Genomic DNA, 228,823 nt, shown 5'->3' with positions numbered 1-228,823 from the left:
TGAAACTAATACATTCTCATTCATAGTCAGCTATGAATACAGATGAAAGGAGGTTGCAGAAGGAGATGGGCACATTGCAGACAAAATTAGGGCAGACATTGGTGTGGAGAGAAAAAAGTTACATTGCAGAATTATAGAATTCATTAAACTTAGAACAAAGCAGATTGATTTAATTTGGAATGTAATAGCAAACAACCTTAAATATTAAAGCATACAATTTCAGGTGTTTCTTTTTCCATAAGACTAGTAATCAATGCTGTCCAGTTTGGTTTTCATGATGTAGAGGAGCCGGTGTTGGAGTGGGATGGGCAGATGCATCTTTTCAATTGGCTGAATGTGGAATATTAAATTGCGTTTTTGTCTAATTTTTTTTTTGCCTGTTGCTTACAGTGCACAATGGGTGAAGTAGTGAAATATGTCGATGATGAACATAAAAATGCATTTCTGAAGACCTTGAATGAACAACGATTAGAGGGCGAGTTCTGTGACATAGCCATTGTGGTGGAAGATGTTAAGTTCCGAGCGCACAGATGTGTTTTGGCAGCTTGTAGCACTTATTTCAAGAAACTGTTTAAAAAACTAGAGGTTGATAGCTCTTCGGTGATTGAGATTGATTTTTTGCGTTCAGACATATTTGAAGAAGTACTGAATTATATGTACACTTCTAAAATTGCTGTGAAGAGAGAAGATGTAAACCTGATGATGTCTTCCGGACAAATACTTGGAATAAAGTTTTTAGATAAGCTATGTACTCAGAAGCGTGACGTGTCTCCTCAACAGAACACTCCTCGCCGCAAAAGCCGTTATCCTTATAGCATAAGTGCTAAAATCCATCGACCCTCAGTGAATAGTACTGACGAGGAGATAGAAGAAATCGGAGATCAAATTGAAGCCCAGTCTGAAGAGGCAATAGATGAAACCGTACCCAATCAGGATGACGGGAAGACGCAAGCAAATGGCCTGCGGGTTCAGGAAGCCATTTTAAAAGAACTTGGAAGTGAAGAAGTTCGTAAAGTCAGTTGCTTTGCTTCGGAAGTGGAAACCATTGAGACGAATGAGCCAAAGGATGTGACTCCCCAACCTCCTCCAACTCTCACATTCAATGACAGCATGAGTGGAGTCAAGGAAGAACAGCCACCAGGCTGGACAGCAAACACTGATGTGAAATTTGAATATTTGTTATATGGAGACAGGGAACAGTTCAGTTGTCAGACCTGTGGCAAGACGTTCACGGATGAAGCCCGTTTGCGGAAGCATGAGAAGTTGCATTCTGCTGATCGACCATTTGTGTGTGACATCTGCTCGAAGGCCTTCACCACGCAAGCTCACTTGAAAGAACATCTCAAAATTCACACGGGTTTCAAACCTTATGGGTGTGACGTTTGTGGGAAATCTTTCATTCGAGCACCTGACCTAAAGAAACATGAACGTGTCCATAGTAATGAAAGACCTTTTGCGTGCCACATGTGTGACAAAGCCTTCAAACACAAGTCTCACCTGAAGGATCATGAGCGGAGGCACCGAGGTGAAAAGCCATTTGTTTGTGGTTCCTGTACCAAAGCTTTTGCCAAAGCTTCAGATCTAAAGAGGCATGAAAACAATATGCACAGTGAACGCAAGCAAGTGCCTACGAGTGTGATTACAAGTGAAACGGAGCAATTGCAAGCTGCAGCAATGGCTGCTGAAACAGAGCAAAACCTAGAAAGTATAGCTTGTAGCTGAGGCTAAATTAATGTAAAACTGGTTTCCCCTTTCCACTTTTCTCTGTAAAGGGCTCCCATGAAGTATAGATGACTGCATTAATAAATGTGGCCCTCTTTAAATTGTTCCTTTTCACAATTAATTGAATTTTTTTTCTATGTACATAATCTAATATATAGGCTAAATTGTTGCACTGTATAAGGAGTTATTTGGGGGAACAGGAAAATTCAAAACATTTCAAATGTTATAAATGCTTTAATCCCTGTATAGTGCAATAATGTATTTATTGCATACTTTAAGTGTTGTGTTGCAGTTTTAATTTTTTTTTAATAAAGTTACTTTTAATGTTCTGGCTTGCGACCACATTTGTTTTGACTTTATTTGGTTGTAACAAATGAACCACTAGGGTCAAAACACTTTAGGAATAAGATCAAAGTATTTGTTAAACCCATTCTTTTGAATGGACATCTGCCCACAGAAGCATTGCGAATTTAGTTGGAACAATTTTATGCCTGATTTTTAACATTCTTAACAGAAAAGAGCTATTATTAGTGTCTGTTTTTTGTACCACTATTTCTTTTCAATAAGTTCCTTTAAGGGAAGCAAAGACAATTTTTACATAGTCTATATATCACATGTTGGTCTTATTTTATACCAGCTAATGGTACAAGTTGTATACTTCGTGATGTTTGTGCTGACTCCTTTGCTCTGTGTTATTCTATAATGGCAAAGTAAAATAAGTATCAAATAATGTTTAGTGTTTTTAACAGAATATATGATGTAATAAGAAATTTGTATGTTAAATTGAATATTGATTGTACTTGGGGAAAAATAACAAACGAAGTTGAAAACAGCAAATTTTCTGACTTTAAAAAAACTGCTTACCAGATCTTTTAAAAAGGCTTTGGAATAAAATTTTGTGCCCTAGCAATTTAACATTGGAATTATGCTGCTCTTAATACTTTTCCCTGCACTTGAGCAAACTCTCTTTAATGCAGCAATTTGAAAATTCCTATGGTGACTTTTTAGATTGATGCCTGTCTGTAAATATTTTTAATTAACTGAATAATTGTAAAATTTATTGTTAATTTAGACTTCAGATTTAGTTGTCTTGCCCAACTCAGAGTTTAGAAGATATGATTAAAATTTTCATACAGGTATTTTTGAATGAACTGTGTAACATGCTGGTTTTAGTTTAGACCAGCTAATGATACAGATCACATTTATCAAAGTGTTTTCACCCTAGTCTATGCCATGAATTTCTGTTCATTTGTTAAGCATACAGACAAGTTTTGATCGCAATATGCTTACTCTGAAATTAGTTGTCACTGTTTTGAAATGAATATTTTGCAACCAACTCAATAAACATAAAGTTGAGTTGAGTTATTTGAACATATTTTGTTTTCTGTCTTATAATCGGTTAGATCAGTGTTAGATTAAAATTACCTTGCCATTCTCAGAAAATTTACTATTGTCTGAAAGAAATGTCTTTTTCAAATTAAAATGTAAACATTTTAGAAAAATGTGTCAGTTTCTTTCCCAAACATGTTTTCACATTTGATGATTTTTTTACCATTGTCATAATACTCACCCTCACATCCTAGCTGAGTCTGTAATAATAATGATGGCACCAGTTACAGAAAAACTGTAGGTGCAAGATCAGGTCAGCAGTTGTATTTTCTGAGGTGAATGACTCTTAAATCCTGCACTTTCAAGTTGAGAATGTATTGGGAATGCCCTGTACTTGTATGGATGAGTACATTTTGAACAACACTCAAGCTAGCATCAGCCAGAATAAAGCAGCTTGATCAGCGACCTACCACGAGCCTAAAACATGTAATCCCTCTACCAGTGACTTACATTGATTGCAGTGTGTTCTGTTTACAAGAAGTACCTCCAAAACACTGTCCCCAATTTTCATTTATGAGATGCATAAACAGAACTGAGGAAAATCATGGCTCTCTTCATTTGACAATTTTAAAACACTGTCTGGCCCCCAAACTAAAAATTCTTTCTTGTGTCTTTCAGTCTAGTGGTTCGGACTAAATTGAGAATCAGGCCAGTTAACCTAAGTTCTTAAGACAGGCTGGGCAGAAAATCTGCCTTAGAACTTGATCACTGTAGTCAGAGTTTAAAATTAAAGGCTAAAATATGAACACATACCACACCTTCCCACTTACCCTCACAAACTCCTCAGACTATATGTCCCTTTACCCATTGTCATGTCTCCTCAAAGATGTGCCACCCAATATCATGTATCCATTCTCATATTTCCTGTTATTTTCTGTGCATCTGTCCAAACTTCGCACCTGCAGCAACTTATGGCTCTTTATAATCATTCGTCGAACTCTACCTGCTGCACAATGCCCATTGTACCTCTATCTCTATGTCAGTTTACCTAGTATCTAGCAAAGGAAAATCTCAGGAGGCATGCTAACTACTGTTTTCGCTACTGAGGAAAAAAACATAAAAAATAAACAATTTGAAAATCCTTTATGAAAACAAGCTCCTCAATTGACTGCTAAATTCTTAATCCTTAAATAAGCAAACAACTTCAATCATTAAGTAGTTGGAGTTTCCCTTCAAAATGCTAACTTGATATGCATTCCAGTTGTGTAAGGTATAGTTTGAGAAATAAATCTTATAATTGTTTGCTGTGAACACTAAGCTGTAGTATCTTGAACTTGAAGCTCCATTTTTTTTCTATTTGGTCTGTGCTTTAACAACAGTTTAGCCCCAAGGAATTTGCACTTTTTAAACAAAATGCCAGAGTACCTTACCTCCATCAATGGTGACCCAGGACCAGTTTCAAAGAGGTACCCCAAAAGACAGAAATGTAACACGTTCTTCCAACCATCATTCACTCTGACCTGCTCCCCATGCCCGCTGCCCAACTCAATGAACCTCATATCTTGATGCAACCTATATTTCTACCCACCTCTCATTCATCTGTCGTATCACACATTGAATCCTTGTACATTAAAAGAAAATGTTATTACTGAAAGTTCACTATTTCAGCCTACACTGGAGAAAGCCATTAAATCATAAAATAAGAATTGACAAATCTTAACACTTTTGCATACTTGATGCTTGAAACATTGACAAGTCAGCCCTTGTTAACATTTTGTGACAGTTGAACACTTCTTGACAAGTTCTGAGTTTTTTGACATTCAACAGTTTGAGACTTCTCAATGTTCCCAATGGGTGCCACCCAGCCAGCCTCTACCCCACGTACACGCAGACACAAAAGGATCCCTGACTTCCACCCCAAAGATATTGTGCGATCATATCGACAGACGTGCTTTTCAAAGAGGCACCTGGAAATCGAAAATGAATGCACTGACCACTGGTCTGTTCTTATTTGGTCTCCACATTCCAGATACGAGGCACTAAAGTCCAAATTTAGTGAAGGCAGTTGTCCAGAAATTATGGGTGCATGTGTGAACTACAGACAAGCTACTGTGTCATGATGGAAATTACAGCCTCAAAAGTCTACCACCTAGAGGAATGAGACCAGCAAGTGCATGTGAAAGCCACCAGTTCAACTTGAAATATATCTTGGAACAAAGTTGTGGAACTAGTTGCATCACATTGTGAGAGAACATTCACTAAACACTGAGAGAGGCTATGAAGATTATGAAGGACACAGGGAAGAAAATAAGAAATTTGGATGCACAGAACAGCAGAGTTTTCCATCCACTAATAAGTGAAAATTTGATCAAATGTAGCATCAAGGAGTCCCAACAAAACTTAGGTCAATGGGAACCAGGGAAAAGTCTCGACTGGTTGGAATCATACATAACATGAAGGAAAGCAGTTAAGGGTATTTGAGGTCAATCATCGTGGTTGCAGCACATCAACATAGGAATTCATCAAGGCCCAATCATCTTCAACTGCTTTATCAATAATCTATTGATCATAAGGTCAGCCAGGAGCAGTTCACTGACAACTGCATGGTATTCTGTATCATTCACCACTTGTCATATACCGAGACAATCCATATACAGCACCCACCTGAACAACATTAAAGCTTGGGTGACAAATGGAAAAAAAGCATTGCCACGACATGTACCAGACAAAGACGATCTCCAACAAGGGAGAATCTAGCCATCTCCCTTTGACATTCAATGGTATTACCATCACTTCACCACCATTAATATCCTTTGGACTAAAATTAACTAGAAACAGTCCCTGTTCTGTTCTCTTTGGGAGAGGAAATTTATTACAGGATTCTCATGAATAAATCAGTGTTGTGCTATTGTTTTGGAAACTGATTGACAAACTACAGAACACTCTCTACACTACATATATGCATCACTTTAACTGTTTGAATGTATTTTTTTTCCCAAGCAGCCTACAAGTGACTTACTTGTACTCTTCAACTTAGTATCAGATATAATATTTATGTCGTAAATCCCAATCAATTTTATCTTAAAATCTAATGAGAGAAAGCATAATACTCTCGAAAATGCTGCATTAGGGAAGGGCTGCTTTAGTCCGAGCTAACTCAGGTCCAGAGAAATGGATTGGTGCTGCTTTTCATAGGTTTACTTGGGGAAAATATTGATAGTCCATCTGGAAGTGAAAATCATGGAAAGTAATGGCATCATGTCATAGTTGACAGAGATAACAGGTGACCCACTGCATATAATGGAACATTATTGAGGGGTCAGGGCAGATGAACAGAGTTGGGTGGTTTGTAATGCTGGGTGATGCCAACAGCATGGGTTCATTTCCCATACTGGCTGAGGTTAACATGAAGGATTCTCTTTCTGAACCTCTTCCCTTACCTGAGACATAGTGTCTCTCATGTTCATCCATCAACAATGGAGAGCAGCCATGTGGTTTGGTAAGACTATGGTGGCTTTACCTTCCCTTAAGACAAAAAGTAAATCAATACTGAACCCCTACCTCAGACAGCTTTGGGGAGATTAAGAAAGAGGTCCTCAAGTGTAGTAATATCTGGATTACTCCCAGTGCTACAAGCTAGTGAGGGCAGGAATAGGAGGATAGAGCAGATGAATGCATGGCTGAGCAGCTGGTGTTCGGGGGAAGGATTCACATTTTGGATCATTGGAATCCCTTTTGGGGTAGAGTAACCTGTACAAGAAGGACGGATTACACCTGAATTAGAAAGGGACTAATATACTGGCAGGGAAATTTGCTAGAACTGCTTGGGAGGATTTAAACTAGTAAGGTGGGTGGGGGAGTGGGGGGGACCAGGGAGATAGTGAGGAAAGAGATCAATCTGAGACTGGTACAGCTGAGAACAGAAGTGAGTCAAACAGTCAGGGCAAGTTGGGACAAAGTAGGACTAATAAATTAAACTGCATTTATTTCAATGCAAGGGGCCGAACAGGGAAGGCAGATGAACTCAGGGCATGGTTAGGAACATGGGACTGGGATATCATAGCAATTACAGAAACATGGCTCAGGGATGGGCAGAACTAGCAGCTTAGTGTTCCAGGATACAAATGCTGCAGGAAGGATAAAAAGGGAGGCAAGAGAGGAGGGGGAGTGGCATTTTTGATAAGGGATAGCATTACAGCTGTGCTGAGGGAGGATATGCCCGGAAATACATCCAGGGAAGTTATTGGGTGGAACTGAGAAATAAGAAAGGGATGATCACCTTATTGGGATTGTATTATAGACCCCCTAATAATCAAAGGGAAATTGAGAAACAAACTTGTAAGGATATCTCAGCTATCTGTAAGATCAATAGGGTGGTTATGGTAGGGAATTTTAACTTTCCAAACATCGATTGGGACTGCCATAGTGTTAAAGGTTTAGATGGAGACGAATTTCTTAAGTGCATGCAAGACAATTTTCTGATTCAGTATGGGGATGTACCTACTAGAGTAGATGCAAAACTTGACCTACTCTTGGGAAATAAGGCAGGGCAGGTGACTGAGATGTCAGTGGGGGAGCACTTTGTGGTCAGCAACCATAATTCTAGTTGTTTTAAAATAGTGATTGAAAAGGATAGACCAGATCTAAAAGTTGAAGTTCTAAATTGGAGAAAGGCCAATTTTGACGGTATTAAGCAAGAACTTTTGAAAGCTGATTGGAGGCAGATGTTTGCAGGTTAAGGGATGGTTGGAAAATGGGAAGCCTTCAGAAATGAGATAACAAGAATCCAGAGAAAGTATATTCCTGTCAGGGTGAAAGGGTAGGCTGGTAGGTATAGGGAATGCTGGATGACTGAAGAAATTGAGGGTTTGGTTAAGAAAAAGAAGGAAGCATATGTCAGGTATAGACAGGATAGATCCTTAGATGAATATAAAAGAATTAGGAGTATACTTAAGAGGGAAATCAGGAGGTCAAAAAGGGGACTTGAGATAGCTTTGACAAATAGAATTAAGGAGAATCCAAAGGGTTTTTACAAATACGTTAAGGACAAAAGGGTAACTAGGGAGAAAATAGGGCCCCTCAAAGATCAGCAAGGTAGCCTTTGTGTGGAGCAACAGAAAATGGGGGAGATACTAAATGAATATTTTGCATCAGTATTTACTGTAGAAAAGGATATGGAAAATATAGACTGTAGGGAAATAGATGGTGACATCTTGCAAAATGTTCAGATTGCAGAGGAGGAAGTGCTGGATGTCTTGAAACAGGTAAAGGTGGATAAATCCCCAGAACCTGATCAGGTCTACCCGAGTACTCTGTGGAAATCAAGAGAAGTGATTGCCGGGCCTTTTGCTGAGATATTTGTATCATTGATAGTCACAGGTGAGGTGCCGGAAAACTGGAGGTTGGAAAACGTGGTGCCACTGTTTAAGAAGTGTGGTAAAGACAAGTCAGGGAACTATAGACCAGTGAGCCTGACCTCTGTGGTGGGCGATTTGTTGGAGGGAATCCTGAGGGACAGGACGTACATGTATTTGGAAAGGCAAGGACTGATTATGGATAGTCAACATGGCTTTGTGTGTGGGAAATCATGTCTCACAAGCTTGATTGAGTTTTTTGAAGAAGAAACAAAGAAGACTGATGAGAGCAGAACAGTAGATGTGATCTATATGGACTTCAGTAAGGCATTTGACAAGTTTCCCCATGGGAGACTGATTAGCAAGGTTAGATCTCATGGAATAAAGGGAGAACCAGCTATTTGGATACAGAACTGGCTCAAGGTAGGAGACAGAGGGTGGTGGTAGAGGGTTGTTTTTCAGTCTGGAGGCCTGTGACCAGTGGAGTGCCACAAGGATCGGTGCTGAGTCCTCTACTTTTTGTCATTTACATAAATGATTTGGATGTGAGCATAAGAGGTACAGTTAGTAAGTTTGCAGATGACACCAAAATTGGAGGTGTAGTGGACAGCGAAGAGGGTTACGTCAGATTACAACAGGATCTGGACGAGATGGGCCACTGGGCTGAGAAGTGGCAGATGGAGTTTAATTCAGATAAATGTGAGGTGCTGCATTTTGGGAAAGCAAATCTTTGCAGGACTCATACACTTAATGGTAAGGTATTAGGGAGTGAATATTTTGCATCAGTATTTACTGTGGAAAAGGATGTGGAAGATATAGACTGTCAGGAAATAGATGGTGACATCTCACAAATGTCCAGATTACAGAGGAGGAAGTGCTGGATGTCTTGAAACGGTTAAAGGTGGATATATCCCCAGGACCTGATCAGGTGTACCTGAGAAGTCTGTGGAAAGCTAGAGAAATGATTGCTGGGTCTCTTGCTGAGATATTTGAATCATCGATAGTCTCAGGTGAGGTGCCAGAAGACTGGAGGTTGACAAATGTGTTGTCACTGTTTAAGAAGGGTGGTAAAGACAAGCCAGGGAACTATAGACCAGTGAGCCTGACCTCCATGGTGGGCAAGTTGTTGGAGGGAATCCTGAGGGACAGGATGTATATGTATTTGGAAAGGCAAGGACTGATTAGGGATAGTCAATATGGCTTTGAGTGTGGGAAATCATGTCTCACAAACTTGATTGAGTTTTTTAAAGAAGTAACAAAGAAGATTGATGAGGTTAGAGCAGTAGATGTGATCTATGTGGACTTCAGTAAGGCGTTTGACAAGTTTCCCCATGGGAGACTGATTAGCAAGGTTAGAACTCATGAAATAAAGGGAGAATCAGCCATTTGGATATAGAACTGGCTCAAAGGTAGAAAAGAGAGGGTGGTGGTGGAGGGTTGTTTTTCAGTCTGGAGGCCTGTGACCAGTGGAGTGCCACAAGGATCGGTGCTGGGTCCTCTACAACAGTTCACTTATCTGATTCTGTGCTGTGAACTTCACCCAACAGCTCCTCCAAGATTAGTTGTGAATTTCATTGTTTGTTAATTTTCCCAGATGCGCTCCGATGTCCAGCAATACACAAATTCAAACAGCAAAGGTGGTAACAGTGCAGGTTTTCTCTCTCTCTCTCTCTTTCTCTCTCTCCTGCACTGTCCTCACTATGTGCTTCCTTTGTCTGTTCTTCTCCCTTTTAAACTGCTGTTGTTTTGACTTTTTTTCCCTAAAGTTCCAAAACAATGCAACAGCATATAAAACAGTAATTGCTGCTCCTGGAATTCGAGAAAATCACCTCCAGCACCAAAAATACCTCAAAAAATGGTATTACAGCCAGAAATTGGGTTGGGATATTTGGTCGGCCAGGTTGGGCCGAAGGGTCTGTTTCCATGCTGTACATCTCTATGACTCTATGTGGTTCCTTTCACAATCAGTTGATAGCTCTAAGCAGGAGAAGATGAGGAATGGAGTATCAGATTTGAGAGTGTGGTGCTGGAAAAGCACAGCAGGGCAGGCAGCATCCGAGAGCAGGAGAATCAACATTTCGGGCATAAGCTCTTCATCAGAAAGCCCTTCTTCATTCCTAATAAAGGGCTTATGCCCAAAACATTGATTCCCCTGCTCCTTGGACGCTGCCTGACCTGCTGTGCTTTTCCAGCACCACGCTCTTGACTCAAATAACTCAAAACAGTCAACTATTGCAATGTTTAAATCACTTTTTCAGCAACACATTTTCAGCTCTGATCTCCAGCATCTGCAGACCTCACTTTCTCCTCGAATGTTTAAATCACACCTAGTTCAAAGAAACTTCAATGTAATGATGATCAAACAATCTGTGGAGTCAATTGAAGAATAATTCCCATTTTCTTCTGAAATTTGTGCTACGAGATCTTCTTACATCCACTTAAAAGAGTGCCTTCGCATCGTTGCACTTAGTGTTTCAACCAAAAGACAGCACCAAGCACACTGAGATGTCAATCTTGATTTTTGGGCTCAAGTCTTTCAGTTGCAGTTGAACCCGGAACTCTGTATCTCAAAAGCAAGAGTGCTGTCAGCTGAACTAAAGCTGAAATAAACAGAGGACGAAAAGTTGCAATTGAATGGTATTCTTTCAGCTTAAATTTCACATTATGTGACAATGGCATCATTAAAAAAATACTTTTCTCATGCAATCTTAAAATGTTAGAATTGAATGAACATTAAATTGCTGTTGTGCATTCTTAGATCATTTTAATCTCTTGAATATATCACTGAGTTAGAATACACTCATGTTTAACATAGCTTAGTAGTCAGATGTACAAATTATGTTCTATTATGTAATTATAGTGATCAGTTACCTGTTTTCATTCCACTTGAAGGGAAAATACTCAACTTAAAATAATTATATTTATTGTTCATTTTGAGATTTCACTTTTTCTCCTGACAATGCACTATCTCGATTCTGATTGGAACACTTTCAAATGTTGCATCTGCAGGTGTAATGTACCACGTTGTACTGGCATTCCTCAGTAATGCTGTTGTTTTTAAAAATGCATGTAACCATTGCAGTATATAACATGGAACACAGAACAGGTCTGCACAGGAACAGGCCCTTGAAACCACTGTGGTGATTTTGAACATAATGTCATTCTAAACGAATTCCATCTACATATACATGGTCCATATCCCTCTATTCCCTGCCTCAAGATAAGTTTCAAAGTGATCAAGGTTCAGACATCTCTAAGCTTAATTCCTGATCGATGCAGAATTTAATGAGCTGGGCAGACTCTATAAAACCCCTATCAAATTCCAACCCTGGTTTGCTATCTGATCAACTATTTCAAGAAGGAATGCATGTGGATTTTTTTCCATATTTTTGATAAGGAACCTCAAGGTTTGGGTTAGGTTAGGCGGCTGTCAGTTAGATTCATATTCTTTTTTTTTAAATGACCTCGAGAAGCATAAGAATTTTAGATGAAGTGCAAAACTTGAGCTATTCTTCAACCACTTGCTAACTGGCACATTTACACTGTCTCTTCATTCAGCACACCATGAGCTCTCACTGACACGTAAAAATTGGTTTAATCAATTTTTTTGTAAACTTGGGAAATTCTTCGAAATTTCTTCAGAGGAGCAATATTTAAAATTGAAGCTTTTGAAAAATTAAAAGCGTAAGAAAAAATGGCACAACTCAGGCAGAGCAGCAGCACTGTCTTGTTGAGGCCCTGGGAACATCAGTCTGACATATGGGCTCAAGATGCGAAAGTGAAGTTTAAAAACCCACGACCTTCTGAGTCAGAGGACAGAGCACTGCCAATACTGCAGATGCTGCCACAACAGTGAATCTGCTACTGCAGTAAATGTTGGTCTCTCATCCCCAGCTAGGTATGGAACAAGGTCAGCTATAGCTACCACAGCTAACCTAACACAACACGGTCACAACCGTTCTCTGCATGTAGTCATCCCAAAATGATAAACTTTGCTCATATGCAATGTAACAATAGTGTAGCTTAAAGAGTCATAGAGCCATAGAGCTGTACAGCATGGAAATAGACCCTTTGGTCCAACCTGTCCATGCCGACCAGATATCCCAACCCAATCTAGTCCCACCTGCTGGCACCTGGCCCAGAGGTGTATTTTGTCCCTTTTTTTATGAAGAGAGGTTGAGATAGAGGCACCAAGTCAACGGTTCCCGGTCAAAAATATAAACAGCTAGTGAGGCCTTAGGTTTTGTTTTAAGATAGAACAATAGAAGCAATATGAAGTGGTAGGGTCAAGCTCCCACAGAACCAGGATTTTAGTTTAATTTGCAGCAGCTATTGGGGTTTGGAAGCTGCTATACCTCTCTCCCAGTTACTGCAAAATACTTAAGTTCTCTTTCTCAAAAAGTTTTCTCTTGACATTCTTTCCTCTTGGACTGGAGAATTGGAATTGAGGTAATCTATTTTACTGAATTTACCTTTGCCCAGGATATGTTTATGGGATGTTACTATATTGGAACAGTTGGTATTTATTAGATAAGTAATCTATTATTCTGTTAAATTTCCCAATAGAGTTGTTATTTCAAAATAGAGGAGGAGATGCTGGACCTCTTAAAAAATCCCCAGGACCAGATCAGGTGTACCCTACGCCTTTGTAGGAGATCATGAGTGAGATGCCAGAAGACTAGATGGTGACTAATGTGGTGCCATTATTTAAGAAAGGCTATAAGGAAATGACAGGGAACTATAGACCAGTGAGCCTGATGTCAATGGTGGATAAATTGTTGGAGGGGATTCTGAGGGATAGGATTACATGTATTTGGAAAGGCAAGCACTGATTAGGGACAGTCAACATTGCTTTGTGTGTGTGAAAGCATGACTCCCTAGCTTGACTGAGTTTTTTGAAGAGGTGTCAAATAAGATTGATGAAGGCAGAGCAGTAGACATTGTCTATATGGACTTCAGCAAGGTGTCCACATGGTTGACTGGTCAGCAAGGTTAGATCACATGGAATCCAGGGAGAGCTAGCCATTTGAATACAAAATTGGCTTGAAGGTAGGAGACAGAGGGTGGTGGTGGAGGTTTGCTTTTCAGATTGGAGGCCTGGGACCAGTGGTGTGCCACAAGGATTGGCGATGGGTCCACTGCTTTTTGTCATTTATTTAAATAATTTGGATGTGAATATAGTAGGAATGGTTTGCAGATGACACCAAAATACCTGGTGGAGTTGACAGTGAAGAAGATTATCTCAGAGTACCATGTGATCTTGATCAGATAGGCCAATGGGCTATGGAGTGGCAGATGGAGTTTAATTTAGTTAAAGGTGAGGTGTTGCATTTTGGTAAGGCGAACCAGGGCAGGAATTATACAGTTAATAAAAGCAAATTACTGCAGATGCTGGAATCTGAAACCAAAAGAGAAAATGCTGGAAAATCTCAGCAGGTCTGCATCTGTAAGGAGAGAAAAGAGCTGATGTGCAGAATCTAACTGACCCTTTGTCAAAGCCCAGACCTGCTGAGATTTTCCAGCATTTTCTCTTTTTGTTTTATACAGTTAATGATAGGGCCCTGGGGAATGTTGCCAAACAGAGACCTAAGGGTGCTGGTTCATAGTTCCTTGAAAGAGAAGTTGCATGTAGACAGAATGGTGAAGAAGGCATTTGGCACGCTTACCCTCATTGGTCATAATATTGAGTATAGGAGTTGGGATGTTATTTTGCAGCTGTACAGGACATTGGTGAGGCCACTTTTGGAATATTGTGTGTGGTTCTTGTTGTCCTTCTATATGAAGGCACAGAAAGAGATTTACAAGGATGCTGCCAGGGTTGGAGGATTGAGCTGTAGGGTGAGGCTGAATAGGCTGGGACTTTTTTTTCCCTGAAGTGTTGGAGACTGAAGGGTGACCTTATAGAGGTTTATAAAATCATGAGGAGCATCAATAGGGTGAAATACAGCATCTCTGTTCTAGGTTTTGGATGTTCAAAAGTAGTGCGTATAGCTTTAAGGTGAGACAGTAACCTGAGGGGTAACAATTTCAAACAGAGGACAGTGCATGTATGGACTGAGCAGCCAGAGGAAGTGGTGGAATTGGGTACAATTACAATATTTCAAAGAAACCTGATGGGCGTATGAATAGGAAGTGTTCAGAGGGATATGGGCCAAATGCTGGCAAATGAGACTAGGTTAGATTGGGATGTCTGGTTGGTGCGGATGAATTGGAAATAGAAGGGTCTGTTTCCATGCTGTATGACTACACGACTATGTGACTGTAAGAGAAAAGGAAACAAAAATTAAGGCATGCAAGGAAGCAAGCTAGAAATGTGCAAATAGATTGCAAGGGTTTCTACAGCTATTTGAAAAGAAAAAGAGTAAGTAAAGAGAACTTGGTTCACTGGAGAGTGAGAATGGGGAGTTAATAGTTATCAACGTCATTATCAGCAGTCTCTCAGGGACAAGGATGACTCTGTTACACTCTCAAAGTGAGTCTGTTGGTGACTGTACAGACAGATACGGCTACCAGAGGCTCTGTTACACTTGGGGCAGATGGTGATTGTGGGAAAGAGTGGGTTGATCATTGGTATGACAGCCTTTTGCTGTTTTCGCCTTGCTACTGCTTTTTCCTTAACATAAGTCTGAAGGTGCCTGACGCCATCCCAAATGCTCCTCCTCCACTTTGGACAGTCTTGGGTCAGTGCTCCCCAGATGTCGGTAGGAATGCCGCAGTTTGCCAATGAAGCTTTGAGGGTATCCCTGAAGTGCTTCGTCTGTCCATTTTGAAACTGGGAGTAGAACACCTGCTTGGGAAGTGTCTTGTCGGTCAAGTGGACGATGTTCCTAGCCCATCATGGCCGATGAACAGTGGCCAGTGTCTCAATGCTAAGGATGTCAGCCTGGTTGAGGATGCTAGTGTTGGTGTGTCTTTCTTCCCAGTGTTTGTGGTATTTCTGTAGTGCCTTGAGGTGCCTGACAGTCCATGTCTCAGAGTCACATATAGGAGGGTGGGAACCAACCCAGCTCTGTAAACCATGATCTTGGTGTTGAATCTGATATCGTTGACCTCGAACACCCTTTTCCTCAGGCAGCCGAAGGCTGCACTAACACACTGGGGCTGATGCTGGATCTCTTCATCAATAGCTGCTTTGGCTGTCAGGACACTCCCAAGGTATTGGAAGTAGTCAACATTCTCTAAGGTCTCCCTATGAACTTTGGTGATTGGGAGGTCACCCCGCAATGCCAGGCCAAGTTGGCGGGTGACCTTTGTCTTGGGAATGTTTAGGATGAGACTCATATGCCTCCATGAAGGTGCTAATGATGGGCTGGAGTACATCCTCTGAGATTGCACATAACGCCAGCATAATCTGCGTACTGTAGCTCAATGATACAATTGGGGTACCTTGGTTTTGATTTGAAAGCAGCAGAGGTTGAATAACCTACCACAGGTTGTGTAAGTTAGCTCCAATCCAGCAGGGATCTTGTTGATGGTGAGGTATTCAAGCAAGGCAGATGGAGAACAGTGTTGGCACAATGATGCAGCCCTGCTTGACATTGGTCTGAATGGGGAATGGGTCAGTGGTGGAGCCATTTGTCATTACCACAACTTTCACGCTGCCGTGGAGCAGGCAAACAATGGTGACAAACTCCGTGGTGCAACCAACGTGGAAAAGGATGTTTCGTAATGCTTTCTGATTGTCAGTGTCAAAGGCCTTTGTCAGATCGAAGAAGGCCATGTACAGGGTTAGGTTCTTTTCTCTGCATTTCTCCTGCAGCAGTCACACAGTGAAAATCATGTCCATTGTGCCCTTAATGGCCAAAAGCCACACTGTGATTCTTGAGGAGTTCCTCAGCCTCAAGCAGGAGACGATTGAGGAGGACCTTGGCAATGACTTTTCCAATGGTAGACAGTAGGGAGATGCCCTTGTTTTGGAAATTTCTCACAACTATGGCATCAAAAAATTCTCCTGGGATGGTCTCCTTCCCGATCAGGCAGATGAGAGCATGTAGCTTCAGGAGGTGCTCTTTGCCTCTGCATGTCAATGCCTCAGCAGGATACTTTCTGCTCCAGCAGCATTATTGTTCTTAAGCTGGTGGATGGCTTTCTCTACTTCATGCAAGGTTGGGGTGTGCTGTGCTCATGGTGTGTAGTGTGCTGTGGGATGTGTTCAAAGATGCTTGGACCAATCACAGAGCCCTGGTTCAGGCGGTCTCTGAAGTGTTCCCCACAGCATTTTTCAATGGCTTCTTTATCTTTGATAAGAGTCACTCCATCCTTGGCTAGCAGTGGTGTGGGGGCTTGGTCCATATGTGATCTTGACAGCATAGAAGAAACCCTGCACATCATGGCTGTTGGCCATTCGTTGGGACTCCAGTGTTTTCTCCACCCACCACCTGTTCTTTATGTTGCAGGGTTGTAATTAGACCTCTGACATCAGCCAACAGTAAGCTTGTTTTTTCTCTTCCAATTGCGGTTGTTGGTTTACACTCAGAAATGCCATGCACTTCCAGCTTCATAGTTCCTGAATCTCCTGATCATTCTCATCAAACCCAGTTGGTGTTTCCTGGTTAAGTGACCAACTGGGTTTTTTGCAGGTATTAATGATGGTGGTCTTAAGGTCGAACCAGAGACATTTGGGATCCTGCGACATGGTGTTGCCATGGATTGTTAGGTTCATCAGGTGGAATGGGTTGTATGACGCTATTTTTCCTGAGTCTTTAAGTGCCTCAGTGTTGAACTTCTTGGGCACTGCTGCTGTTGTCTCCACTGAGGCAGGGCTATATGTATGTTGACCCTGGCTTGGAGCCAGAAATGGCCCATCCAGCCGTCATCGGCTCCTGTCATGGCACATGTGATTTTAATGTCTCTCCAATCCCTTGTTCCGATGATGACGTAGTCAAGGAGGTGCCCGTGTTTTGAGTATAGGTGCTGCCACATTGCCTTCCCTTTGGTGCAACAGTCTGGTGGTGATGAGGAGGTTGTGTTTGCAGCATTTAGTCAGGAGAAGGTTGCCGTTGGAGCTTTGCTTCCCAAGTCCCTCTTTCCCAATTCCATCACTCCAAAGGTCTGCACTTTTGCTGACTCTGGCATCGAAGTCAATGAGGACAATTAGTTTGTCCACTGCAGGGAGCTGTGAGGGAGATTGGCCAAGGCTAGAGTAAAATTTCTCCTTGTCCTCAGCTACTGCATCAAGCATTGGTGCATATGCATTGAATACATAATAGCAGATAGTAGGTAAATGGCGAGTATATTAAGCAAATATTTTGCTTCTTCATTCACTGTAGAGGATACTTAAAAATGCAGTAATAGTTGCATATTAATAAGTGATGGGAGAAGAGTAACTTACTGAAATCACTTGAGAAATGGTACAAAGCAAATTGGTGGAGCTAGGGGCTGACAAGCCATTGAGTCATTGGAATGTACAGCATAGAAGTAGACCCTTCAATCCAACTCATCCATGCTGATCAGATATCCTAAATTAATCTAGCCCCATTTGCAAGCTTTTGGCCCATATCCCTCTAAGCCCTATTCATATACCCATCTAGATGCCTTTTAAAAGCTGTAATTGTGCCAGCTTCCAACACTTCCATACATGCACCACGCTTTGCATGAAATAGTTGCTCCTTAGGTCTCTTTTATATCTTTTCCCCCTCACCTTAAACCTATGCCCTCTAGTTATGGACTCCCCCACCACCACAAAAATACCTTGTCTATTTATCCTATCCATGCCCCTCATGATTTTATAAACCTCTATACGGTCACCCCTCAGCCTCTGATGCTCCAGGGAAAACAACCTCAGCCTATTCAGCCTTTCCCTGCAGCTCAAATCCTCCAACCCTGGCAACATCCTTGTAAATCTTTTCTGAACCATTTCAAGTTTCACAACATCCTTCTGAAAGGAAGGAGACCAGAATTGCACTCAATATTCCAATAGTGGCCCCACCAATGTCCTGTACAGCCACAGCATGACCTCCCAACTCCTACATTCCATGCTCTGACCAATAAAGGAAAGCATACCAAACACCTGCTTCACTATCTTATCTACCTGCGAATCCACTTTCAAGGAACTATGAACCTGAACTCCAAGGTCTCTTTGTTAGCAGCAGTCCCTAGGACCTTACCATGAAATGTGTAAATCCTCCTCTGGTTTGCATCACCAAAAATGCACCCTCAGCTTCTGATGGATTTCATCATAATGTCTTAAAAGAGGTAGCTAACAAGTTAATAGTTGCATTGGTACTAATTTTCCAAAATTCCCTAGGTTCTGGAAAGATTCCATCCCAGAAAGTAGTAAAGATAACTCTTCTATTTAATAAGAGATTAATTCAGAAAATAGGAAGCTATAGGCTGGTTAGCTTGATGTCTGTTGTGGGGAAGGTTTCAAATTAAATATTAAGGAGGTTGTGGCTGTGCACTTCCTCAAGGTGACCAGGAAGAGTCAGCGTAGCTTTTGCAAATATGAAATCATATTTAACCAATTGACTGCAGTTCTTTGAAGGAGTAATATTCACTGTGGATAAAGAGGGACTGGAAACATGATGGACTTGGATTTCCAGAAGGCATTTTGACAAAGTGCCATATAAAAGTTTACTGTGCAAAAATATTAACTCGTGGTTTAACAATAACATTTTGGCATAGATAGAAGATTGGCTGGCTAGCAAATAACAGAGTATAAGTAAATCTGTCTTTTTCTGATTGGCAGGATTAATGAATGGAGTGTCACAGGGTTTGTGTTGGGGCCTCAGTTTTTTACAACTTAAGCCAATGATTCAATAGAGGGAGTGAAGGGACAGTAGTATGGTTTAATTGTCAGCTAACACAAAGATAGGTATGAGCATGAGTTGTGAAGAGAATATAAAGAGGTTGCACACAAATAAATAGATCCAGTGAGTTGGTAAATTGAGTAGAAAGTGAGGAAAATGTAAAGTTGCTTATTTTGGCAGGAAAGTTAAAAAAAAGAGTAAACGGAGAAAAACTGCAGACTTCCAATTTGCCAAGTAACCATTCTAGTCATTCACTAAATGCAAATATACAAATTCATTCTGTGTAATCCAAGATGGAGGATGGGAAAAATTTCTGGCTGTAAAAGCTGCTCCTTTTCTTTGAGGTATTTTAGGTGCTGGAGGTGATTTCCTCTAATTCCAGGAGCAACAATTACTGTTTTATATGCCGTTGCATTGTTTTTGAACTTTGGGAAAAAAATGTCATAACAACAGCAGTTTAAAAGGGAGAAGAGCAGACAAAGGAAGCACATGGTGAGGACAGTGCAGGGGAGAGAGAAAGAGAGAGAGAGAGAGAGAGAGAGAACCTGCACAATTACTGCCTTTGCTGTTTTTGAATTCGTGTATCGCTGGACATTGGAGTGTGTCTGGGAAAATTAACAAACAGTGAATTTCACAACTAATATTCGAGGAACCTGTTTGGGTGAAGTTCACAACACAGAATCAGATAAGTTAATTCTTGTTTTAAGTCTGTCCAATAGAAAGGCTGCAATAGTGAGTAGAGTGGGTTCTTTCTTGATTATATGCTTTTGGAGATAAATCTCTTGATTAAACTTAAAATATAAGCCATAACTATTAATTTAACCTGGTGCAGTGTTTTGTAGAGGAATAAGACGGTGTTATTTTCTGGGTCTGTAGATTGTGAAGGAGCAAACATGGCCTTTGCAGTGATATGTCAGATGTGGGAGTTTAAAGAGAGTTTAAGGGTTACTGCAGATTATATCTGCCATAAATGCTGTTCGATGTGAATCTTATCAGATCGAATGGATCGGTTGGAGAGACAGTTAGAAGCGATGAGGAATTTGCAACAGCAACGGTATGTGATGGATGGCAGTTATAGGAAGGAGTGGAAAGTCTCAGATACAGTCACATAGGTGGGTTAACTCCAGGAAGGGTAAGATAGCTAGGCACCTAGGGCAGGAGACTTTTGTGGATATATCCATTTCAAGCAAGTATGCTGTTTTGGAAAATGTAGGAGTTGATGGATTCTCAGGGGAATGTAGCACGAACAGCCGAATTTCTGGTCTTGAGACTGGCTCTGATGCAACGAGGGGTACGACAGCTTCCAAGAGATCAATTGTATTAGGGGATTCTGTAGTCCGAGGAACAGACAGACGTTTCTGTGGCCAGCAGAGAAAAAGCAGAATGGTGTGTTGTTTCCCTGGTGCCAGGATCAAGGATGTCTCAGAGAGGGTGTGAATGTTCTCACAGGGGAAAGGGGCCAGCAAGAAGTCATTGTCCACATTGGAACCAACGACATAGGAATGGAAAAGATTGAGATTCTGAAGGGAGATTACAGAGAGTTAGGCAGAAATTTAAAAAGGACGTCCTCAAGGGTAGTAATATCTGGATTAATCCTAGTGCTAAGAGCTAGTGAGGGTGGGAATAGGAGGATAGAGCAGATGAATGCATGGCTGAGGAGCTAGTGGTATGGGAGAAGGATTCACATTTTTGGATCATTGAAATCTCTTTTGAGGTAGAAGTGACCTGTACAAGAAGGCTGGATTACACCAAAATTGGAAGGGGACTAATATATTGGCATGGAAATTTGCTAGAGCTGATGGGAGGATTTAAACTAGTAAGGGGGGGGGGGGGGGGGGGGAACCCAGGGAGATAGTGAGGTTTAAGATCAATCTGAGACTGGTACAGTTAAGAACAGAAGTGAGTCAAACAGTCAGGAAAGGCAGGGACAAGGTAGGATTAATAAATTAAACTGCATTTATTTCAATGAAAGGAGCCTAACAGGGAAGACAGATGAACTCAGGGCATGGTTACGAACATGGGACTGGGATATCATAGCAATTACAGAAACATGGCAGGGCAGATGACTGAGGTGTCAGTGGGGGAGCATTTTGGGGCCAGCAACCATAATTCTATTTGTTTTAAAATAGTGATGAAAAAGGACAGACCAGATCTAAAAGTTGAAATTCTAAATTGGAGAGAGGCCAATTTTGATGATATTAAGCAAGAACTTTTGAAAGCTGATTGGAGACAGATGTTCGCAGGTAAAGGGGCAGCTGGAAAATAGGAAGTCTTCAGAAATGAGATAACAAGAGTCCAGAGAAAGTATATTTCTGTCAGGGTGAAAGGAAAGGCTGGTAGGGTACAGGGAATGCTGGATGACTGAAGAAATTGAGGGTTTGGATAAGAAGAAGAAGGAAGCATATATCAGGTATAGACAGGATAGATCCTTAGATGAATATAAAGGAAGTAGGAGTATACTTAAGAGGGAAATCAGGAGGGCAAAAAGGGGACTTGAGATAGCTTTGACAAATAGAATTAAGGAGAATCCAAAGGGTTTTTACAAATATATTAAGGACAAAAGGGTAACGAGGGAGAGAATAGGGCCCCTCAAAGATCAGCAAGGTAGCCTTTGTGTGGAGCCACAGAATATGGGGGAGATACTAAATGAATATTTTGCATCAGTATTTACTGTGGAAAAGGATATGGAAGATATAGACTGTAGGGAAATAGATGGTGACATTGACATTTTGCAAAATGTCCAGATTACAGAGGAGGAAGTGCTGGATGTCTTGAAATGGGGAAAGGTGGATAAATCACCAGGACCTGATCAGGTGTACTTGAGAACTCTGTGGAAAGCTAGAGAAGTGATTGCTGGGCCCCTTGCTGAGATATTTGTATCATTGATAGTCACAGGTGAGGTGCCGGAAAACTGAAGGTCGGCAAACATGGTGCCACTGTTTAAGAAGTGTGGTAAAGACAAGCCAGGGAACTATATATACCAGTGAGCCTGACCTTGGTGGTGGGCAAGTTGTTGGAGGGAATCCTGAGGGAGAGGATGTGCATGTTTTTGGAAAGGCAAGGACTGATTAGGGATAGTCAACATGGCTTTGTGTGTGGGAAAACATGTCTCACAAACTTGATTGAGTTTTTTGAAGAAGTAACAAAGAGGATTGATGAGGGCAGAGCAATAGATGTGATCTATATGGACTTCAGTAAGGCGTTTGACAAGGTTCCCCATGGGAGACTGATTAGCAAGGTTAGATCACATGGAATAAAGGGAGAACTAGCCATTTGGATACGGAACTGGCTCAAAGGTAGAAGACAGAGGGTGGTAGTGGAGGGTTGTTTTTCAGACTGGAGGTCTGTGACCAATGGAGTGCCACAAGGATCGGTGCTGAGTCCTCTACTTTTTGTCATTTACATAAGTGATTTGGATGTGAGCATAAGAGGTACAGTTAGTAAGTTTGCAGATGATACCAAAATTGGAGGTGTAGTGGACAGCGAAGAGGGTTACCTCAGATTACAACAGGATCTGGACCAGATGGACCAATGGTCTGAGAAGTGGCAGATGGAGTTTAATTCAGATAAATGCGAGGTGCTGCATTTTGGGAAAGCAAATCTTAGCAGGACTTATACACTTTATGGTAAGGTCCTAGGGAGTGTTGCTGAACAAAGAGACCTTGGAGTGCAGGTTCATAGCGCCTTGAAAGTGGAGTCACAGGTAGATAGGATAGTGAAGAAGGTGTTGGTATGCTTTCCTTTATTGGTCAGAGTATTGAGTACAGGAGTTGGGAGGTCATGTTGCGGCTGTACAGGACATTGGTTAGGCCACTGTTGGGATATTCCATGCAATTCTGGTCTCCTTCCTATTGGAAAGATGTTGTGAAACGTGAAAGGGTTCAGAAAAGATTTACAAGGATGTTGACAGGGTTGGAGGATTTGAGCTGAATAGGCTGGGGCTGTTTTCCCTGGAGCTTCAGAGGCTGAGGGGTGATTTTATAGAGATTTATAGAGGGGCATAGATAGGATAAGGGTTTTCTGTCAAAGGGTCGTGCAGCTTTTGAACTCTACAGAGATTAGATTAGTTACAGTGTGGAAACAGGCCCTTTGGCCCAACAAGTCCACACCGACGGGCAACCCACCCATACATTTACCCCTTACCTAACACTACAGGCAATTTAGCATGGCCAATTCACCTGACCTGCACATCCTTGGACTGTGGGAGGAAACCGGAGCACCCGGAGCAAACCCACACAGACACAGGGAGAACGTGCAAACTCCACACAGTCAGTCACCTGAGGCGGGAACTGAACCCGGGTCTCTGGTGCTGTGAGGCAGCAGTGCTAACCACTGTGCCACCGTGCCACCCTCTGTCTTAGAAGATGGTGGAGACAGCTTAATTGAATATTTTTAAGGTAGATGAACCTTGATTCTTGTTAGGAATAGTATCCAGGATTATTGGGATGGGGGGGGGATCATGGAATTATAAACACAAACAAATCAGCCACTTTTCTTGAAAGGCTGAGCAGGCCCGAGGGGCTGAATGGCCTACTTCAGCTCCTGGTTCAGATCTTTGTATTTGTTAATATTTTCACACATGTGAAGAATGTATCTTTAACTGTTTGTTGTTTACTCACACATCGAAACATTATTTCCTGGGGCCTAGGAAAATAAGAACTAAATATTTGTTTAGCCTACATGACTAGTTACAGAGTGACACTAAACGACCCTCAGTTTAAGTGAATGAAAAGAGTTAGTTTAAGTAATATCCTAATAAGGAGTAGGAAATCCTTGAATTTAGGAATAAGATTTGAAATTTGGAATCTTTTGTGACACATCTTTACCACGGCTTCTGTGGCATAGTTCTTCTGAGACACAGTTCAATGTGACGTCACTTCTGAAAGAGGTGAAGAACGGTACCACCTGTGTTGTTAAAGGAATCCCAGGCCTTGAATGAAAAAGGGACATATGTGATTGAAATGTTATCAGTATCAGTGCACCTTCTGGCTTACTGTAGTCATGTGACCTCTACTGATTGAGGCACTGACCTGTGCTATTTTGCTGCTGGTTTTAATCAAGTCACAATATGGAACAGAGCATAGATTTGAGAGCATGTTACTCAAGTGATCTCCTTAGCCACAAACTGCTGAGCTTGCCTTCTGCACCAAAGCCAACCTCTCAGCCTCACCTGAAACTGAAGTTGATGGGTTGTCATTCTCCAGTTGGGTAGAGAGATGGGCCAAAGTCACGTCTTGCCTTGCTCGTCAACTGAGGTTAGTCACCATAATCTTCCCAGATCATAGGGCTGCTTGCCTATTAGCTAGTGGTGATTTAACCTGAGGGCCACCACATCTCAGGCAAAGGGAGACAGGTTGACAAAGAGAGCCCTTCATGGTAACTTCAGCCACTTGGAAGGATTGAACCCACACTATTAGCATCACACAACTTTGCAAACCAGCCAGCTAACTGAGCCAAACTGACCCCTCACTGTGGCTGAAGAGCTGTCAACAATAGTGAAGACAAGCTCCACTAAGAAGGTTTCACTGGATGCAAACAAAACTATATAACACCAGGATCGGAGGCTGAACAGCAAGGTCAACAGGTGTATTCTTCATGCAGTAGAGTTTCTGAACCATCATGTATCTTGATTAGATGGGTTTGCAGTTATTCGAGAAAGGGAAGTTAATTCCTATGAGTTGTGTAATTAAGGAGACACTATTCTAGACACTTTGATGTCAAGAGATTTGGGAGCAGAGAGAGAGCGAGGGCGACAGAGTATGACATTGAGATAGCGAAGCATGATCATACAGGTAGATCTCGTATAAAGCATGTTTCGGCTGCAAAATTTGATTGTTATGTCACTGAAGACTTAGGTAATAGTAAGTTCGTGAATGCTTACCTCTGCTCACAATAGCGCAGTTCCAGAGCCACAGTTGTGCACACTTCATTCTGCACATGTTCTGACATCAGCACTGAAGTCCTCATGTCATTCTGCGCATATGCTGATGTCAGCTGCCATCAAAGCATGTGAGAAGTACAGTACGATACCTTGAGCAGCTTCATCTCAAAAATTAAACTAATGAATGCTCATTGCTCTCCCTCTGAGACAAGAATATTTCTGTATAATTCCTGTATAAGGAGAAAGTGAGGACTGCAGATGCTGGAGATCAGAGCTGAAAAGTGTGTTGCTGGAAAAGCACAGCAAGTCAGGCAGCATCCAAGGAGCAGGAGAATCGATGTTTCGGGCATAAACCCTTCTTCAGGAATGAGGAAGGTGTGCCAAGCAGGCTAAGATAAAAGGTAGGGAGGAGGGACTTGGGGGAGGGGAGTTGGGAATGCAATAGGTGGAAGGAGGTTAAGGTGAGGGTGATAGGCCGGAGAGGAGGTGGGGGCAGAGAGGTCGGGAAGAAGATTGCAGGTCAAGAAGGCGGTGCTGAGTCTGAGGGTTGGGACTGAGATAGGGTGGGGGGGAGGGAAAATGAGGAAGCTGGAGAAATCTGCATTCATCCCTTGTGGTTGGAGGGTTCCTAGGTGGAAGATGAGGCGCTCTTCCTCCAGGCGTCGTGTTGCTATGGTCTGGCGATGGAGGAGGCCAAGAACCTGCATGTCCTTGGTGGAGTGGGAGGGGGAGTTAAAGTGTTCAGCCACGGAGCGGTTGGGTTGGTTGGTGCGGGTGTCCCAGAGGTGTTCTCTGAAATGTTCCGCAAGTAGGCGGCCTGTCTCCCCAATGTAGAGGAGGCCACTTCAGATGCAGCGGATGAAGTAAATGATGTATGTGGAGGTGCAGGTGAATTTGTGGTGGATATGGAAGGATCCCTTGGGGCCTTGGAGGGAAGTAAGGGGGGAGGTGTGGGCGCAAGTTTTGCATTTCTTGCGGTTGCAGGGGAAGGTCCCGGGAGTGGAGGTTGGGTTGGTGGGGGGTGTGGACCTGACGAGGGAGTCATGGAGGGAGTGGTCTTTCCGGAAGGGGAGAGAGGAGACTGGCATCACCCCTACTTTTTCCTCCGCTACATCGATGGCTGTATCGGTGCTACCTTGTGCTCCCATGAGGAGGTTGAACAGTTCATTCACTTCACTAACACATTCCACCCCCACCTCAAATTTACCTGGACCGTCTCAGACTCCTCCCTCCCCTTCCTAGACCTCTCCATTTCTATCTCGGGCAACCGACTCAACATGGACATTTGCTATAAACTGACTGACTCCCACAGCTACCTATATTACACCTCCTCCCACCCTGCCCCCTGTAAAAATGCCATCCCATATTCCCAATTCCTTCACCTCCGCCGCATCAGCTCCCAGGAGGACCAATTCCAATACCGAACAACCCAGATGGCCTCCTTCTTCAAATTTCCCCTCAGACATGGTTGACGATGCTCTCCACCGCATCTCCTCCACTTCCCGCTCCTCCACCCTAGAATCGTGCCCTCCAATCGCCAACAGGAAAGAACACCACTGGTCCTCACCTACCACCCCACCAACCTCCAGATACATCGTATCATCCTTCGTCATTTCTGCCACCTCCAAGCAGGCCCCACCACCAAGGATATATTTCCCTCCCCTCCTCTATCTGCGTTCTGGAAAGACCACTCCCTCTGTGACACCCTCGTCTGGTCCACACCACCCCCCCCCCCCAACCCCCATCCCAACCTCCACTCCTAGCACCTTTCCCTGCAATTGCAAGAAATGCAAAACCTGCACCCGCACCTCCCCCTTCACCTCCCTCCAAGGCCCCAAGGGATCTTTCCATATCCGTCAGAAATTCACCTACACCTCCACACACATCATTTACTGCATCCGCTGCACCCGATGTGGCCTCCTCTACATTGAGGAGACAGGCCGCCTACTTGCGGAACATTTCAGAGAACACCTCTGGGACACCCGCACCAACTAACCCAACCGCCCTGTGGCTGAACACTTTAACTCCCCCTCCCACTCTGCCAAGGACATGCAGGTCATTGGCCTCCTCCATCGCCAGACCATGCCAACACGACGCCTGGAGGAAGAGCACCTCATCTTCCGCCTAGGAACCCTCTAACCACAAGAGATGAATGCAGATTTCTCCAGCTTTTTCATTTCCTCTCCCCCCACCTTATCTCAGTCCCAACCCTCGGACTCAGCATTGCCTTCTTGTCCTGCAATCTTCTTCCCGACCTCTCCGCCCAAACCCCTTCTCCGGTCTATCAGCCTCACCTTAACCTCCTTCCACCTATCGCATTTACAACGCCCTACCCCCAAGTCCCTCCTCCCTAACTTTTATCTTAGCCTGCTTGGCACACCTTCCTCATTCCTGAAGAAGGGTTTATGCCCGAAAAGTCAATTCTCCTGCTCCTTGGATGCTGTGCTTTTCCAGCAACACATTTTTCAGCTCTAATTCCTGTATAAGCCCTGTATGAATCCTGCAGAATTGCATTTCTCTTTTACATACCATTTGCCTTTCTAATTTGTTCTTGTACCCGCATATCACACAAGAAACAGTCAGAAGACCAAATATGCAAAACAATCACACTGGAACTGCGCTATTGTGAACAGAGGTAAGCGTTCTCAAAAATACTATTTCCTCATTTTTCAGTGACATAAACAACCAAACTGCACTGCTGAAACATGCTTTATATGAGAATTACCTGTATGATCACGATTCTTTGTTTCAATGTCATATTCTGTCTCTCTCCAGTCAACCACAGCCATCTACTTCTGCAACCATAACTGCACCTGAAGGTGGTAATGATGATGACCCTCTGTCCCTGCATTAACAATATTTTTTCAGTGTACTATATTAAATTTGCTTTTGTTTCATTAATAAATATGATTTAAATCTTCATTCAGACTATGCTATACTTTACATTAGACTTTTGGGTGATTTTGGAGCGATCATGAATGTTATTTTTTGCTGGTGTTCCCCTAATCCCACTTTTTCCATCAGCCCCATTTTTTTCTGTTAAGCCATTTTCTATTAACAAGGTTTCACTAGAATGCAACTACGGTATTATAGGAGAACTACCTGTATTGAATGACGGAGCTGGTTCAGTAGATAAAATGACCTACTGTTTCTGCTATTTTCTTAGTTTCTAAATGTGTGGGATACTGAATATCTTGTTTCATTACAGCATGGCCAGGGGTCATAAAAAGAGAAGCTCCTTGCATTGTGTAGAAAACTTTTATCCTGAAAACTGCCTGAAGTGTGACCTTTAAATGAAATTTCATCTTAAAGGTGTCCAAGAAAATCAAATTGAGAGTTAAAGAGAATTCTGGGAATGTAAAACTTGGATATATAGTATATTTACGTGATTAGTATATTTGTTACTATATTTGTTAGCATAAAGGGCATTGCTCTGCTAAGTTTTCATAAATAGGTCTCTTTATTAAAAAAATGAAATTTTAATGGACAGAAGGTACAATTTACCATGGCTGCGAATCCATGCCTTATTAGCCTGCAAGAATTTCAGATTAATTATCTGGTAATTCAAATTGATTGACACTGAAGGAGATTAAATTCTTCTGACACATGTTCCTCAAACAATCAACTGAATGGGAATACTTTTCAAATCTTTGAAGTGGATAAGAGGGTACTCACCATTCATTCAGATTCTCTTTCTAGAAAAAGAATATCTTTGTGGCATTATATGCAGATTCCTTATCTTTTTTTCTGTGGTAATCTCTACCAAGCAGATGCAGAAAAGTTCTTTGACAAGTGCAAATATATCTGGGACCTGAGCAGGATGGGCGGCACGATGGCACAGTGGTTAGTACTGCTACCTCACAGCCCCAGAGACCTGGGTTCAAGTCCTGCCTCAGGCGACTGACTGTGTGGAGTTTGCACATTCTCCCTGTGTCTGTGTGGGTTTCCTCCAGGTGCTCTGGTTTCCTCCCACAGTCCAAAAATGTGCAGGTCAGGTGAATTGGCCATTCTAAAAACTGCCCTTAGTGTTATGTGCAGGGGTAAATGTAGGGGAATGGGTCTGGGTGAGTGCGCTTCGGCGGGTCAGTGTGGACTTGTTGGGCTGAAGGGCCTGTTTCCACACTGTAGGTAATTTAATCTAATCTAGTCTGAACAAGCTAGCTACAGGGAAGCTGAGTGTAACATCAACAACACAATGCTTAATAACCGAAAATTGCCATCTTGGAAAAATGTTAATTTAACTACACTTTAGAAGATCTGAGGCTCCGGTCAACAAAAAGAAGAAAGAATACATCAGGTATAGATAGCTGAGGGCAAATGGAGCCATGACCCAGCTTTGGCAAAGAATTAAGGAGAATCCAAAGAGAATCTATAAATACATTAAGGGTACAAGAATAACTAAGGACAGAATAAGGCCCTTAAAGATCAGTGTGGCTGTGGAAACACAGGAGATGGACAAGATACTAGAAGAATATTTTGTGTCAGCATTAACTGAGGAGGAGGACGTGGAAGCTAAACTGGGGAAATAAATAGTAACATTTTAAAAAGAGTTCATATTACAGAAACGGAGGTGCTGGAATTCTTAAAATGCATAAAGGTAAATAAATCCCTGGGACCTGAGCAGTATTTCCCAGAACTTTATGGGAAGCTAGGGAAAAGATTGCTGGACCTCTTGCTGAGATATTTCTATCATTAACAGCCGTGGGGAAGGCGCCAGAACCATGTTAGGTTAGCTAACATGGTACCATTATTTAAGAAAGGCTGAAACGTAAAAGCATGGAACTAGAGACCAATGAACTTTATATCAGTGATGTGTAAGTTGTTGGAGATATTCTGAGCGACAGCATTTACATATATTTGGAAAGACTGTACTGATTGGGAAGAGTCAACATGGCTTTGTGCATGGCAAACCGTGTCTCACTAACTTAATTGAGTTTTTTGAAGAAGTAACAAAGAGGATGGATGAGAGCAGAGTGGTGGACATGATCAATATGGACTTCAGTACGGCATTCCACAAGGTTCTACATGGTAGATTGGTTAGCAAGATTAGATCACATAGAATACAGGGAGAACTAGCCACTTGGTACAGAACAAGCTCAAAGATAGAAGACAGAGGGTGGTGGTAGAGGGTTGCTTTTCAGACTGGAGGCCTGTGATCAGCGTAATGCCTCAAGGATCCATGCTGGGTACACTGCTTTTCTTCATTTATATAAATTATTTGAATGTGAATATAAGAGGAATAGTTAGTAAGCTTACAGATGGAGGTACAGTGGACAATGAAGAAGATTATCTCAGAGTGTAATGGGAACTTGATCAGATTGGCCAATGGGCTGAGGAGTGGCAGGTGGAGTTTAATTTAGATAAATGTGAGGTACTGTATTTTGGAAAAGCAAACCAGGGCAGTACTCTACAGTTAATGGTAGGACCCTGGGGAGCGTTGCCGAACAAAGACACCTAGGGGTGAAGGTGCATAATCCCTTGAAAGTGGAGTCATAGGTAGTCAGGGTGGTGAAAAAGGAATATAGTATACTTGCCTTTATCGGTCAGAACATTGAGTACAGGAATTGGGATGTCATGTTGCCGCTGTAGAGGACTTTGGTGAGGTTACTTTTTGTATACTGCATACAATAGTGGTCACTGTTCTATGTGAAAGTTGTTGTTAAACTTGAAAGGGATCAGAAGAGATTTACAAGGATGTTGTTGGGAATGTAGTGTTTGATATTATAAGGAGAGACTGAATAAGCTGGGGCTACTTTCACTGGAGTGTCGGAAATTGAGGGGTGATGTTATAGAGGTGTATAAAATCATGAAGGGTATGGATAGAGTGATAGCCAAGGTCTTTTCCCTGGGGTAGGGGAGTCCTAAACTAGACGGCATAGGTTTAAGCTGAGAGGGGAAAGATTTAAAAAAGGACCTGAAGGGAAAATGTTCATGCAGAGGTGGTGAGTGTATGGAATGAACTGTCATAGGAAGTGGTGGAGGCAAGTATAATTGGAACATTTAAAAGACACATTGATGGGTATATGAAGGACATTTAGAGGGATAAAGGCCAAATGCTGGCAAATGAAACGAGGTCAGATTGGGATGTCTGGTCAGCATGGGCAAGTTGGACCAAAGGATCTGGTTCCATGCTGTATGACTCTATGACTGTATCTGAAAACATACCCAACCACATTTCTATAGTCTCTGAGCTATTCAACAGATTGATTATCTAATGTTGTTAACCTGTAAACTATCTGGAGTTAATCCTGATTTAGTATCCCTAATTTAGAACAGTCTCAGATGCTGCGTCTAGTAGAACATTGCACAATACAGTGCAGTACATGGCCTTCGGCCCTCCATTTTGCACTGACTCTGTGAAACTGATCTGAAGACCATCGAACCTAATAGTCAATAATTCTGTTAATACATGATAATTTGAACTGCTTTTAGAATCTCTGTTCTAACTTTTGTTGAGTAATCATTCTTAATTATTCAAATTTTTACACCATTGTACAGAACAATGGGTAAGTAATATGCTGGATGAGGTGGGGTGGTCACATGGTGTGTGACATGAGTGGTACCCCCCAGTATAAGTGATTAGAACCATGATCAGATGGATATCATTGAGTATGAAATCCTTGATTCATGTTGTTAACCTGTGCCAATTAGGGAGCTCTGGCTAACAGATATAAACAGGGATTCAGAAGATCTCCTCCTTCTATTGATTGGCTTTGAGCTGGCTGGTCAGACTCTATATACTGTGAGCATGTAGATAAAAGGTGACTTGGCGACAAGATACAGGCCTCTATTTTAATAGGGCAACCATATTAAATGACATGGGACAAATGTAAGTGAATGGTACTATGTCACAGATATGACAGAATGAAGGGTTTGAGGGGCTCATTAGCCTATTCAGATTCCTATCTTCATATGGTACACACACTTAGCCTTGATCTATAAACAAAAACAGGAGTTTCAGAGGATCTCCCCATTCTAGGAACAGGCTCTGAGAGGCTGGTCAGAGCCCATGTACTATGTACATGTAAATAAAGGGTGAGTTGGTGACATGATTCAGCGTCTGTGCAGTTATTTCACTCAGCTTAGTCTGTATGCGAGAAACAAATGAAGATTCATCTAGTCCTTTGACATTTAATTGTCAGGGCACCTCGTATTAGATTCAATGAGACATGATTGCTCCATATCTCCTTCTAAAAAAAATTGGACAGAGGTTCACCTTCAGCCATTTAACAGCTAATTGGCCATTAATTGGCTTGATGTGGGACTTATGCATGTTATGATTGTGAGGCTTTTTGAGGCGGATAAATTTGAAAATATCACTTTTAATTTAACGCATTCTGCAGCATGTGGCCTTGTACCATTTGTGCCTGATAATAAGCCTGAGTAATTTGATTTTCATGAGGACAGGGAGTCCAGGTCAATCCTTATTGAAAGCTGTGTGCCAGGTTTAATTGTTTTTGTTTAACCTATTTTCCTAATTGACCTGCTCAGAGATGTTATTGTACACCATTGAAGCAGATAGTACTTGAATCCAGACCTTCTGGTCCAGGGGTATGGACTCTATCCCTGCACCACATGAGGGCCTGTGTGTTAGAGTTAATCTGAACCGAGAAGAGTTTGCCATGGTTGGACCTACAGACTCTCAGACTGAGAGTCCAGGTACTTACACTTCACAGTTGCCTGTGATTTTGAAAGATAAATATTAGTGAGACAAGTCTTATTTATCAGCTAATTTATTGTTATACTATGCGAAAGAACAGATTAATGATGCATTGTATTTCTACTTATTTTGTGTGTACTTCAGAAAATAACAAAATGCTCTCTTTGCCTTCCTGCACCTAATGGAGAATGAAGCAGACAATGCATATGCTTATATCTGTCTCCAAAAATAGTCTTTGATGGAGCAGGTCAGTATACTGCCATTAGAGATATAGCCTGAAGAGCACAACGTTTGTTGGGGAGGGATGTCAAAGGGGAGTCTTGAGTTCGGTGTTTAGCAGCACAATTGAACTTTATTCAGAGCTCTTTTACCATGTAGTATGGTAGAGGTTTCTGAAACAGTGTCCACTGAACATTGTGCCCTCCCACTCATGTACAGCATTTTTATACATTTTGCATTACAATGATTACATGCAACATTGATGTCATTGTTAGCTATGTCCTGCCAATTTATACTGCTAAATCTGTAAACATGTGATCAATGATGGACATCTCTATGGACAGCCCTAAGTTTCCCATGATCTTATGATGTTTATGAGACATCGTTATAATCAGTTCTTGGTATTTTACGAAGTACTCCATTAATTTACATTCCAATGTTAACGGTTATACTCTTTCCCAGACATTTGCCAGACTTGCTTATTTTTGAGGACTGATTAAATTCTGTTGTTCATTGTATTCATTGCTATCTTTGTCAAATTCAGTTTCTCATTTTATATTTCCTACTTTCTTAATCACAAGAGGGACAAAAAGATGCTAATTCCTACTAATTGCTATAAAATTCACAATATTAGTTCTAATATAAAGTTAGTTATATATAATGTTAAGGTTACAGCTAATGTTAGGATTCTTTAGCCAACGAGTTGTGAACAGTTTATGTCCCACCTGACCTTAAACACTGTCCCTCTATCTTACAGCTGACTCCTTCTATTCACATGCTATCTGTGTGTTTTAAAGAGGAGATTGCTTCTAAGATCAAAGTTACTGTCCTGACTCTAAATATTTCTAAGCTAACTCTTTTATTTAATAAGACAACATCTTTGCAAATTCCACAAATAAGACTGAAACTCATTCTAGAAACACTATCCACTGCACTACAGGACCTTCACAAAAGAGACTACACTATCTCTATTTGTCAGCTAAACATGCTTTTCAGAAAAACATTTTCCCTGAATCTAGTGTTCTCCCTCTTTGCTTGACCTCCTCACCAGTTCTCCAAGTCCATCTGTAGAGCATGTTTTTCTCTTTCGCTCACTGCAGAAGAAGCTAACAGATTAACCTCTGACCATTTCTAATTTCTTTGTGTTGGCATTAACCTATTGATCTATTTAAATCCTTTAAACATATTGCAGTCAACTCATGTTGGACTCACAGTAAGGTAATCATTGCAATATGTGTATCTTAATTGGAACTATTAGATTTATTAAAGGTTTCCCTTTGGCCTACATATATACAAGTAACAACCTGAATGACTGTTGCTTCTTTGGAAAGTTCATTTACATTCCTAACCCTGCATTGTTGCTTCAATTTTTCTAACCCTTTTGCTCTTTCAATTTCCAATGGAAATCAGTCCTTAGAATTCTGAATCAAAATTTACTTTAAAAACATAATATAGTTTACTTATGATAGTCTAAAATGAAAATCCCTTCCAGTTTGCAAGGTCATAAATCCTGAAATGTGAAATGAATAGATTAGGAATTTCACAATTAAGAAGTAGAACTGTTATAATTTGAACATACTTCAGTTGATACAATAGCGAGGAGTTAAGATTTAATTTTCATGCATCGGTAACTGTGCATTTGGCTTCCACAGCAGAAGGGCAGCTGCCAAATGTGATGTACAACCACGGGCAGCCACAGGAAGCCCTCCAGTTCACCAAAACAGTGCAAGCTCCCTATTGATTTTGTAACAGTACTTTATCTGCATGAGTTACCTTCACTCAACCATAAATAAATGAAAGTGTGTGCATGACTGAAAATAGTGATGTCCACAAATACCATGGTTGAGAAATTGTATGTTCAGGGGCTAGTAAATGTGTTACGCATGTGTTGCTTGTGACTCAGGTAGCACATAATATTCATGCTACCTGGACATTATTACCATAGAGCTTGAAACCAGCACTTTTCAATGGCTGCACTCTTAAGACAGGTATTCAGCTTTTCTGCTGTTTCTATCAAATAGTCAATCTCATACTTTCCCAAATTATACACCATCTGCAACCGTTAGCTCACTCACCTAACCTGTCTGTATCGTTTTTCTTGCTTTCTATCCTCCCCATAAGTTTGTTTCTTTATATAATCAGCAAATCTGATTGCAATACCCTCATTCTATTATCCAATCATTAATATAGATCGTAAGTAGCTGAAGTGCCAGCAGTGATTCCTTAACTTTCCATTTACACTTTGTCAACCAGAAAATGACCCATATATCCTGACTCTCTGTTTCCTGTTAATTAGCAAATTGTCATCCATGCTAATGCAACATGCCCAACAGCATAAAGATCTTATCTAATGCCTTTATGTGGCCACTCATTAAATACCTTTAGAAATCCAAATAGACCACTCCTACTAGTGTGATTATTCACTCTGTTTGTTACATCCTCAATAAATTTGTTGAATACAATTTCCCTTTTATAAAACCATGTTGATTCTGTCTGATGGTTTACTACTATTGCTTTAAAAATAGTCTCCAGCATTTTGCCAATGACAGGTATTGGACACGCTGGCCCATAGTTTTCTGCTTACCTTCCTCGAGTGTTTGGGTTTGTAATGAAATCCTCTTTTGTATCAGTTTAATGTTATGCAAACCAGAAATCTGTGAATATTGTAACGTCGGGGAATATGCAGTTCCAGATGGTTGCTACATTTGGCTGTTTGAAACATTAGTTACATTCATTCCTACCTGAGAAAATGATGGTACTTGTTGCAAGATTTTCAATATGTCACTCACAACAGTTCAAAGGTTAGTGAACAGTTTAGTCAATTGCATAAAGGCAGCCCAGACCAGAAATTTGTTACTATTGGTTGTTAGTCAAGTATTTAGGAATAAAGAGAAGAGGAACCATCCTGAGAAGATTTTGCTTATACCAGGCTCTGAGCAATTAGAACTCATGAAGTCCAGGAAGCCATAACGGCCAACAGTTATGCATAGAGCTCAAGAAAATACCAAGGGGTTCAGAAGAAGCCATGCTCCATTAATAGCTCAGCGCATGAGAATAATGGTAAAGGAAGCCCATAGCAGAATTTGCTTTGTACAACTGAGCAGGATTAGAGGTCAGAGAAAGTTTCCAGAATCCATGCATGTGCAATCCTGTTTGGATATTGAACCACCAGACTATGAGCCAATGTTGAGGCAGTCAGTGATGGAACAGTTTTTGAGGGATTTCTGAAGTTAAGTCTTCAAAAAAGAACAAATTGGATTATCATACCGAGTTTAATGAGTTTTAATAACTCAGTGTCATCAGTATCTGGGAGACTGCTGAAAAATCTAATCACTAAAATCACTATCTAATAAGCTCTGTGGCACAGTTTGTTATTCACATTTACTGCAGGTTAATTTTGGATGTTGGGAATATGTTGTGGAGATTGCAGTTGTATTCTTGTTCTCATTTTGTATAGTAAAGTTCAATGTTGTTTATTCAAAACTTTGGAATCTTGTGTCTTCATATTCTTAGTAAGTGCCTTAGAATGTCATACTTGGTCAACTAAAAAAAAAATGTTATACATCACTAGCCAGATTATAACATAATTTTGGCAGTTTGGTCTGGAATCATAGCAGGTGAGATATTTGTGATTTTCCAATCCACTGGCAACATTTCAGCATCGAGATAATTTTGCAAGTTTATAACCAGTGCATCCATGATGTGGTAGCCTTTAGTCCCATTAGTTTCCCACTGTGACTGGATGCTCTAAGTACCAACCCACTACAGCACAAGGTCTTCTTTAGCAGGTCTGAGCAATGACTCTGTTGCATCACTAAAGAAAGAACAAGCTTCAACTCTGGGTAATCTTCTAGAAGTTAACAAGAATGCTGCTAAGTGAAGCTAATTTAAAAAATCCAAGCAAATAATGCTCACTCTAGATATTAATACAACTTTGGTCCATTCAGGAACTCCTATCTTTAGGGGTACACCAGAGAAACCTCAAACCAAAGAGTTTATGTTTGAATATAAATAGACAGAATGGCATTTTGGGTACAGGTTGGGAGGTCTATCAGTGGCCATGAGAAAGCATTCTATCAGGACAGCCATTTCAAGAAAAGTGAATAGATAAAAGAACCATGAGATAAATATTTCTTTAAAATTCACAGAAATGTGTTTACTTTTATCTGTTGACAGTTAACGTACCTTCTTCACCACCAGGAAAGATCATCTCCAATGAGCAAAGACTTCAGGAAAAGCCAACATTCGATTGGTTAATTTTAACCATGATAGAGTTTGAGGGGCTAACATTAACCGAGCTGGAAGTTTTTGTTGCAAACGTTTCGTCCCCTGGCTAGGAGACATCATCAGTGCTCTGGAGCCTCCTGCGAAGCGCTTCTTTGATGTTTCTACTGGTATTTATAGTGGTCTGTCCTTGCCACTTCCGGGTGGACGTGTCGTGTCGTGGCTAGTTGCCACGTAGCTATCCCTAGTAGCCACACACTCAGACAACAAGCAACATGAATTCGACTGGGAAAACACTACTATCATAGGGCAAGCCAGAGAACAGCCAGGGAATTCCTAGAGGCATGGCATTCATCCACAAACTCCATCAACAAACACATCGACCTGGACCCAATATACCAACCACTATAGCGGACAGCTGAAACTGACACCCGGAAGCGGCAAGGACAGACCACTATAAATACCGGAAGAAACATCAAAGAAGCGCTTCGCAGGAGGCTCCAGAGCACTGATGATGTCTCCTAGCCAGGGGACGAAACGTTTGCAACAAAAACTTCCAGCTCGGCGAACAGAACCACTACAACAAGCACCCGAGCTACAAATCTTCACACAAACTTTGGGCTAACATTAATTTCAGTGACCCCTGAATTTTATAGAGTGAAGAAAGAAAGTCCTGAGTTCCAGTGCAGTTAGCCATCCAATGTGCCATGTTGTAAATAAACAGAAATGAATACTAAACTGGATCTAGATTGACTGTGACTCAACTTTCTGTTGATTCACAGAAGATACCAGTCTTTTTCTACTATTTCGTTTGGGGTGTGTGATCCTGATGAAAGTAAATTTATTGTCCATGTTTGAGAGTACTCAAGAGTCAAGTGGAATTCTAGAACTGGAATCTCATGTAGCCTAAATAATGCAGGTCAAGGCAAGTCTTCTCTTCCTCAAGAGAAATAAAATCACTAGACTTAATCAATTTAATTTTTCAACTTTTTATGGTGGGAATTGAACTCTCAACCCACAACACATCAGAAGAGAATGTTAGGAAGGTGGAAGCGCTTGGAAATGAAGGGAAATTGATGCTACAGGCAGGGAATTAACCCACTCATCAGAAGCAGACAATGGTGGTGAATGGATGTTTCTCACTCTAGTAGATTGTGGTGATGTTCCTAAGTATTAGTTTTGTGTCCATTACATTGACATTTTTATAAATATTTCCACTCAGGCATGGTAAACTGCATTGTAAAACTTGTAGATGATGCAAATCTTGGTAATGATGCAGATAGTGAGAGTGATGGTTGAAGGTTTCGTGTTGACAGCAGTTTAGAGTAATGGACTGAAAAATAGCAGGCGGTGTTCAATACAGTGAGGAGATTTTTTTTCTTAATTCTTTTATGGGATGTAGGCACCAGATCAGCACTTCTTGCTGATCCCCATTTTCATGCATGCTGGGTAGCTCACAAGGCCATTTTAGAGGATAGTTAAAAGTCAATCACACTGCAGTGGATCTGGAATCATATATAGGCCCGACTGGATAGATATGGCAGATTTCCATCCTTAAAGGATATTAGTGAGCTCAACAAGCATTTACAACATTAGAAATTGTTGTCACAATTACAGTTACCAAAACTAACTTTATATGCCAGAATTATTAATTGAATTTAGGTGCCAGCAGCTACTATGATGGAATTTGAACTTTGGCCTCAGAACATTAGCCTGGTCCTCTAGAATCTATGTGAAATGAAATAGTCAATAGGCCTCTACCTTCCTGTGATGTGGTGCACTTTGTACAAATAGCACAATTTTGAAAAATGCAGATGAGCAGAAAGACTTTGATGTCTATGTGTATACATGAGAAAAATATGGGGGGTGGGGGTGTGTGGTGGTGGGGTGGGGGAGATGGCTGACAAAGTGGCTTAAGTGGGTTACGTGCCTTAACCAAAACGTATATAATATAACAACATAGAAAACAGGCTAACATTGATAAGCCACTGATTAATCCACAACTGGAGTATTGTTGGCAATGCTGTTCACCACGTCAGGTGAGAGACCTCAGTAAGGAGACAACATGAGGATCTCTCCAGGCAGTGGTGAAACCCTGTCGTCGATTAAATTCAGTCTGTGAAGATCCTCTTGGTCAGATTGAAATTTACATAGAAAAAAGAAAAATCCACATCAAAGATATCAATAGATCATCGGTCTTCAAGGTCAACAGCAAGAGCTGCTCTTTTGCTGCCATTACATCTGTTGATCTAATTAACTTTTGCTGATACATCCAAGCCAACAGTTATACTGCACATGTTTAGACTGCAGAACCTACCTCTACCTTATCAGAGTTAACACTGGATAAAAATCTCAAGTTCCCGGTCAGGCTTTTAGGATAATCCATACCGGAGGAGAAAGTGAGGTCTGCAGATGCTGGAGTATCAGAGCTGAAAATGTGTTGCTGGAAAAGCGCAGCCGGTCAGGCAGCATCCAAGGAACAGGAAATTCGATGTTTTGGGCATAAGCCCTTCATCAGGAATGAGGAAAGTGTGTCCAGCAGGCTAAGATAAAAGGTAGGGAGGAGGGACTTGGGGGAGGGGCGATGGAGATGTGATAGGTGGAAGGAGGTCAAGGTGAGGGTGATAGGCCAGAGTGGGGGGGGGGGGGGGGGGGGGGGGGCGAAGAGGTCAGGAAGAAGATTGCAGGTTAGGAGGGCGGTGCTGAGTTCGAGGGATTCGACTGAGACAAGGTGGGGGGGGGGGAATGAGGAAACTGGAGAAATCTGAGTTCATCCCTTCTGGTTGGAGGGTTCCCAGGCGGAAGATGAGGCGCTCTTCCTCCAACCATTGTGTTGTTATGGTCTGGCGATGGAGGAGTCCAAGGACCTGCATGTCCTTGGTGGAGTGGGAGGGGGTGTTAAAGTGTTGAGCCACAGGTTGGTTGGGTTGGTTGGTCCGGGTGTCCCAGAGGTGTTCTCTGAAACGTTCCGCAAGTAAGCGGCCTGCCTCCCCAATATAGAGGAGGCCACATCGGGTGCAGCGGATGCAATAGATGATGTGTGTGGAGGTGACGGTGAATTTGTGGCGGATATGGAAGGATCCCTTGGGGCCTTGGAGAGAAGTAAGGGAGGAGGTGTGGGCGCAAGTTTTGCATTTCTTGCGGTTGCAGGGGAAGGTGCCGGGAGTGGAGGTTGGGAAATGCAAAAAGACAGTGGGGGTTCTAATGGTAGTACAGGGGGGATATGGATGAAGAAGAGGTGTTAATGGTAAGTGAGAATAGTGGAAAATAGATCAGAAATTTACCAGGCTGATTCCTGAGATGGCAGGATTGACGTACGAACAGAGATTGGATTGGTGAAGACTATTTTCACTGGAGTTTAGAAGAATGATTGGAGATCGCATAGAAGGCGATAAAATTCCAACAGGAACCAGTCAGAGTAAACACAGATAGGATGTTCCCGATGACTGGGGAACGCAGAACCAGTGGTCACAGTTTTAAGGATATGGAGTAGGTCATTTAGGACTGAGGCTGAGAAAAAATTTCTTCAGCCAGCGAGTGCTGAGCCTGTGGAAGCCTCTGCTAGCAAGGCCAAAACACGGAATGTTTTCCAGAAGGAGTTAGAGATAGATCTTGCAGCTAAAAGGGTATCGGGTATAAATATATATCGGGTATCAACTACTATGTTAGTTGATCAGCTGTGAACATATTGAATGGCTGAGCAAGCTTGAATGGCTGACTGGCCTAAACGCTACGGAAAGCATGACTCATCAGCATGTTCACAAGGGAATAACTGCAAACATCTGCCTGAAAATATGTTGAAAAATATTCTGTTGCATGTGTGAGCCCAGTGGAGAAACATGTGCACTACTACAAGCAAGAGTCAACCAGTGTAAAGGGAGAGTCAGCATCAGACTCCTGTGCAGACAAAAAGAGGAAGTCACAACCTTCAACTCTCAGAAGCAGTGGAAAGGCTTCAGTTATAACCTGGCAATAGGATGGAGTGTTTACAGACCTGGAATGTTTGCTTATGTTTTGGTGAGGGAAAGGCTAACCGCTAATGTTGGATATTTCATATTCTCTCAAAGTTGCAGAATGCTTTGAAAGTGAAACATTTGCAACTGGTATCTCCAGACAAATCCTTTGCTGAATTCTATTTTTGAAATATTATAGTTTCTATTTATTTATATTAAATGCTCAGGTACGCCATGATTTTGAGCATCTCATCAAAAAGGAGTTGGTGGGATAGGTCCCCCACTCACTGCACAAACGGTGCAGAATGGCCTATGGTCCCAATACTCTCTTCAGGGTGTCCACTGAGCGCCACTATCTAAAGGCAGGAAGAACCCAAAAAGAACATAAGTTTATCATTAACAAATCTGCCCAAATTCTCAGATATTTTGCTCATCCACTTCCTTATACTGGATTTGGGAACTACTGAACTGATTGCCAAACTTTTGCAGCTTAAACATTTTCAGTTGTTAAAAGTACTGAATGGAAAAGATTCTTACTATTTTGAGCCAGCAGGTGGTGCTAATGTTTTATTTTCAGAAAATCCTGAGGTTTCTATAATTACACACTACCGTTGCTACTCTACTGCGGTGTCTTCAACACTTCTGCTTTCCTTTATTTTTAGCACTCTCAATAACACATTCATGTCTATTCCTATCTGGGTTAATGTTCTTAACCCATGTATTTCAAATGAGTTAATGGACGAAGATAGCATGAATTATAGCACAAATTGCCTATTGGATGAATGTTAGTTGGATAGCCAATTTCAATCTGACAAAATAGGTGCAATTTCTCTAATATCCTTGGTTGCTGTTTGCTTAAGCTATTCTTGGTATTCTGTTGTTAAATAATATCTACAGAGCCTGAAATAGAATGAAAAGCACCGACTTCTATTTGCAAACATAACTAACGGTGCCAACATCTAACAGGGACTTTGATTTTCCGCAAGGCTGCAAGAGAGCAATATTATGTATTAAGTAACACTGCATCACTTCCTGTGATGACATTGACTGTGTTTCATTTATATGTTACACAGTAACCTCTTAGATTTCAATTTTCAAAGTATTTATTGGGAGACGTGTTCAGATAACAGGTGTTACTGCCATTAACTGGAGCAATTTCCCACTTTGACAATGTCATCAAGAAAGGCAAGATATTAGCTACATTCTGGCTAAGACTATGATTTTTAATTTTCATATTAGTGTTTCCTATATTAGCAAAACTGGCTGCTTTGAGAGCGAATGACAGTATATGGAAGTTTTGGGCAGTGCTCCAGACCCAATGGAACTAGACTGAGATTTCGCAGAGCCCTTGTGTAAAGAGCAACAACCTTTAACATAATGTAATGCCCCAAAGTGCTTCATAGGATCATTATAAGTCAAAGGGCAACAATGAGCCGTGTAAAAAGATATTAGGTCTGATGGCCAAAATCTTGGTCAAGATTTTAAGGAGTCTCCTAAAAGAGGCAAGTGAAATAGAGGGCAGAGGGATAGCGAGATGGAATTCCAGAGACCGGGGCTGAAGTCACAGAAAGCAAAGGAATTAAAATCAGAGCTGCACAAGAGGCTGGAGTTAGAGGAACACAGATATGTTAGAGGTTATGTAGATAGGGAAGAGTAGGGCCACAGAGAAATTTGAAACAGGAATGAGACATTTAGTCTTGGTAAAGGATGTTTACAACCAATAGAGACAGGGAACACTTTCTCACTGCGCTCAAGGCTGAATGAAGGTCTCACAGATGAGCAAACCTGTGTGGCCTCCAGTTTAGTTTATCATGTTACAAAGTTAGAAATAGTTATATGTGTCCGTTTAATATGATACTGATTTATCTCATTGATTTTGCTCTTGTTTCTGAGTTTGAACAATGATCCAAACCTCACATTATATAAATTATCATGTTAATGCATGGGCTGCCTTTTAAATGAGGAATTAAATGACTTCCTGTTCAGTTAGATGCAAAGTATTCTTGCCTCTTCAAAAAGTCATATAATCTGACCAGTGGATACCCTTCAGTCACCACTCCCGTTGATCAAATTAACCATCCTTTTGAGTCAGCTTGTTGGGGAGGCCTGCTGTGCAGAAATTAGCTACAACGCCTACTTACATAATTGTTTGAACAATACCATGAAGCCCTGGGGCATCCAAATGAAGTGAAGTCTAAGGACGGATATAACTGCGAATTGTTCATGGTTAGGTACAATGGTGGTGATTTTCAATTGTTGCAGGCCTTGTACTCCAGTGTCAAGGGGACAGCTTGCAATTGAAAACAGGGGGAGAGTGAAATATTCATCACCCATTGAGCATCGGAGGCTTGTCCAATGTGATTTTTATGTTTTGAATGAGAAGCTAATGCTCTTATTTGAAACAGGCAAGAGCCTATAAGCAATTGTCAGCAGCAAATGGCTCATCAACTTTTTGTGTATAAATACAACACTAGAAGATATCCTGACAAGATTATTGTAAACCGATAACTTTTCAAATTAATGCTCACAAATGTGCCTTAATATCAGATCATAATTGAGTGGAAGTTGCACATTTTCAGTACAGGATTACCAAGTGATCTACATAGTACCTCTACACAATAAAACTAAAAGTTTAGAAATTTATTTTGGAAAACACTTAACAAAAGGGGATGCAAACTTCTTTAATAATGCACGATTGGTCAACTTCCTGGGCCATTGCACACAGAAATAAAAAGCTGAAATGTCTGGAAAATGTTTCATCAACTTTCTGTGCGGGATATCACTACACAGTTAAGCACCAGAGTAGACTATCACAGAGGTTAAAAATACACGGAGGCATTAAAGTGGCACAAGTATTCCTGGTTTGTTTGAGGCAACTCACTTACAAAAAATTACAAGTACCAGATGAACATGTGCTCCCAGATAATGTGGCAATGAGACAATTTGGTAACTTAATACAGGAGCAGAACCCTCTCATTACTGAGCAACACTCAAATTATATTCAAACAAATTGTTAATTTCTGAGCAATCAACAGGTGGATTAATGCACCCTCTGTCTTTCAAAAATCAATCCCTGAATCCTTCACTTACTTGCACCAGCTCGTATCTATGCTGGAGCATTAGATTTGCAATCCTTCACAATCAGCTGTTCAAAATGTGCAATAATAAGTAATGAGATGTGGCTGGAAAAGTTGGCCATCTTGAGACAGTCTTTTATCAGGACAGGGCACCCAATAATGACCTATGGGGTAATACATGCTCTTCATCGTTTAAAGGCAGTAGATCTGAAAGTGGGTGCTACAGGGCCACAATTTGGAATCCATCTGGGAACGGTCTCCAGCAACCAGTGGCCCAAAGCGGACATGCCAGCAATCAGAGATCCTGTACGGCGTGTGACAGCAGCCAGTAGTCAGGGCATAAGGGAGGCCCCTTGTGCTGGTCTGTTGCGGAGAGCCCTCGGAAAGAGACTGTGATGTTTAACTTCTTGTTTTTTATTTCTCTGAATTATAGTTACATTTTTTTCTTCATTTCTCTATACTGCAACTAAGGATTGTACCTAGGTACTCTGTACTTAAGATAGCACCATGTTTTGGTGACATTGCTACACTCCAATCAATCTTGTTACTTAAGAAGCTGTAACTAGGTACCTTTATACCACACATGGTGCTGCAAGTGGCAACTAATAAACTTTTCACTGTACTAATTTCATATTGTGACAATAAAGCTAATTCAGTTCAATTCAAGCTGCATTGGCAGGGGGTGATATATTAGCATGGATCAAGAATTAGTTAACAGGCAGGAAATAGAGTGGGAATAAATACATCTTTTTCTGCATGGCAGGCAGTAACTAGTGGTATACCACAAGATTAATGTTTGAAACCTAGCTATTCACAATATAAGTGTAAATGATCTGGATGAGGGAACCAAATACAACGTTTCCAAGTTTGCTGATGACACAAAACTGGGCAGGAATGTGAGTTATGAGGAGGATGTAAGGAGGCTTCAAAGTGATTTAGACACGTTGAGTGAGGTCAAATACAAGGCAGAGCCAGTACGACATGGCTAAATGTGAAATTAGACATTTTGGTGTGAAAATAAAAAGGCAGAATATTATTTTAATAGTCATATATTATGAAGTGTGGATGTACAAAGGGATCTGGGTATTCTTACACAATCATCAATGAAAGGAGACAAGCAGATGCAACAATCAATTCAGAAGGCAAATTGAACATTGACCTTCCTTGCAAGTGGATTTGTTCAGTTGTAAGGGCTCTCATGAGACCATACCTGGAGTAATGTATGCAGCTGTGGTCCCCCTAAGAAAGGATCAACCTGTGTACAGGGACTTTATCAGAGGTTCACTTGACTGATACCTGGGATGGAATTACTCTGAATGGGCTGTCACCACACAGCCTCAACATTGAATTCATCGCATTTCCCCACCCCATCCCAGACCTGTTCCTCCAACTCAGCATCGCTCTCCTGACCTGACCTTCCTGTTCATCTTTTTCCATCTATCTGTTCGACCCTTCCACTGACCTATTACAATCACCTCCTACCTACATTCACCTATGGTTCTTTCCCCAAGTCCCACCTCCCCTCCCACTATTTATTTCTCAGCCCCCTTCCTCATCCCCAGTCCTGATGAAGGGTCCTGCCCAAAAGGTTGCCTGTCCTGCTCCTCAGATGCTGCCTTACCTGTTCTGCTTTTTTAAGCACCACTCTCTATCTTCTCTGGGGCTGTATTCAACAGAGCTTAGAAGGGTAAGAGGGGACCTAATTGAAACATGTAAAATTCTAACAGGACTGAATGCAGCAAAGATGTTTTTTTTTCCTGGTTGGAGAGTGTAGAACAATTGGGGTATAGTCTCAGGATATGGGCTAGACCATTTAGGACTGAGATGAGGAAAAATGTCTTCCCACAAAAAGTAGTGAACTTATGACAGTAAGCTATGGAGGTTAGCTCACTGAATACATTCAAAAAATAGAATTTTTTTACATTCCAAAGACATCAAGGGATAAAGGAAGAAAGCAGGGGTACAGCATTGAAATAGACGATCAACCATGGTCACATTGAATGGTGGAACAAGCTCGACAGGCCAAATGGCCTACTCCTGCTCCTAACCTCCATGACGGAAAAATAACTAGAAGTGTTTCACCTTATTTGGGCTTTCTGTGATTGTAGGCAAAAATAGAACTTTGACTCCAGTAATATCAGTACCAGGGAGTAAATCAACTCTATCCACCAATAGTCTGAACAACTATTGTCACTGTTCTGAAAAACGTCACACTCCAATTACACTTTGTACAATAGTTATAGTCTTCATTTATCCCATTCCCCTTTCTCATGTTCAGAGATGCTTTAGGAACATTGAAAATACATGCAGGAAGTTTGGAGATCTTGCTCCTGACTTTGTGCTTTACTTTCCATTTGATTATTTAGCCATTTCTGTGTGAGATGTTTTTCTGCAAGGCAGTGACAGGCCTAACAGCACTGCTGTCGACCTTTGCCCCTCATGTTCTGCTGACATCTCACCTCTTGGCTTTGTTCACTGACGCTAATTGAATACTAAGCTTGCCTCCAGCCTTCAGTTCAGCCAAGTCTATTTAAAGGCAAGGTTAGAGGAGCAAAGCACTTAAGGTTGAGACACAAAAAATATCCATGTTGCTGACACCAAGTTGAAAATGGTCCTTGAGGTGAATAAGTTGGGAAATAAGTTGGAGCTGGAGACAATTGCTAAGAAAAGAGATAAGGTTGTCAGAGTATTTTGGCAAACACCTCCAGATATCTACAAAAAAAATTGAGGTCAATGAGAAAATATTTACCACAGTATTTATGAATAATGTCCGAGACTTTCTTTCCAAATTTTCAGCCATATACCAGAGTCGTGAGTGAACTGGGACATTGGACTAGGGATGTGGCTAATTCTGGAGATATTTGTGGAGGCATCTCCTCTGGTGTCCAGTGCCATTATTGCTTGGATGTGCATTGAAATCAGTTTGCAATTCCACAGAACAAATATCTTCATGTCTATGAAGTTCCACATCATCTTCTAAGATTTACTGACCAATTGTCAGTATAGCCATGCCTTCAAAACTTACAACTTTAATAATTTCCTCAGGCATCTCCTAATTCTTCTTTTCATTAGCATCTGCTGTCAGCCTTGTGAAATGATTCACTTCAATAAAAATAGATTATGGTTACTTTCCACTGTAATTCCCCACTTTTTCTTTCATTTTTAGCATTAAATGTTCATAAGAAAAATGAAAGATGATAACCAGATAATTTTTTAAAAAGTCCAAGTGTCATTTATTTTTCAAAATGCCAACCAGATTGGCAGTTTCAAAAAGATTACCTAAAAAGACAAAATATGATTCCCAGCCCCTCAAGGTTCCAATTACAAATACAAAGCAACTTTTCTTCCCCAATAATATTATGAATAGAGTTAAAAATCACGCAACACCAGGTTATAGTCTAACAGATTTACTTAGAAGCACTAGCTTTTGGAGCACTACTCCTTCATGAGGTGGTTTAAGTAGCAGCACTTTGAAAGCTAGTGCTTCCAAATCAACCTGTTGGACTATAACCTGTTGTTGCGTGATTTTTAACTTTGTACACTCCAGTCCAACACCGGCTCCTCCACATCATTGTGAATAGAGGCAGGGAATCATCTCTTTTTATGTTGTTGATTAACATGCCAGTTTTCTAGCACTACACCAAAACAACAGAGATTCCATCCTCCAGTCCCATATCAGAGTGGAATTTTGACTAACACGCCACCTCTTCAGGCTAATTGTCACTAGATTCTATTTTTGGAAAGGAGGCAATATGGACTCGATACTGTCTCAAAATGGTTTCTGGAAAGTTAGGTGACTTCAGTTTGCAGTTTCTGGACAGGGACAACATTCCTGGCAAGTTACTTAAAAATGCAAATGCAAAAATGCAAATTTCTAGGTGTGGACTGACTGCCCCATATCGCTTCAATGGAAAAGATTTAAAGAAACAACAACTCTTAGAATAGAAAATAAATTGAAATCAGTTGAAGGCTGGAATAGAATAACTGGTATGTACTGAAGGAAACCCAAGAAATGTTGGAATATTGCATGCAATTCTGGTCTCCTTCCTATCAGAAAGATGTTGTGAAACTTGGAAGGGTTCAGAAAAGATTTACAAGGATGTTGCCAGGGTTGGAGGATTTGAGCTATAGCGAGAGACTGAACAGGCTGGGGCTGTTTTCCTTGGAGTGTCAGAGGGTGAGGGGTGATCTTATAGAGGTTTACAAAATTATGAGGGGCATGGACAGGATAAATAGACAAAGTTATTTATCTATAACTAACTTTAGATAGTTACTTAGTTAGAACTAGAGGGCATAGGTTTAGGATGAGAAGGGAAAGATATAAAAGAGACCTAAGGGGCAACTTTTGCACACAGAGGGTGGTACATGTACAGAATGAGCTGCCAGAGGATGTGGTGGAGGCTGGTATAATTACAACATTTAAGAGGGATTTGGATGGGTACACGAATAGGAAGGGTTTGGAGGGATATGGGCCGGGTGCTGGCAGGTGGGACTAGATTGGGTTGGGATTTCTGATCGGCATGGACAGGTTGGACCGAAGGGTCTGTTTCCATGCTGTACATCTCTATGATTCTATAAATGGCCAGAGGATCTAGGGGGTGAAGGGGCACACAGGGCAAGACTGAGGAGGCAGTGAGAGACGGGTATGTGTGGGGTTAAATAGTGGGGTTAAACATTTTTATTTTCTTTTATGATCTCACAGCATCAAATTAGGGGTATGGGTATGGGTGGGTTGCGCTTCGGTGGGTCGGTGTGGACTTGTTGGGCCGAAGGGCCTGTTTCCACACTGTAAGTCTAATCTAATCTAATCTAAAAAAAATCTAATCAAATCTTGTGCCAATTTTGTCCCACCTTGGTGAGAACCACATGAAAACTCTCACAGTCAGAAGAATCTCACTGGCCTATTGGGATTTTGGTACCTACTCCTCAGCTATCCATCCTCAATCTGAAATCTGTATTCCTCTGTAAGATTATTTTCTAAAAGCCTGAAAATTGCATCACAACAGACCTATGTACAATACTTAATATGAAATTGCAACAGCAAACTTGAGAGTTTGATCATCAATGCCACCAAAATGTAGTGCCCTGGCTATTTGGCTTCAGAATTTTTTGTTTACTATTTGATTATTTAATATCACCAAGCTGGAAATTTGTGTTGCGGACGTTTCGTCCCCTGTCTAGGTGACATCCTCAGTGCTTGGGAGCCTCCTGTGAAGCGCTTCTGTGATGTTTCCTCCGGCATTTATAGTGATTTGTATCTGCCACTTCCGGTTGTCAGTTCCAGCTGTCCGCTGCAGTGGCTGGTATATTGGGTCCAGGTCGATGTGCTTGTTGATTGAATCAGTGGATGAGTGCCATGCCTCTAGGAATTCCCTGGCTGTTCTCTGTTTGACATGTCCAATAATAGTAGTGTTGTCCCAGTCGAACTCATGTTGTTTGTCATCTGAGTGTGTGGCTACTAAGGATAGCCGGTCATGTCGTTTCGTGGTTAGTTGGTGTTCATGGATGCGGATTGTGTTTGTCCTATGTAGTGTTTTGTGCAGTCCTTGCATGGGATTTTGTACACTACATTGATTTTGCTCATGCTGGGTATCGGGTCCTTCATCCTGGTGAGTTGTTGTCTGAGAGTGGCTGTTGGTTTGTGTGCTGTTATGAGTCCTAGTGGTTGTAGTAGTCTGGCTGTCAGTTCAGAAATGTTATTGATGTATGGTAGTGTGGCTAGTCCTTTGGGTTGTGGCATGTCCTCATTCCGTTGTCTTTCCCTTAGGCATCTGTTGATGAAACTGCGGGGGTATCCGTTTTTGGCGAATACATTGTATAGGTGTTCTTCTTCCTCTTTTTGCAGTTCTGGAGTACTGCAGTGTGTTGTGGCCCTTTAGAACAGTGTCTCGATGCAACTTCTTTTGTGTGTGTTGGGGTGGTTGCTTTCGTACCTTAGGACTTGGTGTGTGTGTGTGTGTATACACACACATACATACATATGGAAAGGTATGCAGGAAAGCCACACACACAGACCAATGTAGTGTACAAAATCCCATGCAAGGACTGCACAAAACACTACATAGGACAAACAGGAAGACAGCTAACGATCCGCATCCAACACCAACTAGCCATGAAACAACATGACCAGCTATCCTTAGTAGCCACACACTCAGATGACAAGCAACATGAGTTCGACTGGAACAACACTATTATTATCGGACAAGCCAATCAGAGAACAGCCAGGGAATTCCTAGAGGCATGGCACTCATCCACAGATTCAATCAACAAGCACATCGACCTGGGCCCAATATACCAGCCACTGCAGCGGACAGCTGGAACTGACAACCGGAAGCGGCAGATACAAATCACTACAAATGCCGGAGGAAACATCACAGAAGCGCTTCACAGCAGGCTCCCAAGCACTGAGGATGTCACCTAGACAGGGGACGAAACGTCTGCAACACAAATTCCCAGCTCAGCGAACAGAACCACAACAACGAGCACCCGAACTACAAATCTTCTCACAAACTATTTAATATCAAATCTGATATGACTTCCACATCTCTCATAATTGATTAGATCAGTTCCTCCTCTGAGTCTTTAATTATTTTGTCTATACAAAGAATAAGTTTTCCTACTATGATTATTACTGTTAAGTAGGGTAATAATGTTCAGCACTTGTATGTCGACATTCATTGAGGGAAGGGGGTGATGGTAAACAATCAGCAGTAATGCTCCATAATGGTACCGTAGGTTCACGATGGAAAGGGATAAGGTCCTTCAAATATTTCTTTTCCTAGCTTCCTAAAATCTAAGAAATCTAAGAAACAATTGTGCAGGAGAGCTTTAGATTCCTGAGGCATTGGAACTGGTTTTGGGGAAGACAAAACCTGCACACATTTGATGGATTTAACCACTGCAAAATCAGGGAGTTTTGCTAATGCTGTTACTCAAAGTAACTTGACAATGAATGAGAATCTTGTTACAGGTTCACAACCCAGCCTTTTCAGCTCTCTGCAATAAAGAATCCCACAAATTCACTACTCTCTGAAAGCAATTCTTCCTCATCTCTGGCCTAACTGGGTGACCCCTGAGATCATGCTCACTGGTCTAAGACTCTTCCTCAAGGAGAAAACAATCTCTCAGAATCTACCCTGACAAACCCCCTAAGAATCTTACGCATTTCATTATGGCATCCTTTCATTCTACTAAACTCCAATGAGTATAGGCCCAACTTATTCAACCTCCATACCCAGTATCACCAGTCCCTGGTGAAATGTCTCTGGACTGCCTCCAATGGCCAATATATCCTTACTCAGCTAATGGGACCAAAACTGCATAGTATTGTAGGTGCAGCGTTGCCAGTACAAGTGAACAGTTTTAGCAATACTTCCCCATTTATAAATAAAGATCAATAGTCCACCTGCCTTCCTTATTACCCACAGAGGTTGATACGTTCAGAATTTTCTCCAACAGTTTCCCTATCAGTGGCGAGAGACTAGCTGGTTGCCACTGAACTACTAGCTCATTTCAGAGGGCAGTTGAGAGACATCACTCACTGTAGGCCCAGAATTATATGAAGGCTAGAACAGGAAAGGATAGTGGATTTCCTTTCCCAAAAAAAAATTGGTGAACAAGATGGGCTTTTACAATGGTAGTAGCTTCATGGATACCATCAATTGCTCAATTGGCCAAATTCAAAGATGAGACAGGCTTAGTTCACCTTCTGGTGTGCCTCAGATGCAATCCATTAGATAATTTTGCTTTGCTACTACCTGTCAGAACTTTAGCTAGGGAAACTTTCTCAAAAAACCTGACAACTACATTAGTCAATAATTTCAAATCTAATGCTGATCTTGCTTTTGTGTCCCTCTCTGCAGCCATAACCTTGTAAGCCTCACTCTGTCTAAACATCCTTTAATCTGTATGTCCTTGTATGTTATGATCGGCCTTAGGTACATGTGACAACAATAAATCAAATCATATGATCTGGTTACCAGGTACTAGCATTTGCATCAATGGAGCAATGGTATTAACATACATCAAAAGCAGTCTTAGTCTGGGTCAATCCAGTACTTACAGAAAATATTCACTTTTGGAAGCATAGCTACTCAACCTGAAGGAAGTCCTAGCAAAAGCTGCAAAATTGATAAACAATACAAAGCTGGTACAAAATGGTGCTCCTTTGAGTTCCATAATATTTGTTCCTGTACATTTCAGCCATGTTCAGTTTGTTGCAGATATGTCTCTAAATCACAGTGTTCTGGATCAAATTCCATTCAGGGCCTGAACACCAAGGGAGCATTGCATTGATAGAAGTGTCATATTTGATGTGAGATGTTAAACTGAGGCATCATCTGCCTGGTTTGTTTGAATATAAAAGATTCCACTCATTACTTACAAAAGGAGCAAGGAGTTATCTCCAGCATCCTGACCAATATTTATCTCTTAATCATAGTCACAAAAATGAATTGCTTGGTCGTTATCAGACTGTTGTTTGCGGGCATTTGGTGATCACAAATCAACTATTGCATTTCCTACACTGCACTTTCAATTGGTTACAAAACACTTTGCAACCATCTAGTGATTATGAAAAGCACTATACAAATGTAAGGTTTTTTTCCAGTAATATAATAGAAAATAAGTATGTCCAATTGTTCCAAGGAAGTTCAATGGTTGTCGCATAACAAGGTCTTTGGGAAATGATCATACCCATGTTACTTCAGAAAACTTTCAAATACCAGCATTGTAGTTCTCACATAGGTAAACATGTAAAACGAGTTCTGCCAATTCTATTCATGAGAAAAAAACACACCAAGTTTAAAAAAGCTAATAGTTTTTAGTATCTGAAGACAAATGGCTTAAATAGAAATAATTTTGTTGGCCTCAGTTATATTTCAAAATCACTGATACAGTCACAAAACATCAGTACAAGTCCTATGAGTGAAAAGTACCAATTAGTAAACTACAATATTATTAAATTGACAGGATTTCAAGTGGCTAATGCAAGTATAATGTGCTATAAGGCAATAAATTAGGATTCACAATCACTTATTTTGATGTTACTGGCAGACTGCAACTCCCCATGTTCCTGGGGAATATTTTTTGGTCTTACTTTTGAAAGAAATAATCTGTAAAATGCCAACCGGAAATCCAGCTGAATGATGAACTGAAAAGATGTTTTAAGATATTGATCAGTTCCATTTGCTACTTTTAAACAAAAATGGTCAAACATCAGTCAGCACTTGACCAGGCTTGATTTCCAAGCATGCTCATGAAGAAATGAATACATAACAGGAATATCCAATTTAATGTTAGTGGCTTTTTTTTGATGCCTTCTCATGTGCCTGAGGGTCCTTTGCAAAGCACTTCTCATCAAAAAATGTCAGCATCTCCCTGCTTGTCAAGTTTGCTGCTTTCATGATCAATCTTTCTCCATCATCTGTAGAGAGAGAGAAAAAAATTCTGTTTGTAAAAATCAAAAAGTTATCATTACTACTTCAAAATAAACAAGCTGAACAGTGTTCATTAAAAAAAAACTGTGCGTTCACATAATTTACTTAAATATGATCACAAGCATGCTTCAAACTTATGGAAAAAATGAAATAATTTCATACATTACCAAAATACAACTTGTACAATGATATATACTGCAAAACTGAACACTGTACATGAATAACGCATATTTACTGTTGACTGCACCCTTAGGGTAGAAAAATGTTTAAAAATATCAAATTGTCTGTTCTTCATAAATTTCATGATTTTGTGTCAAGATGACACTGCTCTCTCTAAATAATTTTTTCTCTGCCATAAATGGCATAACAGATAAGACAGCTACAATGAGAGGTCACTGAACCTTAATTTGGTCTCACTAGCCACAGGCACACAATGATTTACAGAATTTCTAATGAGCTACCAAGAAGGGGTTTCTGCGATTAATAAATAATTTTAACTTCTGCATTCCAGACAGTTATAGATGACAAAAATCTAGGTGAAATTTTGAAAGTCAAAAGAATTTATTGTATGAATTATTATATTACATTTTATAAGACTTTTTGAAATGCCATTAAACTATAAATGTGGATGCTGATTTCAGTATTACTGTCATGTTGTCCTGCTTAAGTCACAGACTTGCAGGTAACTAAGTGCTTATCACACTTATGTTAAACAGTTTTATTTTCTGATCTGACATTCTGCACTAGACTTTTACTTTGAATCAAACCACCAGGAAATGGGGAAACAAGTGAAAGTTGATTGGGAACCTTTCACTGGTACTTTTTTAAACCTAGTTAAGAACAGGACTGAATGAGTCAACAATTTAAGTTCCATGCCTTTTCTTCTCACCTTCAACTGAGAAAACTCCAGCAGAGGAGAAAATGGAACAAATCCTCAATAAAAATACAAAGTTGAGTATGATTATGCATTTCTAATATTTTACATTTGTGTCAATAATATTGTGTCAATTCATCACAGCCACTGCAAAAACATAAGTGCAAAAGCGCTATCAAAATGGCTGTGTCCAATAAGTGAAATAACACATAACCATGTATGACAATAGTGTACTTCCAAGCCAAATCACCTTCAAACAAGATAGCCCAGTTACCATGCTTCTTAGAGAATAGAAAAGTAATTGTGATTATCTTAATCAACCTGCGTGGGCATGCTATGCACACCACCAGGACAAATGGGACACTACCACTCTGCCTTAAGAAATTCATGTTCAACAATGTGTTATAGCTGAGCTGAAGCAAAGGTTGTAGACTAGGGGTAGGACCCTGAGAGAGTCAAGAAACACTGGTGAGTTCTGAAAGGAAGGAAAGTGGGATCCCCTTAGTGATTTGCTGTATAACCTACCACAATTGACCACTGTAATTTCAAATCTTCAAGTGTATTAAACATAACTTATTTCCTATTTTAAGAAACATACACAGAATCCTGTGTCTTTAGTTGTAAATTAAGCAAATAAAATTTGTATAATACTCGTGTTTGAAAATCTTAGAAACTTAAATCCCAATTTATTTTTAAAATACTCTTTGAAAAAAGGCATGTTGAATTTTCTAGAAATCAAAGGGTAGCTTTTCAGTAATTAGGGGTGGGTGATGGAGATGGGGAATGAGGTAGTGTGGTGTGTTTTGGAATTCCTGGAAATGTTACCAAAGGGACATATGCAACTATGCACACATCACAGACAACTCTGGCCCAAAAATGTCATTACGAACGTAACAATATTGCCTGCAATGTCGAAAAATATTAGTAAAAGTTTAATGATAATAAACATACAAATTTGGTGACCTCAGAAATCTCCTTACATATTAGAGTCAAAGAGCTTATTTGACAAAATATTTTCTGAACTTTGTTTTATGTGCTTTAACTCAAACAAATATGAATAGCATACTTTTCTTGCAAAAAAGACCAATTTGAGTTTGTAGTGATAGAATAAAACAGATTTGTATTACTTTCTGATTTACAGTTGCAACTAAAAAAAAGTGAACAGTAAAGTTTATTTTTAAACTATCACTCTCAGAGTTTGTGTTGCTAAATTCAATACTCAGTATAACTAACCAATATAGAACAGCATCAACAAAGACAAGAGGCTGAACTCTTAAAAGCAAAAAACTCTGGTGATCAAGTTTTATCATGCTCCGATAAGACTGCACCTTGAATACTATGCCAAGTTCTGGTCACTAAGAAACAAAATATATTGAAGTGTCATGGGCAGTGCAGAGCATTATTAGGCAATCCAAACTAATAGAGGATTTCCAGATTCTGACTTCAATCACACTGCAAATATTGTCATCACATGGGATCCTGTCACCAGCTCAGGGCAACAACACAAGACCTCAAAGAACACAATCTATTTAAAGTTTTGTTCCTAGCCATAGCCATTTCCAAATTAACTTTCGAGCTTACTTGTAGGAGCACTTTACTCTGTCGCTTTACGCGTGAAATATCCATTTAAGCACTCAGATATATTATTCTTCTTCACTCTCACTTGCTCTGCAAAATCATTCAAATATTTTATTTATTGAGCCACATATTGAGCAATGGCACTACTGAAATTAATTCTGTTTTTATGAAGTTACTTAAATACTATGGTTCTTGGTGCAGTTTTAATCTGCTGTTTGCATAAAGCAAAAATGCTTTTGCTGCGGCAAGCAGTTAAATGACAAAAGAAACGTTCAATTTACTTTTAAAATCAGAAAGAAGAGCTGAAGAGCTTTTTTGATTGATAGGATATGGGCAGTAGGGGCAAATTGTAGCATCTACTGATATTTCCTAATTACCCTCAAGAAGCTGGTGCCAAATGCCTACTTGAATAGTTGCATGCCAGGACAGTGTTGTGTCTCCAGTTGCCTGCATTCATGCAGCTCCAATAAACACTGAAGGAGCTCAATCGTCAGCATCCTACCACCACCTTAAATATTCACTCCCTCCATCATTAGGACACAATGGCAACTTGCATACATTGGACAGGATGCACTGCAACAACTTCCCAAGCCTCCATCAATAGCATCTTCCCAAACGCATGTCTTCTACGACCAAGAAGAACAACCGCAATAGGTGCAAGGGAGCTGTGCCATTTGCAAGTTCCTGTTTAATTCACACACCAAGTCGACTTGGAAATTTGATGATTTCATGGTGGATACATGTAAACCACACAGGCTACAACCAACCAAGAAGGCAACTTAGTCTGGTATGCTCATGATAGATGCAAACTACAAATGGCCTGTGAAAGCATAATTCACAACACTTTCTTTCTGCCCTTCAGTATTTGGAGACTGAGCACAAGCAATAATGCTTACCTACAAAGGGAAGGCTGCAAGCAACAACACATGCATAATGTTAATAACTCAGGAATCAAATGAAAATAATATGACTGTCTCATTTCAGACCACAAGAACTCCATTGTATAAATTGCTTGAGCAGATATTTATAACTTGTTAATATCACAAGATTACTGGGAGAGGTGGCTGAATTTAACTGGCGGGGCAAGAACTCCAAAGTGAAAAACAATTCCAAATATAATCTGCAAAACTAACCTACGTTCAATGTTTCTAGTCCTCTACATCCAAAGGATCAATAGCTACCATTTCCGCCACTTCTAGCAGGATATGGCCACCAGACATATTGCCATCCCCTCTCTCATCGGCCTTCCGCAGGGACCACTCTCTCTGGGATACCTGCTCTACTCCTCCTCTACTCCCAACACCCACACTGCATCTTCCCATGCAATCACAGAAGGTGTAACATTTGACCGTTTACTTTCTGCTTCATTATCCAAGGCCCTAGGGACACACATTCCAGGTGAAGCAATGATTTACCTCGACTTCACTCAATCTAGTCTACTGTACTCACAGCTCAAAATGTTGTCTGCTCTACACTAGCAGGATGAAGTGCGGACCTGGCTACATTCTGTCTGCAAAAGTGACCCTGAACCAACATCTCTGTCTCAGATTTGCTGCAGTACTCCAGTGAAACTGGAAGTATCTAAGTTTCCACTTGAGCACCCTGCAGCTTTACGATTCAATACGGAACTCAATAATTTTAGGGCATGAGCCTCTTTTCCTATGTCCTTACCCAACCCATACACTCCAGATCATGTCATCACATAGGGTGCTACCACAACCATCCTGTTGCCTACTACTACAGGCTAATTCTCCCAAGTTGACCTTTATCCATTCCTTTGTCTGCCCAACTGTTGTTCTCTCTCTGGGCTCCATATCTAGCTATTGTTTACTCCTCCCATCTACCCTCTCTCCACCTTCAGCTTATATACTGTGACAATGCTGTCACCTTAAGAGGTTATTTTGTCCTTTTTTTGGAGAGAGGTTGCAAGGCACAGGCAATGAACTGGCTACTGAAGACTACTTGAGTAAACAGGTAGGGAAGCCTGGGGCCTTGTTTATTAATGCAGGCTGAATGGGTGTAGCCAGCTCATACAGATCAGGATTTCTGAGTCGCATCAGAAGCTACTGGGGTCTCAAAAAAATTGGAAGCTTCAGTAAATGTCTCCTGGCTGCTCCTGTCTCTGAATTTTCTCGATCTTTTCCTCCTGGATGGGAGAACTGCATGTGAGAATCGGCAAGTGAAGTTTCCTTTTCAGCCATGGAGTCTGTTTATGGGATGTTACTACATTGGAATAGCTAATTAGTAACAGCTACTATATCAATTATTCTGTTAAGTTTTGCAATAGAATTAGGTTATTCTAAATTTCTCTTTCTTTGGTTGAGTTTTAACTACAGCGTTTAAATAAATTGTGTTTTGCTTACTGGCAAGTAGTGTTGACTAGCTGCATTGCATCTGGAACAGGCATTTTACATTTGCCTTTAAAATAAGAAAGGTTAGGGGCTAGGCTACCTTCTTAAAATATTTTGAGAGGGTCTGGTCTGGTCCAGTCCATAACAATACCAACCTGTTCCCATCTACAATCAGTTCTGAAGAAGAGTCACTGGACCCCGAAACATTATCCTTGCTTTCTCTCCAGCTGCTGCCAGACCTCCTGCATGGTTCTAGCAATTTCTGTTTGCGTTTCTGATTTCCAACATCTACAGTTCTGTTTTTGTCCTTAGACCTCTGTTGCCCACCAGAATGGCCTGAAGGTTTGCCACTTCTACACTAGTAGTAGACCAACCATTTCCCATCCAGTACCACCCTCTGCCTGTCTGCACATTTCCTTCCTGAGCAACTTCTCTTTTAACTCCATTCACTTCCTCCAAATTAAAGGTGTTGCCATGGGTACCCACATGGTTGCAGCATTGTCTATATTTTTGGATTATGTGCCTAATTTTTACTTATGTCAACAATCCTTTTTCTATTGCAGCAATGATTGTAACAATGCTACCTCCTACACTCGCCCTGAATCAGAAAATGTCATTTTTATTAACTTTGTTTTCAATTTCTCACCTTCACACGATCTACTTCAGATTTTCTTTCACACCCTCACCTTCTCAATCTTCATTTCTGGGGATAGGCTATCATAAAGTATCATCAGCCCACTGTCTCCCACTGCTAGCTCAAAACACTTTCTCACATCCTATATCATCTTAGGATTCTATTCATTCTCCCAATTTCTCTCTCTCTATTGCATCTGTTTTGATTACAGACCTTCCAAACCAGCACAATAAATTTGTCTACCTTGCACCTCAAGTAAACATCCCGGCCCTACCATGACTAACATGGCCATCAACTGTGTCGGACCCATTTTTTTGAAATTCTACTTTCACCCTTCTCCACCATCTCTGATGCACAACAGAATTCTCCTTGCTCTCGGTTTCTAACCACTGGCTTCAGTATTTAATAGACCATCCTATGTCACTTCCACCAACTCCAGAGTGATGCCACCACACACATCATGTCCTTCCCTCCCTTTTCAGTATTCCAAACAGACAATCCCTTCTGCAAAACCTCAGTCATCCTTAATACCCCAATGTTTTCCCATAGCACCTTCTCATGCTAGCGCAGGAAATGCTTCACCTTATATGTCTTTTAGATCCACTTGCCCCATTGTCCACACCCAAGTTGTGTTTCCAGATGAAGCAGCAATTTATGGGTCCGTTAAACTTTGTCTTCTGCATTTGCACATCACACTTTGACCTTCTTTACTTTGGGAAAATTAAAAGGGTAGGTGGAATACTTCTGACCAATCTGCAACCAGTGCTTCCCGTGGTCTACCATTTTAATTTTCCACCTGGTTCTCGGGCTGGCATCTCTGTCTTCGTCCTACTGCCCTATTTTGCTGAAGTGCAGCACAAGCTCGAGAAACACTAAACCTTGATTAGGCACTATGCAACCTTCTGCGCTCAATATTTGTTAATTTATCCACAGAATGTGGGCATCACAGTAGCGTGGGTTTGGAGTCACATGATTGGGTGAGACCAGGTAAGAATAGCAGATTTCTCTGTCAAAAGGACTTTAGTGAACCAGTTGAGATTTATAGTGGTTACATGGTTGACGTTAGGCCAGCTTTTTATTCCAAATTTTATTGAATTCAAATATCTTCTGCCAAGGTGGAATTCAGACTCGTGCTCCCAGAACATTAGTCTGGCATTCTAGATTATTAATCTAGCAATTTTACACGATCCTACACCTTGCCATTGAGTTCAACAATATCAGAGCATAATCTCTATTTCCCCATTTTGCTTCCTTTTCTTTGCATAGGTTAACCTTTAACATGTTTTCATGTTTTTGCTTTCATGTAGCAATTGTTCGTTATTTTGTCTTTCATTTCTTCCAGGCACTTTTTTTTTGTTTATTTGCTTCTCCTAATACCACTCCCTTTAGCTTTGCCCCATTAACTCTATTATCCAATGACAATTCTGAAATTACATCCTATCAGACCCTTTCTTTTGTTCTTTGTCCATTCTTTCTGATTTGACTGCATTGCTGAACACCAAGATGTGCACACAGTATATTCTTGGGAGACACTTGCAGATGTGCTACTAATTGAGATTTGTTGAAGGAGGCAGAAGAGAGGGATTGGAAACCTTGAAGGGGATGCGCATATCTGGACCAAGGTGGGGTGGGGTGGGGTGGGGGGAGTGGGGAGCAGCATGATGAGACTCCCGATGTGTCTTCTCTACATCAGTGAGACCAAATGTAAACTAAGGGAACGTTTCAACAAGCTTCTCAGCTGGGTCCATAAGGGCCAGCCTGACAGCCCGGTCACTGCCCACTTCAATTCCCATCCCACTCCCTCTCTGACATTTCCATCCTCCGCCTCCATTATCACGGTGAATTAGACTGCAAATTGGAGGATCAACACCTTACCTTCCACCTGGGTAGCCTACAGCCTGGAGGACTCAACATTGAGTTCTCCAATTTCAAATAACCTTCCAAACCATCCCCTGCCTCCTTTTCCAGCCCTGCCTCCACCTTTCCATTCCACCTACCAACCCTTCCTTCCAGCTACTAACTGGATTCATTCCTCCCATCGACCAACCAGGTTGTACTGACAACCTGTGTCCACCTATCATTACCTCACCACTCTGCCCCTGTCCCCACCCAAAACCATCCCGCCCACAACCCCTTTACCCGCAGCTTCCTATATCCCCACCTCTGTTCCTGAAGAAGGGTTATACCCGAAACATGGATTTCTCCACCTCATGATGCTGCCTCGCTTGCTGTGTTCTTCCAGCCTCCTGCTTGTCTACTCTCACAAAATAGGACATTTTAAGTTGGGTTGAGATTATTGGCACAAAAATACTTTCTATTTTGACACAGTAAGTTGACCATTTTGTGAGATATTTCTTTTTCCTGAATGTTCGCGTTGTATTAATTCCTCATGCATATGATACAAGTTATCTTGGCAGGAAAATTTCCTGTCAAACTATTATCAATGCTTTTGTTAACCGACAACCAAATGATGTTCTACTGAGGGAAAATGGATATTCCTTCTCTCATTATTCATCACATGCAAATAAATATTTGGCCTCGGCATTATACCTTACAAGGCATCACAAATGCGGTTGGGTACAGAGTTTGGTGCATCATAGTTATATAACCAGATAAAACTGATTCCAAACCAAAGAAGGAGACAAGTCTGAAAGACTGTCCTTAAAATTTTATTTTATGAGCAATTTAAAGGGACAAGACACAAGAACAGAGGAATAGAGGTTTAAATAAGGACTTTTAGTGCTTAAGACCTAGCCAGCTGCTTTAGTCAATAGCAGATGTTAATCAGTAGCTCAGACTGACAATCAGTTATGGAAAAATGATATGTAGGACATCAATGCCCAGATGGTAAAAGAGAGCTTGGATGAAAATTATGGAGTGCCTCTTTCAAAGCTGCATATTAAAGACCGAATTTGCAGACCCAAACAATTTACCATCTGGACTTCAAGGTAAGGAAATCTGTGTTTCCTTTTAATATTTTTGACCTTTAATAGACTCAAAGAGAGTTCAAAACTTACTGAATGTGATTGATATAACAGGTTCTGTCTCATCATGCTTTATATCGGCTACAATCCGGCAATTGGAGTTTGTTAGACGTGCCTTTTCTGTTCCTATTGCAGCAAGGAATTCCCTATGAAATGTTGGAAATAAAATTTAAGTGAACACAAATTGTTCCAAAAAAAAACAAAACAGCCTTATCACACAATTTTTCCTGTTCAAGTGAGATATACACTTTCATAAAGTGGAATCATACATATACAAGGTGTCACATTTGCAAAACATTTCATTTTTTTCAAAAAAAATTGTTTCCCTTTGGTAGTTCGCAAAATTTTACTTTAATTCATTTGACTGGCCTCTGAAACACACTTAAGTGTTCATATAAATATATGCAGCAATGACCAATTGAGGATTTTAAAACATTCTTTCACTGGATGTACAGATTGCTGGATAGGTCTTCATAAATTTCCCTTTTCCAATTGACCTAGAAAAACAGTGACCTGCCTTCAACTGCTGCAGTCTTTGGAGGGTAAGTGCAGACAGTGCTGTAAGGAAGGCAGTTCCAGGATGTTGACTCCATGACAGTGATAGAGCAGCAATACAACTCCAAATCAGGATGTTGTGTGCTTGGAGGGGAACATGTAATTGATAGTGTTCCCATGTATCTGCTACTCCTATCCTTCTAAATGAAAGAATTCAAGGGTTTGGAAAGTGCTGCCTGGCTGAGTTGCTGCAGTAATTTAGATGGCGCACAATGCTGCCACAGTGCCTCAGTAATGGAGGGATGAATGCCGAAAGTGGTCAGGAATGGGGAGGGGATGGGGTACCAATCAAATGGGTGCTTTGTTCTCGATGGTGAGGAGTTCCTCCGGTGCTGTTGTAACTGCACCCTTCGGGGCAGGTGGAGGGTATTCAATTAGACTCCTGACTTGTTTTGCATGCAAAAACAGAAATTGCTAGAGAAATTCAGCAAGTCTAGCAGCATGTGTGTTGCTCTCTACAGGATTTATCCTGCTGTTTGTGGACAAGATACACATTGACAGATAGATGCTGTACTGGAACACCTTGACTAGGGGTGCAAATGGTTAGTGTGCCATAACATCATACAGCATGGAAACAGACCCTTTGATCCAACTTGTCCATGCTAAACTATTTCCATTCATTTCTGTTTCACCCATATCCCTCTAACCCTTTCCTATTCTTCTATTTTTAAATGTTTTTTAAATGTTATAACTGTACTGCATCTACCACTTTTTCTAGCAGTTCATTCCATATATGAACCACCCTCTCTGTGAAAAAGTTGCCCCTCTGGTCCCTTTTAAAACTTTCTCCTCTCCCCTCAAAATTATGCCCTCTATTTTTGAACTCCCGTACCATAGGGATACCTTTGAGATTCACCTTATCTATGCCCCTTATGATTTTATAAACCTCAATACGTTCACCCCTCAATCTCCTCCGCTCCAGTGAAAACTGTCCCAGCTTATCCAGCATCTCCTTAGAACCCAAACCTTCCAGTCCTGGTGACATCTTTGTAAATCTTGTCTGCACCCTCTCCAATTTAATATCATCCTTCCTACAGCAGGGTGACCAGAGCAATATATAGTACTCCAAAAGTGGCCTCACCTATGTCCTGTACAACTTCAATACGACACCCCAACTCCTACACTCAATGGTCTAACCAATGAAGGTAAGCATGCTAAATGCTTTCTTTATTACTTAGTTCATTGAAAGTTGTGTAATAGATGGACAATGTACCTGAGCCCCTAGATATCTCTACAACACTCCCCAAGGCTCTATCATTAACTGTGTTAGTTGTGCCCTAGTTTACCTTACTGCCGATAAGTTGCAAGGACCATAGCCATTGCAGCATTCAGTCCCTTACCCGACTCATACTTGGTAAATTAGATTAGATTCGATTTGATTAGATTCCCTACAGTATGAAAACAGGCCCTTCCGCCCAACAAGTCCACACCGACACTCTGAAGAGTAACCCACCCAGACCCATTCCCCACATTTACCGCTGACTATTGCAATATGGGCAATTTAGCATGGCCAGTTCATCTGACCTGCACATCATTGGATTGTGGGAGGAAACCGGAGCACCCGGAGGAAACCCACGCAGACACAGGGAGAACGTGCAAACTCCACAGTCGTCCAAGGCTGGAATCGAACCCGGGTCCATGGCGCTGTGCGGCAGCAGTGCTAACCACAGAGCCACCACGTCGCCCCTTGAATTGGTTGAAGACTGCATCTGTGATGCTCCAGATATCAGAAGGACATCACCCACTCTTCTGAACAGGGTTGGTCTGAATTCACGGTCACGATAGCTTGTGGGATAAGCTGATCATGAAATTGCAGATTATGGTTGAATACAATTCTGCATCTGATGGCCCACAGCCCCTCAGATTCCAGTTTAGATATGTTTGAAAGCCATGCTATTTAGCCCAATGGAAGTGCCACACCACACAATAGAGGGTATCCTGAATGTAAAGATGAAGCTTTGTCTTCATAAGAACTGTGTGGTGGTCACTGATGATACTATGGCTATGAGAAGTGTATTTTGTACTTGTTTTTTGAAAAGAGATTTAAAACAGAGTTACTGATCTGTTAATTTGAATCCAATAAGGTAAACAGCTTGCGAGACCTTTAGATGTTTTTGAAGTTGGAACAATAGAAGGAGCATGAGTGGGTGGAGTCAGGCTCTCAAGGAACCAGGGTTTGAGGTTGTAAGTTTGCTTACTTAACCACAATATACTGCAGCACCCAGGAACTACGAGCAGCAGAAGGAAAATATCTATACAGCATATTCAAGAATAATGGGTACCTGATGAACACAGACTATGGATTCTTAAACAACAAACCCAAACAAGAAGACACAACATGCCCAGAAACTCTAACCACACTACCATACATCAAAGATATCTCGGAGATGACTACCAGACTACACTGACCCCTTGGCATCATGGTAGCCCACAAATCTACCAACACACTGAAACAGCTACTGATGAACATATAGGACCCTACACCAACAACCAGCAAAATGAATATCATTTCCAAATTCTCAGCAAGGATTGCAACAAACATTACATTGGATAGACAGGCAGGTAACTAACCATCAGGATACACGAACACCACCTAGATACCAAAAGACAAGACCAGTTAATACTAGTATCCTTACACACAGACGAAGGAGGACACCACTTCGACTCGGACAATACATCCATCCTAAGACATGCTAAATAGATAAAGGCACGGGAATTCCTAGAGGCCTAGCATTCAAATGGAACTCCATTAACAAATATGTTGATTTGACTCCCATTTACTAACCTCTGAGAAAAAGAACTGGAAATTTCATCACCCACCCTAACAGACCAAGACACATACATACAAAGTGGGACAGAACATTAGCGCTTCACCGGAGGCTCACTGATGATGTCACCTATTATGGTGATGAAATGTCCGAGAACAAGCCTACCAGCTCAGTGAGCAAACTTACAACTTGAACCTCAACCTGAGCTACAAATCTCAAAAATTGCAGAGTTTTAGTTTAGGTTTCAACAGTTGGGGTTTCGAAGTTGATTATGGAAGGTGCCACATCTCTCTCTCAGCCACAGTAAAAAGCTGTAGTTAGTTAGAGTCAGAGATGTACAGCATAGAAACAGACCCTTCAGTCCAACTCATCCATGCCAACCAGATAACCTAACGTAATCTAGTCCCATTTGTCAGCACTTGGCCCATATCCCTCTAAACCCCTCCTTTTAAATATATTCATCCAGATGCCTTTTATATGTTGTAATTGTACCAGCTTCACCATTTCCTCTGGCAGCTCATTCCCACCATTACACGCACCACCCTCTGCGTGAAAAAGCTGCACCTTTGGTCCCTTTTAAATTTTTCCCCACTCACCCTAAACCTATTCTAGTTCTCTAGTTTTGGACTCACCCCCTCCCCAGGGAAATGATCATGTCTACTTAATCTATCCATGCCCCTCATGATTTTATAAACCTCAAAAAGTCACCCTTCAGCCTCCGACACTTCAGGGAAACCCGCCTCAGCCTATTCAGATTCTCCCTATAGCTCAAATCCTCCAACCCTGGCAAAATTCCTTGTAAATCCTTTCTGAACCCTTTCAAGTTTCACAACATCCTTCCTACAGGAGAGAGACCAGAACTGCACACAATATTCCAAAAGTGGCCTAACCAATGTCCTGTACAGCTGCAACATGAATACTCTTCCTACCAGAATTTTTTTTTGGTGTTCTTTTCTCCTGGACTGGACAAACACCACATGTGAGACAATTTATTTAACTGAATTTGCCTTTACCAAGGCTGTGTTTATGGAGTGTTATTGTATTGGAACAGTTGCTGTTTAGTAGTTAAATTATTTATTATTCAGTTAAGTTTTCCAATAGAGTTAAAGTTGTTCTGATTCTTTTTTCTTTTGTTTGTATTTTAACTTTAAGGTAAAAATCATGTGTGTTTTGCTTAAAACATAGGAGTGCGACCAAATGAATTATGGTTGGAGGGTTCAAGGATGTTGCCAGGGTTGGAGGGTTTGAGCTATAGGGACAGACCGAACAGGCTGGAGCGTTTTCCCTGGAGCATCGGAGGCTAAGGGGTGACCTTACAGAGGTTTACAAAATCAAGAGGGGCATGGATAGGATAAATAGACAAAGTCTTTTCCCTAGGGTGGGGGAGTCCAGAACTAGAGGGCATAGGTTTAGGATGAGAGGGGAAAGATATAAAAGGGATCTAAGGAACAACTTTTTCACACAGAGGGTGGTACGTGTATGGAATGAACTACCAGAGGAAGTGGTGGAGGCTAGTACAATTGCAACATTTAAAAGGCATTTGGATGGGTATATGAATAGGAAGGGTTTGGAGGGATATGGGTCGGGTTCTGGCAGGTGGGATTGATTGGGTTGGGATATCTGGTTGGCATGAAGGATCTGTTTCCGTGCTGTACATCTCTATGACTCTAAATTAGATTAGATTACTTACAGATTAGATTAGATTACTTACAGTGTGGAAACAGGCCCTTCGGCCCAACAAGTCCACACCGACCCGCTGAAGCGCAACCCACCCATACCCCTACATTTACCCCTTACCTAACACTACAGGCAATTTAGCATGGCCAATTCACCTGATCCGCACATCTTTGGACTGTGGGAGGAAACCGGAGCACCCGGAAGAAACCCACACAGACACGGGGAGAACGTGCAAACTCCACACAGTCAGTCGCCTGAGTCAGGAATTGAACCCGGGTCTCAGACACTGTGAGGCAGCAGTGCTAACCACTGTGCCACCGTGCCGCCCATAATGAAATGCAGCAACTTACACTTGCCTTTAAATAAGAAAAGGAGGGGTTCTGTCTGGTACATCACATCACTCCTACTAATCATGTCATGGATATCTACTACAGATGGGAGAAAGTGAGGACTGCAGATGCTGGAGATCAGAGCTGAAAATGTGTTGCTGGAAAACACATTTTCCCAAAACGTCAACTCTCCTGCTCCTTGGATGCTGCCTGACATGCTGCGCTTTTCCAGAAGAAGGGCTTATGCCCGAAACGTCGACCCTCCTGCTCCTTGGATGCTGCCTGACCTGCTGTGCTTTTCCAGCAACACATTTTCAGATCTACTATAGATAGACTGGTAAAGGCAAGGTCATGTAAATCTTGCTGTATTGTTAGTTTTCTGACCTCCTGATTGAAGCAACTCTGTTCTTTCGGACTTGATCGGTTAGTCAGTAGTAACGCCACCGAACCACACCTGATGATGTATTGAAATCCCCCAACGCTTTTGGATTTTGCATTCATGCCACTTTCAGTCCTATTGAACTGTTGGTATGACAGATATACCAAGGATGCTGTGATGATAGTCTTACAGTATCATAAGGTCTGAAATAGCTTGGAGACAAATGGAGAAAGATATAGTTAAAAATATTTAATCGGAGAGCCCAACCCTAGGTAAAATGGAATTAAAGACTGGCTGACAAAACTGTCACTGAACAATGGGCTACATTTAAAAAGATAGCTCGTGTACACCTGACGTACATTCTCAAGTGACAAAGGAACAGCAGCTAAAGACAGAGTTCCATGATGGCAAGGCAAAGTGTAGAATGAGGCAGATAAAGGGTGTGTATGACAGATGTCAGATTGTTAATACAAGTGAGAACCAAGCTAAATATAGAAAATTCAGAGGGGATTTAAGAAAGGAAAAACAAGTTACAAAAACCAAGTCTGAAAGGAAAACTGCACTGACATAAAAAGGAATGCAAAGATTTTCTTTTGGCATTTCAATGATACGGGATAGTTAAATTTGGGACCCAATGTGGGTCTAGGATCAGATACTAATTAAGTACTTTGCATTCATCTTTACCAAAAAAGAAGATATTACTGTGAATATAGTGGTAGTTGAGATACCAGATGCATTAAAAGTTGATAAAGAGGAGCTAAAAAAGATGACCGTAAAGACAAGCCAACTAGGATCGGATGGAATGTTTCCAGGAGTATTAAGAGAAGTAAATACAAGAGCACATGAAATTGAAGCAGAGTAAGCCAGTCAGCTCATCGAGCCTGTTCCGCTATGCAATAAGATGATCATGACTGCCCAATTACTCCACATTCCCGTCAAACACCGACAACCTTTCATCCCCTTGCTCATTAAGAATTAATCGATCATTGGCTTAAAAATAGGTGAGGGCTCTCCTTCTGCTTCCTTTGAGGAGCAGAGCTGCAAAGACAAATGATCCTCTGCAAGAAAGCATTTCTCCTTATTGCCATCTTAATGGTGACCAATTATTTGAAACAGCGATCCTGAATTCTAGATGATCGCACAAGAAGGAAATACCCTTTCGCATGTACCCTATCAAGATTCTGCAGGATTTTATATGTTTCAGTTAAGATGCCTCTTAAGTAAGGGTGAAAATTGTGCAATTCTCCTTAGATATTTATGGAGGTAGCACCAGAGGATTGGAGAACTACAAAGGGCAGTTTAATTCTGTGGTGAGAAAATACTTAAAAACTTTGTATCCGTAATGAAATTAATAGCTGCTTTTGACAAGTGTAGTTTTATTAAGGAAAGACAATACAGACTTGTTAAATGTAAAGTGAGCAGGTCTGATTGTATCTGTAGAGAGAGAAACCGAGTTCAATGGGACTCTTCTTTGGAACTGAAGGGGTCGGGAAAAGTTATGGGTTTTACATTGCAAAACAAGGGGAAAGGGGAGCAAATGAGAGATGGGATAGCTGTCCATACCAAAAAGCAAAGGGAGTCCTAAACATCCTAAAGAAGCCATATTTGGATGAAAAGTAGGTGTTAATAACATAAAATGGGTTAACTTTCCTGACATTCCTGATGAAGGACTTCAACCCAAAATGTTGACTCTCCTGCTTCTTGGGTGCTACCTGACCTGCTGTGCTTTTCCAGCACCACAATTGTGAATTCTGCTCTCCAGCATCTGCAGACCTCACTTTCTCCTAACCTTCATGACAGTAAATCCATATAAACAAGAAACTAATGAGATCAAAATTGAGTACAGAGTTTATGATCTGAAATTGTTAAAGTGAAATGTTGAATCTTGAAGGCTGTAAAATATCTAAGTGGAAAATGAGCTGCTACACCTCCAGATTGTTTTGGGGTTCACTGGAATACTGTAATAGGGCTTGGGATAGAATTGGGAGCAAGATGGTGTATTGAAATAGCAAGTGACTGGAAGGTCAGGGTCATACTTGCAGACAGAGCAGAGGCGCTCGATAAAGCAGTCATCTATCTGGTGGTTGGCCTCAACAAAGTAGAACAGTCAAATTGTGAGCAGTAGATACAATTGACTGAAAGTACAGCAATCGCCTGTACATTACATGTGGAGCCTTGGACAATAAACAGTAAGGAGGTAATGAAGTTTTACACCTTCTACAATTACTGTGATTACATGACATGATATCATTGAGTGAAGAGGGCTTGAGCATGAGAGAGGAGTGGACGTTCAGAATGCTGACAGAAGAGGAGGGAAAGGAAGATAATTTTGGTGGTGACATCTCATGGCTGGAGGTGGTGGAGGATGATCCTTTGAATGCATGTCTGGTGGCATGAACGTGAAGACAAGGGCAACTATGTTATTGCTCTGTATATTGGGATGGAGTGTAGTGGGGCAGGCAAATAGTGACGACAGAAGTATGCAAAATGGGTCAGACGTGGCTGAGAGTCCCACAAAGCAGAATGGAGAAGAATCCTTAGTTTAGCATAAATTATACATTGGATTTAGTAGAACAGATATGATAGAGACAGATTCAAACATAAATCCATGTATTACAGTAGTGTTGCCTTCAATCAGATCCAAAGTGGAATGACCAAAACATGATTCTTAAGCTTTAGACCCTTTAGAACATGGCCTAAAGTTATTTGAAAAGCTATAAGATTTAGGAACAGAAGTAGTCCGTTCAGCTCTTCCTGTCTTCACCATTCAATGAAATCAGTATTTCACCATTTAAATACCATTCAGCTCCTCCATTCATCCTGCCAAAAGACACTACCTCACATTTCTCCACATTTGATTCCATCTTCCAAGTTTTTGCCCATTTGCTTAACCTGTCTATACCCCTTTGTAGAATCTTTGCATCATCCTCATCACTTACCCTCCTACAAATCTTTGTGTCATGTGTAAACATGGCTATAGTAAATTCATTTTCTTCATCCAGGTAAATAATAATGGTCCCAGCCTTAATCACTAGTTACAGATTGCCAGCCTGAAAAGGCCCCCTTTATTCCAACTCTGTCTTCTATTAGTTAGCCAATCCTCTATCCATGTTAATATACACCCTCCAATACTATGGTCTGTTATCTTATTAAACAGTGTAATGAGTGGCAATTTATCAAAAATCTTCTGAAAATCTAAATATTTTACAACCACTGCTTCACACTTATCGATCAAATTTGTTATCTCTTCAAAGAATGCTACCAAATTCCTTGACCCTGATGTCTCCTTCAGGAAGCCAACCTTCTAGATAAGTCAGGAACATCTTTGGGAGTAATCAAATACACTTTAGAGTTGTTAGAAGTAGATGTGATTGTGTGTTAAAAGTGGATAAACATAATGGAAATGTCAATCTGTCAAGAAACTGACAAAGTTAATGAATTATTTAAACAGCCTGCCATTCACACTTTTAAGAAACCTACAGTGTAAAAAGAATGTGACTGTTAGTTCCCTGCCTGTTGGCATAAACCAGAGGACTGTTGCTGAAAGATTTGCACTGAATGATTCATTTCTCAATCTATGATCAGTTTCATTCCCTAACATTTTAATTTGACTAACAAGGGCAAGTGTACATAAAATACTGAGGAAAGTAAAATATATTGAATTGGTTTTCAGCAATGAGACTTTTGAAACAGAAATTCATCAATAGGCACTTAGAACTTTACCTACTCCATCTCATATTGTGCACGGAGGTCTGGTCATGGTATATACTGGGCGAATCGGCATAGATGTGATGACAAAACGCGATGAACAGAGTGACATGGGTGACCAGGCCGCCACACATTGGTAAATTCACTATTCATCTTCATTTTGCGTATTTGTGTCTTTTTACATTTTGGTTCAGTCATCCACATTAGCTATACCAAACCTCACTTAATTTCAGATTACCCCTAAATTCCTCAACTGTAGTTCAATTTCTGATCTAAATGCTTTGTGTTACAAACAATGGCCCAAGCACATTTCCGTTCAGAACACCACTTCCATTGAGTGCAAAATTATTTCCTTAAATCCCACTGTCTTGCAGTTATCTTTCTTTTCATTTACCTACACAGCTCTAATTCATCCCTGCCCTGGTCATAAGGCTCTTAGATTTAACCCAACATTTTTCTGAAAGGCCCTATATCACATCCACTGCATACAGAATCACAAAAAGGCTACAGCACAGGACATCATTCTGCCACTCATATCCATGGTGGCTCCTATAACAGCAGTAGACTTAGTGTCCTTTTCTTAACCCTGCAGTTTTTCCTTTACAGATAATGCAAAAGGAGAGTTAAGGCTTCAGTTCAGTGTGACAATCTACTAACAGTGCTTGTCAAAGCAAATGTTTCCAGCAGTTTCGGTTTTACTTCAGATTTCCAGTATATTGCTTCATTTAAAGAAAAGTCCAACACGTGTACTGCTATTAACCTCACATTGACACAATGACAGCGACGTTAGAAACAGAAATTGCTGGAAAATCTCAGCAGGTCTGGCAGCATCTGCGAAGAGAAAGCAGAGTTAAAGTTGCAGATCCAGGGAGCCTTCTTCAGAAATGGTGATAAGGATCACCGGATCCAAAACGTTAACTCTGATTTCTCTCTACAGATGCTGCTACACCTGCTTAGTTTTTCCAGCAACTTCTGTTTTTGATTCAGATTCCCAGCATCGGGAATTGATTGGGTTTTTTTTAAAAATGAAAATGAAGGAGTTGTACTGATATTGATTTCCAATAGATCATTATGGCACCGCATTTTCAGTGCATTTCTTCCAAATACTTCATTCCCAGTTTATTGAGAAGTCAGCTTGTTTTTACCAAGGATGCAAACTATATCGAACTAAGCCTCAAAATCACCGCAAGAGCGAGTGCGAAATGGAGCTTTATTCTGAAGGCCTTTCCTACCTGGCGCCACGGACATTAGACTCGAAGGGACAGAACTGTACGATAATTTCTTTCACTGTTTTCAGGATGACTCTCCCCCTACCCGCCGCCATCTTAGCTCCCAACGTCCGGGGAGGAGGGAAGGACAACTGGAGCCCGCGATGCGCTCTGGGAATTGTAGTCCCTTTCCTGCTTCACGTCAAAGTTGCGGCGAACGTCTGAGCTGCGTTCGAACAGCCCTCGGGACGCCATGACGTCAGCGCGCCCCCCCGCCACGGGAGCTCGCCTCCGTGTCTGAAAACGGAACCCTCCATGCAGGGCCGCGCCTGCGCGCTTCACCCCCCACTGCCCAGCTGTTTGTAGCGACTTGTGTCTCGCGCTGAGTGTGGGAGGAGCAGAGGCAGAGCCAAGGATCGCAGCAGTGTAGCTGCCGTGGAGAGCCTGGTGGGAACTAAATTATTGTAGCTGTATGAATGCGTGATCTCTATTCTTCATACTGTATACATGTAACAGTACGTTGCAATTGACTGCTTTAGTTGCTTTTTGTGTTAGTACTTAAGCTCCAGCAACTCGAATGTGAAGCAGCTGTGTGAATTAGCGGCTTCTTTTATCATTTTTCATGGTAAGTTTTTTTTTGCAAAGTCTCTTTTGTAAACGTTTAGTTTCGCAGCCAGATTTGTGAAATATGGAAATTATTAATTGTGCACAACATCTATTAACTAGTAGCTAGAAAGTGTCGTGGTTTGATGGTTGTACCCTTCACGCCGGGGATGTCCAGGCTAATACTTTTGTCTCGTTGCCTTGAGCACAATGAGAAACTGACATTTGTAGAATAGCTCGAGGCTAAAAATGCTGGGCATTTGAAACATAAACCGTATAAAACCATACATATTAATTTTATAGTTTGATTTTCAGTAAGTACAAAAATACAGCATATTCGCTTTTAGTAATGTATGAACTACGCAGTTCACACGATTGTCTAAATAAATCTTGTCGCGTTTTCCTTAGAAACGGTCAGTTGTCTATGTGACTTGGGTCCAAATCTGCTATAGTTTGTATAGTGTTGAATGTTACATGCACTGTGGAAACATTTTATTTGCACTTGTTCTGAGGAGGTGTTTTCAAACATTAATTTAAACGTGTAATATTTAAAAAGTATACTTTCTTCACTTTTTTTTTACCAAAGGTAAAGATTTGGGATAAAGATTTATTTGACCTCATGTTAATTACCTGTCTTTATCTCACTCATAATGACTTCGGGATCATATGATTGTGGGATGTGGTAAAATAATCGTTTTACATAATTATGTGTTAGGTATGATGTTATATGTTAAGTAATTTTATTTTGTGTGATAAAAACAAACGTTTGGCTGGAAATTGCATGTTTAACTGATTCCAGGAAATAAATGGCAAGTGATTTTGTAAAATCTGTCATTAACTTAAGATGGATTCAATGTTCCCAAATTATGTGGTTTAGTTTGGAAATTGTTTCCACAGTCAAGATCTAAATGCATTTTTTCTCTTAAAATAGTTTTGAGTGAAATTGCTTGCAGATTCTGACTAAACATTTCCGATTGGCTGCATCATAGGACTAAAAAATATTGTATGCTCTTTCAAGTTATGGTGTGACAAAATGCTAACTACTGCATGCTGACAATTAAAGTTCATTTATTTTGAATTATGTTGCATAGTAATAGGAGTAGGTCATTTAATCTATCAAACCTAATCCGTTGTTCAACAAGATCATGCCTGATCTATCTGAACACTTTTCCTACACTATGCCCATGTAGCTTGATATCTTTAATTTCTAGAAATTTTTTCTTCATTTGAGGGATGTGGGCATCGCTGGCTAATCGATGCTAATTGTCAGCACTGACTCCTGATGAAGGGCTTTTGCCACACTCTTGACTCTAATCTGCAGTCCTCACCTTTTGACTAAATTTCCATCCCTAGGTGGTCGTGAGTTGCTTTCTCGAACTGCTGTAGTCCACCTGCTGTAGGTTGACCTACAATGTCGTTCAGAAGGGAATTCAGGGCTATTGACCTGGCGACAGTGAAAGAATGGTGATATTCACCATCCTGACTTGGAAATATGGCTTGAAGGGCAACTTGCAGATGGTCATGTTCCCACGTATTAGTGGTCCTTGCCCTTCTGGTGGAAGGGGTCATGGGTTTGGAAGGTGATATCTGAGGATCTTTGGTAAATCTCTGCCATGCATCTTGTATATAGTACACACTGCTACGGCTGAGCATTGGTGGTGGAACAAGTGAATATTTGTGGATATGGTGCCAATCAAGCAGCTGTTATATCCAGGTTGGTGCCAAGCTTTTTGAGTATTGTTGGAGCTGCACTTCCAGGAAAGTGGGGAATATTTCATCACAATCCTGGCTTGTGCCTTATAGCTGATGGACAAGCTCTGGGGAGTTGGGAGTCGAGTCGCTTAGAGTTGCAGTATTTTTAGCTTCTGACCTGCTCTTGTAGCCACTGTGTTTGTGGTAAGTCCAGTTGACTTTCTAGTTAATGTTAACATCAAAGATGTTGCTAGTGGGGGATTTAGTATGGTAACGTGAATGCCAGGGGTTGGGTTGTCTCTTCTTGGTGATGGTTAAAGCCTAACATTTGTGTGGTGTGAATGTTACTTGTCACTTGCCACCCCAGGCCTGGATATTGTCCAGATCTTGTTGTATTTGAACATGGACAGCTTTCAGTATCTGAAGAATTGCGAATGATGCTGAACATTGTGCAAGTATTCCCTCTTCTGTCTTATGATGGAGGGAAGCTGCTGAAGATGGTTGATCCTGGGGCAGTACTCTGAGGAGCTCCTACAGAGATGTCCTGGAGCTGAAATGATGATCTCCAAGAGTCACGACCATCTTCCTATTTGCCAGGTATGACTCTAACTATTGGAAAGTTTGCCCCCGGTACTCGATTCCAGTTTTACTTGATGCCACGCTTTGTTGAATATAGCTTTGATGTCAAGAGCTGTCACTCTCACCAAACTCTGGAATTTAGTTCTTTCATCCATGTTTGAACTAAGGTTATAATAAGGTCAGGAACTGAGTGTCATTGAGCAGGTGCTGCTTGATAGCACTGTTGACAACTTCCATCATTTTATTGATTATTGGGAGTAGACTGATGGGGTGGTAATTGGCTGGTATGGATTTGTCCTGATTTTTGTGTACAGGACACGCCTGGGCAATTTTCCATGTGCCGGGTAGATTCCAGTATTGTAACTGTACTGGAAGAGCTTGGTTAGGTAAGCAGCAAGTTCTGAAGCACAAGTCTTCAGTACTTTTTCCAAAATGTTGCCCATGTCCCTAACTTTTTCAGTATTCAGTACCTCCAACAATTTCTTGATGTCACATGGAGTGAATCGAATTGTTTGAAGCCTGGTCTCTGGAGCCAATAGAGGAGATCGCAATGGATCATCCACTTGGCACTTCTGGCTGAAGGTTGCTGTGAATGCTTCAGCCTTATATTTTGCACTGTTCTGTTGGGCTCTTTCATCACCTGAAAATGGGGATATTTGTGGATCCTCTTCCTCCAGTGAGTTGTTTAGTTGTCCACTACCATTCATGACTGGATTTGGCAGAGCTGCAGAGCAAGGATATGATCCATTAGTTGTGAGATTATGTAGCTTTATCACTTGCTGTTTGAGTTTGGCAGGCATGTAGTCCCATTTCGGTAGCTTCACCAGATTGACACCTCATTTTTAGGTATGCTTGGTACTGCTCCTGGCAAGCCTAACTACAATCACCTTTGAACCACAGTTGATCCCCTGGCTTGATAGTAATGCTTGAGTGGGCATGATCTGGCCATGACGTGGCAGACTGTGCTGAAGTATAATTCTGCTGCTGTTGATGGCCCACAGTCCCTCATGGATGCCAGTCTTTAGTTGCTAGATCTGTTTGAAGTCTGTCCCATTTAGTTCAGTGATAGTGCCATACAACCTGATTGACAAAGAGTACATCTTCAATGAGGAACTTTTGTCTCTACAAGAAATATGCGATGGTCCTTTATACCGATATTGTCATGAACAGATGCATCTGCAGCTGGCATATTGCTAAAGGTGAGATCAATATGCTCTCCCCTCTTGCTCATTCCCTCACCAGCTGCTAAAGACCTAATCTAGCAGCTATATCCTTTAGATCCCGACCAGCCCAATTAATAGTGCTGCTGCTGAGCCACTGTTGGTATTGGATATTGAAATCCCCACCCAGAGTACCTCGGTGCTCCCTCCAACGTTTTGATCAATTGGCTGAGGGAGGACGGTTCATGGTAATCTGGAGTCAATGTTCAGGACTCTGACCACAACTTCCTCCTGACTGCATACCACTGTTCCACCACCTCTACTGGGTCTGTCTTCCTGGAGAGACAAGATATGTCAGGGATGGTGATAGTGGTTTTACCTCCTTCCTAAGATCCACAAGCCTGACCACCCTGGCCGACCCATTGTCTCAGCATGCTCCTGACCCACTGAACTCATTTCTACCTACCTCAACACTGTCCTAGTCCAGGAACTCCCCACATATGTTCGAGATACCACCCACGCCCTCAACCTCCTCCAAGACTTTCGTTTCCCTGGCCCCCAATGCCTCATCTTCACCATGGATATCAATCCCTCTACACCTCCATCCGCCATGACCAGGGCCTCCAAGCCCTCCATTTCTTCCTCTCCCAACGTCCCCAACAGTACCCTTTCACCGACACACCCATTCGTTTGGCCGAACTGGTCCTCACCCTTAACAATTTCTCCTTTGAATCCTCTCACTTCCTCCATACCAAAGGGGTAGCCATGGGCACCTGTATGGGCCCCAGCTATGCCTGTCTCTTTGGCTACGTAGAATACTCGATCTTCCATAATTATACCGGCACCACTCCTCACCTCTTCCTCCGTTACATTGATGACTGCATTGGCGCCACCCTCTTCTCACTTATCTCTCCACCCTTCAGGCTCTCTGCCTGTATTCCTGATAAAGGGCTTTTGCCCGAAATGTCGATTTTACTGCTTCTCGGATGCTGCCTGACCTGCTGTGCTTTTCCAGCACCACTCTAATCTAGACTCTGGTTTCCAGCTTCTGCAGCCATTGTCTATATGAGATGATTCCACAAACATGACTATATCAGGCTGTTGCTTGTCGAGTTTGTGAGTCAGCTCCACCGATTTTTTGGCGCTAGGCCTCAGATGTTTGTAAAGAGGACTCTGCAGGGTCGATAAGGCTGCTTCTGCTGTTTGTCTTTTCTGGTGTCTCAGCCGATGCCACGTGGTCCGTCCTGGTTTCATTTCTTTGAGACTTCGTAGGGATTGATATAACTGAATGACTTGCTGGTCCATTTCAGAGGGCTGTTGAGAGTCACCCGTATTGCTGTGGGTCTGGAGTCATATTTTAGGCCAGACCAGCTGAGAATGGCAGATTTCCTTTTCTAGAAGGACGTTATTTATTAATTTCTGTCTTGAATATATACAGTGAGCAAACCTCCACATCCCTTTGGTGCTGAGAAGTCCAAAGATTTACCGTCCTGAGTGAAGAAATTCTTCATCTTCATCCTAAATGGTCTACCACCCATTCTGTGACTATGTTCCAGATCCTCCCTCACCTGTCATCCAGGAGCAACATCCTGCATGAGCCCTGTGAGAGTTTTGTACTGTAATGTGTGCATCAGATGATATTTTAATGATGGAGAACTAGAAGTCAGTGATGTTCTGAGGTCCAGTCAAATCTTCAATGAATCATTTAGCCCAACTAACTTCCAAGCGCATCGTAGGGGTTTGAGGTTGGACTGGACCAGTAGCATGCGAGAGTGTATTAGTGCCAGGTGCATCAAGAAAGCAAGTACTGTGAAAGCTAGAGATTTGAAATAAAACCAGAAAGTACTCTGTGAAGAATCATTGGACTTGAAATTATATCTCTGTTTCTCTTTCTGCAATTACTGCAGATCTGCTGAATTGTCCAGCTCTGTTTTCTTCCGGGGACATCAGTAGTGCATAAAAGCCCAGGTTTTAACAGACTGTTAGCTACAGAAATGTTTGTGTGAAGTGTCGTCTAAAGGCTAGGTTTTTGAGAATTAGATATTGTAGGGAAGAGCACAGGAAAAAGTAGGTTATGAAAGGAAAAGGAAATATTGAGGGGGGGGTATGTGATAAAAAAAATTAATCCGATGTTGCCTTATCAATGATTACCATTGGAATGACCAAGGCTGAAAGGTGGCAATATTGCGAGGATGACTGTGAATATGAATACAAGAGTTAACAAGTAGGGTGGGGTCTGAGAATGAGGAACATAGTTGAGACAGAAGAAGAAATCTTTCAGTGCAGAATCTGAGAGGAAACAATATATTCCATTTTTTTTTAAGAAACCCAGTGTGATATTTGGACAGGTGATAAAGAGCAAGGATTTTAAAGTGAAATCCAATACTCACTGGAAGAAATAGGAAGGCAGAATAAGTTAGTGACTAAAATTAACACCAACACAGAATTGTTTGTGAGGGTCATCTATCTGAAGTTATAGTCAGGAGAGGAAGCTTCCTTAAGGAAATGGCCTCCTCCACCTGTCTGCTGTACCTCTCTTGAGATTGTGACATCAATGATCCATAACACAAAGCAAGGGCTTTGCTCACAAGTGAGTGTAGAAACTGGAGGTAGATGCAAAAAGAGATATTGATCACCAATCCAGTAGCAGAATCCAAAGAGCCAAATCTGGAACCAGATTTATGGGAAGGAGATTGGCAAGATTAAACCTTTGATAGATATGCAGGGCAGGAAGAAATTGGGGTATAATCATTAAAGTTTTTGCTGGCAAACTGGCTGTCCTTGGTGAGACTTTTAGAAGATGCAAGAAAGGCACCAAAGGTAATTTTATGATTATGTTCAATGCAATCAATGCCTGGGGAAGAAACGGGAGATGGAAGGAAGCAAAGGATCAAGGACTTCATCGGAGGACAGAGAAAAAAATATAGACAAGATAGCAGGTGGAATTAAAAAAGGAAAATATGGAAATAATAGGCTCCGATTCAAAAGGGAAGCCAAATAGTGCAATGGGGAAAAACGTACAATGGTTATGGTTTCAAATACATGAGGAAAGAGACTAGTCACCACATAGAGAAGGTGCAGCCTTTGAATCAGAAGTCTGATAAACTTTAATATTAGTAGTTGGGTGAATAGCAGATGTCACAAATGGATACCAAGAAAGTTGAGTGATGCCAGAGGCTATCCAACATTCAGGGTTTTGAAATATTAATCTCAAACAGCTTAAATACTTCCTCAGACCAAATTAAAGCAGCTGTTCTAGATTTCTAGGCTCGTGCATGAAAACTAGACACCCATTGATGCCTAATTGATCTAATTAGTCTAAAATAAGGCAATTGCAAAGCACTATTTCTCCAAACTCAAATTGAGGATCAAGCAATGCTTAAGCAAAATCAGCTTAAGAGTTGTCTAATAATTTAAAGGCAAGCAATTTATTTTAAAAATCAACTCTTCAGACATGTTATGAAAGATCTCTAGACAGGTAGAATTGAACCTGAAGCTTCTGGCCCAGAGGAGGGACACTACCAACATGCCACAAGGCTCTAGAGAGAAGCAATTTGTAAGATTACTAATTAATTAAACAAAAACCTTTCCTTCTTAATCCAACTTAACCTTTTACATGGTTGCACTGTGCTCTATTAATGTCATTCTTTCATCATCCATATGGTGGAACTGCCCTTTCCTGGTTTCATATTTATCTTGTAAACTGTGAGAAAGAGTAGCTTTTAATAGATTATTTTCCTGTTCCTATACTGCTGCCTGCAAGTGCCCCATAAATTATTCATATTTCTCATCTAAGTTCTACCTCTTGGTTATGTCACCTGAAAATAGTTTCATCCTAAATGCTGATAAAACTCAATTCTATTTCACCACTTTTCTTGATTGTTCCGCTGTCTTTAAATTGTCAGACTGCTTATTTAATATCTTGTAGTAGATGAGCTGAAAATTTCTCCAATTAATTATTGGAAAGAATGAAGCAGTTGACTTCTCTCCTCATGACAGACTCTGTTCCCTATCCATTGGCTCCCTCTTTGTATTACTGCAACTATCTAAGGCTAAATCAAACTATTGTAACATTGGTCTTATATTTGATTCTGAGATGAGCTTTTGGCTAAATATCGTTGTCATTAATAAGTGTGCCTATCTTTACCATTGGTGACTTCACCTCATCTCAGCTCATCTCCTGCAGAAACCAGCATATTGCCTTTGATACTTCTATTTCAAAACCCTTCCCCACCAGCCTCCCAAGTTCTGCTCTCTGTATACTTATCCAAAACACTCCATCTGTCGTAACGCAGACCAAGTCCCGTTCATCTACCAAGTCCTCTTCATCTATTCTTAATGAAACTTCGATTCTCCTGCTCCTTGGATGCTGCCTGACCTGCTATGCTTTTCCAGCACCACACTCTCTCTCCTCTGATCTCCAGCATCTGTAGTCCTCACTTTCTCCCCAATAACATTTGTGTTTACTGACCCTATACTGAGGGAATGCCTCAATTTTAAAATTCTTATCTTTGTTGTCAACTTTGTCAGTGTCTCTCGTTTTCCTATCGCTGTGATCTGTAAGCTAACAATTCTGGCCCTTGAGCATCTTCATTTTTAACTTCTCCACAATTTGCACATGTACCTTCCATTGCCAGGGCCCTAGCCTCTGGAATTCCTTTCCTGTACCACTTTGTTTCTCTACTTTCCTCCTCTAAGATCCTCCTTTTAAAACTCTGGGCTGAATCTCATGTTTGTTTGGCCAAGAACGAGTTGTGTGGAATTTCTTGGACTTTTTCACCACCCAGGCCTAGCAAGTTTTTTTTTTACCATGTCTTACCAAACGGATTGCATTAATTACTTACCCTGCCCTAAAATGCCTCTTGCATCAGATTACCGCTCCATTTTAGCAAACGTCGTTCCTACCATTCAGCAGATATTCGCCATAAGACCTACACCCCTTGTGTCTATGCTATCTTTAAAAGGCTGCTGTACATCTGGATGAGCACTGGTATTCTGAAGCTCCTCTGCTTGGTCAAGGACAAAGTTGGGACACGGTAGACAAGGAGAAGATGGCATTGTTTCTCTGATTAGGTCTTGGTGTCCTGGTGGATGGACTGGTGCAGAGGAGAGGTGTCCTATTACCAGAGGACATTTACAGCACCAGATCTGTCCAGCCTGGTCCCAGGTTGTCGTCCTCATCAGGGTGCGGAGGAAATGGCCAGCAGTGCCACTGAAGGTCAGTGACCTTCTCCACGCCATCAGGGTAAATGGCAGCTTCTCTCTGCTACTTTACATTCACTCTATCACTGCAACAGCACAAAAAGCCCCTGTTACTTCACTCACTTCTTCCCTTCTCTGTTGTTCCAGGAGATGACAGCCTATAATAAGGTGGGGTGATCCTGTCTGGGGGCTGTTTGCCAACATTTGGATTCTCGCCCCTTACAATGAGAGAATTCTGTTCTCCTAGGAGAATACTGAGACTGCTGTTGCACGGATGCAGCAACATCTGTGTCCTGCCAAATGACTGAGTGTCACTACGCTTGTCACTGCATTGAATTAACCATGCTGTCCATCTGATTTACTGTAGACTACTACTGACCACTGACCGTGACACTACCTTTTCTCTTGTGACTTGGCGGTTTAGCCAATCTCCCCACTACCTCTGTGTAGGAATGCTGCCTCCCCAGAAATGCCCTCGAGAACCTCTGAGAGCGAAATAACCGAGACTTCGGAAAGCACTGGCAAAGTTGCCTCTACACTGCCCACCAATATCAGTGTGGCAGCTTGTGCTGGTGAGCAGTTAAGTGACTGCTCCTCATCTCAGTTGCAAGCAGGGGAACATGGCATTAAACATTGTCCCTCCTTCTCTAATGTTTAGCTCCCTCGGTGCACAAAGGTGTAGCTGCCAATAGGGTGGCTGTTCCAGGAACATTCAACACAATGCTGAAGGATGACTAGGGAGTAGGCAGTCAGTGTGCACTGGACTGTGGCCCTTTGTGCTTCCCCACTTAAAGCCCTTCTCCCTTTTTTTCTATGCCTGCATTCTTCCTACCAAAGTTCAAACCTTGCACTTTTCAACATTGTATTGCATCCGCAATTTATTTGCGCATTCCCCTAGATTCAACACCACCTCTCCCTCCGCCTATCTTTGTGTCATCTACAAACTTATCAACAGTGCCCTCGGTTCCCTTGTCCAGATTGTTAATGTATAACATATACTGACCCCTGTGGAACTCCACTAGCCACCAGCTGCCATCCTGAAAAAGACCTCTTTATTCCCACTCTCTGCCTTCTGTCATCGGCCAATCCTGTCAACATGGTAGTACCTTGCCCCTAACACCATAAGCTCTTATCTTATTTAAGAGTCTCCTGTGAGACGCCTAAAGTCCTTCTGGAAATCCAAATAGATCATATCGACAGCTTCTCCTTTTCTAACATGCTCATTAAACAACTCCTCAAAGATTTCTAGCAGATTTTTCAGGGATGACCGCCCCTTGACAAAGTTGTGCTGTCTCAGCTCTATTTTACCATGCAATTGCATGTGCTCCACAATCTCATTCTTAATCATAGATTCTAAAATCTTACCAACGACCGAGGTCAGGATAACCAGTCTGTAATATCCTGTCTTCTGCCTCCCTCCCTTCCTAAACAGGGGTGTATATTTTCCATTGCCCAGTCCTGTGGGATCCTCCATGACTCTAGTGATTCCTGAAAGATCAACACCAATGCCTCTACAATCTCCTCAGCTATCTCCTTCAGAACTCTGGGGTGCAGTCCATCTAGTCCTGGTCACTTATCCACCTTCGAGCCTTTCAGCTTCTCGGCACTTTCTCCTTAGTGATGGCTACTGCGCTCACCTCTGTCCCCTGACTCTATTCAAGTTCTTGTAATGCTGCGGTGTCTTTCACTGTGAAAACTGATGCAGAGTACCTAATCGGTTCCCCTGCTATTTCTTTGGCCTCATTACCACTTCAGTCTCCCTTCCAGTGATGCAATATCCATTTTTGCCTCTTACCTTTTTATACATCTTTTAAAAAAAAATTCTTGCAATCCTCTTTTACATTACTAGTTAGTTTACCCTCACATTTCATCGTCTTCCACCTATTTTCTTTTTCTATTGTTCTCTACTAGATTTTAAATATTGCCCAATCCTCTGACTTTCCACTAATGTCAGCATATCATATGCTTTTTCCCTCAGTTTCACAGGGGGATATGAAGATTATAGCATGAAAAAGATGGCTGGCTTTTAGACAATAATTTGTTAATCTAATAGTTATTACTAAAGTTACTCAAATCAGTGCAGATACATCTCTGGATCCAGGAGGAAATGAGAGAATTTGATCATTTTTGCAAAATTTCATTGGAAAAAGCCACTGGGACATGTCAAATATCAACTGTGATTTCATTTTCCAACAAAACGAGAGTCCTGGATAAGGCAGCAAATTACAGACGGATTAATCATCAATGTTTGAATGTATGCATGAGTTTTAATTATGGGATAAAGTTACTGACCAAATGTGAGAAATGAATTAGTTGAGGAGCATTTGACTTTTCAAAGCTCATCATGGCAAGTTGTCAAGATTAATTGTATAAAGCACTTTGTAATTTGACCCTAAAAAAAATGACCATTAAAGTTGTTGTTAAACATGCAGTGACATCGCTACCCATTCCTGATAGAAATTAATCAGACAAAATTATTTGGCTTGGCCAACATGTGAATGCAGTCACAATATTGCTGACTCTCTTGGTGAGCTGAATAAGTTTGTACTATCTCACCAATGAATTATCTACCAGTAGACCTTAAAACACTGTGTTTGGGGATTGCATAAAGGATTGGTATGGGGAACAGTAACATTTGAGGCACAATATGAATGTGGCTGCAATATCTAGAAATGGGACCTCATGTCTGACAATACAATGTGTTGGATATTAGCCTCCAATAGTATTTCAAGATAGTTTGGAGGTGCACTGAAGAAGGAAGTTCTGAGAACAATGAGGAAGACTTTGGAATAGGTTCACTAATAGGATTCATCTGAAGGTACTGATGAGAATAGACTTGGAACATTCATGAGACCTAAGGCTGCTGCCAAAGGAGAGCATGGAAACAATTGGATACAAAATTGGCTTGAAAGTAGAAGACAAAGGGTGGTGGTGGAGGGTTGATTTTCAGACTGGAAGCTTATGACCAGTTATGTGCTGCAAGGATTGATGCTGGGTCCATTGCTTTTCATCTTTTATATAAATGATTTGGATATGAGTATAGGAACCATGTTTAGTAAGTTTACAGGTGACACTAAAATAGGTGGTGTAATGGACAATGAAGAAGATTATGTCAAGGTACAACGGGACCTACATCAGATGGGCCAATGGGCCAAGGAGTGGCAGATGGAGTTTAATTTAGATAAATATGAGGTGTGCATTTTGGTAAGGCTGCCAGGGCAGAACTTATGCAGTTAATAGCAAGGTCCTGGCAAGTGTTGTTGAACAAAGATATCTAGAGGTGCAGGTGCATAGTTTATTGAAAGTGGAGTCACAAGTAGACAGGGTAGTGAAAAAGGCATTTGGCATGCTTGCTTTCATTGGTTAGAACATTGAGTATAAGTTTGGGTTAGGGTTGTGTTTGTACAGGATATTGGTGAGGCCACTTTTCGAATATTGCGTACAATTCTTCTGGTTGTCCTTCTATAGGAAAGATGTTGTTAAACCTAAGAGTTTGGAGAAAAACAAATTACAGGGATGTGGCCGGAACAGGTAAGTTTGAACTACAGGGCAAGACTGAATAGACTGGGGCTCTTTTCCCTGGATCATCGGAGGCTGAGGGGTGAAATTATGGAGGATTATAAAATCATGAGCGGCATGGATAGGGTGAATAGCCAAGGTCTTTTCCTAAGGCAGGGGAGTCTGAAACTCGAGGATATAGGTAAGGTGAGAGGAGAAAGTTTTAAAAATGAAATGAGGGGCAACTTTTTCTTACACATATTTGATACATGTGCAAAATGAACTTCCAGAGGATGTGGTAGATGCAGGTACAGTTACAACACTTAAAAAGAAAAAACAATTGGATAAATAAATGAATAGTAAAGGTTTGAAGTGATAAGGGCCAAACTGATGCAAGTGGAGCTAGGTCAGATTGGGATGTCTGGTTGGTGTGGGTGAATTGGACTGAAGGATCTGTTTCCATGCTGTATGGCTCTATATACAACCCGGAAGTAGCTGTCAAGCAGTCAAGTCCCTGATATTTAAAAAATAATTAATAGAGCAAGGCTGCCACTTGGATTTGTAAGTTCCTGTTAATAATTGTGGTTTGAGAATCATGCATATCATTAAGAGGACTCCAGTGTAGATAACCTAATCCAGAAAAGGAATCATTTGGGTTCTAGAGTTGAACAGCCTAAAAGAGCCCCTTCAAGCCATCAAATTTAATTCGTTTTAACTTCAAGTGCATTCACAGGCCGTTAATTAAATAATAGTCTGCGGAAGCAGGCTATTTAGCCCATTGAGTTCACATCGCCCCACTGAAGAGCATTCCACCATCTGTGTAGTTTTGCTATTTCATAGTTTGAAACTGAAGTACTCATTTTTAAAAATTTTCTTTTTATTGAGCAGTTTAAAATAATTGATAGAATTGCACTACGTAGCTGACATAAACTCATTGAACCTTTGACCAGAGTAATGTTTGAAATGGATTGTGAGTGGCCTTCTCTCTGGTTTAACTAAGACCTATATACTGTGCCAGATTCTGGGGATGGAGAAGAGCCAGACCAGCTGTGGAAATAAATATATCACTGGAACATTCCATTAATCCAACACCCCTTCAGTTATTGTTCCCAGTGCAAGGTGCACTGCCTGTCATTTAGGTAAGCTTAAGTGCAAGTCTGGATGATTAGGCAGAATAAAAGAACAAAAATAGAAAATTGGAAAGAATAGTCAGTATACATTTCAAAGTGAAAGTTCAAGCTTCACTAACTTTATTACTATTTTACAGAATTCAATAAAAAGGCCAGATGAGTGTAATGTACCAAGTGTAATATCTGTGAACTTTCAAAAGGCCTTCAATAAAGTGCTGCATGGTAGACTCATGGCTCCAGTCAAACTATATAGAGTCTAGAGAAATGTAGCAGAGTGGATAGCAATCTGGTTACAGAAAATGAAAACACATAAAATTTCAGAGTCGCTACTGTATCTAACAAGAAGTGAAAGTAGTGTTCTACAATTACTGGTATTGGGGTTACTGATCACCGTTTGTAGAAATGATTTGAGTTCTTATATCATCCTGATAATTTTATATTGAATTAGAATAATTGAATTGTACATACAATATAGTACAAATCAAATAATTGAGTCAATCAGCAACAGCGCTGTGCATAACTGAACATGCTAGCAGTTCATGAACAATGCATCAAACTACAGTATTAAATTTAGATCGATTGCTTAGCCATATAATGCAGCATGTCAGCAGTTCAGAAATTAACATTTTATTGCAAAATATCAAGTGTACATTGCAAAAGGCAATTTTACAGAATCTGTACCAAACTTTTCAATATGCATGTTAAATCCATGGATAATTTTCCACAAATTCAATGCCATACTTCTTTAATGAATTCATTTTCCTGTGGGATATTTACAAATAATTTGCATAGACCTATACAGTTTATCCCTATTGTTTTACACATTCTCTAATAACTGTACAACTGATTTGGAAATTATTTGTTCTAATCTGTATGACTGTCCTATTCCTGCAATCTATTGAATCATTATGCATGGGATTTGGAGGGTTTGGTGAGATATGTAAATTGCTTCTTATAAAATTACATAATTTAAGAGATGCATCAACTAAATAAAACAAAGTCATTTAATATGTTGCAAAGAAAAGCCCTAGGAAGAAACGCACTTTCAGCACATCTATGAACTAATGTAAAATTGAATAACGGTAACACACAAAACAAAATTAAAACTCTTATCAGACTGTCCGTTGGCAGTATTTTCAGCAGTAATGATTAGCTGGAAACTGTGACCATACTACTTACTCATTGCTATTGATTGGAAACATTACCTACATGTGTTGAATTATGTGACTGGAACCTTGCTCACTAAAGATTAATTTGTGCACCATGAAGAGACCACCAATATTTAGTCTCCTGCCTTTAGCATGAGAATGAAACTAGAATACCTGTAGTTTCAGTATACTATCCCTCATTCCTCTGTTTAAATTCATAGGGATTTATGACTATAAAAGTACTCAATACTTGAATGGTCTGTGATTTTAGATCCATCAGAACCAACTGTCCACCTGTCAGTCATATTTCAATCATCATTGGAAATTCTTGCAAAATGCACTGTTTAAAATTGGTTAAGAAGTGACAAAGATCTCAGAACTCAGGACTGATGGGGTGAGGGAATATAACCAAAACTGTTTTGATTTGATTTATTATTGTCACATTTATCAATATACAGTGAAAAGTATTGTTTTGCATGCTAACCAGACAGATCATACCTTACATAAGTATATCAGGGTTACAGAACAATATGCACAATATAGTGTTACAGCTACAGAGAAGATGCAGAGAAAGATTAACTCTAATATGAGGGGTCCATCCACAAGCCTGAACACAGTGGGGAAGAAGCTGTTCTCAAATCTGTTAGTATATGTCTTCAAACTTTTATATCTTCTGCTTGATGGAAGAGTATGGAAGCGAGTATAACCGGGGTGGAAGGGGTCTTTGATTGTGTTCCTGAGACAGCGTGAAGTACAGACAGAACTGCAGGAAGGAAGGCTAGTTTGTGTAAAGTACTGGGCTGCGTTCACAACTCTCTGTAGTTTTTATTTTGCAGATTTGGGCAGAGCAATTGCCATACCAAGCTGTAATACATCCGGATAGGATACTTTCTAGGGGCAGCTACAAAAACTGCTGAGAATCATTGTGGACATGCTGAAGTTCCTCAGGCTTCTGAGAAGGTAGAGGGATGTGTGTGCTTTCTTGATTAGTGTCAATGTGGATGGACTAGGTTAGATCATCGGTGATACTATGATTCCTTCTCAAACTGGACAAGTCAGCCCATAAAAACTGCTTTGATAGACAATTACTGTTCATTTTTACATTTTGTTTACTCTATGGTCAGTCTCTGAACACATTCGTGGTAGGCTGTCAATGTACTTTTAATGCAAGAATATGAAATTCATTCCACACAAAAGATGATCAACTATGTTACACTGTGTAAGAAGAAGTTGAAATGATCTTATTACAAAACACACAAACAAAGATTTAAACCTTTTTACTCTCTGTAAAAGCTTTACAGATACTCAAGCCTTGATGAAGGATCATCCTGTCTGCACTTCAAAGTTCCTTGTTTCATTAGCATGGCAGTGAATAGTTTTTGGAACTTCGTTCTCCTATCTTCATTTGCAGCCCAAACACTTTGGGTTTTACATACTCTCAGCTTCTAACAATTCTCTGTTGGAGTTTTCTTCCAAGCCACTCCGGCGTATTCCATTAGCCTTAACAATTGGATTATGTTGCACTAACTACATTTGCATACTTCCTGACTTTCTGATGGTTGTCTTTCTGTGATACTGAACCCTTATCATGAGACAACACAATGTTTTATTCTTCTTCTACCTTTTTTTTCTAATGCACGGAACTGTTCACTTCAAGCTATCACAGAACAAATCCAAAACAAAGGCAAATCTTTGTCTTCCCTTAATAGACACAATACAGAAAAAAATGGCAAATATCTACCACTTCCACTTCAAAACCCAAATAACAAGATAATGAGCCATCAGCACATTGAAGAAAAATGGAACAGATTATAGAAGAACATCTATAAAGTTGCAGAATGGACGCATTGGCGAATAACATTCAATACAGATAAATGTAAGTTAGTGTATTTTAGTAGGATATTCTGGGATATCACATTACCTGAAAGTTGGAAGTCTAGATAAAGGCATTAGTCACTAAAAGTTGATCCACAGGTTATTAAGGTTTTTTGAAAAGTAAACCAACAACTAGGTTTCCGTTTTAAATCTGCAATGTTCCCTATATAACATGAGAACCTGGAAAGAGAAATTAGATGGTCAGTGGAAATAAATTGCATTGTGATATCTGGCGTCGATACATATGTAACTATTTGGGCAACATGATGGCTCAGTGGTTAGCACTGCTGCCTCACAGCATCAGGGACCTTGGTTTGATTCCAACCTCTGGCGACTATCTGTGTGGAGATTGCACGTTCTCCCAGTGTCTGTGTAGGTTTGCTCCAGTTTCCTTTCTCAATCCATAAAATGTGCATGTTAGGTGAATTGGCCATGCTAAATTGCTCAGAATGTTCCGGGATGGGGGTGGGGTACATCAGGGGCAAATATAGGGTAGGGAAAATGGGTCTGGGTGGGTTACTCTTCAGAGGGTTAGCATGGACTTATTGGGCCGTAGGGCCTGTTTCCACATTGTAGGGATCCAATTATTAAACAGCAGGAGTAATTGGAATTTGATTTTTTTCAAAATTATCTCCATACTAGGTTTGAGAAATAATTTTGAATTGTGGAATAAATGGAAGCACAGAAGTGGATACCCTTTGACTCTAACGTTCGTATTATATACAGTGTATTCAAATAAGGTTCATGTAACTTGTGTATATGCATGTATTCAGTATGTAAGTACAGTAAGTACATTGTTTCTACTCCATGGAAATGGAACACTTAATGATATAATGGACAATTTTTGAAATACATGTAATGTTTATATGAAAATAGCAAATTAAGCAGCATCCGTGGAAAAAGTTTTAAGTTGCAGAATAATTGTCTTGCTTCACACCGTGGCTGTAGTGTGTATCAAGATGGTTATAAAACAAAGCATACAATGCTGAAGAGAATTCAAAAGCAGAGAAATCTTGGGCTACATGTGTCCAAATCACTGGGCTTTTGGGAGAAGCGGAGAAACTGGGTTATAAAATGCACAACATCTTGGGCCTTATTAATAAGTAGGAAGTAAGGAAATTATGATCAACCTGGATAAAATACTGATTTGGCCCCAACTGGAGTATTGTATCCAATTCTCAGCATCACACTTTAGGGAGGATGTAGAAAAATTCCAGGCATAAGGAATTTAGGTTATTTTGATAGTTTGGAGAAGTTGGGGCTTTTTGTGGAGGAGTTGAACAAAGTGATTTGTGTACTGGTCAGGCATATAGGGAAGAGCTGTTCCCATTGACAAAAGGATTGGTGACCAGAAGGCACAGATTTAAGCTAATTGTTGGTCTGAGTACACATCTATGACATAAAACTGAAAACATGCCTTCATTTGCATCACAGATTTGTCATAGTCAGAAAATAGAAAATGTAATCTCAACCTGTATCATAAAACTATCAGATAAATTTGTTGTTTGCAATTATGAGATGTGTGGGATTATTTTGTTTGAGGATTAGTGGTGCTGGACCTTATTTTGTTTGAGACCTAATATAGTTTGGTTTATTACAATGTTATCTTTTGGGAAAGTGTTATCTTTTGGTTCAGTGGGAGGGTCATGTAATATATGCTGGCTTCTATCTCACAAGAAACCTGCTTGGTTTAATTGTTAAAGATCAGAAAAGATTGTTTTATTGTGAGGGGGGTGCCAATGATTACATTTGTTTTGAAATGCGCAACGAGAAGATTGTCTCCTGAGATCCAGAAATATATTTTCAATATAATTTTGTATTTGGATGTGTCCCCTTTATTTCTGAGATGAAAAGTTGTTGTGGTCATAGCTTATTAATGTTTCTACTTGGAATGAAGATGAACATGTTTCTATTTGCCTCTGCAAAAGGAATTAAGAGGCCATTTTGAGATGAAATTACAGGCTTCCCTATAAACTCAGAAATATTACAGAGAAAGGAAAACTGCATTTTCTGATCATTTTTATGGTTTGTGGCCAAGTGAAAGAAGGTTAGTGGAAAAGAAAAATTCAGCCAGGTCACAACTTTTTAGCTAAGAAGATGATGGACGTCTCGTGAACCCGTGGAAGGCAAGTGGGAGCTCAAAATCAGTTTTGAAGTCCAAGTTTGAGAGTGGATGCTTTGCCTAGCTTGAGGTAGACAGCAAGCCATCAGGAAAACTTGCACGGTGAAAGATACTACCCCCGGAAAGAAGAACAGAATTAAATCATTTGATAACCATGAAGCACTTAGGTTGGTCGATGAGATGTTTACCCAACTGACTGAACACCATGACAAAATTGGAGTTTTCAGTTGTCAATTAAAGTAAAAGGTGGCCAATTCTGTTGTAGCCTATGGAAAGAAAATAATATTTAGCTGAACTGTCACTTTGCATTTATCAAGTAACATATTCAAAAATATGAAATATTGCCGCATGTTGTTCTTTTGGTTCAATAACTTATAAAAAGAAATTCACATTTTCAGGCATCAGTGTTGATGGAGATTGTAACATACTTTTGAAATCTACCAGACAGATCCTATTTCAATTATTAAATATTTGGTAGATTATGTATGCATGAATGAATGAATGATTTAAAAACAACTAAATTTAGTTATTAAATACTGAGGAGGAAACGTTGGCAGCAGAAAATGTAACAAACAAAATGTTTCAAAAAACACTGATTTGAACAACCATCTTTTTATTTACTTGCATGAAAATCTACTCGCAAAACAATGTTTAGTGCCTAAGAAGCCAAAATAAAAGTCAGTATTAAGTGTTATTCTCATTACAGACTATTAAAACCAGTTACTAGTGTTGACATTGCATTATCACCCTGCATCCAGACTGTCTGAATTCTGGCTCTAAATCCTGCAGAGAGCTGGATTCTGTGCAGGCACCTGTTTCAAGTTTATGCTGTCAGTTTTCCATATGGATGCATATTATTGTATGCAGAGGCACCCTGTGATTTTAACATCTGGCAAGATGGAAGAGCTTGGTCAGGCTGAGTCACATTAGCAGCTTTGTTTTGCTGCTTTGATTTATGAAACACTGAAATGTAATGACTCCTGATGTTTGCAGGGCATACACTTTGTGGAGTTATTAGAGCACAGGGGAAAGACATTATTCAAGGGCCATAAAGAATTTTAAATTGGTCACATTGTGGGATAAGGGCCTGTGAAGGACGTTGAATGGAGAGGTGATAGATGAAGTAGATATGGTTGTAGTTAATATATGGGCAGCAGTTTAGCTTTTTGTAGCTTTTTTTGTTGTTTTCATATTTTGGAATTTTTGAAACAATATTATTGAGTAAAGTGTCTTATGGCCAATTTTAACCTGGTTTATTCTTATTTCCTGAGGAATAATTAGGTTGGTGTATGGCACCTGATTGAGATTCCATAAAATAAATGTAGCATTCTCTGTAACAAAAACAGAAAAATTGCTGGAAAAGCTCAGCAGGTCTGTCGGCACCTGTGGAGAGAAATCAGTTAGCATTTCTGGTCTACTAACCCTTCCTCAGAACAGTTCTGGGGAAGGCTTATGTGACCTGAAACGTTAACTCTGATTTCTCTCCACAGATGCTGCCAGACCTGCTGAGCTTTTCCAGCAATTTGTTTTTTATTTCTGATTTTAGAGCATTTGAAGTTTTATTTCCAGTTTTTTTTATCATTTTTTTTGTTCTACTTTTCTCCCCTCAATAAATTTGTTCAGGATTTTATAGCCTAAGCTTTCAGACTAGTTGATTTTATTGCACCACCTTTCAAAGTGAGTGGATCATATGTGGACATTGGATATAGCTGGTAAGTTAGTGATTTAAAGAATGTTGTTTATCTCAATGGTTGATGAGGCAGTGAAGACCAATCCATGTTGAGGAGCTTGTACAAATTGTCTTTAGCACTGAATGCAAGGAAATTATTGGATCGTGTTCAGAATTGGATTTTACTTGTTTGTAGAATTTAACACCTGACTCTCTTAATCTGTGTAGCAATGTAAGGTATCGAAATAATAAGACCATATAACTGGAACATTTAATGGATCATCAACAGATCTTCCATAGGATGATTATGGACATAGATCATAGAACATTATAGTGCAATACAGGCCTTTGGCCCTCGATGGTTTCACAGATTGGTGCAACAATCTGAAGCTCATCTAACCTACGCTATTCCATTTTCTTCCATATGTCTATCCAATGACCATTTAAATGTCCTTAAAGTTGGTGAGTCTACTACTGTTGCAGACAGTGCGTTCCACACCCCTACTACTGAGTAAAGAAACTACCTCTGATATCTGTCCTTTAGCTATCACCCCTCCATTTAAAGCTATGCCCCCTCATGCTAGCCATCACCATCTGAGGAAAAAGGCTCCTACTGTCCACCCTATCTAACCCTCTGATTATCTTCTATGTCCTAGTAAAGTCACTTCTCAACCTTCTTCTCTCTAACGAAAATAGCCTCCAGTCCCTCAGCCTTTCCATGTAAGACCTTCCCTCCTTACCAGGCAACATCCTAGTAAATCTCCTCTGCACCCTTTCCAAAGCTTCCACATTCTTCCTACAGTGTGGTGACCAGCACCATATGCAATACTCCAAGTGCGGCTGCACCAGAGTTTTGTGCAGCTGCAGCATGACCTCATGGTTCTGAAGCATGGTTCCTATACATAGAGATGTACAGCACGGAAACAGACCCTTCGGTCTAACCCATACATGCCGACCAGATATCCCAACCCAATCTAGTCCCACATCTCAGCACCCGGCTCATTTTCCTCCAAACCCTTCGTATTCGTATACCCATCCAAACGTCTTTTAAATGTTGCAATTGTACTAGTCTCCACCACTTCCTCTGGCAGCTCATTCCATACACGTACCACTCTCTGAAAAAGTTGCCCCATAGGTCTCTTCTATATCTTTCCCCTCTCACCCTAAACCTATGCCCTCTAGTTATGGACTCCCCCACCCAGGGAAACGACTTTGTCTATTTATCCTATCCATGCCCCTTATGAATTTATAAACCTCTATAAGGCCACTCCTCAGCCTCTGACGTTCCAGGGAAAACAGCCCCAGCTGTTCAGCCTCTCCCTATAGCTCAAATCCTCCAACCCTGACAACATCCTTGTAAGTCTTTTCTGAACATGTAAAGGTGTACATAAGGATGGAGCTATTTCCACTGCACCAAGATAGCTTTTAGAAGTTTTATTAAAAATCATGTATGAGCTTGACTCCATGACTAAGGAATGATTCATTCCTCTGTTGGGAAATTGTTGACACAGATTCATCCTTTTAAATTTGTCGGAGAATACAGTTAAAATCTCTTCACAGGGAACAAGATGCTAGAATATGGAATGTCTTGCTACAATTAACTTATTGAGGCTAGAACTCTATTCTTTGTATTTCTTTAAAAGATAGACAAACTTTTTAAGGAGTGAAACAGAAATTAAGGAGAGCTTGGAGTAGTGAGACTAGTTCTGGAGTTGATGTGAACACAACTTATTGACCTTAAACTCAACCCAAGAGCTGTCTAACCAAATTGTAGCAATGTAGAAATGGGCAGAATTTGTGTTCAGAGTTAGGGTGGTGAGACCAAATCACAGCTGAGCTGAGTTTTGCATTAGAAGTGCACAAGAGAATGTCTACTGTCTACGTCAAAGATTTATTTATGGTATGTCATGTATGTTAGGTTGATCCTATTAATAGAACCAAAGCGAGGCACTTCAGCCCCATTGGTTGCACACCCTGTGCCATACAGTACTTCCAGAATGCTTCTCACGTTGAGGAATTGTTAACTGGAGGAGCTTGAGTATTAATTTTCAGAACTTTCACAGCTCTAGCATTACTTTGATGCATTCTCAATGCTTAAAGCTCAGTGGGTGACATGTTTCAGAAGGTGTTGACACTGGCCTAAACTATGCAGGTAAGGAGGGAAATGGTGATGATGAGTTATGGTTGTGGACCATGATAATGCAAAATTGAAAGAGGTATGACAGATATTGGGGAGCAATGAGAGAAATTTAGAAACCGTTCATCAAAGGTAGAAGTCTCCAGATTATGACTGATGCCAAGTGCTACTAAGTTCAGAAATAGGAAAATAGTTCTAATTAATGCCTGCCTGGACAGATTGAACAGGAAGTAGGGCTTTAGATTAGTGAGGGCTTTAGATTAGTGAGGGCTTGGAACTGTCAGGCAGGTGGGATCGATGCAAGTCGGATGGGATATACCTCCATGGGACCAGGAGCAATATCTTGGTATGAATGTTTGCAGGTGTTGTTGAAGATTTTTCATTAGGTTCCCACAAACCTGCCAAGCTAAAAGAGGGTGAGCAGCAAAGGAAGAGGAAACAAACCAACAAAGGAATTTGGAGTGCTTAATTGTATATACTTCATTGCAAGATGCCTAGTAAATAAAGCCAGAAATCACATGACACCAGGTTCTTATCTAACAAGTTTATTTGATATCACAAGTTTCTAAAGCACTGCTCCTTCGTCAGGTGAAGTGAAGACACACAGGCACAGAATTTATAGTCAGAGTTCAAAAGATCATACAAATGATTGTGAGTGGAATGTCAACAGGTTGAATAATAAGTCGAGAGTATAGTGCTAGAAAAGCGCAGCTGGTCAGGCAGCACCCGAGGAGCAGGAGAATCGACGTTTCAGGCAAGAGCCCTTCATCAGGAATGAGGCTGGCTCTTGCCTGAAGCATCAATTCTCCTGCTTCTTGGATGCTGCCTGACCTGCTTCACTTTTCCAGCACCACACTCTTGCCTCTGATCTCCAGCATCTGCAGTCCTCACTTCCACCTGGAATAATAAGTCGCTACAGGTGATCAAGAGCGTCTTCATTTCACCTGACAAAGGAGCAGCGTTCCAAAAGCTTATGATTTCAAATAAACTTGGTGTCATGTGACTTCTGACCTTGTCCACCCAAGTCTAACAGCAGCACTTCTGCATCTAGTGAATAAAGTAAATGCACTCAGGGCATGGATCGCCTTTGGATGTGTAATATCATAGCTAAAGGCAGATGTTATATGGGTCTTCACAATGGGAGTGTTTTTGTACAGGAGCCAGAAAGTCTTACTACAGCTATGCAGGGCTTTTGTGAAAGCATACCTGGAGTATTGTGTGCTGCTTTGTCTTATTACCTAAGAAAATATGTTCTTGCCAATGAGCGAGTGCAGTGAACATAGAGCATAGAAAAATACAGCACAGTACAGGCCCTCGATGTTGCGCCGATCCAAGCCCACCTAACCTACACTAGCCCACTATCCTCCATATGCCTATCCAATGCCCGTTTAAATGCTCATTAAGAGGGAGAGTCCACCACTGCTACTGGCAGGGCATTCCATGAACTCACGACTCACTGAGTAAAGAATCTACCCCTAACATCTGTCCTATACCTACCACCCCTTAATTTAAAGCTATGCCCCCTCATAATAGCTGACTCCATACATGGAAAAAGGTTCTCATGGTCAACCCTATCTAAACCCTAATCATCTTGTACACCTCTATCAAGTCACCCCTAAACTGTCTTTTCTCCAATGAAAACAGCCCCAAGTGCCTCAGCCTTTCCTCATACGATCTTCCTACCATACCAGGCAACATCCTGGTAAACCACCTCTGCGCCCGTTCCAGTGCCTCCACATCCTTCCTATTGTATGGCGACCAAAATTGCACACAATACTCCAGTTGCGGCTGCACCAGAATCTTATACAACTGCAACATGACCTCAGGACTCCGGAACTCAGTTCCTCTACCACAGGTTCACCAGACTGATTTCCGGGACGGCAGGTTTGCCAAATTCACTGGAGGTTAGTAGAGTGAGAGTGGAGCTCATTGATCACATTGAATGCAGGAATAATTTTTCCCATGGGCTCAGGGAACAGTAGTCTATTTCAGACTTAGATGAGAAATTTCCTCCCTCAGACTGGTGAACCTGTGGAATTGTGAAGCCAAGTCGCTAAATATATTTTGGGATGAAAGGTGTCAGTGAGCAAGAGTATGGCAATAAGATAGAGGATAAACTAGGATCATGTTGATTGGTGGAATGGGCTTGACAAGCCTAATGCCCTGCTTCTGCTCCTATTTTGTATATGACTATGCATGTGAAAGTGGTATGAATGGGGCTAATATTGCTGATAGTAATTATGATTCCATTAGATCTCTTCTAGTTATGGAAAAAGACAAAGATGGAAGGCTAATTTTTCAGAGCTGAGATGGGATTTTGTGAAAATACATCTGAACAATAATATAGAAGTCAATCATTGTTAAAGGAGCAGGAGGGATTCACAAAGAAGATTGGGTAAGAATAAATAGGTTTCACAAAGAATACGACTGAGGCTCCAAAATTTGATTTTCCCCTGGATGTCCAGGATAATTCTGATATGATAAGGCAAAAAGGGAAAGTTTATTCCTGAGATCTCAATATTGCAGAAAGCCTAGAAGCGTCTAGAGAGAGGAGAGGTGAAATGGAAAAGGAAAGTTATGGAAAGTGAGAAGTACTACTCCAATTTGGAGCATGTGATTAAATATTATAACTATCAGTTTTAATGTAATGACGCATGTGTAATGAGTCAGGAAACTGTTTTTGCTTACATGTTGAAAATCTAAAATAATAGTGTGATAGGCAAGTGAATAGTCAATAAGTTATCAAGTTCAAACTTTCTAACCTTTCAACGTATCAAATAAAGGCCATATAATAGATAATTCGTAATGCAATAAGTAATGGGTTGGGGAGATGTTGTCATTATAGTACCAAACATAACCCTATGTAACCCAACCCAGTGTATTTTATCCCTCAAAATTACTTTGACATATTCAGTAGTAAGAACCAATTTTTTTCAAAAATTACGTATTGCAGGATGTATTCATTTTCTCAGGATGTAAATAATGTACTATATTTTAAAACTGGTTACGATGAGATTTAATCTACTCCTTGCTGTGCAGTTAGAGGCAAACTATTTTGTTAAATAAACAAGTTGCTTAAATAAGTTTGCTTGGTTCCAGTGATAATTGTGCACATCTAAATTGTGGCAATGCCTAAAATTGGAATGTTGCATGATTTGACTACAAGAAGGATGTTATTATTGAATTATCATTTGCTAGATGCCAATGCAAATGAATATACAGAATAAAATTAATGTGAGAAAAAGAACAAAAAGTTACAGCATAGGAACAGGCCCTTCAGCCCTCCAAGCCAGCACCAACCTAGATCCTCTATCTAAACCTGCCACCTATTTTCTAAGGATCTGTTTCCCTTTGCTCCCTACCCATTCATATCAAATGATGCTATTGTTCCCGCCTTGACCACCTCCACTGGCAAAGTGTTTCAGGCTCCCACCACCCTCTGCGTAAAGAACTTTGCACACATATCTCCCCAAATCTTTCCCCTCTCACGTTGAATTCATGACCCTGAGTAACCACTCTGGGTGAAAAAGCTTCTTGCTATCCACCCTGTCTATACCTCTCATAATTTTGTAGGCCTCAATCAGGTCACCCCTGAACCTCTGTCTTTCTAATGAAAATAATCCTAATCTATTTAACCTCTCTTCATAGCTAGTGTCCTCCATACCAGGCAACATCCTGGTGAACCTCTGCACTGTCTCCAGGGAATAAAATGTGCATTTTTTTTTCATTTAATATTTGCAAGAACTTGTGTTTTAAAGAGAGTCATTCAATCAACCATGTGCTCTTCAATGGGAATCATCCATTTGTCTGGGTCTTATGTTCTTTTACAAATATCTTTCCAATTTCTTTTATGCTACATTGTCATTTCATACAAAGTGGTTATTCAAGATATACTCAATTCTATGATTACCATTTGCAAGAAAATACTTCCACAGTTGCCTTTTCTCTACAAAGTGGTAAAAGACCTCTATTTCTGCAGCCCCTCCATATTTCTCTGTAAGGATTGGAGCAGAAATCAGCCATTCAATCCATCACGTCTGCTCTGCCTTTCAATGAGACCATGGCTGATCTGATTATCCTCAATTCCACTTACCTCCCTTTCCCTATAATCTTTGATTTCCTTACTGATTTTAAAAAACTGTGTACCAGAACCTTGAATATACTTAATGACCTTACCTATCCAGCAGACTCTATGTAAAGAATTCACAGATTCATTACTCTCTGAGATTGTGCCTTCCATTCCTGGATTCTTCCACAGGGAAAAACAACTATTCTGCATTTGCCCTACCAAGTCTGCTAAGAACTTGTATGTTTCAAAAAGGTCACTTCTTCTCATTCTTTTACACTGCAATGAGTACAGGCCCAACCTCCTCAACCATTCCTGATGAAGGGCTTTTGCCTGAAACGTCGATTTTCCTGCTCCTCTGATGCTGCCTGACTTGCTGTGCTTTTCCAGCACCACTCTAATCTGGACTCCTCAACCACTCCTCATAAGACAGTCTTTTGATACATAGTGGAACTTCTTTAGATTGTCTTGAATTCCAGTCTCTCCTCTGATGAGGGGACGAAAACCCTTAACTAGGTTCAAGGTGTGAACTGACTGGTGGCTTGTGTAGTTGGGATTGCATTCCCAATGCCCCTCCCCCAACTCCCTCCTCCCTATCTTTTTATCTTAGCCTGCTTGGCACACCTTCCTCATTCCTGAAGAAGGCTTATGCCCGAAACTTCGATTCTCCTGTCCTTGGATGCTGCCTGACCTGCGCTTTTCCAGCAACACACATTTTTCAATAAAGAAAAGCATACCAAACGCTGCCTTCACTGTCCTATCTACCTGCAACTCCACTTTCAAGGAGCTATGAACCTGCACTCCAAGGTTTCTTTGTTCAGCAACACTCCCTAGGACCTTTCCATTAAGTGTATAAGTCCTGATAAAGATTTGCTTTCCTAAAATGCAGCACCACTCATTTATCCGAATTAAACTCCATCTGCCGCTTCTCAGCCCATTGGCCCATCTGGTCCAGATCCTGTTGTAAAGAATGGAAACAGACCCTTCGGTCCAACTCACCCATGCTGACCAGATATCCTAACCTAATCTAGTCCCATTGATAAGCATTGGCCCATATCCCTCCAACCCTTTCTTTTCATATATCCATCTAGATTCCTTTTAAAAGCTGCAATTGTACCACTGCGTCTGGCAGATCATTCCTCCACACACCACCCTCTGCGTGAAACAGTTACCCCTTAGTACCCTTTTATATTTCCCCCCCTCACCCTAAACCTATGCCCTCTGGTTCTGGACTCCCACACCCCCGGGAAAAGACTTTGTCTATTGATCCTATCCATGCCCCTCATGATTTTATAAACCCTTATAAGGTCATCCCTCAGCTTCCGATGCTCCAAGGAAAACCTCCCAGCCTAATCATCCTCTTCCTATAGCTCAAATCCTCCAACCCTGCAACATCCTTGTAAATCTTTTCTGAACCCTTTCAAGTATCACAACATCGTTCTGAAAGGAGGAAGACCTGAATTGCACACAGTGTTCCAAAAGTGGTCCAACCAATATCCTGTACAGCTGCAACATGACCTCCGTACTCCTATACTCGGTACTCTGGCCAATAAAGTCAATGTATTGGTCTTTAGCCCACTATTAGTATCTTTATACTTTTTTCTATAGTGATGGTTATTGTATTTATTTCCTCTCATCCTTTTGCCCCTCTATTTAAGTTTTGTGAAATGCTATTACTGTCTGTGATTGTGAAGACGAATGGAAAATTTTTAACTCCTCTGCCATTCCTGGTTTCCCATTAATAGCTCCCCAGTCTCCTGCTTGAAGGGACTGGTTCAGTTAGGCTTCTCCTTTCCTTACCTAAATTTACCCAAAAATGACATCATTAGCAGCATTTATTGTCTATCCTGAATTGCTTTTGATGAAGTGATAGTGAGCTGCCTTTGTGAACTGATATGAGCAATGTGGTAAGAAAAGGGGCTATTATCTTTTTTGTGACACAATTAGTTCATATTTATAGACTGGTCCAGTATTTTCAGCCTATCGAACACATATTTTATTAAATACCAGCTTATGGAAGCATCCATTTGTCAGTTCTTATAAACGGAAAGTCAAAAATGAGTAATTTACCACCTCGAGCTGTTTACTCGTGATAAATGGAATTTTGTGTATTAGAGAATCAATTGTCCATGGAATTTCGATAAAGACAATAATGTCATTGAGATTCTGATGATGCAAACTGCAAACACTTATTTAATCAAGAAAATTGGTGCTTTTTAGCTACTTTCCAAGTATGGGTGTTCTTTGGCATGCAACAGCTTCTGTAGAAGTTTCAACAGTGGCAGTACGTTCTCCTCTGCCATTCTTGAAGATAATTCATTGATTTAAAAGCATATATTCTGTTGCTGCTATGTCTTAAAGCCTGATCTCATTTATTCTTTGTATTGTTTCTTAACACGTCCATGTTTCAGTTAGTCCAGCAGTTACTGTTAAAACCTGCCCAGTATCAATTTGTCTGAAAGCCTTGGTGCTCTGTTTTGCATGTGTTGTATATATTATTGCAAGTGCATTCACTTTGGGTAGTCACAAAGCAGCTACTGTCTTCATTTTATTCAACTGAGTTAGTTCATTTTATGGACTGGGCAACATTTGCATGAGATTGCTTTCTGCTTTGTGTCTTCACACAGCTTTAAACTGCTAGTGATTGCTAGGACTTCACTGGCAGAGCAAATTAATGCCTCTGTGAAGTGGTGAATAAGAAAAAAAATTGAATACCTCTGATTTTTCACATCACATGAACCTTTTTCAGTTTTCCTCTTTCTGTTTAGAGTATGCAGGAACAGCTTTATTGATGTCTTAATACACATCAGCTCCATTTTCTTTTACGCTTACCTGCAAACAAAAACTGTTTAACTTTTTGTAACAGTTATCTTAACCATGATTGATGGGTTGTAATTACTTCAAGTAGACAACCTGAAGTTTGTTAATAACATGGGTTGAAATGAAAAATGTACAACAAACCCTGAAGTAAATTTTTCAAAAAAAATTTGTTTTGCCCAATGATTTTCAATATCCAAATATCATCCTATCTATTCAATACAAACTTGTGTCTCTATAACAACAAAGAACCGGAATCCTACTTCCATCCATACATATTGATGAGAACATAGTGGAGGATATTTTAAAATTGTATTTACTTAAAGACTATTTATTATAATGTTTGTATTCCCTTTAATTGTGAGTGCGTGTGATCAGGCTTATAATGAAGCCCCGTAATGAGTGTTGCTTTTTATTCATTCATGGGATGATGCCTTGCTGGCTAGGACCAGCATTCATTGGCCATCCCAGAGGGCAGTTGCGAGTCAATTATATTGTTGTGGGTCTGGAGTCACATGTAGGCCAGACCAGATAATTTCCTTCCCTAGTGAACCAGTGGGGTTTTCCCTGACGATTGATATTGGACTCATGGTGGTCATTAGACTCTTGAATTCAATAATTATTTGGAATTAAATTCCACTATCTGCCATGGTGGGATTCGAACTCTGTCTGCAGAACATTACTTGGGTTTTTGGATTTAAATCAGCGAAAGTGAGTAATGTAGATGCTGAAAATCAGACTCCAGATTAGAGTGGTGCTGGAAAAGCACAGCCGACCAGGCAGCATCCAAGGAAAAGCACAGCCAGCGATAATACTGCTAGACCACCTTCTCCCCATTGTCCATCATATTTTACTTAAACTGGACATCAGGGCTGGAATAGGGGTATCCCTGATGAGAACCTATTGAGTGTAAAACAAATGAGGATGGGAAGCTTGGAAAACAAATTTGCTTATTATTCTTGAAGCACAATACCCAATACCACTGGTGGAAATCTGCTGAGCATGTAAGGACCAGGTAGTAAGTAGAAACATGTGTGTTGCAGATTTAAAAACAGGAAAACAAGCAGAGCATGTAGATGTTGAACAAGCTTTGGTTATGTTACTTAGTTTAAAATGCAGGCAAAATCTCCTATCAAATGGCTGCAGCATATTCACTTTTTATTGAGAACAATCATTTAGATCAGCAAAATGTTTCCAGTAGTGATGGCTTCTTATTACTCAGCATTGGAATGTGCAGAAAATGTTTTCCATTTAGGATGAAACTGTTGGCTTGTCTTTCCTCAGGGAGCGGAACACCCATCTCCAAGAAAATCTGTGGGATCATAATTTTGGTGCTGGCTGGGCCAGCACTGATCAGCTGTCCTGAGTTGCTCTTGAGAAGGTGGTGTTGAACTGGTGGCTGCCTTGGATGGCTGCAGTTCAGGCCATATTTAAAGGCTAAATCAAATAAAAATATAATACCTACAGCATCAATGAACAATTGTGTGCTCTGGGTACAGTAAGTAAAAACCATGCTTACTTTCGCATCACTGCCAACACGATGAGAATAGAAACATTTACACTTTCTATTAATAGTCTTCTTGCAATTCTTTATCTCCAGTTTTTGGGGCTATTAAAAATGAACTTTAGTTTTATGTCCTTTACAGATTAAATGTTGCTGTAAATAGAAACATGCAAGCTTCCAATTTTATGTGTATGCTGACCATCAAGTTCCTGTGGTTAATGTGCATCTGGGAGTATGTGATGAACTGTTTGCATTGCTTCACAATGTGATATCAAACCTCCACAACAAGCGATCTCTCTCTCTCTCTTTCTTTTCTTTCTTTTCTTTTCTTTCTTTCTCTCTCTCTTTTCTTTTTCTCTCTCTTTTCTTTTTCTCCCTCCTTTTTCTCTCCCTCCTTTTTCTCTCCCTCCTTTTTCTCTCCCTCCCCCAATTGTGGTCTAGCCAGAAACACACACAACCAAAGAGGGATCAATGTAAATCATTAATCAAAATGATATTCTGTGTACTAAAGAGTTTATGGAGGTAAAGTAGAAGAGATGAATTGAGAAGTGTGTATTGAAAGAGGAAGTATTTCTGTCAGTAAAAAAGTTAAAAATAATGTCTTTATTGTGAGAACTGCTGACAACTGACTGAGTGGATTTGTTGAGCTGATCTGTCAGAGGAAATTAATTTGCATCAGCAGATATTTAGAATGGGTGACAGCGGGCTGGGCAAGCTTCTGATTTCTGATGTGTTAACTTGCAGAATTGCAGAAGGAGGGCAGACAGACCATTGTGTTTGCATCAGCTCTTCAAATGAGCACAGAAACATGGGAACAGGAATAGGCCATTTGGCCATTTTAAGCCTGGTCAGCCATTGAGTATGATCATGGCTGATAATCCAACCTAGTACCCTGTTCCTGCTTTCTGCTGCATACCTTTTTAATCCCTTTACCTCTCAGAATCAAATCTCGTCCTTGCTGAAAACCTTTCAGTATTTTGGCCTCAACCACTTTGTAGCAAAGAATTCCACAGGTTCATCACTCTTTGGTGTAGAAACTTCTTGGCTCCGTCTCTTCTTCCAGTCCAGTTCTTTCTCCCCCATGATGCTTGCACTTATTACAGAAGCATGTTTTGAAAATTTTTACAGAAAGCAAACTTCTGTGTAGCATTTGTTAATGCTGACCTACAGACAGAATAATTTTGGTTTGGAGGAGTGATCTGGGATGTCTTAGCCTCTGAGTAATTTTAACAAAGGAGCAGGATGTACATGCATTTGGAAAGGAAAGGACTGATTAAGAGTAGTCAACATGGCTTTGAGCATGGGAAATCATGTCTCACAACTTGATTGAGTTTTTTGAAGAAGTAACAAAGAGGATTGATGAGGGCAGAGTGGTAGATGTGATCTATATGATCTTCAGTAAGGCATTCAGCACCAGTCCCCATGGGAGACTGGTTAGCAAGGTTAGATCTCATGGAATACAGGGAGAACTAGCCATTTGGATACGCTGCTGGCTCAAAGATAGAAGACCGAGGGGGGTGGTGGAGGGTTGTTTTTTAGACTGAAGGCCTGTGACTAGTGGAGTGCCACAAGGTTCGGTGCTGGGTCCACTACTTTTCATCATTTATACAAATGATTTGGACATGAGCTTAAGAGGTATAGTTAGTAAGTTTGTAGATGACACCAAAATTGGAGGTGTAGTGGATAGTGAAGAAGATTACCTTGGATTACAACAGGATCTTGATCAGGTGAGTCAATGGGCTGAGGAGTGGCAAATGGAGATTAATTTAGATAAATGAGGTGCTGTATTTTGGGAAAGCAAATCTAAGTATGACTTATGCACCTTAATGGTAAGGTCTTCGGGAGTGTGGCTGAACAAAGAGACCTTGGAGTGCAGGTTCATAGCTCCTTGAAAGTGGAGTTACAGGTAGATAGGACAGTGAAGGTGGCATTTGGTATGCTTTCCTTTACTAGTCAGGGTATTGAATACAAGAGTTGGGAGGTCATGTTGCGGCTGTACAAGACATTGGTTAGGCCACTGTTGGGATATTGCGTGCAATTGTGGTCTCCTTCCTATTGGACCAATGTTGTGAAACCTGAAAGGTTTCAGAAAGATTTGCAAGGTTGTTGCCAGGGTTGGAGGATTTGAGCTATAGGAAGAGGTTGAATAGTTTGGGGCTATTTTCCCTGGAGCGTTGGAGGCTGAGGGGTGACCTTATAGAGGTTTATAAAGGATGAGGGGCATGGATAGGGTAAATAGACCAAGTCTCTTCACTGGGGTTGGGGAGTCCAGAACTAGTGGCATAGGTTTAGGGTGAGAGGGGAAAGACATAAAAGGGAGCTGAGGGGCAACTTTTTCACATTGCTAGAGGAAGTGGTAGAGTTTCGTACAATTGCCACATTTTAAAGGCATCTGGATGAGTATATGAATAGGAAGGGTTTGGAGGGATATGGGCCGGGTGCTGGCAGGTGGGACGAGATGGGGTTGGGATATCTGGTCGCCATGGATGAGTTGAACTGAAGGGTCTGTTTCCATGCTGTACATCTCTATGACTCTATACAAAATGGGATGGATCTGTCAGAATTGGAGGGAAGTTGATATTTGCGAAAGAGATTTGTTAGAATGCTTGAGTGGGACAGCGCACACTATTTAGTGTTAGCCCTTTTGTTTCACCTCCTGGGTCATCAGACTCTCGCCCCTATTTCAATTTCAGATTTCATTGCACATCACTGCCACAATTATTCACGTAATCTATATTTCTCTTAGGCCTTTAATTTTTATGTTTCTTACCATTGCCTGCATTTAAAATCATTAGGTACTACTACCTTTTTCTTACAGGCATTTGTCATCCCACTGATGATTCTGTTTCTGTGTTTTGATTCTATTTAAATGTTTGTTCCTCTTTTCATTTGTTTTCTATTATGCTTAAGGTTCCCGCCCGAAATATTAACCTGTCTGTTCTCTCTGTATTTGCTGACTGACCTGCTGTAATTTTTTTCATGTTTCCTGGTTTAGTTCCAGCATTTCTTTGGTTGTTGCAATCCACTTCACTTATAATTTGATGACTTTTGTTTAATCTTCATGTAAAGACTGATTACAGTATCCCTATTGTATTAATTTACATTGTGGTGTTAATGTTATATATGATCCGTGTCTCAATAAAGGCTTGTACAACACGTCTCTGAATCAGAGTTTTAAATTACAGTCCAGGAACTTGGTCTATAAATTTGGCTGCAATTTCAGTGAAATTGGGAAAGAATGATGTTTTTTGGATGAGATATTAAATCAGGGTCATATCTGCTTGTTTTTTAAAATACCATTCATTGGATGTGGGCGTCATGGACTAAACCAGCATCTATTGCCCTTCCTTAATGCCTTTGAAAGGGTGGAGGGAAAATTAGAATGCTACTTGAAAAAGAGCAGGGGTTTTTCCCTATTCCATTATGGCATGGATTCCAGATTCCAGACAGATTCTGTACACCTGAGGCAGTTAGTTAAGTACACAAATATGTGATGTTCTGATATAACAGTACTTGCCTGTGCTCTCACACTCTGTTTGTTTGATGGTGGTTCCGCTGTCACATGACAGTTGTGTTCCTCTGCAACCTCGCGCTATAGAAAATCGCACTGAGAAATCACGCTGTAGAAGATCACGAATAGAAAATCGCTATACCTGTTCTGTGAAAAGTTTGCATTATCTAAACAAAGTCCACAATTCGTGAATTGCGTTATAGCCAAATTGCGCTGACAAAGCACGCTGTATAGCAGAGCAGCCTGTATGTGTTGTAGAGTGTTAAAAATTACACAACACCCAGGTTATAGTCCAACAGGTGAATTTGCAAGCACGAGCTTTCGGAGTGCTGGCCCACTTCGCAACCACCTGATGAAGGAGCAGTACTTCGAAAGAGCTAGCACTTCCAAATAAATCTGTGCTGTGATTTTTAACTTTGCCCACCCCAGTCCAATACCGGTTCCTCCACATCATGATGTACAGTAACATCAATAAAGATAGAATCCAGACACTCTGGAAGTCTGTAAAATCATAAACTTTGAAATGGTTTGTATTGCAATAAACTTCAGATATCTAACTTGAGATCCCTGCCTCCTTACATCTAACCCCACTACCCTATCCAAGTAGCTGTGGTTATGTCATGCAACATAACAACACACATGGTAAGATATTAAATGGAATCATGTTTGCAGTACTTGGTTACTATAAGATGCTAGTAAAAAGTGAGGTCTGCAGATGCTGGAGATCAGAGCTGAAAATGTGTGGCTGGTTAAAGCGCAGCCGGTCAGGCAGCATCCAAAGAACAGGAAATTCGACGTTTCGGGCACAAGCCCTTCATCAGGAATGAGGAAAGTGTGTCCAGCAGGCTAAGATAAAAGGTAGGGAGGAGGGACTTGGGGGAGGGGCGTTGGAGATGTGATAGGTGGAAGGAGGTCAAGGTGAGGGTGATAGGCCGGAGTGGGGTGGGGGCGGAGAGGTCAGGAAGAGGATTGCAGGTTAGGAGGGCGGTGCTGAGCTCGAGGGAATCGACTGAGACAAGGTGGGGGGAGGGGAAATGAGGAAACTGGAGAAATCTGAGTTCATTCCTTGTGGTTGGAGGGTTCCCAGGCGGAGGATGAGGCGCTCTTCCTCCAATCGTCGTGTTATGTTCTGGCAATGGAGGAGTCCAAGGACCTGCATGTCCTTGGTGGAGTGGGAGGGGGAGTTAAAGTGTTGAGCCACGGGGTGGTTGGGTTGGTTGGTCCGGGCATCCCAGAGGTGTTCCCTGAAACGTTCCGCAAGTAGGCGTCCTTTCTCCCCAATATAGAGGAGGCCATATCGGGTGCAGCGGATGCAATAGATGCGCATCTCCTCCACTTCCCACTCCTCTGCCCTTGAGCCCCGCTCCTCCAATTGTCACCAGGACGGAACCCCACTGATTCTCACCTACAACCCCACCAACCTCCATATACATCATATCATCCGTTGTCATTTCTGCCACCTCCAAACGGACCCCACCACCAGGGATATATTTCCCTCCTCTCCCCTATCAGCGTTCCGAAAAGACCACTCCCTCTGTGACTTCCTTGTCAGGTCCACACCCCCCACCAACCCAACCTCCACTCCCGGCACCTTCCCCTGCAACCGCAAGAAATGCAAAACTTGTGCCACAAATTCACCTGCACCTCCACACACATCATTTACTGCATCCGCTGCACCCGATGTGGCCTCCTCTGTATTGGGGAGACGGGCCGCCTACCTGCGGAACGTTTCAGAGAACACCTCTAGGACACCCGAACCAACCAACCCAACCACCCCGTGGCTCAACACTTCAACTCCCCCTCCCACTCCACCAAGGACATGCAGGTCCTTGGACAACTCCATCACCAGACCATAGCTACACAACGGCTGGAGGAAGAGCACCTCATCTTCCGCCTAGGAACCCTCCAACCACAAGGGATGAACTCAGATTTCTCCAGTTTCCTCATTTCCCCTCCCCCCACCTTGTCTCAGTCCCAACCCTCGACTCAGCACCACCTTCCTAACCTGCAATCTTCTTCCTGACCTCTCCGCCCCCACCCCATTCCGGCCTATCACCCTCACCTTGACCTCCTTCCACTATCACATCTCCATCGCTCCTCCCTACCTTTTTATCTTAGCCTGCTGGACACACTTTCCTCATTCCTGTTGAAGGGCTTGTGCCCGAAACGTCGAATTTCCTGTTCCTTGGATGCTGCCTGACCTGCTGCGCTTTAACCAGCAACACATTTTCAGCTACTATAAGATGCTGTCAAGTGTGTAGTAAAGGCTAGTCATGACAGCTAGTTAGTGGCAGCAAGTTCACACTAAAGGCTGTGAAGATGACAAAAACATGAGCTGTGAAAATTCCTTATTCCTAATCAGCTTTCTATCGGAGTTCAGTGCTCCAGTTGCAATTACAAAGCTAATGTGTTACAGCAACATCTGAGGACTTACAAACCTGTCTGAAGTATTGTGACTACACTACCTTATTCTGTTTAAAAACAAAACATATATAAGAGTCTGCTTTTAAGAGGCAGTCTTAAGTGTTTCTGAAACAACAGTTGCAAATCACGACTAGAAACAAATACAGCTTAGAAACACTTGTGAATTTTTTAAAAAGGCTTGCCTGTCTCCAGTCATCAGACAGTTCCTCTATTGTGCTTTGCATGAAAATTCCAAAATAATGTGTAAGATAGCACTGAGATCTTTATCTTGGTGCCAAGGCTGTGTCTGTGAAGTAACAGGAAAAAACCTGAACAAATGAAATAGGACAAGAAGGAGACTTGTTCAGCTATGTGGTGTGGTGGCTCAGTGGTTAGCACTGCTGCCTCACAGCACCAAGGTCCCAGGTTCGATTCTAGCCTCAGATGACTGTGTAAATTCCAGACAGGCAGACATTCTCCCCGTGTCTGTGTGGGTTTCCTCCGGCTGCTCCAGTTTCTTCCCACAGTCCAAGGATGTGCAGGTCAGGTGAATTGGCCATGCTAAGTTGCCCATAGTGTTAGGTACACTAGTCAGAGGGAAATGGGACTGGCTGGGTTACTCTTCGGAGTGTTAGTGTGGACTTGTTGGGCCACACTGTGGAGAATCTAATCTAATCTAATCTAATCTACTCAAACCACCTCCATCATTGAATAACATCATAGCTGATCTGCTTCTGTGATGAATTCCATGTTCCTTCCTACTTCCAGTAAAACTTTGATTCCATTATCTAAAAATTACCTCTCCTAAAAATATTCAGTGACCCCAGCTTCACTAACCATTTGAAGCAGAGTTCCAAAGTTGCATTACCCTCTGGGGAAAAAAAAAAGACTTTTCTACTCTCTCGCCTCCCCCCACCACAATTTATTTTACAACCCTGTCTACTTCCTTTGTTGTGTTGTTTGCAAGAAGTCTGATCCCAGCATAGTTCAGGTATAGTCTGTTCCAATGTCCCACAATCCCCAGTGCTCCATGAACTGGAACCCAGTTCTCCCACAGTCTTTGAACCACTTAATTGTCACTATATTTATGTATCCAATACTAATTTGCTTGTGATTATATTAGGCTTTTTAATTTTGTGCCTCACTCCTCATACTCTTTGTGAGACCATTTTTCCCAGTTCTACCTGTGACATTGATAGCTCCATGAACCTTGATCACTAGGTCCTTCCCCTCCCCTCTCCAGCTCTGACCAGATATCGAGAGGCCTGACAATCACCTGGACTCTGGCCTTTTGCTGCAGAGGACAGTGTCAATCCCTTCACGGTACTGTACCCTACTGCTGCAGCATTCCTTGTTGCTCTCCTCACATGAGGGCAATATGATAGCTCAGTGGTTAGCACTGCTGCCTCACAGCGCCAGGTCTCTGGTTTGATTCCAGTCTCCGGGTGACTGTGTGCAAACTACACACACACACACACACACACACACACACACACACACACACACACACACATTCTCAGCGTGTCTGTGTGGGTTTCCAAAGGGTGCTCCCACAATCCAAAGGTGTGCAAGTTAGATGGATTGGCCATGGGAAATGCAGGGTTATGGGGATAGGGTAGGGAGGCAGATCTGGGTGAGAGGGTTGATGAGCTGAATCTACACTGTCACAATTCTATGAATGACTTCCTGTACAAAGAACAATACAGGAAAATGGGCCCTTCAGCCCTGCAAGTGTGCACTGACACATTTTGCCCTTCCACACTAAAACTGTCTTCATTTGCAGGATCTATAACCCTCTATTCCCTTCCTATTTATGTATTTGTCTAGGTGCTTCTTGAATGCTGCTTCCACCACCACCTCTGGCAGCACGTTCCAGGTACTCGCCACCCTTTATGTGCAAAACCTGCTTCACAAATCTCTTTTTTTAAATTTGCCCTCTCACACCTTGAACCTGAGTCCCTTAGTAATTGACCCCTCTTCTCTTGGAGGAGGGAGGAGATCCTCATATTCTCCACTATATCCACACCATTCATAATCTTAAACCTCTGTCAAGTCAGTCGTCGTATCTACACTGCAGCCCCCATTCTTAATCAAACAGGTGTTGGTAATCTGAAATTAGAACAGCAATTTCGAAAGAAACGCAGCAGATCTGACAGCATCTGTGGAGAGACCAGCAGGGTCAACATTTTTGGGTCTAGTGACCCTCTTCAGAAAACCCAAACTTATTATCTTGCAGACTCTCTTTATTGCCTTTTTCTGCTTGGTGCCAGTTGTGCCTGATTGGACCTACCCAAGTTAACATAAATTATTATGCATAAAACTTCTTCTGTTAGGTTTTATTTAAGACAGTAGGTGCCAATTTCTCTATATATTGCCTATCAGTAGTTCAGTCTTTGCCTTCTGAAAAGTCTGCAAGTCCCAATTGTTGACAGTACTCTGAGTATGAGTGTAGAGCAATCTAGATGACCGTCATTGCTGACATGATTTGAAACCGCTGTATGCAGTATTCCCATCTGGCAAAGTGGGAGCTAAAACTGTCTGTCTCTCCTTGAGTTGTGACTTTGGTTAATGCATTTGTTTAACAAGCTAGTAATTGCAGAACCACTTCGCAAATGAATGATTATGTGTAAGAATATGAAAGCGTAGCAAATTGAGGAAAGACTGGCAGTTTGAATCACTTATTTCCCTTCAGTCTTTACAATTTGCATGTTGAAATTGACTAACTAACATAAGATGGGAAAGAAGCAAAAGATTCTTCTGAGCTGGCAGTGTGCCCGTCCACCATTCTGGTAAAGTCCAACATGAGACTTGCTACACTTATGTACAAAAGAAGTTTTAGTCACTTTGCATACATAAATAAGAAGACGTGTTCCTGGTTGATTCCTGAAGAAGGGCTTATGCCCGAAACGTCGATTCTCCTGCTCCTGGGATGCTGCCTGGCCTGCTGTGTTTGTCCAGCACAACATTTTTCAACTGTGTTCCTGGTTGAGGCCTGCTCTTCAAAATTATCTTGCCCTGAGGGTGCCAGCACTTATTTCACTCAACTTCAGTGTTTCAATCATGTAACAGGCAAAAATGTGTGATTTTTATGGTAGACTTGAATGTGGAGTGAGAAGGAGCGTGAGTGTGTCTCCTAACACTCTGTTCAGCTGATGTGTTCATATCATTCCGACAGCTGGTGAAACTTTCTTTGACCTCCACTATACGCTGCTGCTCAGGAAGTTGTTTTAAACCCTATATCTGATAGTTGTGCAGCAAGAAATCTGCCTTTAGTTCTCTCTTCCCTTTCTTGAGGCTGTATCATTGAGATGAAGGGGAATGAATCATTTACTCTGCCATTCAGCGCACTGGTATCTGTGCTCAGGTTTCCTGTATAACCATACTGTACAATATTAATCCTGTCCAGGATGAAAACATGATGATTTTGTTTGAAAAATCTTAATGGTCAGAGTTGTAACTGCTTTGTTATGATGAAGATAAATCAAGGATCCTTTTGCTTCTGTTGTAAAATGGTACACAAGAACATAAGAACTAGGAGCAGGAGTAGGCCGTTTGGCCCATCAAGCCTGCTCCGTCATTCAATAAGATCATGGCTGATCTTTTTGTGGGTTCAGCTCCACTGACCCACCCTCTGTGATAGCTGTTTTTGGTTGATTCCAAAACATTGCTGTAACATATGAACTTGAGAAAATACTGGTCTCATGTAAAAGTTGCTCCCCTCTCCGGGTTTTACCCAGAGTCCTCTATGTCTTCTACTTGCCACTCTCCCTCTTCCTCTGTGTCTTCTACTTGCCACTCTTCCTGACTAACCCGATCACTGACACTATCCGTCTCACTCATCCTCATGATCGCCCCTTATTTCTCCTGAGCCTTTAGTCTCAGTTAGAGTCTGGTCAGAAGAACAGCAAGACAGCTCAGGAGAGGGAAGTGTGGAGCAGAATAGAGCATCATGATGCGGAACAGGCTGGTGCAGATCAGGTTATGGTCACAGCTTTAAAAAGTGGTCAAGCAGGAAGTCATTAAGTGTGCTGTCATTCTTAGAAGGAATTTCAACTTTTAGAAATTATAACACTGGTATAAGTCCACTCCAAACCTTGGGCCAAAAATTTGGGTTTAAAAATCAACTTTTGTTGATAGCTACTGATAACGAGTTAGATTGAAGGGTCTGTTTCCGTGCTGTATATCTCCATGACTCTGACTGATAACAGTAGTTATAGAGTCAGAGTCATGGAGATGTACAGCACAAAAACAGACCCTTCACTCTAACTCATTCATGCCGACCAGCTAACCATGCCGACCTAAGCCAATCTGGTTACATTTGCCAACACTTGGCCCATATCCCACTAATCCCCCCCCCCCCCCCCCCCCCCCGCCCATTCATATACCCATCTAGATCCCTTTTAAATGCTGTAATTATACCAGCCTTGAACCACTTCCTCTGACAGCTCATTCCAAACCCTCTGTGTGAAAATATTGCCCCTTAGGTCTCTTTTATATCCTTTCCCCCTCATCCTAAACTTCTAGTTCTGGACTCGCCTACCCAGGGAAAAGACATTGTCTATTTACCCTATCCATGCCCCTCATGATTTTATAAACCTCTATAAGGGCACCCCTCAGCCTCCGACACTCCAGAGAAAACTGGAGCTCCTATTCAGCCTTTCCCTATAACTCAAATCCTCCAACCCTGGCAACATCCTTGTAAATCTTTTATGAACCCTGTCAAATTTCACATCTTTCCGGTAGTAGGGAGACCAGAATTGCATACGATGTTCCAAAAGTGGCCTAAATGGAAAATGCTGTAACTATTCGGATCTCTCAATGCCTAGAGGGAGAAACATTGTTAATTGTGTAAGATTAATTACCTCTTGTCATTTAATGCTAATTCTTCTTCCTTGTCCTTGTCCTCTATGCTGGAGCGGCACGGTGGCTCAGTGGTTACCACCACTGCCTCTCAGTAGCAGGGACTCGAGTTTGATTCCAGCCTTGGGCGACTGTCTGTGTGGAGTTTGCACATTCTCGCTGTGCCTGTGTGGGTTTCCTCTGAGTGCTCCAGTTTCCCCCCACAATCCAAAGATTTGTTGGTTGGAGGGGGGTGGGGGGGGGGTGGTGAATTGGCCGTGCTAAATTGCCCATAGTGTTCAGGAATGTACAGATTAGGTGCATTACTGGAGTTATGTGTAGAGGAATGGGTCTGAGTGGGAGACTCTTTGGAGTGTCAGTGTGGACTTGTTGGGCCGAAGGGCCTGTTTCCACACTAGGGATTCTAATAATCCCTTTTGGTCTGAATAATGTGCTCTTTCAAAAGTTCAAGCTGCATGTAAGTCAGAACCACATTAGTGGCTTGTGACTCTTAAATAAGAGGGTCAGTAAAACCACATTAGTGTTATGGTATTATTGATTCTGTGGGTTTGTTTTTATATCTTGAGTGATTTGGATATGACTGTTAACTGTTAAAGTCAAGCTCCTTTCCATTTTAACTGTCATCACTTTATATTTATATTTTATATTTTTGCTTTAAGTATCTTACGGATTTATATGATAGATTATGATTGCTTTGAAATGTTCTACGTTCCTCAGATTGTTTGCTTTTGTCACATGTAATTCTTAGGTATAGTTTTGTCGAGTTATCCAGCACGGAAACAGACCCTTCGATCCAACCAGTTCATGTTGACCACAATTTCAAACTAAACTAGTCCCACCTGCCTGCGCTTGGCCCATATCACTGAGAAGGGTTACACTGGAAACATAGATGTACAGCATGGAAACAGACCCTTCGGTCCAACCCGTCCATGCTGACCAGATATCCCAACCTGCCAGCACCCGGCCCATATCCCTCCAAACCCTTCCTATTCGTATACCCATCCAAATGCCTTTTAAATGTTGCAATTGTACTAGCCTCCACTATTTCCTCTGGCAGCTCATTCCATACATATGCCACCCTCTCTGTGTGAAAAAGTCACCCCTTAGGTCTCTTTTATATCTTTCCCCTGTCACCCTAAACCTATGCCCTCTAATTCTGGACTCCCTGACCCCAGGGAAAAGACTGCACCTCCTGATGCTGCTTGGTTTGCTGTGTTCTTCCAGCCTCCTGCCTGTCTACCATATCACTTATTCATGTACCTATACAAATGTCTTTTAAACATTGTAACTGTACCCACATCCACCACTTCCTCTGGAAGTTCATTCCACACACGAACTACTCTCTGTATAAACAAATTGCCTCTCGTGTCTTTTTTTTTAACTCTTCCTCTTCTCACCTTAAATATATGCCCTTTTAGTCTTTAAATCCCCATCCTAAGGAAAAGGCACCTGCCATTCATATTTATGCCTGCCATGACTTTATAAACCTCTATAGGGTCACCCCTTAACCTCCTACACTCCAGTGGAAAGATGCCCCAGCCTATCCAGCCTCTCAAACCCACTATTCCTGGCAACATTCTAGTAAATCTGTTCAAGTAAACATAGAAAATAGATGAAGTCAAGGTCATTCGGCCCTTCAAACCTGCACCACCATTCAGTATGATCATGACTGATCATGAAATTTGGTAACCCATTCTCGCTTTCTCTCCATTCCCCTTGATTCCTTTAGCCGTGCCCAGCTCCCTCTTGAATATATCTAACAAAGTGGCCCCAACAGCTTCCTGTGGGAGAGAATTCCACGGGTGCGCAACTTTTAATGAAGAAATTCTTCCTCATCTCAATCCTGAATAGCTTACTCCTTTATTCTTAGACTGTGACCTTTTTAGTTTTGGACTTCCCCAACATCATGGACATTCTTCCTGCATCCAGCCTGTACAGTCCCATCAGGATTTTCTCTGGAGATTCTCCTCCTTCTTCTAAATTCCAGCGAGAACAAACCCAGTTGATCAAGTCTTTCCTCAAAAATCAGTCCTGCCATTCCAGGAGTCAGTTTGATGAATCTTCACTGGACTGCCTAATAGAAAGAATGTCCTTCCTCAGACTAGGAGACCAAAGTGGTGCATAATACTCAAGATTAGGCCTGCCTCAGTCCCCCTATAACTCCAATAAGAAGTCTGAACCCTCTCCAGCTTAATAATATCCCTCCTAGAACAGGGAGGCCAGAACTGGACATGGTACTTCATGTTGCTGTGACATTCAAAATTTATGGGGCAATTGTGCATTTCAGAAATCAGCTTGTAATTATAGGTGAATAAATAATACAAGTCATGCTTAAATTTTGAGAACAGACATCAATCTTTGCCATGTCTCTAAAGGAATGGCATAAAAGCAATGGGGAGAAAGTGTTTTTTTGTTCAGAGTTTGTAAAGAGTGAGGTAGGTGTTTGCCATCAATCAGTGATAGCAATTTTGCCTTGGAGTCAGAAGGTGTGGGTTGCAAAGACTTGAACACAAAATCTCATTAGCAACACAGCTTTGCACTATTGCCTGTTGTATAATCAAAGAAGATATTAAATCAAGGCTCTGTCTGCTCTTATAAAATTTTGCAGAGCTCTGGAGAAAGAGAGGACCAATCAGAAGACCAGTGCTGTAAAAGACCTGGCTCAATTGTGTGTGCTGATTGAATTCATAAAATTGTGAACAGTTTTTAATTTAAGTAGTGAGGGATTGTTTTCAGTAATGGGTAAGAATAAGAAAGATAGTCTTTCAGGAACTTCACAGCAAGTTTAAAATGTGTTTACATAGGGAATGGTTAGAGCAATTTTGTGTAGAGGACTGTGCCGGCTCTTCAGAGGCATGAATATCACATCATTTTGGCCACGTGCTCTTTTAATGGTGGACAATTACGCAGTTGCAGACAAATGCATTTTACATTTTTTATTTAGACAGCTACCGCCATTCAGTGTCAAACACTGTAATGTTGCACTTTTACCAAGACTTAGCTTCATCCTAGAATTCCATCAGATTCCGCATATCTTGGTGGAAATCTGGACTTTTGAGTTTTTATATTTTCATTTTTGAACAATTGTGGGTAGCATTTAACCTTGACCCATTGCCTTGAATACTGACCCATAATGAGATGCTGTAGACTTGCCCTATTCTCTAAACCAGAATATTGTTGGGTATTGCTTGTCCTTTTGTCATCGTTGCTGCTCATCGTTGGTTGGGTTTGCCAGATTCTGACGTGAAGGAGTTATTCTGGTTGAGCTGATTGTGATGCCAACCCCTCTCCCTCTGATTAAGTCAATATTCCTGCTGATCGAGCAGAAGGAGTCTCAACACAATGATTAAAAAGCACCTACATTCTGTCCTATTGATTTACTAACATTGGAAAAAGAATTTAAAAAACACATGCCTCACAGTATTGCGATTACAGACTGTAAAGTGGTGTTGCTTACACATTATTTATTCATTCAAAATTTACTTAGCCACGTTGGAGTTTCAATTATCCACATATGACGTGAGGCTAATGTGTCAAACAATAGGTGAGAATGTGGTAATCCCCATATTAAATCCCAAATGATGATGAATCTCTAGTACCTTTTCCAAGCAGCGATATGATCTTCCTTTAACAGAGAGACATTAAAGGATCAAACAGAAGAGTGGGCTTAAACTTGGAGGCATATGGAGGAAAAGTCCACACTGACAGGATGCTCGAATTTCAGCATTAAAACGCCTTGTGGATTTACTAACATCTGGCGCTCACAGAGGCTAAATTATAGATTATTAGAATGTATGTTTGTGTGAGTGCATGTGTGAATTCTGAGCTGCTGCTAGGAACATTATATGTCTCTGTAATATCCTATGTAAATACAACCTCAATCATTCACTCGTTGAAAATTGAGAAGTGCAGTTACCTGTCTCTGATTCATTGCTTTGCCTCTTTTGGCATTTCAGCAACACATTTCAGTGGCAGTTATTAAAGCAGTCTGGGTGAACATCAGGAAAAGCAATTCTGATCTGTCAGAAGATCCAGTGTAATTGATCGAACCCCTTTGAGTACAGTGCTGGTGTTTGTTCAGCCTCTACTGATTGAAGCACGCAGGTGCAAAATCATTAAACTGATGGATTTGGAGATAGAGAAGATGAATCATTGTACTGTTTCACCCACAGAGTGTGAACAGGAAGGCATGGCTTTGCATGAGGAGGAAAGACTAGATTTATTGCGACAGTGTTGTTAAAGAGAAATGAGGTATGTCTGATGTGAACCTTTGTACAGTGTAAACATACACTTGTCAAGGTGGTTTCTCAATTATTTGGTAATGTAGAGTAAAATTATAATTTAGGAAGCACACCAATTCCCAGACTGATTCTGATGCAAGAACTGAGATCATAATTTATTTTACCTATGGATGCTGTCAGAAGAAGGAGAAAAATAAGTGGTGCTCCTTATACTTTCGGTTTATAGTATGAAAATGCATGTACACATTATTTTATCAGAAAAAGTACTTGGATTATACAGTAAGTCTTAAGCACTTTTTCCATTTCTTGATGACTTTTTTGTTGAAAATTGTTGAATTTGAGTTGCTAATATTCCTAAAATAATCTTGTCATTTCAGATGAACAGCATTAAAAATGTTCAAATAATGGATTTTATTCAAATATTGACATTTGTTAGGATCCCTGAAAAAAGAGCTGAAATTTGAGAAGTTCTCAGAATTCAGCTTATATTGTATCTGATCTTTATTTCCAAATTAGGACTGGAGGGGATAATGGATGCTGTCGAGGACTCTGTGGCAGCTAAATTTCTTATTAAAAGTACAAAGTGCTTGTGCCGTCTTCTAATTGCTTGCCTTTTATTTTGCTTAAATATTCTCCTTTGTATCAACTATAATGCAGAAATTCTTCATGTTTCTAATTACGTAAAAAAAAGGATTTAAAAAATAAAACATGGACAGAAAATAGTCATGGGTAATCAGTCGTTGTTCAGTATTGAGCAAAAGTTACTTCACCATATTCTTACTGGACCACAAGGTTGCTTGCTCACTCGTGTCCCGCTCCCGCTCTCTCTCTCCCTCTCCCTGTGTGAGAGAGGGAGAGACGATTAGTATGGTTTAACTTGAGGGTGACCATGCCTCAGGGGAGCTAAGAGGCTGAAAAGGAGAGTTCTTCATGTCACCCTCAGTTGGCAAGGGAATTGAACTCATGATTTTTGGTAGCATTCTGCATCGCAATCTAGCCGTCCAGCTAGTGGCCCTCACTGACCTGCTAGTCAATCTGCTAGACAGCTGGTTTGTGATGCTAAAAGAATGAGTTTAATTCACGTACAGACAGAAAGTACCATGAAGGGCCCTCCATAGAGCAACTTTACATTTACATTACAGTTCTGAGCATTTCTCCAAAACAAGATTTTGAGCATTTGTGTGAAGTAGCTAGAAAGAGGACACTTTAAAAGAACAGATTAGAGTCATTAATGAGCATCTTGTGTCAGCATTCCACAGCTGCAGAGTAAGATAAAGAAGAATTGTAACTGTGGACTTTGCAAACCATAGTGTTATGACCTCAGCTGATGTTATTTCTGGACAAGTTTAGACCCCAGACAGAGATCTGACATGACAGAACATATTTTGTTTTCTCTTTGGTTTTAACAAGGTAGTTTCTAACTGAACAGTAAGCATGCAATTCTGAAGATTTGATTTTAATTATGAAACCAAAGTTTATTATGCAAAAGAAATGGGGATAAAATGGAAACACATGATGAGTTATAATCCCATCAATCCCAAAAGCACTCCTTTACACCACTCATGCTTGAGAAAATTCCCTTCACTTTCACATCTATAAGCTTTAATTAACTGTGGCTTTAGTTTCCCATCTTAAGAATCAGCTTAACTCTTCCTTGAATCTTCATACAGGTTAGCTCAGATTTTCTCAGCTTTGTTTGGCTCCTTCAGGGTTGTAACCAGACATTGGGTCTGGAATTTACAAACTTAACTGTTCTATTTCTTTAAAATTAAAAATCTCACAACACCAGGTTATAGTCCAACAGGTTTAATTGGAAGCACTAGCTTTGGAGCGCTGCTCCTTCATCAGGTGGTGTTCATCAACCACCTGATGAAGGAGCAGTGCTCTGATAGCTCGTGTTTCCAATTAAACCTGTTGACTATAACCTGGTGTTGTGTGATTTTTTTAATTTTGTATGTCCCAGTTCAACACTGGCATCTCCAAATCAGTTCTACTTCTTAACCATCTTCAGTTCTGCTTTAGTTCTTAATCATCTCCTTTTGTCAGAAGCAATGCTCCAGCTTCAGCCAAAAATTCTATAAAATTACCAATCTTAAACCCAGAAGTTTTATTCTAAGCTATGGGTATTTTCGCCCAGTCAAAGGGAGTAGGTCAATCTCTCACATTGTAAACTGAGAGCCGAATGCACAACTGTTTATTTGTTCACTCATAAACTCTTGCAATGAAAACTCCTGCCTCTGTTGAAGCTACATCTCCATGAATTGTTTGTATGCAGTGGATAAAGGCTGGCAGCCTTTCACAATGTGTGAAATGCATGGTAAGTGAAGTGCCAACCTTTTGGAAAGCAATCTGTTGTCAGGCAGTGATAGCAGTCTCTGAGAGAAGTGTTTTGAGCAGCAGCGCCTCAATGGTTAAAAGCCTGTCATTCTCATTTTCATTAAAAACAGTCTCTTGCTGTGCACTCTCCTTGGTGACCTCACTGAATTGCTGACCAGTCAGGAACATAATGCCTGAGCTGTTAAATCCAGAGCTGAGGATTAGAGTTCTTAATTGAGAAAGAATTGCGGGTCAAGATTTTAAGGTGTTTATTGTAACGAGTGAACAAATGATTTGTGAAAACAAACATACCCACTCATTATTATTATTAGTCTAACTCACCAAATTAAAGCAAAGATAATTTCCCATTAATTATATCACTGAAATACTTTGCATTTTACTTGTTACAAGCTCCCAGCAGATGTGAAACATAGAGATATACGGCATGGAAGCAGACCCTTCAAACCCATCCATGCTGACCAGATCTCCCAAATTAATCTAATTCCATTTGCCAGCTTTTGGCCGATTATCCCTCTAATCCCTTCCTATTCACAACTCAGATGCCTTTTAAATGCTGTAATTGCAACAGCCTACCATTTCCTCTGGCAGCTCATTCCATATACGCACTGCCCTCTGCATGAAAATGTTGCCCCTTAGGTCCCTTTTAAATCTTCCTCTTTTCAACTTCTACCTATGCCCTCTAGTTCTGGACTTACCCATCCCAGAAGAAAGACCTTGACTATTCACCCTATTTGCCCCTAATGATTTTATAAACTTCTATGGCCTCTGACACTCCAGGGAAAATAGCTGCAGCCTATTCAGCCTCTCCCTCTGGCCTAAACCCTCCAACCCTGGTAATATCCTTGTAACTCATTTCTGAACCCTTTCAAGTTTAACAACATCTTTCCTATAGTAGGAAGACCAAAATTGAATGTAGTATTTCAAAAGTGGCCTGACTAATGTCCTGTGCAGCAGCAACATGACCTCCCAACTCTGATACAATAAAGGAAAGCATATCAAATGCCTCCTTCAGTATCCTGTCTACCTGTGGCTCCACGTTCGAGGAACTGTGAACCTGCACTCCAAGGTCTCTGTGCAGCAATGCTCAGCAGGACCTTGTACTTAAATGTATAAGTCCTTTCCTGATTTGCCCTACCAAAATGTAGCACCTCACATTTATCTAAGTTAAACTCCATCTGCCATTTCTTGGCCCATTGGCCCATCTAATCAAGATCCCATTGTACTCTGAGGTAACCTTCTTTGCTGTCCACAACACCTCCAAATTTAGTGTCATCTATAAACTTTCTAAGCAGCTCCTATATAAATGATTTGGATATGAATATAAATATTGAAAAGCAGTGGACCCAGTACTGATCCTTGTGGCACATCGCTGGTTACAGTCCTCCATTGTAAAATGCAACCCTCCACCACCTTCCACTGCAACCTACCGTCGAGCTAATTCTATGTGCAATGGCTAGTTCTTCCTGTATTCCATGTGATTTTAATGTCATTAACCAGTCCACTGTGAGGAACCTTGTCAAATGCCTTACTGAAGTCCATCGCTTTGCCTTCATCAATCCTCTTCATCACTTCTTCAAAAACTTAATTAAATTAATGAGACATGATTTCCACACACAAAGCCATGTTGACTATCTGTAATCAGTCCTTGCCTTTCCAGATACATGTAAAACCTGTCCCTCCGGATTCCCACCACCGATGTCAGGCTCATCGATCTATAGTTCCTGATTTTTTTTTCTTGCCACCTTTCTTAAATAAATCCACCGCATTAGCCTACCTCCAGTCTTCCAGCACCTCACCTGTGGCTATCAATGATGCAAATATCTCAGCAACCGCTTCCCACTAAGTTCTAGGGTACACCTGAATTAGGTCCTGGGGGTTTAGTCCACCTTTTATGCATTGTAACCATCTAGCACCACCACCTCTGTAATATGAACACTTTTCGAGATGTCACCATTTATTTCACCAAGTTGTCTAGCTTCCATATTCTTCTCCATAGTAAAAACCGATGCAAAATGCTTGTTTTGTATCTCCCATCTCCTGTGGTTCCAAACTTAGGCAGCCTTGCTGATCTTTAAGGGGCCCTATTCTCTCCCTAGATCCCTTTTGTCTTTACTGTATTTTTCAAATCCCTTTTGATTTTCCTTAACCCTATTTGCCAAGGCTATCCCAAGTCCCATTTTTGCCCTCCTGATTTCCTTCTTAAGTATACTCCTATTGCCCTTACACTCCTTTAGGGATTCACTTGATCGCTGCTGTCTATACCTGCTTTTTCTTGACCAGGACCTCAATTTCTCCAGCATTCTGTACACCAACCAGCCTTGCCTGAGCAGAAACATACCGTCTCCGGATTCGCGTTACCTAATTTTTTATGGAGGCTTCCTAGTTTCCATCTATTCCTTTACCTGCAAATATCTCTTGAAGATTAAGCTCTGTGCTCCTGTCAGTACGGTGAGTTGTCCAGTGTCTTTGAAAGTATTAAGCTCAGTTTTCTGAATATCTGCAAACCAATTTTCAGCACCCAGGCCCATTCTGGCAATTCCTTGAGCTTTAAATCTCTAAGTCCCTTCTCTTCAAACAGTGAACCAATTCTCACCAATATCCTGCTTGGTGGCTACAATAGAAAGATTTTCCTTTACTTTTCACAGTTGAAGTTCCATTTCCTTGTCTCCGTCTCAATATCTGTGTTCAGAAAACCAGTTGCCTCTCTTGTTTCATGGTATGAAAACACTAACTTCATTTTCTACTGATTTGGTTCCAGATTACATGCATCTGCAGATTCGGTACGATCTTACAAACCCCACCCTTGTCCCTCTATCAAAGAGACATTTTAAAACGTAACCATCTTAAAGTATCACGTTCGTAATACTTATCACTGACTCTCTAACTAGAACAAATAGCCTTTCACTAGTTACCATGTAAAAAGTATTGCCATTTTAGCAATATTTGTTTAAATCTTCCTTCTGTTTCTATGCTCTTGTGATCCTAGTCAGAGTATAAGTATAGCAAGTTACTAGTATATAGTGCCTTAGATAAGTGGTTTGCAATGAATTTAAATATTCTTCGTTGAATGCAAATACTGTCCAGACTGAAATCTGAAATACAAACAGAAAATGCTGGATAAACTTGGCAGTTTTGACAGCAAGTTTCTCCTCCATAGATGCCTACCAGACATGCATGTTTTGTTTTTATTTAAGTATTTTTAATTATAGTTCTAAGGGAATACAGATGCATGATTTTTGTATAGCAAAATTCCACTGGAACAATGAGATAAATCATCCATGAAAGCTTTTTGGTAATGTTTAAGAAATAAATGCTAGTCAGGGGACCAGAACATTTTCTTGCTCTTGACATCTGTTAAGAAATTGTTTATGTCTGTCTGAGACTAGATTGAGCCAGTTTGATGCCTCCTTGTAAAGATGGTACTAGGTCAGTATTGCAGTGAAACATTAAAGGAAATAAAAGCAGGCTGGTATATGCTGATGTAAAAAATGAGGTCTGCAGATGCTGGAGATCGCAGCTGCAAATGTGTTGCTGGTCAAAGCACAGCAGGCCAGGCAGCATCTCAGGAATAGAGAATTCGACGTTTCGAGCATAAGACCTTCATCAGGAATGGCAGCCTAAGGTGTTTTACAGGTAATTAAGTATTCCTGAAGTGTAGTCATGTTGTAATGTTGATATGACGAGCATGCCAAATCCTCTTAATCCACAACATTCTGACTCAGCGGTGGGAGTGCTACCATTAAGTCAAAGTTGAACTTGTATACCCTGTATCTTAATCATGCCAATGTATTCCAATATTGTGTTTCAGTTGCCACAATGAAAGCAGACCATACACTAATGGCTTGCATGCATCACTTCCAATCCTTATTCAGTTCAAGCAACACTCTTGACCATTTGCATATCATGTGCACTCATGAACAGTTGAGTTTCTGGGAATAACAATATAGCCAAAAAGTAGGGAATCAATTTTTACATGAGTAGCAGTTTCAAGGAGTTGATATTCACTGCCTCCCATTATCTCGATGTCAGAGTTACCAGCTCAGAGATTGTTTCTGCTAATAGTGCTGCCAAGAATGACACAAAAGGGATGTAGTGTGTACCAGTGAAGCAATTATTTTGATCATGTGTATTGATGATATGCAGTTATGAGGAGTTGAACAGCTGTCTTCAATGCTGTGCTATTCTGTAATTCCATCCATGAGCAGGTTTGCATCCAGCTGAATTTGACTTCTGTGGTACATGAATGGTAAAAACAAAGGGTTTTGGACTTTTGACCAAAAATTGCGAGTTGCCTTTTACAACATTAGCCAATACTCAAGGACAGGTCTGACGAGCAGTCAAAAGGGAAGAACTGCAGGTGCTGGAAACCTGAAATAATGAAAGGAAGGGCTGGAAATATTTACGTATCTGGCAGTGTCTGTGGCAAGAGAACTAGTTGGAGTTTCAACCAGATGGCCTTTCATCAAATAAAAGGTCATCAACTGTAATGCCAGGTGAGATTTTACTGGGGTGGTGGAAGTCCTGTTGTCAGGTGGTCATCATCTTTTGGGAAGGAAGTCAGACTTTCCCATGCTGTTGTTAGGAGGGAGCAAATAAGAGCCAATACTCTAGGAGGCAGCTAGTTAAGGAAGGTAGATAGGCTGCCCCAGTCAGAAGACCAACAGCTTTAGCAACTCAGCAGCGCCACTGTAAGGGGTGGCCATTTTGGGTAAGTGTTAAATCTTTGCATGCCAAACAGGTAAGGCCTGGAGAATGGAGCCAAAACCTGTCCAGTCCAATCTTAAGCTGCAGAGGTATCATTTGCTACTATTAATGCCCTCCATATATAATGGGGGCTATTGTTCCAATGGCTGCCTCAGGAAACCGAGCACCAACGCAACTGCAAACATTCCAACATGACATGACATTGCTCCACCACTGGCGCAATCCCAGCAGCTAAGGGAAATAATGCTTAATTGAACCATTATTTATTCAAAATGGCCTCCATCTTCCAGTCAACAGGCAGCCAGTTGGTGTCATTTCCATTGATGGGAAGCATTCTGACAAAGGGACTTAGGTATTTAGATGCGTTTTACCTGTTTCCCTGCCATCTTCCTGGAAAAGCATTGGTAACATTCTGCACATTAACCCTGCTTCTCTCCACAGATGTTGTGCTGTTAGACTTTCTATTTTTATAACTTAATATCTGTGCTATAACATTTCATCATAGCATAAGCCGCCCCCCCCCCCCCCCTCCCCCTTATATGTCGAAGCAACTTATTTTTATGTATCATTACTCATGAGCAACATAAGATGGCTGCTATTGCCATGTCTCCTTTGGGAAAATCCAAGTGGTTTTCTATTTAACGCACTGGCACTTCTAAACCAGCCCTTTTTCTACCTGTGGTTCTTTGCTGCTGATCTAGTCAATTCCAAATTTACACACTCACCATGACTCATTATGAAACTTTATCTCATGGTTGAGGCTGCAGTGAAACATAAATTCATTTGAGCTTTGTCTTTTGTCTTCCGGTCTGCAAAGGATATCCACCAAAAGGGATTCTGTTCTGCCCTGTTACGTTTATTATTTTGTTTTGTTTCACCACTATCTGTACCTATATTTTTCATGCTTCTTCTTGAGTTATATATTAATCAGCATGTTTCTTTCAAACAGGGCTGCGGCATGTTGTTTTGTGCTTTACATATTTTACTTGACCTAAGACACAATTAATTTTCCTTCTCGGGTGCCAGCATGATGGTATCCCAATTTTAAAAAAAAAAATTCCTTTCAAAAACAGACTTTGATGAAGATGGCTGCCAAAGGGTCTAGGTATCTTTTACAACTTCAAACAGAGTAACTATCTTACTGAAACTTCCAGATAGATTTTTGAAAAAAGAAAAATTTGGTCATGGGTGTAATACCGGAGGCTGGTATCCCATCACCTATTATTTATAGGTGGAGAGTCCTTGACATTAATCCTGCTCCTTTTTTGTAAACAAAATCTCTGACACCCCTGATTAGAGCTGTCGACCAGGTCTCCCTGACGGACCAAACTAACAGCCCCAATCAGGGAACTCGTAGTATGAGGTCCACCTGGCTGACCTTGTTTAAATCACTACATTCATTCCCCTCTGAGTTAGAGGTCATAGGCTGGTTCTTCTTTTTTTTTGTAGGTCCTCCTGGGGCCCCCCGGGGGTCAGGGGGCTGAGTTCAGTATGGTAGTTCGTGTATTGCAAAAAAAATGCATGCAGTTTTTTTTCTATCATCGTCCTCATGTTTGATGAATGAACTCTATGCAAGTCCAGCCAGTTTGAGTGGGTGTCCACAATGGCTAGTAACATTGAGCTCAAAAAGGACCTGCACAGCCAACGTGTGACTGAGTCCAAGGTTCACCTGGCCTTTCCCAGAAATGTGGAGAGCTGCTGGAGGTAGTGTTTGTCTTTGTTGGCACTCTGAGCACTGCCCCACTAATGCAGCTATGCTTATATCCAATCCTAGCCCCAGACATAACTTCTTGCCAACATCTTCATTTTGGGAATCCCTGGATGATCCTGATGGACACAGTATCTGGCAGCACACCTTTGCTTGGGACGATCAAACTTGCTTCCCAAAAATAATATGCTGTCCTCTACCACTAAACATCCAGTAACTTGATCAAATTTTTTGAGGAGGGGACAAAGATAATTGACAGAAAAGCCGTTGATGCTGTCTACATGGACTTGATCATAAGTTTGACAAGATCCCTCACGGAAGACCGCACATAAGGTGCGATCACGTGGCATCAGGGGTGAGCTGGCAGATACAGAACTGGCTTAGTCACAGGAGACAGAGGGTAGCAGTGGAAGGATGCTTTTTGGAATGGAGGGTTGTGACTAGTGGTGTTCCACAGAGATCAGTGTTGGGACTTCTGCCATTCCTGATCTACATAAATGGTTTGGAGGAAAAGGTTGCTGGTCTAATTAGTAAGTTTGCGGACAATCCAAAGTGAGGAGGATTGTCAGAGGATACAACAAGCTCTAGATCAGTTGGAGGCATGGGTAGAAAAATTACATATGGCGTTTAATCCAGACAAATATGAGGTATTTCATTTTGGAAGGTCAAATACAGGTGGAAATTATACAGTTAATGGCAGAAGCGTTAGGGATATGGATATGCAGATAGATTTGGGTGTGCAGGTCCATAGATCACTGGTGACAGTGCAGGTAGATAAGGTAGTAAAAAAGGTCTATGGTATTCTTGCCTTCGTTCGATGGGGCATTGAGTATAAGGATAGATAGATAGATAGATAGATTATGCTGCAGCTTTATAGAACTTTAGTTAGGCTGCGCCTGGAATATTGTGTATAGTTCTGGTCACCACACTACCAGAATGACGTGGATGTTTTGGAGAGGGTATAGAAAATGTTGACCAGGATCTTGCCTGGTATGAGGGATTTTAGCTATGAAGAAAGTTTGGATAGACTGGGTTTGTTCTCATGGGAACAAATGAAGTGGCGGGGCAACCTATTAGAAGTTTGTGATAATGTGAATGGCATGGATAGAGTGGAAAGTATGAGACTTTTTCCCCAAGATAGAGAGGTCAATTACTAGGGGACAGATGTTCAAACGTGCAGGGGAGGAAGTTTTGCACACAGGGTGATGAGTGCCTGGAACGCAATGCCAGAGGAGATGGCGGCAGCAGACATAATAGCAGTATTCAAGAAGCACTTGGAAGAATACATGAATTGGAAGGATACGGATCCTGCAAGTGAAGACAATTTTAACATGGAACGGCAAGATGTGTCGGCATACTCTTGGAGGACTGAAGGGCCTGTTCCTGTGCTGTATTGTTCTTTGTACTGTGTTCCAGTCTCTCTGAGTCCAAAAGGTTTCAATTCTGGTTGGCCCTTCGCTTTCCCACATCATTACCAGCTGTTTCAGTTTTACTAGAATAGGACATTTCTGTCTCCAAAGTGTGGTATTATCAGGTGTGTCTGAAAAATTTAAAACCATTACAGACTTTTCAAGTAACAGTACCACCATTGGTGTATCTGCTGGTGGGAGGCAGCATTTGCTACTTAGCCTCCTGGACGGTGTTCCAACTTCTAATTATACACAGTTGGAACTCACTGCTGAATTCAGCCCGAAGCTATGGGAGGCACTGTCTTGTCCTCTTTAAACAGACCTAGCAAGTGTTTATGGTCTGTTTATTAGTACAAATTTATGTCTGTAAAGATATTGATGAAACGTCCCGATTCCAAATATGACTGCCAAATCTTCCATCACTATCTGGGCACATTTTATGTTCTGCATTAGCCAAAAGTCCTGACTTCGTATGCTATTAGGTGATCCCCTCCAGTCAGCCACCGCTGAGTTAATTCTACCCCGATGCCATATGGGGAGGCATTGCATGTCAGCATCGGATCTTACTTGGGATCATCGTGTGCCAGCTCCTTAGTGGATGAAAGCTGTTTCTTCACTTCCCTGAAAGCGATAGCTTGGCTTTGCGACCATTTCCAAGGCTGACCCTCTTCAAAGAGTTGATGCTAAGGTGCCAGGATAGAGGCCAGGTTATGTAGGAACTTTCCATAATAATTCACCAGCCCAAGAAACGACGTAAGCTCCAGTACAGACATGGAGCCAGGGCACCTTAGATTGCCCTCACTTTATCTTCCAGCGGGTGTAGCCCGTTCTTGTTGACTCTTGGTAGGTCACCTGGGATGCCTGGACCACAAATATTTCCCTAATACACCCACTTGGGGAAACTTCTAAGGACAATGTCCAAATTCTTAAGTGCTCCTAATTGGTCTTCCTTGTTATTAGCATGTCACCTAGCTAAATGGCAGCCTCGAGTAGACTTTGTAAAATGTTCTCCATCGTCCACTGAAAAAATGCACAGACTGACGATACTCCAAATGCAGTCTTGTATATTGGTACAAACTTTTATTGGCTATTAATTGTAGCAGGCGTTTGGGGATCCTCATCGAATTACGATTGCAGGTACACATAGCTCGTGTCCAGCTTTGGGAAGGACAGCCCCCTGCCAGCTCTGCATATATATCCTCCATGCGAGGCATTTATCTAGACGTGAAAAGCAGTTTACCACTTGTTTAAAATCTCCACTGAGGCGAACTGACCTGTCGGGCTTCACAATCAGTACAACCGGTGTTGCCCATTCCACAAACTGGACTAGTTTGATTATTCCTTTTCTCTCCAGCCTCCTGATTACTGCCTCTATTTTTGCCCATAAGGCAAATGACACTGGGCGGGCCTGCAGAATCATTGAATTGCTTCCTGGTCAGCATGCAACGTGGCCTTGGCACCTTTGATAGTTCCTTGACCTTCTTGAAAAGCCTCCAGGACGCCATTTTCTAAAGGAAACCTGTTAAGCCTATCTAGGTAAATCTTTCTCGACCAATTTTGTCCTGTCAAACTTGGGCCCAAGCCTTTCAACACGTTCAGTGGTAACTGAACCAGCTGCTTCTCATAAGAGGGTGTAGCTGAATTTGGACTTTTTGATCTGTAAAGGTTCCCCAGGATAGGTTCTGCTAAAAAGTGTATGCAGGAAGAATTCTTGTGGCAAATCACTGGTCACAGGCCTGCAGTCCGAAAAACAACCTCCACCCTCTGTCTCCTACCATAAAGCCAATTTTATATCTAATTGACAAGCTCACCCTGAATCCAATGTGATCCAACTTCACTAATTAGTCTGCCATGCAGAACCTTATCAAAGGTTTTAGCAAAGTCCAAGTAAACAACTGCTCTGCCCTGATCAATCTTTTTGGTTACTTCCTCAAAAAAACTCAACCAAGTTTGAGAGGCACGATTTCCTATGCACAAAATCATGCTGACTATCCCTAATTGTTCCTTGCCTCTCCAAATGCATGCAAATCCTATCTTTCAGAATCACTTCCAACAACTTACCCACCACTAATGTCAGATTTACAGATCTGTAGTTCCCAGGCTTCTCCTGACCAATCTTTCTGAAATAAAGGCACTACAGTAGCCACTTTCCAGTCCTCCAGCACCTCACCCATGGTCATAGATGATGCAAATATTTCTGCTAGTGGCCCTGGAAATTTCACCCTGATTTCTCTCAACATCATGGGATACACTCTCATCCCCTCTGAATCTCCTGCCCCTTACCCCAAAACTATCCCCCCTTGTGATTAACCCCTCAGCCAAGGGACTAGCCTATTCACTCTGTTCTCTATTCACTCTGTCCGTACCTCTCATAATCTTATACACCTCAACCATGTCACCCCTCAGTCTTCTCTGCTCTAAAGAGAACAATCCAAGCCTATCTAGTCTAACCTCATCTCAATTTCTCCATCCCTGGCAACACCATGGTGAACCTCCTCTGTACCCCCTCTAGTGCTATCACATCCTTCCTGTAGTGAGGTGACCAGAACTGCACACAGTACTGCAGCTGTGATCTCATCAATGCTCTGTTTAACTCCAACATTACCTCCTTGCTCCTAGACTCTATGCCACGACTGATGAAAACAACTGTCTCCTATTCCTCCTTAACTATTTCATTTACTTGCTCTGATTTCAAGGTTTGGTGGATAATTGTCTCAAAACCCCTCTGTTCCTTAAAGTTACCCAGTGTCCTGCCATTCATTAAATACTCCCTCCTCTTGTTTCTTCTTCCAAAGTGCATCACTTCGTACTTATCAGGGTTAAATACCATCTACTACTGGTCTGCCCACCTGACCAGCCAATCTATATCTACCTGCAACCTACAATCATTTTCTTTGCTACTAACAACTCTACCAATCCTGGTATTATCTACAAATTTGCTTAACACTATTCTGTCCCCCCCACCCCCCCCCCCCACCCCCATTTTCATCTACATCATTTATGTATACAACAAACAAGAAGAGTCCCACTACTGATCCTTGTGGTGCACTGCTAGACACCAGCCTCTAGTCATTCAAACAGGCTTCTACCACTACCCTTTGTGTCCTTTACTAAACATGTTTTTGATCCATCACGCCAAGTTTCCCTCCATTCCATGTGCTTTAACCATTTCAATCAGTCTCATATGTGAGATCTTGTCAAAAGCTTTGCTAAAATCAATAGAAAATACACCAACTGAACTTTCTTCATCCACACACTTCATCACATTTTTTGAAAATTCTAACAAATTAGTTAGACATTATCTCCCTCTGACAAGGCCATGCTGAATATCCCTGATTAACCTGTGCCTTTCCAAGTGGGTATTAATTCTGTCCTTCAGAATGTTTTCCAATAGTTTCCTTACCTCTGACGTGAAACTCACTAGTTTATAATTTCCTGGTTCATCATTACTCCCCTTCTTGAAAAATGGAACCACATTTGCCATTCTCCAGTCCTCTGCACTTATCCTGTGGCCAGAGAGGAATTAAAAATTTGTCATTGCCCTTGCAATTTCCTGCCTTGCCTCCCACAGCAGATGCAATTCATCTGGGCCATGGGACTTTTGTGTTTTTAAGCCCAAAAAACCCCTCAATACCTCCCCATTTCCTATGTCAGACTGTGCAAGTTCCCCAAAGTCCCTTTTCCTGAATACTGTATCTTCGTTCTCTTTTTCCAGAGTGAAGACTGAAGTGAAATATTCATTCAACACCCTTTTTCAATATCTTGCAACTTCACTCACAGATTGCCCCCTTGTCCCGAATGGTCCTTTCTCTTTCCCTGGTTAATCTCTTTCCTTTAATGTACAGGTAGTTCTTCTATACCGCAACGGTTGTGTTATTATGCAAACCTGCATTATAGAAAAATCACACTTTACAAACAAAGCTTAAAGTGTTGCCGATATAATCATGTTACAGCCAACACATGTTTTAGAAGTTTGTGCTTTAGAAACAGTGTCCCCAATTCATCAATCGTGTTAACAAAGTGCACGTTATCGCAGAATGACTTGTATTTATAAAATATCTTAGAATTCACTCGTCCTATTCACAAGTCCTTTCGCATGGGGACTTCCAAGATATCATTTCTCTTCATTGCAGTAATTGATGCTTGAATTAAAAGTGCTACACCACCAACCTTTTTACACACTTCTCTATCTCACCTAAAGATCCTATATCATGGAATATTGAGTTGCCAGTCCAGCCCTTCCCTCAACCATGTTTCTGTGATTGCAATAGGAACGTAGTTCTATGTTTTAATCCATGCTATCCATTCATTCATCAATCTTACCTATTACACTCCTAACATTAAAGACCATCCAGCCTTGTCTTATTGTCTTGATACTCTGCATAGCTGAACTCACTGTGACTTGCCTCCTTTGCTGTAGCATTGTGTCTGTTTCTTTAAACTCCTCCCAGATGACTTTAAACTCCTCCCAACAACACATTGAAACCAACTGCAAGGATGTAGATCCCAGCATGGTTCAGGTACAGGCCATCCTATTTGTACATGGTCCGCCTGCCCCAGAAACAGTCCCAGTGATCCAAGAATCTAAAGCCCTCCCCCTTGCACCAATTCTTGAGCTATCCATCAACCATGACTGCCTCTCTAAATGTGCTATCCACGTAATTCTCAGCCTCATGTCTTTAACCACTGCTTGAGCTCCAATACTCTGACCTCCAGCCTCTGCTCTTGGGAGTACTTCCTATACCTGTGGCCATCTAGGACATTGGCAGTGTCCAGGACTCCCCACATATGACACGTTACACATTCTACTTGGCTAGCCTCTCCTAACATCTCCTAAATTTACGATCAATGCCTTAGCCTAGAAGTTATTAGATTTATTTTGTTAGACTTCCTACTCTGTCACTAAGGTTATGAAAATGTTAACTTTATAACTAAGCTCCTGCTGCTCTAAATCCACAGGATAAGAAAGCGTAATTGTCAGGTGCCCAGTACTCACAAACCTGGAGCCTTTCTCACCTTCTGACGTCAACCAGTGCCACACTGAAGATCCCTGCAGTGTTCCTGCAGCTTCCCAGATACTGTATTCCGCCTCCCGGCTATTGCTGCCCTTAGCTAGGTGTCCTGTAAAGACACACATCAATACTAAATAATGAAGCATCTAAAGCAGGGAGGAAATGAACACAATAACTATAACTAGAAAGTAGTATTAAGATACCTAATGGAGTTAAATGTTGTTAAGTTCCCTGGAACTGAGGGCTTACATCTTAGGATTTTAAAGGAAATAAGGTCCAGAGATAGTGGATACACCGGTAGTAACCTTCTGGAAAACTAGATTCTGGAATATTCCCAGAAGATTAGAAATTAGCCTCTTATTCAAAAAAGCTGGGGGAGACAAAACAGGTTGGGGTTAGTTTAACATCTGTTGTTGGCAAAATGTTGGTGTCTATTATAAAGGATGGAATAGGAAAGCATTTAAAATATGTAATGTGGTCAAGCAGAGTTAGCGTGGCTTCACGAAGGGAAAAACATGACTAACAATTTTTTAACAGTCCTTGTGAGGAGGGATAATGTAGGTTAGATAAAAGGGACCCAGTAGATATAACATATTTGGATTTCTAAAAGGTGTTCAATAAGGTTTCACACATAAAACTATTAAATAAGATAAAAGCCCGTTGGTATTAGGATAGTAGATTGGCATTGATACAGTTTTGGCTAATTAATAGAAAAAAATATCGGGATAAAGTGGCAACCTGTAACTAACGGGATAGCCACAGGGATCAGTGCTGGGGCTAGTTATTTGCAATATGTATTAATGACTTGGATGAGGAAAGTCAGTGTTCTTTGGCCAAGTTTACAGTCATCAGAAAAATAGGTGGGAAGGTATGTGGTGAGGATGATACAATGTGTAACATGGGGTTTAAGACTGGTTAAGTGAGTTGACAAAACCTGACAAATATAATAGTGTTGGAAAACATGAAGTAATGTGCTTTGACAGAAAGAATAGAAGTGATTTGTTATTCAAATAGAGTGCAGGAGGCTGCAGCACAGAGGTTTTTGTCAATCCTTGTGCATGAGTCATGAAAAGCTAGTATCTGGCTCAACAGGTAATAAGGAAGTCATGATGAAGAGCGTATGTTCACAATATTGATTCTCCTGCTCCTCGGATGCTGCCTGACTGGCTGTGCTTTTCCAGCGCCATACGTTTTGACTCTGATCTCCAGCATCTGCAGTCCTCACTTCCTTCTAGGTAATAAGGAAGGCAGATGGGCTGTTGACCTTTCTTTCAAAATGAATGGACTATTAAAATAGAGAGGGAGTGCTAAAACTTTACAAGACAATAATTAGACCACACCTAGAATACCGTTAACACTATTGATCCTGTTGTAGAAAAGATACTGGCATTGGAGACAGTCCACAACACGTTCACTACATTGACTCAGAGTATGGAGGGTTTTTCTTATGAGAGGTTGAGTAGCTTGGGCTTGTACTCGGTGAGTTTAGAAGAATGAGAGGAGATCATATTGAAACTTAGGATTCTTAATAGGGCTGATCAGGCAGATGCGGAGAGGTTGTTCCCTTGTGGGAGAGTCTCGAACCAGAGTGACAGGTGAGAATTTTTCTGAGAGCAGTCAGTCTGCTGGAGTTCATTATCACAGAGGGCTGCTGAGGCTGGATTATGATGTATATTAACAAGACTGAGATAGACAGGTTTTTAATGATTAAGGGAATCGAGGGTTATGGAGAAAAGCAATGAAGCAGAGCTGACAACTGTCAGATTACAGTGATCTCATTGAATGGTGAAGTAGACTCCATGGGCTGAATGGCCTGTTTCTGCTCCTATCTTTTATGATTGACCCACAGCACCTTCCCATGCAATCTCAGGAGGCATATCGCTTATCCTTTTCCTCCTCCCTCCTCATCGTGCAGTATGTCAAAGACTCCTTCCAAGTGAAGTTGCAATTTACCAGCATTTCTTTTAGTCTTTGACAACCATCTGATGAAGGAGCAGCGCTCCGAAAGCTAGTGCTTCCAATTAAACCTGTTGGACTATAACCTGGTGTTGTGTGATTTTTTTAACTTAATAAAAGTGAAGTACTGTACCTGAGAGAGATCTGAAATAAAATAGAAAGTATACAGAGAATCTCAGGCTGGCAGCATCCACGGAGAAAGAAATGAAGTTACTGTTTTAAGTCCAATGACTCTTCTGAAGTATTAACACTTATCCTGGACCTAACTCTCTTCTCCTGAAACACACTCTTCATATTTTGTTCTATGATACCCAGAATCTGTAGTGTCCCTCATTCTTCCTTTTTATTCCCTATCGTTTTCATCCAGCATCTGTTTACAAAAAAATTACATCACTTTTCCACTTCTTACCTCTGAAGAAAAGTTATATTGGACTCAAAACATATTAATCCTTTCTTCCTTCACAGATACTGCTACACCTGAGTTACACCAGCACTTTCGGTGTTTATTTCCCTTTTCGAAAATCTGCAGTACTTTGCATTTGCGTGACTCTGTCGCTGTCTCTCTGTCGCTGTCTTTTTCACTCTCTCTCACTCTCACTCTTTTTTCTTTCTTTCTTTCTCACTCTTCCTTCTTTCTCGCTCTTCCTTCTTTCTTTCTCTCTCTCTTCATTCTTTCTCTCTCACTCTCTTCCTTCTCTCTCATTCTCTTCCTTCTCTCTCATTCTCTTCCTTCTCTCTCACTCTCTTCCTTCTCTCTCACTCTCTTCCTTCTCTCTCACTCTCTTCCTTCTCTCTCACTCTCTTCCCTCTCACTCTCTCACTCTCTCTCTCTCTCACACACACACACACACACACACACACACACACACACTCTCACTCTCTCTCTCACTCTCTCTCTCACTCTCTCTCTCACTCTCTCTCTCACTCTCTCTCTCACTCTCTCTCTCTCTCTCACTCTCTCTCTCACTCTCTCTCTCTCTCTCTCTCTCTCTCTCTCTCTCTCTCTCTCACTCTCTCTCTCACTCTCTCTCTCACTCTCTCTCTCACTCTCACTCTCACTCTCTCTCTCACTCTCTCTCTCACTCTCTCTCTCACTCTCACTCACTCTCTCTCTCTCTCTCTCTCTCTCTCTCTCTCACTCTCTCACACTCATTTATTTTCTCTCTATCCCTTGATTTCTCCCCCCCCCCAGTTTTGGATGTTTGATCTATCTTTTGCTGATGACACACAAATTAAGAATCCAGTCAGTCCCTCACTGTACATCAGTCATTTGTCTGACATACTCATTTCCTCGGTGGGCATGCACAATTTTTCCCCTGTCGTTACCAGGACCCACTCAGTTGTACACCCCAGTGGCTCTCTGTGGAAGCAACACAACAATTACATCATATTATTGCAAGGTTACTCATCTTTTGTGAATTGCACTTGGTCTACAAAGTTAACTTTATTAACCTTCTCCATTTACTGTTTATGCTCCATCTCTCCCTGCCACATTTTAGATTAGATTCCGTACAGTGTGGAAACAGGCCCTTTGGCCCAACCAGTCCACACTGACCCCTCCGAAGAGTAACCCACCCAGAACCATTTCCAGCACATCCTTTGACCACCAACCTGCAAATTGCACCCCATGTGCCCCCAACCACCCCTCTCTTCCCACCCCCCCCCACAAACAAACAACTGCTGCACTATCTCTTAATAATTTAAATATAGTACAATAAGAGAGCCAGTACATCAGTTGAAAATGTCACTGAATTGTTAACAGTCACAATGTTGGTAGATCCTTCCAGAATGTAAAATTGATTTGCATTTACATTGTGGAATACATATAAATTATTGCTATAGCCTGAACATGTCAGATGTCTTGGTACAACAAACACTTGTGTTATTTTGGGATGATTGTGAGAGTTTTGAAAATGAACTGTGGATGGTTCAGCACTTTTACTTATATTGTGTGAGGAAGACTGTTCCTGAAGGCATCAAAGGCAATTAAAACCTGACAATGAGCAGTCACAGATTATTGCTTGAATCTTAATGCAAAGGCTTCTCACTTAGATGTTTGTCAGTATCCATAGAGCCTTTCTGATTTGCAGCTTCTCCACGTGCAGTTGTGTGGGAAAGTGATTAAGCAAGTATTGTATTAGGAAGTTCATGTGGAGTGGGGAAAAACAGAGTTCATGCTCATTAGTCAAAGAAAATTCGTGAGCGAATCATCTTCTGCAGTGAGTTTGGAAAATTATTATGCTGTGCTTCAACCAGATGTTTGAACTATTCCAAGGGATCTCTAGGGAAACAGTTTGCTTCCTTCAGCGACTATTATGGTATGGAAAATCACTTTAGTTTCAGTTCATTACATTCTATAATCCTATTTGTTTAATGTTATTAGACAGCTGCATCAGTCAGATATTATATTTGCTCTTACTGCATAACTTATGATTTTCATAGTCAATGCTTACCAAGCAGGCAGGTGGATACATAACTGTAATTTATCTGGGTAGTGATAATCACATAAAACCAATTGATGAACCTGTGCATTGAATGAAACCATATTTTGCACTGTGGTGTTCTGCAGTGGCTTCGAAATGTGTGACACGTTTGTTTAATTGCAACTACTAATGCACATCACACATGCAGATCTACTTCATAATGGATTTTTCACAAGTCACAATGCATTCCTTTGTGGTTTGGGCTAATTAGTGACTGAGGGAATTTTAGATTAGTTTTAGATTAGATTAGATTACTTACAGTGTGGAAACTGGCCCTTTGGCCCAACAAATTCACACCGACCGGCCAAAGCGCAACTCACCCAGACCCATTCCCATTCCCCTACATTTACCCCTTCACCTAACACTACGGGCAATTTAGCATGGCCAATTCACCTAACCTGCACATTTTTGGATTTTACGCGGCTACAATATGTTCAAAGTCTTGGGTGATGAGGGGAGACAAGTGATCAATTGTTTCAGTATATAATGTTGACCCAGCTACTTAAGATAGCTTATTTGTGTTGCAGTGAAAAGTTTTTGCATTCAATCTCAGACCAGTGATTATGGTTTCTGTGGTCTCCAAAGTAGCTCCTCCTCATGCAATGTTTTAGAATGAGTTCTCATGCTGTAAGTTATTACATACTGTAAAATATGAAGATACGTATCCTATGATGTGAATTATAGTAGGTATATAGTGTGCAATGATATTAAAGGACCCACACATTGACATCACCCATCCTATCAAAATGAATTGAGACCTGGAACATCAAGAGCTTCATTAGCAACCCTAGCAGCAACAGACCTGAACATTGCACTGCTGTCATACCAGTGATCTCCAGTGTTTTGATGCCATGGCTCTGAATTCGAGACAGTGGGCAGGAAAATACCAACTCTCTGATTGGTTTTGCCATTAAAAAAAACCCAGGTGACCACCTCAGTGAGCTCCACTTTTGAATAAAGAAATGCCTTGTGACCCTTTGACCCATCCTAACCCAGAACCACAGTTAGTAGTATTTGCCGATTGACCCTAGAAGCAATGCATGAGGCCAAAGAGAAATTCTGTTGCAGCCTTTATCAGTCATTGACCCATGTCCCAAGCTGATTCTTGGTGACTTCAACGTCAAAGTTGTGAGAAAAACTGACCTCTGCAAAGCAGTGATTGGCAATGAAGGCATTGGGAAACCAAAAACCATTGTAATGCTCCCCCCGATGAAATGCCCAGAGTATAGTCTGGTCAAAACGAACAATCCTTTCATAAGGAGGACAAGTGCAAGAAGACATGACAGCACACTCACCGGAGACATTGGCAGCCGATTAACTACATCATGATCTGAGCATGGGACTGCAAACCTCTTCACATCACCATGTTATGACAAAAGCTAATGACTGGACTGACCATCTGGTCTACTTTATAGAATGTAGAACATTACAGCGCAGTACAGGCCCTTCGGCCCTCGATGTTATGCCAAACTTTCTCCATCTCCTTAGGCCAAAAGTAGCAGTGATGCCAGAAAATTCAAAGCTGATGGGCTTGAGGACTGTGTGAAGAAAGACCTACACAGTCAGTGCCTCACGCCCAATCTGATGATGCACAATGAGCAGGACTGCAGAATGTCCAAAGCATCTGGTTTGCCCTTAAATCCACTAAAAGCAGCACTTGCAAAGAGACTCTAGGTTTCTGTACAAAGAAGCTGGTTTGATGAGAATAACCAGGAGACCAGGAGCTGTGTAATCACAGTTGAAAGGTGTTCCTGAATTGGAAGCATGACCAAACTGTGAAGGAAAGAAATACGTTGACAGAAAAATGAAGACCAAGCTCTAATGAAAGCCCATGGTTAAAGAAAAAAAAATTGGAAAAAATGCAGGAAACGTTGCAACTCACTGACAGCCATGACATGCTTGGATACTTCAGGATGAGGGGGTGCTGGTGTTGGACTGGGGTGGACAAAGTTAAAAAATCACACAACGCCAGATTATAATCCAACAGTTTATTTGTAAATACTGTTGGAGTGCTCCGAAACCTTATACTTTCAAATAAAGCTGTTGGACTATAACATGGTATTGTGAGAGTTTTAATTTTGGATACTACAGTGCAGTCATGACCATCTACAGTCCAAGTACATGAGGACCTACTGTTCAGAGTAAGAATGGAGTGGCGCTCAACAGGGTCAGGGAGTCAATCGGTGCTTGTTGTTAGGAGCAACATGAGGTGAATCTCAGTTGAGAAAATTCTCAATGTAAGTGCCCTTATTCTCATCCCACAGCATGCTATTTGCCACCACCTCAACACAACCCCAGCCCAACATGGGATTTTCCCTCCTGATAGTGGACAACCAACGTGATTACAGGTGCACATAGAATCCCCACCAAAATGCCACAATAGAAAACATTCTTTGCCTCAAACCCAGTACCAAACTCGTGGTCTACCAAGCAATCATGTTACCTGACCTTGTGCATGTATTGGAGATGTGGACAAAATCTCAAATCCTGAGAGAAATACCACCAGCAATGCCTGTATAAAATCCTGCAAATATAAAGGCAGGTAGTCACTTTAATATCAGTTTCCTCTCCTAGGCCACATATCCAGCAGCAAGGCATTGATTAGTATCTACAACTGCTTTGAGGTAAATTGCCTTACAGAAGACTTCCAAAACAAACTCTTTACTCTAAGCTCTGTTACAGCAAGCTGTTATCTGGAGCACAGAAATGGATGCTGTCACCCAAACTGGAGAAAAAGCATCCACACATGTACCATTTAAGCTTGAGCACTTCCAACAGGTCTATGTAGATGCCATAATATTCATGATTTGGAGATGCCGGTGTTGGACTGGGGTGTACAAAGTTAAAAATCACACAATAGGTTATAGTACAACAGGTTTAATTGGAAGCACTAGCTTTTGGAGCGCCGCTCCTTCATCAGGTGGTTCCATAATATTCATGTTATTGCTATCAGCCTGACACTGCTGTTGAAGTTGCCTATATGTTATGGACCAGATCAAACCCCCTGGAAATATATCAAGGGGATTGCGTACACCCTAACATTTATCTTACATAAATTGCAGTGTATCAGATGTAATTTGATTGATTACACTATTTGGCTTTAAGCAAAACTCACTTTATTCTTACAGTACATTTTTTAAAAAGTACAAACAAAAGAAAGAAAAAAAATGCTCTGCCTAACTCTATTGGAAAACATAACAGAATACTAGATTATTTTTACTAAACAGCATCTGATCCAATATCATAACACTCCATGAACACGCCCTTGACAAAGACAAAGTCAGGAAACTAGAGAGAGAAACAGAGAGGGAGAGCTTCTGCAGCCAACTTCCAAACTGTAACAGTTGTTGAATGCTAAACTAAAACCCTGTTTCTGTGGGAGTCTGACTCCACCCATTCGGGCTGCTTCTATCATTCCAACTTAAAAAAAAAACAAGGCCTCACAAGCTTTTACTTTATTGGCTTGGAGATGACAGCTTAGTACTCATGGCTCTTCAAAAACAAACAGGAAGAAACCCAGCTCTAAAAGCCATAGTTTTGTCACCTATACAATAGTAATTGGATTGTGTACCTTACAAAAGATGTATTTGAAGATATTTCCAAGTGATAATATGGAATGGGATTAAAAACTGTTTTAATAAGTAAAATATTTGCAGCCTGGAAGTAACATGATCAAAATTCTGCAAATAAATTTCCCCAACACTAAGTTGACTTCACATCTTCAGCAATTTGTTGCAATTATATTAAATTTAATTCAATCTTAAAATCATTTAAAATTAATTTAACATAGAGAGGGCTGTCATTAAAGCTCCCAATGTCTTAGCAAATATCATTAAAATATTTAGGGATCTTCATCCAGTGTATTCATCCTCTAATATTTATAAATTTCTCACACCCATAATTTTCATCTCTTCTCCTAAATATTCAATGGTATTTAATGAAATTTAATTGTGCAGTACTTTTACCAAAAATATACCCAGCATTCCAGTAAATCTGTCCAATATTAAACAATCATCATGCTAAAAATGTTAATTTAAATGTTTCCTTATAGTCACTGCGTCTTTTCAAACTTAATCTTGCTGTTTAGTTTATCATACATTACCCCACAGCAGGTGATTGGCAGAAGTTGGAGCAGCTTGCAGGAAATCGTCAGCATGCAGGTTAAATGGATAAAGAATTTGATCCTTGACATGTGCAGCAATCAGGATATGGTCCTGTCTGGTGTTGATCAGAGTACTGAAAGTATTATTTTCATGCAGTGAGTTTTGCTAATCAAATGTTTTGTTTTTGGATTTTTTTGGCTCTGGTTTAAAATTAATATGATTGAATTAGTAGCTTTTCAAACATGTCAGTCAAATGCAATAAAAACTTTGACAATGGAGAGAGGTCAGAAGTGGCAAGGAAATATGAAATTTAATAACGATTTCATGAAATGTATTGAAAAATAATGAAGTATTTTTTTTCTCAAACATTTTTAAACAATCAAAAAACATGATTGACGTTTAGACTGGAAATCCATTTAAACTATAATGTGTGCTTTTAAGTAAGATATTTATTAAGGCCAGTCCAAGATATTTACATGCTTTATAACAACAGTGGCTGCTGAAATTCTGTGACCTTGGAAATATCAAGTCAAGCTGAAAACTGGCCATTTACACAATGAGATTTGAGAATCAGAAAAAATTAGAAAAATAATTTCTCAGGTAATTACATGAGCAGTTGAGAGTCTACAGTGAAGCATGTTATGAAATGTCTGCAAAAGCATAAATCTATTGGCAAAATTACTATTTTTTTGCACCATGCATTCTCCAGTTCTTGAATTATGTTAGATTAAACTTTGTATTTAATACAATGTATAAAGAATGAGTCAACCATTGCTGTAGTATAGAAAACCAGCATAAAATGGGAATTAGCCTTGGTGTGTAATATAGCAGTCAGGATGCATTGTGGGGATAATGAATCTAATACATTTTATGATTTTGTCTCCAATTTTAAAGTTTGGTTGGCCAGTGTAGGAGATGTCCTATATATTATAAGTATTGTAATCAAACTCCTAAGTATCAAATTTTAACCACTAGTTTCACTTAATGTATATCTTACCTTCATAGTGATAGTGGAAGAGCTTTGTCCAACTAATTGACTTGCAGGTAGTGTTAAGTAGCTTCTTGGATAAAAGCAATGGAATTTTCACTTGTAGCAATTTTTCAGGTTTTTCAAATTAATGTACCACAATTCCACATCAAGTATTCTAGCATTAGGTGTAGCATGTGTTTTATATCTTTTGTAAAAAGGCTGCTTCTTTAATTTATACAAAGAGAAGCACTTTCTTCTCTTATCACTGTATTTTCTTTTCATTTAGCATGCTAGCCACTCCCATGACCTAAATGAACAATTAGCTGAATGTGTTAAATTGTGAACAATTTTGTGTCCTAAACTTTAAAGCCAGTAAATTGAATTAAATCATGCAAAGTCATTTTCCAGCTCCTGGGTAGAGAGTTGATGAATTGATCACAATTTGGTTGTTCACATTGAAGTCCCAAAACTGGGTGGAAATGCACATCTGCAACACAGGAGAGGTGGGAATCCCACTCGACTAGTAATCCATAAACCAGGCTAATTTTGGGGACAAATTAAAAACAGAAGAACTTCAGATGCTGGAAATCAAAAATAAAATCAACAATTGCTGGAGAACTTTGGAGAAAAGGTCACTGGACCCGGAACCTTAACTCTGCTTTCTCTCCACAGATGCACCTGACTTTGAGTTTTTCCACCAGTTTCTAGTTTTGGGGACACTAGTTCAAATCCCAGCATGATAGTTGGTAAAACGTAAATTCAATTAGGAAATCTGAAATTGAAAGCTAATCTCAGTGCTGGTGATTGTGAAACCAGCCTCAATTGTCTCCATGCTTGTACTCTTCAGAAAGGAATCTGCTATCCTTAACTGGTATGGCTCCTTTCAGACTACATCTTCACTATAGATGCAGGTCCTCCAAAGTTTGCAGGGATGCAGTATGTTTCAGGGACATCAAGAATTCATTCCATAGCTATCTAATGGACTAGAACAAGGAAGGCAACAGCCTATCTCCACATCAAGTCAAGGTGCAGGGGGCACCCATCCAAGTTACTAGAAGGAAACTAAATAAGTGGACCAGCACTGGAGGTATTCACTGGGGTATATTAGTTTGGGGGGCATACTTGTGTAATGCCTGATGAAAAAAAATGTTGAAGTATGAATTGAAATGAGTTATAAAATTATTTCACAACATCACTTGATTACACAGAAATTAAATCCAGTGAGGTTTGATCTGTAAAGTTGAGATACTTGAGACCACCTGTTATGATGGCCTTTGCACATTCAGTTACCATCACGGGGAAATGATGAAGGCTCCTGAAAATCGATCAGTAACCCATGCCTCTGAAAGACCGATTTTTGGTTCTTCATCCTCTCCATTTGTGCTTCATGAAAGTCTGCTGATCAAAGAGTTGCCAATCTCCCTACCAGACATGCCAGTCTTTCATTGTTCGATCCCTCTGTACTGTCTTCAATCAAGTGACGCCATTATATTTTTTGAGGTAACTTTTTCTCCTTCTGTAGACATGGCTCACACAGTGACCTCCCTCTGTACCACTGGGTTGGACAATGTGAAGCAAACAACATACAGAAGTATTGTAAGACTTCCCCAAATCTACTGAGGCACCAGAATACCATCTATAAGATTTTGGCAGACTGCTCAGTTATAGCCATGTGGCAGTGGTTATGTCTGTTCTTTGTCTCTGAATCAGAGTTGCGTACAGGAGTCAGAAGCCATGATTAAGTATATCTCCCCTGCCCACAGAATCTAGTAATGAGCATGGCCTGAAAGGTTGAGGTGATTGTGACTGTCTGTCTGAGGATGTATTAATAATGAAAACTTCTGGAAACCTCAGACTACCGACCTGAAGTCCTCCTGGTGCTCACGCACAATCTCTACATTGAGTGAAAGCCCTTTCATTCATAAGGCCACCTAGTTACTGTGAGGGAGTTTTGATGGCCACATGTGAGATTTCAATGGCCTGCTGCACTGGTAAAAACTCAGTCTTGGACTTGCAGCTGATAGCCCTCCTAACCAAACGGGCCTGACTTGTTGTGGATTTGATAGATAGGCCAGTCTGCTGCTACACTCCATGCAGGGATTGGCTACTGACTGGAAAGCTCACCTAGATCTGCAGACAATCCTTGGAAAGAACTGTAGGCAAAGAATTGGCATGCCAATGTCACCTTTAAAGTAAGTCATTGGTTTGTTGCTACTTCTCAGTGTCCTTATCTCCTGTTCCATTATTCTACTTAATTCCATCACTAAAATAAAACAAAATGTTGTAGATGGTGCTGGAAATCTGAAACTAAAAGAGAAATTACTGGGGAATCTCAGGAGGTCTGGCAGCATTGTGGACAGAAAACAGTTAGCATTTAGAGTCCAGTGACTCCTCTTCTGAATGTTGTGAAGGGGAGAAGTCGCTGGACTCTTTATTTTACTAATCCTGTCATTACCCAACTAAATAGGCATGGTCTGGAAACGCATTCCTAGACTATTCATCGACGCTAAGCCTCTGTTGGTACACCTATAGAGCCTTCTGTGAACAGCATGTCCTTATCCCATGTGTCCTTCCTGTCCAGACTCCAAGGCCTTTCTCTAGCCACTGAAATACCCTGACTGCCGCAAAGTTGCAGCACGTAGCAACCAGCTCGTCACCGGGCCACCTCACTGGATGCGAAGACCGATTCTAAATCTCAGTCGCAGATGAGGCCTTCACTCCCTTGTTACTCCGACAGCTTTTGTTCTGCCTCCTTTTTGGATCTGGGAGAGAGATCTCCAGCAGCAGCAATTCAAATTGGGACTACCCTCTGTTGAGTCATTAAACCTGATAACTGGGCTTGGTTGAGAAGACATGTGGCAAATACATTAACAGACCTACCATTTATCCATCATGACTGCTGAATGATTTCTCACCTAATTACACTTGGTGAATTGGCATGGTTTTTGACTGACCTTGTGTCCTTGCTAATATTGTAAATACCTGATAAAAGTCTTCTCTAGCAGCACCTTATTTATGTGAAGTGCCTTCCTGTCTCCATTCAGTCAACTAGTGATCTGTCCCCTTTGTGAAAACAGGCTGATGGTGGAATAGGCTGGGGTGTCAGGTTCACGTTACATTATTAACTGCCCTACCTTCAATAAAGTGTGGTAAACTTCTGCTGGTAAACTCTGAATTTACAAATGCAAAGATAGTTGTGGTGAACCACTCTAATGGTTTGTCTGCTATGTAATCTTTATTTTTAGAATGCTTGCTAATTAGTTTATTTTTGTGTTAACCCACAGCTCTTATGAATTGATCTCCCAGTCAAGAGCCATACTGAGGTATGTCTGAGGAATTGTATGCTTGTTGAAACCAGTTGACCTTTTTGGAAGTAACAATTCAACACTCTGCCAACCCCTGCCCCCACCTGTACCTTCCATTAGCTTGTCCCTAAAAATAACGCAAATGACAAACCTGTATCATCTTTTATTGCCAAGAATACACTCCTCAATGAGTTGTGATCATTATTCACTCGAAGTTCAAGAAGGTGATGCTGTCACCGATTCAAGTGGTAACAACAGTTTCAGCATGGTGTTTCAATTAGGGTGGACTCCCACTTTAAATTCTAGTGGTGAAGCTCAAAGAAGCAAGTGCAGTTATTACAATTAAAAAAATAGAATCATATTAAGCGAAACATTTTAACTCCTCAAGCAAGGAAACAAGAAACAATATGTTCAGTGTAGCATCTTCCTAAAGATGAGCCAAGAGTGAAAGTAGAATCCCTGCAGATGAAATATTCATTTAGGTGTACAGAATTTACCAGGGCAGCAACATAACGGCTGCCTCTGCTTCAGTTCATGGATGTTATGCAGTGTGTTTTGATCCAAAGCTGTTAACTCTACAGATTTCTACTTTCGTCTAAAAATCCTTTTCACATCTGTTGCGGGAACATATTGTATAGTCATTCCATGGGAACAGCTCATTAAATTATACTGTTCACAAGCACATGATTTCTCTGTCTCATCCTTAGCATACCAAAATTGAAATTTCTAGTTTTGGAGGTCAGTTAATTTTATTCCTTTGGCAGAGATAAGATGCTGTTTGAAACTTGAAGTGTTGCTGGGTTACTTGTAATGGGTAGTTTGACTATAATACCTCCCACTAATTTGTTTCATCAGCTGCACTTAAATCCTGTTTATCTATCTCCTCCTCTTGTCACTATGATTGTGACCATGTTCATGAAGGGTCACCAATCTGACACTACTAACTGTAAAATAGATTTCTGCTGTCTGCCACCAACCAAGGAAATAATTGCAAGGTGAGTGTTAACTGCACCCTCCCAGTCTCTGAAGTCTTTTAGAGTATGTGTGCATTTTCTCTATTTTGAGAAGCACCCGAGACATGATCTTCTCATTTCCAGCAGATTTGGAGGAACTTTCAATGGTTTTTTGTACTTTTACAGTGCATTGCTATACATGATGCCAGTTTTTAAAAAACCATCTAGGAGTGTCAGACTCACTGTAACCCATTAAACCATGACCATGGTCTGGGCATTGAAATTCTGCTCGTCTGGAATTGGGTGCGAAGGAGCAGCACCATCCTCTGTGGTCTTTTTTAACTTCAAAAAGTCGATGACTCACTTGTGGGTTATCCTCTTGAAATCTGGCTAAACTCAGAACTTTATCATCATCATCTGCCCACTCCATCTGACAGGCACATTGTGAACCTCGCCCAACCAAAGAACCACAACCCTATTTTAATGAAAAACAAGCCTGTGTCATTGCATCAAACCTCTTCTCCATTTTCCTCACAGCAGTGTAGGCAGGAAACAGTACAGCCTATGCTACCTTTTACCCAAAGCCAAAGCCACTGCAACTTCAGCTGTAGAGATTTAGTATGCAGACGATGTTTCACTTAGAAACTGAGCTCAAGAGGGGATTGTTAAGTCTTTCACGAAACCCCGGAAAAATACGTTTCAATTTCCAAATAGCTGCCCCAATACAGTACCTCGTTCCACTTTGATCAAAATCAATACATCTTGAGAGACTTCACTTGAAGTCGTCGGACATGGACAAGAAAATTCATCATTCTCTCTAATATGCCAGCATAGCCTTTGACCAATTATGGAAAGGAGTATTTGAATCAGAATTTCAATTCCAAGATCATGGTCCTGATTTAATGGGTTACTGTGATCCAGACACTCCCATATGTTTAAAACACTTGTCAGTTATCGCGATACACTGTAAAAGTACAAGCTTTGAAAGTTCCTCCAAAACTGCGAGAAAGAAATGCAGTCCGACAGCACTGCAAATGCCAATTTGCCCAACATTGAGATGCCAGTCGCACTAAAACCAGTCCCATAGGTGAGACATGTTTGAAACTAAACTCATGAGGCAGCTGGTTTACTTGGAAATTAGTAGCAGGCAGAAATTCCCAGGAACATAGAGGAAATGTTTTAGAGATGTCCTCAAAGTATCCCTGAAAAGGTCATACATATCCTTGCTTACTCATATGGCCTTGCTTTGTGATCTACCAAAATGGGAGAAGGCTCAAAATTTTTTTGGATTAAATTAGATTACTGTGTGGACACAGGCCCTTCGGCCCAACAAGTCCACACCGACCCGCCGAAGCGCAACCCACCCTGACCCATTCCCCTACATTTAGCCCTTCACCTAACACTACGGGCAATTTAGCAGAGCCAATTCATCTGACCTGCACATTTTTGGACTGTGGGAGGAAACCCACACAGGCATAGGGAGAATGTGCAAACTCCACACAGTCAGTCGTCTGAGGCGGGAATTGAACCCAGGTCTCTGGCGCTGTGAGGCAGCAGTGCTAACTACTGTGCTGCCCACTAATATGTCCAGAAAATGCAACAGGAGCATTCAGAGGAACAGTTGCAGAATCTGAGAGAACACACAAACTACAAGGTTACGGGCTAGTGCTGAAACGTGGGATTTGTTTGGATGGGATGGTATAAATTCCATGGCTGAAGGACGTCCTCTGTGACATTTGACTCTGTGACTCCAAGTGCCAAATTTTTTATCACTTGCTGTGCATGTGGTAGAATCTACATATCGTATTTTGGAATTGTTATCTCGGAAAACACACACCAGAGTTGAACCATCCTCCCAACAATCCCTAGAGACTGGCGAAGATGGAGACTAGGGATTTTATCTTTTTTCATTTGGCCCTGGCAATCACTTCATTTAATGTGACTTTTGGGATTTTCTATCACAAATTTAACCCATCAATGAGTCAAAAGTTAGCAGAATGATCCTTTTGTAGTCAGAAATTCCTTCCCCTTTATTGCTTAAGACTGCATCGTCACTTCCTCTCCAAGTTTATCTTCTCCACAAGTGGCACTTGTTGTTTTGATTATCTCCTCACCAATTATCCCTCCACATTTTGGTGATTGTACTGGCAATGGATATCTTTCCAGACACTGTTCCTTGTTCCTTTTTTCCTTTATGATTCTGTCATCTTCCAAAAACAAACTGTGTCTCAATTACTTTCTCCAACTGCCATCCTTTTTCTCTTGAAGAACCTCAAACAAGTCACTGTCCATAACTCCATTCTCATTTCTCCTGAAACTTCCAGTCTAGTTTAAGCACTACTTAACATTGAAACAGTTATTGTCTGTGATCGTAATTCATCAACTTGTTTAGTCTTCCTTCCGTAGTGTTCAGTTTGGTTGGTCAGTTTTCTCCAACACCTCTTTTTTTTCCACACAGCTCTGTGAGAAAGCTCTTGAATGGTTCCATTTGACTTGCCCAGATAGAGCTAGGTCACCTCCAACAGTCGTTTCTCCAACAGTGGTCCTACCCTGCTCCAAATTCATACATTATTTTTACCAACAGACTCCAAGATCTGAGGAAATCTAACCCCACTCTCCCTTAGCAGCATGTTATCTTTACATTGTCAATAGTTGTGGTGACCTTTTACATGTATATCATGATTTCTATTCCTCCTGCATAACAACTGAACAATTTCTGTACTGTAATAATGCTTACCTGATATTATCATAGGCTAATTATAGCTTTTTCCAGCTAAACATATGAACAAAACCATTACCCTTGATTCCCTCTGCAAACCTTTTTGCTTCTTTGCCACTGAATCTATTGGCCTGTCCAGCTTCTTTCTATACTGGTACTTTCCATGGGAGACGGGCCGTGTTCCTGATCACCCATGATAAAGTCTAGTTCAGTCAGGTCTCCATGGATCATATGGGACAGCACTTGTTGTCTCTGCTGCCTCTTTACAGGTGTTCCCTGCCCTGCCTTCCAAGATCAAAGTTGGCTTTCTCTTACTAGATACAAATTCTGTGATTTTGTTGAGTGAGGTACTTGCCTCCACATTATCTGGCAGATATTTTGCTTGAAGCATATTCCCTTTGAACTGTTTTGAGGGTGCTCTCCAGCTACCAGTTCTACACCACTGCTATGGCCACCTATATCCAGCCATTTGATGACTGTGGAGTTTAGTCTCCTGTATTTCCTGTGTCTTATTCCTACCCTTGATGTTCCTGATTTTGGAAGAATACTCTTTCACTGCTTGGACCGCCAGTCAAGTCAGCCTTTGGATCATGAAATTTTTCTCTACTCAGCATGTATCTCTCTCCTCAGGATTGTATCTTTTAAGCTCTTGATTTAGCCTAGAGGGATACTTGAAGAGTCAACCACATTACTGTTGGTTTGGGATCCCATATCGGACAAACCAGGTAAGGAAGGCAGGTTCCTTCCTTAAAAGAAAATGAGTGAACCAGCTGGGATTTTCCGATAATTGACAATAGTTTCATAGTCATCATTCGATTCTTGATTCAAATTCCATGGCAGGATTCCAAGCAAGTCCCAGAGCTTCACTAATCCAGAGACTCAAGTAATCTAATGGTAATGCTATCAGGCCATCACTCCTCCACCCCCCACTTACTGAGAATCCAGCATGCAATGGCAAAGCAGATAATCATATACAAAAACAAAGTGCTGGAGACCTCAACAGGTCTGGCAGGGTCTGTGGAGAGAGAAACAGAATTCACATTTTGAGTCCGATATGATTCTTCGGTGTTCCAAAGTTGCTCTGTTTATATCAGTAACATCCCAGGTCTATCTGTCCGCAATCATTCAGGAATATTTTTCTTAACAGCAATGTTTGTTCTTCATTGATTTAAAGCTTATTCTTTCTAACATGGATGAACTTGGATTCTCACATTTGAAATTAATAAATAAATCATAGGAGTAGAAATGAACAAGATGACAATTATCACAGTACCACCTTTTGCATGAACAATCTGCTGTAAGCCCAATTTTCTGCCCTTACCTGAATATCTGTACAGATATTGGCTTCAGATACTTGCCAAATCCCTTCTTAACATTTTTAGCTTTTACTTGGCATTAATAATGACAGCAAAACTGTCATGATGTGGAGGTGTCGTGTTGGTCTGGGGTGGACAAAGTTTTTTTAAAAAACACAATACCAGGTTACAGTCCAACAGGTGTATTTGGAAGTACTAGCTTTCAGAGTGCTGCTCCTTCATCAGGTGAACAGTTATCTCATGAATGAGCAGTGCTCTGAAAGCTAGTACTGCCAAATAAGCCTGTTGGACTCTAACTTGGTGTTGTGATATTTTAACAAAACTGTCAGCATTCACCATCAGTATGCTGTTGAAACTGGCGGCAACTTTGATAGTTCAACCGTGTGTAGAATAAAACAGAAATCCAGAGGTTTTCACCTTTTAAGAGGAAGTATTATTGAATTGATTTGATTTGATTTATTGTCACATGCATTGAGATAGTGTGCAAGACAATACTTTTCACTGACCAGACAAATCATGCCTTTATAAGTACATCAGTGTAATAGAACAGAATGCAGAATATAATGTTACAGATACAGAGAAGGTGCAGAAAAAGATCAACTCTAATATCTGCTAACAGCAGGGAAGAAGCTGTTCTTAAATCTGTTAAGTGTTTTCTGACTTTCTGGTGGAAGAGAGTATAACCAGGGTGGGAGGGGTCATTGATTATGTTGGCTGCTTTCCCAAGGCAATAGGAAGTGTAGACGAAATCAATGGAAGGAAGGCTGGTTTCCATGATGAACTGGGCTGTGTTCACAACTGTTTGCAATTTCTGACAGACTTGGGCAGAGCAGTTGCCATACCAAGCTGTGATGCATCCAGAGAGAAAGCTTTCTATGGTGCATCTATAAAAATTGGGAAGCGCATTGTGGACATGCCAAATTTCCTTTAGCCTTCTGAAGAAGTGGAGGCATTGGTGTGTTTTCTTGACTATAGCGTCGATGTGGATGGATCAGTATAGGTCGTTGGTGATATTTACTCCTAGGAACTTGAAGCTCTCTATCACCTCCACCACAGAACCATTGATACTAGGATGTGTCCTCCACTCCTCTTCCTAAAATTGATGACTCGCTCCTTCATTTTGCTGACATTGAAGAAATGATTGTTGTCTTTACACCATGCTACTAAGTGCTCTCTCTCGTTTGTGTGCTCTGTCTTGTCATGGTCTGACACACTACAATGATGTTATCAACAAATTTGTAAGTGGACTTAGAGTTGAATTTGGCTACTAAAGTTTAGGGGTAGTGGGCAAAGTTAACGCGGACTTGCAATCAGCAACCTCACACCCAGGCACATCTGCCCCCCCTGTCACCACTAACAAACGAGGGGATCGTTCTGCCTCAATGAAGGATGCAGGAGGGCATGCCAGGAGCAGCACCAGGTATACCTAAAAAAAAATCAGCACTCCTTGTCGTGAAACTACAACACTGGACTAAAATAACAAAGATAGCAAGTGATAGACAGAGCTAAGCAATTCCATTACCACAACCTGCCATGTGTGACTGAGGATGAATAAATAACTGTTGTTGTTGTGGTTCTGTTCACCGAGCTGGGAATTTGTGTTGCAGACATTTCGTCCCCTGTCTAGGTGACATCCTCAGTGCTTTGGAGCCTCCTGTGAAGCGCTTCTGTGTTGTTTCCTCCGGCATTTTATCGTGGTTTGTCTCTGCCACTTCCGGTTGTCAGTTCCAGCTGTCCGCTGCAGTGGTTGGTATATTGGGTCCAGGTCGATGTGTTTGTTGATTGAATCGATGGATGAGTGCCATGCCTCCAGGAATTCCCTGGCTGTTCTCTGTTTGGCTTGTCCTATAATAGTAGTGTTGTCCCAGTCGAACTCATGTTGTTTGTCATCTGAGTGTGTTGCTACTAAGGATAGCTGGTTGTGTCGTTTCGTGGCTAGTTGGCATTCATGGATACGGATAGTTAGCTGTCTTCCTGTTTGTCCTATGTAGTGTTTTGTGCTGTCCTTGCATGGGATTTTGTTGGTTTTGCTCATGCTGGGTATCGGGTCCTTTGTCCTGGTGAGTTGTCTGAGTGTGGCTGTTGGTTTGTGTGCTAGTTGGTTTATGAGTCCTAGTGGTCGTAATAGTCTGGCTGTCAGTTCAGAAATGTTCTTGATGTATGGTAACGTGACTCCTCCTTTGGGTTGTGGCATGTTCTCATCCTGTTGTCTTTAACTCTCTTTGAAGGGAAGCAGGTCACATCATTACAAAAGGTAAGTCTGAAATATTTGCAAACAATCTTCAACTAGAAATGCCAAAATGATCATCTTCAGCGAGAGACAATCTAGATATTGCCCCTTTAATGTTCAATGACATTGTCATCGCTGAATCACCCACTATAAAGATCTGGGGGTACCACTGACGGACTAGCAACTGAACTGGAGCAGTCATGTGTGACTACCAGAAGCCAGGAAGTATGCAGAGAATAACCCCTGGCTCCCCAAAGCCTGCCTATCATCTGCCAAGTATATATCAAGAATAAGGTTTGCATAAAGATTTGTAGCTCAGTTGTCAGTTGTTGTGGTTGTGGGTATGCTCGCTGAGCTGGGAAGTTAATTTGCAGATGTTTTGTCCCCTGTCCATTTTCAGTCCTTTGGACCCTCCTGTGAAGTGTTGCAGCACTGTCTTCTGGAGTTTATTTGGTTCTGTTTCTGCTTCTTCTGGTTGCAGGGTTTGGTTGTTCTTTGTAGTGGTTGGTATATTGGATCTAGGTCTATCTGTTTGTTGATGGAGCCTGTGGATGAGTGCCTTGCCTCTAGAAATTCTCTGGCTGTCCTCTGTTTAGCTTGTTCTATGGTCGTTGTGTTGTCCGAGTCAAATTTGTGGTCATCTGTGTATACAGCTGTCCAGGACAACACAGACCTAGACCCAAGATAGTGGCCAGTACAGCAAACAACGGGAACGAGCAACTGGGGGAATGGAACTAAATAAATTTCAGAAGACACCGTACAGCAGCTCTTCACAGGAGGCTCCAAAGCACTGTAGTGTCACCTAGACTGGGGAGAAAAAGCCTCCAAATCAACTTCCCAGCTCGGCAAACATATCCACAACCAACATATATCAAGAAATTGATGGAATACTTTCCACTTTCCTGGAGAGGTTAGGTATATTTCCAGCAGCATTCCTGAAGCTTTACAATATCCAGGACAAATCATTTTGCCTGATTGACACTACCTTTTAATTATCATTCTCTCTAAGTTGTTTCCACCCTGAGGGTCTGTTGATGCTGATGCCATTTGAGGATTGATTTCCAATTTGAGTTCGCTGCTGTGCACAAACCTGCACTAAGGGGCAATGTGGCTTCATCATACAGTTCCTTTACCACCAACACACTGCTGCTACTGCTGCCTAGTTTAATTATTGCAGTATGTCAGGCAGCATCCGAGGAATGGGCTTATGCCTGAAACATTGATTCTTCTGCTCCTCGGATGCTGTCTGGCCTGTGTTTTTCCAGCATCACATTTTTTCAACTCTGGTCTCCAGCATCTGCAGTCCTCACTTTCTCCTAATTATTGCAGTAACTCACCATGATGGTTCCTTTGGCAGCACCATCCAAACCCTGGATTTCTACCACCTGGAAAATGAAGATATTTGAGAACGCCATTCTCTGCAAGTTCCAATCCAAGTTATGCACGTTCTGATGTGATAACCATCTCAGTGCTTTTTCAGTGTCACTGGATCCAAGTCGAATTGTTCCTTTCCTGGCAGCATTGTGGGTGTCCCTACACCAAAAGGACTGCAGCAGACCAAGAAGGCACCTCCCCACCAACTTCTCCAGTGCAGTTCGGGAAAAGCAACTAATGCTGCTGTAGTCATTGACATTCTCTGCATTTTAAAATGTAACCTCTCTGCGCCATGAGTTGTCCTCAGGATTGGTATTTATCTTAATGGGTCATAATAGGTTAGTGCATCATAAACTCAAGCCCTGTTATTTGCTGAGGCAAGATATGAACTTTTTAAACAGACATACACTCTCGCAATTTGTCAATTTCAGACCAAGGTTGAGAGAAAGCAGAGACCAATTTCTGTTCTAAATAAAAATTATTTATAAAAATTAATTTGAACATAGAACAGTGCAGCAGGAGCAGGCCCCCTTCAGCCCAACCATGACACTATTCCAAACTAATCCTATCTGCCTGCACATTGGTGTGTATCCCTCTATTCTCTGTTCATTCATGTCTGTCTAAATGCCTTTTAAATACTGCTATTGTAGCTGCTTCTAGTACCTCCCCTGGCACTGCTACCAGGCACCCAACACCCTCGGTAACTTGCCTCAGACATGTCCCTTTTAAACCTTCCTCCTGGCATCTTCAACCTTTGCCCCCTGGTATATGACATTTTGCCCCCCCTGGGAAAAAGCCTGACTACCCAAATTTTGTAATTTCTGCCTTTCATAATTTTACATACTTCTATCGGGTCGACCCTCAGCCTCTAATGCTCTAGTGAAAACAACCCAAGTTTGTCCAACCTCCGATCCAAATAACATCCTGATAAACCTCTTTTGCCAAAGTCTCCACATCCTCCTTACAGAGTAGCAATCAGAATTGCACACAATACTGCAAATGTGGCCTAACTAAAGTTTTATACAGCTGCAACATGACTTAGCATATAGCTACAAGTAAACAGATGTAAACTGTTGGTTTATAACATTGCTAATCAAAATTCTAACCACCTTCTATAAATGCACAAACACAGACAAACAAATAGGAGAAGAGAGATTATTGGCACAGGTAGAGAAAAACTGGCAAGTCAGTTCTTTGGTCTTTGCTTCACAATTCCGAAGTTGAGATGATCCTACTTTGGCTTGCCTGGCCCTTGGAAATTCGACTTTTCGGGCATAAGCCCTTCATCAGGAATGATCTGCTTAGTTAACTGAGAACCAGTCAACTTCAGTTTGTAAACGGCTCCTAGGATTCTTGGTCGCCTGTACGTTGCAGGAACTCAGAGCCACTAAAAGAATAGAGCTCATAGTGATGCACATTTTCTTGCTGTGAAAATGTACAGCCATTCTGATAAATCTATTTTCTTTCTAAAGAAAATAGATTTTTCTCCTGGCAATCCACACAGAAATAAAAGACATGGTTCTCAGAAACCATCAATTAAAAATCATAAGGCCACAAGACATGAAAAAAAGGAACTAAATTACTTTTAATTTTAAAAGACTCCCACAGTCCAGAGATGTGCAAGTTAGGTGGATTAGCAATTGGAAGTGCAAGATTACAGGGATAGGGTGGAGGGGTGGGATGAGATGCTCTTTGGCGGAATGGTGTAGACTTGATGGGCCAAATGGCCTGCTTCCACACTGTAGGGATTTGATGATTGTTAAATTCCATCCCCACCATCTCTGTCTGTAGTTGGAGGTGAATCATGAGATATCTGATCGGCATGGACGAGTTAGACCAAAGGGTCTCTTTCCGTGCTGCACATCTCTATGACTCTAATACTGTGTATCAAGTAAATGTGTTGCTGTGATTCCATTGAGAGGTCTATTTTAAGCAATCTCAAAACTACACACAATGAAATTCTGAATAGGTGGTCTTCTTCAATGTAATCTATAATGAATTTAGAAACTGATTGCATTCCATTGCTACAATAAGGCATGTTACTCAGAGGCTGGAGTTCTATTTCACAGAATAGGATTGCAGATTCCGGATTAGTCAATAGGTAGAAGTCTTGGATCAACATTCCATCTCGGACGTTATAGGTAAAAGTACACCGCAATATAGTTTCTTTTAAAAAGCTGGATTTAAAAATGACTTGAATCAGAAATGTTACAATAACATATCTCTACCAGCCTTAACTGAGAGAAGAGTGGTAACTACAGTGTGATAAATCCTGCTGAGACTTTACCAAATTCATGAATTTATTATTTTATTTTTAAAATTCTTACTTCAAAAATCCAGCTGCTGAGGTGTAAGTATTTTTCTGTAGTTTGGTTTTTCTTGCAGTATTTCAAATTTAAGCCATCTGTTCATTCTCATTTCTTCTCCCTATCACGTACGATAGAATCCAACGACTCCCCTTCACAGCAAATGTGATTAAATATCCCACGGCTTCAGAGCGTGTCCCTCTCATGGAGGTCAATAATGTGGTTGGAGTGTATCCGCAAGTTGTGAGAATTCACTTCAATCAAATCAATGGTTATATTTTTAATGAAAATATGAATAAGAGTGGATCACCTTTACCTACATGAGGGGTGGTCGATAATTAGCAGAAGCATTTTAACTTGGGACAAGTGCATTCACCATCACTTCGAAAACTTTTCTTTACTTCCAAGTCCAGTCCTCCTTCAATTTCACATGCCCCATGAAGTTTTGTTTCTTTATCTGGCCTTTCCTTGCCCTGCTCCAATTTCTCCATCACATCTGATCTGGCAGTCACCTTCTCTTCCAATGTTTCCACTATGTCTTCTGTTTTCTCTCTGCTAAGGTTACCTGAGTGGATGACCATGCTTTTCATCGTGCCTGTCTGGCATTCTGCAATTAATCTTTCTCCTCATGACTAGAACTATGAAAGAGTCCTCACTTTACACCATACCAATCCTTGTGTTTATTTAAGGTCAAGATGAATATATTGATTCTTAATCAGTTGGGAAATCGAGCAGTGTGGCAAAGTGGGTGCGAGGAATGCCAGATCAGCCAGGATCCTATTAAACACCAGAGCAGGCCTGAAGGACCAAACCACCTACTTCTGTTCCTATTCCTTATTGTCTCTGGTCAGTCATGACTTTTGATGAATCATCTAATGTTGGTAAGGTTTGGGGAAGTCAGGAGGTGAATTACCCTCCCAACTGCTAATCGCAGTCTGGTGGCCATCAGGATGTTTTTGGAAGGGGATTCAGTAATGGTACTTGCATTCAAGTTCAAGGTGAGTTGGTTTGATTCTGCCTTAATTGCCAGGCAATTTTGTTGTGTGAATGTTACTTGTCACCTATTAGCCCTAACCTGATTGTTCCCACGCCTTGCTATATGTGATCTTAACTGTGGTTTCCATGTCATTATACAGTAGTTGCTAGTAATGGTTCTTTGCTATTTAGAGCTTCTCCCACCTTTTATTTTACTTGCCCCACAATAACCCCAAATTGTCCTTCTTCATCATTTTTATCATTCATTGTGTGTTTTCATAATTTTCTTTTCTTTCATTCTTTGCTCCCCTTCTTTCCCTTACTCTGCATTTTATTCCAAACTTGTTGATGTGGCTCCCAGTTTGAAAACAGGCTGACAACCTGGAAATGTTAATCCTATTTCTTTTTCCCTATGCACTGCTAGACTTTTTGAGTATTTCCAGCACACTCTGTATGTTCCTGACTTCTAGCATTAATATTCTGCCTATCTTTTATCAGGTTATTGACCCACAGTTCTCAGACTCTGTTCTGTGGCCTGTGATCCTTGTTTGATTAATAAATGAGCTTAGTGAATAAACCGCCATTCATTAATGCATATGAAAAGCTTGGCCGACTGCATGATGAACCTTTATTGTTAAATTGTGAGAAAGAGATTCTGCATTTTACTAACACAGTGAACAACCTGGATGCTTTTAAAAGGTAGTTTTCATGTGAGGGTGAAGTTAGTCCAGTGCTTGATAGTGATGAGAGGTTGCCTCCCAGTAGACATGATGTTACTGTGCTTGAGTTAGACTCGAATCTGGCTCTAAGTACCTATTGATGTATATTTATATCGATACTTTGTCAAAAAGCATGACAGTGTAGCTTCATCTAGAATCATCAGACACAAGATTACTGAAAGAGAAAGTGCCATCTTTTTGTACATGTTGTAAAAAATGACTCCACATATTTCCGAATGAACAGTAAATCTGTCAAGACTGACTAATGTCTTCAATGTTCAGAAAATGTAGATGGAAATTGCTTGCAGTGTACCAGAGGTTTTCTGATTTTTATTTGCATTGTACTAGTTACCTCTAAAGGTAGCATTTGTCAAAATATACCTGTTCAATAAACTTGATTTTTTTTTGTGGTTCTTATGTGGGTTTTCATGTTTGGATGACACTGAATTTTTAAATCAGCCCTATGTGTGCAATATCTTCTGCCTTTGAAGATGTGGTATTTCAGAACTTGTAAACAAAGCAATCATCTCAGCAAAAGCTTCTCTCATTAGGTTAGCTTCATCAAAAACATTTATAAGTTTTAGAAAAATAATTGCATTCCGAAGCAGTGCTGTGTAAATCCTATGGCAATTCCCAAACAGGCAACACCTTGGCTCATTACCTGTATTGACATTCTTCATCACATGAATCTCCTTCTCCTCCAAAAGGGGATTTTGGCTTATATGGAGTCCATGCCCTTGTGAGGGGATGTGACAAAAAAAAACATGCTTTACCTTTTTTCAGATTGTAATCAATAACACATCGCTATTCGAGGTTAGTAAATCTTACATTGAATAAAGGGCATTGAATAAATGGAAGATTAAAACTATATCAATTAGTGGTTGCATTCCCATGCTTTACGATTAATCTGGGGGGCCTTGGGTTCCAACCAGTCTCACGGGTAGTGTATTTTCACTAAACTACCAATTACTCATCGCATTTACAGTTGGTTGTGTCTTCCTCAGAGTTGATACTTAACTGTAGCTGACTTTCAGAACAGTACAAGGACAGGCCCTTCAGCCATCAAGGCCATATGTAACCTTTCTAAACTAAAAACCTTTTTCCTTTACCTAGTTCCTCTATTCCCGTCTATTCCTATATCTGTTAAGATGTCTCTTAGACAATACTATTGTATCCACCTGTACCACCTACTCTGGCAATCCATCCAGGTACTTACCACCTTCTGTTTTTTTAAAAAAAAAGACTTGCCTCTCACATCTCCTTTAAATTTTCCTCCTTTTACTTTAAACTTATGCCCCCTGGTGATTTGATATTTCTACTCTGGGGAAAAAGAGTCCAACTGTCCATTCTATCCATTGCATTTCATAATTGAGTAAACTTCAATCAGGTCACCCTTCTTCCTTCAATGCTTAGCTGAAAACAAACTAAGTTTGTCCAATCTCTCTCCATTGTTAACACCCACCAAACCAAGCAACATCTTGGTAAACTGTTTCTGTACCCTCTCCAAAGCAACCACATCAAAAGTAGAACCAAATTAATTTTTAGACCATATTTTCAATGAATGTATCTGGGTTATTGCTATATAAATTTCATAGTTGTCTGGATATGCAGTAATTTCTAGAATTTAATACTACTGGGTTGGAGCTATGATGTTTCACTCCAGGAAGTTATCAAGTTCAAGAGTTCATTTAGGCTAAAGTGTTTGGCTGCCAGCAAATTTTCAGTACTATATTGTTAGTCTTGCAAATTATTTGAGTTCTCAAAATTTAAATAGACAAAACAGAAACAAAAGTCTCAATGTTAGATAAGGGTTGTTGAAACTCAGTAACATACCAGCTTCCATTGTCTAGCAGAATGAGGGAGACCATTCATTGGGTTAATAATAGATTCCACTATGCATAATTGATTTTTATTTTAATGTTGCAACTTTACAGAGACACTACATACGTTTATATAAATGTTAAACTTAATGAGCGAACCAATATGACACCCATCAATATATGGTGTACGTTTTGAATTGAATTATAAATCGTAGCAATAGTTACGTTGTATACTTTAGGCTTGATGGTAATAATAAAGTGAGAGTCCATCAATAGACGCATGTTGAGAATTCTTTTTCTTATTGGTGACAACCTTTGTGAAATAGAAAGTAACTCCCAAGACACTGGAAACTGAGAGGCAGCTTGAGGGCGGACTGCATAGGAATATTTTTAAGACATATTTGATCTACAAGGATGTGTAATGTATGCTGGAGAGTCAGCAAAATATAGAAGGCTGTGTGAGAAACGGGGTTATAATGGTAGGGGGCTTCAACTTCACTAACATTAACTGTGATCGCCTTAGTGTGAAAGGATTAGTCAGGATGGAATTTTTAAAGTGCAACTAGGAGAGCTTTTCGTGGCAAAATGTTAATAGTCCTGCTAGAGATGGGGCAGTGTTGGATCTAATCTGAGGGAATGAAACCAGTCAAGTGTTTGAAGTTTCAGTGGGTGAGCATTTTGAGGGTAGTGACCATAGCTCTGTATGTTTCAAAATCATTATGGACCGTGCAGCAGTCTGAACGGAGGGAAGGCTGATTTCAATATCATCAAACAGAATCTGCCAAACGTAACCTGGGAAGTCGTCATTTGGAAAATGAGAGTCTTATAAAAGAAGTATTATAGTAAGAATTCAGGTCCAGTATGTTCTTCTAAGTGTAGGGCAAGGGCAGCAAGTCTAGGGAACCCCTAGAAGTCCAGGGATATCTAGAGTTTGAGAAAGGAAAAGAAGCAAGCATATATCAGGTACAGAACATATATAAAAAAAAGGGGGAGGCACATCAAAAGTACAGAGTGTAATGTGGCGCGATGTGTCTTGAGACGGGTTTGTTCAGTTCTGGCTCTTTGAAAGAGGGATGTTGCCAATCTGGTGCCAAGGTGTCTACTCTGCAGAAAGCTGAGTAAATAGCTTTGGGTTTTTGACAAAAGAAGCAGGAGTGGATGGAGTCACACAGGCCCAAAGTTTTTGTTTTGCTTTCAGTTATTGAAAATGGAGTTTTTGAAGTTTAAGCTGCTAGATACAGCTCTCCCGCTCTCTCTTTCTTCAGCCAGAAGTTTGAATTCTTTGCTGCAACAGTGAGAAGACAACACAGTAAATTTCCATGTCCCAGGGTCTGTTTAAGGGATTCTGGTATTTTGGAACAGTTGATGAGCAGTAGTTAACTTACATTTTGTTTATTAAGTCTCTTTTAATAGTTACAGTTATCCCAATACTTTTTTGTTGGTATTTTAACTATAGTGTAAGAATAAAGTATACTTTACTTAAAACCTAGTGCCTTGACCAATTGAATCAGATGTGGTACACAGCACTTCATACTTGCCTTTAAATAAGATAAAGTCAGGGCCCGGGCTATCTCATGGATATATTTGAGTGGGTGTTTGTTCTGGTCCGTAAACAGTAGAGAGTTGCTTAAAATGAAATAAGCAGGGCAAAGAGGGACCACAAAATATCTTTGAAAGATAGGATCCAGGCAAACCTTTTTATTACATACATTAAGAATAAGAGGATTACCAGGGAAAGAGTGTGACCAAATAGAAGACCAAAGCGGCCATCTGCGTGGAGCCAGAGTTCTTAAATGACTATTTCTCATCTCTACTCTGAGGAGAAAGACATTGCAGCCAGGGTTATCAGTTGGGATGGTGAGGTTCTTGAGCACATTAACATTAATAATGAGATATTAAATGATTGAATAGGCGCACAAGTGTGTAAGTTCCCAGAGTCTGATGAGATGTATCCCAGGCTGCTGTGAGAGGTGTTGCTGGAGCCTGGCTGGAGATATTTAATACTTTGGTGGCCACAGGCAAAATGTCAAATGTCCGAAGGTTGACTAATGTGGTTCCTTTGTTCAAGAACAGCAGCTGGATAGACCAGGCGATTACAGATTAGTAGGTCTGATGTCAGTAATAGGGAAGTTCTTGGGAAAAAATTTCAGAAGATTGGCATTGAACATGGATAGTCAGTATGAATTTGTTAGAGGGAGTTCCTGTCTGACTAATTGAATTGACTTTTTTTTTAAAAGGTTATTAAATATAATAAGGGTAGTGCAGTTGATGTGGTTTACATGGACTTCAGTAAGGCCTTTGACAAGACCCCACATAAAGACTGGTCTAAAAAGTAAGACCCCATGGGATCCAAGGCAAGTTGACAAACTGGATGCAAAACTGGCTTACCAATAGGAGCAAAGGGTAACGGTGGAGGATTGTTTTTGTCATTGGAAGCCAGGGTGGTCCCACATAGATCAGTGCTCGAACCCTTGCTGTTCGTTATATACATGAACACCTTGGGTATGAATGCAGAACAATCTTGATTATCCGAACATTAATTATCCAAATTTTTGTATTATCTGAACAAGATTTCATGGTGCCTGTACATGCATTTCAATTGAAGAAGGAAAATTCTATTCCTCATCCATTTAATGCATTAGTTTGTAAATTGGAACAGGAATATAGATGCAAATATGCTTTAATAAATAATTAACTTCAAATATGTACTTCAGACATGTTAGAGTTGAGTTTTACACTTTTTAATAAAAAGGCTCTCTGAGACTTATTCTCCCCGAGGACAAAGGTTTGTGACTGTGAAGACATAAGAACAACATATGTGCAAACCTGAGCTGTACGCTCGAACAGCAGCATTCCCTCTCAACATTGACTCGCTTCATTTTGCAAACCTAACAATGTTTTTTTTCTTCAGCTCATTCTCCAGAGAGTTAAGTCAAAAAGGCGTTTGCATTTTCTTTTGTTTCCATTGCTTTTTCCTCCTGTTATCCCATGAAGGCTCCTTTATTACCAAACAACAAGTAGTGCAATATCTTTCAGCTGACAAGAATATTTAATGTCACTTTTTTTGATGGGGAAGAGTGAGTTAGCACACGTGAAAATAAACAGGAGGAAAGCCTGATGAGCGGGAACATGGGGAAAACATGACCCACCTAACAAAAAATTGATGAGAGGATGGAAACTGAAGTCAGGGGAAAAAAACTTCCCTCTCTCTCATGTTCCCCCTGTATTTTGCACATCTTTCTCTGAGCTCGGCAGTTACTGAGGGAGGGACAATGTTTGGTTAGTCCGGATGGCGGGACACTGCCGAAAAGAAAGATGCTGGCTGCTGTCGAGGACTGGGATAAAACCAAGGAAAACATCAGCGAAATGTTTCACCGACTTCAGTTGAACTCTAGCCAAAAAGTGATTTTATTTGTAAAAATATCATGAATTTTTAAGTAGTATCCAGTGTTTGTGCACATTTTATTGATTGACTGGAATAAAAACTCTGTAAACATGCATTTTTTTTAACGTAATTATGTTCAGTATGCCTTTCTTTGGTTACGATCAGATCAGTTGTCCGAACAATCAGTTATCCAAACAAAATACTACCCGCCAGTCTGGTTTGGATAATCGAGGTTGTTCTGTAATTGCTAAGTTTACAGATGACATGTAAGCCGGTGGTAATGTTGACAGTGAGGAGGATGGTCTCAGGCTGCACCGTGACATTGATCAGCTGGTTAATTGGGCAAAGCAATGGTAGATATAATTTAACTCTAAGTGCAAAGTGATTCCTTTTTGGGAGATCTAATAAGAGTAGGATATGCACAAAGATTGGATAGGTTCCTAAGGAGCACTGAGGAACAAAGGGACCTTGGTATCCTAGTCCATAGATCCCTGAGGGTGTCAGCACGGATTGACAAAGTAGTGAAGAAGACATACAAAATGTTTGCCTTCATTAGCCAGTGCGAGGAGGGTTTATGTCAGCTTTATGAAACCTTTTTTGGGCCGCAGATGGAATATTGTGTGCAGTTCTGTTTGCCACACTATCTGAAGGATGTCGTTGCACTGGAGAAGGTGCAGAGGAGATCCACCACGATGTTGCCTGGGATGAAAAGTCTCAATTATGAGGAGAGATATGATAGGCTAGGTTTGCTTTCCCTGGAACAGAGGAAGCTGAGGTAAGGATCTGATTGAGGTACGCAAAATTATGAGAAGAGTGTAGAGAGAAATGACGGATGTATATGGAGGTTGGTGGGATGGTAGGTGAGGACCAGTGGGGTTCTGTCCTGGTGGCGATTGGAGGAGCGGGGCTCAAGGGCGGAGGAGCGGGAAGTGGAGGAGATGCGGTGGAGAGCATCGGCGATCATGTCTGGGGGGGAAGTTGCGGTCATTGAAGAAGGAGGCCATCTGGGTTGTTCGGTATTGGAACTGGTCCTCCTGGGAGCAGATGTGGCGGAGACGAATGAATTGGGAATCAGTCCCAACCCTCGAAACGATGATCTCCATCGCATCTCCTCCACTTCCCACTCCTCCGCCCTCGAGCCCCGCTCCTCCAATTGTCACCAGGACGGAACCCCACTGATTCTCCCCTACCACCCCACCAACCTCCATATACATCGTATCATCCGTCGTCATTTCTGCCACCTCCAAACGGACCCCACCACCAGGGATATATTTCCCTCCTCTCCCCTATCAGCATTCCGAAAAGACCACTCCCTCTGTGACTTCCTTGTCAGGTCCACACTGCCCACCAACCCAACCTCCACTCCCGGCACCTTCCCCTGCAACCACAAAAAATGCAAAACTTGCGCCCACACATCCCCCATTACTTCCCTCCAAGGCCCCAAGGGATCCTTCCATATCCACCACAAATTCACCTGCACCTCCACACACCTCATCTGTTGCATCCGCTGCACCCGATGTGGCCTCCTCTATATTGGGGAGACAGGCCGCCTACTTGCGGAACGTTTCAGAGAACACCTCTAGGACACCCGGACCAACCAACCCAACCACCCCGTGGTTCAACACTTCGACTCCCCCTTCCACTCCACCAAGGACATGCAGGTCCTTGGACGACTCCATTGCCAGACCATAGCAACATGACGGCTGGAGGAAGAGCATCTCATCTTCCGCCTAGGAGCCCTCCAACCACAAGGGATGAACTCAGATTTCTCCAGTTTCCTCATTTCCCCTCCCCCCACCTTGTCTCAGTCCCAACCCTCGAACTTAGCACCACCTTCCTAACCTGCAATCTTCTTCCTGACCTCTCCGCCCCCACCCCCACTCCCCTCAACTTATCACCCTCACCTTAACCACCTTCCTCCTATCGCATTTCCAACGCCCCTCCCCCAAGTCCCTCCTCCCTACCTTTTATCTTAGCCTGCTGGACACACTTTCCTCATTCCTGAAGAAGGGCTCATGCTCGAAATGTCGATTCTCCTGCTCCTTGGATGCTGCCTGATCTGCTGCGCTTTTCCAGCAACACATTTTCAGCTCTGATCGCCAGCATCTGCAATTCTCACTTTCTCCTGAGTATTTCAAATGCTTGGGCATTGTAGGTTATGGACCAAGTGCAGGTAAGTGGGGTTAGTGTAGTTTGGTGTTTTTTTTGGTTGGTAAGACATGGTGGGTAAAGGGCCTGACAATTAAAACTTCCGAATTAAAATCTTCACGTCTTCTTAAAACCTACATTGGCTCCATCTAGTGGCAGTAATATGTAGAGTTATTTAATTCTCTTGCATAGCTAAGATGAAAAGAGGAATACAGATGTGTGGCCATACATCTATTTTTGCCCATCACAAATAAAACCACAATTCACTCTTCATATCAGCTATTTGCATCTCAGTCCCAAACCTTCAAAACAAAAGAACTCTAAACTTGGGGCGGCACGGTGGCACAGTGGTTAGCACTGCTGCCTCACAGCGCCAGGGACCTGGGTTCAATTCCCGCCTCAGGCGACTGACTGTGTGGAGTTTGCACATTCTCCCCGTGTCTGCATGGGTTTCCTCCGGGTGCTCCGGTTTCCTCCCACAGTCCAAAGATGTGCGGGTCAGGTGAATTGGCCATGCTAAATTGCCCGTAGTGTTAGGTAAGGGGTATATGTAGGGGTATCGGTGGGTTGCGCTTTGGCGGGTCGGTGTGGACTTGTTGGGCTGAAGGGCCTGTTTCCACACTGTAAGTAATCTAATCTAATCAATCCATTAACACTATGGGTCACTATCCATACTTGAATGTTCCCCTTGTTTCTTAATGATCAATTCTGAAAACCAAGTGAAAGACAAATTCTTATCTGGTAGTTGAGGAGTTTTGGCATGATATTTTCTGAGTTGTATTCGACTGAGCTAACACAATAAATAAAGCAAAGGTAGGAACTTCCAGAGAAACTCAGCAGGTCTGTGAAGAAAGCAGCGCTAACAATTCGGGTCTGGTGATACTTCATCAGAATGTGATGCTATTTCTCCAGCAATTCTTGTTTGTTTCAGATCGCCAACAAATCTTTGTTTTAATTTAATATAATTAAGCATTTTACTTAAATCATTCACTTTCACTTCACAGTAACCTGGCACATTATATTAATCTACAAAAGATAACCAAAAAAACCTGTGAATGCTGTAAATCAGGAATGAAGACCTAAGTTGCTGGAAAACCTTAGCAGGTCTGGCGCATCTGTGAAGAAAAATCAGAGTTAACGTTTCAGATCTGGAGACCCTTCCTCAGAACTGACCCAAAATTTTGACTCTTGTTTCTCTTCACAGATGCTGCCAGACTTGCTGAGCTTTTCCAGCAACTTCTGTTTTTTTGTTCCTGACGTTAATCTACAAACTATCACAATCCCTTTCTGTTTCAATCTTAGCCATTTCTGTGCCATGATATGTTTTGCAACTATTTTTCCTGTCATTGTGTCTATTTATGTGTAGACACTGCAATAGTTGTTCTGTTTAAGTTATGCGATGTTCGTACATGTCATCAGTAATTACTGATCTGGTTAAAACAGCAAGCTGTTTAAAATGTTTAAAGCAGGCAATGTTATTTTGAATCTTAGAATGTTTTATAAATCCAAATAATGTAAGCAGTTAGATAAGGAAAAATTTGTTTATTAATCATCAAAAGAAAAATTTAGGATAGAGCCAGATAATTTCTGTTAAGTTAATACTTTGCACTTAATTATACAGAAAAGAAGCAGGTGATGTGAATTTTATGGCAACGTTATAACCATTATGGTAGAAAAGGCAGACTAAAAGGGTTAATGTTGTATAAGGCTCTGGAAGGGTTAATACTCAGGAATGGCTTAAGCTGTACCCATTATGGTGTCATTTGGACTAGCATCTCAAAGGAGTAAGATCTACTATCCAGGACCATCTTTTGTTTCTATTATAATGTCCATCATATTAACATAACATTTACTTAATTTCTACCTTGCAACAAACTAGATCTTGATTTACTTTGATTACATTTCATTTATTGTAGTCATGTGTACCTAAGTACAGTGAGAAGCTTTGTTTTGCGAGCAGTACAAGTAGATCATAGCAAACAAGGACATACAGATCATAAAGTATTTAGACAGAGTGAGGAATACAAGTTACAACTGCACGGGAGGTGCACAAAGCAAGATCAACATTAGCAACATCAACGTTATTGAAATTAGAGAGTTCATTCTCCTTGAACCTTTGGGGTGTGTGTGTGTGTGTGTGTGTGTGTGTTCAAGCTTCTGTATCTTCTGCCTGATGGCAATGATTGTAGGAGAGCATTACCTGGGTGGGAGGGGTCTTTAATGATGTTGGTAGTCTTTCTGCAGCACTGACAAATGTAAATGGAGTCAATGGGTGGGAGGTTGGCTTTGGTAATGGTCCTGAAGAAGGGCTTATGCCCAAAACGTCTATTCTCCTGCTCCTCGGATGCTGCCTGGCCTGCTGCGCTTTTCCAGCAACACATGTTTCAATTTTTTGTAATGGTCTAGATTGTGCACACAATGTTCTGCAGAACAGTTGCTATACTATGCCATTATGCACCTGGACCATTTGCTTTTAATGGTGCATCTATAGAGGTTGGTGAGGGTCCTTATGGACATGCCAAATTTCCTCAGATGCCTGTGGAAGAAGAGGCGTTGTTGCACTGCCTTGACAGTGTTGAAGATAAAAGGCTCTTGTTAGATTAGAAAATCTTTTTCCTTTACCCATCAGACCCAGCATACCCAGCAGATCTCCATCTACAAGAAGATGGTGGCACTAAATCTGCCTCATGGTAAGCAGCAGCACAGAAGATCCGACAACACTGTGGTCAGCAGTGAGGATTGTTCACAGAACAGTTAGTAGGACTGATAGTTGATAAAGCACCTGGTCCAGATGAAATGCATTCCAGGTTGCTGACGGATGTGAAGGCAAAAATAGAGCCCATTGGTCACCCTGTAATTGGGCATGTGGTAACTATAGCAACTGTAATGAAGTCATAGAATGAGTTCCCTGATTGGGGGCTGTTAATCTGGAATCAGAGAGCCCTGGTTGACAAATAAGAACAGGAGTGTCAGATGTCCTGTTCACTCTGAGGGCTGGCTATGACGGAGCTGGATCAGTGTCAAGGACACTCCATATGAAAATAAATGGTAACTTGGTGGTGGCATACTGGCCTCAGCAGAGTTATCTCAGTAAGATAGGGCTTCTGTTGCTTGTTGGGTAATCCAGTGTTTTGAAGATCCTAATTCAGCAGGTCAAATCTGTCACTGCAGATGGAGGATTTTGATTCGGCTAATTAAGAATTTTGTAGTAAACTGTTGAGAGAAATAGTGACTATGAAACAATTGAATTTTCATCAAATCTATTTAATTCAAGTCCTTAGGAAAGGCAGCTACCACCTGCCAGCTTTCTTGTCTGGTTTATTTGAGCCTTCCAAATCACAGCAATATATTTGACTTTTAATTGGATTCTGAAATTACCTCACACATTCCTCACTTATGGGGATAAGAAATAAATGCTAGCTTTAGAATTGACTCGTGATGCACTGGTAGTGTCTCTACCTCTGGTCCTCAAGGCCTGGATTCAATTCCCACTTGCTTCAGAGATGTTTGTAATATACCTGAAGGGTTGGTTCAAAATATCTGAATGCTGGCCTCGTGAGTAATACCTGTGAATTCAAGTCTATTTTGGGGGGGGGGGGGGGGGGGGGGGGGGGAGGGGAACTTCTGTCCTCAACAGTTACTGGAGGAATGTTGGAAAGCTGAAGATTGTTAACTTTGTATCGCTGTTCAACAAAGGCAAGTGGGATAAACCAGAAAATTACAGACACTCCACCTTGCATTGATTATGCAAGCCAGAATCAAGAACAAAATAAACTATTGCTTAGAAAGACATGGATTAGTCAAGTCAAGTTGATTAGTCAAGTCAAACCTAACTTGGTAACAATTATTTAAGGAGGGGAAGCACTGAGAATTAAGGGGACAAAACAGCAACATTGCTACAAAGATCTGAGGCGGTGAAGCAAATGGAAATTCCAACTTTAGGAGAATGGCCACTGGACTAAAAAAATTAATTCTGCTTTCTCTCCACAGATGCTGCCAGAGCTGCTGAGTTTCTCAGCATTTTCTGTTTTTGATATAAAATCTTGCTCAGCCTTCATTTGTTCTTGTTTAAAGTGTACTGCTCATCGGTCATGATGCTGAAAATGTGTCGCTGGAAAAGCGCAGCAGGTCAGGCAGCATCCAAGGAGCAGGAGAGTCGACGTTTCGGGCATGAGCCCTTCTTCAGGAATACTGCCTGACCTGCTGCACTTTTCCAGCAACACATTTTCAGCTCTGATCTCCAGCATCTGCAATCCTCACTTTCTCCTCATCGGTAATGATGCTTTGGTCTCCTACTTGGACTGTGTAACATTACGGTACACAAGAACAGTCTTAATAAAGATGTATTTTGCAACTACTGCCATTTGTGTCACTGAAGTCATCAGACTAATTCTGAGTTGAGATACGTTAAAAAGCTAGGTGTATTAGTCCTCACTTGAAACATTTTGTTACTAATTTGTGAATAGGAAGATTAGTATTTTTTTTTGCAAATCACTTGTGTAAATGTTTCACCTGACCAGGTTTTTTAATTTATTCATTCACAGGATGTGGGTGTCGCTGGCTAGTCCAGAATTTATTGGCATTCACTAATTGGCCAGAGGAAATTTAAGAGTCAACCACATTGCTGTGCGCCGGGAGTCACATATAGATCGGACCAGGTAAGGATGGCAGAGTCCCTCCCTAAAGGACATGAATGAACCACATGGGTTTTTCCAACAATCGACAATAGATTCATGGTCATCAACAGACTCTTAATTCCAGATTTTTAAAAAAATTGAATTCAAATTCCTCAATGTGCTATGGTGTGATTTGAATGTGGGTACCCATTTCTGAGGAAGGGTCACCAGACCTGAAACATTGACTCTGATTTTTCTTCACAGATGCTGAGCTTTCCCAGCAACTTTAGTTTTTGTCCCCAGAACATTACCTGGGTCTCTGGATTACAGTGCAGCAATGATATCACTAAGCCTCACTTCCCCCAAGTCAGCTTTGCTGTGCTGAATGACAGTTTAAGAGTTCTTTTGGCAAGGCTTGCTGGGAACAGAGGGTTTGGGATATAAAAATAGACTGGAAAGGCTTGGACTTTTTTCACTGGAGCGTAGGAGGATGAGGGATGACATTGTGGAGGTTTAGAAAATCATCAGCATAGATAAGGTGAATGACAAGGGTCTATTCCCTGAGGTGGGGAGTTCAAGACTAGGGAGCATACTTTTAAGGTGAGAGGAGAAATATTTAAAAAAGAAATGGGATCAACCTTAACACAGACAGTGGTTTGTGTGGAATTAACTGTCAGAGGAAGTGGTGGGTGTGGGTACAGATACAACTTTTTATAAGATATTTGGATAAGTACATGAATTCGAAAGGTTTGGAGGAATATGGGCCAAGTACTGACAGGTGGGACTAGTTTAGTTTGGGAGCATGGACTGGTTGGACCGAAGGGTTTCCATACTTTATGACAAACAAGTAATGTGATTCCATGTGCAAACACTGGGGGGCAGTAATTCTTCTCAGTACAGAGTGTAGAAAGCTTTTTTTCTGTATGCAGTTTACCAGACTTTTAAAATCTGTTGTTTTTCGCCAATTTGAAATACTTATCCGGGAGGTAATGCAAAGCTACAGTACTTTCAAAATTTACTTGTACTTTTAAAGGTCATAAATAGCTAACGCTAAATCTCTAACATTCCTTACAAAATGTAACTGGGATCATTAAAATCGTGAGTACATCATATACAAACAATTATATAATGTGCCTTTCAGCACTAACTGTCATGGTATATGCTGCCATTGCCAATTCAACTATATAATAATGACAGCTTGAAAATGGAAATGCATTGCAAGACTGCAGCAACAGAGGTGTGAATTTTTTGTGAAAAGTATCTTTGACCACAGGAAGCCCGAACTACTTTAAAACCATCACAATGCAACTTGAAGTATTTTAAAAGTATAGATGGTTGCGATGGAGAAAACATGATAGCAGTTTGCATGCAGCAAGATACAGGAAACGGCATAATTATGATTAGATTTTATTTGTGATACTAGTTGAGAGATAATTCCCCTGTGTCATGGATCACCTGTAAAGGGCAGATGTGACCGCATTTTAACATCTCATCACCACTAAAAATGCACACACTCTCAGCAGCTGAACTGGAGTGTTGAATCTGTTAAATGTTAGATTTAACATCACACAAGATGAGTCATGTGCAACACGTTATTCCGTTTAAAATCAATATGGCAATAGCTGCTGGCAGTAACACACACTCACAAATACATTGTGTTTAACTGGGTTAGTGGTGCATCTAGCCAACAGCAGTAAGTGGAAGTTAATGATTTTCTTTTAAATAATGCTCCAGAAGGGATAATCAAAACGCAAAGTTTGAATGATGTGGAACAAAATAAAGATTTCCTATTTGGAAAAGAGAACCTTTAATCCAAAATTTCTCTTGATCTGAATTAGTACATCCCAAGAGTGATTTGAATACAGCTTTTTTATCGTGGATCTGAAGCTGTGATGTTTTGCAGGTTTTCTGATTGTAGCCAAAACCTGACTAACATTGAAGAATACTGTTCAGGGCTATTTGTAAACAAACTGTAGGAGTGAAATCCCGAATTCAGAGATTTGGACTGATAAACTTGCATTGTGTTCTATTTATAACTGCATTTCACAAATTAGAATATGGGTAAATACAAGAATCTCTGTCATTAGAACCAGTTTTGTTCTGTTACATTCCACAAATCCCAAACTTCCTCCAAACAATTGACTGTCTGCTGCCCTTTTGAAAAGGAACAAGCTCTCAATACACTCAAATTTCTCACTCCCTGTTCAGCTTTCCAACTAGCGCATCACTACTGCCAGTGTTGCGGTGCTCAGGCACTCTGTTATCGGTCTTGAATCCTGTAGTATTTCCTACAAAAGTATGATGTGGAGATGCTGGTGTTGGACTGAGGTGGACAAAGTCAGAAATCACTTGACACCAGGTTACAGTCTTCACCTGACGAAGGGGTTACGCTCCGAAAGCTTGTGATTTCAAATAAACCTGATCAACTGTAACCTGGTATTGTGTGACTTCTGACTTCATGGGAAGCTCATGGCTTACTTAGTCTCTAAAATAGACCCCATCTGTGAAGCAGCTATCTATCACCTTTCCAAATTTGATCACCATCTTCAATCTTTATCTACCTATCCCATGTCTTGGGCTCATAGAATCCCTACAGTGCAGAAAGAGGCCGTTTGGCCCATCGAGTTTGCATCGACCTTCCAAAGAGCATCTCATCCTATCCAGGTAACACCACATTTTCCATAACTAACCTGCACATCCCTGGACACTACAGGGTAATATAACATGGCCAGTCCCCACCTAACCTGCAAGGAGGAAAAGAGAGATGATGGAGGGTTGTTTCTGTAATTAGAAACCTGTGACCAGCAGAACCACTGAGATCGGTGCTGGGACTCCTTGCTGTTTGTTCTGTACATTAATGACTTAGATGTGAATGGAGAAGGTATAATAAATTTGCAGATGACATGAAAATTGGGGATGTTGTTGATAGTGAAGTAGGTGATCTCTGGCTACAGTCTGATCTTGATCAGCTGGTAAATTGTGCAGAACAATGGTAAATGGAATTTACTTCCAGTAAGTGCGAAGTATTTTGGGAGGCCTGATAAGGGAAGGATATACACAGGTGAACGGCAGGTCTCCAGGAAATACTGAGGAGCAAAGGACTTTGCTGTACAGGTTCATAGGTCCCTGAAGGTGTTGGCATAGGTCAGTAGACAGGATGGTAAAGAAGGCATATGGGATAGTATCCTTCATTTGCTGGGGCCTAGAATATAGGAGGAGCAAGGAATTCCTGTAACAACTTAATAAATCATTTGTTAGGCCACAGATGGAACACTCTGTTGTTCTGATCACTGCACTATTGGAAAGGTTCCAGAGGAGATTCACCAGGATATTGTCTGGAATGAAAAGTCTCTGTTATGAGGAGAGGCTGGGTTTGTTGCTCCTGAAGAGAGATCTGATTGACTTACACAAAATTGAGAGACATAAACAGAGTAGATCATGAGAATCTCTTTCTCGTGGTGGATGTGTTTAAGACCAGAGGGCATAAGTTTGAATTGATGAGCAAGCAGCTTAGCGGAGATCTGAGAAAGAAAAATCACCCAAAGAATGGTAGACACATGGAACGTGCCACCAGAGAGACTGGTGGAAGCAGGTACTCTCTCAACAATTAAGAAGCGTTTGGACAAGCACTTAAGATGTCAGGACATAATAGGTCTGAGTGCAGGTAAATGGGATTAGTGTGGTTTGATGTTTGTTGGTTGCATAGACATAGTGGCCAAAGGGCCTGTTTCTATGACTCTACTATTATCTATTTGGAGAGAAACCTCAAGATACTTCAGTGCAGAGGGATTGGGGTTCTTTATACATGTGTTGCGGAGAGCAGTTAGTAAGGAGGTAAATGGAATTTTGGCATTTATTGTTAACGGAGTGGAATATAAAAGAAGGGATGTGTTATTGCAACTGAACAAAGCATTGGTGGAACTGCAATTGATGTTCTGTGTTCAGTTTCCTTCCACTTACTTGAAGGATGTAATCGCTTTGGAGGCAGTTCAGAAAAAGTTCACTAGATTAATTTCAAAGATGAAAGATTTGGCTTTTGGAGGAGACTTGAACAGTTTAAGCCTATACTTACTAGAGTTTAGAAGAATGAAAGCTAATCTAATTAAGGTATCAAAATGCTAAAGAGAATTGCCAAAGTGGACTTGGAGTGAATGTTTGTCCTTGTATCTCCTTTTAATTAGAATTGTTTTAAAGGGTTATTGGTTTGGGCAGGAAAGTGGAGTTGAGGCTGGGATGAGATCACCCATGATAGTCTTAAATGGCAGAGCAGGCTCGAGGGGCTGAACAGCCTACTGTTGGTCCGAGTTCTTTTGTTCTCACCTGAATCTGAAGTCACCATGTCAACATCAGAAAATGATTTCTTTTGTGCATCTGTAAAGAAGATTTCTAAGATTATTTTTGTTTTTATGAAAACCATAAGGCACAAGAACAGAAGTAGGCCATTGGGCCCATCAAGTGTTCTCCAATATTCAATGAAATCATGGCTGATGTGATAATCCTTAACTCAGTTTCCCTGCCTTTGTCCTCACTATCCTTGATCCCTTTACTGATGAAAAATTGGTTTATCTCAGCCTTGATGACCCAACCATGACAGCCCTCTGTGGTAAAGAATTCTATAAATTCATTACCTTCTGAGAAAAGAAGATCTTACTTCTCTCTGACTTAAATGAGGAACCCCACATTCTGAGATTATGCTTCCGGTCCTATACTCTTCCATAAGCAGGAAACAACATTTCTACATCTACCCAGTTAAGCCCCTGAGAATCTTCTATGTTTCAATAAGGCCTCATTTTATTTCTTTCAATAGCATGGGTGAGCTGCTGGATGCAGAAGAATGGGATTGTGGGAGATATAGCAGTTTGGATCTGTAATTGGCTTGCTGAAAGAAGACAGAGGGTGGTGGTTGATGGGAAATGTTCATCCTGGAGTCCAGTTACCAGTGGTGTACCGCCAGGGTCGGTGTTGGGTCCACTGCTGTTCCTTATTGTTATAAACGACCTGGATGAGGGTGTAGAAGGATGGGTTAGTAAATTTGCAGACGACCCCATGGTCGGTGAAGTTGTGGATAGTAATGAAGGATGTTGTAGATTACAGAGAGACATAGATAAGTTGAAGAGCTGGGCTGAGAGGTAGAAAATGGAGTTTAATGCAGAAAAGTGTGAGGTGATTCACTTTGGTCAGAGTAATCAGAATGCAAACTACTGGGCTAATGGTAAGATCCTTGGTAGTGTATATGAGCAGAGAGATCTCAGTGTCCAGGTACACCGATCCTTGAAAGTTGCCACCCAGATTGACAGGGTTGTTAAGAAGGCATACACTGTTTTAGGTTTTATTAATAGAAGGATCAAGTTCTGGAACCATGAGGTTATGCTACAGCTGTATAAAACTCTGGTCCGGCCAGAATTGGACTATTGTGTCCAGTTCTGGTCACTGCATTATAAGAAGGATGTGGAAGCTTTGCAAAGGGTGCAGAGGGGATTTACTAGGATGTTGCCTGGTATGAAGGGAAGGTCTTACGAGGAAAGGTTGAGGGACTTGAGACTGTTTTCATTAGAGAGCAGAAGGTTGAGAGGTGACTTAATAGAGACATGTAAGATAATCAGAGGGTTAGATAGGGGGGACAAGGAGAGCCTTTTTTCAAGAATGGTGATGGCAAGCACGAGGGGGCATAGCTTTAAATTGAGGGGTGATAGATATAGGACAGGTGTCAGAGGTAGTTTCTTTACTCAGAGAGTAGTAAGGGTATGGAATGCTTTGCCTGCAACGGGAGTAGATTTGCCAACTTTAAGTACATTTAAGTCGTCATTGGACAAGCATATGGATGTACATGGAATAGTGTGGGGTAGATGGGCTTGATTGGTATGACAGGTCGGCGCAACATCAAGGGCTGAAGGGCCTGTACTGCGCTGTAATGTTCTGTGTTCTATGTTACTGCCATAAGTTCATAAGATATAGCAGCAGAATTAGGCCAATTGGCCCATCGAGTCTGCCCTGCCATTCAATCATGGCAATTATTCTCCTCAACCCCATTTTCTTGTCTTCTTTCCACATCCCTTCAACCCATTACCAATTAAAGATCTGTCTAACTCCTCCTTAAATTTACTCACTGTCCCAGCATCCACTGCACTTTGGGGTAGTGAGTTCCACAGATTCACAACCCTTTGGGAGAAGTAGTTTCTTAACTCTGTTTAAGATTTGCTGTCCCTTATCCTGTCTTTATTTTGAATTCATAAATGACAGTGCCACAATGCGACCTGAAATCACAGCCCATTCTACTGGAAATGTTCAACTTTCTCAAGCAAAGTGAACTCTGTAATGCTTTAAGTGTCGGGATGCCCACAAATTGTCAGCAAAGCTTTCGTTGCACGTGATATCTGCAGGAAAAATGTAATATAAAATATGGCTTAATGTACATTGACTTTTAACATTAATTTGAAGTATCCTTCAGATGGATGCTTTATTGTTAAGTTAACATGAATCAAGTGATAGATGTATTGTTGCATTTTGGAGAGTAATTCCTTTGTTCCATTAAATCGAGCAAATTTGGAGCATGGGATCTCCCAGTCTGAGCATATCACAATAGTGAGTGCAACTTATTCAAAGTAACCAATTAATTAATAAAAACCTTTTTATTATAGTTTAACCAGTGTGTACTTGCTGGAGTAAAATCAGATGCTGTAGTGCTGGGCTGTTAGGATTGCTTTGGAAGGATAAATTAAAATCAACCAATGGCATTTATCATCCTTAATGACCACGTGGATCTAATAATGCAATCAGTTTAGGCATTTTAGTTGTCAACAACACAGTTTTAAGTAGGTCAGTGGCATGCAGATTGCTGCCTCCTAATACTCATCTATGGATTGTGTTGTATGTATGGCTGCTGAAATTTCATGGAAGATTTATTGTGGTGCCTTTATGTATTTTATATTTTAAGTATGTTTAAAATACAATTGGTGTATGAATGTGACTGGTGTTCTCAACTGTTTACACATTACTTGGCGTCTGATTTGCCAGTCATGCAAAACGACACAACCAGAATACACATTCAAGCAGAATTAACTCGATGTAATCCAAGGGCTGTTGGTCATTGGAAAGCCACAGGGGCCCCCAACCTTGAAGCTGAAAGGAGGCATAATTGCTACTTATAGAGTAACAGCAGAGAAACAGACCCTCCTGTCCAAATTGTCCATTCCAACCAAGTTTCCCTAACTAAACTAGCTTCTTCCCTTTATCTCCCTCTCCCTGACTTGTTGTGTTATAATGTTCGGAAGGGTTTCGCACGATATTTTTCACTGAAAATGTGCATCCTTTCAAGCGCTTAACAGATCAAAATGAAAGCAAAACTTACTGTGCATGCTAGAAATCTGAAAATAAAACAGAATGCTGGAGAAACTCAGCAGATCTGGACAGGATCTTTTGGAGAGAGAATAAGAACTTAGAAACATAGGAAATAAGTGCAGGAGTAGGCCCTTCGAGCCTGCATCACCATTCAATGTGGTCACGGCTGGTCATGCAAACTCTGTATCCCATTCCCACTTTTTCTCTCTATTCCCTTGATCCCTTTAACCACAGGGGTCACGTCCAGCACCCTCTTGAATATGTCTAATAAAATGGCTCTAACAGCTTCCTGTGAGAGAGAATTCCACAGGTTCACAACTTTGAGTGGAAAAAGTTCTACCTTGTCTCAGTCCTGAGTGGCTGACCCTTTATTCTAGACTGTGAACCTTAGTTCTGGACTTGCCCAACATTGAAAACATTCTTTCCACAATTAGGGGTAATCAGAGTTAACGTTTCGAGTGCAGGTTGACTCTCCTTCAGAACTGAATGATGCTGGAAAAATTTTTTTTACATACTTTTCTTACAGACAGAGGTTAAGTACAAAATGCAAAGGAGTTCTTAATGGCGGAGAAAGAGAAAAAGTGATGATGTAAAGTGAGTGTAAATTAAAGTGTGAAAGGGAACGATTGGTTCCTTGCTAGTAACAGCAAAGTAAAGAAGACCCAACCAAGACAAGGGGTCGTGCTGGAATGAATTTAAGAAAAATGGAGAACAGATATAATACGATCAGGTTGTGAAGTTGCGAAATTCAATATCGAGACCTGTAAGACAAAAATGAGGTGTTATACTTCAAATTTGCATTGTGCTTAATTGGAACATTGGAGTGGGTTCAGGGTAGAAATGTTAGCATGTGAGCAAGATAGTTTAACGAAAAGGCAAGCAACTAGGGGTGGAGTGTGGGATAACAGTAGTGATGTTCCTCAAAGCTGTCACTTTGTCTGCATTTGGTCTCGCCAGTGTAAAAGAGGTCACCAGGTTTAGCAGCATCTCTGGAAAGAACTCCGAGTTAACGTTTCAAATCGAGTGACCTTTCCTCGTAGCCAGACCCTGCTGAGCTTATGCAGCAACTTCTGTTTTTGTTTCTGATTTACAGCATCCGCAGTTCTTTCAGTTTTGAAAAGATGTCATGTGAGGAGCAAATGCAGTAGACTAGATTGAAAGAAGTACAGGTGAAATGCTGCTTCATCTGGATGATGTTTTTGGGGCTTTGAAGGAGGTGAATGGGCAAGTGAAGTTCCTCAATTGCACTGCTGCCAATTGCATGGAAAGGTGCCAAGGAGGAGTGAGGAAGCTTTAGGACTGACGGAAAAGTGGACCAAGGTGTCACAGAGGGAATAGTCCCTGTGGAATGCCTACAGTGGAGTGGAAGATGTGTTTAGTGGTAGCATCCTGCTGGAAGTGGCAGAGGATGATCCTTTTGAATATTAGTGGAATGGAAAATAAGTACAAAGGGAACCCTGTTGTGGTTCTGAGAAAGAGGAGGGGTAAAGGTAGATGTGTGGGTGATGGGTTAGACATTACTAAAGGCCCTGTCAAACACAATTGGGCCAGAGTGGGTGGGATGAGGAAAAAGGAAGTTGAAAATGTGTTGCTGGTTAAAGCACAGCAGGTTAGGCAGCATCCAAGGAATAGGAAATTCGACATTTCGGGCATAAGCCCTTCGCTTATGCCCGAAACGTCGAATTTCCTATTCCTTGGATGCTGCCTAACCTGCTGTGCTTTAACCAGCAACACATTTTCAACTGTGATATCCAGCATCTGCAGACCTCATTTTTTACCTGAGGAAAAAGGAAGTCTTGCCAGAGATGGCATCATCAGTACAAATGTGAATTCAGAAATTGGAATATGTTTAGATTAGATTACTTACAGTGTGGAAACAGGCCCTTCGGCCCAACAAGTCCACACCGACCCGCTGAAGCGCAATCCACCCATACCCCTTTACCTAACACTACAGGCAATTTAGCGTGGCCAATTCACCTGATCTGCACATTTAGAGAGATATAAAATAACCCCAGTACTTCCATCTGCAAAATTATTTGAATTTTAATTGTTTTTTATTTTGGTAATTAAACTGTGATTCCAGCACATTTAAAAGCTGCTTGCAATGGGAGTATAGTATTGGAGCAGGAGAGGGGAATGAATACAAATTCTTTCATCGTGTGCCAAGGAAGAAAGTTTTGAACTTCTGCTTGTTCATATCCCATTGTCAGAACATCTTTGCCCATACTCTCAGTTGAACAAGTCTGCAATGTTGTGAACCCACTAAAAACAGTTACCAGAACAGCTGTTTTGGAACTTAAAGGTCGGAGGTAACTTCAGTTCTTTTGCAAAACATTCAGCCTTTGCTTTCTTCATTAGAGGCACATTCCTTTTGAAGGAAAACACAAGCTGGCACTGGGGTATTTTCAGTTTCAGAAGAGATTTATTTGCATAGCTAAAATAAGGGGAATTAATTCCAAATCCACCATAAATAATTCTACATAATAGCTTCGAACTGAAACTGCTTGTATTTGGAAGAATCTGTTGTTTATGACTCCTCATGCAAGATGTAATATGATCTGCATAATACGACAGATCAGTGCACCACTAATTCACTCCTATTTATCCTGTGTCAGATACAATGTAGGAATAGACCACTAAAAGTTAAAGGAGATGTTGCATTCTTTAGCAATGAAGCAGTGTTCAATCTAGAAAACATTTTGTTTTCTTTAAAAAAAATTGGTTAAGCAACGCTCAGACATTGCACCGCAAGTTAATCTCTGAAACATTGATATAACAGCATTCTTGCTAAAGTGAATCATTGACTCCCTTTCTTAAAGAACGTGAGAGTTAGGAGCTGCAGTAGGTAGTTCAGCCCCTTGAGCCTGCTCTGCCTTTGGTACTATCATGGCTGATTTCATCTTGGCCTCAACTCCACCTTCCTGCCCCCTCTCCATAACCCTTGAAACCATTATTAAGTAAAAATTTCTCTATTTCCTCCTTCAATTTATTCAATGTCCCAGCATCCATTGCACTCTAAGGTAGTGAATTCCACACATTCCCAAGCCTTTGAGAGAAGTAATTTCTCCTTATCCCTGTTTTCAGGAAAAGGGCAGCAGACTGAATACTATGACTCTTGTTCAAGAGGGTTGTCACACATGAGGACACATCCTTTCTACGACTACTTTGTCAATTCACTTTAGCATCTTATGTATCGCAATCTAACAAATGTCAGAGAATTAGGCCTAAACATTTTACCAAATATCAGAGAGTTGGGCTAAACTGCACTGTTTGTCTTCATAAGACAATGTTATCCTCCTTACTAGCCAACAACTTTTATATCATCTGCAAATTTACTGATCAACCCTTCTGCATTAATTCCAAATCATTTTTATATACTACAAAGAGCAAGGGTCCCATTACTCACCTATAGAATCCCATTGTACACCGGTGTCCAGTCACAAAACACCCCTCAAACATCACCCTCTGCTTCCTACCAGTCAGACAATTTTGGATCCAATTAGCCAAATGTCCTTGGATCCCATGGCCTTGTACCTTTGCCACTAGTCTTCCATGAGACATTATCAAAGGCCTTGCTGGAGTCCAAGTGCTGTCACTGCACATCTGGTCACTTCTGCAAAAAAGATCAATCAAGTTGCAGTTGCAGTTGTATAAGACTCTGGTGCGGCCGCATCTGGAGTATTGTGTGCAGTTTTGGTCGCCATACTATAGGAAGGATGTGGAGGCACTGGAACGGGTGCAGAGGAGGTTTACCAGGATGTTGCCTGGCATGGTAGGAAGATCGTATGAGGAAAGGCTGAGACTCTTTGGGCTGTTCTCATTGGAGAAAAGAAGGTTTAGGGGAGATTTGATAGAGGTGTACAAGATGATTAGGGGTTTAGATAGGGTTGACAGTGAGAACCTTTTTCTGCGTATGGAGTCAGCTGTTACTAGGGGACACAGCTTTCAATTAAGGGGTGGTAGGTATAGGACAGATGTTAGGGGTAGATTCTTTACGCAGCGGGTTGTGAGTTCATGGAATGCCCTGCCAGTAGCAGTGGTGGACTCTCCCTCTTTATGGTCATTCAAGCGGGCATTGGATAAGCATATGGAGGTTATTGGGCTAGTGTAGGTTAGGTAGGCTTCGGTCGGCGCAACATCGAGGGCCAAAGGGCCTGTACTGTGTTGTATTTTTCTATGTTCTATAAGTTGGTCAGCCATGACCCAACAAAACCAGACTGACAGTCCCTAATTAATCCCTGCCTCTCCATGCGAGGATTAATGCTGTCCCTCTGTTGTTTCTAATAGTTCCCGCATCACTGAAGTTAGGCTGACTGGCCTGTAGTTTCCTGGTTTATCGGTTGCTCCCTTTCTTGAATAACAGTATCATATTGGCTGTCCTTCAATTCTCTGGCAACTCACCTGTAGCCAGGGTTTTCGGTAAGATGGCGGCAGAGTACAGCATCTGAACCTGGGACTTTTCCGCTTATCTCTTCATATCTTTTTACACTTTTTCTTTTTTTACATTTTCTACTTTTCATGAATATTTTACTTCCCTTTTGGACACAATCATGGAAAGCGCATTGGTAGTGGCAGAGAGGCCCAGAGTGGGTACTGGTGGTGGTCAGTGAGTGGACCCAGAGCACAGACTGGTTGAGGTCAGTGAGCGGGTCCAGAGTGTGGACTGGTGGTGGTCAGTGAGTGGACACAGTGCAGACTTATGATGCCATCAGGGACAACCGTGGGTTCCCAGCAGCTTCTGCATTGTTGAGGTGATCCTAATGCCAACTCATGAAGGTAGCAGTCGAGGTGGGTTTGGGCCCAGTAGGAGACCTGGTGACATCAGCAGCAGAGAGGTTGGCCTGAAGCAGACTCATGCCACGGCAGAGTCTGGTTTTGGCCAGTGTGGTATCCGGCACATTCAGTGATGTGTGCATTGGTGAGGTCCAGCATGGACTTATAGTGGCGGGACATCGGTGGAAGCGAGATATCACTGAAGGGTGGTAACTTTCACACCAGCAGCAGCATGGTGAAGGGGACCTGTGCCCGACTACTAGGCCCCGTAGCCCATAGGGGGGCACTTAACAAGAAGGACTGTAAAGTTGGACACTATTTATTTAACCTTCTGCCTCTGTAATCTGTTTTAGTATTGCCACATTAAAACACACAAAAAGAACTATGCAACACATTACACTGTATTTTGTAATACAATACCTATGGCAATAAATGAATCAAATGATTGCTGGTGCCCGTTTCCTCCCTTGCTGCTTTTATCAGACTGGGATACATTTCATCCAGCCCTGCTTACTAGTTTTCTGTGATTCGTTCACGAGGACTCCCAGATCTCTCTGCGCAAAAGCACTGTTGTTTCTCTTCGTTCAAGTAATAAGTTGGCTGTCCCTTCAAATTAAATGGATAACCTCACAGTTATCCAAGTTAAAACTCATAGAATCATAGAATTCTTACAGTGCAGAAAGAGGTCATTTGGTCCATCAGATCTGAACCGACCCTCCAAAGAGCATCCCACACAGACACACCTCCCTTAACTGCATCCTCCTAACCCTGTGTGGGGTCATTACCATGGTTACCATTCATCTAACCTGTGCATCCCTGGACACTATGGGGTAATTGGCACAGCCAATCCCTGCGTTTGATTCCAATCTTGGGTAATGTACGTGTGGAATTTGCACATTCACTCCGTGTCCGTGTGGGTTTCTGCAGAGTGCTCTGGTTTCCTCCACAGTCCGTCTGCCAAATTTTGACCCGTTGGGCTCACCTTTCCACGTATATAGTTCATGATTCATTATATGATATTTGCAGTAAATTACATGCTTCACTTGCCTTTTCTCATTGTTAGACTCTAATGAAAATGTGTCAATTGATAGGATATTGTTAACAACGTGTACCTGTATCATGATTATTTTTGGAAAGGGCTCTTTGCAAAGCAAAGGAAACTGACAGTAGCAGGAAACAAATGTACTTGCAATGAACACAAGTTGCTCCATTAGAGTGACTGAATCTACAATACTTTCAGATACTTCAATACTTTCAGAGAGTCTTAGGGTACTACAGCATGGAAACAGACCTTGTGCGTGCCGACCAGATATTTGACCTAGTTCCATTTGCCAGCATTTGGCCCACATCCCTCTAAAACCTTCCTATTCATATACCTATTCAGATGCTTTTAAATATTATAATTGTACCAGCCTCCACCACTTCTTCTGGCAGCTTGTTCCATACATGCACCACCCTCTGTGTGAAAACGTTACTGCTCAGGTCGCTTTTAAATCTTTCCCTTCTCAGCATAAACAATATCTATTGAGTGGGTTCCTTCAAGCATGAAATGATCTGGCATGGATTAGGATGTGCATCTTTCTAGTCTAACTGGAAGAGCCTGGTTGAGTGGCTGATATGAACTTAATTGCATCATTGCAACTATTTACAGTTACATAAATACAACTGACAATTCAAAGAATACCACCCCCCAGGTATGACCCCCTACAAGCTCCCTCGTTCTTCTAACAACATTCTCATGACATAGTTGCAGTGGGTAGTGTTTGTGGTACACGTTTGAGAATTAACCCCTTCAGATCCTTTTCAATACATGGTAGTGAGCAGCAAGAACCATGACTGATGGGTTCCCTTTCTAACTCCAGAAATTCAGGCTGATGGAGACGACTTATCCAGTTTGAGAATGTAATAAAGCTCCTGGTGCAATAGCCCTTTCCCTCGGTCTTTCTTTGAAACCCCTCTCATCAAAACTTGAGAGTGCAAAACTCATCAGAAGTACTCGTCACCACAAGTGGACAACTAGAAAAGCAAATTCAATTGACCATACCTGATCCAGGAAGACAGTCCAGAACTTGTATGCAAAATTACTTTGGCTGCAGACAAACATTTGGATAATCTGTGAATAATTCTTTTTCCTGAATCTGAGTGTTAGTTGCCCAAAATTCCCTTTGAGGTTCTGAGTGCGTATATAATTCTTCAATAAAAATCATTGTAAATATTTGCACAGTTTAAATAATCTGTGAATAATCTTTGTGACAGGATGCTTTGTTTGGCTAGGTTTGCCAGATTGATTACTGGCTGATTTGTTTCTGATACTGAGGTATATGCTGTATGATTGGCAATGTCATCTTCAAAATTCAAACTTTGAGTGTGAGGGAGCGATTGAAGGAAAGTAATTAGTCCACCCCTCCTAATTGTGTTGTAACAATTTAAGCACTGAAGATTCTTCATTGTGTATGTAAGAAAAGGTTACTCTTTTACTAGCCACCTGTCAATAATGCAGTTAATCAGGATTATTTTGTGTTTTGTATTACAGGTACTACAGAACTCTTTCTACCCTGATGTGGTTGGACAACAGAAATTTGTTTCCTTTTCCCTAATGGCTCCAAATTCTGTTGATATTGTTGGTCGTGTGCCAGGGGTATTTGAAAGTGGACAACACCCAGTCATTCTCTGGGTTCTGCTTGCCATGGTCTGTGCTGTTTTGCTCCTGACCATTGTAGTTTTTCTATGCAGTAACTGTGACAGGTAAGAATGACACTTCACAGGGAAAATGGCTTGTGGGTATCGTACTCTGTTATGTCACAAAGTGATAACAGTGACTGTCAAACTATTATATTTCAAATGATCCCACACCAATTATAGTAACTGACATGGAATTCTTTTGTTGTTCAAAAGAAATTTTTCAATTTTTTTCCAATGTAATTAAAATGTGTGTGTCTCTGGATATCCAACAGTCTCTAATCCGATGAGTTTTCATGGAACAGAAGCAGATTTTGTTTTTTGAAGAGGGGAATATGACAGGCATTGTAATGAGGCAGTATGAGTATCAAGATGAATGAGCAAAGTAGGTTTGTGTAACATGGTAACTTGGCAATGGATCAAAATAAAGATGAACTTATCTTCAAATGAATGATAGGGATAATGCTTAGTGGCGTTTCAAGATTTAAAATATTGAAATTCTGAAGTGGAGTTTATCTTTTTGTTCCTTCAGAATTTTTAAAACTACCTTTTGGATTTCTCAGTCTGGATTTCTGCCATGCTGAGGTTACAGTGCATTTCTGGGTCTGATGCTGTAATGCATTACTCTTGGTGTCTTCCCCAATTAAACACCTATTGTAGAATTTAGATCATAGTGAATTGAGGTAGTGGGCCAGAAATTCTGCCAGTTACTCCTCTTGCATCTATACCAGGCACCAGAGGGCAATAGTGCTTTTGGAGTGGTGCTGCATCGTCAATGTGCAAGAAGGGGCACAGCGTAAAGTCAAAATTGCATTATGGCCTGATCATCAAATAGTTACTGAATAAAATGTTGTCATATGCCTATGTTTTTTAATTAGGTTATACATTGAGCTTTTTCCCAAAGGAATGTTTTGCTATTGTATTCCCTCCCTCTATTACGGTACAAAATAGTTTCTCCAGGGGCTGATATGCAACTATGTGACTGCAATGGGGGATGATGTTTGCAGAATGTGCTTCACTAATTAGAGTCATAGAGATGTACAGCATGGAAACAGACCCTTTGGTCCAACTCGTCCGTGCCAACCAGATATCCCAACCCAATCTAGTCCCACCTGCCAGCACCCGGCCCATATCCCTCCAAACCCTTCCTATTCATATACTCATCCAGATGCCTTTTTAAATGTTGAAATTGTACCAGCCTCCACTACTTCCTTTGGCAGTTCATTCCATACACATACCACCTTTTGTGTGAAAAGGTTGCCCCTTAGGTCTCCTCTTTATCTTTCCCCTCTCACCCTAAACCAATGCCCTCTTGTTCTGGACTCCCCCACCCCAGGGAAAAGACTGTCTATTTATCCTATCCATGCTCTGATCAAGATACTGTTGTAATCTGAGGTAACCTACTTCGCTGTCAACTACATCTCCGATTTTGGTGTCATCTGCAAGCTTATGCTCACATCTAAATAATTTATATAAATGATGAAAAGTAGCGGACCCAGCACTGATCCTTGTGGCACTCCACTGGTCACAGGTCTCCAGTCTGAAAAACAACCCTCCACTCCCACCCTCTGTCTTCTACCTTTGAGCCAGATCTGTATGCAAATGGCTAGTTCTCCCAGTATTCCATGAGATCTAACCTTGCTAACCTTGCTAACATGGGGAACCTTGTTGAATGCTTTACTGAAGTCCATATAGATCACGTCCACCGTTCTGTCTTCATCAGTCCTCTTTGTTACTTCTTCAAAAAACTCAATCAAGTTTGTGAGACATGATTTCCCACACACAAAGACATGTCGACTATCCCTAATTAGTCCTTGCCTTTCCAAAAAATGTACAAAGGACTATGAAACTTAAGAAATAGAGCTGTTCCAGATATTAGTCAACATGTTTTGATAGAAAGAAAGCCAAAACATCTTGATTTTTAATGATTTCCTAAGAATATTCATTGCAGAATGAGCACGTGATCCAAATTTTAAGATTTTTGCTAAATTACAGGCAGCAATTATAACACTCAACAAGAAAGGGATGTCTTCTCCTATTTTGAGTGCAACTTATTGGCGTTATATGGAACCTTACCTGAAAAGAAATTGAAATCCTATGGATGTAGTAGCCTACATGGATTAACACTAGGCAATATATTCAGTAACATGATGTGATAAGAGTTTGCCTCTAGCATGGTGTAATACCTGATGCATCAATGCATATGTTATCTCTCATAACATTACCATAATATGCAGGTCCATTTTTTTTATTGAAGAATCCAATAGACATTTATTGCAACTAACTATTACATACAAGCATTAGCAGATGATTCACCTATATTTGTTCATGTGTTTCTAATGATGGAGGGTAAATAATGTGACATCAATCAACTCCTCAGCTTTGCAATACCTTGTAGCTATTCAAGTGAAACTAGAGTGCTTCAGGTTGTGAACATATTCATGAATTGCAGTAATACTGCTGTGTAACAATCAGGAAGTACTCTTAGAACAGAATCAGAAATACAATATCACCCTTTCATGGTTTCTTATCACTGTCATTCATGTGACAAGTTGCAACTTAATATTTTTTGTCCCGAAACTGAATTGGCAAATCAGTTCAGGCACCAAGCTGGATTATAGAGTATATCTCAACCTTTAAAATACTATTTTTACCTCTGCTCACAATTTATATCAGGAAATTTAGATAAGAAAACCTCTACTAATAGGTATCAAAATACAACTCAAGGTATGATGGCCTCATGACTCCGAGTGATTACAAAGTTTGCTGCAAGAGACAATACCTGAGGATGATTTTTGGAGCAATATTGACAGCTGCTTTTCTATTCTGTGGACTTGTGTTTTCAAGACCATAAAGTTTTGTTTCTGATTGGTTTAGGATCATTAATATAGCTAATGCATTCAAGTTGTACGTTGTGTTTTCTAATGTAACATTCAAACAAGTAAATTTCAATTTAATGTGCAACACTTGTAAACATCACAGGTCAATGAGGAGTGAAGGATGACTGCTGTTTTATTTTTAAAAATACAAGTTTTGTCTTGTTCAAATGCATGAAGCACACATTTATAACCGATCTAATGATATGCCTTTCCCATTACCAGACACCTGAACATTGCCGAACAGAATGGAGACAATGAAAATCTAATGAGTGTGGTATGTGTCATACAATTAGTAGCTCTGTATCAAAATCCAGCAATGTACTGTATAACAATATGGTGTCTTTAAAACAAATAAAAATAAGTATACCACTCTGACATCCTTTCACTTGTAAATGTTAACTTGCATTTTTCTAGGTGATTTTAGCTATGTTGTGGTTCTGCTCGCCGAGCTGGAAGTTTTTGCTGCAAACGTTTCGTTCCCTGGCTAGGGAACATCATCAGTGCTGTTTGAGCCTCGTGTGAAGCGCTGCTTTGATGATCAGCGCTTGGAGATCAGCGATTTGGAGACACCAAAGCAGCGCTTCCCACGAGGCTCCAACAGCACTGATGATGTTCCCTAGCCAGGGAACGAAACGTTTGCAGCAAAAACTTCCAGCTCGGCGAGCAGAACCACAACAACGGATACCCGAGCTACAAATCTTCAATCAGATTTTAGATTTTAAGCTATTTTAATCAGAATAGAGCATTTTCATTTCTCATGGTTTCATTGTTTCATGGAGCAATGCAGATGACCCCCTTTTCATTAATACCACCGTTTGCCTCTGCGCTGTTTTATAAGAAAATCAAAGTCAGTGTCTATATCCTTTCAGAATTTTGTATACCCAAAAATAGTTGAGCATTATCTTGTGTAGAAATGATATCCAACTTTTTAAGTAGTGAAAGGACTGACTGAGGATTCATTTCGATGAGGGGTTGATAACAGAAACTGCTTAATACCATGCCAGTTTTGTATTGCAAGAATACTTGAAATTGCTCTTTCTGTCGGTGTCCTTTTGTGCCCCGTCTTTCCTCCTTATAGAGCTATACTGCATGGAAACAAACCTTTTGGTCCAATTAGCTCACGCTGATCATAATCCCATACTAGACCAGTCCCATCCCCTCTCTTGGCCCATATCTCTCCAAACATTTCTTATTCATCTGCTTACCTAAATGTCTTTTAAACATTGTAACTGTACCTGCATTCACCACTTCTTCTGGAAGTTCATTCCACACACGAACCACTCTGTGTAAAAAAAAAATGCCCCTCAATGTCTTTTTAAAATCTTTCTCTTCTTACCTTTAAAAATATCCCTTTAGTCTTCAAAACCCCACTCTAGGGAAACAAACACCTGCCATTCATCTTATCTGTAATCCTCGTGATTTTATAAATCTCACCCTCTATCTCCTATGCTGTAGTGAAAAAGGTCCAAGCGTGTCACACTCTCCTTCCACCTCAAACCATTCCAGGCAGCATCCTGGCAAATCATTTCTCTCCTACCCCTTTCTTGCCTGTCTACCTTTCCTTCCTTCCTCTCCTTTCTGCTGTAACATTATAACACTTGTAAACCAACGGTTGTGGGTCTAGGCCTGCTCCAGAAACTTGAACAAAAATCTCAGCTGATGCTTTAGTGTGGTAGAAAGGAATAGTTGAATTGTTAGAGGTGACACATATCCTATAAGATATTAAACTGAGAACCAAAGCCTTTTCTGTATGCTTATTTGAATGTAAAGGTCTCCTGGACACTATTTTGGAAAAGACCAGGGCAGGTCTCCATGGTGCCTTAATTAATATTTATCACCCAATCAACATGAAAAAAACAGATTATCTGGTCATTGACGCATTGGTGTTCGTGCGAACTTGCTGTGTATAATTTGGCCCTAACATTTTCTACTTTGCAAAGGTGACTATACTTCAAAAGTATACTTCTTTGGCTGTCATGTGCTGTGAGATATTCTAAGCAGTGCTCTTCATAGTGCGCACCCAAGTGTGATAAATTGACACAATTAACTTTGTGTGGGTGGAGATGGCTACAAGTGCAAATAGCTGGAGTGACATTGGGAAAAGGCATAGACTTGGTTGGCAGAACAGTGATCACAACAAAGAGGGAATCTGTAATTGGAGCTCTAGCAAGCAGTGGAAAGAAAAAACTCAAGGAGTGGAAGAGTTGCATACAAGAGGTGCATGTGTGATTGGAGCAGGAGAAAGTGTGGGGTGAAACAAATCTGTGGATGATGGAGCAAATCTGTGGATGGCAGAGCAAGATCACATGAGTGGAGCTATGACTGTTATTGGAAAGTGCACAGAAAAAATGGCAAGAAGACAGTCAACACCTTGGAGCCTCAAAGGACCTGGTTTTCAAAGGAAAGAACACACCAAATTCATCAGTCAAGGGTTGTCTTGAGACGTGTTCAATAATCAGAGGGTTGGATAGGTTGGACCGTGAGAGCTTTTTTCCTCGAATGGTGATGGCTAGCACAAGGGGACATAGCTTTAAATTGAGGGTTGATAGATAAAGAACAGATGTCACAGGTAGTTTCTTTACTCAGAATAGTAGGAGCATCGAATGCACTGCCTGCAACAGTGGTAGACTTGCCAAATTTAAGGGCATTTAAATGGCCATTGGATAGGCATATAGATAAGGAGAGTAGTGTAGGTTAGATGGGCTTCAGATTGGTTTCACAGGTTGGTACAACATTGAGGGCCGAAAGGCCTGTACTGTGGTGTAATGTTCTATGTCAGTCAACCTGGGCAGCACTCGGGGTTAGTGCCATAGTACTCAGTCAGCTTGTGAGGAGAGAGGCCATGCAGCTGAATGTAATGGGACCTATGGGGCGTACAGTTGGAGTGAAGTTTGCACATTCTCCCCATGTCTGCATGGATTTCCTCTGGGTGCTCTGGTTTCCTCCCACAGTCCAAGGTTAGGTGGATTGCTAGAGATTAGAGTCAAGAGTGTGGTGCTGGAAAAGCACAGCAGGTCAGGCAGCATCTGACGAGCAGGAGAATTAATCTGCTGTGAAGGGCTTATGCTCGAAACGTCGAATTCTCTATTCCTGAGATGCTGCCTGGCCTGCTGTGCTTTGACCAGCAACACATTTTCAGCTGTGCTTTTCCAGCACCATACTCAACTCATGCTAAGTTGCCCACAGTGTCTGAGATGTGCAGGCTAAGTGGGTTAACCATGGGAAATGTAGGGTTACAGGATTAGGGTAAGGAGGTGAATGTGGTTGGCATGCACTTTGTAGAATCGGTGTGGGCTTGATGGAAGAAATGGCCTGCTTCCACACTGAAGGGATTCTATGATTTATCATTGACCAAGCCATTTATAGCATCCTGTGAACTGTAGATTAATTGAAGTTGGCTTGGTTAATAGATGACAATTAAGAGAACTGGGTAAATATGTTTTCATCCACTCTTTAGGACGATTTTTACAGTTTATGATCTAGATTTAGGATTTCAAGCTATGTACAATTCCCCCCTCCTTACACCTTTCCTAACTCCTGACAGTGCAATGTTTTTTCAGAAAGGAAAAGTAACACTCCAAATTTATGCTGTGTAAGGAAAGACAGAATGGGATGTATGAAGAGAAATAGAATGCAGTCAGTGAGTGGAGAGTTAGAATGGGGCATATATGAGGAGGAGGAGAGAGGTGGATTGGAACCAGGTGAGGTGTGGAGGTGGATGAGAACTTGAAGGAGAGGGAGGACGAGAATGAAGAAAGCAGCATTCCCTCCAAGATACCAGTTTCTGAGCCATGCAGCAATCTAGAACACTCCACAAGCTGGAATGAACTGGCAGCTTACAACAGTATAGAAATACAACGAATTGTAATATGCAAGTTGCCCATAAATAACACACGGTGGTCAGAGGAATTTGAAACTCATCTAGTACAAAAGGATTAGGTGAAACATTGGTTCTTGGGTCATGAAGAGAACTTTAGAAACTTGAACACTTTCTTTCAGAGCATCCCTTTCCTTCTCCCAGACCCTTTTCCACTTCCATCAAGCAACAAGGAGAGAAGATCTTGGTGAGATTGTAGCATTTGATGTAGGGGGTCTGAAAGTCTTTTGCCTGGCAGCCAACTGTGCCAGAAAATTGGCAACCTCAGGTATGCCCATTAAAACTTGGTTGTTCCGAGGTGGACAACGTTTTCACTCCAATCTTATTACACAGCCACATAAGATATTCCTAAAATGCACACCACTATGGAAATAATCCTCCAGTCGGAGCATCTGATCTGCTCGCTGCTTTCTGGACGTGTAAATGAAAATCTTTTGAAGACATTTGAGTTTTTGTCCTCCAGTAAACTGTTATCAGAGTAGTGCACAATTCTGCTTGTCTTGACTGAGGTGGGAGCACAGCAATAGTGGATCTGCTGTTGAAACCCTGTAGCATTGTATGTGCTTTTACATTCCCATGAGCTCAATGGGATGTCTATATATACTCACCATTATTAAGGAGGACCTTAGATAGTAACCTCTGACATCTGCATAGCTGCAGTTAAGCACGAAAATTGAAAATGTTTCATTGCTCTAAAGGCTTTGCTCTAGCAGTACCATGCCAAGTGATTCTATTCCAAAATACTCTGAATGGGGTGAGTTAGTGATACTATGTGATTGATACTGACTAAAATATTTAGGACTTGTCCATACAAATGTAGGTGAATTTCCAATGGTGTGATTAAATTTTACTTGCTGATAATCAACCTCTCTGGCCTTGGACATTTGGTTTACAAAATATGGAGTCTCCATAGCTTCACATTTCAATTGGAGGTTTCTTAAAATATTTTATTTTCTGCCTTTAATCTCATTCTCAATCCCATCTTTATTTTCCCCTCATTATTTAGAATTCTGTGAACTTCCAGGTTTGGATTCTGTGTATTTTGATGAGAACTCTTCCATCCCACTGGTCGGAGAGACATTCTGTTCGCCTTGCTTACACAGGCTCCTGTTCCCTACAGACTTTGCAGCATTGCTTTGAATGTCTGAAAACTGTTAAGTCACAGTGAGAGAGCTCAACTAAGTGCAATGAATATCATGTGCTATTCAGTTGCTGCTAAAATTGAAATTCCAGCAAATGCATATAATTTTTTAAAAGTTTTTTTTTAAATCTTGTCTCCCTCTTAATTTCTTCTATTATTTAGTATGGGTACCATATTTTTCCAACCAAAATGGTGACCAAGTGAACTGTGTTTGGTATTTGGTGTTCTTGCAAGTTATGAGGAACAAAAGAGGAAGTAAATGATTCCATTCTCTCTCTCACTCTCTCTCTCTCCCTTTTCTGTCTTGTGTCACAGATTTAATTTTAAACTCTTTGTATAAAATTACAAGTATATATATTCTGGTGAATTTATAGATTAGATTAGATTACTTACAGTATGGAAACAGGCCCTTCAGCCCAACAAGTCCACACCGACCCGCCGAAGCGAAACCCACCCATACCCCTACATTTACCCCTTACCTAACACTACGGGCAATTTAGCATGGCCAATTCACCTGACCCGCACATCTTTGGACTGTGGGAGGAAACCGGAGCACCCGGAGGAAACCCACGCAGACACGGGGAGAATGTGCAAACTCCACACAGTCAGTCGCCTGAGGTGGGAATTGAACCCAGGTCCCTGGCGCTGTGAGGCAGCAGTGCTAACCACTGTGCCACCGTGCCGCCCCACGGTGGATTGAATTGTGTGACTACACTGCTTCAGAGGTTTTATTTTCATAGCAATTGTTCCTTGATCCTATTTGGTGTGATCATGCTGATCTGCATCCCAAAACACTCTCTCTTTTTACATTTATGCCCGACTCTCTTCAATTGCTTTGATTAACAGTAGCCTGTTATTCTCCGTTTTAAATTTAACAACCTTGCTATTTCCAAAAGGGAGTTTCTAACTTTTATCACCCTTTGTGTTTACATTCAATGATTGTGAAAATGGTGACAGTTTCTTCTTTTAAAGTTTTCCTTTTGTGGTTAAACGGTTTGTTTGATGAAACTTAATCTTACAAAATATTAATTTCCTATGAACAGCTCCACATATGCATCAATTAAAATAACCACATAACAGACAAGACCATAAATATACATGTTTACGTGGAAGTCGACTATCTAAGTTTTTGTGTTGCAAGATGTTTTCTTTTGTGCTTTATTTTGAGGGAATCGCTTTCAATTTTTTTACAATTATAGTATGAAGATGAAATTGATTGTCTAAGGAAAAGCACTAGAGGAACTGGAAGAGTCAAGTTATTTTTGACATAGATAATTTTGAAGCAGTTATTTTTGCTTGTTTAAAGTAATGTCTTAATGCAGATCATAAATGTACTTCTTTATAAAATCAAGATCATGTTCCAATTTTGCTGATGTATTTTACAGCCTTCAGAGAAAGAGACCAACAGCTATTCAGTTACAAATTTTGGGAATGAGGTGCCAGTAAATGGACATGCTGACAGCCTTGCAAATGGAGACAGTAAGTGAGCAATTAGCATTTTGGAACATAGTGGCATTTAAAGTAATATTCTCTTTATTTGACTTAAGCAATCATAAAGTGATCATGCTTGGTAATATTCCATTAGGTAGTATTTATAGTCAGTTCTGCTGTAACACAATAGTACTGTTCTCATGCCATCCTATGAAAATCGTGTAATAACAGCACCATTTAAACTAATTGGGCCAGAATCGCGTTATATCCAATACACGTTTTAAACATTCACACTATAGAAACAGTGTCCCCAGTTCATCATTTGTGTTACAGCAAATTTGCATTAATGAAATGCATGTTATAGCAGAAAGACCTGTATTCCTTAAGTAGTTCATAAGACCTAATAAATGCTCTTTTTGTAAAAATGTCACTTGTGTATTTGTCAAATAGTTGGGTCATTGCCATTTTCTGTTACTCTGTTCACATTATTTGAAAAGCATCACATTTCTTTCATACTGTTAGATTTTGGAACAATTGTCACCCAAATGCAAATAATTCTACATGTCTCATAGCAACATTATCTTTTAAAATGGAATGATGAATAAATCATTTTATTTTGACAGTTCTTTCAGATGAGATTCCAAATAGTCATTCTTCTGAAAATGCAGGGCGTCCGATTTTAGTAAACCAACAAGAAAGCTCCTGTAAGACTTCAAAATGTCCCCAGAGTAGAGAACTGCCACAAATACCTGGGAATGATTCCATACCAAACAATGAATCGACAACAGTGACTGAAAGAGAGACTGCTCATGGAGCATATGAGCCCTACGAGGTGCTAAAGGACAGTTCTTCGCAAGATATAATTGTTGAAGACTCTCTCTATGAAACTGTGAAGGAGCTAAAAGATGAATCTGGCAGCGTGGAAAATGAAATTTATTCTCCATCTGAATGCGTGGATTTGAATATTGTGGTACAGTGCCAAAATCCCAAACTTGCTGGTGCTACTCCAGAATATGCAACAGTAAGCAAGGTGAAAATGAATCAGCAGAGCACTTCAACGGAAGAGATGGTGATTGGTGAGGATGAATCACCACCGCTTCCAATAAAGGAACTGAGTGAAAATGAGAGTGTGGATGGTAAAAATGCAGAGGTGAGCTATTTGATATTACTCCTTCATATCTGTTCTTCGAAATACTAAATCTCTCTCATTGGGTCGAGAAGGATCTACCAGATGGGGTTGAAATAACTCCACAGAGGCTGATATCCTGTCGCCCTTTATTTACACATGGACACTGATCCATCCCCCTCAGAGGCAGCTTTCAGAGACAACAGAACCTGTAACACTCCCGTTGATCTGTCAGCCAGGGCTCCCTGATTGGGGCTGCTAATCTGATCCAATGAGAGAACCCATATTCTATGTGGTCCACCTGGCTGACCATGTTATAATCACTACAGGGATCTCTTCAACTTTGTTCAATAGTGTTGTTGACATTTTTATTTTTATATATGATTTTATATTTTAAAAAATGTGTTGTGTTTGTGAACCTTTTTTCTGTTTCATCTTCAAAGTAGATTAGATTACTTAGTGTGGAAACAGGCCCTTCGGCCCAACAAGTCCACACCGACCCACCGAAGCGCAACCCACCCATACCCCTACATTTACCCCTTACCTAACACTACGGGCAATTTAGTATGGCCAATTCACCTGACCCGCACATCTTTGGACTGTGGGAGGAAACCGGAGCACCCGGAGGAAACCCACGCAGACATGGGGAGATTGTGCAAACTCTACACAGTCAGTCGCCTGAGGCGGGAAGTGAATCCGGGTCTCTGGCGCTGTGAGGCAGCAGTGCTAACCACTATTTTCTCTTCATATTCTCTTCACGGGGAGAAAATGAAGTACTTCATTTTCTCTATACCATTGCTGTGTTTCTTGCCCATTGATGCCTATACTATTAAAAAAGACATCTACCATGCCTTTCATAGGAAAGTATTTTCTGAAACATAATTTAAAAGAACTTAAGTTCACTTTCAAATGAAAATGTAAACATTTTTGATTGACGAGCTCCTACCCAATAGAAGTCGAACTCTTTGTATTAAATAGCAATTAATCTTTAATTCACTATTTTACTTGTTTATGATCATCCTGATGGAAGGATGGATATTTTGCTAGTGGCAGTTTCTAATAAAGTGACTGGCAGGTCTCAACTGATGTTGCTTTCAATTAATTGCAGGGATATGGCCCAAGAATAGGTAGGTGGGACTAGTTTAGTTTGGGATTATGTTCGGCATGGACTGGTTGGACTGAAGGGTCTTTTATCGTGCTGTATTACTCTAAGAGTCTAACTGGTTACTTTTGCCGGCACTGGATTGACCTCTGTCTGGAAGCATTGAGAATTAAGCCATGTGGGTGGGTTCATATCTGAACCCAAATCTTGGACATTTCCTCCTCCCGCCCCCTACCCCATCCTCTCCTCATTTCATTATCTGAAGCAGGCAATGTCCTCATCCTTCCCCAAACACCAGTAGCAGCAAAATATCATTCCATGGGACATAATTCCAATTTTGCATGCTTTCTTACTTTTCAAACTGAAAAATAAGGGAGAAATTAGTATTATATGCTCCTGAAGGGCTACTGTTTGTATCTTTTGCAGCTTATCATGTGAAAAATCATTGAATAGACTAATCAGGAAGCTCCTGATGAAGGGCTTTTGCCTGAAATGTCGATTCTCCTGCTCCTTGGATGCTACCTGACCTGCTGTGCTTTTCCAGCACTACATTCTTGACTCTAATCTCCAGCATCTGCAGTCCTCGCATTCGCCATTCTATTGTGATGCTCACAGTGTGCAGGGAAGAACGCGAACGCATGATCTGATCAGAGTTAAAAATCTCTCAACACCAGGTTATAGTCTGATAGGTTTAATTGGAAGCACTAGCTTTCGGACCGTCGCTCCTTCATCAGGTAGTTGTGGACAATCACCTGATGAAGGAGCGGCGCTCTGAAAGCTAGTGCTTCCAAGTAAACCTGTTGGCCTATAACCTGGTGTTGTGATTTTTAACTTTGGACACCCCAGTCCAACACTGGCATCTGCTGAAAATGTGTTGCTGGTTAAAGCACAGCAGGTCAGGCAGCATCCAAGGAACAGGAAATACGATGTTTCGGGCCAGAGCCCTTCATCAGGAAACTGATACCTGATGAAGGGCTCTGGCCCGAAACGTCGAATTTCCTGTTCCTTGGATGCTGCCTGACCTGCTGTGCTTTAACCAGCAACACATTTTCAGCTCTGATCTCCAGCATCTGCAGACTTCACTTTTTACTCCAACACTGGCATCTCCAAATCATGACCTGATCAGATCATTGAACTTCTTGCTCCATCTTCCACCACTCTATTCACATGTATGAAAACAAATTTATTGCACCCTGTTTGTCTGTACATTACAGATTGACAATATGTGCCTTTAAGAGGGAGTTGTTCTGTCCTGGACCCCTCGAAGACAGGTCATGTCGATCTGGTGACAAGTTGTCTGCTCCATGAAAAGCAGAGTAAAATACTTTTTTTTTATATAAAAAAAACAAGACAAAAGAATTATCAGTTGGTGAGGTCAGGCTCCCATAGCCTCAGTGTTTTATTTTTGCTTTCAGTTGTTGAAGTTGGTGTTTTTGGAGTTGAGGCTGCTAGATCTCTCTGAAGATAAGAGAGCATTCTCTCTTTGTTGCTCAATTCATTCTGTTAGTATTCCTTCTCTTGGTCTGGAGGAGGCAGCAAGTGAGAGAAATCTGTTTTGCTAAATTTACCTTTGCCAAAGGTGTGTTTATGGGATGCTGTTATATTGGAACAATTAGATTAGATTAGACTTACAGTGTGGAAACAGGCCCTTCGGGGGGCCTGACCCACCGACCCGCCGAAGCGCAACCCACCCATACCCCTACATTTACCCCTTACCTAACACTACGGGCAATTTAGCATGGCCAATTCACCTGACCCGCACATCTTTGGACTGTGGGAGGAAACCGGAGCACCCGGAGGAAACCCACGCAGACACGGGGAGAACGTGCAAACTCCACACAGTCAGTCGCCTGAGTCTGGAATTGAACCCGGGTCTCAGGCACTGTGAGGCAGCAGTGCTAACCACTGTGCCACCGTGCCGCCCATTGATGAGTAGTAGTTAAATAATATTTTATTTTGTTAAGTATTCTGATAGAGTTAAAGTTATGCCAATTCTTATTGTTGTTTGTATTTTAACTGGGATGTAAGAAAAAAAATGTGTTTAGCTTAAAGCCTAGTAGTTTGACCAGTCAAATCACATCTGGAACACAGCGCCTGACATTAGCCTTGAATAAGATAAAAGTTAGTGTCTAAGCTATCACCTTGATATGTTCTGAGGGGGTTTGTTCTGGTCCATAGCTCAGATGGGGGCTATATAGTTGGAAGGGGTTAAGCTGGTTCCTCCTTCCTTTAGTTTCATCAAGAAGGAACTGCACTACCTCATATAAGAAATGTAAAACCTTCACCTTACTGCATTATCCTGTGTGTTGGTCACTTGTGAGACGGGAACGGTTGGAGGCTATTGCTATGCTAGAGACTAAGAAGCTGCTCCTCTGCCTTATCAGAAGACAATATTTTCTCTTCAATTGTAACCCCATTGGTTTGGTTTTGGCTTTTTCCTGATCACATTAGAAAATCAGGCAAAGAAACATCTATTTTGTTTTTGGATACGTCCTAATTAGAATGGCTGGATTCCAGCGTGTTTTGATTGAGAAAATAATATTTTCAGGGTTTTCTGTTGATCAGCCAAGCAGAAAATTCAAGGCCTGTGTGTTGGACTCTGCAACATGTTACCAGGGAGACCACAGCATCGAGCTATCCAACATTATAACTGAAATTAGCTCTGCAACATTCACCTAGCTACCTGCCATGCACAATGAGTGATATTTGAAGGGAAATTCCTAACATAACATTCAACAAACATTTAGTGCAAATATGAAATGCAACTTCAGTAAAAGAAAACTGAGAACAGGGATCCTCTCAATGGATTTCAGAAATGAAAATTGATCTTCAATATATTGCTTGTGCAGTTTTCTTTGAGCTCATATTTGGCAGTTCAAGCTTTTGTTTGTTCCAGATAATTGGATTAAACAATTACCCACATCTTTAGGTATATTCTGTGCTGGAGCTTCCTGGACAGATGCCTCCTTTCATGAACTCTTCCATGTGTCCTTGAGTCCAGCAGTGCAGAGAATGTGTGTGAAAAACCCGCTTCCTGTTGTGGCAGTCAGTTTGCTGTCAATTATTAACACTATAGTGGGGAAGGTATATTAGCTCCGATAAAGGGGTAAAGCTTTGAAGGGGCAGAAAATGATCATGGAGGTTTAAACAGACCCCCAAACTGCTACAGTAATGCTGGGGAAGGCTTTAAACGAGAAGTTAACGATACAACTACGGGTGACTTTAGTCTGCGTACGGTTGGGCAAGTCATATCAGGAATTCCTGAAGTTTGCAAGAGATATTTTATTTGGATCAATATGTCGAGGGACCAATTAGAGGATAGGCCATCCTTGACTGGGTATTCTGTAATGAAGGAATAATTGACAACCTAACTGTGTGGGGCCCCTCAGGGAAGAGTGACCATAATATAATAGAATTCTTCATTAAGATGGAAAGTGATGTTGTGGTCGGGATTAGAGTCCTGAATCTAAATAGAGGAAACAGTGATGGTATAAGGCACAAGGGTTACTTAAAGGAATGAAGATGAATAGACAATGGCAAACATTTAAAGAGTGTAAGGAGGAACTGCAACAAGTATTCATTCCTGTCTGGCATAAAAATGAAATGGGAAAAATGGTCTGATCACTGCTAACAAGTGGAATTAGGGATAGTTTTCGATCCAAGTAAATGGCACATAGATTGGCCAAAGAAAGCAGCTGACCAGAGGATTGGGAGCAGTTTAGATCTCAGCAAAGGAGGACAAAGGGATTGGTTAAGAGGGGAAAATCTGGGAAAGCTAATTTGGGGAACAAAGAGGTGACAGAAATACATATTTTGGTTTAGTCTCCATAAAGGATGTAATAAACCATTTCCCAAAACTGATGGAGAACATAGGTGTAGTGAGAGAGAAGAACTGGAGGAAGTTAGTACAGATGTACAATCCTTTATCCGAATTGATCCGGTCCAGCTAGTTTTTTGGGAATTCAGAATTTTTTTTGAATTTCAGAATAAGTGGCAGTTTGATGATGAAATTTTCAAAAATCTTTCCGAAGAATAGACTTACTGTGAGTAAAACAGTCTCTAAACCAAAATTGAGGCCTGCCAGTGCTGGGTCAAGCCCCCACACGTCGCATCTGGGTGACACTTATCAAGTGGGTGTGGACTTGGGTTAACTGTTTGCATGCCAAACAACCTTGTTAATGAGAAAAAAAATTCACAAAAAAACCTTCGGACTTTGGAGCTTTTCGGATTTTGGGATTTCAGATAAAGGGTTGCCTACCTGTATTAGTAGGAAAATTATCTTGAGGAATTTGGGATTAAAAGCTAACAAATCTCCACACCACAGAGTACATAGGGAAGTGGCCCTAGAAATAGTGGTCAACCCATCAAGATTCTACGACTCTGGAGCAGCTTCTATGGATTGAGGGTAGCTAATGTAACCTCAAAATTAAAACAGGAGAGAAAACAAGGAATTATAGACCAGTTCACCTGACCTCGGTGGTAGAGAAAATGCTGAGCTCCTTATAGAAGATTTAATAGCAGAGCACTTTGAAAACAGTGACAGGATTGGACAGAGTCAATGTAGATTTATGGAAGAGAAATCATCCTTGATAAATCTGTTGTTATTTCTCAAGGAAATAACTAGTAGAATTGACAAGGTGGAGCCCATAGATGTAACTTGGAGATAGTGAGGATTGTTGATACTGGAAAGTCAGAGTCGATAAAGTATGGAGCTGGATAAAGCACAGCAGGTCAGGCAGAATCAGAGGAACAGGGGTGTTATCAGGACCCTTCATCAGGACTCCATGAAAGCTCCTGCCTGAAACGTTGACTCTCCTACTCTTCTGATGCTGCTTGACCTGCTGTGCTTTTTCCAGCTCCACGTTTTATCAACTCCGAGCCAGTCGATGTAGTTTACTTGGTCTTTCAGTAGGTATTTGATAAGCCCCCATATAAGACATTAACATGTAAAGTTAATGGGCATGGAATTGGGTTAGTGTGCGGATACAGAAGTGTTTGGCAGACAGGAAACCAAGAGTCGGAATAAATGGATAATTTTCTGAGTGGCAGCTCGTGACCAGTGTAGGAAAGATGTTCCTGATGACCAGGAATCCTGAACTAGAGATCATAGTCTAGGCCATTTAGGACTGAGATGAGGAGAAATTTCTTCACTTGAAGAGTGGCGAGCTTATGGAATTCGCTACAACAGAAAGCAATGATGCCAAAACTTTAAAGGTATTCATGAAGAAGATGGATACAGTTATTGGTATTAAACAGATCAAATGTAATGGGCCAAAAGCAAGAACAGGGTACTGAGTAGGATGATCAGCCAATGGCAGAGAGATTTGAAGGGCTGAATGGCCGCCTCCTATTCCCATTTTCTGTGTTCCTGTGTCTATGTTTCTATGCTATGTTCAGCGATTTTAGTATCTGACAGAACAGCGAGGCACTTTGACAGCTCCAGTGAAAAGGTAAGTACGCAGTATAAATGTGGGGTTAAACTGCCAGCTGGTTCAAAATGAGTTGTCAGATTGGTGAGGGGCTGGGGGGTTCCCGCCGCACCAACCAGTACCCTTCCACTGACACCCTCCTTCGACTGACTGAACTGGTCCTCACCCTGAATAACTTCTCTTTTCAATCCTCCCACTTCCTCCAAACTAAAGGAGTTGCCATGGGCACCCGCATGGGCCCCAGCTATGCCTGCCTCTTCGTAGGATATGTGGAACAGTCCATCTTCCGCAACTACACTGGCACCACCCCCCACCTTTTCCTCCGCTACATCGATGACTTAACGGCGCTGCCTCGTGCTCCCACGAGGAGGTTGAACAGTTCATCAACTTTACTAACACCTTCCATCCCGACCTGAAATTCACCTGGACTGTCTCAGACTCCTCCCTCCCCTTCCTAGACCTTTCCATTTCTATCTCGGGCGACCGACTCAACACAGACATCTATTATAAACCGACTGACTCCCACAGCTACCTGGACTACACCTCCTCCCACCCTGCCCCCTGTAAAAACGCCATCCCATATTCCCAATTCCTTCGTCTCCCCCGCATCTGCTCCCAGGAGGACCAATTCCAACACCGCACAGCCCAGATGGCCTCCTTCTTCAAGGACCGCAAATTCCCCCCAGACGTGATCGACGATGCCCTCCACTGCATCTCCTCCACTTCCCGCTCCTCCGCCCTTGAGCCCCGCTCCTCCAACCGCCACCAAGACAGAACCCCACTGGTTCTCACCTACCACCCCACCAACCTCCGCATACAACGTATCATCTGCTGCCATTTCCGCCACCTCCAAACGGACCCCACCACCAAGGATATATTTCCCTCCCCTCCCCTATCAGCGTTCCGCAAGGACCACTCCCTTCGTGACTCCCTCGTCAGATCCACACCCCCCACCAACCCAACCTCCACCCCCGGCACCTTCCCCTGCAACCGCAGGAAATGTAAAACTTGCGCCCACACCTCCACACTCACTTCCCTCCAAGGCCCCAAGGGATCCTTCCATATCCGCCACAAGTTCACCTGTACCTCCACACACATCATCTATTGCATCCGCTGCACCCGATGTGGCCTCCTCTATATTGGTGAGACAGGCCGCTTACTTGCGGAACGCTTCAGAGAACACCTCCGGGCCGTCCGAACCAACCAACCCAATCACCCCGTGGCTCAACACTTTAACTCTCCCTCCCACTCCACCGAGGACATGCAGGTCCTTGGACTCCTCCACCGGCAGAACACAACTACACGACGGCTGGAGGAGGAGCGTCTCATCTTCCGCCTGGGAACCCTCCAACCACAAGGTATGAATTCAGATTTCTCCAGTTTCCTCATTTCCCCTCCCCCCACCTTGTCTCAGTTGGTTCCCTCAACTCAGCACCGCCCTCCTAACCTGCTATCCTCTTCCTGACCTCTCCGCCCCCACCCCACTCCGGCCTATCACCCTCACCTTGACCTCCTTCCACCTATCCCACCTCCATCGCCCCTCCCCCTAGTCCCTCCTCCCTACCTTTTATCTTAGCCTGCTTGGCTCTCTCTCTCTTATTCCTGATGAAGGGCTTATGCTCGAAACGTCGAATTCTCTATTCCTGAGATGCTGCCTGGCCTGCTGTGCTTTGACCAGCAACACATTTGCAGCTGTGATCTCCAGCATCTGCAGACCTCATTTTTTACTAGTGTGCCAGGTGGCTGAGGGAGTTAGTGTGCCAGGTGGGTAGGATTCTAGGTGGGTAAAGTTGGCAGCATATCTGGTCAGTGAGATGCCAGGTGGGTGGCTTGCCAAGTATGTGAATGATTGCTTAGGATGGGAGGATGTAAGATGGCAGAGAGATTGGGTTCGGATCTTGGAGTTGGGGCGGGGTGGGGGGAAACGTGGTGACTATTCATAGGAGGTTGGGTCTGGGGTGAGGTGAAGGAGAAGTCTAAGGCCCTTAAGTGGGAAAGATTGTCTTGTCCAGGATCTGCCAAACCGGCAGGCTAAGTAATGTTCAGTTCTGGAGGGGGAATCTGTGAGGCCGGTGATGATGTGAGTTCATTCAAGGCCTAATTAGGAGTAAGGTTTGATAAGTGGTGGTGGGTCTAAGGGGTTCAGGTGTTACGGCGTGGGATGGTCAGTTTGGGATAGGGTGAGCTCCATGTTAGAACAGATCAGGAGATAGGGGCTAGTGGTGATGTAAAGGGCATTTGTGAATCAGATGGGTTTTTCCATGGCCATCATTAGACATTTAATTTCCAGATTTTCATTGAATTCAAATTTAAATTCACCACCTGCCATGTCCCTAGAACATCATCTGGCTGTCTGAATTAATAATTTAGTGATAATACCTCTCGGCCATCAGTTCCTATCAATCTTAATCATTACTGTTAATCTTAAATGGAGAACAGTCCCTCCAAATTCCCTCAAGTTTTAAAGAATTCTTGGAGGGTTCCAGGTTCAGGGGAATTGGCCATTGGAATTTTAAATTTCTCAGACAATTTCCAAGAATTCCTCATGTTCCTGATGCACAACTCCCATTCTGGGCTGCAGAAATGACTGTGTCCATCAGAACGTTCACTCTGAGACAATTTTGACCATTGTGCCTCCACATCTATGCAACATGCTACAGTCATTTAGCTAATGTTTTTATTGTTAAATATCCAAACTTCAAACTGATTGTTTTACATTTTTCTCCCAGTCCCAAGTAATCCTTCAACAAACTCAGCTGGAATATTGGAGTTTTAAAGAAGTAATTCCACAGAATGGGAATCTTTGTGCCTAGAAGCTCAAACTGAGGCAAAGGTCATTCATCCCTGGAAATTCATATTGACATTTATGTTCCAAAAGTATAGCATCCAGATCACTTTTGTCACTTTCTTGTTTCTGTCTTCCTCCATCTTTTTCTTCATTTTCCCATCTGAAATAACTGCACAGAGGCTGGTATCCTGTCACCAAGTCACCCTTGATTTACATGAGCACAGTATACTGGCTGTTACCAGCCAGCTCAGAGTCAGTCCCTGAAGTGAGGGGATTCTCTGAATCTCCTGTTTATATCTGTCAGCCAGAGTGCTCTGGCCCAGGTTAATATCCCTAATAAAGGATCTCATGGTATGGAAATTACTCTAGTAGTAGTTTCCTGATGAAGGGCTTTTGCCCGAAATGTCGAATTTCCTGTTCCTTGGATGCTGCCTGACCTGCTGCGCTTTAACCAGCAACACATTTTCAGGATGGAAATTACTCTGGCAGTTATGTTGTTAACTTAGTGTTGTAAGCATGCCTGGGGATCATATTACAGGACTCCAGGAACAGATAATGGTAGTGCATTGTGATAGGTTAGTTAAATCATTGTTAGATAAGCGAATGCTGAAGACAATGGTGCTGTAATGTGATAGGTTAAGTTTAATGTAGGGAACCAGTGTGGCAGACAATGATTAGTTTAAGACAAAGACAAAATGATTAGTTAAAGACAAAGCAAGCGCGGGACCAACAATTGTATAAACTGCAGACGAACAAAAAGAATCCTGGCAGTCTGCAAAAACATTTTGCTGGCTGCCACAGCTCTGATTTTGCAAGATTGAAGTTTAATTTTGTGAAGGATTTTCTGTGTCTCTTGGTAATTTTTTTATAGAACATTGAGTGATTCTTCCACAACAATGGTGGGTAGATCCACCTGGTTCCAATCACTACATTACAATATCCAATCTAATTGTCATTGTTAACATCACTTCAAGATCAGTCACCAATCTTAGAAATGAATTTCACAGCCTCACAATTTGTGAAGAAATTTCTCTTGCTCCCTCTTCTAGATCTCTTTATTCTACTTGGCTCTCAACCTAGATTCCTCAGTTGCTGGAACCAGTCTGCTTTCTACCCTAACCTATCATTTCAAGATGTGAAACCCACTCCATCATTGTACCTAGAATCTATATTCTTTAAAATCCCAATCTTTCAAATAATCCAATTTTAAAAAAGGCTTCTTTGTAATTGATTTCTTACTGTAATTTCATGCACAATTTACTGTTTAAAAGCTAATTATACAATGTCAAACTATAACAAAACACCACCTATGACCTAGTTCATCTGGAAAGTTTAATATACATGGGAGACTTATGGTTATGGCATTTCCTGTAATGCTGGACTATAAGGGCCTTGTATAAATAAATTGTGCAAATGTGTTCTGAGCGGTCTGATCATTTGTTTTGATAGTCTGAACTGTCTTTGATTTACAACATACTGCAAGGTATCTCTAACTAATTTGGAATTGTCTGATTATTAAAAGTGTACAGGTAAAATCACTATAGTCCCAGAGGGGGAGAGACAACTGGTGGGGCTTTAACTTGAGAGTCAACACACTTCAGGCAAGGGGAGAGGATAACAAGGAGGTCCTTCGTGGTGTCCAATTTGGGAATTGAACCCACGCTGTTGGCGTTGAAATGCATTACAAGCCAGCCATCCAAATTAGCTGACCCCCATTACTCCAGGGGATAAATGTGTGGGTTGGACACTAATGCCTCACTTCTGGTGCTGTATCTATATCTAAAGTGGAATGATGGGATTAACATTACCTTTGTAAGAGAAAGGTAATGTGAAATGGATACTGGGCAGACTCCATTTCATTCTTTCACAATCAAAATAACCCTACCTCAACTTGGTGCTAAACCAGTAATCCCAAAGATTAGATTACCAAAGATTAGATTAGATTACTTACAGTGTGGAAACAGGCCCTTCGGCCCAACAAGTCCACACCGACCCGCCGAAGCGCAACCCACCCATACCCCTACATTTACCCCTTACCTAACACTACGGGCAATTTAGCTTGGCCAATTCACCTGACCCACACATCTTTGGACTGTGGGAGGAAACCGGAGCACCCGGAGGAAACCCACGCAGACACGGGGAGAACGTGCAAACTCCACACAGTCAGTCGCCTGAGCCGGGAATTGAACCCGGGTCTCAGGCGCTGTGAGGCAGCAGTGCTAACCACTGTGCCACCGTGCCGCCCACAAAGATGTCAAAGGATAGCTAGAATTGGAAATAGAAAAGTCACACTGAGGCAGTGAGGAGTTCTTTTTTGAGATTAGGATAATATCCTGTCTTCAAGAATGCAATATCTGACCTTTTTCTGATACTAATGGTGATTGTTACCAAGAATATTTTTCCTTCAAATAAAACAAATTTCACACGAGTCAATTTTTTTATATAGTCTTGAAGAACATCTTAAATGGAATAAATTGAGATTGAGGGTAGGTTTGACTTTAAATTGGCATTTTAAGAAACAAATTTTGTCTTTTTACAATAAGAATTTTCAAATAACCGAAGGAACACTTGTTTGATAAATTTGCAGGGTTTCTGTCTGTAAAATTAAAGGAGACTTAACTTGGAAGAAGTGAGATGCTGACAAGGTTGAACATGGGGAAAATCAATGAGCAAATAAATGCTTTTAGCCCCTGTTCACTTTGATGACTCTGAAAGCATTTATTGAGTGGTGCAATATATTTTAACTGTGTTAACTGCTGCCTTCCTGCACATTACTGTATTGAAGATTTTGCCATTTGTTTTCTGTAAGTGCGAATCTGCCAATGCTTCAGCAGGCGTTTACTGAGCTCTGATAAATATTATTGTTCTCAAAGCCATAAGCAGTCGGCCTTGTGAAATCATCCATCTCAGCTTTACCTATATTAATTATATTGAATGGGTCATAATTTTACAGGGTTTTCATGGTGACTCATGTTCAAAAGCCTTTTTCTTACCATAGAATAAAATCAAATTGAAGAATTACGTCGTCCTAGGTTGTTAACCCGCATAATCCATTTGTTTGCTTTCAGTCTGAGACCCTTCAAACAAAAATAATGACTCCACCTGATGGTATCTTTATGAAGAACAGTATGCTACCACCATTGTGCTTCTTGTTACCACTTAACATCAACTTCATGATTTAACTGATAGATAATTGGGTACTTTTGTATTCATTGCCAGATCAGAAGGGTTAAAAAGGCCATGTGGCGTGTTTAAAACACTCCAGATCCACAAAATGTACTTGTTTGGAGCCAGCTAACTAACCTATGCATCCAAAAACCATTTATGGCTGTATGGGCAATTGGGACCTTGGATTGGAAATGTTGCAGCCATTTTGGAGCTGCATTCATCCAGGCAAGCGGAAAGTATCTATCACACTCTTGACATGTGCATTGCAGATGTTAGACAGGCTTTGAGGAGTCATGAGGTGAATTACTCTCAGCCAAATTCCTTCTGATCTGGTCTTGTAGCCGCAGTATTTGTATTGCTGATCAAGTTAAGTTCCATGTCAACATTAATATTCAGAATGTAGATGGTTTGGGTTTGAGCCATGGTACTACCATTTAACCATCAAGGGGAGATGGTTTGATTCTCTCTTATTGGAGGCGGTCATTGTCTCAAATGAATGTTGCCACTTGTCAGGTCAAGCCCGAATGTTATACAGATCTTGCTACATATTGACATGAGCAGTTTTGGTGTCTAAGAAGATGGTATGTAGTTATTGAGGGAAAGACAAAAAATATTTTGAAGGAACTGGATTAAATATTTGGAAAAAAAAGACATATGGAAGGATCTTTGGTGGGAGTGATGGGGTTAAAGAGACCACCTTCTGTGCCAACATTTCTTTAATTCTAAGAAATTGGTCCATTATCTCATCTGAGCTCTGGGATTGGTTTTGACTTGATTTGATTTATTCAGGTCACGTGTACTGAGATACAGTGAAAAGTATTATGTTGCATGCTAACCAGACAAATCATACCTTATGTGGGTACATCAAGGTAATAGAACAGAATGCAGAATATAGAGTTACAGCTACAGAGAAAGATCAACTTTAATTCATGAGAGGTCTGTTCAAATGTCTGTTAACAGCAGGGAAGAAGCTGTTCTGAAATCGGTTGGTACGTATTTTCAAAATTTTGTATCTTCTACCTGATGGAAGAGGGTGGAAACAGGTGTAACGAGGGTGGGAAGGGTCTTTGATTATGTTGGCTGCTTTCCTGAGGCGGTGGGAAGTATAGATTGGAGTCAATAGAAGGAAGGCTACTTTTCATGATGGACAGGGTTATATTTGTAAGTCTCTGCAATTTCTTGTGGTCTTCAGCAGAGCAATTGCCATACCAAGCTGTGATGCGTCCAGATATGATGCCTTCTATGGTGCATGTAGAAAAATTGAGAAGAGTCATCATGGACATACTGAGTTTCCTTAGCCTACTGAGAAAGGAGAGGCATTGGTGTGCTTTCTTGATATGGATGGATTAGGATTGATCATTGTTGTTATTTATGACCATCTCCACCTCAGCACTTTTGATACAGGCAGGGGCATGTCCTCCATTCCACTTCCTGAAGTCGATGACCAGAACCTGCATCGTGCTGACATTGAGGGAAAGATTACACCATGTTAATAAGCTCTCTATCTCTTGCCTGTAATCTGTCTCATTGTTGTTTAGGATCTGACCTTCTGCGGTGCTGTCATCAGCAAATTTGTAGGTGGAGTTAGAACTGAATTTGGCCAGATAATTGTGAGTGTATAAGGAACATAATAAGGAGTTTTGTATTTCGCCTTTATGGGGCACTGGTTTTGAGGATTATTGTGGAGGAGGTGGTGTTGCCTATCCTCACTGATTGCAGTCTGCAGGTCAGGAATTCAGAAAAGATTTACCAGGATGCTGCTGGGAATAGAAGGTTTGAGTTATTGAGAGAGAGGCTGGGATTTTTTTAACTGGAGCATTGGAGATTTTGAGGTGACCGTATAGCAGTTTATAAAATCATGAGAGATAATGATAAGATGAATGGCAAATGTCTTTTCCCTATGGTAGGGGATTTCAAAGCTAGGGGTGTATTTTTAAAGTGAGAGGAGAAAGATTTTAAAAAGGACACGAGAGGCAAAGTTTTTAAAATGTGAGTGTTTTAAACGAACTTCCAGAGGAAGTGGTAGATGACGGGACAGTTACAACACTTAAAAGACATTTGGATAAATACATGAATAAGAAATGTTTTGAGGGATATAGGCCAATGCACAGGTGAGTAAAAAATGAGGTCTGCAGATGCTGGAGATCACAGCTGCAAATGTGTTGCTGGTCAAAGCACAGCAGGCCAGGCAGCATCTCAGGTGAGACTAGTTTAGTTTGGGATTATGGTCAACATGGACTGGTTGGACCGAAGGGTCTGTTTCTGTACCGTATAACTCTATAAGTCAAGGATCCAATTGCAGAAGGGAGAGCAGAATCCTGGGTTTCAGAGTTTGGCGATGCGTTTTGTTGAAATTATGATGTTGAAAGCGGAGCTAAAGTCAATAAATGTGAGCCTGACATAGGTGTCCTTGTTATCCAGATGTTCCAGGGATGAGCATGGAGCCAGGGAGATGGTGTCTGCTGTAGACCTGTTGTGATGGGAGGTGAATTGTAGCAGATTGAGGTAATCTAGGAGGCTGGAGTTGATGCCATTACTACTCTCTTGGAGAACCTCATAATGGTGGATGTCAGAGCCACTGGGCGGCAGTCATTCAGGCCTGTTGTCTGATTGTTATTTGGATCCGGGATGAAATTGACCTTTTTGAAGCAGGTGGGAACCTCACTGTAGTGTTTTGAATGAGGTCAGCCGGGTCAATCTCATAGCATATGAATTCCCTGATTAAGGCTGTTAACCTGGTCCAATCAGAGAATCCTAGCTGACACAGGAGTGTCAGGGATTCTGCTCCATCTAGGAGCCAGCTCTGGATCAGTGTTATGTACTATGCACATGTAAATACAGGGTGACTTGGTAATGGGATGCTCTTCTTCACATTGTAACATGGAGAGGTTGTCCATATTACAGAGGAGGAAGTGCTGGATGTCTTGAAGTACACACAAGTGAATAAATCCCCAGGACCTGATCAAGTGTACCCTAGAGCTCTGTGGGAAGCTAAGGAAGTGATTGCTGGGCCTCTTGCTGAGATATTTTTATCATTTACAGTCACAGGTGAGGTGCTGGAAGACTGGAGGTTGGCAAATGTAGTGCCATTGCTTAAAAAAAGTGATAAGGACAAGCCAGGGAACTATAGACCGGTGAGCCTGACATTGGTGGTGGGCAAGTTGTTGGAGGGAATCCTGAGGGACAGGATGTTCATGTATTTGGAAAGGCAAGGACTGATTCGGGATAGTCAACATGGCTTTGTGCATGGGAAATCATGTCTGACAAACTTGATTGAGTTTTTTGAAGAAGTAACAAAAAGGATTGATGAGGGCAGAGCGGTAGATGTGACCTATGTGGACTTCAGTAAGGCATTCGACAAGGTTCCCCATGGGAGATTGGTTAGCAAGGTTAGATCTCATGGAATACAGGGAGAACTACCTATTTGGATACAGAAGTGGCTCAAAGGTAGAAGATAGAGGGTGGTGGTGGTGGAGAGTCTTTTCAAACTGGAGGCCTGTGACCAGTGGAGTGCCACAAAGATCGGTGCTGGGTGCACTATTTTTCATGATTTATATAAATGATTTGGATGTGAGCATAAGAGGTATTGTTAGTAAGTTTGCAGATGACACCTAAATTAGAGGTGTAGTGGACAGTGAAGATGATTACCTCAGATTACAATGGGATCTTGATCAGATGTACCAATGGGATGAGAAGTGGCAGATGGAGTTTAATTTAGATAAATACGAGCTGCTGCATTTTGGGAAAGCAAATCTTAGCAGGGCTTATACACTTAATGGTAAGGTCCTTGGGAATGTTGCTGACCAAAGAGACCTTGGAATGCAGGTTCATAGCTTCTTGAAAGTGGAGTCACAGTTAGATAGGATAGTGAAGAAGCCATATGGTATGCTTTCTTTTATTGGTCAGAGTATTGAGTACAGGAGTTGGGAGGTCATGTTGCGGCTGTACAGGAATCTGGTTAGGCCACTGTTGGAATATTGCATGCAATTCTGGTCTCCTTCCTAGTGGAAAGATGTTGTGAAACCTTAAAGGGTTCAGAAAAGATTTACAAGGATGTTGCCAGGGTTGGAGGATTTGAGCTATAGGGAGAGGCTGAATAGGCTAGGGCTGTTTTCCCTTGAGCATTGGAGGCTGAGGGGTGAGCTTATAGAGGTTTATAAAATCATAAGGAGCAAGGATAGAATTAATTAACAAAGTCTCTTTCCGGGGGTGGGGAAGTCAAGAACTAGTGGACATAGGTTTAGGGTGAGAGGGGAAAGATATTAAAAAAAAACCTGAGGGACAACGTTTTCACACAGAGGGTGATACGTGTATGGAATGAGCTGCCAGAGGAAGTGGTGGAGGCTGGTATAATTGCAACATTTAAAAGGGATCTGGATGGGTATATGAACAGGAAGGGTTTGGAGGGATGTGGGCCAGGTGCTGGCAGGTGGGACTAGATTAGGTTGGGATATCTGGTCAGCATGGACAAGTTGGACCAAAGGGTCTGTTTCCATGCTGTACATCTCTGACTCTGCGTCTGCAAATACTCCCACTAGCTGGTCCATTAGGATCTTGTGGTCAAGTTGCCCAGATCTCTAAATGTGTTGAAAAAGATGATGCTGTGTATCTTCAGTTTCAATACTTAAATAAACCCTTTGAGCATATTTTAGAACATACTATCAGGTGTTATGCCCTGCAGAGGATCCAATCTGACTAAGAAGATGCAATGAGTTTATTTCAGGAAAATGGTGGCCATTTTTGACTCCTCAAGGGTTGATTTTTCCAGCAATCTGCACATATTCACAAACATCCGGGAATTACCAGAAATGTTTACTTGCATTTTCAATAGCAGACTTTACTGTGTTGCCTGCGAGAGACTAGTGTTCAGTCTTACATGTGCTGCTTTTTATAAACCTATAAACCAAACTGAAAAGGAAAAGCAGCTTGACTGTACAAATTCGCAAGAGACTAGGAAATAACATCAGTTTATTGCAGAAATGACTCCTCAGCTTCAGTAATAGACTTGAAGTGTTTTCAAACATCATTATTAGAGCACTTTTTCTCAGCCCCTTGATGGCCCCGTGCTGTTTCTCCTGAGATGTTGTGTATTTCTCTATAATGTGCATTTTGGCCAGCTCCCAAGTGAAATAATTGTAGTAAGTTGACTATGTGAGTAAACTGTGCCACTTTTCTAAATGTGTTGACCTTCCATCCAACCCATCTGTCTGTCCACTCGAGCATGTTGCCAGTTTATGTCCTAGTCCCCAATCCCAGTAAGGCCCCTTGTCAAAGCAGGACTGAGATGATACTTGACAGCACGTTTTCAAATGTAGCTGGTGGCTGTTCACATGATTTTAACTGTTAGTGGCAGGCAGATCTGCATCACTCTATCCATTCTTGATGATTTTATTATTTTGTTTGCACAAGTGACTGTATTTTACATGGCATTTATTTTCCTGAACATTTCCTTTATAATTGGTTTATTGTAACAATGCTTAAATTTGCTAATCCTTTCCTTAGATCAGGAAGGTTAATGTTAAACTAACTTGCAAACTTCATTGTAAACTAGCTGACTGACTGACTGTCGGTGAGTAAAGATTTTGAAAAAATGTAACCAAACATTAGGGTCGTTCATTTAAATGGTTGTAGCAGGAAGTCCCATTGTTGCTCTTTCTTGGCATAGGTGTTCATTTTCCCCACAGAAAGCACTCCCTGGTGTGAACACATTGTCTGTAAAATGGACAGAGTTGGATTAGAATATTTCTGTCGTTTTGATTGTGTGGACCTTCTAACTTGAACCGTACGTGAAAATGTCATTGTTAATGAAAACTGCAAGTTCTATTCATTTTTCCAGCTACTACATTCACAAAACTCTGTTTGCAAGAAAACTCATTGGGATTCATTTGTATTTCTTCCAATTGCTCTCTCCTTGATTAAAACTGAATGAAAATTCATTGGTCAGATATTTTATAGATTTATATCTCAAATTCTGTACTCTATAGTACATAAATGTAGTCCTACAAGAACTGACTCAAAAAGTGGCATTCTTGGCCTCCTGATAAATAATAAAGTTGAACAGTATGTTTGCAAAGGCAGCTATCACTATTACCACTGAGTATGATTTCTGGGGCAGGTGACATAGTGGATGTTAAAGATTGATATTATTGGTTTTAATCAGTCTTCATATCATAGTAGGTATTTGTTCTTTTTCATAATCTGTTTCATATATTCTGGACTTTTAGCTACCAAACTGTAGCCTCAATGGATATTTGAAATCCTTTTAAAATATTCTGAGGTGATAAAGTATTATTTCCTCCGAATGATTTGTCTTTCAAGTGTCACCCTTGTTACATTACTGTTCGAAATCAAGCCCTGCTAATCCTGGAGTCATCACAAAAGTTAAGGATTTTAGAACATGTGCAGAATTCCCCAATTTACCTGGCTTATAAATACCCATATTGAGAGAAACTCGCTCAATACGAATTAATATTTATTGCCAATAGATAGATTCTAACCACAGATAAACACTATGAATCATCAACATATAACACTAACTCCTTTTATAAACACCTCCTGTACTCATATCCAGAAAGATAAGAAAAGAAACCTGAGTGCTATGGGGTGGAGGGAAAGGCTGAAAAGGTGGTTCAGTGGTCCCTGTCCACAAACTTTGCTGAGGTAATCCTATTGGTTTTGGAGAAAGTGAGGACTGCAGATGCTAGAGATCAGAGCTGAAAATGTGTTGCTGGAAAAGCTTGATTCCTGAAGAAGGGCTCATGCCCAAAATGTCGATTTTCCTGCTCCTTGGATGCTGCCTGACTTGCTGCGCTTTTCCAGCAACACATTTTCAGCTCTAATCCTATTGGTTTGTCAGAATTTCCTTCTCCAAGTAATTTCACTTGCTTACAGGAGTGACAGGAAGCTGATTCACAATAACAAAGTCTCTGGCTTACAGGTTAATGAAACACAGCTTACAGCAACTTCTGACCGAAAATAAACTGGTTGACTTTCTGTAGGCTCGAGGTGTTTTTAACAGCAGAGAAAAGAGTCAGTTCCAATCCTTTTAGAGATGCAATGGCTTCATCCTAATCATTCACACGCTCAAGCTATTTAGGAGCCAATCACACAGTTGTTGGCAGGCAGAAGGCCTTTGCTATTAATATTTGTGCACATCCCTGGACTCCAGCTGGTCTGTAACTAGGCTTTACCTACTGCTTGAAAAAAAACAGCTGTGTAAACAATACTTCCAATGAGTGTCAGGTAAAAGTGCTGTAATGCCTTCAACTTTAAATCAGTCCTTTTTCCTCATTGCAGTCCACAATCAAAAATAAAGGAAAATAGAAGATGTTGTCTTCACATCCTGTATTAGTTAAAGTGGAGTAATCTAACCCAATAATTGTTCTGAAGTATAATCAAAGTATTGCAACAAACAATTGAGGCTTCACTTTTTAACCTTAAACTATCATGCTTTATTTCTCTTCATCATACATAAATCTTTAGTTATTTGCCTACTAAAAGCTTAGTCTAGGCTGATTTTAGTATGTTAGAGTAAACATCTTTTCTTTAAATTGCTCGCTGAGAAACTTGTATCTATTTTCAAAAGTTATCGGTCTTCAGAGATTGTGACCTGATGCCTTACCTGATGATATTGCGAAGGGGGAGTGGGAGGGCTCCTGGGCTGGAGACTTCTGAAATAGCCGTGCGTGAACATCAAGACTTTTCTTGGCAGGGGATGCTGTAGTTGTGATGGGATAGATAAAGAAAGAAACAAGCGGGGGTAGCGGGATAATTATTGATCATCATTAATATCGCATTTTTAAGTGTATTAATTCCCAGCAACTTCATGAAACTCAGAGGGTTAAATGGTAGATTCCATTTTCAAAAAACTAAAGATGGACCTTTGCAAATCAGTCAGCAGGCTTTGGGCAATTTGTATTTCATGGGTATTCCTTACATGCTACAATTCACTGAGTGAACTGTACCAATATCGGTCTGTGTCATCCATGGATTTGTGTTTAGCAAAACCTGGCACAGTCACACAATTTAGAAAAGAGAATTGGAAGGAATCCAAGTAATTACATTCTGGAATCAATTGTGCAGGACAAAATAGGAAACATTTGGAAATGTGACTTCATTATATTGCTTCAGTTGGGTTTACAAATGGGAAGCCATGTTAGAAAAACACACTTAAACTTTCAGCTAGAGTAACAAAGATGTGGTTAAGGGCAAGAACACATAATGTGCTTGCATTTCTGTGAAAATTTTTTTGAAGATTCTGTGGCAAAAATGAAACCAGTCTAACTTTTGATTTGTACGAATTACTTTAATTGCATCACAATAAATAAGTAGTTTAAAAAAACCAAAATTAGTGTTGTAGGGACAATTCCTGTCAGTGGACAGAAAACCACTTTAGGGAGAACTCAAATACAAACAATGTGAATTGTCCAGTTGCTTGAGATGATGAATAGATCCTTTTAAATTTAGCTGACAATTACTTAAACCCACAAAGCAATGGCAACTATTCTGTAGTTATTTAATACGGCTAAGCCAGTCAAAACAATGCATCAAGCCAATTTAACTTTTAGAAAGACTATTTCTAGAAAAAAAACTAGACGAGACACAGTATACATGGAAAGAATTACTTTGTATTATAACATCTATAATATGATATATAATTTAGAATAAAGGTTGTCAACTATTTGTGATATCTCTTGTGTCTAATCTGTAGCATAGACTGAATTTTATGAGACGCCTCAATCCCTGCCCCCAGATGGAAACGACTTGGGGAACTTGTCCACATCCCTGTCAGCACAGCAATTTAATGCTGGGAATTACTGGCATGGCCAGGATGAGGCACTTAAGTCACTATAAATTTTAATTGGCCTGTTAAGTGCTTTCCTTGGCCCAAGAGTGAGCCTCCCCACTCCCCCATAAAAATCTCAGATGGGTCATGGGGAGAGCATTAGGTGGAGGAGAGGCCCCTGGCTGGATTTTACATGCCCATTGCCTTCAAAACTGCTAGTCAGGGTGTGTAAAATCCAGCTGCAATTTATTAGTTCTATTTCATACCCTTTTGTTAATTCAATTTGCTTTTAACTTGCTACTGTTCCTCTAGGTGTTATTTAGAACTCTCTTTACATGCAAGTTGCTTCAGCACATTCCCTGGGGCTGATTAAGAGCTTTGAATCTCTGAATTGTTGATCTATAGTTCTTTACCTTTAGCAAACTACCTTTCTCCCCATTAGCCGCTAGTTTTGCTTACTATTTTAAGACTGGGCTAGTACTAAATAATTTGACAGAGCCCAGCAGGAATCTCAAATGCACATCATGTCGGTAAGATGTTCATGTTCAATAGTGCATTAACCATGAATTATTTCTTAAAATCCATGGGTTGGCATTTTTGCATGATATCTCATTTGTTTTTGTTCAGTTGTGATATGGTGCATTTATGTGATATTTTAATAACTGGGCCGGTTGTGAAGCTAATAACCATATGATCAGAGGTCACTTGTCATCACTTTCAAGAATAAACGTTTCAGGTAATTCAAAGGCAATCAGAATTTAGATTCTGAGCCAGCAATGCCTTAAATAATAAAGATCAGCTGCAGATTGGTAACTAGAGATAATGGAGAAAGTATCATGTTAGCTTGAACTTGATACAGCAAATGCTGGAGATCAGAGTTGAGAGTGTGGTGCTGGAAAAGCGCAGCAGGTCAGGCAGCATCCGAGAAGGAAAATCATTCCTGATGAAGGGCTTATGCCCGAAATGTTAATTTCCTGCTTCTCGAATGCTGCCTTACCTGCTGTGCTTTTCCAGCACCCCACACTCACCTAGAGATAATGGCTCAAATAGTCACTAGCGTAGCAGAGACTGGAGCTTTATATCAGGACCATATGGAATAACTGACACGATTGAATTTGAGGGAATTGCCTGGGAATTTTACAATACTGATGGACAAGTCACTTGCATTTGGAGCTCCCTGAAAGTCGGAGGGTTCTGACTGACTTCAATTTAATAGGGATTCAGGAAATATTAAAGCCTTAAAAACCTGCTCTTACTCCTGAGTGACTGTTAAACTGAATGAAACAGAGTCATAAGGAGGTCCCCAACTCCTGAGACATCAGTTTTTTTTCTCCTTTCTGAAACCTGCCCCTCCTGACCTGACCCAGCCCTTCCAGCCCCACTGCCATCTCCCTGTCATCACCTCACTGGACCCAGAACCATCACCTCTCCTCCATTCTGACCTATCTCTGCTGGAGCTAACACCCAACCCCTCTCCACCCTGGGTCCATCCCTACCCAGATCTGACACCCTCATCTCCTCACCAGAGCCAACAGCAATCTTCACCACACCTCTGCTCCCTCAGCCTCCACACAATCTGAGCAAGTTTCCATCGACTATACTGGCCTGGCTAGACATGACCAACATCACCAAGCTGACCTGATGTGATGCTACTAGTCATGACCTCCACTCTGCCATTCTCACATTCCGATCACTTATTCTGCATTATCAACACCCTTTCTCCCCTAGTTCTCCAACCCCTCAATATTGCATAAATGCTGCCCCTTCCATTAGCTCTGATGAAGAGTCATCTAAACTCAGTGTTAGCTTGATCTTGCTTCAAGGATAATGCCTCACCTGCTGCAATTTCACAGCATTTTTTGTTTGCTGTCTGTACTTTCTATTGTGTTCTAATATGATCTCAGCTGACAGTACTACTGGACAAGTCAGATTAAAGGATGAAATCTGGCTTGATAGATCTTTTATTTAAGTTAATGTGGTGGTCAGTTTTCTTTTGAAACATGGTCGTATGGGCCCGCAGAATTTCTTTAATAACAGAAGTTTTTTATACAAAGGACAAAAATAAAAGAAAAGAAACCACATTTTCTAGATTTATAATGTAAATAGGAAATAAAATTCTTAATGTCAAGCAAAGCAAAGTTTCAATCTATTTTCGAACATCATCACCTTACACTGATTCAAATCCAGAAAGGTTATTCATCTAGATCACATATTTCCAGTCAGGAAGTTGCACAAAATAATTTTTTGACTAGGGGTGACTGTCCTTTCCCTCTGTACTCTTTTTTTATTATTATTATTATTAGGAGAGAAACTATATTTGCTTCTGACCACACACAGGACTATGCAAAACTAACAACATGTTTAGTCTCTGAGTTTACTAAGCTGACATCAATTCTTATTTTGAACCACAACAAGCTAATGGCCTTCAATCCTCATGTTTCTTGTTGCAAACAACATAGAACAAGCAGTCTTCCAGGGGGTCCCTGCAAATTGACACATATAGAGGAATCTTGATTATTTGTAGGACACGGGCGGGGATTATTTCATTCAGTTAATGGAATTTCGGATAAACGAGTGCTGGATAACATAGTTTAGCCAAGTATCGGGACCTTGCAATCTTGCAGGAGAATCCAATATACGGATAATTGAATGCTGGATAATCGAGGTTCCTCTGTATACTAGATTGAGTCCCATTCCAGAAAGATGGCCAAAAGTGTTTTTTTTTAAAACACTTTAGTAAAATAACCAATCCCATATGTCACTATTTCAAAATTCTAACTCTTAAAAATGTTATATATAATCTAATACTATTTTTCCCAGCTCTGTTGCAGCATTTGCTTTGTCAGATAATCCATAGCCAGTCATGCTTCAGATTAGCCACTGACTGTGATGTCATTCCTCCAACTATTTTGAGTGATTCAAATATTCTGAGATTTGCTGTTTTGTTCCTCAAGTACTTCCAACTCATTTTGAACCTTCTGGTTTCATACCCTGGTTTCTTTAAATTTGATCAAAGTTTTAGACTTTTTTTGGTCCTGCATACTTTCCTTCTTCATAACCTGCTCTAATAACTGTCTAGCGTTTTGATTTGGTAGTTTTTGTGGAAAAAACTGTGGACTCTTCCACTTGCTGCTTCAGTGATTATTTGGTTTCCTGTATGTCCCATTTGAGTTCTTTCACTGGACCATCAATGCTGACATTTACTTCCGTCTCCTGATTGATTGATAGCTCCTAGTGGGTGCAGTGTGTCTCCACTTGTTTCTGAATGTCTACCGTTTTCTCCAGCGTTACATTTGATGTGTGAGTTGTTCCAGATCTCCCTGCATTCTTTTCATTTGAGCGATGGTACAGAGCTTGTGGTTCACCTTGCTTTTATTCTTTCCTTCCAGCTCTTCATTCACCTGTCTTAGCTGAGTAGAGGTACAATCTAAAGACTTCATCATCTCTGAGATGATATTCTCAAATTTATCCTTCTTTCATTTTTCTCTTCACAGCAGAGTGCTAAGATTTTATCTCCACTAATTTAGAAGAAAGTCAGATGTTCTATTCCACTTTTTGCAAGTTATTCCTTGAATAGTCTGCTATAGTTTCTAGGTAAAAACAATGACTTTTGAGTCTCTGAAATCTGATTGATTAAATGAATTGTGACTAGTGAGAAATTATGGCATGCTATTTCAGTAGTGTTTGTGATTTGGAACATCTGGTACATCCAGGTGAAATGACCATACTTGCACTCCAGCACAATTGATCCTGCACAGAAACTTCTGTGGACATTTTCACGATATTCCTTTGACCTTCCTTTGCTTGTTGTTGTTGTAGCAGATGGCCTGATCATTGCATTTATTAAGTGAATTAAACTAGCCCCTTGAATGCTTACTGGCAACTGTGTTTTCAAAATTCTCCAGAGCATGTTGAGGATTGTTTCATACACTGCAGCATGATTTAAAACTGCCGTCAAATATGTGTTTCACCTGCACATTAACTTGCTTGTTGATTGTTCAAGCATGATAGACCTTAAAACGTCTAGCAAAATGAAAATTCAATCTATTTCCCAGCATCAGCATTTTACACAGATTCAAATCCAGGAAAGTTACCCCTTGATACCAAGTATTTAAGTTTGACATCACTGATTCTGCCTTGTTCCTTCCTGTTAACTGTGATGTTTTCTTACATGAATACATAAAAACTGACAGTTTAGACTTTCTCAGCTTTTTAGCAACCTGCAGATCTCTAACCAAATATTTCGAGTCAGGAAGTTGCACAAAATAAATGTTTTCTACTTGTGTAACTATGCTTTCCTCTTTTTATTAGAAGAGATTATTATCTGGTCTAATGATCAGTCTCGTGTCAGATTTATTAACTCTGTGGGTTAGTTTATTTAAAACAGTGAAACTCAAGCTATGAATCAGGCATAACAGTAATGCAACTGATTTCTCTGCATTCAGTTTGCAAAATCTATAGCAGATTGACTGGCAAGCAGAATCGCAACATTGTTTACACACCACATATAAAATCCTGAAAGGTGCCTCTTAAAGGCAAAGTAGACCCAGAACAGAGATGTCATATTTCAGCTGAAATGCTAACCAATGGCCCCAATTACCTGGTCAGGTGGGTGTTAACATTCCCATGGCATTATTTTGAAAAACAACTGGTAGATTATTCCCAAAAACAAAATAAACCCAGAAGTTGCTGGAAAAGCTTAACTGGTCTGGCAGCATCTGTGTTAATGTTTCAGGTCAAGTGACCCTTCCTCAGAACAGCTGAATTATCCTGTTTTTCTTGGCCAAAATGTATCCTTCAATCGACCTCACACAACATTGAAATGTCGAACAGGTTTTCTGGACATTAATGCATTGCTGTTTTGCTGTGCAATTTAGCAACCATTCTTTCATTGTACTAGTGATGACACTTCAAAAGTAATTAACTGACTAAAGCATTTTGAAAGGTTCAGTAGATATGGGAAGTGCTGTATAAGTAAGTACAAGTTGTTTTATGTACAATTTTCCAAAATCTGTAATTTACATTTGACTGAATCAATAAGTTCTGCTTCCACTGTCCTCCTAAGATGTTTGATCCATAGATCTATCAGTTGCTAACTGAGGTAATGTTTTCAATATGATCAATTTGTAATTTCACTTTTTAAAAAAAAACCCTTTCTTGTGAAATTTGGCAGTTGGCGTGCAGGCAAATACTCTTCTTCGTTTTACATAATATATCCCTGTTTTAATAACGGCATGCTCACAAACACAGTTTAACCGTAAATTGATCTCACATGATTCCTCTATACAGCAGCAACCATGCAGAGCAACGTACAGATTAAAAGTTGTTTTTTAAAAACTATAATGATATACATGATCAACGTGATCATGACACAATGTCTTTACTCTTTAAACACCATCTCCGGCCAATTTTTCGTTAACTCTAATATTGCACTATGAATGTTTGGATAGAACAATGGGATGATCCCATTATCCTATTGAGATAATCAGATAAACTAAGATTTAGAGAAATTTATAATATAATAGTAGCCTCAAGTGAAAGAATACTTTGTACTAGTTTGGAGAAACTTATGTTTGATCAGTCAGCATTAGAGTATAATGTTTTAGTTTTGAACTTTTAATACAATAGATCCAAAATCTATAAGTACACTTTTGGTATCGTTTGTTTTGTACATCAAAACTCTAAAGCTGGGTAACTGTTTCTTTCCAGATTGCAGCCATGTACTCCACTGTGAATAAACCTGCAAAACAGTGGTCCCAAGCAGAGGCCGAACAGGAAGGTGGATATGCCAGCATCGATGAGGTGACCCCTCAACGGCGTCCATCTACAGCCAGTCATCTGTATGCATCTGTCGCTGACTATGAAAGAGAACCCAACGTTACAGATCAAAATCCATCTGTAAATGATGTGGGAGAGGAGACTGATCCAGGATATGAGCCCATCAGAGCTCTGAAAGAGGAATCTACAGACAAGGAGACTGAATCCAATGAAAACAAATCCCAGTGCACAGAAGGAGAGCATGACTACGAAAGTATCCGAGAATTGGAACAGAAACAAAATATGAACAATCCTAACGTTTAACTGCAGGTCATTTAGCACTTCTGAGACACACATTCCAGCCATTTACTTTAAAATTATTTGCCTGACATTTCTCATACTACATATCTTATCTTATAAACAATGAGTTCAAGGAGGAAATATTTCCTACTGCTGCGCCTATACATTAAGAAAAAGTGCTTTTGTCTTTGTTGAATTAGTTTTGGGGAGGGGAAGAATAATTTCGAAGTCACTTGGTAATTTTCTTTTCTGAGAGTCTGTAGGAACACAGTAACCGATCAAACTGCAGAAATAAATGGCTCCAGTCAGCACAGCTGTGTTCTTTGCAAAATGCAGTAGGGTGAACTCTGTACTTATTTGGTATTTTTATTTGGGGAATGGAAAAATAAGTATTTTCATAAATTAAAGAATTGAGTGAACAGCAAAATAAAGTGTTCCTCTTTTAATGTATGTTCATTAGTAAATAACAACATAGGATTACTTCTGTACATAACCAAATGAAGAGAAAGTTTAAAATTTAGATGATTATGTTCCAAATAAATTAGAATTAAATGTGTCATTCAAGAGACTTACCACAGTGACTGTGTGTCATTAAGATTTTGTTCCTACTTTGTCCCTGGGAGCCATTTAGTGGGGACTATATGAACGCACCTATAGTTGGTTTCTCTAATTGGTGCCAGTATCTTACTGTAACTCTGACAAAAAAACAATTATGAAGGAGTTCACTGCCTTCTATTAAGTGTAAATGTCATTTTGATTCTCCAAACAAAAAAATCAAGGATGTGTAGTATTGGAAAGTAAGCACAAGACAAGATGTCTTAACGTATTCATGCACCAGCAATGAAACTTCTAAACCGTACTTGCAGCTCAAATAATAGAAAAGGACTAACTCCCCAGGTCGGGTCAGGGCTGTTCAACACAGAATATGGTAAATAAAGTTCTCTTCTAGATTTCAAATCCAGCTCCAGAAGCCTTTTAATTTCAGGTTTTACCGATAAGCTTCATTAGCAAGTAAACTATTGGATCACTCGTCTGAAGGAAAACCGCATTTAAATGTTGATATATTGCAAATATCTAAAAAGAAACTCTGTCATGCTATGTGTCAGTCTGACTATCTCCTAAAGATGTCAGTGATGCAGCCGTACTTTAATTCCATTGGAACAATATGGTCAGCCCTTGTTCAGGCTGAAATATATAAATAGGCATGACCTGTTGACAAACAAGGAAGGCAGTTAGACACCTTTGTATGGATCTAATTTGGTTATTCCCTGCCTAAGCTAATGCTCTGGGGACCTGGGTTTAAAAATCCATCTCAGCAGCTGACATAACTTGAATTCAGTTCTCCAATGCCATGGTACTAGTAATTGTTGTAAAAACCCATCCAATTCACTTGTCCTTTCATCTTTACCTGGTCTGGTCAACATGTAACTCCAGGGACATAGTAAGGTGGTTGACTCTAAACTGCCCTCTGAAATGCCCAGCAAGTTACTCAGTTCAAAAGTAAATATGGATGGGCAACAAATGCTGTCTTTGCCAGTGGTGCCCATCTCCTAAGAAGGAATAGAGAAAATAGATTGTAAAATGTTGAGGCTCATCTATTGTCCTTGTGGCAGACACTCTAGCAGTTACAGCCAACCTGAAAATGCTCTATTCTGCTCTCTGCTCCCTGTCCATTAACCAATTCTCTATTTATGTGAATATATCACTTTACAATTCATGAACCAACTTTATATTGTTGAATATCTTTTGAAAATTCAATCTACTGTACATTTCTCTGTCTACCTGTTAGTCACATCCTCAAAACGTACTCCAATTTGTGAAAACACTACTTCCCTTACAAAAAAACCTCTTTAACTCTGTCAGATCATACAGTAGATTCTAAGTTTGTTGTTAGGATTCCATTAGATTCCAGCATTTTCCTGACTGTACTAAAGCAATGTTGGGTTACTTATTCTGACAAAATGGTAAAAAGTCCAGCTAGACACCAAAGTCAATATTCATCCCATTACTTTGTAAAACTTGCACAACAATGCAATAAACTGCTTACTATAGACTGGTGCTTGCTGTGCTCAAATAGACCCATAGGCATGAACCTCAATATTAGGATCATATATAGGATCTTCACTTGTTTCAATTTCAACATTTATGAAGTCTGTATTGTAATATCTTTTTTAAACTCACAAGAGTGCCATTAGCATTGATAGCACATTTAGATATTCATACCACCGGTGGTTCTTAGAAAGTTACATTTCAGAATTGTAGATTAAATTTGAATGCTGTGACAATATATAATGCACAGTTAGGATGCACATGGAGGCGTGACGTGCCAATCATTTTAGCAGAGCCCATTCTCTACTGCTGACATTGAAAATATATCTTTCAATTGCAGAAACATATAGAGCAGTGAAAGAGCCAAGGTAGGTTGTTTGGAATCAATGATTGATTTGTTATAAAATATGTTAAAACAGATATTTGCCAGAGCAGAGCAAGTAATGAAATAGAATTGATCTAATCGATTCAACTCTATTAACGGAACTTGATGTGAGATGCCTGTAGTTTGGAAGCCTACTTACCAACTGCACTTGTTGTATTGCAGTATTTGTGAACCTCTGTTATTTATGTCAACAACAATATAAGGTACTTATTACATGAAGTTCAACAATTTTTGTATTCACTTTAAAAACACTTTTGTACTTTTTAAAATTACAATATATATTGGCAAATAGTTTATTTTACTGAGGACTAAAAGGATAAATTTCTAAATCTTTTCTTTTTGTAAAATAAACAGTTTTTATTTTGTTTTACATGTTTAATAAATTCAGTGTGCATATTTAGTAAAATAGAATGGTTTTAATTAAAATGTTTCCAACAAACATTTTCTCAGCTGGGTAGTAAAGAGCTCCTGCATCATTTTCATTGCAGCAATGCCTTGTGGAAATGATTTCTCATCTGAATGTGCCCTACATCATGCCAAGTTTTTGGGAACTAAAAACTAGTGAGCATTTTTATTATATTAAGACAAAGCTTTTGTTTTGAATATTTTGTATATTACTGTTTATTACTGTTAGTACTGTTCTTCATCACAAAATCTCTCCTTAATTTGAGTGAAATTTGGATCTCTGTCATCAAAAGACTTAGACTGAATCATGGTGATTTTTTTTTAATTAGGGGAAGAAACTACTGCCAAATACTAACCTCACTTCCTTGTCACTTTCCCTTCTCTGTAAATATACAGCTAACATGTATTGGAGCCTTTGTTTAGATTTACTGTCAGAAGTCTGATGATTAATTATAAAATTTGTCCCATGACTATAGTCATGGGATCATGTTATGATACTTCAGTGTAAAAAGCTGGTTGTATTCTTTTGATTAATTATACATTTTACTCAAGCAGGAATCAGGTTACATTGTACAGTGACCCCCCTTCTAGTTTACCTGGTCTTTTCTCTTGTTATTTACATCCTTGATGTTATGCATTTGATCCATGACTGTAATTTCTTGTATCAAAAGAAAATGTGGAAATTGATGGATTGTATTCAAATGTGTGAACAATTGGCAACACTGTTAAATAAAGTAAACATTTGTTTAGGTCTATTTTTTGTAGTGTACTAATTCCTTTTGATCCTCATTTGATGCCTTTAAAAGTCATATTTTCAGTACTAACTGCAAAACCTACATTGTGCTACAAAGAAGTACTACAATTGCAGTGATTTAGCAAAACAAACTTTCAGACTTGAGCAAAATAATTTTTCTTCATTGCAGTTTTAATTAACTTAATATTCTGAGACTGTGTCCACAGCTCCCAGCCAGGGAAAGCATTCTATCTGCATCAACCTATCTATATTTTTAAGAATTTTGTATATTTCCATGATATTGCCTCTCCTTCTATTTCATTTATATTCTATTCTATTCCAGACAATAGAGACCCAATCTCCTCAATTACTCCTCATAGGCCAGTCCAACCATCCCAGGAATCAGTCTGGTAGACCTGTGTTGCATTCCCTCTCTACTTCCCAAGCCATTGTGAATCTCATTCCAAATTTAAAGAGTTTGATCCCTCAGAATGAGGGGGATGGAGGAGAGTGCTCTTGGGTACATATTAGAGCAGGAGTACAGCTGTGTTTGTAGCTTGGGTAGAGTTCTCTCGTGACCATAGCTGCCTTTGGGGTTCTAACACCAGAATATGGGAAGACTTGCTCAGTCAGAAGTATATTCCTCCTTAGGCAAGGGGACCAGAATTGCACACGATATTCCAGCCACATCTAACCAATGTTTGATATAATTGACACTAACATTCCATTTTCTTGCTGTGCCTGCATCTTCTGGGGACTTATTCCCTGAAAGCAGTAGCCAGTTGTGCAATTAATTATTGACCAAAAATGGCACGGTTCCAAACTTGTTACAGTGTGTGACAAGCAGGCTCTGCCTATGACACAATTTCTTCCCCAATTCTTCATGCTCCCTCTTGTCCTTCTGTCCCTCTGGCCCTGATGACCTTTCAGCCTCCTTCCCCTTTCAGTTAAGCCCTTTTATGTAATTATTCATATCCAAACTTTACCCCCCAGAGCCTGTGTCTTTCTAAATTCCCATGCTTTTGTTGGCCCTACACTGTGAGGCTGGGGTTACCATGATTTATTTGACCTTTTCGGAGTTCCCTGTCTCTTTCAAATCACTGAGAGATTCCACTGTACTATGCACAATTATCACTTATAATTGTCACGGCTCTCTCAGAGACCCAGTACAATGAAGACAGAAATTGTCTACTTGCCCCAGGACTGCATTGGCTGACCCTTAATAAGCTCCCAGACCATTATTGACCTAATCCCCTGTCTGATT

General features: G+C 40.9%; 3 protein-coding genes across 6 annotated transcripts in view; 2 read left to right on the top strand and 1 right to left on the bottom strand.

The window, feature by feature from the left end:
• Nucleotides 1-3,063, top strand: part of zbtb14 (zinc finger and BTB domain containing 14) — a 5,459-nt gene extending 2,396 nt beyond the window's left edge. Inside the window, exon 2 of the mRNA XM_060822812.1 lies at nucleotides 391-3,063. Coding sequence (XP_060678795.1) covers nucleotides 397-1,722 — 1,326 coding nt within the window. The 5' untranslated portion in view covers nucleotides 391-396 and the 3' untranslated portion in view covers nucleotides 1,723-3,063. The remainder of the gene's footprint in view (nucleotides 1-390) is intronic.
• Nucleotides 3,064-52,979: 49,916 nt separating this feature from the next.
• Nucleotides 52,980-72,839, bottom strand: mrpl53 (mitochondrial ribosomal protein L53). Its single transcript, XM_060824162.1, has 3 exons — nucleotides 72,674-72,839; nucleotides 62,059-62,171; nucleotides 52,980-53,591 (listed from the first exon to the last, which is right to left on the bottom strand). Exons 1-3 carry the CDS (start codon nucleotides 72,763-72,765, stop codon nucleotides 53,464-53,466), a joined length of 333 nt encoding a protein of 110 aa, XP_060680145.1. The 5' UTR covers nucleotides 72,766-72,839; the 3' UTR covers nucleotides 52,980-53,463.
• Nucleotides 72,840-73,041: 202 nt separating this feature from the next.
• pag1 (phosphoprotein membrane anchor with glycosphingolipid microdomains 1) lies at nucleotides 73,042-227,541 on the top strand. Of its 4 annotated transcripts, none has more exons than XM_060824159.1 (8): nucleotides 73,044-73,096; nucleotides 146,833-146,871; nucleotides 171,343-171,456; nucleotides 186,059-186,270; nucleotides 189,306-189,357; nucleotides 195,487-195,580; nucleotides 196,156-196,682; nucleotides 223,640-227,541. In XM_060824159.1, the coding sequence occupies exons 4-8, from the start codon at nucleotides 186,122-186,124 to the stop codon at nucleotides 224,009-224,011; spliced, it is 1,194 nt and encodes a 397-aa protein (XP_060680142.1). In that variant the 5' UTR covers nucleotides 73,044-73,096; nucleotides 146,833-146,871; nucleotides 171,343-171,456; nucleotides 186,059-186,121; the 3' UTR covers nucleotides 224,012-227,541. The 4 variants fall into 4 exon arrangements, with proteins under 4 accessions (XP_060680144.1, XP_060680142.1, XP_060680141.1 ...); XM_060824158.1 differs by having other exon boundaries at nucleotides 73,063-73,274; XM_060824161.1 differs by lacking the exon at nucleotides 146,833-146,871 and having other exon boundaries at nucleotides 73,042-73,096.
• The last annotated feature ends 1,282 nt before the right edge of the window (nucleotides 227,542-228,823 follow it).

This window comes from Hemiscyllium ocellatum, chromosome 4, assembly GCF_020745735.1.
Source record: "Hemiscyllium ocellatum isolate sHemOce1 chromosome 4, sHemOce1.pat.X.cur, whole genome shotgun sequence".
Classification (NCBI taxonomy): domain Eukaryota; kingdom Metazoa; phylum Chordata; class Chondrichthyes; order Orectolobiformes; family Hemiscylliidae; genus Hemiscyllium; species Hemiscyllium ocellatum.
This window is presented reverse-complemented; position numbering and strand designations above follow the sequence as displayed.

What these genes read in the sequence shown, in the direction of transcription:
- mrpl53 (XM_060824162.1), bottom strand. Translation starts at nt 72,765, where the DNA reads ATGGCGGCGGGTAGGGGGAGAGTCATCCTGAAAACAGTGAAAGAAATT. An exon ending in TCTAATGTCCGTGGCGCCAG is followed by an intron (nt 62,172 to 72,673) that starts GTAGGAAAGGCC and finishes AACATTTCATAG; the next exon opens with GGAATTCCTTGCTGCAATAG. An exon ending in TGTTATATCAATCACATTCA is followed by an intron (nt 53,592 to 62,058) that starts GTAAGTTTTGAA and finishes CTCTCTCTACAG; the next exon opens with ATGATGGAGAAAGATTGATC.
- pag1 (XM_060824161.1), top strand. Translation starts at nt 186,122, where the DNA reads ATGGCTCCAAATTCTGTTGATATTGTTGGTCGTGTGCCAGGGGTATTT. An exon ending in CTATGCAGTAACTGTGACAG is followed by an intron (nt 186,271 to 189,305) that starts GTAAGAATGACA and finishes TCCCATTACCAG; the next exon opens with ACACCTGAACATTGCCGAAC. An exon ending in CAGCCTTGCAAATGGAGACA is followed by an intron (nt 195,581 to 196,155) that starts GTAAGTGAGCAA and finishes TTATTTTGACAG; the next exon opens with TTCTTTCAGATGAGATTCCA.